The sequence below is a fragment of the Gorilla gorilla genome, chromosome 4 (assembly GCF_029281585.2).
Source record: "Gorilla gorilla gorilla isolate KB3781 chromosome 4, NHGRI_mGorGor1-v2.1_pri, whole genome shotgun sequence".
In the NCBI taxonomy this organism is placed as follows: domain Eukaryota; kingdom Metazoa; phylum Chordata; class Mammalia; order Primates; family Hominidae; genus Gorilla; species Gorilla gorilla.
This window is the reverse complement of record NC_073228.2, coordinates 144,206,983-144,448,110: the sequence shown is the minus strand read 5'-3', so window position 1 is coordinate 144,448,110 and position 241,128 is coordinate 144,206,983. Positions and strand designations below refer to the sequence as shown.

At 42.1% G+C, this 241,128-nt stretch overlaps 8 protein-coding genes, 1 long non-coding RNA gene, 2 other non-coding genes and 2 pseudogenes across 53 annotated transcripts in view; 7 read left to right on the top strand and 6 right to left on the bottom strand.

The window, feature by feature from the left end:
- Positions 1-1,910: 1,910 nt before the first annotated feature.
- Positions 1,911-26,449, top strand: LOC109026780 (uncharacterized). The gene is given in 12 exon segments (XM_031010944.3): positions 1,911-1,982; positions 2,117-2,236; positions 4,374-4,451; positions 4,723-4,805; positions 5,325-5,411; positions 20,877-21,010; positions 22,421-22,629; positions 22,702-22,752; positions 25,090-25,248; positions 26,007-26,165; positions 26,244-26,424; positions 26,427-26,449. Coding segments are annotated over 12 exon segments (1,356 nt in total).
- On the bottom strand, positions 14,137-14,974 carry LOC101145072 (HAUS augmin-like complex subunit 1; annotated as a pseudogene).
- LOC115934853 (small nucleolar RNA SNORA27) lies at positions 16,683-16,808 on the bottom strand. Its single transcript, XR_004070594.1, has one exon. It is a non-coding gene; the product is annotated as a small nucleolar RNA SNORA27 (small nucleolar RNA).
- Positions 26,450-27,355: 906 nt separating the features above from the next.
- SLC35A4 (solute carrier family 35 member A4) lies at positions 27,356-29,282 on the bottom strand. Its single transcript, XM_055389205.1, has one exon. It carries the CDS (start codon positions 29,280-29,282, stop codon positions 28,308-28,310), a length of 975 nt encoding a protein of 324 aa, XP_055245180.1. The 3' UTR covers positions 27,356-28,307.
- Positions 27,356-31,728, bottom strand: LOC101143588 (SLC35A4 upstream open reading frame protein). The gene is made up of 3 exons (XM_004042636.5): positions 31,598-31,728; positions 30,483-30,581; positions 27,356-29,887 (listed from the first exon to the last, which is right to left on the bottom strand). Exons 1-3 carry the CDS (start codon positions 31,610-31,612, stop codon positions 29,690-29,692), a joined length of 312 nt encoding a protein of 103 aa, XP_004042684.2. The 5' UTR covers positions 31,613-31,728; the 3' UTR covers positions 27,356-29,689.
- Positions 31,729-31,904: 176 nt separating this feature from the next.
- APBB3 (amyloid beta precursor protein binding family B member 3) lies at positions 31,905-38,176 on the top strand. Of its 4 annotated transcripts, XM_004042630.5 has the most exons (13): positions 32,107-32,248; positions 32,532-32,695; positions 32,774-32,850; positions 33,721-33,781; positions 33,945-34,091; positions 34,217-34,344; positions 34,595-34,600; positions 34,743-34,857; positions 34,995-35,079; positions 35,343-35,426; positions 35,690-35,805; positions 35,940-36,131; positions 37,623-38,176. In XM_004042630.5, exons 1-13 carry the CDS (start codon positions 32,200-32,202, stop codon positions 37,857-37,859), a joined length of 1,461 nt encoding a protein of 486 aa, XP_004042678.5. In that variant the 5' UTR covers positions 32,107-32,199; the 3' UTR covers positions 37,860-38,176. The 4 variants fall into 4 exon arrangements, with proteins under 4 accessions (XP_004042679.5, XP_004042678.5, XP_055245177.2 ...); XM_004042631.5 differs by lacking the exon at positions 34,595-34,600 and having other exon boundaries at positions 31,905-32,248; XM_055389202.2 differs by lacking the exon at positions 35,940-36,131.
- Positions 37,623-46,370, top strand: SRA1 (steroid receptor RNA activator 1). The gene is made up of 5 exons (XM_004042634.4): positions 37,623-39,012; positions 39,168-39,293; positions 44,254-44,456; positions 45,269-45,377; positions 45,527-46,370. The coding sequence occupies exons 1-5, from the start codon at positions 38,952-38,954 to the stop codon at positions 45,736-45,738; spliced, it is 711 nt and encodes a 236-aa protein (XP_004042682.1). The 5' UTR covers positions 37,623-38,951; the 3' UTR covers positions 45,739-46,370.
- A 492-nt stretch (positions 46,371-46,862) lies between these two features.
- Positions 46,863-188,888, bottom strand: ANKHD1 (ankyrin repeat and KH domain containing 1). 38 transcript variants are annotated; one of them, XM_063706813.1, is made up of 38 exons: positions 188,444-188,574; positions 179,898-179,990; positions 158,035-158,188; positions 155,670-155,826; positions 154,021-154,168; positions 153,145-153,292; positions 148,272-148,505; positions 144,923-145,017; positions 137,088-137,325; positions 136,619-136,810; positions 131,200-131,309; positions 123,690-123,746; positions 113,317-113,404; positions 110,744-110,871; positions 110,276-110,419; positions 108,949-109,051; positions 98,747-99,505; positions 91,077-91,222; positions 90,810-90,921; positions 90,179-90,324; positions 89,070-89,212; positions 88,049-88,262; positions 86,238-86,413; positions 85,869-86,031; positions 83,101-83,196; positions 82,534-82,650; positions 72,264-72,438; positions 70,048-70,495; positions 69,413-69,559; positions 68,463-68,612; positions 66,680-68,292; positions 60,941-61,117; positions 58,894-59,145; positions 58,223-58,398; positions 57,401-57,565; positions 54,204-54,313; positions 47,363-47,533; positions 46,863-47,205 (listed from the first exon to the last, which is right to left on the bottom strand). In XM_063706813.1, coding segments are annotated over exons 4-38 (7,383 nt in total). In that variant the 5' UTR covers positions 155,711-155,826; positions 158,035-158,188; positions 179,898-179,990; positions 188,444-188,574; the 3' UTR covers positions 46,863-47,204. The 38 variants fall into 38 exon arrangements, with proteins under 38 accessions (XP_063562883.1, XP_004042671.2, XP_018882495.1 ...); XM_004042623.5 differs by lacking the exon at positions 179,898-179,990 and having other exon boundaries at positions 188,444-188,888; XM_019026950.3 differs by lacking the exon at positions 179,898-179,990 and having other exon boundaries at positions 58,250-58,398; positions 188,444-188,888.
- On the top strand, positions 69,058-69,134 carry LOC115934839 (small nucleolar RNA SNORD45). The gene has a single exon (XR_004070581.1). It is a non-coding gene; the product is annotated as a small nucleolar RNA SNORD45 (small nucleolar RNA).
- Positions 188,889-189,450: 562 nt separating the features above from the next.
- LOC115934617 (uncharacterized) lies at positions 189,451-220,069 on the top strand. 2 transcript variants are annotated; one of them, XR_010133948.1, is made up of 3 exons: positions 189,451-189,591; positions 214,613-214,955; positions 219,739-220,069. It is a non-coding gene; the product is annotated as an uncharacterized lncRNA (long non-coding RNA). The 2 variants fall into 2 exon arrangements; XR_010133947.1 differs by lacking the exon at positions 219,739-220,069 and adding an exon at positions 215,189-215,458.
- On the top strand, positions 192,500-192,621 carry LOC115934711 (uncharacterized; annotated as a pseudogene).
- SLC4A9 (solute carrier family 4 member 9) lies at positions 210,895-226,095 on the bottom strand. The gene is made up of 22 exons (XM_063706815.1): positions 225,851-226,095; positions 225,346-225,578; positions 224,951-225,064; positions 224,457-224,512; positions 224,146-224,303; positions 223,788-223,875; positions 223,256-223,410; positions 222,769-222,885; positions 222,422-222,596; positions 222,137-222,270; positions 221,717-221,979; positions 220,764-220,822; positions 220,320-220,508; positions 220,078-220,191; positions 218,759-218,920; positions 218,442-218,620; positions 217,681-217,753; positions 215,208-215,276; positions 214,744-214,917; positions 213,970-214,125; positions 213,524-213,622; positions 210,895-211,608 (listed from the first exon to the last, which is right to left on the bottom strand). The coding sequence occupies exons 1-21, from the start codon at positions 226,078-226,080 to the stop codon at positions 213,569-213,571; spliced, it is 2,952 nt and encodes a 983-aa protein (XP_063562885.1). The 5' UTR covers positions 226,081-226,095; the 3' UTR covers positions 210,895-211,608; positions 213,524-213,568.
- Positions 226,096-238,155: 12,060 nt separating this feature from the next.
- Positions 238,156-241,128, top strand: part of HBEGF (heparin binding EGF like growth factor) — a 15,297-nt gene continuing 12,324 nt past the window's right edge. Inside the window, exons 1-2 of one of the 2 annotated variants that reach the window (XM_004042620.4) lie at positions 238,156-240,033; positions 240,232-240,405. In XM_004042620.4, the coding sequence (XP_004042668.1) occupies positions 239,988-240,033; positions 240,232-240,405 (220 nt within the window). In that variant the 5' untranslated portion in view covers positions 238,156-239,987. The remainder of the gene's footprint in view (positions 240,034-240,231; positions 240,406-241,128) is intronic. The other variant, XM_063706810.1, reaches the window with a different exon arrangement.

Below are 241,128 nucleotides of genomic sequence, written 5' to 3'. Positions count from 1 at the left end.
TGTGACTAGAGGGTTGGAATTCTTAGTCCCTCCCCCTGACTTCAGGGAGGGGAATGGGGCTGGAATTGAGTTCAATCATGCGGCCAGTGATTTACTCAATTATGCCTGCATAATGAAACCTTCATGGAAACTCTGGACAATGAACCTCAGGGAGCTTTCCAATTAGCGAAGACACTGATATACCAGGAGGGTGATGGACCCTGACTCCACAGGGACAGAAGCTCCTGGACCGAAGACCTTTCCAAACCTTTCCCTTTATTCCTCTTCATATGACTATTCATTTGTGTCCTTTATAATAAAACGGTAATAGTTAGTAAGCACTTCTCTGAGTTCTGCGAGTCATTCAAGTGAATTACTGAATCTGGGGTGGGGTCATGGGAAACCCCTGAATTTGTAGCCAAGTCAGACAAATGTGTGAGTAGCCTAGTGATCCCACTTGCAGCTGGCATTTGAATTAAGGGCAGTCTTGTTGGGGACCTTGCATTTTAACTCACAGGACCTGACACTAACTCCAGGTAGTCAGTATCAGAGTTGAATTGAATCATAGGACCCTCAGCTGGTGTGAGAGAATTAGTGTCAGACACAGTAACTGTAGCACTTACTTGAGTTCTGCGAGCTGTTCTAGTGAATTGTCAAGCCTGAAGGAGTAGTGGAACACCAAAACCTGTAGACAGCTGGAGTGAGGAAGGCCTGGGGACCTCTTAACTTGAGACTGTTCTCAGAAGTGCAGTCTCACGGAAGACAATGCCCTTTATGGTGAAACTTGACCGAACTCCAGGAGGTTGGTGACAGAACTCTATTATGAAACATTATCCACCGTAGAAAGGGAAGAAGTACTCAGACATGCTACAACGTAGATGAACACTGAAAATATAATGCTAAATGGAAAAAAACAGACACAAAAGGCCACACAATGTATAATTCTATTTATATGAAATGTCCAGAATTGGCTAATCTGTAAAGGCAGAAAATAGATGAGTGGTTGCTTAGGGTTGGGGGGTGCAGTGGGCTTGGGTTAGGGAGGCAATAGCTAAAGGGAACCAAATTTCCTTATGAAGTGATGGAAACGTTCTAAAATTAACTGTGGTATACTGAACTAGTTATGGATAAAATACTGGGATGTCTGAAATTTGCTTCAAAATAATCCACTGGGGATGGGAGGAGAACAAAAGAAGTAAGACTGGCCAGAATTTGGTAATTTCTGAAGCTGGGTACCTGGAGGTTCATTATACTATTCTCTCCAGTGTTATACATGTTTGAAAGTTTTCATAAAAGGAAAAAAATAAAAGAAACTTATGCAGTGTTCTCTCACAAGAGAAGGGAATGTCACTTCCCTTAGTAGGTTACGAGGTCCAGATCCACCCCTCCCTAGCCCTCAGATGAGATTCATGAATTATTGAGGGGAAGCTGAGAGGCACAGAGGGCATGGACTCTGGAGAGGTGGTGAGCGCAGGGGCTGGTTTGGCCCAGGCAACTCAGCCTCCTTGAGGGGCCCTCATGGTCTCTCCCAACCCACATGCCATGCTGACCGTGGTGGTAGAAGTGGAGTCGGGGAGGGGTTCAGGTAAGATGCCCTCCCCATTTATACTCAGAGGGAATGCAGTCCAGGACAGCCTCTTGGAAGAGGGGGAGGGTTAGGCCAGCTTAGGTTGGAAAACTGAGGCAAAGTTTGAGGGCAGGACTCAGGAATCCCAGAGCCAGTTTTCCTCATGAGAGCTGATATGCAGTCTACCTTTCTCAGGCCCTGAGGACAGCTGTAGCCCCACACTCCTGGTGGGGCCCACAAACCTCTGTTTGCTTCATTTTGGGACTCTAGAGACTCAGGTGGATGGGCGTTGTGTGTGTGTGTTGGGGTGGGGGGCGGGGGGGAGGGGAGTGGGGCGGGGAGTGCAGGGGAAGATGGGAATATCATGGTTGACCCCAGCCCTGCCCACAGGAACAAAGCTTCACCTTTGACAGTCCTGGGCCCTGATGCTGCTCAGGTAGGGAGGTCTGGGAGGGTGATGAGAGGAGGGTGGGAGCCCTCAGGCCCCTGGATCCTGGAGTGCCAGCTGCCTCCAGAGCTCCTTTGCTCAGGGCACCTGAGTCAGTGGATTGTGCCTGTGTGTCCCTGCAGGAGGCAGAGCAGGAGCTGCTGGCACGTGTCCAATCCACACTGGGCTCTCTGGGCCGAGGGTACAGTGTGGCCCTGTTGCTCCAGGGGAGGGAAACAGAGGCACCCCGACTTGTGCCTCAGGTGAGTCCCAGAGGAGCCACCAGGGCACAGGCCTCATGCAGCTCAGGGGTTACCTTCCCCGGAGACTTCTGAGAATCTTCCCTCCCCACATCAGCCCTCACTGGGGCTCCTACAGCAAGCATCCTGTTGGTCCACGCAAGATGTTTTGCCAGGGTCAATTTATGCAGCTACTGGGAGGTCATGGAAGGTGGGAAGGGGCCGGGCGTGGTGGTTCACACCTGTAATCCCAGCACTTTGGAAGGCCGAGGTGGGTGGATCACCTGAGGTCAGGAGTTCGAGACCAGCCTGGCCAACATGGCAAAACCCCATCTCTACTAAAAATACAAAAATTAGCTGGGCGTGGTGGCAGACACCTGTAATCCCAGCTTCTTGGGAGGCTGAGGCAGGAGAATCACTTGAATCTGGGAGGCAGAGGTTGCAGTGGGCCGAGATCATGCCACTGCACTACAGCCTGGGCGACAAGAGCAAAATTCCGTCTCAAAAAAAAAAGGCGTTTTTCGGGAGTCAAGATGGCCGAATATGAACAGCTCTGGTCTACAGCTCCCAGCGTGAGCGACGCAGAAGACGGGTGATTTCTGCATTTCCATCTGAGGTACCGGGTTCATCTCACTAGGGAGTCTCAGACAGTGGGTGCAGGACAGTGGGTGCAGCACACCGTGCGCGAGCCGAAGCAGGGCGAGGCATTGCCTCACTCGGGAAGCGCAAGGGGTCAGGAAGTTCCCTTTCCTAGTCAAAGAAAGAGGTGACACACGGCCCTGGAAAATCGGGTCACTCCCACCCCAATACTGTGCTTTTCTGACGGGCTTAAAAAACGGGGCACCAGAAGATTATATCCTGCACCTGGCTCGGAGGGTCCTACGCCAGCGGAGTCTCGCTGATTGCTAGCACAGCAGTCTGAGATCAAACTGCAGGGCGGCAGCGAGGCTGGGGGAGGGGCGCCCGCCATTGCCCAGGCTTGCTTAGGTAAACAAAGCAGCAGGGAAGCTGGAACTGGGTGGAGCTCGCCACAGCTCAAGGTGCTGGAGAGGATGTGGAGAAATAGGAATACTTTTACACTGTTGGTGGGACTGTAAACGAGTTCAACCATTGTGGAAGTCAGTGTGGCGATTCCTCAGGGATCTAGAACTAGAAATACTATTTGACCCAGCCATCCCATTACTGGGTATATACCCAAAGGACTATAAATCATGCTGCTGTAAAGACACATGCACACGTATGTTTATTGCGGCACTATTCACAATAGCAAAGACTTGGAACCAACCCAAACGTCCAACAATGATAGACTGGATTAAGAAAATGTGGCACATATACACCATGGAATACTATGCAGCCATAAAACATGATGAGTTCATGTCCTTTGTAGGGACATGGATGAAATTGGAAATCATCATTCTCAGTAAACTATCGCAAGAACAAAAAACCAAACACCGTATATTCTCACTCATAGGTAGGAACTGAACAATGAGAACACATGGACACAGGAAGGGGAACATCACACTCTGGGGACCGTTGTGGGGTGGGGGGAGGGGGGAGGGATAGCTTTAGGAGATATACCTAATGCTAAATGACGAGTTAATGGGTGCAGCACACCAGCATGGCACATGTATACATATGTAACTAACCTGCACATGGTGCACATGTACCCTAAAACTTAAAGTGTAATAATAATAAAATTTTTAAAAAGCTGGAAATAAAGCCAAAAGTATACCAAAAAAAAAAGGCAAAACAAAAAAAATTTTTTTTAATTAAAAAATAAAATAAAGGAAGATGGGCTGATAGGGTGAGGGTTAGAGAGGGGTGGCATGAAAAGATCAAATATCCAGGGAGATCTGATTTTCACAGTTCATGGTGAATACTAATTATAAGCTTGGAAGCTTTATTGTGGGGGCTTCGTCAAAATGCCCCCAAACCAAAATAGCTGCCTCAGAACTTGTGGATCCCTGTGCAGCAAACAGCAGATCCCACTGAGAATGTCTGCTCACTTTTTGGCTTGCTGTGAAGAAGAAGACTGGTGTTATTTCTCTCCTGGATACCATGTCCCCAGTAGTATGGGGCATGACTCAGACTTCATGCTCAGGAAATGCTGAAGGACAGATTCATGCTTTCTTAATCCTCATTGAACGCTTCTCCACTTTAGCTGCTGCAGATGCTGTTTGAGGAAGCTCTGCCCCTCAGCTGCTCTGATCCTGTGCTTAGCACTCTTAGCCTGGTGCAGGTGAGACCCTTGAGGGAGGGGAGAGAGTGGGACCTGGGAACCAGGGCCAGGGCGATGTTGAAGAAGGAGCCCGAGGTTTGTGGGGAGCCAGAGAGTGTGTGTCCAGTCTCACTCTACTGCTCACTGGCATGGGCGTGCCTCTCTGAGGTCTCCTCTCCTCTGACTGCAAAAAGGCTGAATTCATGGTGCCATGTTTGGACCCCAGGAGGATCATGTGAGCTGAAAGTAGGGAAATGTTCAGTTTGTAACAAGTGTGCTTGTGTGACCCCAGTTCAGCCCCAGTGGAAGGACCCAGGACCTGCTCTCTCCAGGGGTGGAGAACCTGTCGGTGCTGGACGTGTCCCCTCTGGGCTTGTGAGTGTTCAGGGCCCAGTGGAGTCTGAGGGTGCTTGTCTTAAGGCATGGCTGCCTCCCTGAAGCCGAGCTTTTGGGGGTCTCCACCCACTGCCATCCCAGGGGAAGAAAGCTCTGAGCTTGGGGTCATGCTTACAGGGTCAGGGGCTGCTCTCAGGATCCCCTCCCACCCTCTTCCTTAATCTCATGTGCCCATCCCTCTCACTCCCCTCACCCCACTTACAACTCTTCAACTTACACCACCTCGACTCTATTCCCCAGCCCCATGTCCTGACTCAGTCATTGTCACACTGGGTGATTTTGAGCATCTCACTGAGCAGGCCTTCAGTTTCTCCATCTGAAAATGGGAGTGATCTCAACTACCCTGTTCACAGGAGGGAAAATAAAATCACGAGGATGAGAAACGTTTAGGGAGGTTACAGGCTATGGGGACCTCCAAGGGCTCCCCACATGGAGGTTCTGGGGGGCTGGACAGAACCCTGGTGCTTCGGAGCTGAGCTCAGCCTCTGCTTCCTCCAGGGTGGTAGAAGATGCCACTGAAGTGGAGGTGTCTGACTCAAAAGCTGCCTCAGAGCTGTACTTGCAGGCCACCGCAGGTGAAGGCAGGTGAGGGCAGGAGAGTATCTGTCACCCCATCCCCGCTAGGCATTTGGCCTGAGTCCACCCTTTCCTCCACAGGGCCTGCTGTCTGCTCACTCTCACCATGTCCTGCCCAGGGCCTGACCCTCCTGAGGGGCCCGGGACCCAGCGTGTGTGGCGAGGAGCTCTGCAGATCCTACAGCTCCCAGGAGCCCCGTAAGTCTGAGGGGGCCTTCTGACTGCATTGAAGGGTGAGGTGGGGAGCTGAATTACAGATGGAAAGGCCCAAGGTAGCATCAAAGTCTCTCCTCTCCTCAACCCCATAATAAGAGCATCCCAGAACACAAGTTAAGCCCCGTTGTTGGCAGATGATGTGGTCAAAAGCAACTGGATAGAGAGTTAGTGAAACCAATAAATAAAAATAAATATTTCCCAGCCTGGGCAACCTGCCAAAACCCCATCTCTACAAAAAATACCAAAAAAAATTAGTCAGGCATGGTGGCACACATCTGTAGTCCCAGCTACTCAGGAGGCTGAGGTGGGAGGATGGCTTGAGCCCAGGAGATTGAGGCTGCAATGAGCCATGATCACACCACTACAGCGTGGGTGACAGAGTGAGTCTCAAAAAATATAAATAAATAAATAAATATTTCCAGCCACTGTTTTTTTTTTTCATATGTTGATAAGTGCACCAGGGACATGTTTTTTAATGCAAAAGTTAAATGTATTTTATCTTCATTCTATTATTAGCAGATAATAAAAATAGCTGCTATTTACAGCAAAATATCATGTAATTTTAGATTCATCACTTTTTATTCTTATGGAAAAGCAACACTGGCATGTATTGTTGCTGAAGGTGAAGCAGCTTTTTGATTCTCTTCTGTTCCACTCTGTGTTCTGAGATGTGTATCAGACACCGGCCATACACCCCAGTTGTGCTCGGGGCACAGCCTGGCCCTACGGAGCACTCTAGTCTGCAGGTGGGCACCTAAGGCCCTACCATTCCCACTTCTTATTGTCATATTTACTTAGTTCTCAGCACCTCTGTCCATCTTTAAATGACTTAAACGAGAGTACGTTACAGCAGCTTAGATGTTCCTAAGCTTCCACAGAGCACATCCCATCTGTGACAACGATTCAGAAAAAGAACAAAATTTCTTTTATTCTTAATGGTACACAGCATAAGAGAACAGCTTAGGCAGTTTACTGTAACTGATTGTCCTGATGTCCTTATCCATAAACTAAAAAATCCCCACAGAAGCTTCTGTAAGTATAATGTGAAATAAGTCTATAAACACAACAGCAACAACAACAAGAATGTAAACCAAATGCCCAGTTATGGGAAACTGGTGAAGAAATTTACTGGTAAACCCACTGTGATGGTGTGTGTGTGTGTGTGTGTGTGTGTGTACGTGTCAACTTGGCTCAGTGACAGTCTCTAGTTATTTAAGCTAGGTGCTGCTGTGAAGGTATTTTGCAGATGTGATGGATATTAGGAGTATCCTGAAAGATCTGGGTGAGCCCAATTCAATCCGTTGAAAAGCTTTAAAAGCAGAAGTCTAAAAAGGCCTTAAAAGCTGAAGCTTCCCTGAAAAAGAAAAGAAATTCCATCCATGGGCAGTGGCATCTGCTGTACTTGTGCCTGTGGAGTTCCATTCTGCTCATTCTCTTCCCTCCTGACTGCCCATAGACAATAGTTGTGGTCTGTGCCCATGACCTTCCTGATTCTGGACTTGCTTAGCCAGCACCCACAATCTTGTAAGCCATTTCCTTTAACAAATTTGTATATATATGAAAAACACTGGTTCTTCCTCTCTAATTAAAGCCTGGCCAACACACTCACAAATTAGAAGGGGATGCTGCTGTTAGAAGGAATAATGTATACATTTTAGGCCCTTCAAGACTCCAATAAATGATAGTAAAATAACAGCAAAGAAAAATCTTACTTTGGGTAAGAAATCACAGATTAATACACCAGGGACAGTTTTGCAAATAGCGTCTTCAAGCATTTTTGTCTGATTTTTCAGACTTTTTTATTTACCACTTTTTTATTTTTACATTACTAATTCCTTTTCAGCTACTTATATCTCTTCTGATCTATCAGATTGAAAACTTGGAAAGAAACTAAATGTTCAAAGCCAAGACTGGGAAATTCCCAAAAAATCATATCTTCAAGCCCCACTTTACATGCTTTACTCAGTGCTCTAAAGTTATGAAAATATGAAGTAATGATAGGAAATAGTTATTTCGAACCAGCTTGCGTATTTGTAATATCATGGAAATGTTGCCAAATTCAGAAGTGCCTGAAAACAAATTGCAGTAAAACAAAACAGAAGGGGAAAATGTACCCTAAATTCCCAACTATTATAAAGTCTTTTCTTTCTTTTATCATGTATGCTTCTTTTTTAAAAAAAAAATAACAGCTTTATTAACATATAATTTACACACCCTAAAGTTCACTCTTTTGAAATGTACAATTCAGTGGTTTTTTAGTATATTCACAACGTTGTGCACTGATGAGCACTATCTAATTTTAGAACATTTCATCACCCCAGAAAGGAAACCCGTTTCCATTTCCAAGCATTCCTCATCCTGCCACCCACTCCAGCCCAAGGCAATCGCTAATCTATTTTCTGTCTCTGTAGATTTGCTACTCTGGGCTTTTCATGTAAATGGAACCATACAATATGTGGTCTTCCTGTCTGGCTTCTTTCATTTAGGATAATATTTTCAAGGTTTATCCACTTGTGTGAATCAGAATTTTGTTCCTTTTTATTGACAAATAATATTCCATTATATGGATATACCACATTTTGTTTATCCATTCATCCATTGATGGACATTTGGATTGTTTCCACTTTTGGCTACTATATATATTTTTTTCTTTTCTTTCTTTTTTTTTTTTGAGATGGAGTCTTACTCTGTCACCCAAGCTGGAGTGCAGTGGCATGATCTCGGCTCACTGCAACCTCTGCCTCCCAGGTTCAAGTGATTTTCCTGCCTCAGCCTCCCAAGCAGCTGGGATTACAGGCACCCACCATCACACCCAGCTAATTTTTGTATTTTTAGTAGAGATGGGGTTTCATTGTTGGCCAGGCTGGTCTTGAACTCCTGACCTCAAATGATCCGCCTGCCTCGGCCTCCCAAAGTGCTGGGATTACAGGCGTGAGCCACCATGCCTGGCCATCTTTTCTTTTCTTTCTTTCTCCCTTTATTAGAGATGTAGTCTCACTTTGTTGCCCAGGCTAGTCTCAAACTCCTGGCCTCAAGCGATCCTCCCATCTCAGATTCCCAAGTCACTGGGATTACAGGCATGAGCCACTATGCCTAGCTACACTTTTGGCTATTTTAAATAATGTTGCTATGAACATTCACATATAAGTTTTTATTTAGACATGTGTTTTCAATTATCTCAGACACATACCAAGAAGTGGTATTGCTGGGTCATATGGTAACTGTTTTAAAAGTTGTTTGTATGTTTGTCTTTATTGAGGTAAAGTCCACATAATATAAAATTAACCATTAGCCATTTTATAATATACAATTTAGTGACTCCTAGTACATTCACAATGTTGTGGAACTATCTAGTTCCATCATTTGGCTATTGTGAATAGTGCTGCTACGAACATTCATGTACAAGTATTGGTTTGAATACCTCTTTTCAATTATTTTGGGTATTTACCTAGGAGTGGAATAGCTGGGTCATATGGATATGGTAAGTCTATGTTTAACTTTTAAGGAACTACCACACTGCTTTCTACAGCACTGCACCATTTTGTATTTCCTCCAGCAATGTACGATGGTTCCAACTTCTCCATAATTACCAACATTTGTTATTTTCCATGTTTTTGATTATGGCCAACCTAGTGGTTTTGAAGTGGCATCTCATTTTTATTTGATTTGCATTTCCCTAATGACTAGTTATATTAAGCATCTATTCATGTTGTTGTTGGCCATCTCTAGATCTTCTTTGGAGAAACATCTATTCAAATCCTTCGCCCATTTTTAAATTGGGTTATTTGTGTCTTTCTTGTGTGTTATGAGTTCTTTATATATTCTGTATACTAGACCCTTATCAGCTACGTGATTTGCAAACATTTTCTTCTGTTTTGTAGGTTATCTTTTCACTTTCTTTCTTTCCTTCTTTTTTTAAGATGGAGTTTTGCTCTTGTTGTGCAGGCTGCAGTGCAACGGCATCATTGGCAACCTCTGCCTCTTGGGTCCAAGAAATTATCCTGCCTCAGCCTCCCAAATAGCTGGGATTACAGGTGCCTGCCACCACGCCTGGCTATCTTTTTACTTTTTTGATAGTGTCCGTTGATACACTAAACTTTAAAATTTTTATGAAGCCCAATTTATCTGTTTTTCCTTTTGTTGCTCATGCTTTTGGTGTTATACCTAAGCAACCATTGCAAAATCCAAGGTCAGGAAGATTCACCCCTAGGTTTTCTTCTAATAGTTTTATAGCTTTGTCTCTTACATTTAGGTCATTGATCCATTTTGAGTTAATTTTTTGTATTAGTATGGAGTAATGGTCCAACTTCATTCTATCCAGTTCTCCCAGCACCATTTGCTAAAGAGACTATTATTTCCAATTGACTGGTCCTGGCACCCTTGTCAAAAATCAGTTGGCCACATATATATGGATTTATGTCAAGATGCTCAATGATATTACATTGATTTATATAGCCTTTACCATATTGTGAAACTTCTCTTTTATTTGTACGTTCTTGAATGTTTTTTAATCATGAAAAGGTGTCAGTTCTTGTCAAAGGCTATCTTCATGGCAATACCATACTGTTTTAATTTCATTTAACTTAATTTAATTTTGTTTTATAGACAGGGTCTCCCTCCGTCACCCAGGCTGGAATGCAGTCATGCGGTCAAGGCTCACTGCAGCCTTGACCTCTCAGGCTCAAGTGACCCTCCTGCCTTAGCCTCCCAAGTATCTGGGACTACAGGCACACACCACCACACCTAGCTAATTTAAAAAAAAATTTTTTTTATAGAAATAAGGGCTCATTACTTTGCCCAGGCTGGTCTCAAATTCTTGGGCTCAAGCTATCCTCCCATCTTGGCCTTCCAAAGTGTTGGGACTACAGGGGTGAACCACTGGGCCCAGCCTGACACTATATTATTTACTGTAGCTTCGTAGTAAGCTTTGAAATGGAAAAGTGTAAGTCCTTCAACTTTGTTCTTTTCTTTTCTTTCTTTTTTTTTTTTGAGATAGAGTCTTGCTCTGTTGCCCAGGCTGGAGTGCAGTGGTGTGATCTTGGCTCACTGCAACCTCTGCCTCCTGGGTTTAAGTATTCTCCTGCCTCAGCCTCCTGAGTAGCTGGGATTACAAGCGCACGCCACCACTCCCGGCTAATTTTTGTAGTTTTAGTAGAGACAGGGTTTCACCATGTTGGTCAGGCTGGTCTCGAACTTCTGACCTCGTGATCCACCCACCTTGGCCTCCCAAAGTGCTGGGATTATAGGCGTGAGCCACCACGCCCGACCCTCAACTTCATTCTTCTTTTCAACATTGTTTGGGCTATTCAGGGCTCCTTGCAATTCCATAGGAATTTTAGGATTTGGCTTTTCCATTTCTAAAAAAAAAAAAAACAAAAAAAACCAAAAAACGGCCACTGGGATTTTGATAGGCATTGTATTGAATCTCTAGATTTGTTGGGGAATACGGTCATCTTCATGATATGAAGTCTTCCAATTCGTGAACAATGAGCACAGGCTGTTTTTTCATATATTTAGGTTCTCTTTATTTCAGCAGTGTTTTGCAGTTTTCAGGGTATAAGATTTACACTTCCTTGGTTAAATTTATTTCTTAGTATTTTATTATTTTTGATGTTATTATAAGTGGAATTTAAAAAATTTCCTGGCCAGGAGCAGTGGCTCACACCTGTAATCCTAGCACTGTGGGAGGCCAAGGTGGGTGGATCACCTGGGGTCAGGAGTTCGAGACCAGCCTGGCCAACATGGTGAAACCCCGTCTCTACTAAAAATAAAAAATTAGCCGGGTGTGGTGGCAGGTGCCTGTAGTCCCAGCTACTTGGGAGGCTGAGGCAGGAGAATCACTTGAACCCAGGAGGTGGAGGTTGCAGTGATCTGAGATTCCGCCACTGCACTCCAGCCTGGGCAACAGAGTGAGACTCCATCTCAAAAAAAAAAAAATTCCTTTTTGGACTGTTCATTTCTAGTGTATGGAAAGTATTTTCGGCTGGGCACTGTGGCTCATGCCTGCAATCCCAGCACTTTGGGAGGCCATGCTGGGAGGATCGCTTGAGCCCAGAAGTTTGAGACCAACCTGGGCAATATAGTGAGACTTCATCTCTACAAAAAAATTAGCTGGGCATGATGGTGCATGCCTGTACTCCCATCTACTCAATAGGCTGACATGGGAGGTCTAGGCTGTAGTGAGCCTTGATCACATCACTGCATACCAGCCTTGGTGACATAGCTAGACCCCATCTCAAAAAACAGAAAAAAGAAATACAACTGATTTTTTTTTTTTTTTTTGAGATGGAGTCTTGCTCTGTCGCCCAGGCTGGAGTGCAGTGGCATGATCTTGGCTCACTGCAACCTCCGCCTCCTGGGCTCAAGCAATTCTCTGCCTCAGCCTCCTGAGTAGCTGGGATTACAGGCCCCTGCCACCATGCCTGGCTAATTTTTTTGTATTTTTAGTAGAGACGGGGTTTCACCATCTTGGCCAGGCTGGTATTGAACTCCTGACCTCGTGATCCACCTGCTTCAGCCTCCCAAAGTGCTGGGATTACAGGCGTGAGTCACCATGCCCGGCTATACAACTGATTTTTGCGTGTTGATTTTGTATTCTGCAACTTTACTGAATTTGATTATTAGTTCTAATAGTTCTTTTTGGATGTGGATTTTTTAGGATGTTCTGTATATAAAATTATATCATTTGCAAATTGAGATAGTTTTATTTCTTCCTTTCCTATTTCAATAGTTTTGTTTCTTTTTCTTGCCTGATTGTTCTGGCTTGAACTTTTAATACAAGGTTGAATGGCAGTGGTGATAGTAGTCATACTTATATTGTTCTTGATCTGAGGGGGAAGATTTTAGTCTTTCACCATTGCTTGTGATAGCGGCTGTGGGTTTTTCTATATATGCCCTTAATCATGTTATGAAATTTCCCTTCTATTCCTATTTTGTTGAGTATTTTCTTATGAAAAGATGTTGGATATTGTCAAAGGCTTTTCTGCATCAGTTGAAATGATCATCATATTTTTTATTCATTCTATTAATGTGGTATATTATATATTGATTTATTTTCATGTTGAACTACCCTTGCATTCCTGGGATAAATCTCAGTTGGTCATGATATATAATTCTTCTAATACTCAGTGGATTCCATTGGCTAGTATTTTATTGAGAGCTTTTGAGTCTACATTCAAAAGAATATTGGTGTGTAATTTTATTTTCTTGTGTTGTCTTTGGTTTTAGTATTGGGGCAATGTTGGTCTCATAGGATGAGTTAGGAAGTCTTCCTTCTTATTCCATTTTTTGGAGCAGTGTGAGAGGAATTGGTGTTACTTATTCTTCAACTGTTTGCCAGAATTCACCATTGAAGCCATTTGGTCCTGGATTTTTCTTTGTTGGGAGGTTTTTGATTACTGATTCAATCTTGCTTTTTTTTTCTTTTTTTTTTCTTTTTTTTTTTGAGATGGAGTCTCTCTCTGTCACCCAGGCTGGAATGCAGTGGCATGATCTCAGCTCACTGCAACCTCCGCCTCCTTTGTTCAAGCAATTCTTCTGCCTCAGCCTCTTGAGTAGCTGGGATTACAGGTGCGCACCACCATGACTGTCTAATTTTTGTATTTTTTTTAGTAGAGTTGGGGTTTCACCATGTTAGTCAGGCTGGTCTCAAACTCCTGACCTCATGATCCACCCGCCTCAGTCTCCCAAAGTGTGATTACACACGTGAGCCACTGCACCCAGCCCGATTCAATCTCTTTACCTGGTATGGGTCTATTCGGAATTTCTATTTCTTCTGGAGTCAGTTTTGATCATTTGTGTGTTTCTAGGAATTTGTCCATTTCATCTAAGTTCTCTAATTTGTTGGTATATAATTGTTTGTGGCATTCTCTTGTAATCCTTTTTACTTCTGTAAGGTTGGTAGCAATGTCCTCACTTTCATTTCTAATGTTAGTAATATGAATCTTCTGTCTTTCTTAGTCAATCTAGCTAAAGGTTTGTCCATTTTAAAATTTTTTAAAAGAGAAAAGCCTTTTTGGCTGGACACAGTGGCTCATATCTGTAATCCCAGCACTTTGGGAGGCCAAGGTGTGTGGATAACAAGGTCAGGAGATCGAGACCAGCCTGGTCAACATGGCGAAACCCCTTCTCTACTAAAAATACAAAAATTAGCTGGGTGTGGTGGCATGGTTGTGATTCTAGCTACTCAAGAGGCTGAGGCAGGAGAATTGCTTGAACCAGGGAGTTGGATGTTGCAGCGAGCCAAGATCACACCACTGCAGTCCAGCCTGGCGACAGAGTGAGACTCCAACTAAAAAAAAAAAAAAAGAGAGAGAGAGAAAAGCCTTTTTAATATGAAAACTATGTATTTGGGGACAAAAATGCAATACACAGTTAGAAACCATATTCTATTAATTATGACATTCTGTAATCTACAAACAGAAAATTTTGTTATTAAGAAATGCCAAGAGGAAAAAGAACTCTATAAAGCCCTATTCGATTTACTTTGTTAGGGAAAAGGATGTTTATTTGGCTCTTGTCACAGTTCCATCATGTCTACTCTCCTTGTAAGTTCAGCTTCAATGCTATCTAATTCTCACTTTGCTTCTTCAATTTTCACTTGAGCAAGAGGGGAATTTGGCATTAAGTCTAAATAGGACTCAAATTTTTTCTTCAAAGGTATAGTCTGTTGTTTTAATTTTGCCAGTTTCTCTGACAGTGCTACTAGGGACTGATGAGACAGAGAAGCATCCATGCCTCTGGCTGAAAGTTGCTCCTCTGCAGCCTTGATTCCAAATCTGAATTCCTCTGACTTTGCTTTTAGAAAGTCCATGTTCTGATGACGATTATCAAGTTTGGCCCTTTCTGTAGACAGATCCAACTATGCTTTCTTGAGATCCTCTTGTAGACATTTTTCTAATATTAAGTTGCAGTTAGATTTTTTTCAAGTTTTTCCAGTTCAATCTTGATTTCTTCACCTTTGGATTTGGTACGAAAGAGATCAGAGGTCAAATCATTCACCGCAAGGATAAAACTAGCTAGTGAGGTATCCTTTGTTTCAAGGGCCACCGCACTGTCAACCAATGCATTCAGATACCTGGAACCAGTGCTAGAGAAATTGGCAGGGGAAAAATTCACACTATCCATGAGAAGGTCTTGAAGATACTATAGGCTTCTGACTCATATTCACTTGCTTTCTGCTTCAAGTCCTCTATTACCAGGTAGACATCCCTGTCCCGGACCCTGTTGGGTTCTGAAAGGTGATGTAAAATCTCTGTGGTCCGTGGGTTCACCTCATACTGTGGAATGGGATGATCTCCAAATATTTATTTTAACCATGCAGCAACCTGCGTTTCTTTCTCCTCCAGCGGCTCCATAGCTACCACTCCTGTTCATTTAAAATTTTTTTTTCAAGGAATCAACTTTGGTTTCATTGATTTTCTATTATTTTATATTCTCTTTTTCATTTATCTCTGTTTGGATCTTTATTCTTTTCTTTCTTCTATTAGCTTTGGGTTTATTTTTCTCTTTTTCTAGTTCCTTGAGGTGTCCAGTTAATTATTGGTTTCAGAGCTTCCTTTTTCATGTAGGTGTTTATACTTACAAATTTCCCTCTAAGCACTACTTTTGCTTCATCACATAAGTATTGATATGTTGTGTTTTTGTTTTCATTTCTCTGAAAGTATTTTCTAATTCTCCATGTGATTTCTCTTCTGACCCACTGGTTGTTTAATTTCTACATATTTGTGAATTTTCCAGTTTCTCTTCTGTTACTCATTTCTAGTTTATTCCACTATGGCTAGAGAAGATACTTTGTGTGATTTTAACTTTTAAATATGATTGACACTTGCTTTGTGGCCTAGCATATGGTTTACCTTGGAGAATGTTCCAAGCACTTGAGAAGAATGTGTATTCTGTTATTTTGGGTTGAGTGTTCTAAACATGTCTCTTAGGTCTAAATTGTTTAGTATTACTTAAGTCCTCTACTTCCTTATTGATCATTTGTCTACTTGTTCTACTTAGTACTGAAACTGGGGAAGCTGGGTGTAGTGGCATGCACCTGTAATCCCAACTACTCAGGAGGCTAAGGCAGGAGGATTGCTTGAGCCTAGGAGTTCAAGACCAGCCTGGGCAATATAGTGAGATCTTATCTCAAAAAAAGAAAAAGAAAAGAAAAGAAAGTAGAGTATTGAAGTCTCCAACTATTACTGTAGAACTATCTATTTCTCCCTTCATTTCTGTCCATTTTTGCTTCACATATTTGGTCCATTGTCAGGTGCATACGTGTTTATATTTGTTTTATCTTTTTGATGAATTGAACCTTTTATGAATATATAATATACTTCTTTGTCTCTTGTAACAATTTTTGACTTACAGTCTATTTGGTGTGATACTTACATAGCCACCACAGACTCTTTTATATCTTTTTCCATCTTCTTACTTTTAACCTATTTGTGTCTTTGGATCTAAAGTGGGTCTTGGCTGGACACGGCAGCTCATGCTGGTAATCCCAACACTTTCGGAGGCCAAGGTGGAAGAATCACTTGAGTTTAGAAGTTTGAAACCAGACTAGGCAACATAGTAAGATCCCATAGCTACAAAAAAATGAAAATAACTAGGTATGGTGGCACACACCTGTAGTTCCAGCTACTTGGAGGCTGAGGCAGGAGGATCACTTGAGCCTGGGAGGTTGAGGCTGCAGTGAGCCATGATCACATCACTGTACCTCCAGCCTAGGCAACACAGTGAGACCCTGTCTCTTAAAAAAATAAAGAAAATAAAATGAGTCTCTTGTAGACAACACATAGATAAATTATGGTTTTTTTTTAATCTATTCTTCCAACCAAAAAAAAAAAAACTATTCTTCCAAACTCTATTATTTAATTGGGGAGTTTATTCCATTTACCTTTAAAGTAATCACTGATAACAAACACTTACTCCTGCCATCTTGCTATTTGGCTATATATTTTTGTTTCTTAATTCCTCTAATATTGCCTTTTGTATTTAATTGATTTTTTGCAATGTGTTGTGTTGATTTTTTTCGCATTACCTTTTTGATATTTTTTTCCTTTTTATTCTTTTTCAATTTCTTTCCTCTGACAGGATACAAGACAAACACTCAGTTTGCCTGAGTTTTAAAAGGATATTTCCTTTGCCCTAATTAATGAGCAATAAAGACACAAATCCATTTGGCAAAGTGAACAGGGGTTTTTCCATATTTTTAAAGGTTATTTTTCTATTGGCCAGGCATGGTGGCGCAGGCCTGTGGTCCTAGCTACTCAGGAGGCTGAAGTGGGAGGATCACTGGAGTCTGGAAAGTTGAGGCTGCAGTGAGCCATGATCGTGCCACTGCACTCTAGCCTGGGTGACAGAGTGATACCTTGTCTAAAAAAGCAAGACAAAACAAAAAACCCCACTTATTTTCCTTGTGGCCATCTTGGAGATTACAATTAATATATTAAATGTATTTTATTTAATTAATTAATTAATTTATTTATTTATTTATTTTGAGACAGAGTCTCGCTCTATCTCCAGGCTGCAGCACAGTGGTGTGATTTCAGCTCACTGCACCCTCCGCCTCCTGGGTTCAAGCGATTCTCCTGCCTCAGCCTCCGGAGTAGCTAGGACTACAGGCGCAGCTAATTTTTGTATTTTTTAGTAGAGATGGGGTTTCACCATGTTGGCCAGGATGGTCTTGATCTCTTGACCTTGTGATCTGCCTGCCTCAGCCTGCCAAAGTGCTGGGATTACAGTCGTGAGCCACCTCGCCCGGCTAATATCTTAAATTTAAAACAGTCTCACCAGGCACAAGGGTATGCACCTGTAATCCCAGCTAATCAGGAGGCTGAGGCAGAAGGATCTTTTGAACCCAGGAGTTTGAAACCAGCCTGGGCAACATAGTGAGACCTCATCTAAAAACAAACAAACAAACAAAGACAAAACAAAAACCACATAGCAATCCAGCTTGAATTAATTCCAACTTAGCTTCAATATCTATAAAGATTTTACCCCATACATCTGCATCTTTTCCCATTATGTTGCTAATGTCACAAATTATATCTGTATATATTGTGTGCCCATTATCATAGGTTTACAATTATTGTTTTATGCATTTGTTTTTTAAATCATATAGGCAAAAAAGAGGAGTTACAAACCAAAAATGCAATATTATGGGCTTTTATATTTACACATGTAGTTACCTTATTATTGTTCCTTATTTCTTTATATGGCTTCAAGTTACTGTCTAGTATCCTTTCATTTCAGGCTGATGGACTCCCTTAAGCATTTTTGGTAAGGCAAGTCTACTAACAATGAATTACTTCAGCTTTGATTGATCTGGGAGTGTCATAATTTTGCCTTCATTTTTGAAGGTTAGTTTTGCCAGATATATAATTCTTGATTGGCAGGATTTTTTAAAGCACTTTAAATACCATTGTCTTTTTGTATCTTTTTGGGGATTGGTTCCAGGACCCCCCTGCAGATATCGACATTCACAGATATTCAAGTGTCTTATATAAAATGGTGTGGGCCAGGCACAGTGGCTCATGCCTATAATTCCAGCCTTTGGGAGGCCAAAGCAGAAGGATTACTTGAGCCCAGGAGTTTGAGACCAGGCTGGGCGACATAGTGAGATCTTATCACTACAAAAAAATAAAAATTAAAAAAGACTGCAAAAAATAATAATAGCTACTTGAGGGGCTGAAGCGATAGCTTCAGTCCAGGAGGTCAAGGCTTCAGTGAGCCATGATCACACCACTGCACTCCAGCCTGGGTAACAGAGCAAGACCTTGTCTAAAAAAATACTAATAAAAATAGCTGGGCGTGGTAGCTAACACCTGTAATCCCAGCACTTTGGGTGGCCAATGAGGGTGGATCACTTGGAGTCAGGAATTTGAGACCAGCCTGGCCAACATGGTGAAACCCCGTCTCTACTAAAAGTACGAAAATTAGCCTGGCACAGTGGCTCACGCCTGTAATCCCAGCACTTTGGGAGGGCAAAGCGGGTGGATCACCTGAGGTCAGGAGTTCGAGACCAGCTTGGCCAACATGGTGAAACCCCGTATCTACTAAAAATATAAAAATAAGCTGGGTGTGGTGGCGGGCACCTGTAATCCCAGCTACTGGGGAGGCCAAGGCAGGAAAATTGCTTGAACCCTGGAGGTGGAGGTTGCAGTGAGCTGAGATCATGCCACTGCACTCCAGCCTGGGTGATGGAGCGAGACTCTATCTAAAAAGGAAAACAACAACAACAACACACACAAAAAAAACTAATAAAAATAAAAAATAAAATGTTATAGCATTTGCACATATAACCTATGTACATCCTCCCACATACTTTAAATCATCTCTAGATTACTTATAATTCCTAATACAATGTAAATGTTATGTAAATTGTTATACTGTATTGTTTAGGGAATCATGACAAGAAAAAGTCTGCACATGCTCAGTACAGACAAAACCATTTTTCTCCCAAATATTTTTGATTCATGCCTGCTTGAATCCACAGATGCAGAGCCTATGGATATAACGGGCCAACTTTAAGTTATCCCATGGTTTCTGGGTATAAGTCTGTTTTTAGTCTTATTGAAGATCCATTGCACATAATAAGCTGCTTCTCTCTTGCTGTTTTCAAGATTCTCTCTTTATCTTTGTGGGTTTTTTTTTTTTTTTGAAGACTATATTCTTTGTATTCACTGATGGCTTCATTTTGTTATTTTAGTAGTCAGCCAGTGACCTAACAGAATTCCTTAAATGCCTGCGACTAAAAAAAAAGTTTTGTTTTGTTTTTTAAAAAGGAAGAAGAAAGAAACAAATAAAAAAAGAAACAGAAAGAATAAAGAAGAATATGAAAAAGAAAACAAAGGAAGGAAGGAAGGAAAAAAGAAAAAGAAAGAATCTTCTAGGTCTTTGCAGATTGGCTCTGTGTGGAGTCACTCCTAAGCTTAGCCAGGCAATTTACAGCTCTGTTTTAGCCTTCACTTCCTGCTTGTGCTGAGCCCAAAGACCAGACAGAGATGAAAGCTTATTGTCTTATTGGGCCTTTTCTGCACATGAGTCCTACCCTGGGTGTGCTTTCTGCTCTCTCTAGTACACATGGGAACTTTTTGAAGCCCTTATTCTCCCAAAAATATCACTTCCAAACTTTTCCCAGTCTTTCAGGGTATCAGTTGTTTGCCTCAACTGTTATTTTTGCTTCAGGCAGCAGTTCCTTGTTCTTTTGTTCTTTAGCAGTTTTCAGGGAACATCCTCTGTGTAGTTGCTCTGCCTTGAGAGAGTTCTGAGATTGGTGAAGCAAAGAGAATTCCCTTTCATCAGTTCTTCAGGGGAAATTCCAGACAGTCAAAAAAGATAAACACAATTCATTGGGATCAAGATCTTCTCTGCTCCCTCCCTAACCAGGAACCCCCACCAGAAATTTGGGCTGCTGTCTTCAAGATTAGCCCTGTGCTGGGGAGGGGTTGGAGCTAGGGTAAGTTAAAACACCACAGAGATCTCTTACCATATTTAAGTTGCCTTTCTCCTGGTTAAGCATCGGTTGCTGTAAACCTCTATCTTTCAGAGTTAAAATAAGGTTGTTTCTGGCTGTTTTTGCTAGGTGTTTCTGGGGATGAACGGACTCTTGGAGTTCCCTACTCTGCCGTTTTCATTGATGTCATCTTCTTTTGCCCATTTTAAAATTGGGTTGTCTTTTTATTATTGAGTTGTAAGAGCTCTTTATATATTCTGGGTACAAGTCACTTGTCAGGTACACAATTTAAATTTTTTACCATGAGAATCTATTACTTCTTTTAAAAAAAAAATTTTTTTTTTGAGACACACTCTCACTTTGTTGCCCAGGCTGGAAGGCAGTGGTGTGATCTTGGCTCACTGAAACCTCTGCTCTCTGGGTTCAAGCAATTCTCCTGCCTCAGCCTCCCTAGTAGCTGGGATTACAGGCGTGTGCTACTACACCTGGCTAATTTTTGTATTTTTAATAGAGATGGGGTTTCACCATATCAGCCAGGCTGGTCTCGAACTCCTGACCTCAAGTGATTCGCCAGCCTCGTCCTCCCAAAGTGCTGGGATTACAGGTGTGAGTCACCATGCCCATGGAGAATGTATTACTTTTGTAATTTAAAAAATAATAGTAATAAAATAAAGATCTGTACAATGTTTCAAATCTGTCTGGTGATACACAAAAGTTTCTGGAAATAGTTGCCCTTTCCGTCAGTGTAACTCTGTCCAGTTTCTTTCCCCATCCACCAGTGGACGTCGCCTTTCTTCCTCTCCCTCTTGCAGAGACTGCCCCCTGCTGCGGGTGTTGGCTGGTGAAGTTGTTGGTGAGGAGGCGGAGGGCTCTTTGCCCTGGATTGTCTCATGGCTCTTGGAAGGAAACAACGACAGTGGCCTGCTTCTTCGCCTGGACCCCCAAGGTGGCCAGGGGAAGAGTGTGGAGTTCTTTGGGAAGCTCTGAGATCTGTCCTTAGGCCTGCCTCACCCATCACCCAACCAGCCTCAGCCCCCACCCCAGCCCAGAGAGAGCGTCTGACCCTCCAAGAGGGCCGCAGAGTGCCTAGGCTGACAGAGACTGGAGAGGCAAAGTAAGGTCAATAGTGAAAGTAACCCCTCACCCTTCAGAGACCTTAAACCACTTACCAAGCATTTTTGCACAAATGCCTTTGATTCTTAACACAACCCCATGAGCCAGATATAATTTACAAATAAGGAAAGAGAGGCAGGCCTAACTTATAGATGAGGAGAGAGAGGATAAGAGAAGAGAAGGGAGTCTCCTATTTTCATACACCCATTAAAAATCAAGCCTCAGCTGGGTGCGGTGGCTCATGCCTGCAATCCCAGCATTTTGGGAGGCTGAGGTGGGCAGATCACCTGAGGTCAGGAGTTCAGGACTAGCCTGGCCAACATGGTGAAACCCCATCTCTACTAAAAATACAAAAATTAGCTGGGCATGGTGGCAGGTGCCTGTAGTCCCAGCTACTTGGGAGGCTGAGGCATGAGAACTGCTTGAACCTGGGAGGCAGAGGTTGCAGTGAGCCAAGATCGTGCTACTGCCCTCTAGCCTGGGCGACAGAGTGAGACTCCATCTCAAAAAAATAAAAAATAAAAAAACAAAGCCTCTGTGTCCTTAATGTAGATGCTGGTGGAAAAAAAGAAAAAAAAATCAAGCCTCTGAAATGTTATGATGTCAGGGATTTGGGGGAGGTCGAGGTGGGGGTATTGATCAAACAGAAATGGCATGAGTTGATAACTGTCAAAGCTAGGTGACAGGTAGACAGGATTTCCTATACTTTGTATATGTTTGAAATTTTCCATAATAAAAGAGTAAAAAAATGTCTGGCCCTCATCTCCAAAATCAACAAACCCACATTCATTTGGCTAGCAAGTTCCCAGACCTCCCCTGTGGGAGGTCCCTTGGAAGGAGGAAGATAGGTTACAGCAGTTCACACCCACAAGGATAAAGCAGTGAGGGCCAGACGTGTTTATCTTCAGGCCAGTTTGGTATCATGTTGAAGGGCATGGGCTTGAGTTTAGGCTCTGCCACTTGCCACGAAGTTGCTTGACCTCTTTGAGCTTCTATTGCCTCATCTGGAAAATGTCGGGGGAGGCAGGATAGATTAGAGCTTCTGCCTGATTGGAGTGTTGTGTGGATAAAAAGAGGCAATCCATGAACAGCCTTAGTGAAGTGCCATCAAGCATATGTAAAAGCCTAGTGGGGGTTAGATATTTTTATGAATAGTACTACTAATAAAAAGTAAAAGTATCACAAACAGCGTGCTTTGGAGTCCACAGGAAGGAGTAATTCACTTGGAGTGTCCCTTTACTAGGTAGCTCCCTCAGTTTGCTCCAGGCTGCTCTGTTGGGGGCCTCAGGAAGGAGGATGCAGGTGAAACAGGTGAGGCCCACCCTGTGGGATGCAGTAGAAGAGGCTCGGGCCCACCGGGCTGGCCTGAGGCCCCTGCGTTTAGGCCTCCTTGAGGACACCCTGACGGACAGTGGGCTAAGCCAGCTGGGAAGGGCACTGCGGGAGCTAGAGGTGAGCAAGGTGAAGTCTGAGGGCACCTGGGCTAGCCATGGCCAGTACCCACCTTGAACCCTTTCTCCACAGGTGGTAAAAGCGTGGAGCCAGCACCCAAGAAGCCAGATGCTCCAAGGAGCGGTCTGCCTTCTTGTCCTCTTTCCAAAGCACTTTGAGGAAGACCTCCATTCATTCATTGACTTATTGATTCCCAAACACTTATTGACCACCCACTGTGTGCTGGGCCCAGTGCCACATAGGCCCTGGGAATTCCCTGCCCTCATGGAGTTTATAATCTCCTGGGAAGAAACAATTGCACCACCATAATCGGTGCTCTGAAAGGCTTATAAACACAGAGTTCTGTGGGGCATCTAAGTTAGCCTTGGCAAGAGAGGGATGGAAGACTTCATGGAGGAAGTGATTCCTGAAGGAGGTCAACAAAGATGAGTGAAGAACCTGAAGGCAGAGAGAATGACAGGCAAAGACTCAGAGGCAAGAAAGTGCTTGGTCCCCTTGAGGGAGTGCAAGTAGCTCAATTTATTGAAGAAGAGAACTTGAGGAAGAGTCAGGAGAGAAGTATTGGAGAGGACAGCAGGGGCCAGGTCACACAGGGCTTTGTAAAACAGAGGTGTTTGGACTTTGTCTTAAAGGTCACAGGTGAGCCACAGAAGTATTTTAAGCAGGAAAGAGCACTGTGCCCTTTTCAGGTGAGCAAACTGAGGCTTAAAGAAAAAATGTGAGGCTGAGTGCAGTGGCTCATGCCTGTAATCCCAGCACTTTGGGAGGCTGAGGTGGGCGGATCACCTGAGGTCAGGAGTTCGAGACCAGCCTGGCCAACATGGAGAAACCCCATCTCTACTAAAAATACAAAAATTAGCCTGGTGTGGTGGCGCACGCTTGTAGTCCCAGCTACTCGGGTGGCTGAGGCAGAAGGATCGCTTGAACCTGGGAGGCAGAGGTTGCAGTGAGCCGAGATCACGCCATTGGACTCCAGCCTGGGCAACAAGAGTGAAACTCCATCTCAAAAAAGAAAAGATGTGAGAGGGCTGGGCGCAGTGGCTCACGCCTGTAATCCCAACACTTGGGGAGGCTGAGATGGGCAGATCACCTGAGGCCAGGAGTTCGAGACCAGCCTGGCCAACATGGTGAAACCCCATCCCTACTAAAAAATACAAAAATTAGCCAGGCATGGTGGCGCATGTCTGTAGTCCCAGCTACTCAGGAGGCTGAGGTGGGAGAGTCACTTGAACCCAGGAGGCGCAGGTTGAAGTGAGCTGAGATTGCACCACTGCACTCCAGCCTGGGTGACACAGCAAGACTCTGTCATAAAAAAGAAAAAGAAAATATGTGACACCTGTGAGCCTGGGGTCACAGGCATAATCAGGAGCAGCAGAAGTATAATCACACTCAAGTCCTTAGACTCCTAATCTAGTGCTCTTTCATCTCCTTAGGCTGCATGGCCTTTCTGGTCTTCCATGATTTATCACAGGGTGGTTGAAACCCTGTCCCTGTCCAGCCTCTCCTAGCCTTTCTCTTCTTTTTTCATAATTGCTTAGAACTTGTTTTTACAGCCTTGGGGCTTGGGAATCAGGCATGGTAGCTCCTATTTATTGAGCAAGTGCCTTACTGCCCAGTGCTTTCGGTGCAGTACTTCATTTCATTCTCTCCACAACTTTTATCAGCTCGATTTGATAGAGAAGCACATGGAGACTAGGCCAGTCACCTGCTCGAGGTCATTCAGCTAAGAAGAAGAGGGGCTGGGACCCTGATCTGTCTGATTTCCAAGCCCTGATCTTAACCTACACTGTCCTGGGAGAAAAGGTGTGGAACCATCACTTCTAATATCTTCTCAGCAGGTGACAGAGTCACCAGTAAACCAGAGCCCATGCCTCGAGGGAGAGCCCCAAGGTGGGTCTGGGACTTGGGGATGAGCTGGGAGTGGGAGGTCTTCCCTGCCTTTGGTGTGATTAATTACATTTTCCTCTAGTGGCAGGAAGAATGGCAACTCTAAGGCGTGGCTCCACCAAAAGAATCCTCTCAGGCACCCTAAGGAACAGGTAACACCTCATGTACCCCAGGAACGACTAGAAGCTGTAGGGAGAGTGAAGAGCTGCAGAGCCCAGCTAATGTGCCCCTGCTTACCCTGCCCCAATATCAGGGAGAAATATGAAGTTTTTGACAAATAAAGGACCTGAAGGTGACTAGACCCCTAAGGCAAGGCCATGGGGAGGGACTGTTTTCCTACTTATTGGATTAAGGGTATAGGATCCTTAGAGGCACTATGGCACCTCCTGGCAGAGCCACTACCTTCCTCTCCCCACCATGGCCTCCTGAGTCTCTGCCCAGGCTACAAGCTCTTCCAGGCTAGTTAGGTCCTGGATGTTGTTCTGGGAGCAGCCCTGGTGATGAGGTTCTATTGGAAAAGTTGGGCTCTGGTCCTAAATCCGTGCACACACATGAACTTCTGACCGAGCCCAGCAGATACCAGATGTGGCCCGGCCGCTCTTCTTGGCCCAGGCCCGGAGGCAGAGACTGAGGGAGCAGCACCAAATTTGGATTCAAGAGAAGCTGAAGCATTTGGAACAGAAGGAGGAGGTGGCAGATGACCAGGTCAAAGGCCTGGTGGCTGAAGAGGAGGTAAGGAGGGTCAAATAGGGGACTTGAGGCTCTAATTGGTCGAGGCACTGTGCTAGGGGCTAGGATCCATCATCAATCACAACCGACCAGTTCATACCCTCTCTCATGGCCCTCACAGCCTTGTCAGGGATAGATGAGGCAATTCTCAGTGCTAAGTGATGGGATGGGGGATCTAGGGGCATGTGGGACCAAAAAGGCATATCTGACCCAGGCTGGAGTGGATCAGAGGAGATGGAATCTAAGTTGAGCCTCAAAGGACAGGCAGAAATCAGCCAGGGGAATTCACTGGACACTGAGCTTAACAAGGGCAGTTACTGCTCATCAGTAACTGATGGGGGGTGGGTGGAGTGGGGGGGGGACATGTTCTCAGAGAAGACAAAACAGTATAAGCAAAGGTTCAGAGGGAAGCAATGGCAAAGTGGGTCTGGGAACTGCAAATTCTCCAATCTGGCTGGAGCTGAACAGGTGCGTAGTCAGAAGCAAGGCTAAAGAGACAAGTGTGTGCCACAGCTCTGGCTTTGGACTTTACCCCAAGGAGAGCTGCAAACCATTGAAAGGCATGTGCCATGTCAGCTCTGACCTTTTACTAGCCATGAGAATTTGGGCAAGTTAGGTCACTTCTTTGATCCACTGTTGCCAAATCTGTAAGATGGCAATGCCACATATGGTTGTTATTGGATAAAATAATACACCTGAAGTATTTAGCACAGAGCCTGGCACACAGGTGGCACTCCGAAGAGTATGTGTTATCACTGAAGGCCTGCGAGGAGAGGCAGAGATGGCAGCAGGAACAGATGGTGCTGAGATTCCAGCTGGAGGCCCTTCAGGAAGAGCGGGACACAGCAGAGCAGGACCTGGCAGCTCTCTATGACCTGCATGTGCAGGCCACCCGAGCTCAGACACACCATGTGCTGCGGGTCAATGGGGATGGAGGGTAGGCCTTGAGCTGGCTCCAAGGCTGGCTGAGTGACAGGCATCTCTGAATCTGGGCACAGGTATTCTGAGCCTGGCAGGGCCAGTGGGAGGAGCAGGCCATGACCACAGAGCATCATCACTGCAGCCTGCTGGCGGGCATCCTGGAAGAAACCATCAACCTGGCCACACAGAATCAGGAGCTCCAAGCTGAGAACCAGCAGCTTCAGCAGGGTGCAGACTAGGCTGGGGGTAGTCATGCTGGACCTGTCCTGGGGAGAAACCTTAACAGGAACCCTTTAGAGGAAGTTTCTTGTCTCCTCATTCTGGAGGGTCCTAGAAGGGAGAAAAAGGTGAGACAAAACCAAGCTGATCCTTTTTATGGATAATTAATAACACAAACCATGTCTCATTGTTCCAGTCCTTACTAAGTGCCTAATATTATTTCATTTAGCCTCTCCAGCTACCACATGTAGTAGGTACCATTTGATCCTTATTTCAGGGATAAGGCAACTAAAGCTAGGAGAGGTTAAATAACTGCCCAAGAACAGTCAGCTAAGTGGAAGATCCAGAATTCAAATTCAAGTCTGTCCATAGTTCTACACTGCACAGTAGTGGCTTACAAGCTTCTGTGTGCATCAGAACCACCTAGGGAGCTTAAGAGAAAGAAGAAAAAGATTCCCAAACACTACTCCCTAAGATTCTGCTTTAATAGGTCTGAGATAGGCCTAGGGCTCCCCCTTCCCGCCTTTGTTTTTTTTAGAAACTCACCACATATTCTATCATTGAATCAGGGCCTGACATTCCCCTGGCCATGATTTTAAGACAGATGACAGGCAGAAATTGTAAGGGAACCAGAGGAAATGAAAACCAAAACCACATCGGCTTTCTTAAGAGTTTTTTGGCCTAGAGTCTAGTTTGTCCTGCTCTGCCCAGCACCTGCTGTTCCCAAGACTCTCTCCGCATTCCCCTGGGCCCAAGTTTTGTGCTCCAGGGAAATTTCAAAAGCTCTGTGACAGGGAAATGTCTCAGTTCCATGGAACTCTCACAGGAAATAATGCCACTGGCAACAGCTTGGAGAAAACAATTTTTTCTTAGTCTAAAAGTTATCCCAGAATTAAGATACTCAGGACCCCAGAGGAACAAAATTGTTTGAGGGGAGTTGCGCAGACAGAAGACACAAGACAATCATGGCTGTGGTTGTAGGAACCACCCTACAGCCTAGAAGACTTTATTAAGATCTTATTGCTTATGCAGTTAAAGAGACATTGATTGAGCTACAGGTTTCCTGTACCTGGTCTCAGGTCACTCTGTGCAGAGCTTCCCCAGGCTGTTGGGAGCTGGGAGACTGCTAGGCAGGGGCAGGCCCCAGAGTGGGAAGCATGGTACCTCCTAGGAGCCTCAGAGTGGGTAGCGGGCTTCAAGACAGCCCTCAGGGTGAACAGAGAGGTCAGGAGTGTCGGCTTAAGCCAGGGCCCAGGGGCTACATTCCCTGAGATGAGTCAAGCCCAGCCCTCTCTGGGGTTTCCAGAACAAAGGCTAGGTGTGGGGAGCAGCACTGTGGAAAGGGCAGGGAGCATGTCTCTAGGCATTGCTGGAACTGGAGGAGACTGTCAGAGTGGTTCGGGTAATGGTTGTATAATCTGTGGCAACTGGGCCTTCTTGCATGAAAGTGGAAGGGTGAGGATCCCTTATGGAAGAGTCATGCACCATGGCTGGGCTGGACTAGCCAGCTCCAGTGGCTCTGCTGCGTGACTAAAGTAGGCAAGGAAAGCCACTTGTTGCCCACACCCCACTTTCATCAACTCTGTTCATGCAGGACAAAGCAGGGAGCTGCCCAACAAGGATGGGGTTATTTCTCAGGCCTAGGTATTGATGTTACCTTAATTCTTTAGTCTGGAAGAACTTGGTTGGGGGTGGGGGATGGTAAGCATTTCCTTAACCAAACCCACACTTCACGTCTCCTAGGGGTACCCCTTCATCCACCGATCTCCAGAGAATAACCTGGCTGCCCTCACTTCTCCAGCTTTTCTCACAAGGCACTTGTTACAGGGCTGCTGATGGGAGGGGGAGGAAGGCCTGGGAGGGGGATCTGGTGGTGGCGCCCAATCTACAGGGTCCGGAATCAGGGTGGAAGTTGTCAGGGACTAGCGGCTGCCATAGTACAGGCGCATGGCCAGGCCAATGAGCAATGTGGCCAGGAAGAAGGCGGCTGTGAGCTGCAGCCGTAGCAGGACTGCTGAGAGCACGGCGTTGACCACCAGTGAGCAGGATACCACAAAGAGGCGTGTGATGCTGCTGCCATGCTTCATGACAGCGGACATGAGCAGTCCATTTAGTGCCTGGCTCAGCACCACAAGTGCTGCCCATCCTGAGAAACCTTCCAGGAGGCCTGGGCCGGAGCCGCCGCCAGCATGCAGACCTAGATTCAGAAGCACACCAAAAGTGTAGAGGAAGAGGTTCTGAAGTGCCAGGGGCAGCCGCTGTCGCTTCATGAGCAGCTCTGTGTACACTGAAGACAAGCCTGAGATGAGGCAGTACAGAATGAGGAGCAGCAGGCCTAGCGGAGTGATATGCAGGGGCATGGGGCTGGCAGCAGCTGCTGGAGGGGGACTGGGAAGGGTGTTCCCGGGAACTTGAAGGCCCCCTGCTGCATAGCAGGCCCCCGCAGCCATCAGCAGCAGCAGCGCTAACCCCTGACGCACAGAGAGGCGGTGCCGGAGGCAGAGGCAGTAGAGCACAGCCGTGCTTCCAATCTTGAGATTACTCAGCACCTGGTAGGTGCTGGGGTCCATGTAACGCTGAAGATAGATCACCAGGTTGTTGTTAGCGCCATAGAGCAGGGCTGACAGTGCGAAGGGAGCAGCCTGGCGCCAGGGTGGGGCCCCCTGGGGCCATGCTTGCCAGCCTACCAGAAGGGAGAAGGCGCATAACAGTAGCTTGGTCAGCTCAGTCAGCAGCACGGCTGAGGAGGGCCGGAAGGGCACTCGGCCGTCCACATGGCACAGTGCCAGCAATGGGGCATGGGCACCGTACATGGCAGTGGATAGGAGTAGCATCAGGGTCCAGCGGGCCTGCCTGGGACGGCCCAGGCCTGGCATACCCCCATCCTCTACACTCATACCCACACAAGACCCTGGGTGGCTAAGGGGCAGCAGGGATTGCAACACGTTTAGGGAAAATCAAGTTATGGAGCCAGCTCCCAGGAAGGAGGAGCCGTGGAACATTGCCAGAGAGAATACTGAGGATCAGAGGCATCTACCGACTCCACAGTCAGGGCTTGAAGAGTAAGGGGCTGGTGGTCCTTGAAGCCACAGTCTTGGGGCCAGTCCCATGGAGTTAGGAAGAGGAAGAAGGAATCCAGGGTGCAGGCTGAGGAACTACTGTCCACAATCTGCAGGAAGGGAGGCAAGGATGAAGGTGGCAGGAAAGTTGGAGACAGCAAATGGATGACAGCTGGGGAATCCAGATAAAGTGTCTCCACCTGAAGGCTGAGCTGCTCATCCTGCCTCTTCCATGGCACCTAGAGCTAGTCGGGCCCCTTGCGTAGCGACTGCAAATAGTCCCTTAATGTCTTCTCCACGTTGGGCACAGCATATGCCTGAGCCGCATAGATGCCAGTGCAGGTGCCCACAGCAAAGCCCAATACTGCTGATGCCCTCAGTTTGGCCACCACATAGCCAGCCAGGAATCCCTTGAGGAACGGGGAGGACAACAGCGAGCCATCCTGCAGAGAAAAATGCAGAAGGAAACTTAGCTAGGCTCTTTCCTGACTCTGTCCAGGGGCTACTCAAGCTGGGATTAGAGCATTCCACCACCAGCTCCTCCTCATCCTGGACAACCGTGGTATTTTCTCCAGATTTCTCCCAAGGTTCTGGGGCCAGAAAAAGAACCAAGCAGTTCTGATCACACAATCTCAGAACCCTGGGGTCAGAAAGCTCCAACCACAGAACTCCACTGCCACACAAGGTCAGAGATGCCCCTAGCCCTGCCGGTTTCTCCAGCCTCATTTCCTAGCATGCTCCCCAACTACTGTAGCCAAATGGACCTCCTTTCACCCCTCATGTTTATAATGCTACTTCCTACCACAAGGCCTTTACATATGCTGTTCTGCCTGGAATGTTCTTTCCTCCCCTCTTCACCTACTTAACCACTACTTAAGATATTAGTTCATGTGCCATTCAGAAAAATTGTCCTTAGGGTGACAGAGAATAGGCCCTCAATAATCACTTGCTGAAGAAATCTCTACCATCCATTTAACACTCTCAAGAGCATGTTGGGCAATAAAGCCTAAGGCAGGGGTGGGGTGGGACAGTCCTTACCTGGCCTACTCCACTGTTGACTTCGTCTTCTACACGCCGCTGCAGGCTTTCCAGCTGGTTCTTGAGAAATGCCAGGTCCTTAAGCTTAGGCAGAGAATCCTAGGACAAGCGAGAGGCTGGCTCCAGCAATCTGACTAAGCCCCACCCCTTGCTCAATTCCATCAGAAGCTGGGAATTGGGAGGGGATGGGGTGAGCCCGAAAGACCTTTTCCTACAAAAGCTTCCTGAGATGGCAGTGGCAAAGGAAGAAAAGCATTGAAAAGCACAGAATTCAAATGAGGGCCAGGAAGGGACTGACAGATGGGATCTGAACCAGTAACTTACATCAACCTCGACAAGAATTTTATATAGCAAGCAGTATGTAGGAAAGGCAGGAGGGACAGCTAGGGACCTTTAATTAGGTCCATCAGGAAACCACTACTGACTCCATTATGAGCTCCTTGAAAGTCGTGACCAGTCTGTCTTGGCTACTATGTTCTAGTGCCTGACGTTTAGTAAATGTGTGGATAATGCTGAGCTTCTAGACCAATGGTGAGTAATGGACCGAGGCAGTTTCCTGGACAATTTTATTGTCTTGGTTCCTGGATGGGCTTTACCTCTTTCTTCCCAAGGACATCCCAAACTGAATGTGAGTGACTGGATGTGAGTGAGAATGACAAAAAAGACTGTCGGCAAGTGTGTAAGTAAATGGACTGAGTGATTTTGATCGCATATAAGTATGAAATTCAGAGTGTATGCAAGGGAGTGTTTGAATGAGGGTGGTGTGAGTGTCCGTGTGATTGAAAACATCCTGTCACTGGGAAGAAAATTTCGGGATCTAGAGAATGGGGTAAAGTGAGGAGTGTTTAAGGGTGAATGTTTTTGAGTCTGTGCTAGTAACTGGGGTTCGTGATGGTTCCCAGGAGGGGACATCTGGGGGATCCACGGCTCCTCCCGCCTCGCCGAATGCTCTCCCCACACCACTCCACACTGTTGAGGCAGTTGACAGGAGCCTCAGAAGAAACAAGGGACATCCTCACTCCTGAGCCGCTCCAGAGTCGCTTCTCCCCGGAACTAAAAACGTCAAGGAGAGTGAAGACCACGCCCGGCTGCAGATCACCCCCACGACCACTCACCTTGTCATCCGCCATCTTCCCCCGCCGAACTTGTTGCGCAGGCGCATCCCCGCCTCCCTCATGCCGACTGCCCCGGCCATCTTTACGGATGGCGAAGGCACTTCCGGAGCATTTTTGGAAAGGGGGAGGTGCTTTCCTAGTGGCCAAGTACGCCTCTCTCAGATACTTCCACGTGACCCCCTCCCGTCGAGTCTCAGGCTGCGTGTGAGCGCACTCACGACCGGGGCGCGATGATCTCACTCGTGCGCGAGTGCGCGCGGCGCATGTTCGGCGTGTCGGTCTTCAGGCGCCTGATGAGTTCATAGTTGCGCGGTGGTGTCAGCGGTTTCGCTGGCGTTCGTGGGCCTCCCCCGGACCCACACACGGAAACACGCAACCATTCGGGGATCCAGACGCCCGTTTACACGCACCACCCCTGGGCGGGCTGTGCAGCTCAGGCCCTCCCCCGGGACCGGCCCGTGTCCCGCCCCGTATTTGTGCGGCGCCAGCTGGCCCCGCAGCCTGCGGCGCAGAGAGGCTGGGCTTGCAGGCGCAGTAGCTCCAGAGGTCGCGCTGGGCTGAGAGTGCGGGCCGGCAGAGGCCGGCGGGGAGCAGCCGGGGTTATGCTGGGCAAGGATTACATGCTGGCCATCATTCTGGTCAACTGCGATGGTGTGCACGGAGGGGCCCGGTGGGAAGACCAGGAGCTGAGGGAGGACGAGGGAATCCGAAAGGCTACTCTCGGGCTCAAAGACAGGGTGGGGGATACCTCTCTGTGTAGGGACCAGGGGGCGAATGAACCCGATTTTTACATGTGATGTCTTCAAGATTGAGGAGCTTGGATCTTCAGCCTAAGAACTGACCCATTTTGGGGATGGAGAGGGGATTATGACAGCATGTTATTCTGAACTCACAAATCATATGCTCCCTCCTCTCTAATCCGGTGTTCCTGTAGATGACTTGTGGGGGGACCACAGTCTGGAGGGGGAGGCTGGCCTGCCTCCTGGCTGGAGGAAGATCCACGATGCTGCAGGTACTTACTACTGGCATGTACCCAGCGGTAGCACCCAGTGGCAGCGCCCAACCTGGGAACTAGGAGATGCAGAGGACCCAGGCACGGTAGGTGGAGTGTGAGGAGGAGGTCTGAGCCCGTGTGTGGCCCGTGTGCTGTTAAACTGACTGACTCCCACTCTACAGGGAACGGAGGGGATCTGGGGACTGCGGCCCCCCAAAGGGAGATCCTTCTCCAGCCTGGAGAGTTCACTGGACCGGAGGTAACGGGTGGCCCAGGCAAAATGAAAGGCTTGGGGTTCCATGGTGTTCAAAAACGCAGCTGGACCCATGGTCTGCTTTCCAGCCCAGGTTCTGGATTCTGTCACATGTTTTGGGTTCTGTTACGTTTTTGGCTCTGTCCCAGGTTCTTAACTGTCAGTATTTTGAGTTTTATCCCTTGTTCTAAGCTCTTGTTTGTAGCTACATGTTTTTCATATTCTTGGTCCTAACCTATCATGTTCTAGACCTTGGCCATTAAGTCCTCTGTTCTAGGGTCTCTTGTCCCACTTTGGGGTTCTGGTCCACATATTGGACCCTGTTCTATTTTGTGACTTTTATTTTTTATTTTTTGAGATGGAGTCTCACTCTGTCATCCAGGCTGGAGTGCAGTGGCACGATCTTGGCTCACGGCAACCTCCGCCTCCCAGGTTCAAGTCATTCTCCTGCCTCAGCCTCCTGAGTAGCTGAAACTACAGGCACACACCACCATGCCCAGCTAATGTTTGTATTTTTAGTAGAGATGGGGTTTCACCATGTTGGCCAGGATGGTCTCGATATCCTGACCTCGTGATCCACCCGTCTCAGCCTCCCAAAGTGTTGGGATTACAGGCGTGAGCCACCACTGCACCTAGCCTTGTGACTTTTATTCTATGTCCTGTGTCTGGGTCCTGTGTCCTGAATTTTCCCTCAAATTCTAAGTCACACTTTATGTTACGTTAATATGTCCTGGGCTCTACCCTGCTCTGGTTTTATATTTCTGGTGCTATATTCTGGGTCTTGCCCCTCATGCTGTGTTTATCAAGTTGTCTAGGCCTCACCAGTGTCCCTACTGTAGGAAATGTGGTCCTCTTAACAGCTCTGCTCTGTTTCAGTAACTCTCTGTCCTGGTATGGTGAGGAATCCTACATCCAGAGCATGGAGCCAGGGGCTAAGGTAGTGACTTGGGCCTGAGGGCATTGGGAGGTCCCAAGGGAAAGACAAGGGTGGGATTGGACTGAACAGAGGTGATCAAGAGTGAAGACAGGGAGTATGTATTGTGGCACCTGCCACCCTACTCCATCCTTATTAATTCCTGTCCCTTCCCCCAACCTGTCAGTGCTTTGCAGTCCACTCTCTGGGCTGGGTAGAGGTACCTGAAGAGGACCTGGCACCGGGGAAGAGCAGTATTGCAGTCAATAACTGTATCCAGCAGCTGGCCCAGACCCGCAGCTGGAGCCAGCCTCCAGATGGTGCCTGGGGTGAGGTGAGTTGGCTGGGCCCTTCAATGGTTTGGGCCCAGGGCCCAGCAGAGGTAGCTGTCCCTGAATTGCCTATTTCTCATGGCAGTGACCTTTATCTGAGCTCTGGGCTGACCTCTGTCCTTGGCAGGGCCAGAACATGCTGATGATCCTGAAGAAGGATGCCATGAGCCTAGTGAATCCCCTGGACCACAGTCTGATCCACTGCCAGCCTCTGGTGCACATCCGTGTGTGGGGCGTGGGGAGCTCCAAGGGCCGGTGAGGATGCCTACATCCCCCAAGCAAGAGCTACTTCTCCCTCCCGGCTGCAGGCTGTGATCCCCACTGATGCTGATCCCCAGTACTTGAACCCCTGGACACAGATCCTCTGATGTGGACCCAGGACTGCTTCCCCTGCCTGGTCCAGCCCTGGTTGGGGAGGGTGGGCCCAGCTCAGCAGGGACAGTTTGGGGAGAGTCCGAGAGGCTGGGCTGATTCCCTTCTGTGCTCCCACATGCTTCCGGAACAGTGACAGGTGAGTGAAAACCAGGTATCCTGAGCCCCATCCCTGATGTCCGTACTCCATCCCTGCTGTATTCCTAGCCTGACTTTCCAGCCTCCTGCAGGCTTCTGCCTCTAACCAGCCTCTACCCCAGCCCCATCTCTGCCCCTGCTAGGGACTTCGCTTTTGTGGCAAGTGACAAAGATAGCTGTATGCTCAAGTGCCATGTGTTTCGCTGTGATGTCCCTGCCAAGGCCATTGCCAGTGCCCTACATGGGCTTTGTGCCCAGGTAAGTGTCAGGGGTGGGGCAGGGAATGTGGGTAAGGGGTTGGGTCTGAAGCTTCCAAGGTAGTTGGGGTGGTATTGGCCCTTTTACCCTAATTCCCCTCTCTCCCTGTGGCTCGTGCTGGCTTCATTGTGTTTTAGATCTTGTCAGAGCGAGTAGGGGTCAGTGGTGATGCCTCTTGCTGCTCCCCAGACCCCATCTCTCCTGAAGACCTGCCACGGCAAGGTATGGGGAGGGGAGACCTGCATTGCTGCATTGGGGTGCTTTGGTGCTGCTTTGTGGGGGGGCGATTTCTGGTTATTTAATACTTCTGTGGATAAATTTCTGAGATGTCTGGTCTCAGGGATCCCAAGCCACTAGTTGGAGGAGCATCTATGAGCCTTTTCTTCTACCAGCACCAGCTCTGACCTGAGTCCTGGCCCAATCAGAAGGGTGGGGAAAAGGGTAATTGAAAGAGCTTCCAGGCCAACTTGGTGTGTATATTTCAGTGGAGCTGCTGGATGCGGTAAGCCAAGCTGCTCAGAAGTACGAGGCACTGTATATGGGGACACTGCCAGTCACCAAAGCCATGGGTGAGGACTGAGGGGACTGCATGTGGTGGGCTGTGTGAGGCAAGGGGAAGGTGATTGAGGTGAGGCCTGTTATCATTTCTCAAGAGTCCTCCCATGGCCTTGTTATGTCCTGGGGTCTACCAGCCTTCCCAAATCAGAATTCTAACGCTTGCCCCAGCTATCCTATTCCCTATCTCTGAATCCCAAATCAGTGAGAGGGGGCTAGACACTCCCTGCAGACTCTTTCTTTTACACTGGGAGACACGCTGGGTATGTTCCCCCAGGCATGGATGTGCTGAATGAGGCCATTGGTACCCTCACCGCCAGGGGGGACCGGAATGCCTGGGTCCCCACCATGCTCAGTGTGTCTGACTCTCTCATGACTGCACACCCCATTCAGGTACCAGAAGAGGGTGAAGTTGGGGGCTTTGGAGGGGTGAGCAGGGATGCTGAGGGGTCACTGCTTGCTGTCGGAAAAGTTAAGTGGGTCTGGCCCGTGCTTGGCCCTCTAGTGACTAGGCCTGGTGTGGGCAGGCAGAGGCCAGTACAGAGGAGGAGCCATTGTGGCAGTGCCCTGTGCGCCTTGTGACATTTATTGGTGTTGGCCGCGACCCACACACCTTTGGCCTCATCGCTGACCTGGGCCGTCAGAGCTTCCAGTGCGCAGCCTTCTGGTGCCAGCCCCATGCAGGGGGACTCTCTGAAGCTGTGCAGGCTGCCTGTATGGTGAGTCATGGGTGGGAATGGGTGGGTGGGATTGCCCTGCAGCTGCTCTCCACTGTTTATTGGGGCTCCAGGTCGGCAGCCTCTTCAGAGATCACAAACCTGGGCTGATTCTGGTTCATTAATGTTTTGGCCCTCATGTTGTTTTTAGTAAGTTTTAATTAGTTGCCAATATTTAAAGGCCAGGACATTTCACATAATCATCGCTATTCTTGTTTTTCTTAAAATATCAAGAGCTCTGGCACTCAGTTCACACGTGTAAGTGTCAGCATGCAGCCAGAGTTGTGCAGAAGCTGTGCCCTAAAGAGTTGGCATTGTTCCTGTTTGTCTCATTTAGGTTTATTTCCTGGCATCTGTGGGCATTTGAGTGTGGGTTGCTTATACTTCATTAGTTCAGTTTGCTCATTCATTCAACAAATATGGGTGCCTACAGGGTCCCAGGCACCATAGCTGACCCTGAGAATTTAGTGCTGTAGAGGGCACAGCCCTTGCCTTCACAAAACACTTAGGATAGAGCCAAGATAGACCAGAAATAAGTTGTACACCACTGGTTGATGGAAGAGGTGGCCCCTTTAGGGGTCAGGAAGGCTACCTGTAAGAGGTGATAGAAATCCGACAGTCCAAGAGGGAAGTTAGCCAGGTGAAGGGGAGTGGGGCAGGTGTACCAAGCACAGGGAACCTTAGCTGTGAAGGTGAGAGATATTAGTGGATGAGAGTATCTGAAAGAATCTAGTGTATCTGGCATGCAAGGGGGATGCAGTGAGAGATGAGACCAGAGAGAATGACAGAAGCCAGGTTTGGGGGACCTCATAGGTCAGGGTGATGAGTTTATCTGGAGGCACTAGGAAGCACTGAAGCCCGAGAGTGAAGTCAGGGTTATGGATTAGGATGACCACTTAAGCTATAGTATGGGTAAAAGATTTGGAGGACATAATAGGAGGTAGGAAGGCCAATTAGGACACCTTTTAGCTGTTCAGATGAGATGACTGGGAGCAGTTGCATTGGGGCTGGAGTTTGAGTTGTACACCTTTACCCTTGACTAGGGAATCTGCTTTGCCAGGGACTAGTACCCACCAGTGAGAGATGGAAAAGAGGCAACATAGTGGTACATGTAATTAAGAGTTTAGGCTCTGCAATCAGAGAGAACTAGGTTTGAATGCCATTTCTGCCTTTCTCTGGCTGTGTGACCCTGGGCAAGTCATATACTCTCTGAATCTCAATTTCCTCTTTTGCAAAACAGGGATAATAACCCCTCATAAATAACTGAATTATACAAAGCACTTAGCAGTGTCCAGCGCGCCCTCCTTAAGTGTCTGATACATGTTTTATGATTTTGTTATTGAGCTACCTGGGAATGCTCTAGAAACTCCACATGTGGCTGACTACCAACCTTGTTATCAGACAGAAGCTTTGGCCAGTTCCCTGTCCTGCAGAAGCTTTCAGGGAGTCTAGAGGCAGAAAGTAGCTGGATCCTCACATTCCCCTTCTCCCTAGGTTCAGTACCAGAAGTGTCTTGTGGCCTCTGCAGCTCGAGGCAAGGCCTGGGGTGCCCAGGCCCGTGCCCGCCTGCGGCTCAAGCGGACCAGCTCCATGGATTCCCCAGGAGGTCCCCTGCCCCTCCCCCTGCTCAAAGGAGGGGTTGGCGGTGCAGGGGCAACCCCTCGAAAGCGGGGTGTCTTCTCTTTTCTTGATGCCTTCCGGCTGAAACCCTCTCTGCTCCATATGCCCTAAACTTATCTGGGAAGGCTGGGGAAGTACGCTCTGGGTCCATGCCTAACTCTGTACCGTTTTATTCCTCAAGGCCTATAGCCTGTCACTCCTTGAAGCCTTCTCTGCCTGTCCCTCCGATCCTTGTCCACCGTCTATTTATTGCCCAATTTATTGTTTATACGGATGACTGGGAGGCACTGCACCACAACGTAGGACCCTGGCTCCCCTTTCCTTGGGTCCTTGTGTTCCTTGCCCCTGTCCAACCCTGGACAGTTGGCTCTACCTCAGTAACACTTTATAGCAAAATCAGTGCAAATAAAAATCCCTCAGTGACCTCACTGGATGTGAGTATATTGGGCCTGGGACAGGGCTGGGGGCTAACAGCCTGTGCGAGATGAGTGTCTTTGTGTCTGTGCTTGATGTTGGTGGCTCTCTGTAGTCACATGACAGCATGGGTGTGATGGAGATCTGACTTCATTCATTCAACAAACATATTTTCTAAGGAGTTCCCTGTGCCAGGCACTAAGCTGGGCACTGGGAATGTAATAAAATAGTCAAGGTCCCACCTTCTAAGACTGTCCGACAGGGAAACGAACAAGAGTCAAGGCAGAAGATGTGATGTAATACACCTACGAAATCTCAGAGGGTTGTAGGGTCGTGGGAGCTCAAGTGAGACACTTAACCTGGCCTGAGACATTCCAGAAGGCCTCCCGAAGAACTGACATCTGAACTGAGAACTGAAAGAAGATGAGTACTAGTGAGGCTACCGGACGTGAATGTGGAGATTGTGCAGGGCAACGCAAGAGGAGGCTGTAGAAGTCAACCTGGCTAGATCACAGTGGGGCGTATGTGGGGCAGGAGCTTCTTTGAACTTGCTCCTGAGAGGATGAGGCCTCCTAGAGTGCTGGCTCCTGGACAGCAACCTCCTTTGGTGCCTTGTGACCAGGGCCCTGATGGTTCATTAGATGGAGCCTTCGAGTCTTAGGGAGTTGCCGCAGGGTCCCCACAGCGGCTCCCGACGGTTGTGAACCAGCATCCATCCTCCACGGTTTCCGGCAACCCGCCTGGCCCTGGACGTGTCTCAACTGGCCCGCGTGAGGGGCCGCCCCGGAAATGACGCGCTGCCCCGCTGGCCAAGCGGAAGTGGAGATGGCGGAGCTGTACGTGAAGCCGGGTGAGCGCAGCCGGCGGGCTAGGGCACTAGGTCGTCGCCCCGGCCTAGGCTGGGGGCGGTTGCGGCGCGGAGTATGGACCCTCTCTCTCCCCCAGCCCCAGTATAAGCTAACAGTGGAGTTCCGGGCTCGCTTCACACATCCCTCGCCTCCGCAGGCAACAAGGAGCGCGGCTGGAACGACCCGCCGCAGTTCTCTTACGGGCTGCAGACCCAGGCCGGCGGACCCAGGCGCTCGCTGCTTACCAAGAGGGTCGCCGCACCCCAGGATGGATCCCCCAGAGGTGCGTGGGGCCCCTGTGCTCGGAGACAGACGGAGAATGGGGGGCGGGGGGGTGTAAGGCATAAGCCTGTTTGGAAGGCTTTTTTCTCTCCCCGAGGGCTCCTTAAGGAGAGAGGTTTTGGGGCTCCAGTAAGGGTCTCAGGGCAGGTGCTTTTCCGAGCCCCTTCTCTGCTGCTCAGGTTAATAAATGGTGTATTGATTTAAAAAGACTATTTTTTCATCCTAGATGATCTTATCCAGACCTGTGGCTTTTAATATAGTTTTAATCCTCAAGTTATTTTTCTTTGTTAACCTATACCTCTTGCCAGAACCGTATAGTGGCATATTCATTTGTCCATTCTGTCTTCACTTAGGTATATGATAATCGTCAGACTTCACAGTTTTTCATTCATTTAATCACTATTATTTACTGAGCACTTACTATAAGTCAGGCACTGTTTGAGGGCGAACTAGACAGCAGTGAGAAAGAAAAAAGATCTCTGCTTTCCGGAAGTCCACGTTGCAGCACTGGAGATGGGCTGAAAGATGAAATAGTGGTGAGGGTGCTACAGAAAATAAGCGGTGATGTAATATGACTGGGTAACGAGGTGTCTGAGGGGCTGACATTTAAGCCACACAAAGATCATGTACAAAAGCATTCCAAGCAAAAGAAACAGCTGCAAAAGGAATAAGTTTGGCCAATTCAGAGACTGATGAAATATAGAGTGGCTGGCTACAGCATAGTGGGCTTTGTAAAGCAGGATGAGGAATTTGTATTTTAATCTACATAAAGTTAGAAGCCATTGAAAAGTTTAAAGTAGAGGAGAGCCACCTTTCCCCCCAAGCATTTTCCAAGCCATTAAATGGGCTGTGCTGTGGCCCCCATAAAGGGGCTCAGGTTTGGTTCTTTCAGTGGCCCTCCATTTTCCACACCCTTTTTGCTGTAGAAGAATGATACAAGGCTTGGTTTCTTAAACTCAGCAGTATTGATAGGTTGTGGCCAGATAATTCTTTGTGAGGGACTTTCCTGTGTCTTATGTTTATCAGCAACTCTGACTTCTACCCAAAAGATGTCAGTAGCATCCACCCAGTTGTGATAGCCAAAAGTGTTTCCAGACATTTGCCCTGTGGGCACTATCTTCCTAGCTTGAGAACCAGGGACTGATTTACATTTTGGAAAGATCACTGTGTCTGCTGTGTGAAAACAATATTTTAGGGAAGTGGAAAGACAAATTACAGCTATTATGGTAATATAGGCAACATTTAATGATTTGCATAAGGGTGGGAGTCAGGGTGGTAGGAGTTGGATGGATATGAGATGGAGAAGGTCAGTAGGAATGAGTAGATTAGGAAGAATCCATACAACTAAATTTTTTTGCTTGATATAGGAAGACTGGGGATAGTGGTTTTGGGGAGGGGGAGTTTTTTTGGGGGGCCATGTGAAGTTTAGGCTGTTACTTTTGGGGAATGTTCTAGGCCAGAATTAGAGAAATAAGTCACCATTACAAGGATGGTATTTGATGTCATGGGCTTGAATACGGCCAGGGACAGAGCCGTAGGGCACTCTAGCATTTCAAGGTTGAGAAGGAATCAGCAAAGGAGATTGGGAAATGGCCAAAGAAGAAAATAGGAGAGGCCAGGCGCAGTGAGTCACGGCTGTAATCCCAGCACATGGGGAGGCCAAGGTGGGCAGATCACCTGAGATCAGAAGTTCAAGACCAGCCTGGCCAACATGGCGAAACGCTGTCTCTACTAAAAATACAAAAATTAGCTGGGCCTGTAATACCAGCTACTTGGGAGGGTGGGACAGGAGAATCACTTGAACCTGGGAGGCGGAGGTTGCAGTGAACCGACATCGCACCACTGCACTCCAGTCTGGGCGACAGAGTGAGATTCTGTGACAAAACCAAAATAAAAAAAGAAAATAGGAGAGCATAAAGACATGAATCAATAGTGATGAATGCTGCTGAGACATCAAGATAGAGACAAGGGGCCAGGCGCAGTGGCTCACGCCTGTAATTCCAGCACTTTGGAGGCCAAGGCGGGTGGATCACGAGGTCAGGAGTTCAATACCAGCCTGGCCAACGTGGTAAAACCCCGTCTCTACTAAAAATACAAAAAATAGCCAGGTGTAGTGGCGGGCACCTGAAATCCCAGCTACTCAGGAGGCTGAGGCAGGAGAATCATTTGAACCTGGGAGGTGGAGCCTGCAGTGAGCCGAGATCGCACCATTGCACTCCAGCCTGGGACTCCATCTCAATAAAAAAAAAAAAGCGACAAGGAACCAGTAGATTTGACAAACATAGCAGTCACTCGTGATCATAATAAGAGCAAGTCTCTGCAGTAGTGAGAACAGAAACAGCTGGAATGGGCTGAGGAGAGAATGTGAAAAGTAGAGAGAGTGACTATAAAGAGCTCACTCAAATGCTGCTGCAGAGATAAGAAATGGGACAGTATCTGAAAATGGAACATGAATTAAGGGAGTGTTTTGATAGTAATATACTAGAGCATGTTTGTACACTAACGGGATGATTCAGTAGAGAGGGGGAACTGATAATGCAAGAGAAGATAGTTACAGTAGGGAAGTCTAGAGAAGACAAGAGAGGCTAGGATGCAGAGTACAGCTGGTAAGATGGCTTTTGATAGGAGCAGGAACCTTTTCATCTATTACAAGAGGAAGAAAAGTGGCCACAGATGCAGGTGGGTTAGGAGGAATGGTGGTGGGAAGATGAGAGAGTTCTGTTTAATGACCTCTACTTTTCAATGAAACATTAGGCAGTGTCAGAAGAAGATAGCAAGGAAAGGAAGAGAAGTTCTGAAGAGTGGGAAAAATGAGCCAAAATGTCCAGGCAGTGTTTGGTACCTTTTAAAATCTGTGGCCATGAATTTAAACTATCAGCATGGCTCTGTTTTCCCTCCCAAGTGCAAGCAAGTTGGGTTTAACCAGGAAAGTGGGACAATGGGAGGAGATAAAGGAGGTAAAAATATTTATAAGGGGGTGATGTTAATGTACATTGAAATCAAAGTAGCTGAGCTGGAAGGGGTAAGGGGGTGATCAGATTTTGGAGGTGATAGTGTGAACAAGGCAGGGGGATGACAGGCTGATGTAGGGTGGGAAAAAATGATCACTGGAGGTGAAGAGGTCAACTGAAACACCAAATTATTAGATGAATTAATCATCCTTGTGGATGTTGGTACCTAAAAGTAAACTTTTGACTTTTGTTTTCCAGTCTTCTTTCTGTTAGTGGTTCCCATTACTAAAGTCAGAAACTACGAGTCACCTTGACTTCTCTCTTCCTCACTCCCAATCCACTCCTGTTGCTACTTCCTCCTAAGTAAATCTCAGACTACTCCATTCCCCTCGTCTACTCTTTTACCCTAGTCCATGCCAGCATTATCTCTTTCCTGAACTACTCAACCTCTCAACTGGTGTTCCTGCCACCACTGTTGACCTGTTTTCATCAGTTTTTCACAGAGCATACATGTTTAAAAATAAGTCTGGTCACATCACCCCTTGCTTTTACAAACCTGCAGTGGCTTCCCAGTACCATTGACTCAAGACCAAACTCTTCCAAAGCCCCGCAGGGTCTGGACCCTCTGCTAACCTCTCGAATGATAGTTCATACTACTTTCTTCAGTGGTAATAATTTTTAGCCATACAGGCCTCATTACTGTCTCTTGAACAAATCGAAAGTTTTCCTGCTTCTTGGGCACTGCTCTAACCTCGACCTAGTACATGTTCCTTCAGCTCTTCATAGCTGCATCTATCTCATCCAGTAGTTCTCAATTTAATAAAAACAGCTCAGTTTGTACTTTTTGCTACATACTAGTCTAGCAGCTGTCTTTTTTTTTTTTTTTTTTTTTTTAAGAGGGTCTTAGTATGCTGCTCAGGCTGCTCTCAAACTCCTGGGCTCAAGCGATCCTCCTGCCTCTGCCTCCCAGTGTGCTGGGATTAGAGGCATGTGTCACCACACTCAGCCTGTACCTGTATTCCTAATCTTCATTGCAACCTTGTGAAATAAGTGGCATTATATTCATCCCCATTTTACAGAAGAGGAACCTAAGCTCTAGTTGAAAGTAACTTGCTGAAAGTCACATAGCAAGTGAGCTCAGATAAACTTAAATGTACCTCAGAAGGCCTTCCTTGAACACTTAGTCTAGATAGGTTCTCCCATTTCTCTTTATTGCATAAACCATTTTATTTCTTGGTAGCATGTAACATAATTTAGTAATTTTGTGTTTTTTTCCCTGCCTCTAGAATTAAGCTCTCTGAGGTCAGGAACTTAATCTGTCTGGTTTACTTCCTCCTGAGTAGCCAGGACTATAGGTGTGTGCCACCACACTTGACTAACTTTTAAATTTTTTTTATAGAGATGAGGTCTCACTATATTGCGCAGGCTGGTTTTGAACTCCTGAGCTCAGGTGATCTTCCTACCTTGGCCTCTCAAAGTGTTAGTATTACAGGCATAAGCCACTGTGCCCAGGCCTGATTTACTTTTCTTTCTTTTTTTTTGAGACAGAGTTTCACTCTTGTTGCCCAGGCTGGAGTGCAATGGCACCATCTCAGCTCACCACAACCTCTGCCTCCCGGGTTCAAGCGATTCTCCTGCCTCAGCCTCCGGAGTAGCTGGGATTACAGGCATGCGCCACCATGCCCAGCTAATTTTTGTATTTTTAGTAGAGACGGGGTTTTGCTATGTTGGCCAGGCTGGTCTTGAACTCCTGACCTCAGGTGATCTGCCTGCCTCAGCCTCCCAAAGTTCTGGGATTACAGGTGTGAGCCATCACGCCCGGCCACCTGGTTTACTTTTCTAATCTTTAGTGCCTAGCATATTGTCTGGCGTAGAGTGGGGACTTCATAAATGCATATTTTTGAATGAATAAGTTGTCTCAGAGAGTAGCCCTTCTTAGAAGGGGTGAATTTAGAGTTAAGCTTCTTACCCATTTAAGCCATGTTGCTTGATCCTGCTGTACCTTTTCAGTCCCCGCATCAGAGACTTCTCCTGGGCCTCCCCCAATGGGGCCTCCACCTCCTTCAAGTAAGGCTCCCAGGTCCCCACCTGTGGGGAGTGGTCCTGCCTCTGGCGTGGAGCCCACAAGTTTCCCAGTCGAGTCTGAGGCTGTGATGGAGGATGTGCTGAGACCTTTGGAACAGGCATTGGAAGACTGCCGTGGCCACACAAGGGTAAGCCCTGGCACATCAGAGGTTAGAGAGGGCTCCCATCCACAGCCAAATGCAGGAATGGTTCCCAGAGATAGACCCTCTGACCCAATGGACAGGTTCTTAATCCTTTGAGAGTTATGGACTCCTTCAGAATCTGCTAAGGCCTTCCCAAAGAAATGAACACAGGATTTCAGGAGCATTAACAAGACTTTTGAAGACCAATCAGTAGAAGATGCTGTGGGAACAAGAGTTGAATTCAGCTCCTATTAGTGAACAACCTGATTTTCTGTACCTCCATGCCATTCAGAGCAGAAGCTGCTGATTTTATTCTCAGGAAATTTATATTGTGCCCAGTTAGGGAGAAAGAAACTTCTTCTAGCTATAGTGTTTTCTTAGTTCTTAGAAAAAGAGATCTGAAGAATGTCTTAAAAGAAAGGGAAAGTAGCATGGTCATTTCACCTCTTCGGCGCTTAGTTTTCTTTTTGTGAAGTAACGCTACAGGATGAGCTTCTGAGAGTCTGAGAAGCCCCTGAAATTTTAAAATTCTAGTCATAGTAGGAGGTGGGTTAGGAAGACTGGTGGTGGGAAGATGAGAGAATTCCTGTTTAATGACCTCTACTTTTCAATGAAACATCAGGCAGTGTCAGAAGAAGACAGCAGGGAAAGGAAGGTTTCATCAGTTTCTCAGTGGGGCCTCTAATCTTTGGGTAAAGAACCAGAACTCTAAAGTGTGGGCCAGAGAAAGCAGGTGCTTCCTATGTGGTGCTGTTTTCCCCTCTCCTCCCCTCATTGGGCTGGCAGCACTGAATCGGAGGGGGGCTTCTGTCTCTTAGAAGCAGGTATGTGATGACATCAGCCGACGCCTGGCACTGCTGCAGGAACAGTGGGCTGGAGGAAAGTTGTCAATACCTGTAAAGAAGAGAATGGCTCTACTGGTGCAAGGTATGGGTGGGTTCTTTGGTATAGCCTAAATCCCTTTCCTGCTGTGGTTGGCTATGCTGGAGCAGGTGCTGAGATTTTGATTGACTGGGAGGGGAGGCATGGAAGCTCTTGTACCACAGACTGCTTGCTCAACCCCCGTCTCTCTTCAGAGCTTTCAAGCCACCGGTGGGACGCAGCAGATGACATCCACCGCTCCCTCATGGTTGACCATGTGACTGAGGTCAGTCAGTGGATGGTAGGAGTTAAAAGATTAATTGCAGAAAAGAGGAGTCTGTTTTCAGAGGAGGCAGCCAATGAAGAGAAATCTGCAGCCACAGCTGAGAAGAACCATACCATACCAGGCTTCCAGCAGGCTCCATAATCCTCGGTTCCCCAGACTCACCGGACACCATCTCCTATGCCTTGGAGACCTTCTCTCACTTGGCTCCCTTCTTACCACCACCAAGACTGTCCCACTGGGCCTGACCCACCTATGAGGGAAGAAGTCCCACCTGGGCCAGAGGGAGTTCATGTGTTACTCATAACATGCATTTCAATAAAAACATCTCTGCGGTGGGCCTTGGGTAGGAGAGATGAACCCTTCCGGTGCCAAGCTAGTCCCCTCTGGTGTCGTCGACTGTCCTGCTCCCTGTGTATCTGCAAACCTCTGTTCTCCCTTCTCCATTCATCAGGAAGGGATCTGCTGGGTATAGTCAGACTACTGCCTACCACTTTTTCCCAAATTAGACTGAAAGCACATCCTGTGCTGGGCGGAGCAGCTGTGTTTGGATGGTTTCATTTCAGCATGAGAACAGACTCAAATAGAACGGGGAGACTTTTCCCTCAACAAAAGGAAAGACAGTCCTATTTGCACTGTATCACCCTTGAGATACCACTGTTACAGAGATTAGAACCACATTGAGTGGGGTTTTCTGTGTAAATCGAAGGAGAAAAAGACCAGATTACTGAGATTGGGGATTGTAACTCTGACTTGCCAAACAAGCTGCTGCCTCATTTTGGGTTTCAGTGTGAACTCTAAGGTCTCTTGTAACCCTTTGAGAGAGGTACTTGGTGGACTATCATGCTGTGAGAAGGGTACAAGGTTTTTGGTGTTGGAATAGAGGAACTGGTACTTAGAGGTGGGAAGCAGAAAAGGCACAGGGAGAGACGGGATGGCTATAGGCTGGGACAGCACCTCTTTTCCAAGAGTCCTGCTTTGGAATGGATAGGGGAGGGGCTGCTGGGGGGCCCTGGTTCCAGGAAGGCTGCTTCCTGGGAAGACAGGAACAGCCCTTGGCAGTGGCCAAGCTATTGCTGTTTATGGTTTGGAGGCTCATGTAACCTGCCACTGTAGCGTGCCTCAGGTTCTAATTGCTGCTGGAAGTGGGCCTGGTGGGAGGTGGGAATGATCTGAGGCCTCTTGAGCTTAACCAGGCCTGCCAGGGCCCTCAGCTGTGTGGCTGAGATGAGAAAATCAGCATTGAGGAGAACACTGGAGCCAAGGCATTTCTTTGAATGTTTACTAAGCAGCCAGAAGGTGACTTACTCCATTCCCCAGTTCCAGCCCCTGAGCATAGAGGGTTTAGGGTTAGGAGGAGTACCACAGACTGAAGAGGAAGTAGAGTTAAGGGCTTGGCAAGTTGCCCACTCCTATCCCTGGTCTAGCTGCCTCAGAACTAAAGGAGGCCTGGAACTAACAAGTCACTCCCTTCCAGATTAGATGAGGCCAGCTGGCCTTTGGATGCCCCAGGAAGAGGTGGTGGCAGCAGTGGCATGAGGGATCCCTCTGTAACTCCACATGCCAGGTCATCTGCACTGGATTAGATGTCCATTTCAAATTGTGCATCATCTGGAGAGAGAAAAGGCAGGAAGACAGGTTGCTGGTCTGAGGATCTGCAGGCTCAGCATCAGTGCAGAAACCCCTCTTGGAACTGAACCCCCGCACTGTGTCACAGTGGCATTTGAACTCAAAGGCTGGGACAATTCTTAATTCCTGCTTTCCTTACCAGGTATCTCTTCCTCTGTCTCCTGCTCCTTCAGCTCCTCCAGCTTGGAGAGAGGGGCTGTTGGAGGAGTTGTGACCCCGGGAATCTGAGGGAGGCAGCAGGGGAGTGTCCGGGCAATGGGTGAGTTCTTGCACTCCAGCAGGAACTTTCGGTCGTAGATGATCCTGGTGCCTGTCAAGGGGTTGGGACTGAGGTAAGAGTCAGGAGCTTGGGTACCAAGGTGACTGGGGTCCCAGACTCAGGCCTTTTGGGGCCTGGAGGTGAGGGTGGTGTCGAATTTCCCTGTGTATCAAAGCACATCTGCTCTGAAGCCCAGCTAGGTTCTCAGCAGACAAGCCTTCATAGTGCTTAAAATCTTCCAGACCTAACCAAGATGTGGGTATAAAGCAAGGGGGGCATCCCAGCTGGTATAGGCAGGGGCTTTATGTTTGGGAGAGCTTCAGATCTTGGCTCTAAGAGGAACACCAAACTTTGAGTTCAGGTACTTCATGCTGCTTCTCTACCACTCTGAAACCTCTTTGCTTTGGTCTCACCAGTGAAGGTGAGACCTAGACTAACAGCCTCAGGTGGTTCGAGAAGTGAAATAGCAGTTGTGAAGGGTTCCACCCAGTGCTGTTACCTGGGCTATCTCCTGCAGGGAGGAGAAACGTACTGTTCTAATCCTGACCCCTCCCAGGTCCTATAAGGTTCACACTAGCTCAGAGGAACTTGGCCCACATAATGTCCTCAAAGGGCCCTGCCCTGTTCCTCCCCTCCGCTTCCGCGTGGCAGGAATCCCTGGGTCGGGAGCCCAGCAGCTCGTGATCCCAGGCTGCTCGCCCAACCAAACAGACGCCAGCCAGCAGCACATAAACGGAGCAACTGCCCCAACTGTTCTAACTACTCCACTTCTCAAGACCCGGTGCTTCCGGCTGAGGTCACGCTCAGTAGGGGGCCCTGGCCCCTATTCCTAGGAAGCAAAGTCGCGAGGGGTAAGGAGCGTGTGTAAGGCGCCAAGAACCCAGGCCACAGTGAAGGATTACAGCCCAAACACCCGGAAGCTAGGCTCATGGCCTTGTTGCATCACTTAGAAGTTTTTGGGAACTGAGCTTCCGCTCCAAACATTCTCCCCCAAAGCTACAACCTGTAGAGGGGCCTGCGGACAAGTCTTAGGCCTGTCCCTCCCCTACCCCCGCCCCGCAACAACACGCACGCGCTAGTATGTCCGCAGCCTGCGGACCCCTGCCCGGCCCGCTGACCTCCGGGGGTTGTGGCGTATAGCGTGCCCCCCGGCGTGGTGCTGTAGCAGTCGGGCAGCTGGTCCCGGCCCCCGGGAATCGGGCAGCTAGTGGACGTTGACATAGCGAGCGGGAGGAGCAGCAAAGTAACCGCCTGGCGTTGAGGTCGAGGAGCGCAGCTCTGAGTCTGAGGCGGACTCAGCCGACCACGTGCAGCTGCTGGCAACAACACTAGAACAACGTCACGCCCAAGGCGGGCCACCGGCCGTCACTCAACCCGACGGTCCCGCCCTATCTGCTAGGAAGCCAGCCCGGTTCAGAGAAAGCTGGAAATGCGTCCAAAGTCCCAGGCCCCACACCGGCTTCCAGTTCCTGCTGGCCCAGCGCTGGCCAACCTGCCTGAGTGCTGCAGCAGCTCAGCTATTTACTGTTTATAGCCGGGAGCTGGGGGCAGGTGAAGTAGGGTAAGCGTTTTTATCCTGTATTAGTTCACCCATTCCTCGCCAACTTTTGGATAGTAAAGCCCTATGATTAGCCAAAGTCACACATCTTGCAGGAAGGGAAGCTGGGATTCAAATCTGACTGCATCTGATTCCAGGACTGTGCCCTTAAGCCCAGCTGTGTACTGCCTCCCATAAACAGTAACAGTACAAGGCCGGGTGCGGTGGCTCACGGCCTGTAATCCCAGCACTTTGGGAGGCTAAGGCGGGTGGATAGCTTGAGCCCAGGAGTCTGAGACCAGCCTGGACAACATGGTGAAACCTAGTCTCTGCTAAAAATACAAAAATTAGCCGGGTGCGGCAGCATGCGCCTGTAGACCCAGCTACTCGGGAAGCTGAGGTGGAAGGATAGGTTGAACCCAGGAGGCGGAGGTTGCAGTGAGCGGAGATTGCACCACTGCACTCCAGCCTGGGTGACACAGCGAGACCCTGTCTCAAAACAAACAAAAACAGTACGGGGTGAAACATGCCTTGATGGCCTTGAGCACAGCAGGAAGGGGAAGGTCAGTGAGGGCTGGTCATCTTTCTGAAGAAGTGGTACCTGGACTAATAAAAGGATGAGTCAAGTTTGGGGGCTACAGCTGAGGCATCACCAGTCAGAAGGCCTGCCCTTTGATCTCTTTGCCAGTTAACTAAGGAGGGGCAGGGGGCTAGTGAGGAGGGCTTGGTCTTTAGAAGGAAAGAAAGGTCAGAGAGTTTGGCCTTGGAGTTTTTTTTTTTTTATGTAGACAGTGATATGACAGGCTGGAGCAAGGTGGTGGGATTGGTGAAGATGTATATACGCTGGAAATCTTGAATTCATCAGGCTGTCCTGTTTGGCTTCCTTAAAATCAATACTGCCTCCACTGTCCCTTCCCCTCACCAAAAATTAAGTATAGACCACCTGACTGCATCCATTTACCTATATTAACTCAGCTCTGGCTTCATCAGATTTCTCCTTAGGTCTGATTTCTTCACTCACTTAAAAAAAGATTGCTTCTCAAACTATTTATTTTCTGAGATAGGGTTTTGCTCTGCTGCCTAGGCTGGAATGCAGTGGTGTAATCTCAGCTCACTGCAAACTCTGCCTCCTGGGCTCAGGCCATCCTCCCACCTCAGCCTCCTGAGTAGCTGGGACCACAGGTGCCCACCACCACACCGGGCTAATTTTTGGATTTTTTGTAGAGACAAGGTTTCACCATGTTGCCCAGGCTGGTCTCGAACTCCTGAGCTCAAGTAACCTATCTGCCTCGGCCTCCCAAAGTGCTGGTAAGTGTGAGCCACCACACCTGGCCAGCTTCTCAAACTTTAATGTGCATATAAATCATCTGGAGATATTGTTAAAATGATAATTCTGATACAGTATTGGTCTGGGTGAGATTTTGGATTTTTTTTTTTTTTTTTTTTGACACAGGGTCTCACTGTCACCCAAGCTGGAGTGTAGTGGTACAATCATGGCTCACTGCAGCCTCAACCTCCTGGGCTCAGGTGACCCTCCCACTTCAGTGTCCTGAATAGCTGGGACCACAGGTGCATGCCACTGTACCTGGCTAATTTTTAAATTTTTTGTAAAGGCGGGGTCTCACTATGTTGCCCAGGCTGGTCTCAAACTCGTGGGCCCAAGCGATCCTCCCAAACAGGCATCCTCCGAAACAAGAATTACAGGCATGAGCCACCGTGCCCAGACAATTGTGGATTTTTTTTTTTTTTTTTTTTTTTTTTGAGATGGGAGTTTCGCTCTTGCCGCCCAGGCTGGAGTGTAATGGCATGATCTTGGCTCACCGCAACCTCTGATTCCCGGGTTTAAGCGATTCTCCTGCCTCAGCCTCCTGAGTAGTTGGGATTATAGGCATGTACCACCACACCCAGCTAATTTTGTAATTTTAGTAGAAACAGAGTTTCTCCATGTTGGTCAGGCTGGTCTTGAACTCCCGACCTCAGGTGATCAGCCTGCCTTGGCCTCCCAAAGTGCTACGATTACAGGCATAAGCCACCACACCTGGCTGATTTTTTTTTTTTTTAAGATGGAGTCTTGCTCTGTCACCCAGGCTAGAGTTCAGTGGCATGATCTCAGCTCACTGCAACCTCTGCCTCCTGGGTTCAAGCGATTCTCCTGCCTCAGCCTCCTGAGTAGCTGGAATTACAGGAACCTACCACCGCACCCGGCTATTTTTTGTATTTTTAGCAGAGATCAGGTTTCACTATGTTGGCCAAGCTGGTCTCGAACTCCTGATCTCCAGTGATCTGCCTGCCTTGGCCTCCCAAAGCGCTGGAGTTACAGGCATGAGCCACCGGGCCTGACTGCAATTGTGAATTTTTAATACAGTAATGCAAACGCTTCAGGGCCTCAGAAACACACTTCAGGTATCAAGGGTATGTATATTTTATTGTCCCGAAAAGGATTTTGAGTATCTTACAAAATGGTGCATGCCAAAATGAAGTGTCTTAGCAGTGCTGGAGGGTAAAGCTTGGGAACAGATTGTAGTGAATCATTTATGATAACTAACCTTTTATGCAAGGTGAGGAAGTGTCTGACGGGGGAATGGGAGAATAGGGTGGAGGATGGTGAGATTTGAGGGTAGAGTCCAGTCTAGTGAAACCAGGTGGGCAAACGGGCGATGGCTGTGAGGATGGAGAGAAGTGGATGAGATTCAGATACACAGAGGAAGAATAAAGTGACTGATTAAGAGTGGGGTGAGGGAAAGTGTAAACTAGGATAATTTTCAGTCTTTTGGCTTGAGAGTCTTGGTGGCTAGTAGCACCAACTAATATGATAGGGAAAACAAGAAGAGCAGCATATCTTATATGAGGGAATGAATAATATGTGTTCAGATGGAGCACAGGAAGAAGCTAGATATAGTGAAGCCATGGGGAGAACTCTGAGTTAGTGGCTCAAATTTGGGTGGTGTGAAATTCAAGAGTGTGGGGATGGGCTAGGATCGGTAGCTCACATCTGTTAATTCTGGCATTTTGGGAGGCTGAGGTGGGAGGACCACTTGAGCCCAGGAGCTCAAGACCTGGGCAATACAGCAAGACCCTATCTCTATTTATAAATAAATAAATGTGGGATGAGATCATCTGGGGAGAAGATACAGTGTAGAAGCCTGGGCACATCAACATTTATTTATTTAAAAGGTAGTAGAGAAAAAGAATTCACCAAAAGAGACTGAGAAAGATGAGTCGGAAATAGGAAAATCAGGAGAAAAGTATCAAAGGTTTTCAAGAACCGTCATTGTCGAAGTGAGGTCTTCCTTCTACTAATCTCTACCACAAAATAATAGCCACAGTTACTACTACTATAATGACTACTGCTTGCAGCTAACTCTTCTGGAGTCACTGTGTGCTGTAAGGGCTGGGGAATAGGTAGTTGGCTTTAGAGAGAAAGCCAGATTCATAATCCATGCAATCTGGATGAAGAAACAAGAATTTAAATCAGAGGGTCAATACTAATTACTGGCTGGGCAAGGTGGTTCACGCCTGTAATCCCAGCACTCTGGGAGGCTGAGGCGGGCGAATCACTTGAGGTCAGGAGTTCAAGACCAGCCTGGCAAACATGGAGAAACCCCATCTCTACTAAAAATACAAAAATTAGCCAAGTGTGGTGGTGTGCACCTGTAATCCCAGCTACTTGGGAGGCTGAGGCAGGAGAATTGCTTGAACTCAGGAGGCGGAGGTTGCAGTGAGCCAACATGGCGCCACTGCACTCCAGCCTAAGCAACAGAGTGAGACTCTGTCTCATTAAAAAACAAAAAACAAAAAACAACTAATTACCTATTAGAATATGGAAGTGTTTAAAAAAATACCTATGCCCAGGCCCCACCCCCAGAGATCTGATTAAACCTATAAGGAAATACCAGGTATCTGTTATCAGGCAAATTACTTTGGATTCACATTACTATACCATCAAGATAAAACAGAATGTGAAAAGTAATCACAAAATAGGTTTGCAAACAAGATCGTCTGATTCATGATCTTTTCCAAATTAGGTGTTGAAGCCCAGGGTCATGCCTTTTGTTGGAGGTGGTCTTAACACACTTAAGTTTTTGATGCTTAAAACCACCTTTCTCTCACCCATTGCCTAAAGGAGAGGATGGAGGCGCATGAACCTGCCTGTTTGCAAATGACAAATCACTGAGGATAAATAGAAAATGCAGCATTACCAGAGCCCCTCACTATAGGGGGCAGGGTCCACTGGGAAGACATCATAACCAGTTGTATGTCTTGGTAGAAATACTTCTTGCTAGTCAGAGAACAAGATGTTCATTCAGAAGCTGTTTTCCTACAAGCTTGCTTGCCTTTTCTTGGATTTACAATGTGGTCCAAAGGTCTTTTTTTTTTTTTGAGACGAAGTCTCGTTCTTGTCACCCAGGCTGGAGTGCAATGGCATGATCTCAGCTCACTGCAACCTCCGCCTCCTGGGTTCAGGCGATTCTCCTGCCTCAGCCTTCTGAGTAGCTGGGATTACAGGTGCATGCCACCACGCCCGGCTAATTTTTGTATTTTTAGTAGAGACAGGGTTTCACCATGTTGGCCAGACTGGTCTCGAACTCCTGACCTCAGGTGATCCACCCGCTTCAGCCTCCCAAAGTGCTGGGATTATAGGCATAAGCCACCGCACCCGGCCCCAAAGGTCTTAAACAGTGGGAAGGAACCACATATACTAAGTACTCTTCTCTCTGGCTTGAAATTATAATGCAGCCAGCCTTTCCTTTTCTTTCTTTTTTTTTTTTTTTGAGAGAGAGTCTTGCTCTGTTGCCCAGGCTGGAGTGCAGTAGCATGATCTTGGCTCACTGCAGCTTCCACCTCCTGGGTTCTAGCGATTCTCCTGCCTCAGCCTGCTGAGTAGCTGGGATTACAGGCACATGCCACCACACCTGGCTAACTTTTGTATTTTTAGTAGAGATGGGGTTTCACCATGTTGCCCAAGCTGGTCTCAAACTCCTGACCTCAGGTGATCCACCCACCTCGGCCTCCCAAAGTGCTGGGATTACAAGCGTGAGCCACCATGCCCGGCCTCCACTTCTGTAAGTTAACTAAAACTGAGGATGGTCCTCTCTTGCACTAGTTTTCGGCTTGTGGGGAGGACTTGGCCAGAATCTACATGAAGAGAGGGAAACCATAGTTCCAAGTCCTGAAATTTCTTACCTCTGGTTAGGAGAGGCCACCATCGGCCGTCCAATTCTCTTCTTCGGTCTGGTTAGCTGAGGTGATGGGATTTCCCCTTTGAGAGCAGGGACTGAAGGAAGCAGACTGGCCTATAAAAGGGCAAGTCAGCACACTGTAGCCACAATAGGTTTAAAGGGTCTTAAAACATTAATAATTTTATTGGTAGCGGAATTTTATTACATTGAACACAAGTTGAAATAAGTGGGTCCAGAAACCTTGATGATATAGTTTCATTCGTATAGTTTCATTTCACTGGGTTTGATCTATACCTTAGCAGGATGTTTCTTCACAACTTGAAGGCTCACTAAAGATGTGCAAGGTCTTCTTCTGCCTCCACTAAAATCTCAATACTGGCCCCCATAATAATGGCAGGATTTATTTCGATTCCTTATCAGAACCAATGCTAGGGGCTCTCAAATCTCAGCACTGTAAACAATCTAATGGCTTCAAATATTTCCATATCTTATATTCTCATTCACAAGAAGAAATCCTGTGTTAGAACTAGAAGACTCTTGAGTTCAATTTCAGATGAGAAAAGTGAAACCCAGAAAGGTGAGATGATTTGCCTAAGGCCATAAAGCTTCAAGCGGCAGAAATGAAAATAGAATTTAGGCTCTGACTACTGACTACTGCTCCACTGTATCCATGCTGTCTCCTCCCATATCCCTTGTATATTTTGAAAGTAATTAAGTTCTTACCTGAGCTAGGTTTTATCCAAATGTTCAGGTTGGTAAAATAGCAGTAAAGTAGTGCCAGGAAGAGGCAGGCAGAGGAAGAAGAGATTTAGCAGGTGAAATGAGGTTGGGAGCAGGCTACTGGGATCCAAATAGTCAGAAAGAAAGGAAGGAAGTGCTGGTAAGAAGGAAGGGAGGAGCGTATCCTAAAGAACTACTCCCAACTGCACAACTGTTGTTTTCCTCCCAATTTTCCTAGGGATTCCTCATAATTATCTCCTTTCTCTTCATAAATTCTACTTACTGACCTGAAATAAAATTTCTCATTTGGTTGTCCTCAAGGTGCAGAATATGGACTTAAGGCTCCTCCAGACAATTCAAATGTATTGTAGACAGTTAAGATAGAATAAAACTCACCTTTTTGTCCCACTGAATAATTTATTTAATATTATTTCTCACTAGTATATATTTCATCAAGAGTAGTTTCATTCATTTCACCAATTTTAGGTGATTTTTCTTGTTGCTGTTAATGGTAAGTGGAAACAGCAAGATACACAGGTGATCCAAGGAGTCTTTTGTGCCCCACCCAACTGCCCCCACAAAGGTCAAGGGGCCCCTTAATGATACTTGATGTGGTTATCAATCACTACAAAGTAGTAGCTTCAATAAACAACACTTTCAAAATCCATTCAAAACAAAACATAAGACATAAGCTTAATTAAGGAAGCTTTCTCATATGTAAGATGATATAGAAGATTAAAGAAGCAGGTATATCTGACACAGAACAAACATGGTGTGTCTGATGTGGTCCTGGCTTTAGGACCTGGGCAGAGAAAATTAAGAATTCCTGTTGGCATAAGTGTAGAAAGGTGCTGCTAATATAGTTCTGTCCCTAGTTACTACTCTTTTTCTGTGCATCCTTCTTTGCCTTGATATGAGTTTTGGCTTCTCCATCAGCTCCAAACATTTTGTTTTCTTTTCTGTATTGCCTATACTGACCAAGAAAAATTCAGCTATATTAAAACACAAATAAGTTGATGACTATACTTTTCAGTGGGATAACTTTTCCTTCTCTATGCTGATTCTCGGCATAGCCTATGGTTTGGCCAAAGCAGCCCATTCCAGGGTTCCTGTTTAGCTTGTTAAACATATTGACTCTCCATGCTTAGGGCCATGGAACTAAGCCCGGAATTACTCACATATTTATAAATATTACTCAGCTGATTCAATAATACAACAGAATGACAGGAGTCACCTCCTTTTTATGTCCCAACTCATATAAAGCTTAAAATATCTATAACCAGAAAAATCTTTCAGATAAAAAAGGTCAGGAAGCACAGAAAGAACCTGAAGTTGATAATTTGGGTGTCCCTACATTTGTTTAGTGTCATCTGATTTAAATCCAATTGTTCTTATTGACATTCTCATGATCCATAGAGAAAAAACCTATCAGTGGCCTATCTGCTAGCTAAAGTCAGATAAGACACATTGCCAGAGCTTGAAACTTTCTCATATGTTAAAGGATTATGGAAGACAACAAGGGAACAAGGAATGTTTAACACAGAATACATAGGTAAATAGTCTTAAAAGTGCTTTTTCAAGGCAGTCTAAGAAGGGACTCAAGTGTTAAATGTGAGAAGCCTGTTACAAATATAGTATTAACCATCTGGTTCAATATAATGTGGATTGAGTGGTACCTGCATGACCACTGAAAGGATCACACCCCACTTCTAAAGACTGTTCATCTTTTTATTGAATATTCTGGTAAATATTTCACATTAATACAGGCTACATTACGTAGAGCCACTATATGACAAGAAATTTACTCAACTTTTTCCTTTTAAGTATGTAAACAATTATACATGTATTTATCACCCTAAAAGGTTGAAACATGTAATCAACTAATTCTCTTCTGCATACAAGTAGTATTCAGTATGTTTAGCCAAAAGCACTAAGGTCATATGATCTTAAGTTCAAAATGGCTAAACTAACCAGAGAACATAATCAGGTGGATAGGAAATCAATTTGTTCTTATACAATGGGCAATCAAATTTCCATTGCTAAAGCCTCAGAGAAAATTTCTTAGGCACATTAAAAAAAAAATCCCCATGGTTCTTCCAAGGTCATAGGTTTCTTAAACAAGGCTAAAGAGTAAAGACCTTCTAACTTAGTTGACATATTTGAGATGCATGTTTCCAATATGAGGTGCCCACGTGCCAGGCCAAATCTGAAAAGGGGGAGGAAAAATTGGAATTTCTAATTAGGAATCTTTAGACAGTTACAAAATGAATATATAAATGCAATGGCAATTCACTGTTTCTGCCTAGGAAGAATACATATATATTAAATAAAGTGTTCAGTAGCATCATCTTGATATTGAAAAAGCAATCCAGATCGAAATGGTCAATTATGACTTTTGGTATTCAGTACTTATACTTCTCACAAAACAAAAAGAATGATGTGACAAATCTAAAAAACAAAAGAGCATTAAGCCCATTTTACCTGCTGGGCATCAGTGCATTCAGTTGAATTTTGGATAACTTTTATCATAGGGTTCCAAGCAGGATCTGGATTGTGAAGTCCATTAAACAGAGGGCCTCCTGGAACATCAGCAAGCTGAGGATGGGAGGGTATTATGGTGCCTCCATACATGGAAATTGGCAGACCCTAAAACAGCAGGAAAAAAGATTTAATCATAAAATTACTATAAATTATAAAATTACTATAAATCCCATAATACCAGCTTAGACTCCTCTAATATTCCTCATTTAAAGAACTCCAAAAGATCCTATAAGTACAGTATGGCAGTGTTGAGAAAACAAAATGTTTATCTGCATCTGCAAAGCTTTTCAACAAAAAACAAGAGAGAGAAAGAAACTAAATCCAATATGAAATCATCAGGAAATTTCTCATATTTGATAAAAATAACCTGAACTTTCCCATATTTTAGTTTCATGAATAAGCTTGAGCTAAGAGGAAAATGGGAACTCTACATAATTGATTGCCGACGTAAAGCTGTCAGGGCAGACAAGAAAGCATCAGTGAACTCATGGCCAGCTTTTAAGAGGGGTACAGGCCTCCCTCAAAGCTGTAGTAGCAGAGCACAAAGTGGCAAAACCCAAGTCCCTCAGGTGTTTTCGGGGGATGGGGACATCTTCAGGACAAACTACTGTGGACAACTCTGTGCACTCCTGAAATTAAGCAAAAGATCTAGCAAAGCCACAGAAACAAAAGGGAGCATTATTTCAATACATGGTATTCCTTAATGTGACTACATTGGCTGACAAAGTGTCACTCAAGTTACAGTGATGTTTGTCAACTCACTTTAGAAAAATCCACAAAACCACTTGCCATAGGCTGATGAAAAATGTTAGAGGGGGCTACCATTCCAGAATCATCTCTCTCCATTGGCTGATGTTGGGAGAATGTGCTTGGGTCTGATAATTGTTGATGCATTGGATGGTTCCCCATCACAGATTGCGACCAACCTGATAAGCCTTCTGGAAAGAATAATTGAAAACAAAGTTTTAAATTTATTTGGATAAAACAACAAAACATTACCATTGTTATTACCAAACATGACCAAATGTTATTGAAATCTTTCCTCTGAAGAGCTCAAAGCGTATTTATCACAGTCTTGCTAGCCAAAAAAAACCAGTTCCTGAAAAACTAGGTAAAGTCCTCTGAATACTCCACTTTACCCTGTCTTTTAAAAGATTAAGTACTCTCTGAAAGAACTCAAATGATTACTTAAGAGAGAAAGGACACACACTTTGAATCTTTTGTTTCTGATTAACTCTATGTATTACCTCAACCAATATTCCAGACTCTGAAATTGGACTGAACTCCTCAAAGATATAAACACCCTTCCCTAATTGTGTTAAACATAGGAACTAAGTTTTTTTTGTTTGTTTTTTTCTAAGGAACTAAGTTTTAATGGCAAACCTACAGCTTACTTAAGATATCCCTCCAGAGAGAGAGCAAGGCAATTGTACCTGACACAGCATTGACACCAAATGACCAGATTCCACTGTGTCCAACGGGAGCGACAAAACTGGTCCCCGCCGGGGCTTGTGCAACAGACCCTCCTTGCCGAATTCGGGCCAGTCTCTCTGTTCCAATCGGGGGAGGTATCTTTCGATCTTGACTGGCACTGACTCCTTTTGGTTGGCCCAATGTTGGTGGGGCAGAAGTGGCTGAAAGAGGTGAAGATGATCCCGAAGAAACAGATGGAATAGGAGAGTCACCTGGTGGCAAAATATTTCTCTATTGTTTTATTACATATAAAAAACTATAAGAATATGAGAAACCTTGTTGGAAAGATCTATTCCACAACATAAGTTCTGTAAAGAAAATTTTCATTTTAAAAGAACATTCAAATAAAACATAATTTCTATAAACATTATCCTACATGATTTCTGCCTATAATAAGTATACAATAGTCTAAAAAATGTTTTCCCAATTGAACTAAACAATGTTAGAAAGGAAGCAGGCCACATTTGTTTGTATTCTAGCTCTAAATAATCTGCTCAAAACATTATTGTCACTTTTTTTTATTTTGAGACGGAATTCCGCTCTTGTTGCCCAGGCTGGAGTACAATGGCGTGATCTTGGCTCACTGCAACCTTTGCCTTCTGGGTTCAAGCGATTCTCCTGCCTCAGCCTCCCGGGTAGCTAGGATTACAGGCATGCACCACCTCACCTGGTAATTTTGTATTTTTAGTAGAGACGGGTTTCTCCATGTTGGTCAGGCTGGTCTCAAACTCCCAACCTCAGGTGATCTGCCCGCCTCAGCCTCCCAAAGTGCTGGGATTACAGACGTGAGCCACCACGCCCAGCCACATTTTAAAATTAACTAAAATGTGGCAATATTTGCACAGTACCTAGCATATTTTCTAGAAAACATCTGGTGACCCTCTATACTTGTTAGTCTTTTCTTTTTTCCCTTTCTACAGCCCTTTTTGTTTCTATAAGGAAATAAGGTCAAATGTTAGCAAAGCATACGATTTTGATTCACAGCTATGTTTCTTAATGGAACTCTTGGGTGATTTGGGTAATTTTCCTTGTCAAAAAAGCCAATACTCACTGACTACCTCATGATGCTCATTAAAATAAAATAAAAATCCAATTCTGTTCAATTCCACATACTTCATCTGTTCTAAACATTGAAATAAATAGAACAAAGGGGCCAGGCAGGTGGCTCACGCCTGTAATCCCAGCACTTTGGGAGGCTGAGGCAGGCGGACCACCCAAGGTTAGGAGTTTGAGACCAGCCTGGCCAGCATGGTGAAACCCTGTCTCTACTACAAATATAAAAATTAGCCAGGCGTGGTGGCGGGCACCTGTAATCCCAGCTGCTCGGGAGGCTGAGGCAGGAGAATCGCTTGAGCCTGGGAGGCAGAAGTTGGAGTGAACCAAGATCGTGCCACTGCACTCCAGCCAGGGCAACAAAGCGAGACACTCTATCTCAATCAATCAATCAATCAATCAATCAATAGAACAAAGGAATATTTTAACTTATAAAAGGCAATAGTTTCATAAAATGTAAAAATACATGAGAAATACACCAAACTGACCATATACAAAAATTCAACTTCTTTCCAGATTTAAGAAATAATTTTACAACACTGCTTCCAAAGGGTCCTTTTGTAAAACTACTTGTGGTACTTTTTTTTTTTTTTTTTTTTAAATAGAGACAGGGTCTTGCTGTTGCCCAGGCTGGTCTCCAACTGCTGGGCTCAAGCGATCCTCTTGCCTAGGCCTCCCAAAGTGCTGAGATTACAGGTGTCAGCCACTGCACCCAGCCTAGTACCTCTTTTCTTGATCCAAGTTCTACTGTAAAACATTTTTGGCTTGAAAGAATAATTCTCAAGTTTTCTATGCTAAAAATGACTGACAATTTTTTCACACGACCACAGAACAAACCTTGGGCATCTGTATACCACTTAGTTTACTAAAGTTACAACATGGTGTTGTAACTGAAATAAATGATTTAATAACTTATTCAAAACTCTTTGGGAAGAGTTCCTCCAGGATTCCTACATGAGTTTGAGGCGCTTGTCCAAGGATGGGGAGAAAAATGTTGTCTGCTGAAACTAGGAGTCCCAACAGGAGCTGGCCCTTGCAGGAAAACCCTTGTTCCTGGTATGCCGGAAAAACTTGCCAGAGGAGCAGAAGAGGAAGATGGGGAGCTGCCTGATGGGTCAATGGATGGTAACCCTGAAATAAAACAGGTCCAAGACATCCAATTAGCTAAAACTTTAAAATTGAAAGCCCAAGAAGACTTCCACCAAAGTGAGATAAGCTGTAAAAATAACCAAACAAATAAATAAAAGATAGCATGTGGCTCATTTTCATAGACCACAGCAAAAACAATCCATCTATGTGATACTGTATGGCCAAATCCATTTTTTCCTTACAGTCCAGAAGAATATCGCCAAACAGCACTAGATACAGGAAAATGGGCTCAATGTTTAAGAGTGTCAGTCACCTGGAGTAATGTTCTAGATGAATCTCAAAGCTTTTAACTGGAGGGGATATGAAATGGAGTATGCTGTAACTAAGTAGCACCCAACAATAACTCCTGCATTCCCTTTTGTAGTCAAAGTACAGCTTTTCATCTGTATAACTATAGTCATTTCCTATAGAAGATAAGTAACAAAATCTACCAATGTTTCCTTCCTCACAAAGAGGAAAAGCCTACTACTGAGGATAATTTCAGTATTCTATCTGATAGAAAATATCAACAGTTGCAAACTATTATCAAAGTTTCTATCTAGTTTGTATAAATCTGAACTTAGCCATCTTCTCAAATTCCATTGCTTTCTCTGGAAAATGTATTAGGAAAAGAGGATGAAGGTCTGGAAAAGGATTATGGTTTATTATTTCAGGAAAAAGTAGTTAATATCAACATCGACTGTCAAAATTTCTTTTAAGCAGGTCTTATTTTCAGACTTTGATTTCCCCATCATTTAAAAAAAATGACTTCGAGATGTAATTCACATACCATATAATTCACCCATTTAAAGTATATAATTCATTGGATTTTAGTATACTCACAGGATTGTGCAACCATCACCACAATCAATGTTAGAACATTTTTGTCTCCCTTAAAAGAAACTCCATACTCATTACCTGTCATTCACTGGGTCCTCACCCTCATATTTCCATTTCTTTTTTTTTTTTTTTTTTGAGACGGAGTCTGGCTCTGTGTCCCAGGCTGGAGTGCAGTGGCATGATCTCAGCTCACTGCAAGCTCCGCCTCCCGGGTTCATGCCATTCTTCTGCCTCAGCCTCCCAAGTAGCTGGGACTACAGGCATCTGCCATCACGCCCGGCTAATTTTTTGTATTTTTAGTAGAAACGGGGTTTCCCCATGTTGGCCAGGATGGTCTCGATCTCCTGACCTCATGATCCACCCGCCTCGGCCTCCCAAAGTGCTGGGGTTACAGGTGTGAGCCACGGCACCCAGCCTCATATTTCCATTTCTAAGCAATCACTAATCTTTCTGTCTCTATAGATTTGCCTACTCTTGACATGTGGGTAACTTAATGCATTTCCTACTTATTTCAGACTTTCATTATTGTGGTAGGCAACAGTAGGCAATTTATTACTGTGCTTTCCTGACAAAAAAAATTAAATTTTCTAGTGCTAACCAAAGTAGATGTTAGCAAAACCTAGAGGTAGTGAGAATACTGAATGTGGCTTTAAAAAGTCTGTAAGTAGGAAATGAATCATTTCTTTCTTTTTTTATTGAAATGAATCATTTCTATAATAACTTCTTGTTTTTTTTTTTTTTGAGACAGGGTCTTGCTCTCTCACTCAGGCTAGAGTGCAGCAGTGGTGTGATCATGGCTCACTGCAGCCTCGACCTCTGGGCTCAAGCAATCCTCCTGCCTAGCCCCGCTGAGTAGCTGGGACTACAAGCGTGTACCACCACACTGAGCTAATTTATTTTTATTTATTTATTTTTTTTGAGACGGAGTCTCGCTCTGTTGCCCAGGCTGGAGTCCAGTGGCGCGATCTCGGCTCACTGCAAGCTCCGCCTCCCGGGTTCACGCCATTCTCCTGCCTCAGCCTCCCAAGTAGCTGCGACCACAGGCGCCTGCGACCACGCGTGGCTAATTTTTTTGTATTTTTAGTAGAGATGGGGTTTCACGTGTTAACCAGGATGGTCTCGATCTCCTGACCTCGTGATCTGCCCGCCTTGGCCTCCCAAAGTGCTGGGATTACAGGCGTGAGCCACCATGCCCGGTCCCACACTGAGCTAACTTTGAAATTTATTTTTTATCGAGACAGGGTCCCACTATGCTGCCTAGGGTGGTCTCAAACTCCTGGGTTCAAGTGATCCTCCTGACTTGGCCTTCCAAAGTACTCAAATTACAGGTGTGAGCCACCACACCTGGCCACTGTCAATATTTTTACAGTGAAATCTGTCAGTCTTTTGTAAAGATCATGATAGCTTTTTTTTTTTTTCTTTGGAGACAGAGTCTTGCTCTATTGCCCAGGCTGAGTATAGTGGCACAATCTCAGCTCACTGAAACCTCTGCCTCCCAGGTTCAAGCGATTCTCCTGCCTCAGCCTACTGAGTAGCTGGGATTACAGGCACCCACCACCATGCCTGGCTAAATTCGGTATGTTTGGTAGAGACGGGGGTTTCCCCATGTTGGCCAGGCTGGTCTTGAACTCCTGACTTCAAGTGATCCACCCAACTCAGCCTCCCAGCACAGTCATGAGCCACCGTGCCCAGCTAATCATGATAGCTTTTAAAGATCATGATGTGCATTTTAGGGACCTAAATGTAGATGCCACATAAATGTACTTTTTAATAGCTTTACTGAGATTTAATTCACAAACCATACAATTTACTCATTTAAAGTTATACTATTCAGTAGCTTTTTGTATATTCACAGAATTGTGCATTCATGACCACATCAATTTTAGAACACTTCCGTTATCCTAAAAAGAAACTCTGAAGCTGGGCATGGTGGCTCACACCCGCAATCCTATCTCTTTGGGATGCCAAGGTAGAATAACTGCTTGAAGCCCAGGAGGTTGAGGCTGCAGTGAGCCATGATCACGCCACTACACTCCAGCCTGGGCAACAGAGTGAGGCCCTGTCTCAAGAAAAAAAAGAAAAAGAAATTCTGCACCCCTAAGCTATCACCCACCCTCCAATCACCCCTTCATCCTAGGTAACCACTAATCTACTTTCTGTCTCTATGGATTTGCTAATCTGGATGTTTCACATAAATGGAATCATAAAATAAATATCTGGTCTTTTGTGACTGGCTTCTTTCATTTAGTAAAATGTTTTCAAAGTTCATCCATGTTATAGCATGAATCAGTACTTCTTTTTTTTTTTTTTTTAAGACAGAGTCTCGCTCTGTCACCAGGCTGGAGTGCAGTGGTGCGATCTCAGCTCACTGCAACCTCCACCTCCTGTGTTCAAGTGATTCCCCTGCCTCGGCCTCCTGAGTAGCTGGGACTACAGGAGCGCACCACCACACCCAGCTAATGTTTTGTATTTTAGTAGAGACAGGGTTTTACCATGTTGGCCAGGCTGGTCTCGAACTTCTGATCTCATGATCCAACCACCTCGGCCTCCCAAAGTGCTGGGATTATAGGCGTGAGCCACTGCACCCGGCCCTTTATTTCTTTTTATACCAAATACAAAATATTACGTTCTATAGATATACCACATTTTGTTTATTTGCTTGTCAGTTAATGAATGTTCGGTTGTTTCTACATTTTGGCTATTATGAATAATGTTGCTATGAACATTGGTGTGCCAGTTTTTCTATAGACATATATCTTCCCTAGGAGTAGAATAACAGGATCATATGATCACTCTTACGTCTAACTTTCTGAGGAACTGTGAAACTGTTTTTCCAAAGCAGATGTACCATTTTACATTCCTACCTACCATGTATGACGGTTTCAGTTTCTCTCTATCTTTTCCCATCTTCTTAAGTATTACTACTTTTTTTTTTTTTTCCTGACAGTCTCGCTCTTTTGTTCAGGCTTGGAGTGCTGTGGCATGATTTCGGCTTGCTGCAACCTCCATCTTCTGGGTTCAAGTGATTCCTGTGCCTCAGCCTCCCAAGTAGCTGGGACTACAGACCTGCACCATCATGCCTGGCTATTTTTTATATTTTTAGTAGAGATGGGGTTTCACCATGTTGGCCAGGCTGGTCTCAAACTCCTGACCTCATGTAAACCACTCGCCTCAGCTTCCCAAAGTGCTGGGATTACAGGCATGAACCACCACGCTCAGTCGGTATTACTACTTCTTACCTGAAAACTAGGAAAGTAAACTATATCCGTGAAAAGAGCATCGACAAAAGAAACCATACAAGCAGTTAAGAAATGGGGCCAAGATTATTAATCCCAGGCCCTAGAAGGAAGGTCAAGGATTAATGCTTCCTATCACATCCTGGGTACTGGCAATGAGCTCTTCTTTCACCCTGGGGCTTCTCAAAGTCTATATTACTTTCCCCAAATGAAAAGTTGTAATAGATGCCTATTTACAGAGAGGAATGGAAAAAATTTAGAGAATATTTTCAACCATAGATAGTCATATGCAGGCTTCTATTTCTATTTGAAATACAATATAACAGCTATGTTTTCCTGAAAAGACAAGTAAATGGAAACATATCTGAAATGAAAGCTAAGGCTATGCCATATTCATAACTCACAAATAATTTTAAACAACATAGGTCAGTTTATAATTAGCAACAAAGTAGCATGGAATATGGGGCAGTTTTCCAACTGGAAGAGAAATGCTAAGAGGCAATAGTGCCATATTCTGGGTCGGCCACATTTTTAATTTGTTTTTCAGAACAGTGCAGATTAGACTAAAATTTGGCTCTTAAACTATAGAAAATAGATTCTGGTTCTCCAAATATCTCCAAGCCAAAACTGACCTCAAATCTGTCTATATATTTATCATAATGCCTCGGCAGCTAATTTATAATTTCAAAGAAGCAATAGCTAAATCTACATTGGTCTTTCAAAAGTTAAGAGCCTATAAATGACTGGGTCTCTTCAAATAGCTGTATCTAGGCTGGGCACGGTGGCTCACACCTGTAATCCTAGCATTTTAGAAGGCCAAGGCAGGCGGATATTGCCTGAGCACAGGAGTTCGAGACCAGCCTGGGTAACACAGCAAAACCCCGTCTCTACTAAAAATACAAAAAATTAGCCGGGCATGGTGGCGCATGCCTGTAGTCCCAGCTACTTGAGAAGCTGAGGCACGAGAAATGCTTGAGCCTAGGAGGTGGAGGTTACAGTGAGCTGAGACTGGGCCACTGCACTCCAGCCTGGGTGATAGAGTGAGACCCTGTCTCAAAAAAATAAAATAAAATAATAAAAATAAAAAATAAAATACATAAAAAACAAATAGCTATACCTAAAATAAACAACAGAGTACTATTAAACAATGTAAATTATGAACTTGTGCCTAAACACCTTTGCAACTTCAATTTTTTAAATCTAAGAAATGCAAACAATCACTATGATTTTTTTTTAAGTCTGTAAATTTGGAATCCTTGAAACATCCCTGGAGTTTTTTTTATTAATATGAATAGACACCAATTCCAAGAAAATGGACTTACACTATGGTATAACTTCCTTACTATGAGGGACAGAAAGATCATAGAGAGAATCTAAAGCAGCTCATTATATGTGAGTGATTTACCTCTTGCTACTTTTTTTGTCCACTTAAGGTGAGATTAGGCCATAGGAGCTCCAAACTGAACTGCAGCAATAGTTAATAACTTACCAACTGGACTAGTAGAAACTCGCTGGGAAGGTGGTCTGAAGCCAGGTGCCTTTGAGTTATCAGGGTGCATGTTTTCCAAGTGTCCAAGCACTGAGTTACCCAGGAACGCTGACTGAACAGTGAAAGAGGCATCTGTAGCAACTCGTGAGGACAGTGGACCATCTCCCCAGCCCTGGTTAGCTGGCACCTGACTACTATCAAAAAGACTGCTGAAGTGATTGAAAAGTGTGGCTGGGCCAAATGTAGGTGGCAAAGACTTATTTGCTGGGTTTATGTGCATCTGAGAACCATTCATAATGTTCACAGCTGAAGAAAGCTGCACTGCAGCTGGTGGGCCTTGAGGTGGTGTTAAAGTAACTGGATTTGTAACAAAAATAGACTGGGGATCCTGGTGAATAGTTGCATTTGGTACCATGGAGTAAAAAGAACCTCTGGGCTGCATTCGATGAGAAACTCGAGGTGCTGGTACAGCTAACTGAGGTAAATTACTGGTGTCCTGATTATCAGCAGCAACCATTCTGGGTGATGTCAAAGTCAATGGAGCAGGTTCTGAGTTAGATGCAAAAGGCATTGACATAGGACTTAAATCAGACACACTGGATGGCTGTGCCTCCTCTTGTGTGTTACTGGAAGTAGGAGTGGGACTACTGGATGGGTGAGTTTCTGGAGCTCCCGGGGTGTTGCTGGCAGAGCTACTGCAACTGTTTGCAGTTGAAGATGGGGTACATAGGTTTGCCATGGGCTGGTCCTGTGTGGACACTTTCTCTTTGGTGGGTGGCACAGCAGAGAAAGACTCCATCTTTTGTGAAGAAAGCTGTGCTTGTGAAGTACTTGCAGGTAGAAATGTGGTGGGAGCTTGCCCGCTAGTGATAGGTGCAGAGGAGACAGAAGGCAGGGAACTACAAGTGCTTGTCACAGAAGAAATCACTGTTGCTGGAGGACTCGTCTTAGGCACACAGGCAAACAACTGCTTTCTGACTGATGAAGGAGTCCGGGTATTAGTGACACACAGTTGCTGACTGGCAGCAACTACAGAAGAGACAGTGATAGGACAACTGGCAGTAGCTAGTCCAGCAGACTCTGAGGGTAAAACAGTCCCGTTCTGGTTAGGTAGACGGCTTGTGTTATTATGCTTTGGAGAGCTATTTGTGTTGCCAGGATTCACAGGTCTCACTGGGAATGGTCCCCATGTATTAGGAGAAGGTGAGAAGGTTCCTCCAAACTGGGCCATGGGTAAGCGAGGATGCCGAATCTGTTGCATAGTTTGAGCAGCCAGCAGGGCAAAATGAGGGTGAGGATAAGCTAAGGGTAGAGAAACTGGGAAAGAAGAACGTACATTTGTTGGAACATTCTTATTAAGTTTATTAGTGGGCTGGAACGTAGATAACGTTGTTGCCTGTGAAGTTACAAGAGTTGGAGCACCCAAAGGAAATGCATTTTTACTGGAAGCTGCTGTGGTACCTACTCCAGATGAGAAGTTAGCATGAATTGATTTGGTGCTGGCAGGTGTTCTGATATGATTTTTAGGAATCAAGTCTTCCAGTTCCTTAGCAGGATCTTGAATGAGTGCATTGATTAGTTGAACTGCATATCTTGTTGATTCTGTGCCACCCCTGAGGGGAAAAAAAAAACAGAAACAAGACCAAAAACATTAAAAAAAAAAAAAAAAAAAAAAAAGGTAATCTTAACCATCAAATAAAGTTCTTAATTATACCATACCTAACAAAGGTATGCTTCTTATAATTTCTACTCAGAACTAGCAGTATACATTTTGCACAATTACCTTATTGTGATCATTCTCTCGCCATTCTTATCTTTTTGTTTATCCACATCAATATGGGCACCAGTAACATCCTGTATTGCAGTGATGTTGCATCCTCCTCTTCCCATTATCCTGGACACCACTGAGGCTGGAACAGACAATTTCTTTGACCTATAAAATGAAGAATACACATGAGCTTATGAAATTAAATGTCTCTTTATTAAAAAAGATGTCTTAGTAAGTATGTTCGTGGACATTTTGAAGAATAACATTTCTTAAATGCTAAAGAGGAAATTATTAAAAGTTTTTATTTTAGAAACTGATCTCTTGTAATATTGAATTGAATTTAGTAAAGTTAAAAATTACATTGCCTCTGCAGTTTCAGAGAACCTAATTTTAAAAATTACACTGCCATTGAAAACAAAAATTATATTTAAATCACTCACAATATAAGCATTCAAATCTGCCCAAAATATTACACATCAACTAAACTGCAATGACCCTGTTAAAATAATGAATACCATATTATTAAAATCCACACAGAATAACTATGCTAGCATATTCATTTTAAACCAGTATCAACAGCTCATACTTAGCAATAAAAAATAAAGCCTCAGGTCAATGATGAGCTGACATGTATTCTGAATCTAAAGTTGATTATTAGTACTTTAGTTCTAGAATTACTGAGACATGAGAAAGAAAAAAAGCAAGAGAAAGCCTTTACATTTGAACTACATAAAAAGCAACTGAGGTTATCCAAAAAAAGCCAAAATTTCTTGTGTCATATAAAATATGCATGCAAAATTTACATACTGCTTCTAATTTTGCTTTAGCATATTCTGGATTTAGTGTGGCAATGCAGTTTAAAATAATAACCACATTCAAATTATTCATTAATTAACTAGGTAGCCATCTCACATGAGAAAGGGAAAATATATGAAAGCTAAAAAGATGGAACTAATTCTATTTACCTTCGTACAACTTCTTTCCACCCTTCTTCTCTTTTCTGACCCCTTTTAGGGCTAGTGAGATTCAGCTTTATGTTCGGAGAGCTTAATGGCAATGACACTGTCTTGTAGCTGGTTGACAAGGAATTAGGAGTCACTTCACCTTCAAGTCTAAGAAGAGACAAATAGCAAGTACAATAAAAGATAAGTTTTAAGATAGAAACTCAAGAGACTATTCCTTTATAGCCAGAGTTACGCTGAAATATTCGTATTAAACGTTGGCACATCAAATAATCAATGAGTCAGAAAAACAGAAATAGAGCAAAGAACCCATCATTTATTTTAGTATTAAAATGGATTCAGATGCCAAAAATTAGACTATAATCAATAAAAATGACATAGTTAGATAAAATCAAAGCATGCAAATATTTTCAACTTCAGACTATGAATCCTATAAAAATTTCTAATAATCTCATTTCCTAACTAGCAAATGATAAAGAGGACATGGGTGAATTTCAGTTTTGAATATTGAAGATACATAATGTGGTAGACTTCAATTGTTTAACACAACTTGTACTTGGATTAATATACTTCAAATTCTTGTGCCAGGCATGAAGAAGGAAAGGTGCAGGTAGAATTAACAAATCAGAAAAATTTACCGTGTCTGAGTTTTGGAAGTAGCAGTACTTGTCTTTTCTTCTTGGGAATGAAGGAGCAGTGAGGGGTATTTAGAGGAATTCACATCCATCACAAAATTTAACTCTTGGCTTTTACCACCACTGCTACTCTCACTGTTGCAGTCTGTGCTGTCCAAGTTATCTGAATCACTATTCCCACCTGCACCACCACCTCTAGGTTCTCCATTTATTTTATTTTTATCTGCCTTTTGTTGGGCTAAAGACATATGTTGTTCTGGTAAAATTAAATGTGCTGTAGGAGGGGTTTCTTTTGTTTTGTTCTTCTTATTTTTCCGATTGGTGCTGGGAGTTGTCACCACATTGGCCCTTTTTTTCCCAAACACATTTGTGAATGTTGCAGATGTTGCAGAGATTCCAATCGTAGTGGTGGTGGTTGCACTAGGAGGTTCTATGGGAACTTCTTGCTCCACTGAAATTGTTAAAAAGAATAAAAATCATACTGAGTCACAGATCTCAAAACAAATTCTGACAGAATATATTTGATAATTGATAATAATTCAGTGTTTTACAATCATATTTTCCTTTCACCAGTATTCACTAAGAAATAAAGAAATCTTTTTTTTTTTTTTTTTTTTTTTTTGAGACGGAGTCTTGCTCTGTCGCCCAGGCTGGAATGCAGTGGTGCGATATTTGCTCACTGCAACCTCTGCCTCCTGGGTAGCTGGGACTACAGGCATGTGCCACCATGCCCGGCTAATTTTTGTACTTTTAGTAGAGACAGGGTTTCACCATGTTGGCCAAGCTGATCTCAAACTCCTGACCTCATGATCCACCCGCCTCGGCCTCCCAAAGTGCTGGGATTACAGGTGTGAGCCACTGCGCCCAGCTGAAATAAAGAAATCTTTTACTGTGGCCAGGTGCAGTGGCTCATGCCTGTAATTTCAGCACTGTGGGAGGCCAAGGCAGGTGGATTGATTACTTGAGCTCAGGAGTTCAAGATCTCCTGGGCAACATGGTGAAATCTTGTCTCTACAAAAAATACAAAAATTAGCTGGGGATGGTGGTGCATACCTGTGGTCCCCGCTACTTGGGAGGCTAGGGTGGGCGGATCACCTGAACCTGGGGGGCAGAGGTTGCAGTGAGCCGAGATTGCACCACTGCACTCCAGCCTGGGTGGCAGAGGGAGACCTCATCTCAAAAAAACACACAAAAAAAATCTTTGCTCTTGTTAGCCTAATAAATATTTACTATTATTTGTTGTTAGAACAAATATAAAATATTATATTTTCTTGTCTAAGGTGGTATAGGACACATATACTAGCAACATTCTTAATATTCTTTTTTTTCTTTTTATTTTTTTTTTGAGACAGAGTTTTGCTCCTGTCATCCAGGCTGGAGTGCAATGGCGTGAACTCGGCTCACCACCTCCGCCTCCCAGGTTCAAGCAATTCTCCTGCCTCAGCCTCCTGAGTAGGTGGGATTAGACGCATGTGCCACCACGCCTGTAATCCCAGGCTAATTTTGTATTTTTTTTTTTTTTTTTTTTAAGTAGAGACGGGGTTTCACCATATTGGTCAGGCTGGTCTCAAACTCCTGACCTCGTGATCCGCTCTCAGCCTCCCAAAGTGCTGGGATTACAGGTGTGAGCCATTGCACCCGGCCCAATATTCTTAATATTCTTAATTCTAGTCTCATGAACCCAAACCACAATATAGTTTGAATTTAGGACATTTTTCAAATAGTATTTTAGAATTAGAATCCAAGTAGAACAAAATTATTTGCCTACTACAAGCACTGCCAGACAGTACAATAAATAACTCTTTGAGAGTACTAAACCCATCTCTACTGACATTTCAGGCCTCTATATCCTTGAGCCTGAATCTCAGCTAAAAGTAAACTGAGAAACTTTACTTCTAATCAGGAGAGGAAGAGTTAGAGAAGAATCTCAAAAAAAAGTGGCAAACTTCTTACTGTATTGCTTTTAGTATATATGCAGTGTTTTACAAGGTGACTTAAATTACAACTGAATTTATTCAAATTATGCGCTTGTTTTCCCTCGTTTCTCTGCATTAATTTACAATGCAAAACACTTACAAATATTTACTATAAAAGTCATTGTCCACTTCAGATTAATAAAGTAATCAAATGTTTAACTAGAGTTAACTAGAGCAAAGAGCACTCAAAATGAAGTTGATAAAGGAGAATTTTATCGTTAATTCAGATGGTTTGTTTCTCACCATCTTCATCATTCTCCTCTTCATCTTCATCCTCTGGTAGTTCCGAATTCTCCTTAGGTTTGTTTTCTTCATCTTCTTCCTGTTTCCTTTTCTGTTCCTCTTTTTTCTTTTTTCTCTTTTCTTTTCTTTTTTCTCTTTTAGCAGCAAGAGCCTGCTTTCTGCTCTCTTCTCTTGACTGGAAATAAAGCAGGTATATAATTTTACCAATAAGGCAGTAATGTAAAATAAAGAATGAAATGATATTTTTATGATACACAGGGATTTCCATGGATGTTACTCTCAAAACACATTTATAAATGCCAACAACAAAAAATAAACTGGACACCATCAAAATTAAAAACTTTTGTACTTCAAAGGAATCATCAAGAAAGTAAAAAATCAGCTGGGCATGGTGGCTCACATCTGTAATCCCAGCACTTTGAGAGGCCGAGGTCGGTGGATCACCTGAGGTCAGGAGTTCGAGACTAATGTAGCCAACATGGCGAAACCTCATCTCAACTAAAAATACAAAAATTAGCTGGGTGTGGTGGCACGGACTTGCAGTCTCAGCTACTAGAGAGGCTGAGGCAGAACAATCACTTGAACCTGGGAGGCAGAGGTTGCAATGAGCCGAGATCACGGCACCGCACTCCAGCCTGGGTGACAGAGTGAGACTGTCTCAAAAAAAAAAAAAGTAAACAGTCAACCTATAAAATGGGAAAAATATTTTTGCAAATCATACAACTGGTAAGGGACTTGTATCTATAATATATAAAAAAAATCTTACAACTCACGAATGAAAAGACAGTCCATTTAAAAAACAGATTATGAAAACATCAAGTTATATGCAGGCTGGGCATGGTGGCTCACGCCTGTAATACAAGCACTTTGGGAGACTGAGGAGGAAAGATTGCTTGAGCCCAGGAGTTTGAGCCCAGGAGTTTGAGACCAGCCTGGGCAATATAGCAAGATCCCATCTCTGTAAAAAAATAAGAAAATTAGCCAGGCATGGTGACCTATGCCTTGTAGTCCCAGTTACTTGGGAGGCAGGAGGATTGCATGTGCCCAGGAGTTTGAGGCTCTAGTGAGCTATAATCATGCCACTGCACTCAGCCTTGGCAACAGAGTAAAACCCTGTCTCTTTAAAAAAAAAAAAAAAAGGAAAAAGAAAAAAATTAATTAAAAAAAAACCAAGTTATACATTTTAAATATACACAAATTTTTATTTGTCAAATATACCTCAATAAAGCTATTTTTTAAAAATAGAAAAAGGATCTGAATAGACATTTCTCCAAAGAAAATATACAAATGACCAATAAGCACAGAGAAAGATAGATGTTCAATATCATTAGCCATCAGGGAAAATCAAATCCAAGTCACAAGATATCCACTTCACACCCACTAGGATGGCTACAATCAGAAAGACAGATAATAATATTGGTGAGGATGTGGAGAAATTGAAACCTTCATACACTGCAGGTAGGAATGTAAAATGGTACAGCCACTTTGGAAAACAATCTGGCACTCCTTCAATCCTTCAAATAGTTAAACACAGAAGTAGCATATGATTTAGTAATTCCATCCATAGGTACATGCTCCAGAGAAATAAAAACATTTTCATACAAAAACTGTATACTTATTTATAATTGCATTATTAAAAGAAAAAACATCATGATCAAGTAGAGTTATTCTAGGAATGCAAGAGATAGCTTAACATGAAAATATTTTGTTGATAATTAAAGAGAAAAAGTATGATTATTGAGATGCTAAAATTTTGATAGCAAATTTTAGTTTAAAAAAACGTAAGCTAAAGAGAGAAGAAAAGGTTGCTTACAATCATTGAGCATTATTTATAATTGCCAAGAAGTGGAAGCAACCCAATGACCATTAACTGATAAACAGATAAACAAAATGTGGTCTACAGAATAGAATTGTTTTTGTATTTGGCAATAAAAAGAAATAAAGTACTGATTTTGGCTATAACATGGATGAATTTTGAAAACATTTCACTAAGTGAAAAAGCCAGTCACAAAAGACCAAATATTGTATGATTCCATTTATGTGAAAAGTCCACAATTGACAAATCTATAGAGACAGAAAGTAGATTAGCAGTTACCTAGGACACAGGGATTGCAGCGGGGGAATGGGAATATGATAGCTATGGAGTGCAGGGTTTCTTTTTATGACAGTCATAATGTTCCAAAATTGTGCTGATAAATGTACAATTCTGTGAATATACTAAACACCACTGAATTACATAACTTTATTTATTTTATTTTGAGACAGAGTCTTGCTCTGTCACCCAGGCTGGAGTGCAGTGGAATGATGTTGGCTTACTGCAGCCTCTGCCTGTCGGGTTCCTGCAATTCTCCTGCCTCAGCCTCCCAGGTAGCTGGGATTACAGGCGTGTGCCACCATGCCTGACTAATTTTTGTACTTTTAGTAGAGAAGGGGTTTTACCATGTTAGCCAGGCTGGTCTCGAACTCCTGACCTCAGGTGACCTGCCCACTTCAGCCTCCCAAAGTGCTAGGATTACAGGCATGAGCCACTGTGCCCAACTGTGAATTATGTAACTTTACATGGGTAAATTGTATGGTTTGTGGAGTGAATTTCACTGATGCTATTTTAAAAAAACATTTATGTGGCATCTATTTATGTGCCTAAAATGCACCTATCATGATCTTTACAAAAGACTGATAAATTTCACTGTAAAAATCCTGACAAGAAGCTATTACAAAAATGATTCTTTCCTATTTATAGAATTTATTTTAATTTATTTTTTTAAGTAGAGACAGGGTCCCACTATGTTGCCCAGGCTGGTCTTGAACTGCTGGTCTCAAGTGATCCTCCTGCCTCAGCCTCCCAAAGTGCTGGGATTACAGGCATGAGCCACCACACATGCCCAGCTTGTATTTCTTTTTCTGTGAATTGCCTATTCACATGATCATTTTTTATTATGGATAAGTTATCTTTTTTTCTCCTCAATGATTGTAAGCAAACTTTTCTTCTCTCTTTAGCTTACAAAGTTTCTTTAAACCAAAATTTGCTGTCAAAATTTTAGCATCTCTCAATAATCATACTTTTTCTCTTCCTTTAATTAGCAACAAAATACTTTTATGTTAAGCTATCTCTTGCATTCCTAGAATAACTCTACTTGATCATGACATTTTTTCTTTTAATATAATTTCCAAACTCAGTATCAACACTCTCATTTTCCAGGTAAGCAGACTGAGCCTCAGAAAGGCAATGTTTTAGTTTGTTTATTTTAATTTTTCCATTACAGCACACATCCTAGGATACTGGATAGTCTTTTTTTTTTTTTTATACTTTAAGTTTTAGGGTACATGTGCACAATGTGCAGTTAGTTACATATGTATACATGTGCCATGCTGGTGCGCTGCACCCACTAGCTCGTCATCTAGCATTAGGTGTATCTCCTAATGCTATCCCTCCCCCCTCTCCCCACCCCACAACAGTCCCCAGAGTGTGATGTTCCCCTTCCTGTGTCCATGTGTTCTCATTGTTCAATTCCCACCTATGAGTGAGAATATGCGGTGTTTGGTTTTTTGTTCTTGCAATAGTTTACTGAGAATGATGATTTCCAGTTTCATCCATGTCCCCACAAAGGACATGAACTCATCATTTTTTATGGCTGCATAGTATTCCATGGCGTATATGTGCCACATTTTCTTAATCCAGTCTATCATTGCTGGACATTTGGGTTGGTTCCAAGTCTTTGCTATTGTGAATAATGCCGCAATAAACACACGTGTGCATGTGTCTTTATAGTAGCATGATTTATAGTCCTTTGGGTATATACCCAGTAATGGGATTGCTGGGTCAAATGGTATTTCTAGTTCTAGATCCCTGAGGAATCGCCACACTGACTTCCACAATGGTTGAACTAGTTTAGAGTCCCACCAACAGTGTAAAAGTATTCCTAAATCTCCACATCCTCTCCAGCACCTGTTGTTTCCTGACTTTTTAATGATCGCCATTCTAACTGGTGTGAGATGGTATCTCACTGTGGTTTTGATTTGCGTTTCTCTGATGGCCAGTGATGGTGAGCATTTTTTCATGTGTTTTTTGGCTGCATAAATGTCTTCTTTTGAGAAGTGTCTGTTCATGTCCTTTGCCCACTTTTTGATGGGGTTGTTTTTTTCTTGTAAATTTGTTTGAGTTCATTGTAGATTCTGGATATTAGCCCTTTGTCAGATGAGTAGGTTGCGAAAATTTTCTCCCATTTTGTAGGTTGCCTGTTCACTCTGATGGTAGTTTCTTTTGCTGTGCAGAAGCTCTTTAGTTTAATTAGATCCCATTTGTCAATTTTGGCTTTTGTTGCCATTGCTTTTGGTGTTTTAGACATGAAGTCCTTGCCCATGCCTATGTCCTGAATGGTAATGCCTAGGTTTTCTTCTAGGGTTTTTATGGTTTTAGGTCTAACATTTAAGTCTTTAATCCATCTTGAATTGATTTTTGTATAAGGTGTAAGGAAGGGATCCAGTTTCAGCTTTCTACATATGGATAGCCAGTTTTCCCAGCACCATGTATTAAATAGGGAATCCTTTCCCCATTGCTTGTTTTTCTCAGGTTTGTCAAAGATCAGATAGTTGTAGACATGCGGCGTTATTTCTGAGGGCTCTGTTCTGTTCCACTGATCTATATCTCTGTTTTGGTACCAGTACCATGCTGTTTTGGTTACTGTAGCCTTGTAGTATAGTTTGAAGTCAGGTAGTGTGATGCCTCCAGCTTTGTTCTTTTGGCTTAGGATTGACTTGGCGATGTGGGCTCTTTTTTGGTGCCATATGAACTTTAAAGTAGTTTTTTCCAATTCTGTGAAGAAAGTCATTGGTAGCTTGATGGGGATGGCATTGAATCTGTAAATTACCTTGGGCAGTATGGCCATTTTCACGATACTGATTCTTCCTACCCATGAGCATGGAATGTTCTTCCATTTGTTTGTATCCTCTTTTATTTCATTGAGCAGTGGTTTGTAGTTCTCCTTGAAGAGGTCCTTCACATCCCTTGTAAGTTGGATTCCTAGGTATTTTATTCTCTTTGAAGCAATTGTGAATGGGAGTTCACTCATGATTTGGCTCTCTGTCTGTTGTTGGTGTATAAGAATGCTTGTGATTTTTGTACATTGATTTTGTATCCTGAAACTTTGCTGAAGTTGCTTATCAGCTTAAGGAGATTTTGGGCTGAGACAATGGGGTTTTCTAGATATACAATCATGTCGTCTGCAAACAGGGACAATTTGACTTCCTCTTTTCCTAATTGAATACCCTTTATTTCCTTCTCCTGCCTAATTGCCCTGGCCAGAACTTCCAACACTACGTTGAATAAGAGTGGTGAGAAAGGGCATCCCTGTCTTGTGCCAGTTTTCAAAGGGAATGCTTCCAGTTTTTGCCCATTCAGTATGATATTGGCTGTGGGTTTGTCATAGATAGCTCTTATTATTTTGAGATACGTCCCATCAATACCTAATTTATTGAGTTTTTAGCATGAAGGGTTGTTGAATTTTGTCAAAGGCCTTTTCTGCATCTATTGAGATAATCATGTGGTTTTGTCTTTGGTTCTGTTTATATGCTGGATTACTTTTATTGATTTGCGTATATTGAACCAGCCTTGCATCCCAGGGATGAAGCCCACTTGATCATGGTGGATAAGCTTTTTGATGTGCTGCTGGATTTGGTTTGCCAGTATTTTATTGAGGATTTTTGCATCAATGTTCATCAAGGATATTGGTCTAAAATTCTCTTTTTTGGTTGTGTCTCTGCCCGGCTTTGGTATCAGGATGATGCTGGCCTCATAAAATGAGTTAGGGAGGATTCCCTCTTTTTCTATTGATTGGAATAGTTTCAGAAGGAATGGTACCAGCTCCTCCTTGTACCTCTGGTAGAATTCGGCTGTGAATCCATCTGGTCCTGGACTCTTTTTGGTTGGTAAGCTATTGATTATTGCCACAATTTCAGATCCTGTTCTTGGTCTATTCAGAGGTTCAACTTCTTCCTGGTTTAGTCTTGGGAGAGTGTATGTGTCGAGGAATTTATCCATTTCTTCTAGATTTTCTAGTTTATTTGCATAGAGGTATTTGTAGTATTCTCTGATGGTAGTTTGTATTTCTGTAGGATCAGTGGTGATATCCCCTTTATCATTTTTTATTGCATCTATTTGATTCTTCTTTTTTTCTTTATTAGTCTTGCTAGTGGTCTACCAATTTTGTTGATCCTTTCAAAAACCCAGCTCCTGGATTCGTTAATTTTTTGAAGGGTTTTTTTTGTGTCTCTATTTCCTTCAGTTCTGCTCTGATTTTAGTTATTTCTTGCCTTCTGCTAGCTTTTGAATGTGTTTGCTCTTGCTTTTCTAGTTCTTTTAATTGTGATGTTAGGGTGTCAATTTTAGATCTTTCCTGCTTTCTCTTGTGGGCATTTAGTGCTATAAATTTCCTACACACTGCTTTGAATGCGTACCAGAGATTCTGGTATGTTGTGTCCTTGTTCTCGTTGGTTTCAAAGAACATCTTTATTTCTGCCTTCATTTCGTTATGTACCCAGTAGTCATTCAGGAGCAGGTTGTTCAGTTTCCATGTAGTTGAGCGGTTTTGAGTGAGATTCTTAATCCTGAGTTCTAGTTTGATTGCACTGTGGTCTGAGAGATAGTTTGTTATAATTTCTGTTCTTTTACACTTGCTGAGGAGAGCTTTACTTCCAAGTATGTGGTCAATTTTGGAATAGGTGTGGTGTGGTGCTGAGAAGAATGTATATTCTGTTGATTTGGGGTGGAGGGTTCTGTAGATGTCTATTAGGTCTGCTTGGTGCAGACCTGGGTATCAATTCCTGGGTATCCTTGCTGACTTTCTGTCTCGTTGATCTGTCTAATGTTGACAGTGGGGTGTTAAAGTCTCCCATTATTAATGTGTGGGAGTCTAAGTCTCTTTGTAGGTCACTCAGGACTTGCTTTATGAATCTGGGTGCTCCTGTATTGGGTGCATATATATTTAGGATAGTTAGCTCTTCTTGCTGAATTGATCCCTTTACCATTATGTAATGGCCTTCTTTGTCTCTTTTGATCTTTGTTGGTTTAAAGTCTGTTTTATCAGAGGCTAGGATTGCAACCCCTGCCTTTTTTTGTTTTCCATTTGCTTGGTAGATCTTCCTCCATCCTTTTATTTTGAGCCTATGTGTGTCTCTGCACGTGAGATGGGTTTCCTGAATACAGCACACTGATGGGTCTTGACTCTTTATCCAATTTGCCAGTCTGTGTCTTTTAATTGGAGCATTTAATCCGTTTACATTTAAAGTTAATATTGTTATGTGTGAATTTGATCCTGTCATTATGATGTTAGCTGGTTATTTTGCTCGTTAGTTGATGCAGTTTCTTCCTAGTCTTGATGGTCTTTACATTTTGGCATGATTTTGCAGTGGCTGGTACTGGTTGTTCCTTTCCATGTTTAGCGCTTCCTTCAGGAGCTCTTTTAGGGCAGGACTGGTGGTGACAAAATCTCTCAGCATTTGCTTCTCTGTAAAGTATTTTATTTCTCCTTCACTTACGAAGCTTAGTTTGGCTGGATATGAAATTCTGGGTTGAAAATTCTTTTCTTTAAGAATGTTGAATATTGGCCCCCACTCTCTTCTGGCTTGTAGAGTTTCTGCCGAGAGATCTGCTGTTAGTCTGATGGGCTTCCCTTTGAGGGTAACCCGACCTTTCTCTCTGGCTGCCCTTAACATTTTTTCCTTCATTTCAACTTTGGTGAATCTGACAATTATGTGTCTTGGAGTCGCTCTTCTCGAGGAGTATCTTTGTGGCGTTCTCTGTATTTCCTGAATCGGAATGTTGGCCTGCCTTGCTAGATTGGGGAAGTTCTCCTGGATAATATCCTGCAGAGTGTTTTCCAACTTGGTTCCATTCTCCCCGTCACTTTCAGGTACACCAATCAGACGTAGATTTGGTCTTTTCACATAGTCCCATATTTCTTGGAGGCTTTGCTTGTTTCTTTTTATTCTTTTTTGTCTAAACTTCCCTTCTCGCTTCATTTCATTCATTTCATCTTCCATCGCTGATACCCTTTCTTCCAGTTGATCGCATCGGCTCCTGAGGCTTCTGCATTCTTCACGTAGTTCTCAAGCCTTGGTTTTCAGCTCCATCAGCTCCTTTAAGCACTTCTCTGTATTGGTTATTCTAGTTATACAATCTTCTAATTTTTTTCAAAGTTTTCAACTTCTTTGCCTTTGGTTTGAATTTCCTCCCGTAAGCTCAGAGTAATTTGATCGTCTGAGGCCTTCCTCTCTCAGCTCGTTAAAGTCATTCTCCGTCCAGCTTTGTTCCGTTGCTGATGAGGAACTGTGTTCCTTTGGAGGAGGAGAGGTGCTCTGCTTTTTAGAGTTTCCAGTTTTTCTGCTCTGTTTTTTCCCCATCTTTGTGGTTTTATCTACTTTTGGTCTTTGATGATGGTGATGTACAGATGGGTTTTTGGTGTGGATGTCCTTTCTGTTTGTTAGTTTTCCTTCTAACAGACAGGACCCTCAGCTGCAGGTCTGTTGAAGTACCTGGCCGTGTGAGGTGTCAGTCTGCCCCTGCTGGGGGGTGCCCCCCAGTTAGGCTGCTTAGGGGTCAGGGGTCAGGGACCCACTTGAGGAGGCAGTCTGCCCGTTCTCAGATCTCCAGCTGCGTGCTGGGAGAACCACTGCTCTCTTCAAAGCTCAGATGGAAATGCAGAAATCACCTGTCTTCTGCGTCGCTCATGTTGGGAGCTGTAGACCAGAGCTGCTCCTATTCGGCCATCTTGGCTCCTCCCGTCTTTTTTCTGGATAGTCTTTAATTGGGAATCTAATAAACCACTTGTAACCCAGATCTTAACAATAAACAAATGATTTCCAATGCTTTACTAAATTTCTTCACAGACCAATGTTAAAACCACTTAGGCAGTAATGATGTCATTTGGTAAAATGGGATTTTTTTTTTTTTTTTTTGGGACAGAATCTAGCTCTGTCACCCAGGCTAGAGTGTAGTGGCATGATCTCAGCTCACTGCAACTTCTGTCTCCCGGGTTCAAACAATTCTCCTGCCTCAGCCTCCTAAGTAGCTGGGGCTACAGGCATGCGCTACCACACCCAGCTAATATTTGTAGTTTTAGCAGAGACGGGGTTTCTCCATGTCGGCCAGGCTGGTCTCAAACTCTTAACCTCAGGTGATCTGCCCGCCTCGGCCTCCCAAAGTGCTGGGATTACAGGCATGAGCTACTGCGCCCAGACAGGACCTTTTTTTTTTTTTGAGACAGGGTCTTGCTCTGTCACCCAGGCTGGAGTGCAGTGGCATAATCATAGCTCATTGCAGCCTCAACCTCCCAGGCCCAAGAGATCCTCTCGCTTCAGCCTCCTGAGTAGCTGGGACTACAGGTGTGCATCACCATGCCCGGTGAATTTTTTAAACTTTTAGTAGAGGCAAGGTCTCACTATGTTGCCCAGCCTGGTCTCGAACTCCTGAGCTCAAGCCATCCTCTAGCCTAGGCCCCCCAAAATGCTGGGATTACAGGTGTGAGCTACTGCACCCAGCCGTAAATTGGGATCTTGCTCAAAATCTAGTCCTTCCCTTATATTTGGGCTCAAAATATATTTTTTTGAATGACAGGTCAGAATAAAAAATTGATGGTGGTTCAAGAATCTATTACCTATTTCCTTTGAATCATATATTGTTAAGAATATTGGTCATATAGGCGACAAGTTTATTCTAGCAGATTTTCTTTTTGTCTGAGATGGGGTCTCACTCTGTCACCCAGGCTAGAGTGCAGTGGCACAATCACAGCTCACTGCAACCTCTGCCTTCTGGGCTCAGGCCATCCTCTCTATGTTGACCAAACTGATCTCAAACTCCTAGGCTCAGCCTCCCAAAGTGCTGGGATTACAGGTGTGAGCCACCACGCCCATCCTCAATAATTTCTTTCTTTTTTTTTTTTTTTTTTTTGAGACAGTCTCGCTCTGTCAGCCAGGCTGGAGTGCAGTGGCACGATCTCGACTCACTGCAACCTCTGCCTCCCGGGCTCAAGCAATTCTCCTGCCTCAGCCTCCCGAGTAGCTGGGATTACAGGGGTGTGCCACCACGCCTGGCTAATTTTTGTATTTTTAGTAGAGACAGGGTTTCACCTTGTTAGCAAGGCTGGTCTTGAACTCCTGACCTCAGGTAATCCACCCGCCTTGGCCTCCCGAAGTGCTGGGATTATAGGCGTGAGCCACCGTGCCCGGCCCCCACCCTCAATGATTTCTAAAAAGGAAAATTATTTTTCCCACTCACCTTTTCCAGATCAAGTTCCTTTAAAAGAATACTCGCATTCTTATTTGCTTCTGCAGCTTGCTGGTCTTTAGCCTTCACAATGGTTTCGACACATTGATGACATTTTTTCAACAGTTCCTACAGCAGGAAATAGAATTATGTAAATATATAATGAAAGAGGCCAAATAAAACTTAAGCTGATGAGCACATTAAAGTCCAGAGGTTAAAGCTCAAACTGAAAAGTCACTAAACCAAATTAAGTTATCCTTTGAGTCCAGTCATGTATCAGTCTTTCACAAAAATAAGACACCATTTCCCTAAAAACCTGCATGTCCTTAGGAAGCCTTCTCATTAGGCTAATGGTTTAGTACCTTAGTGTAGTCACTGTGACGATGGTCCACAGTAGAAATCTCAAAATAGTTTATCAAAAGTATTATACCCCTCTATTTTGCAAATGGAGAAACAAAAGCATAAAGAGATCAGGTGACCAACCTTTCAGAATATAAAAAGAACAAGTTCCTAACTGCACACTTTGGCATATCATTCCACAAAGAACAAAAATGTGCTTCAGTAGCATATTAAACTTACCTTATCTGTAATTGTTGCTATGTATCTCATGCATTCTATATCAGAAGGGAACTGATTTACTTCCTTTACCAAATATTGAACAACTTTTACATGACCCTATAAGAAGTACAACAATCTTAGACAAGGTAGCATGAAAAGAAAAATTATTATTCTTAAGAATAAAAGAAAGTAAAACAAAAGAATTACAAAGGAATCCCTTGATTTTGCATATATGCCTACCAATTTAAGAAAAAAAAGGCAAATACTTCCAAATAGAATATTAAGCTTAAAATTAAAATTATAAAAATAAGATCAGCATTCAGCTTATAAAAAGAAAAGCATAAAAGACAAGAATGTATGCTCAGGAATGGACGGTGGACTAGACAACATTTCTCCTGAATTTAATCCCACTGAAAGTAGAAAAAGCTTTTGTAGAAAAACAGTATCTCCTAGAATAAATCTATTAAACAAACATTGGTGATGTAAAATGAACCTCAGTGTAAAAGGGAAATGAGTCCTAAAATAAATAATTTTTTAAAAAATTTCAAAGTCTTACTTTGCCTCTACTTCACTAACTAAACAAGCTGGACTATCACAACTTTCTGAGCCTTAGGACTTGAATCTAAATAAAACACTTTCTAAATGCCATTATCAAGGGTTGAAAGATCTGTAATCAATTCTAAGCATATCTTTTTTTTTTTTTTTTTGAGATGGGAGTCTCGCTGTTGTTGCCCCGGCTGGAGTGCCATGGCATGCTTTTGTCTCACTGCAACCTCCGCCTCCCGGGTTCTAGCAACTCTCCTGCCTCAGCCTCCGGAGTAGCTGAGATTACAGGCGCCTACCATCACGCCTGGCTAATTTTTGTATTTTTAGTAGAGACGGGGATTTACCATGTTGGCCAGGCTGGTCTTGAACTCCTGACCTCAGGTGATCCACCTGACTCGGCCTCCCAAAGTGCTGGGATTATGGGCGTGAGCCACCGCACCCGGCCAGCATATCTATTTTAATGTAACCAAGCTTGCATAGTTTCCCTACCAAGGTTCTAAAACATCCTTAAGAATTAGTGTGATGGAGATACAAATCAGAGAAATGCTTGCCTCTGGGGCAGGGAAGTGACTAAAAGTGGGCAAGAGGGAACCTTCTAGGGTTACAGAAATAATTTATATGTTTATGGGGTATGGGTTACATGTATGTATACGTTTATCAAAACTAAACCACGTACCTTAAGATTCATGCATTTCACTATATGTAAATTGCACTGTGCTAAACAACTGGGTATATAAACAGTGCTGAAAAAGATGGTCATGACTCTTGTCCTCATGGACCTACCAGTCTAGTTGGCGAGACAGGCATTAAAATGGTAAGTACATGTTTGAAGATATAATTACAAATTGGGATAAGGAAAATCAAAACTCAACTATAAAAGAGAAACAGAGGGACCTTTTTCAGATTTGGTGTTAGGGAAATACTCTTTGAGAACTGACATGTAAAACTGGAGCTAACAGATGAGTAGAGAGGTGAGCTAGGTGAACAGCAAGGGAAAACATTTCGGGAAAAGAAAACCAGTGAGCAAAGGCCCTGAGGCAGTTGAAAATTTAGTGCATTCTAGGCCAGTAACTAGAAAACATAGTGAGCAAAAGGGGATAGTAGCATAAATGATTTGTCTGGGGAGGTTGACATGAAGCTTATTATGCAGGTCTTTACATGCCCTAATAAGTAGTTTATAGTTTGGGAAGCTATACCAATGGGAAGGCTTTTAAAAATACAGCAGATAAGTGAACTTTAATATATATAAGAGGCCGGGCATGAACTTTAATATATATGAGAGGCATGGCTCACGCCCATATCTCAGCACTTTGGCAGGCAGAGGTGGGAGAATCGCTGAGCCCAGGAGTTTGAGACCAGCCTGGGCAACACAGCAAGACCTCGTCTCTACAAAAAGTAAAAATAAAAAAAATCTGAGCATGGTAGTGACACCTGTGGTCCCAGCTACTCAGGAGGCTGAGGCGGGAGGATCACTTGAGCCTGGGAGGTTGAGGCTATACTGAGCTATGATCATGCCACTGCACTCCAGCCTGGTTGACAGACTGAGACCGTTTCATACACACACACACACACACACACACACACACACACACACACACACACACGCACACAGAAGATACAGTAAGTTTTTATGAAAGTCTACTCCTTTTTGTTCCTCTTTAGGCACAAAAAAATCCATCTGCATATAATAGTTTTTCTTAAATCTTCTGTTTCATGAACAATATATCACAAATAGTCAAGACACCAAGTGATTTAACAACCAAGTTGCTTATAGTGAACTACCACATAGCTCTTAGATTTGGCCACAAAAGAACGGAAAGATAAGGTCAGGAGCCTGTAATCCCAGCACTTTGGGAGGCTGAGGCGGGCAGATCACAAAGTCAGGAGTTTGAGACCAGCCTGACCAACGTGGTGACACCCCATCTCTACTAAAAATACAAAAATTAGCCAGGTGTGGTGGCGCACGCCTGTAATCCCAGCTACTCAGGAGGCTGAGGCAGGAGAATCGCTTGAACCTGGGAGGCAGAGGTTGCAGTGAGCCACGATCATGCCACTGCATTCTAGCCTATGTGACAGAGTAAGACTCCATCTCAAAAAAAAAAAAAAAAAAAAAAAGAATGGAAAGATAGCAGTGATTTTTCTATGGAAATATACTCAATTCTCCAAGATAAACTTATCTTTCTCACATGGTTTTAACTTAGAATTGGCTTAAAATTGACCTTTCTTCCCCCATATCAAATTACCTTGCGAAATGCTGACATAAGAGGTGTGATTTTCCGGTTATCTGCTGCATCCACATCAGCACCTGCTTGCACTAGCAACTGCACAACATCAAAATGACCTCCATTGGATGCCAGCCAAAGTGGCGTATTTCCCTTTTTGTTACGAACATCAATGTGGGCTCCCCTGTAAACAAGGCATATTAATAGTTTGTTTCCTGTAAGAAGAGGCTGGCTTTTACTAGTTTTCTCTATCTTCTTCTTATACAAAATAACTTGCAAATAATCTTTTCTTAACAATATCAATAAAGTAAAACAATGTTATCAACTTTAAAAGCTCTGAAAAGTGAAAATGACCATGAGAAGTTCTACATATAATAGAAAAGTACTCACCTATGAATCAGGAGTTCACAAAATTTGTAGTGACCTTTGTCTGCTGCTATTGTTAAAGCAGTATCTCTTGAGGAAGGCACAGGGGGAGCATTAACATCTGCTCCTTTATCAAGAAGAACTCTTCCAACCTCTGCATACCCTCCAGAAGCTGCTTCCATCAAGGGGGTAAGACCAGTCTGTTTAAACCAATAAATTATGCAACTAAGTTACATTTCTTTTTTTAACTATTCCATAGACCAAAACTAAGCTACATAATTTCTTTAAAAAACTGAAGCAATTAACTTTTAAGACAATTCTAGTTCTGATTAGCTCTCATAAAAGAGCCAAGCAATATTTTGCCTTGAATTTTACTAAACAGCAGTAGAAATTGTTAGATTCAGACGTGCTAGAATGAACTTAAAACATGTTATCTCATGCTAAAAACAATTCTGTAACTTCTATACTTTTATGAATTTACTCAGATAATTTCTTTGCATAATGAATAGAGATATTAATAAGTAGATTAAAATCACTTTATAAATTTTTTGCATATGTGCCTTTGGTACGTTAGTCTCCAACATTTTTTCAAAGGACATTTCCTACTGGTACTATCCAAAATAACACAGATTTCTCTAGGACTTTTAATGGATGAGTGGCACACAATGAATACTTGTAATAGAAAAAGACAAATTGAATGACAGGAAAGACTCATTTCTCTTTGTGTGGTAAAAAGCCAAGGAAAAACTACACTTCCTCATTACTTAGATTAAAAGAATGTAAATGTTGCACTAAACTTTAAGAAGTAAAAGGAATTTCAGGGAAAAAGTACGAGATTTCCAGTCAAATCTTTCCAATTTCAAATGAGCACTAGATTCTCTGTTGACTAATTATTAAAAATTCTACCCAACCTACGTCTTTCCAGAGTTCTAAGAACCTTGCAGTTCTAAGCAAAGAAATTCAAGCCAATGACATACTAACTCCTATTTTCTTTTCTCTGTGTGTGTTTCCTGCATCTATGGAGATTATCTTATGACTTTTCTCCTTTATTCTTTCTTTTTTGTGGGGGCGGGGGGTGGGACGGAGTTTCTCTCTTGTTGCACGGGCTGGAGTGCAATGGCGTGATCTCTGCTCAGTGCAACCTCCACCTCCCAAGTTCTGGTGATTCTTCTGCCTCAGCCTCCTGAGTAGCTGGGATTAAAGGCGCCTGCCATCACGTCCAGCTAATTTTTTGTATTTTTAGTAGAGACGGGGGTTTCACCATATTGGTCAGGCTGGTCTCAAACTCCTGACCTCATGTGATTCACCTGCCTAGGCCTCCCAAAGTCCTGGGATTACAGGAGTGAGCCACCGCGCCCAGCCTCCACTAACTCCTATTTTCTTAATACCAAATAGTCATGAAACTGTCAAAATCTGCCATGGTCAAATTAGATGTTAGCTGCCCTAATTTTATAACTTGTGAATTAAATTCTTGCTTGGGATTTTTACAATGATAAGCACATGCCTCATTAAAGGAGTTATTTAAAAGTCTACAGTGTAAGAGTTAATACAAAATAATCTTACTACATTCAAAAGTTGTAAGCTGCAGTATTAATAGAAAGCTACTCAAGGCTGAGGTTGGGAAAAGTACTAATTCTGTTTTCTTCATTGTCCTTAATAAAAGTCATGATGGTGACAGTATGTCACTCACTACTATACAGCATAATCCCTCAACTCTGCATTGGTATCAGTTTTAATTTATGATAATTTAAAATATTATATTCAATTTGCATTAAAATGCCATGTTCTTTCTACAGAAATGTATCTGAAATAGTTGACAAGTAAAAAATGCTTACCTTTGCCCTATGTTCAACATTGGCTTTTCGGTCCAGAAGCAAACTCACTACTTCTGCTCGGCCCTGGAAACAGGCCAGGGTGAGAGCCGTGTTCCGATTGGTCTCTATCTGGGCATTAATGTCTGAACCCATATCGAGCAGCAATTTTACTGCAGGAACATGTCCATTCATTGCAGCCAACATCAGGGGAGAAATACCTAGTTTACTCCCAGTCCTAAAGGGGGAAACGTGCTTAGAAAATTAAAATAATATGTTGCCTATTATTTTAGAAAAGCATTAAAGATGAAAAGGTTTCACTAAAAAGAGAGGTTTCTAACATCAATGAATAGATTTTACTTGTTTCGACCAATAATAAAGAATAAGAAAATGTCACAATTTAAAACATAATTTCCGGCCGGACATGGTGGCTCATGCCTGTAATCCCAGCACTTTGGGAGGCCAAGGAGGGCAGATCACCTGAGGTCGGGAGTTTGAGACCAGCCTGACCAACATGGAGAAACCCCATCTCTACTACAAATACAAAATTAGCTGGGTGTGGTGGTGCATGCCTGTAATCCCAGCTACCTGGGAGGCTGAGGCATAAGAATCGCTTGAACCCCGGAGGCAGAGTTCGCGGTAAGCCAAGATCGCGCCATTGCATTCCAGCCTGGGCAACAAGAGCGAAACTCCATCTCAAAAAATAAATAACTTAAAAAATAAAATGTAATTCCTATTTAGGGATTATAAATTTCCAACTATATATAACAAAATACTGTTTCTGAGATCAGATGAGATTGGGCACGTTTAGGGTGGTAGGCCATAGAACAAAATACTTTTTGAAATGAGACCTCTTTATAAGCAGCCACATTACTGAAATAAGCTGAGATTACTTATAAACAAACACATTATAGGTATAATCGTTGGCTTTAAAACTTTAGTACTATCTTAATTTAAAATGTATCTGTCTAAACGTTAAGAGGTAGACATTTAACTCCAAAGTAGTAACTTACTAAACATGAACAATGAAATGAACAGGCAATACCTTGAATTAATTTCTGCCCCAGCATTAAGGAGAATCTTAATGATATTAACATATCCTCCAGACGCAGCTAGACTCAGTGGTGTATAATCAGATACGTTCCTATGTTCTTTATTTGCACCTCGAGCCAGCAGCAAGTCTACCACCTACAAAGTAAAATATGGATAGAGAAGAGAGTTTACACCAAGGGCTCAACTTATAATGAAGGAAACACAAAGAAACAGGACTTATAACTTCCTTATCTAAATATCTGATATTTTAATTACATTTCATTAGACCCTAAATATTAAAATATCAACACTAGAGAAATGGATTCAATTTCAGGAATTCAGAGTTTTGAAATCCCAATTATACTGCAATAACAAGATGTTAGCCTTTCTATTTGCCATTTATTGGGCAATAAATTTGCATTTCATATGTGTTAGAATTGTGATTCATTCAATCCAAATAAATGTAAGGATTAAGATAATTTTTATTTGGCTTTAAGGGCAAGAAACAGATTTTTTTAAAAGGGGATTTATGGCCAGGCATGGTGGCTCATGCCTATAATCCCAGCACTTTGGGAGGCCAAGGCAGGAGGATCCCTTGAGGCCAGGAGTTCAAGGCCAGCTTGGGCAACATAATGAGACCTCATCTCCACCCTCCTGTTCCCTCCACAACCCCCCGCCAAAAAAAAAGGGCATTTACATTCCCATAAAAGTTAACAGAAGTACCCATTCCTCAGGAAGTATATGGAACATGTTAAAATACGTGCAGGGCCAGGCATGCTGGCCCATAACTATAATCCCTGTACTTTGGGAGGCCGAGGAGAGAGGATTGCTTGAGGCCAGGAGTTTGAAACCGGCCAGGGCAACATTACATGACCCCATCTCCACAAAACAGCCCTAGCTACTTGGGAGGCTGAGGATTGCTTGAGCCCCAGAGTTCAAGGTTATAGTGAGCTGTAATTGCACCACTGTACTCTAGCCTGGGAGACAGAGCAAGACCCTGCCTCAGAAAAACAAACACACAAAATACATGCAAATTTTATTCATGTAGCTAAAATACGAATCATATGCATATTTTAAAATACAAGCAAAATATTTACAAAATGAAAATTAACATTAACACACCTCCTGACGTCCACCAGAACATGCCAATGAAAGCGGAGTATCCTTAGTTCGTTCAGACTGTGCTTCTATATCTCCACCTTTATCCAAAAGGATTTCAACAACTCCAACATGCCCTGCTGTTGCTGCCAGGATTAGTGGTGTGAAACCTAAATCAGAAAATGAAAATCTTAAACAAATTTATGTTTTTTATTTTAAAGCCACTGTTTACAATTCTCTAGTATTTTAGCAAAATAAATCCTTCAGGGCAGACACTGATAATGAGTTAACATAAAACTGCTCTAAACCCTAATTTGTTAGTGACAAAAAACCCATAAACACCTAATTAAAAAACTAAGTCAGTAAAAATTATTAAAGTTTATACTCATAATGAACTTTGATGCCTCTGTATGAACTACCTTTGGATTAACAAAGGCAACCACAACTTGCTCTATTTCACTAATAATCTACGTCTAATTTTTGAATGTTTTGAGAATTATTTGGCTCCGCAGAATAATGAATCCAGATATTCCTAACTGAAATATGCTTATCCATCTTATCACTGAGATAGTCTAGGAACTATTTATCAATAATAAAAAAGTTAATTATTTTCTGATGTAACTACACTTGGATTTTATTTCTGACTGATATTTACCTTTTTTGTCTCTGTGTTCAATTTTGGCATCCCGTGCAATGAGCACAGATACAAGTTCTTCATGACCACCTGCACAAGCTAGTGTTAATGCTGTGTCATGATTGCTCTCAGTCTAGGAGAAGAAAAAAATAAGTTAAATTTTTTTTTAACAGAAGTTATCAATTTAAGAGCAAATAATATTTCTTTTCACAATAAATGCAGAATAATTTTCCTTTCCAAAGAAGATCAGAATGTGCAAAATAAGTTTAAATAAAGCAATCTACTCACATGTGCATCAATGTCAACTGAAGGATACACAGGAGGCATCGATTGGGAAGCCACATTGCTTGTAGTCTGCGAACAGGATTCAGGTGTAAGACACTCTGTGGTCTGAGAAGAACTGTTGGAACCAGTGGGCACTCTGGTACTCACAGCTGAAAAACAATATTCATATTGCTAAATTCCACTTAAAAGAGTAAGGTTATTTGTACATAGAAAAACACAAAAACAGAAATTTCCATAGCAGTAATATATAGTAATAGTAAAATCACAAGCTTTGGACTCAGACAGACCTACATTTAAATATTAGTTCCAACACTGACTTTCTGATCTTAGGCAAGTAATTTAACTTCTCTGAGCTTCAATTTTCCCTATATGTAGGATGGGGAAAATAATGGTACCTGCCTTGGAAGGTTATTGGAAAGACCACCGAGGCAATGCAGATAAAATACTTAATATAGCACCTGATATTTAGTGCACATACATTAAATAGTAGCTTTTTACATTGCCAACAGGGAGGAAAAAAAATTTCCAAAAATAAAAGTAAATGAAAGGAATTCTAGATTTTAGTTTCTAAAAAAGTCAATTAGATAAAAATATCCTGTGTACAATTCAAAAAAAGGGGCCTGGGCGCAGTGGCCCACGCCTGTAATCCCAGCACTTTGGGAGGCCGAGGCGGGTGAATCACCTGAGGTCAGGAGTTTGAGACCAGCCTGGCCAACATGGTGAAACCCCATCTCTACTTAAAAAAAACAGAAAGTTAGCCAGGTGTGGTGGTACATGCCTGTAATCCCAGCTACTTGGGAGGCTGAGGCAGAAGAATTGCTTGAACCCAGGAGGTGGAGGCTGCAGTGAGCTGAGATCACGCCACTGCCCTCTAGCCTGGGTGACAGAGCTAGACTCCATCTAAAAAGGGGGGGGGGAGGGGGAGGGAGACAAGTTCAAGTATTTCTCACATAAATAGCAGGGAGTATGTGTCTTCTAAATTCAATATTTATTTTGAAACTTTATTAAAAAATCAGTATCTGAAAGTCCAACTATTTTTAAAATGAACATTGAAGTTCTATTTGAGATCTCAAAATGTGGTTTGAAAACTGAGTTAAGTCCAGGAGCGATGGCTCACGCCTATAATCCTGGCACTTTGGGAGGCTGAGGTGGGCAGATCACCTCAGGTCAGGAGGGTTGGGAGTTCAGGACCAGCCTGGCTACCATGGCAAAACCCCGTCTCTACTAAAAACACAAAGTTAGCTGGGAGTGGTGGAACGCGCCTGTAAGCCCAGCTACTCGGGAGGCTGAGCCAGGAGAATCGCTTTAACCTGGGAGGCGGAGGTTGCAGTGAGCTAGGATCGCACCACTGCACTCCAGCATGGGCAACAGAGTGAGACTCCATCTCAAAAAAAAAAAAGAAAGAAAACTGAGTTAAAAGAAATTATGTATTTTATATCTCTGAAAATTTCTTATGTTTCTTAAGAGATGGAGTTTGACCACGGGGGGAAACAGGACCTACCTCAGGGATGTTGTGAGTAGTCTAAGAGATACTGTATATAAAGCATTTAACACAGTGTTTTTAGCAAATGGTGGGTGCTCAATAGATGTAACTATCAGATATTTTATAGGATTGTCAATACTATTATTCATTGTATTGAAAAATAAAAACATTATTCACTCAAGAAAGGAAAAACTCAGAAAAAAACATATAATCAGTAATAATATACAAAAAAATCAACAAAGCATCAGTGATGGCAATAACCTTACATTTGCACCCAGATTAAAAGTCAGTCAAAAACACGTAGGACTTAAAGAAAAATGTAAGCATTTTAAGTGTTGGAAAATATTTTCTCTCTAGAATTTTTGATATGACTAGATCCCATTCAAAGATACTATTCGTAAGTGTGAATGACTCAGTTTAGTAGATTACTAGTTTAAATAAGTGAGCAAAGTTTAAGATGCCCAGATATATTTCTACACGAGCTACCCAGCTCATCCCCACCAACATATATAACCATCTTGGCAATACAAATTTCTCCAGCTTCTGTCATCACATAAATAACATAATTTAACTATTTAGTTACAAATAGGAATAATTATTACATATGTTTGTTTCACCTATAAGAATATGCAAAATGGAAACAAAGCCTTAAAATTTTTTGTCATTTTTTTCCTGGAAGAAGTGGCCAAGAAAAAAATAATAGTAATAATGAAAAATTGTTGTCATTCAATGAGTTAAAAGCAGATACTATTTTGTTACACCTCCTCGAAATAGCTGATATGTTTGGAAAACTGCTTGAAAAAACAAGACACTGAAGATTAATATGTTACAGAACCTTTCTAACAGTAAGACTTCAGTAGTGGTCCCACAATTATTAACATATACTTTGGTAAAGAACTACTTTTCTACCAGTATTTTATTTATGTTATCTCATCTCTCTTTTTTTATTATGAAAAACAGGTATATAAAAATTTTTTTGAATAGTTGATTAGAGTGCTATGCCAGAATGTGATAAGAAACTTCTTCACAGAGTTGGCTTTTAAAAAGTACTTTTGTGCATTTAACAGCTTTGTTAACAAAAATGTGTTGTTACAATAATTACTAAACATTTTTGTACTACATTATCCTAGAAGCATTTTTTCACTCCATGTAATAATGACAGTCAGAAATATTCCATAGCAAGTGCCTTTAACAGGACTAATTACAAATGAAAAGTTCTAAAACTAGGAAGTAGCAAGAGATTTAAAAAGTGCATGTGGAATAAAGGTTGTATTAAGAGAAAATTACACCAAGACTATGACATTTTCATAAATTCTAAAATATTTCCTACCTCTGAATGAAATATCTCTGAAAGTGACCAAGACAGACTGCTACCACAAACATCTATATATAATTCAAATTAAACTTATACGGTATGCTTTTTTTTTTTTTTTTAAAGAGATAGGGTCTCTATGTGTTGCTCAGGCTGGTCTTGAACTCTTGGCCTCATGCAATCCTCCCACCTTAGCCTCCCAAGTAGCTAGGATTACAGGTGCAGAGTCACTGTGTCTGACAATTTATCCACTATTTTAAAATGAGGTGACAGAAGTAAGTACAGTATGTTACTTGACTTTTTATGAAGTTGAAGAAAGTTTTGTAGGCAATATGGAAGATAATAAATCTTATTATTAAAAAATCTCACTGATACTAGGTGTACATAAAATATGTTGTGAGTTTTTTTTTGAGATGAAGTCTTGCTCTGTTACCCAGGCTGGAGTGCAGTGGCACGATCTCAGCTCACTGCAACCTCTGCCTCCTGGGTTCAAGGATTCTCCTGCCTCAGCCTCCTGAGTAGCTGGGATTAAAGTCACGTGCCAGCATGCCTGGCTAATTTTTTTGTATTTTTAGTAGAGATGAGGTTTCACTGTGTTAGCCAGGATGGTCTCAATCTCCTAACCTCATGATCTGCTCGCCTTGGCCTCCCAAAGTGCTGGTTAGATTAAAGGTGTGAGCCACAGTGCCCGGCTGTTGTGAGTTTTTAAGAAATTTAATTGCTGTAATCTGTTTTATGTATTGGTAACTTTATTAAATAGTTCTATGTAAATAAAAACCTATGGTCGGTGTGGTGGCTCATGCCTGTAATCCCAGCATTTTGTGAGGCCGAGGCGGGCAGATCACGAGGTCAGGAGTTTGAGATCAGCCTGGCCAACATAGTGAAACCCCATCTCTACTAAAAATATAAAAAAATTAGCCAGGCATGGTGGTGGGCGCCTGTAATCCCAGCTACTTGGGAGGCTGAGGCAAGGGGAATCGCTTGAACCTGGGAGGCGGAGGTTGCAGTGAGCCAAGATGCGTGACAGTGTGAGACTCCGTCTCAAAAAAAAAAAAAAAAAACCTATAAATAAAATATTAAAGTCAATTAGAAAAAATTATTTAAAGATTTTATTGCAAATCTCCTTAAGAGGATTTCTTAATTCCTTTTTAATTCTTAAACCTATATTCACTACTACAGAGTTAAAGATACTTTAAAATTACAATTTAAGAGCCTATTAATATGCCAATGATAGTAACAACATAGTAAAAAGTCAAAAACTGTATTAAAACTTACATGTACATCAAATCTTAATATAAAAATAAGGGAAATGATTAATAGAATTTTGAAGTCTAAGGAAATAACAATACTTAAAGATAAATCAGAACTTTAAGTTGACACATATGCATGCATATTACATCTAAGGTTCTTAAACTTGGCTGAACTGAGTTTGAATCTTGGTACTTACTAGCAACTTAATTTCCCTAAGCTTCAGTTTTTCTTTTTTCTTTTTTTTTTTTTTTGAGACAGAGTCTCGCTCTGTTGCCCCATGCTGGAGTGCAGTGGTGTGATCTTGGCTGACTGCAACCTCCGCCTCCTGGGTTCAAGTGATTCTCCTGCCTCAGCCCCCCAAGTAGCTGGGATTACAGGCATGCACCACCACGCCTGGCTAAGTTTTGTATTTTAGTAGAGATGGGTTTCACTGTGTTGGCCAGGCTGGTCTTGAACTCCTGATTTCAAGTGATCCGCCGCCCGCCTCTGCCTGCCAAAGTGCTGGGATTACAGGCATGAGCCACTGCTCCCGGCCGGCTTCAGTTTTTCAACAGAAAAACAGAGGTGGGAAAAGGACTTATTTAAAGTATTATTATAATTAGCCCATGAGATAAAGTATATTTAGCATTTATCATAGAAGTTGGTGCACGGTAAATGCTCAATAAATGTAAATAAATTGATATTAGTTGATTTTTAACCAATCTTCTTTCTACATTAGAATTGAAAATTTTGGCCAGGCGCGGTGGCTCACGCCCGTAAAACCAACACTTTGAGAGGCCGATGCAGGTGGATCACTTGAGATCAGGAGTTTGAGAGCAGCCTGGCCAACATGGCAAAACCCCGTCTCTACTAAAAATACAAAAATTAGCTGGGTGTGGTGGCAGGTGCCTGTAATCCCAGTTACTCGGAATGATGAGGCAGGAGAATCACTTGAACCCGGGAGGCGGAAGTTGCAGTGAGCCGAGATCAAGCCACTGCACTCCAGCCTGGATGACTGAGTGAGACTCTATCTCAAAAAAAAAAAAAAAAAAAAAAGAAAAATTTACTAAGTATTTCTAGAACTGCTCAAAGGTAAAAGCTATTTTGAATTTCTTTAAATTACTTTATATTCCTAGACATTTGAACTTTGAGAATCACTTGCTATTATGGTAACTGCTAAAAACCCAATGCTCACTTTCAGAAGGACTTGAGGAACCATGTTCCTAATCAATAATTTATATAGTCTGTTTGGAACTACATCATGTATGACACGTATCAAACAACACACTAAAGGGCTAAGTTAATCAGCTAATCAAGTTGCAACATTAATAAATTATATAAACAACTTATTATCACAACAAATATTTTGAAAGAATAGCAATAAGGAAATAATACTCCTATATTTAAAAAGTAAAATGTACTGTTATCATACATCTAAAATTCTTCTAAAGTAAAATTTACTTCTAAAGTAAAATTCTAAAGTAGAATTTTAAGATGTACAGTATTCTTTACTAATATGAGTGGTAAGAACTAGAGTTAAGTAAAATTAATTATATATTTGTCCTACTCTATAATCTTACCAATATGTTAATATGTTTTACAATTGCAGCATTAGGTATTAACCTAATTCACCCTTGCCTTATTTATTTTACCTTCAACTAAGAAAATTAAGACAAACTTTGACTTAGGAAAATATAATATTTAAATTTAAGACAGGTACATCATCTTGAATAAAGAAAATATAATTACTGCCATATAGTTCAAAACACATAACCTTCATAAATATGGAAGTTTTTACATGAAGATAATTTTTGTACCTGTTGGCTGATTTAAAATTTAAAACTTATTAATAAAAGAATATTGTACAATGTGGTAGGTATTAATGTCTAACACAAATTAAATTTTGTTTTTATTAATAAAAAGATAATTTCTAAGCCAATTTTCTAAGTTTCATGCAAACTTTGTAAAAGACTAATTTAACAAATACTTCAGTGAAATAAAACTTGATGTTCCTTAACACTTACAAGTTCCTTTTAGAGCTGTTTCTACATTCTTTAAAAAAAAAAAGAAAGTTCTAACATAACTGAACTAATCAGTAACACAGATTTCATAACTGCAAACTGTGCACTTAATTAGGAACACTATAATGCTAGTTACAGAACACTACATGTTAAAAATGTTATTCCCAGTTCATCAGTTTCATCATTATTATTCGTAATCATACTTCACATTCTAAAATCTGTTTTTACCCAGATTATAAATTAGAATTCCAAATGAACTACAAGAATTTATTCACAATTTATAACAACTTTCAATGCTAATAATACAAAGTTAATTTGTGTCTACCAACTGAAGATATAAAAACCCAAATTAAAGAACAAACAGCCTAACTCCTTAAAACATTTCCCAGAATTTTAATTTTCTTTAAGAAAACTAAGACATTCCTCCTCTGCACAATGATACCTATTACATATCAGAGGAGCCTCAAAGGCAATATCACAATTCTATAACCATTGGAAGTCAAACACATGCCCAATAAAATTCCTGATTTCAGTAATCTTATTCCACATTTAAAAAGATTCAGTAAAGATCAGGAAGACTAAAGGCTCACAAAAGAAGAAAGGAAACTGAGATAGCATAATTGGGATGGGAGAAGGGGAGGAGAATATGACAAGAGGCAACAGACAACAGTAAGGAAAAAAATGTTGCAATCAAGAGACAGAGGACTGGCCTGCCTTTGAATATCACTCCAGCTACATCTTAGTTCTTGGTCTTCATCCACTGTCAACAGCCATTCTGGCTGCATTTCTGAATTGGGCTCTCATGGAGGTGATACATTCACCAGCCATCTTTAGGAAGGTAAATGATTAATTGCACTGTTTTCCCACTGCTGCAAGGACAATGAAAGGGAAAGTAAACTTGTGCACCTCATTTCATATCTAGTTGTAATTTTCCACACAACAATAAACAGAAACATATACTTCAAGGTTATCAGGCCTTTTTTTCTGTGTGTGTGTGTGTGTGTGTGTGTGTGTGTGTGTGTGTGTGGGGTGTGGTGTGGTTGTGTGCTTTCATTAAGAAAGTTAATGCAAAAATCCCAATCTTCAAATCATCAAGTGACAATAATTTTAATGCACCTTATCTTCTAACCACAAATATTATAATATGGAATACTTAGTTTTATCTGAACATCCCATTTAATTGGAAATACGTAAGTTGATCTAATAAAATTACAAATTAAAAAAGCTGTGTGATTTAAAATTTCCAGACATGAAAATCAACAGCAGGAAAATTTTAAGTATAATCTTATACGAATACTTCTAAAGCCTACAAAGAAATTCTACTTTGAGATCTCCTACCCAAGTCACAGCATACAGTGGTTTTGATACCAACGGTTTAAAACAAAGGATTGTGGCAACTTTATTTCTTTGCCTTTGCAATATGACAAAAAAGAAGAGGGGGAAACACACTTTTGTGTGTTAGTGCTATTGAGCATAGTTAATTCACTTCCAAAATACTTCAAGAAATGGGTAATTTTACAAAGTTCTAAAATGGAAAAGTACAAAGTCTACGTTTTTGGAGGGGTATATAAAGAAGTTCAGCACACAGATTAAAGAGAAATTATTACAGATATATTTCTTAACCCACCTGCTATTAGGTCATCAAGAGTGTCGGTAAGCGTCTGAGCTGGAGTTGCAACCATTAGTCCATCTGGTTCTTGAACTAACAGCCCCTGATCATGTCCAGTAATAGCAATCTGAGGCTGTCCTACAATCTGCTGATTACCTGATACTTTCTGAAGTTCAAGAGAATTTGTCCCATTAGAACCTAAGTCACTGGAAAAGTTACACTGTGGAGATGATAAAGGCTGGACTGGGACAAAATCAATCTGTTCTGCCGATGGTGGAGACTGTTGCTCATCATCAACATCATTATCTTTAAATAAGATTGTGTCAACCTGAGGTAACTCTGAAAAGTGATCCTCTGGGAGACTACCATCTCCTTCCCCTTCTGGGAAGACTCCTCTATGAGAGCACTGTTGGTGTAGAGACACTGTGTCTTTCTGACCTTTGGTTTCCAAGTATTCTTTGGTAAATTGCTGCTGTGTTTTCATCTGCAACTGCCTTTCCACTTTCTGCAGTTCTTTCAATATTTTCTTCTTCTTCTGGACTTGCTCTTCTCTGTTCTTTTTAAGTTCTTCTATCTTATCTTTGTTCAGAGGTTCACCTTGAATTAACTCCAGTGACTTAAGCTGTGCTTTTTCAATAGCACTAATTCTTTGTCCCAGTTCATTCAGCTTGCCTTCAGTCTCCTCTACTATGCACTCCAAAGGCTGGTATGGGTGAAAAGATGGCAGTAGGTCCTGATCTGCTACCTGGAGGGAACTGGACTTCTGCTTGGATGTACCTAAGCACATGAAAAATGTTTGAAAGAGTGCCATGCTAAAAAAAAAAAAAAAAAAAGAAAAAGAAAAAAAAAAAAGAAAACCAGCCTCCCCTCCCACACACACGGACCTCCCTCCCAAAACCCTTATAACTAATGTTATAGAATGAATGTTCAGAGTCACGCCAGTGTTAGGCAGGTTAAAGCCTATACTCATCTATTTCACGCAGCACAAACTAGGATGTTGCTAATTCAAAAACTGTGAAGTTTTAAAAATCTACTTTAGGATAGGAGGATTTTGGAAATTAAGTCAGGGGCGGGGAAAAGGAAAACCAAGAGGCGAGAATCTCAAAATTCTGCTGATTAGATTGGACTTTTTAAAGAACACCAAATCTAAAGCAGTATCAAAATAGCGTTGAAAATACCAGAAATGTTAACTGCCCATTTAGAACAATCATTCTTTTAGCAATATTAACTCTGCAAGCAATGCAGAGTTAATGCAAAGACCAAAACTTACAGATCAAAGTAGGGGATAGTGTTTTTCAGTCAAAATATTTTTCTTCTTATATTGAAATATAATGTGAAATCAGTTTTTTCAAGACATGTCTTTCTAAAATTCTCCATTAAATATACCTTTAACACATCTGTACTGGAACACTGTTAAACTTACTATGCAAAGGACAACTTGCATTTAAATGAACACTTCAAGTAAATTCTGTCTATGAGAGAAACAATAAATGATCCTAGGAGAAAATCAGACTTCCCATTTAGGGTTACTCATGCTGACAGTATATGTTAACAAACAATGGCAATGTATATTATTTTAAGGTTTTAAATTACACTTAAGTTCCTTCCTTCATAACAAATCAGCTGAAAAATAATTATCAATATTAATAATCCTAACATCTGGACATGAAATGAAGGACATAAATTTTTTGACGTACAATACCTACTCTGAGGCAAATCTAAGGCTTAATCTTGTTTAGAGGTAGGACTAGGCCAGGCACAGTGGCTCACGCCTGTAATCCTAGCACTTTGGGAGGCAGAGGCAGGCGGATCACAAGGTCAGGAGATCGAGACCATCCTGGCTAACACAGTGAAACCCCATCTCTACTAAAAATACAAAAAATCAGCCAGGCATGGTGGCGGGTGCCTGTAGTCCCAGCTACTCAGGAGGCTGAGGCAGGAGAATGGCGTGAACCCGGGAGGCGGAGCTTGCAGTGAGCCGAGATTGCGCCACTGCACTCCAGCCTGAGAGACAGAGCGAGACTCCATCTCAAAAAAAAAAAAAAAAGGACTATTCAGCAACAAAAAGGAACAAACTACTGATTCATGCTACAACATGAGTAAACCTCAAAAACATTATACTAAGTGAAAGAAGCTAGACACAAAAGACCACACATTGTGTAATTCCACTCATATCAAATCTGCAGAGACAAGGCAAATCTATAGAGACAGGGACAGTAGTGGCTGCCTGAGGTTATAACAGTGAAAATGAGGATTGATTGCAAACAGGCATAAGAGATCTTTTTGGGCAGATGGAGATGGTCTAAAACTAGATAGTGATGATGGTTACACAACTCAGTAAATTTACTAAAACTCATTGCATTGTACATTTAAAACAAGGGAACTTTATGGTATGTAAATTAAACAATAAAGCTGTTTGAGAAAAGCTGGGTAAAAAAGTTATCTATTATTTTGAATTGCAGTCAACATATATGAATAACATAGGTAATTTGGGAATTTTTAAAATAAAATCATCCATTGTATTAAAAATGATTCTCAAGTCCAAAGGAAAAAAGGTCATTTAGAGACATAAAATGTTCTGAATTTCAAAGGGGTGACAAAACTACTGAAGAAAAAAAAATTAGAGATTCATCTACTTTTTTGCTAGAATAGAGATCTCAAAACTGCAGGTAGCTCAAACATATGCAACATGTGTCATTACTAACAAAGTCTAAGTTTTTCACCTACATACTGTCTTTAATAAGGTAAGATGACCACAATTTCAATATCACTGCAATCACTTTCAGAGGCTTAGTTATTCCTTAAATTGCAAAGTACACTGTCTATATTCAATTTATATATATATAATTTTAAGAGATGGGATCTTGCTATGTCGCTCAGCCTGGTCTTGAACTCCTGGCCTAAAGTAATTCTCCAGCCTCAGCCTTCCTCAATTTATATTTCTATCTGAGTAAAATGATGGAAAAAGACTTTATTCTTTCAGAACAAAAGCAATTAGATTTGTGAGCTAATTTTTACTTTCCTAAGACCATATAGGAGTCCCTGTTTTGGTTTACAGTATTTGTTTAAAGTGCCTAATGACAATCAACAAGAAAAGGAAGGTAAATGGTCACAAATAGCAATGTACAAATCCACAGCAATAACAAGGAAATATTCAGTCATGTAATAAATTCAATGACATCACTCGAGTACATTTAGAAGTTCTACAAAGACTGAATGGTCCATGGTCCTTTAAACATCCATTAGTTTCAAAACACCCTTGTATAGCTACTAAGCAATTTGTATTTAAGATTCAGGAAAACTAGGTAAGAGTTCAACACTAACCAGACTGGTTAGTAATTATGTTATGACCCCACTGGACATTCACAGATTTAAAATCTTTATACATAGTATAATCCAAAATAAGAGTAGAATTTTGAGGACAGTAACAGATAGGAATGGCCCTGTCTATCTTGTTAACAAATAATATGCAAGAAGCGTGAAACACAAGATTACTAAGAGTAATTTATGAATAGACAAACTATAAGCCCAGAACGTATGTAGCATTAAAAATGGAAGATGGCAAAAATGATGCATAAAAAGTGGTTCATCTCAAAATAGCCATGGAGTTAGTGGAATTGCCTAAAGACACATCAAAGGACTAACACAAGCTATAACATCAAGAATAAAACAGATTGGTGAAAAACAGATAATGTCGCCTAATTAGTCCTAGAAACTAAAGCAACATCTACACTTTCTGGGTAGAGATTAAGACAAGTATTCTTTTAGCAACAAAATTTTCAACAGGTAGTAAGTAGTATTATAAGATACCAGAAAATAAAAGGGTTCTATCTCCTTCAAACAGCTTACAGTGTCAGATACAAAGACATCTATTCACTGGTATCAGTGAATGATATCATAAAGTACTATTTAGAAATAAAGGTGGCCGGGTGCGGTGGCTCACACCTGTAATCCCAGCACTTTGGGAGGCCAAGACGGGTGGATCACCTGAGGTTGGAAGTTCTAGACCAGCCTGACCAACATGGAGAAACCCCGTCTCTTCTAAAAATGTAAAATTAGCTAGCCCGGTGTAGTGGCGCATGCTTGTAATCCCAGCTACTCAGGAGGCTGAAGCAAGAGAATCGCTTGAACCCAGAAGGCAGAAGTTGCAGCGAGCTGAGATCGTGCCAATGCACTCCAGCCTGGGCAACAAGACCAAAACTCCGTCTCAAAGAAAGAAACACAGGTAAAGTCGCCATTTCATCTTATTGGTTTGGTTTCTACCCTATTCCTTTGCCTCTCACTTTCCCTCCATTAACAAAACTAGAAAAAATCTGTAGTAGAAGCCATGATCTAGTGACAGCTTAAACATGGCCTTTATTTTTTTATTGGCAGTGAAGGAATGAGGTGGACATATATTTGCCAAATATTTAGTTTTTTATTGGATTGAGCTTAATCCTATCAATCATTTTTGTGTCTAAAATAATCAGTGCATTGTACAATGGAAAAATAATGGCCAATGGGAAAAAAACATGATATACAGAAGGATCTAGACTAGATTTCATATTTCCTTACTTGGTTTTGTCTATAAAACTTAAACCTTGTTCTGTAATTCCCTTGCTTACATCATCACACAGCACCCTACTAGAATGATTTTTAAACAGCATTCCCAACTGGATCTCAAATAGAAAATCAGGTTGAAAAAGTATAACTAAAAATAACACAGTGCATCAAATGTAGTAGAGTGTTTATTATCCACTGGAATTTCTGCTTTGATAAACAGATGTATGATGTGTCCTGGGCTTCAATATAAAATGTTTCTTATTGTGGTCATAGTCAAAAATGAAAGCCACTAACCTAGAATTGACTTATTTTTCCTTTATGTCTAAATATTCGTCTCAAAATTTCCCAAACTAACAGGACACATTATACATTTTAACATAGCAATCACTTAACCAAGGGTGTCCAAAGAAACATCTGTGTTACATGTTAACAGATTAATTCAATCTTCTTCTTATTACTATAAGCAGTTATATGTTAAAAGATATTATCAAATTTGGGCATGTGTAAATCCATATAAGAATGATTATATAATGGAAAGTGACTAAAGAATATTAGCAGTAAAGTTTCTAGAGGAATACTGAATACCATTCACTGTATATACAATTTTTCTATATAATTTTAATGATTTGATATAAAAATGTGAGAACTTTTCATGTCACTTACTCCAAAAAGCAACTCTAACATATAAAAGCAGCATGCCAATTTAATTCTTACTTTACATTTATGCTTCTGTTTTCAATCTTGTTCCCACCATTCTAGAATGCTACTTCTTGATTACTTTTTTAAAACATCTCTTTAATCACAATGTCTTTCTTAAAAATGCTTAAGAATTTTCTTCTGCCTTCAAAATAATCTACATTCTTAGCCTTGCACTCATTAATTTATTCAATAAGTACTTAAACATCTAATACAAGCAAGGCATAGTAGACCATATAAAGATAAGCAACATAAACCCTGCCCTTAAGGAGCTTACAGTCTAAGTGGGGAGATGATGTTCCAAAGAAATTCTTATACAGATCCATAAAGGGACTATACAAATATTTTCATCAAAGCATTATTAGTGGGGGTGAGAAAATAGAGGCAATCAGGATATTCATCACTGGGAGAAACGACAGGTAAAACATGGAGGATATACAGGGTGTGAAGCACTATGCTATAGGTAGAAACAATCTAGAGATAGGTGGATAAATCTTAAAAACAGTATTGAGTAAACAAAGGGAAAAAACAAAATGAAATCTGTAGCACAATACTATTTATGTAAATTAAAAATACAAGGTAATCGCTGGGTGTGCTGACTCACACCTGTAATCCTAGCACTTTGGGAGGCCAAGTCGGGCAGATCGCTTGAGCTCAGGACTTCAAGACCAGCCTGGGCAACATGGCAAAACCCTGTCTCTACCAAAATACAAAAAATTAGCCAAGTGTAGTGGCAGGGCACCTGTAGTCCCAGCTACCTGCAGGGCTGAGGCAGGAGGATTGCTTGAACCTCGGAGGTTGGGGCTGCAGTGAGCTGAGACTGCGCCACTGTACTCCAGCCTGGGTGACAAAGTGAGACCCTGTCTCAAAAAAACAAACAAACAAAAAAAAACCATATATACACACACACACACACACACACACACACACACACACACATATAAAAAATAAATATTTTATAAGAATTTATAAGAACAAAAGAATATACACATCAAATATTGAAATGATTATCTATGGGTGAAGCAGGGGAATGGAAAGAGAAATAAAAGAGAATAAATGAAACAAGAGAGAAGTTATGGTGATAAAGCACCAGAAATTGAGTATGATTAACTCAACCCTCTACACTTGAGGTCCCAAGGGGAGGGGAGCAAGCAAAAGTGACAAGAACTGGAAGGAAGATCCAATGAAGTACTCTAGAATTTCAGAGAAAAGGAAATTACTCCTCAGGAGGGCTTGAGGTATACACAAAAGATGTGTTTTGTTTATCCTGACATAATTTTAAATGCTTTGCAGCAGATTAATTCTAAGTTACACAACTTGCAAAAGACCAAAATGAATCTTCTCTTAAAACTTCTGTAGAACCAGTTATAACAAGGCAACAGATTTACATTACTTATGTATCCTTTCCCATCTGAATATTTGTAACTGCAGGTAATAAAGTTAAATAATGCTAGAAAACTGAGCATGTCACTCTGAGTTTCATATTTTGTTTATGGACGTGATTCTGAGGCCTCTGTTAGATGCCACCTAGAATCCTGAATCCTTGAAAACCAACAACAGACAAGTGAGATCAAGTTGCCTAAATCAGGAGGATATGAATCAAGATGGACGAAGCCTGTACAAATGGTACACATGGGGCATGAAAGAAAAGAATATCTGAGTAGAACATATATCAAACACCTGGGTAAGATTTATGGGCATTAATACATTTTTAAAAGGATGAGGATATGAATAAAAAAAAGATTTACTGAAAACAGACAGGAGTAAAATGTTATAAGAACCTGAAAAGATGATCGCTGGAAGAGGAAAAGAGAGTCCTAGGGAATAAGAACCCTTTGTCCATCCCTAATCACATACACGACACAGAATATACGGACTTAGAGGAAACAAAAACAAAAGGGTCAAACAGCAATTTCATCACTCAAGGGAGCTTTTCCAGAGACATAAAAGAGAAGCTTTAAGAAGAAAAAGGAGCTTTAAGTATAAAAAAAAAGTTAAGTCTTTATTTAAGATAGGTTTTCCTATCCTGGTAATTCAGTGTGTTCTTTTCCATAATTAAATGATTTTTCCTAATTCATAGCAACATAATATTCTATGATATGCATGATTTATACTAACATGACATTTTAACACAATGCATTATCGCAGTTTGATCCTACATAAGTAACTGTTAGATTGCCAATGCCATTTGGTTGATAGCAGTAGCAAGTGCCCAAGTGATCTAAATACAAATGTTAATTAGGGATAACCCTAATAATCTAGTAAAATGAAAGATTCCTTAGAAAGGTAGTCCATGTTTATACTATTTAGTAAGTAATAAAACATCAAAATGCAGAAAATAACTAAATAATCCAAGATATTTCAGTAAGCAAAAATATGGTTACTCACTAGAGTATAAACTTAAAAAATCACTACCTAAACATCTCAGATTATTTACATATTAAACCTAAATTTAAAATGTTTTTATTTCCTCTTGGCATACACTCTATCTAGCTTATTTCTTGATTGTTTTGTGGATCTGTGTTATTTATTTATTTATTTATTTATTTATTTATATTTTGAGGCTGTCGCCCAGGCTGGAGTGCAGTGGTACAATCATAGCTCACTGCTGCCTGGAGCTCCTGGGTGCAAGTGATCTTTCTGCCTCAGCTTCCGGAGTAGCTGGGACTACAGGCACAGGCAACCATGACTGGCTAATTTTTAAATTTTTTTTAATAGAGACAAGTTCTCCTATGCTGGGCAGGCTGATCGATCATTCTGCCTCGGCCTCCCAAAGCACTGGGATTACAGGTATGAGCCACAGCACATAGCCTAATTTTTTTTCTTTTTCTGGTTTTTTTTTTTGGAGACAAGGTCTCGCTCTGTGGCCCACACTGGGGTGCAATGGCACACTCATGACTCACTGCAGCCTTGGTCTCCCAGGCTGAAGTGATCCTCCCACTACAGTCTCCCTAGCAGCAGGGACTACGGGCTTGTGCCACCACTCCTGGCTAACTTTTGTATTTTTTTGTTAGACAGGGTTTCGCCATGTTGCCCAGGCTGGTCTCGAACTCCTGGGCTCAAGCAATCTGCCCACCTGGCCTGCCAAAGTGCGGGGATTATAGGTGTGAGCCCCTGTGCCTGGCCCTAATTTTTTTCTGAGAGTCTCACTCCATCACCCTGGCTGGAGCGCAGTGGCAAGATCTCGGCTTATTGCAACCTCTGCCTCCCAGGTTCAAGTGATTCTCATGCCTCAGCTTCCCTAGTAGCTGGAATTACAGGTGTGCACTATCACACCCGGCTAATTTTTGTATTTTTAGTAGAGATGGGATTTCGCCATGTTGGCCAGGCTGGTCTCAAACTCCTGTACTCAAGTGATTAAGACTTGCTTAAGCCTCCCAAAGTGTTGGGATTACAAGCGTGAGCCACCACACGTGGCCTATATTTTTTTTAATGATTTTTTTTTTTTTTTTTGAGACAGAGTTTTGCTCTTCTTGCCCAGGCTGGAATGCAATGGCCTCAACTCAGCTCACTGCAACCTCCACCTCCTGGCTTCAAGCGATTCTCCTGCCTCAGCCTCCCAACTAGCTAGAATTACAGGCACCCACCAACACACCTGGCTAATTTTTTGTATTTTTCGTAGAGATGGGGTTTCATCATGTTGGCCAGGCTGGTCTTGAACTCCTGACCTCAGGTGATTCACCAGCCTCAGCCTTTCAAAGTGCTGGGATTACAGGCGTGAGCCACCATGCCCGGCCAATGATTCTTATTTAGTATTGAATTTCCAAAGCCAAAGTTACTACAGTCCTCTATAAGGTTTAGCCAAATAAACCCCCCCCCCGAAAAACAATAAAAACAGAGGCATTTAGCTTTAAATATTTTACTAAAGGTTAAATATCAGCTGATTATGATACTTACAGATGCATGTTTAATTTGCTTTTTAATTGTTAAGATTAAAAACAGCAGGAAAATTTTGAATAGCTAGGTGTTCCATGAAAAACTGCTAGAATTAGCTTAAATCAGAGAGACTACAGATATTTCATCTCTGAAATTAATAGTTTAGCCCTGGTGAAGGCCCCCAATACTTTAAATTACTAAAATTGGCATAATTTGAAAGAAATTTCTGTTTGCTGCTGTAACAGTCAACCCAAACCAACTTTTCTTAAATCAGTGTTACAGATATTTATATACACTTACATACCTCATTGTGATTTCAATATCTAGGACTTGATTATCATACACTAAATGAACTATGCTCATAAGTTTGTTTTTACATAGTTTTAAACATCCTACATATTAACTATTTTCTTTATTTCAGAAAACTCAGATATTACAACTATACATAATTATGAAGTGAAGGTACATTTATACACGAAGGTACATTTCATTTACAAATATAAAGACAGCAGAAACATATCAGAGCTCATAAACTTGAGTTTTTTAAGTAGTATACTCTCCTTCTTAATAGTCATTTGGATATTACTTGTACACATTTTATTTTGATAGTTATTTGTCCAGGTTCACATAGTGACAGATGATAATCTACTATATTCAGCATTGCATAAATGCAACTGAATTTAATTCTTAAACTTCTCACTCATTAACTGAATCAATGTTACAAAGACTTAACTAGATAGCAAATATGCATTTTTACTCTTCATTTACTATTAGTTAGCTAAAGAATTATCAAATGAAAAATGAATGTCTGATAAACTGTGGTTACTTAAATATAATCAATAACTCGGCTTGTTTCTTAAGTGTTTTCATCTGTGCCAGATGAACGCTACAACTATCAGTATGTTAACAGGAAAATAATAAAAAGTCATTTTTCCTAACACTTATGCCTTTTTGGTTTTAGATAGTAAGACTATTTGCATTTGTCAGAATTATCTACCTCAATTAGCCATGGGTACACAGTAACTCTGTATCATTAAAGTACATTTCTGGATTTATCAATTAGGTGAAAAAATACCCATTTTAAGAAAAATAATTCAATAACTAACCTTTTTGCACTCCTAAAAGGGCAGGAGAGTTCTCCTGTGAAGTTCTGTCAGGTTCCTGGGGAGGTACAACCATGGCAAGTGTATGCGTTGGCACACGTGGCACCTAAAAAGTCAACTCAGAAAAAAATCATCTCAGACCAAAGAATAAGACAAAGGCCCATAAATGAAACAGATATCCTGTTTTAGGTTATCTTCATATACCACCAAATGCACTTTTGTTTCCTGAAGCTTTTTTTAAAAAAAGCTTTCACCAAGCAATAATTTTTGAGACTAATGATTAGACAGTCGGGGAATCTACAAATAGTCAATGATTTTAAGCTAAATGGAAATAACATTACTCCCTTGCTGAATAGAACGCCTTGCTGGTTCCAATTGTAGCTAGGGGTACAAGTCACATATTCACTATCCACTAGCCAATTTACCCTTGTTCAAATTCTACATGGATCAAAAGAAAACAAAAATGTAATATATTTCTTCAATTGGGGTATGCTAGCAGTTTTCAGAATGACTTTGTAGAAAAGAATTTAGATTTCACCAACTTAATATACTAGTAAAAGCTCCATAATTTAAGGTAGGTTTAAAAGTTACTTTAATGACTTCTAGCGCTTATGTTACCTATACTTTCATGGTTGACAAAAGTCACTATCTCTAGGATAATTAATACTACCTTGGGAGGTATTAAGAAAATGCTTTCTCGGCCGGGCATGTGGCTCACGCCTGTAATTCCAGCACTTTGGGAGGCCGAGGCAGGTAGATCGCCTGAGCTCAGGAGTTTGAGACCACCCTGGGCAACACGGTGAAACTCCATCTCCACTAAAATACAAAAAATTAGCTGGGCGTGGTGGCGCACACCTATAGTCCCAGCTACTTGGGAGACTAAGGCAAGAGAATCGCTTGAGCCTGGGAGGTGGAGGTTGCGGTGAGCTGAGATTGTGCCACTGCACTCCAGCCTGGGCAACAGAGCAAGACTCCATCTCAAAAAAAAAAACAAAAGAAAAAAGAAAAAGCTTTCTCTTGATTCTCTTGTTAAAAAACAAATAAAAAACCCTGAAAAACCTAGTTGTAATAAGATAACAACTTAGAATACTTACGTTTATATTTGATATTAAGTGGTTTTTAAAGACCACTATTCTCAATAAATAAGGCAATAACAAATTTCAGTGTACCTTTAAAGAAAATAAATCCTAAAGAATTTAGAATCATGATTTTCTCAATATGTAACAGAGAATAAAAACAAGTCCATTTTGCTTAAAACTGATTTTAAACAAAAACTTCTAATCATGTTGAAGAATATTTATATTAACAAACAAGCTCCATTTTACTTTACCTGAGACTGATCTTGAGAAGGTGGAGGGAGCTGAGACACATCTGTGGTGGGAACTGAGAGAACATTATTTGGATAATCCAACAGATAAGAAACTACATTAGTATGGCCACCCTTTGCAGCTTCAATGAGCATTGTTGAACCATCCTGAAAAAGAATTGCCATGATAATTTATTCTTTATAGTTTCTTAGCAGCTCATATAAAATCAAAACTCATTTAAACAGTATTAAATACTAAGCACTAAGATAGATCAAACATATTTTTATAACTATACACATATTATTTATATATATATACACATACATACGTGTGTGTGTGTGTTTTAATAGAGATGGGGTCTCCTTATGTTGCCTAGACTAGTCTCAAACTCCTGGGCTCAAGTGATCCACCCGCCTTAGCCTTCTAAAGTGCTGGGATCATAGACATGAGCCACCGCACACAGCCTGTTTACTTATTTTTAAGTAGACTACCTTGAGTCGATGAGTAGGGTCAGCCCCATGAGCCAAGAGAAGCTCAACAACTGCCAGGTGGCCTCCTGCACATGCCAGCGACACTACTGTATGATCATTATTGGCTGTAGCCCTGTTAACATTGGCACCTTTGAAGAAAAATAAATCGCAATCTTAGCAAAGGTTGAAATCAAGCCAGTTCATAGTCAATATCATTTAAAAATTTTTTGTGAAGTATAATGTAGATACAAAAAAGTATACAAATCATTAAGTGTATAGTTTGAATTTTTTTCACAAAATGAACACACACCTGTGTAACCAGCACCCAGAGGAAGAAACAGAACATTATCCACATACCAAAAGCCCCATCTTGTGCTCCCTTTCAGTCACTACCCAGCCTCCCAATGGTAACCACTACCCTGACTTCCAAACTGGTTTTAGTTTTTGAACTTTATGTGAACGGAATCATACAATGTACTCTTTTGCGTCTGGCTTCTTTCACTCAATATTATATTTGTGAGATTCATCCACAATGTTGCATGAAGCTGTAGTTCGTTCATTCAATATCACTTTTAAAATGGAAAATCTAGAAGACTAAGATTAATAAATATATACAGGTTAATGTAAGCATCAAATAACACCACTGTATATAACTCAAAATGTTTCAAAGACATTTTTGATCTACTAGAAAGTGGCAATATAGCCAGGTCTCAAAGTAGAGAAAACAGATTTTTTTAAGCAATGTTTAAGAGATATATAATTCTTCATATTGTGTATTTTAAGAGTCAGGGGACCTAGATATGGAGAGAAGACAGAATATTATCCAGATATGTTATCTGAAAGGCAAGTTTTTCAATAGCTGTGTATAACATGACCTGAAAAATGTCTAAATGCAAAGTCTTTTCTTAGTTTCTTTTTTGATAAATTATTTTTGACCCCTGGAAAAAATAACTTTAGTTCAGCTACCTTTAACAATTCCAAAAGATCTCAACTAGAAAGTTAAGACTATAGAAATATTCATTCTTCCTTCTTAATTCTACCTATCTTATTTAAGAGAAAAATAAGTCGGTGGGTAAAACCACTACTATTAGTTTCTCTAATTTTCAGAAAATATCCAGCTGAATCTAATCCTAACTTGCATAAAAGTACCTTTTGGGAAAGGTAAAACACAGCAATAAACATCCTGAGATTAGCAACATGAAATTATTTTAGATGACAGGATTATTTGACATAGAAAGGATATAATCAATGTGTTCCTATTCCTGATAAGCCTGATTATATTCTTAGCAGGTTGTTGTTGGGTATGATTAGGTATTCTCTTTAGTAAAGAAGCATAAGAGAACTCCAGAGGTTATCCATCTATTTATTTCTGTGTGGTTGATAAACAGCTTTTACAGACTATATTATGTAAAGATATGCCTTACTTGGCAGCAAAAATGCAATATGAAGAAAATAAACCTAGTTTTATCCAATTCAGAGGAAAACAAGTACATTTAAAATGATAAAATCTGGCCAGGTGCAGTGGCTCATGCCTGTAATCCCAGCACTTTGGGAGGCCGAGGCGGGCGGATCACCTGAGGTCAGGAGTTTGAGACCAGCCTGGCAAACCATGGTAAAACCCTGTCTCTACTAAAAATACAAAATTAGCCGGGCATGGTGGTGCATGCCTGTAATCCCAGCTAGTTGGGAGGCTGAGGCAAGAGAATCACTTGAACCCGGGAGGCAGAGGTTGCAGTAAGCCAAGTTGGCGCCATTGCACTCCAGCCTAGGTAAAAAGAGTGAAACTCCTTCTCAAAAAAAAAAAAAAAAGATAAAATCTTACCCTGCATTTTTAATGTCACTAAATGTCAGAAATCTATTAAAATATAAATATAGTTTTTATCTTAATAACATAACACCACCTGAGAGAATCTTCCTTGTATTTTTATCATCCTATCCTAGGATGTTTCATTATATGCCACAGTATTTCTGACACTATACAAAGAGTTAGGCTGAACCAAATGAAACTGCTGACATTACCATTTTTGATTCATAACATGACAATTACATACGGTTAAACCTAACACTGGTTCCACAGCATTTTATTTTTCTGCAGTAAACAGTCTTAAGCTAATTCTTCGTTCACCAGTTGAAATTTTTTGCCTAAATATAATTCTAATAATAGAATTTCTAAAGACATATAAAAATTATAAATAAGACCCTTACAAACTCAGTTAATTCAACTGTACCACAAACAAGTACCACAGTAGCAGACTTACTCTCTGTCCTCCACCCACATCTCCAGCAGAATAGACTCATCATTAGCTGTTGCATATCCACCTAATCATAGTGGGACATTTTACATTTGGCTTTTCTAAGTTGGGAGCAACCACATGTTGCTTCATTGATGAAAACTTAAAATTCAAAACTAATAAAGAAAATTCCCAGTAAACAACTCACAAACTCTATGCTTACTAAATAAAATATAATAACAAAAGGCAAGAATACAATGCTTTACTGTAGGTAAAGTAGCCATAACATAAATTGCAACAGTTTAGGATTTTTTTTTCCATAAACTGTAGCCTCTTGGAAATGATCACTTGCCCTTTCTTTACCTTTGCTAATAAGAAACTGCACAGTGCACAAATGACCAGCTCTTGCAGCTTTCATCAAAGGTGTTCTTCCACCTTCAGATTCATGTTCCTGTTAAAGAAATGGAAAAAATAATCCATCAATGCCAACAGTCTAACCATCTATTTTAAAAACAGTACTGATGAAATGAGAAATAATGAGGATTTAATATACTTACTCATTGTAGACACTTTATACCACCTACCTCAATTCCCCCAATATACAGGATTTTCAGTCCAAACTAGATAATGTAACTTTCTAAGGGCAAGTTCAGTTTTGCATACCAAGTAATAACCATTAAAGATAATATTAATGTTTTGTTTGGTTCCCAAAGAGAAATCACTGCATTTTTCTAATTCTAAGTTTTAAAAAATGTTTCCCCACTATTTATCTGGATTGTGAAAAAGGAACCTCAGTCCTGTGAAATGATTGGAAGAATCTTGATCTTATAGCAGAAGCCAATAAAAGCACTATCAAAGGATGCAAATGATTCCCTGAAGAAAAACACTATGGTATTTTAGGAGTAACGGAAAAATGAAGAAGAAAAATATACCAATGGGTATTTTTTTTTAAGTAGAAATTAAATACTTGAATAGTCAAAGGCAAAAGATACAACTCCTAATAGCAGAAAGATTGTTCTTTCTAGGAAGTTTGCCAGCAAGAGGAATGAATGATAAAACAGTTTTTAACCATGAATGCCTCACATCAAATGCCACTAAAAGGAGCTTGCTTATATGGTGAGTAATACTGTCTGTTGGAAGAATTATGAACTCATTAAATTCATCTAAGTATTAAAATGTAGCTTATATACTGCTTCTTTGAAAAGTTCTCTTACCTATCCCCTCTTTCATTATGTATGCAAACATGAATTTCTGTTATTCTGGTTCTCTTTTATTACTAAGAAAAAACTGATAAAGACTAGTGGTTAAGTTAAGGCTTTATTTCAGCTATATTCTTCTAATTAACTCTGAAAATCCTATAATTACCACATGATCAATTTAAAATATGTGCTCTCCCAATAGAATACAATTTAGTCTATTTACATTTTAATTATTCTGATCTACAACTCAGGCAAAACAACAATAAGAAATGAGTAGACTGTCAACTCAATGGAAACCTCACAGAAAAGTGATAGGAATTCCTCCCTAAAATAGGTTTAAAAAAAAATCTTGACAGTGTAGTATCACTAAACCTACTTTAAAAACTACTTTATGCTTTCACTTTTTAATTGTTATACATGTTAATTAAATAAGAATCTTTTAACTCTAGATTATGGAAAAATGAATAACTATAGATAATGCCAAAATAATTTGGCTTTAGAATAGATCTTGAACTCACATTCAAATTTAGGTAAATCTAACATTCTGGCAATTTACTTCAAATAAAACTGAATATGTATCACAAAGACCTTACTCAGAAAGACCTAGAAAGTTGTTTGTCCAGTTTTTCTATCCAACTTATTTATGAATTATCATTACAATCAACTACATCCTGGAAATAAATTGCCCATTTAGCAACTTGTTTTTTCCCTTCCTGCCTCACAACTTTTTCGCACATACTGGTCTCTCTTCTTTTTAATGCTTTTCCTCCACTAACTCATTTTCATCCTTTACATCTCAAGTCAAGTGTTATTTCCTCAAGGAAGACCTCCCTGAACTTCCTGACTAAATCACTCTTCCTATTATGGACATACATCTCTATGAACCTCTCCTTCATAAACTGCAATCATATTTTAGTCTGTGTAAGTATTATATTTAACTAACCTGTCTCCTCCACTAAACGGTAAGCTCCATGAGAGCAATGATCTTGTCTTTTTTTGCTTGCCACTGTACACATAATGCTTAAAACAATGGAGTGATTAAATATTGTTTAATCATGCAGGAAACCAAGCATAACTGAACTCACAAATCTTCCCTCTCATAGCACTGAGGTTTGAAGTTTTTATTATTTTCTACTAGGTAAATAAGAGAAAGGAAAGTCAACTAAACAAGAAATTAAGAGTAGTAGTTAAGCCCGAGAGTAAGACATTGATTATCTGCAACTGATATGTTATTATTAGAACATAGTTGGGCAATATTAATGTCACTTATCCTTACTTTACCCTTTTCTCTTTCTTATTTCTTAAGCCTGGCAGTGATCAACATAATTAGGTCATATCAACATAATTAGGTCCCGTGAGTAATGGCAAAGACATTTCAAATGAAATCATGAAAAATGATTTCAAAGCTTTCAGCCCTGATTTAGAATAAACTTTAAAAAATAACTGTTAATTCTGTATATTTAAAATATTACCATAGTTGTTAAAAGACAAGAAATCAGAAAGTACAGTCCCAATATCCTCACACCAAGTCATTTCAAAATTCAACATATTAATATAATTCCTGAAATAAAAGGGGTGAAAAGCTACCTATTTTATTTTCCTCTCTATAAATATACATTAATTCCCTTAGTTTTGAATAACATAATCACATTTGAAAAAAGTTGATAAAACAATGCCACAACTCTATATTACAACATTTTGTGTCTTAAAATGAATACTGTATATCCCACAACACACAATATTTGCCCCAAAATATCTGACTACTAAATCTTTCTTTTAAAATGGGAATCAGGCTACTGTGGGCACACTCCCTATGGGTTAGCCCTGCTGTGCAAGAAGCAGAAAAAAGAAAAAAATAATAATATATCTATATATGTATATATGGAAAATCCCCATTATATACATATATATGTATGTATATGTATATAGGAGTACATTGATTCCCATTATATACATACATTATACATATATATTCCCATTATTGGTTCCCATTATATACATACATATATACATTACACATATATATTCCCATTGATTCCCATTATATACACACACACATATATACGCATATACATACATAGGTGTATATATATAAGTATATATACCTATGTATGTATATAATGGGAATCAATGTATATATACATATGTATATAATGGGAATATACATGTATAACAGGAATACATACATATAATGGGAACACATATATGTATATAATGGGAATCAATAATGGGAATATATATGTGTAATGTATGTATATACATATATGTGTGCATATCATGGGAATCAATGCATATATGTATATAATGGTAATCAAATTTGTATACATCATACTACTTATGAGCATTGGATTTAGTCATATAGCCGCTATTTGTCCAATACTAATAAAATTTTAGGATACAAATTGTTTCTGGTTTTTTTCCCTTCATAAACGCAGAAAATTATTTTCCAAGGCTACAAACTTAAATATCATGCAGTTTAACGTTTCTTTTTCTGTTCTTGAGAACAGCTAGAATAATATAGAAAGTATCTGTTTCGGCTGGGCATGGTGGCTAATGCCTGTAATCCCAGCACTTTGGGAGGCCGAGGCGGGGGGGATCATGAGGTCAGGAGATTGAGACCATCCTGGCTAACATGGTGAAACCCCGTAAAATACAAAAAAAAACAAAATTAGCCGGGCGTGGTGGCGGGTGCCTGTAGTCCCATTACTCAGGAGGCTGAGGCAGGAGAATGGCATGAACCCAGAAGGCGGAGCTTGCAGCGAGCCAAGATCGTGCCACTGCACTCCAGCCTGGGTGACAGAGCAAGACTCCATCTTAAAAATAAATAAATAAATAAATAAATAAATATTAAAAAAATAAATAAAATAAAAATAAAGAAAGAAAGTATCTATTTCTTGGCCAGGCTCAGTGGCTCATGCCTTTAAACCCAGCACTTTAGGAGGCCGAGGCAGGCGGATCACCTGAGGTCAGGAGTTCCAGACCAGCCTGACCAACATGGAGAAACCCTATCTCTACTAAAAATACAAAATTAGCTGGGCAAGGTGGTGCATGCCTGTAATCCCAGCTACTCGGGAGGCTGAGGCAGGAGAATCGCTTGAACCTCGGAGGTGAATGTTGCAGTGAGCCAAGACTGCGCCATTGCACTCCAGCCTGGGCAACAAGAGCGAAATTCTGTCTCAAAAACAAACAAACAAACAAAAAAAAACCAAAAACCCTGAACATTTGGTAAAATTCACCCATAAATCCATTTGAACCTCTTACCTTCTATAGATGGGTAAACTACTGATTCAATTTGTAATACACGGTTTCCTATTCTAGAATCAATTTTGATAATTTATATATTTCTAGCAAAAATTAGTATTCATTTCATCTGAGCATTCACATTTATTGATTGAATTTTAAAGATCTCTACTTATAAAATAATTACAATTCACTTTTAAGTTTATTGTTATCTGTGCCTTTTCCCCTAAAAAAAAAGAAAAAGAAAAAGAAAAAAAAGCCTTGCTTGTTTTATCTGTTTTGGTAGTCTTTTTTTAAAAACCAGCTTTTAATTTCACTCTTCATCCCTATATTTTTTGTATCTCTTTTTAAAATTATTTTCTATTGTGTTAACTTTTGCTTTTATATTTTTTCCCTACATTTGGGCAACATCTCATTCTATACCATAGAATATCATGTACCACAGAATACCATATATGATAGAACAAGGTGTTCTCCTGCTTTTATTATTTTCTTCTTCCTTTGTGCTATTGTTTTAAATTTTATTTTCATCTTTAATATATTGATATACAGAACTACAATTTTCCTTCTAAGGACAACTTTAGGTATATTCTCCCTACCCAAGTTTTGGTGTGCACTGGTAACTCAGTTTCTACCGTGTAATTTTTACTGTATTGCCTCTTAACCCCATGAATTTTATAAAAGTATTTTCCTGGCTGGGCGTGGTGGCTCATGCCTGTAATCCCAGCACTTTGGGAGGCCGAGGCGGGTGGATCACAAGGTCACGAGTTCAAGACCAGCCTGCCCAACATGGTGAAACCCCATCTCTACTAAAAATACAAAAATTACCCAGGCGTGGAGGCAGGCGCCTGTAATCCCAGCTACTTGGGAGGCTGAGGCAGGAGAATTTCTTGAACCCGGTGGGTGGAGGTTGCAGTGAGCTAAGATGGCGCCACTGCACTCCAGCCTGGGTGACAGAGTGAGACTCCGTCTCAAAACAAAAAGAAAAAGTATTTTCCTTCAATTTCTAAATGTATGGAATTAAAGAAGACTTTATTGTTGATGTGTAATTTTAATGCAAGAGAGATCAGAGAATGTAGTCCATGTGATGAAGATTCAGGAGTTTCTTCGGACTTCTCTGTGGCCTAAAACATGGACAATTTTTATAAATATTCCATGTATTGGAAAAGAATATAAAGTATATTTACTGGAAACAGAATGCTAGCTTTCTGTAAGATAAAAAATTGTTTGATTTTTAACAATCATTTTATGTTTGATTCATCAGTTTCATTGAGAAGTGTGTGAAAAAAATCCTACCACTACAAATGCAGATCTGACCATTTCTCTTGCAATTTTGCAGTTTTATATTTTATTTGGATGGTAGATTGTTAGTTACTGATTGGTAATTATTTTCTCAGTTGGAGGAGTATTCATTTCTAAAAATGCTTTTGGCTTAAAATTCCATTTTGTCTTGTATTAATATTGCTTTACATAATTTTTTCCCATCACTGTCAAGCTTTCCTCATCACTTTGCTTTAGGTTTGTCTCCTGCAAACAGCATTTGCTACATTTTGATTCTGACTCTAATTCAGAAGTCTCTGCCCTTTAACAATTGAGTGTAATAGCTTTATATTTGTTCTGATTACAATTCTATTTTTCTTTAAAAAAAAACTTTATTCAGTACCTTCTCCTCCTGAACAACAACAAAAGACTCTAGCGTGGCTTTTAAACTCTCTAACACATCCTTCTGAATTTCCTGCTATTGTTTTCTAGAATTTTAGTACTACTTTGGTTTTAAACATTAAAATTTAGGTTTTTAAACTCAAACATTTGTATTTATGTTTTATCAATTTCTTTGCTTACCGTAGTTTCTTGTATCCCACGCCTTCCTCCAGGACTCACTTTTCTTCTTACTGATGTATATATCTTTTAGTAGTTCTTTTGTCAAGGGTCTAATGATGGTAAATTCGTTTATTCTTTGTAGATTTGAAAATATGTTTATTTTTTCCTTCTCTAGAATGGTACTTAAGTACAGAATTCTGTATTGTGTTATTTTATCTTGGTATTTTGAGGATATTACTTCCCATCATCTTCTGTAATTTATTATTGCTGATGAGAAGGTCAAAACTTTGATGGTTTTTTTTTGTAGGTAATGCGTTTTTTTCCTCTGATAGCTTTTAAGACAGTTTTCATTATCCTTAAAGTTCCACAGTTTCATCTGTTCTGCTTAGTGATGGATATGATTCTTCAGTCAAGGATTCATGTCTAGTCACAATGCTAGAAAATTCTCCACCATTCTCTTCAAACATTTCCTCTCCCCTCCATTTCTATCCTCTCCTTCAGGAACTTCTAGTAGATAATATGGTGGAGCTTCTAATCTATTCTCTTTCTCTCAATTTCTTTTTCATATTTGCTATCTCTTTACTATATTTTATTATATATTTTATTGTATTATTTCTTGTTTTATCACTCACTTATTCACTAATGCATTCAACTGTATCTAATATGCTGTCTTACCCTATATATTGAGGTTACCCCCCAAAACTTTTAGTTTTATTTTATATCCAGCTGTTCTTAATACATAATTATCAGCTTTTGCTTTATTATCTCACATTGTTTTATGGCTACTGGTCATAGTTTAAAATAAACATGTTCATAATTCCCAAGATTAAAGTTTATTTCAATTTCCTTGAGTGTATTATATTTTGCTTTTTGTTTGTTTACATTTTGACTATCTTTCTTGATAAAGATTCGCTCTCCAGCTTTATAATTTTTTTACTGAGGAAACTCATTTTGATGGGAGGTGTTTTGTTTTAGTTTCTTTTCCATCCACAGATGTACTCCTCATCAGATGTTTTGGAAGTTGCCTCAGTCTGGCTCTTGGAGTCCATTTCAGAAGTAGATATTTTGCTGGACACCTAAGGTTCTTGTCTCATAAAGATATTTCACTTCTGTTCCCTAAATCAAGAAGGTTGTCCTCCAAGTTTTTAGTTACACAGTTGTCTCTGTTTCTTCCCTCTATTAACGACAATTTGCTAATTTATTTTTCCCCCCTTTTTTTAGTTTTTTGGGGTTTGTTTTGTTTTGTTTTTTACATACAACCTGGATATGACAATTTGCTAATTTCTAACCATAACCCTAGATAGTTGATCAAAGATTTTTTTATCCATTTTGGTTCACAGGTAGGGCAATAAGATGCCGGTTCCTTGCTTTATTCAAGTAGACTAGATCTACTGATGTACTACATGTGAAATGCATTCATTCCCTATTCCTCTGCACATGCTGAAATCTCAGCCCCCATTGTGTATTTTTTTAGCCCTTAATTCTCCTTGGGACTATAGCTTAAACTGTGGATCCACGCTGCACTTCTAGTCCACGGAGATCTTTAATCCTGTTGTTTTGGGGCATGACTACATATTTTTAGATTCATTTTTCTATATACTAATAATGACTTTACCTTCTTGACTGAAGTCATTTGTACTTATATTTAAACAACCTGGAGAGAGCTGAAAAGAACTCATTCAATACACAATAACATAGAAAGAGAGAACTTGGCTTTAAAAGAAATGTATTAGGAGTTTTGTGTATTCCATAGGTAGTTTTAGATTTTTAAGAAATTGACAAAAGTTTCCTAGTTTTAAGTAGTAAAGTTAAAAATACGTATATACGCTATTCCTTAATAAAAAAGTTAAAAAGTGGAAGGTAAGGTCACATTTAAAGTTTATTAAGGTAAGGTAATTACTAACAGTTGAAATATATTGATAAGTAGATTACTAGAGCTCATAAGCTCCCTAAAAATATATCTATAAAAAATACACTACAAGTCTGGGCAAGATAGCAAGACTTTGTCTCTGAAAAAAATTTAAAAATTAGCCAGGCATTGTGGTGCATACCTGCAGTCCTAGCTACTCAGGAGGCTGAGGCAAGGGGATGCCATGAGCCCAGGAGTTCAAAGTTGCAGTGAGCTATAATCACGCTATTGTACTCTAGCCTGAGTGACAAAGCGAGACCATCTCCAAAAAAAAAAGAAGATAAAAAAAAGGTTCTGATGAATGAGCACTGTAAGAAAAAATGTGGAATTTTTTTCTATTTGGCTTTAGATAACAAAATTTTATTTTAAATTGTTTATTTTATTTAAAATAAGTTAATTTCCCTTAAAAAATCACAGCCACAGGGCACCCAAGACATATATTTAAGGACTGTAACTATACCACAGAGGCAATGTCTTTTGGAGTTGGAGGGAGGACATTCTCTAAGGAGAAAGACCAAAATCACAGAGAAAAGGAGGGAGACTGTTTGATACTGTATGTACTAGAGGATTCCAATACTCTTCCATGGGGAGTATGTTCCTTCAACCCACCACTGTATATTAATCATTACCTTAGTGATCTACTATTACTGATTGGATTCATACCCCTCAGGAGAACTGATATGGATAAAAGGTTAAGAGGCACTGGTCCTAAGGCTTGTGTTTAGCACATTTTCTAAAAATCACAAGTAACAGAGAGAAAAACCAAGTTTATTCAATTTGGATGAAGGAAAAATGATCGATTATAAAGCAAAGATGGAAAAAGAAAAGAACTCAGCAATGATGCAGAATAATCTGTATGGCCTCTACCAATGTCTCAAAGTGTAAAATATGGAGAACTTGTCATCAGAATCTCCTGAGATATTAGTTCAAATGCAGACCCCCTATTTCAGATCTATGGAATCTGAACCTGTAGACGTGGGGCTGCAAAACTCATTTTTAAAAAAATCCTGTTTTGAGACTTGCAGCTAGAGAGAAAGATTTACAATTACATTTCATCTAACAAATCCAGGGAAAAAGAATTACTTCGATCTGAAATAACACTCAGCTTTACATTCTTGATAGGAGCCTATAATATTATACAAACTGAGTAGAAGCTCACATGTTCACACCACATTTTGTGAAATAAACTTACTTCAAAGTAGAATAAATATATCCAGCCTGGACAGTACAGTGAGACCTCATCTCTATAAAAATGAAAAAAATTAGTTGGGCATGGTGACACATGCCTCTAGTCCCAGCTACTGGGGAGGTTGAGGCAGGAAGATCACTTGAGTCTGGGATGGGAAGGCTGCAGTGAGCCGAAAACACACCACTGCATTCCAGCCTGAGAAACAGAGTGAGACCCTGTCTCAAAAAAAAAAAAAAAAAAAATTAAAAAAATCTCAACAGAATAAATAAAACAGCTTCTCATTTAACAAGCCAATGATGAAGACACTTAAGCATCATGATTAAGAGGGGTTTAGAATTGAGAAACTTAGGCCAGGCACGGTGACTCATGCCTGTAATCCCAGCACTTTAGGAGGCTGAGGCGGGTAGATCACGAGGTCAGGAGTTCGAGACCAGCCCAGCCAACATGGTGAAACCCCATCTCTACTAAAGATACAAAAAATTAGGTAGGCACGGTGGCATGCGCCTGTAATCCCAGTTACTTGGGAGGCTGGGGCAGGATAATCGCTTGAACCCAGGAGGCAGAGGCTGCAGGGAGCCAAGATTGCAGCACCACTGCACTCCAGCCTGGGCAACAGGGCGAGACTCTGTCTCAAAAAAAAAAAAAAGAAACTTAGATGGCCTAAGTTATTTGTGATATAATCACAATTCATTAATAATTTTAAAATTAAAAACTGCTCCTGATTTTAAATAAATCTCTTTGGATTATAATGGATATTAAATTTATTTGACTTTTAAAACCACTGGGCGCAAATTCACACATTTTTTCAAAAGAAATATTTCCTATGAAAAAATATTCACCTTCTTAAAAACCAATTTCAGAATAGTAGGAGACAATTTTAAGAAGAAAATTTTAAACTTCTAGTTTATAGAAATTAGGGCATAAACTATATAGTAAACGTTTTGCTAAACTAATTTTTTTGTTTATTTGAGTATTATTTTTAAAACAATCCAATATATTAATATCACTCTGAGTTTCAGATTTTTGATGAACAAAGTTGAATGCAAAGGACTTTATTACTGAGACTTTCTCTCTGCGGTATACTAACTCTCCCAATAAAGGAGAATGTAAAAGAACTACCTGAATAAGAAAATCTATTTTCACCTAAGAGATTTTTTTAGGAATATCACTGAGAAAGAAGACTAAGGAAACAAACTACCAGCAATACAAATCTCTTTTTATTGGGACTTCATAATCTTTTTTCAATTGAAGAGGATTTCCTTTGTCACCCAGCAGGGTCCTGGAACTTCTTGGCTGGAATTCAGATATCCAGAGTTCTGGTTACCTACAACATCTATTCTTTACGTAGTAGCTTACAAGCATCAAAGGCCACCCTCACCTGATGCTTGGCCGGATCTATGCCCTCCAAAATAGTCTTCATGTCCTCCTGCTTGTCCTGCGAAAGGAAAAAGAAGAACTCACGGATCTTATTCCAAAAACGAAAATCACATTTGGCCATGAAGACCTTGTGACCGATACTTCAGATGGTGGGCTTTGTTAACTCAGGATCTTCAACTAAAAAGATTCTCATCTGTAGAGACTGTAATGTCAGGAGCAGAGTATAAATTTTTTTAAGGGGGTGATATTATGGTTTTTTACCAATAAAACTTCAATATAAATCTTAATATATGTAGAAATATTTCTGCAGAATTATTTGAATTCATGCCTTTGTCTCAAAAAACAACTAAAGCCACAAAAACAGAGCAACATTTAAAAATATCTAACCAAAGAAAATAATGAAATCAAGAGATTTGGGCATATCAGAAGTTGGGAGGATGGAGGAAAATACTGTAAGATAAATAGTTACATAGCTTTTCCCCTCATTATAAATGTACTTAAGGCTTACACTTTTCAACTAAAACAAGAACCTTCAAAGAACTCGAGAAATGGAATGTTTGTATTTTCTCTAGATCTAGACTCTTAACAGAGAGAAACTATCTAAAGGTGAGACAGAGATACAACTTAGGAAACCATAATAAGCTTTTCAGTCATTGACCAGAGTCAACTAAATCTCCAAATAAAGGAAATGTGGCCTAGAGAAGGCTTCACTCTAAGTCATTCCAATTTCCTACGTATGTGATGTGCTTACCCTAAGAAAGTGCATGCTCCTATGGTATAGATTCAGCAAGACAGTATCCTGAGACAACTACATGATTTTAAGAAGCTAACTGTTAAGGCTCACTTCCTCTTCCCTGCCACCTTACCCCACATTTCATCCCATATTTCAATAAATAGCCAGTCCCATTAAAATACGAATAATAAGCACAAAGTATCCAACATGGAACCTATCAAGAAGTTCCTACAAAACAAACAATAAAATTTTAGTCAAATATTCCCCAATACCTTCAAATAAATTGAAGAGAACAGGGAATCTTTACTTAAATAGCTGAACAAAGTGATAAAACAAAAGATTGGAAAGTGAATTGGAAGAATAAAAGAAACTAAATACAGACTGAGCACCACTAATCTAAAAACCTGAAATCTGAAATGCTCCAAAATCTGAAACTTTTTGATTACTGACATGACACTCAAAAGAAATGCTCATGGAGCATTTCAGATTTTGGATTTTCAGATTAGGGATGCTCAATGGGTATGTATTCTGCAAATATTCCAAAATCCAAAAAAAATATCCAAAACACTTCTGGTCCCAAGCTTTGCAGATAAGGGAGCAGTAACAGTGAAGCCATGAAAACCACATTTAGAAGTAGAAACAGGCCAGTCATGGTGGCTCATACTTGTAATCCCAGTAACTTGGGAAGCTAAGGTGGGTAGATCGCCTGAGCCCAGGGGTTCAGGACTAGCCTGGGCAACATGATGAAACCCCGTCTCTACAAAAAATAAAAATAAAAAATTAGCTGGTGTGGCAGTGTGTGCCCGTAGTTCCAACTACTCAGGAGGCTGAAGTGGAGGATTGCTTGAGACTGAGAGGTCAAGGCTGTATTAAGTTGTGATCATGCCACTGTACTCCAGCCTGGGAGATAAAGCAAGACCCTGTCCCTTTTAAGAAAAAAAAAAAAAAAAAAAAAAAAAAGCAGAAACAAGTATACAGAAAAAAATAGTGACCTGGATGACAGACTTAAGACACAATGCAGAAGAAAAGGACAAAGAAATGTATTAGACATAAACATAATACAAATACAAACAAGCGAGATGAGGGAGACCATACATATGAATGGTAAATATCTTGAAGGACGTTAACAGAATAGAAAAATAAATAGTCAAAAACATAGCAGAAAGAAACCTTCCTTTAAAAAAAAGAAAATATCACCCCACGGTCACCACTAAAAAAAAAAATTTTTTTTTAAATTAAATACTATGACAACTTATTAAAGACTATGACTTATTAAAGTCTTCAGACAGAAAGTATTCACTGTTTCTCAGGAAAATTAATATAGAATAATTAACACAAGATACATCCTGATGAAATCAGATGTTTAAGTATAATGAAAGAGACACTTACATATAATACAGAATAGTCTAGCAGGCTTTGGCAATATTCAGTACCAGAAGACACTAATATAGTGGGTTTAAAATTTTGAGGGGAAAGAACAAGTGATTCAATAATTTCATACATGGCTACATTCATTTATAAATACAACATATGGTATTCTAAAATATGCAAGCACCTATTAACTCCTTTTTTGAGGGGGAGAATAAATTCAAATCAAAATACCAATACTAGCCAGCCAACAGATAAGTCAAGCTGAGGAATTCAGGAATCATGAAGCTATATAATAAGAAAGACTAGTAATGTAAAAACTGAATCCACTTAAATATTATATATACATATATACACACATACATATATATTTAAATAACTATGAGAAATAGGGTCCTAAATCAGAATGTAAATGTATAACCAGGAGAATATTAAAATAACTCATGAAAATTCTATGGTGAAAGATATATTACTCTCCTTGTCCTTCAGAATGAAGTCAATAGATACTGAATAAATATTTGATTTTTAAAAATCTATTTGTAAATGGTGTCTTCACATACTTCCAGAAAGTAATTTTATTCCTGTGTTTTCTATAGTTCGCTAAAGCTTTGGGAGCAATTAATAGGGCTAACTGTAGCACAGTAAGTTTTTTTTGTTTGTTCGTTTGTTTTTGAGATAGGGTCTCCCTCTATTGCCCCGGCTGGAGTGCAGTGATGCAATCTCAGCTTACTACAACCTCCGCTTCCTGGGCTCAAGCGATCCACCTCAGCCTCCTGAGTAGCTGGGACTACAGACACGCACAACCACACCCGGCTAATTTTTTTTTTTTTTTTTTTTGGTAGAGACAGGTTTTCACCACGTTGCCCGGGCTGGTTTGAACTCCTGGGCTCAAGCAATCTGCCCTCCTTGGCCTCCCAAACAGCTGGGATTAAAGACTTGAGCTACTGTGCCAGGCAAGAAGATTTTTGTAGATAATGCAAACATAGGGGCTGTGATCAGAAATTAGAAAATTAAACTGTTTAAAAAAGGAAGAAGAAGAAGGAAGGAGGGTGGGAGAGAAGGAGAGAAGGGAGGGAAGGGAGGAGGGGAGAAAGAAGAAATCAGTTTATATTTGTGAGAATGTGGGAGAGTCAGGAGGGCTCAACTGTTAACAGAGATGTACACTGGTTCAGGATTTTTGAACAGTTTGACAATAGTTATCAAAATTTCAGATGTGGACCTCCCGAAACAATAAAATTTTAGTCAAATATTTCCCTATAACCAGCAATTTCACTTCCAGGAATTTATCCCTATTATATACATATTCACAAAAGTAGCAAAGATACATAAATATGCCTAGCAATATTTACTGCAGCACCATTTGTAATATTTTAAAACTATTAACTCAGGTGTTTATGCGTAGATAAATGGTTAATAAATTATACAGAACACTGGGTACCTGTGAAAAAGAATGGGAAATCTACTGGAACACGGGAAGATGTTATATCACATATATTAAATGTACATATTTTGGGTATACAGAAATGTCTAGAGAGAGACACAATATATTGTTTAAATTTTTTTAAAAATCTTATAAAAGAGGACTTGGTCTATGTTTTCTATTTATAAGATTTAATATAGATAATAAACTGATCCATAAGATATTTTTCTTTCTATTAAGGGAGGTCCATATCAAATCTCATTTAAAAGGAAATAAGTTCCAGGAAGAAGAACTACAGAGTACTAATGTACCCATGTCTAAATTACCTAGTTTCCATTTGCTCAACTATTTTTGGAAAATGCCCAATATAGTTCACTCAGTCAGCAGAATACAGGCCAAAGAAAGCAACAAAGGTCAGAGAGCTTACTTTATGGTTACGGAGGAAAGTCAGTGATAACCTACGTTTTTGTTTTGTTTTGTTTTGTTTTGTTTTTTGAGACGGAGTCTTGCCCTGTCACCCAGGCTGCATTTTAGCACATACCTGTAATTCTAGCTACTCGGGAGGCTAAGGAAGGAGAATCATTTGAACCCAGGAGGAGAAGGTTGCAGTGAGCCGAGATCGTGCCACTGCATTCCAGCCTGGGTAACAGAGCCAGACCCCACATCAAAAAAAAAAAAAAAAAGAAAAAAAAGAATTAGTACACTTAAACCTTAAACTGAGAACATATCTATGAGATGCCAGGAATGAAATACATCTCCACTGCATGCAATGGGGGATGGACAGTCCTCTATCTGCAAACTGCTGGAGGAAATTATTATAGCCCAAAACAGATATTAGAAGACAGCAGCAAAGAATGAAGGACAAGTAAGATGGTACTGCCTTGTAAGATAAAGTTAATAAGAATTACCAGTCACTTTTTCCCAGGACTCAGGGACTAATCTGCTTGCTTTACTCTGAGGTTTCCCTGTTTCTGACTAGAACTTTTTCTTTCCTCTGGTCTACAATAAAGCCTGAAATAAAATTTATTCATAGGTTTTATATTTTTTTCACTGTCACAAATTTTACTCACAAATATTCATAGGTTTTAAATATAAAAATTATTATACTTTCCCATACTTTCCACATTTTCTTTTTCTCCTAAAAAATTATTTTAAGAGAAGGGTCTCACTATGTTGCCCAGGCTGGCATACAATGGCTGTTCACAGGCATGCTCATTGTGCACTGCAGCCTTTAACTCCTGGGCTCATGCAATCCTCACACCTCTGCCTCCTTGGTAGCTAGGACTACAAGCCCAGCATTTCCACATTTTATATGAAGAACAGTATTGCTTTTTATAATGAGGAAAAGAAATAATATTAAAATTAAGATATCAGTCCATAAATAGCAAAAGCATGAAAGAGGCTATACATTTTTAAAACTTAAAATCAATATATAAAATAATTCAAAATAAGAAAAGGTAAAAAGTTATACATATAGAGTTATTAAATCTAACAGTATTTGTAATAGTGAAAAATGAAAAGCAAAAGTTCCATAATTAATGAACGAGTATGGTTCATCAACTTGATGGAATATGATGCAAGAGTTATAGAGACTATATAGTAATATGGTAAAGATTATGATAGAACACAAGAACACATAGTGAAAAAATAGAAAACAACTGTATTATATATTGTGTCTATAATTTCATGTAAATATGAATGTAAAAATAGATTGCAAGATAAAAAATGAATAATTATGTTAGAACAATGGCATTACTTCTGTATTGAATAATTAAGATATGTATTTATCTGAGCCTTTTTTTTTTTTTTTCTCCCAGATGGAGTTTCACTCTTGTTGCCCAGGCTGGAGTGCAATGGCACTATCTCAGCTCACTGCAACCTCCGCCTCCTGAGTTCAAGTGATTCTCCTGCCTCAGCCTCCCAAGTATCTGGGATTACAGGGGCCCACCACCATGCCCGGCTAATTTTTTTGTATTTTTAGTAGAAACAGGTTTCACCATGTCGGCCAGGCTGGTCTCGAATTCCTGACCTCAGGTGGTCCGTCCGCCTCAGTCTCCCAAAGTGCTGGGATTACATGCGTGAGCCACTGCGCCTGGCCTATCTGGGCCATTTTTAATCTTACATTTTGAAAGTAAGTAAATACGGTAAGTTCAAATAGCTCTATCTGTTCAATTAATGTAGTTCTTCTAAGGAACTAAATAATAAACACTCTATTTTAACTAATTCCAGAAGACAGTAAAAATAAAATATTTAAAAATGTAACAGATATTAACTTGGTCACAATCAGTATGGTTTTGTTATACATTAGAGTATATTTACCAGATAGCTCCTCTTTTATCCTATTTAATTTTTTTTCTTTTCTTTTTTTCTTCTTTTGAGACGGCGTTTTTGCTCTTGTTGCCCAGGCTGGAGTGCAATGGCGCAATCTAGGCTCACTGCAACCTCCACCTCCTGGGTTCAAGTGATTCTTCTGCCTCAGCCTCCCAAGTTGCTGGGATTACAGGCATGTGCCACCACACCCAGCTAACTTTTTGTATTTGGTAGAGACAGGGTTTCACCATGTTAGTCCGGCTGGTCTTTAACACCTGACCTCAGGTGATCCACCCACCTCGGCATCCCAAAGTGCTGGGATTACAGGCATGAGCCACTGCACCCAGCCCTATTCAATTTTTTAGAAGAACTCCCAACAGGTTAAGACAGTGACTTTGTTGTAGAAAATACAACGAAGAGAGAATCCAGGTAAGAATTTAGAGGATAAGAGTATTAAATTTTGCTTATATTATCTAAGCTTTTAAGTTCTACTCTATTTCTTTATTTTGAATGACAAACTTCAATTCCTAATTTTTATAGACGACTCAAAGCAACTCTATAAAAGGAAAAAGATATAGAAAGAAGTCAAAAGACTAAGATGTACTTAACATATATTGCTGTCACAATTCTCAGACAAAAAAGCATACCTCCCAAAAATTATAACTGATAGGGAAGGTCCTAATTAATAAGAATGAATGATAGTGTTTTCATTACAATATTTGGTATTAATAGAAATGATAATAAATAACAATCATACTACACATTTATTTTGGTTAATAATTATTTTCCAATAATGTTCTCAGGTATCTACTTGGATGATTTAAAAGGTAATACTTTCATAGTTTTTTCTAAACAAGCAAAACTAAGAAATCTAATTCTCTATAACATTTACAGCTATGTATGTCACACATAAGTTTTTAAGAAATGTATCAGAGAATTCTGGGAAAAACTCTAGAAAGCAGTTTAAAGCACTCTCAAAATAAAAGCTAGGCAAAGCACACATTTCAGCAAGAGGCATGAACATTTAAATGGAATATTATTTTTATATAGATTATTACACATATGAACCTGCCACCTAATTTGAAATTTTGAAAAACCAAAACAGAAAACACAAAAAGAATAGAATTTATAGGAATGTACTAGGAGGACGATTAACAATAGTAGCTTTGTTTTGAAATGTCTAATCAGAGAAACAACAGAAATCATTCAAAATGATGATGGATGTACTAATTACTCTGATATGATAATTACACATTATATACATGTATTGAAATATCACTCTGTACCCCATTAATATGTTCAATTATCATGTGTCAATTAAAATAATAATAAATCACTCCAAGTGACTTGACTTGTTACTCTATTCTGTGAACACATCATTGAATTTATGACATATCTAACAGAGGGCAGTTTAAAAAGCACAGGAATGTCAAATGGGGGTGGAGTGAAAGGAAGAAACAAACTAGTAGTTTTACCTAGGAAAAGAAACAGTATGCCCTGTTCAACACTAAGTATTTTCAAATACATTTAATACATACAACAACTAGAACAGGTAGCCAAGCTTTTTTAAGTTACTGTATACAAAGTATGCAAACCATTGATCTTTAGTGTTTTCTAAATGTTAAGTATAAATGGCTATTAACATTAACGCAAAAATATTTGAAATTAAAAATATCTTACTAAATCAGCCCCTGCTTGAAGTAAAACATCTGCAACATCCGTATGTCCATTTTCACAAGCATAGGTTAAGGCTGTGTCTCCTGTTGCTGTTGTAGCATGCACATTAGCGCCTAGCAAACAAAAAAGCATACATTTACTTTGTGAACTGTAAAATTGTATTAGATAGTCCAATTTTGCAATCTGGTGAAACTGAAGAATTCAAAATGTGAAAATATCAAAATGCATTTTAAGTATACTAATTTTCCTTTAAATATGCTTTATAAAAATAATTTGAGTCATACCAAAAAGAACTAAACCAAATGATTTTAAAACACAGTAATTTGCCGTTACATCAGTAGTAAGATATACCCTAAGGAATAAAAGAGCTGCAAAACCAAAAAATATTATGCATTTTTCAGAAATCATATTGGTGGTACTTTTGGTTTGTATTCAGAGACAGTTCTATGGATATTGCGGTATAAATCAAATGAGCAATTATTTCGTGAGAACAGAAATTTTGGGCATGGTTAAGGGAAAACACAGATATAAGATTTTTTTTTTTTTTTTTTTTTTTGAGAGATAGTCTCACTCTGTCGCTCAGGCTGGAGTGCAGTGGCATGACTCAGCTGCAACCTCTGCCTCTTGGGTTCAGGCAAGTCTCGTGGCTCAGCCTCTCGAGTAGGTGGGATCACGGGCACATGCCACCACGCTTGGCTAATTTTTGTATTTTTAGTAGAGATAGGGTTTCACCATGTTGGCCAGGCTGGTCTTGAACTCCCAACCTTAGGTGAGATATAAGATTCTTGAACTTAAGTAAAAATCTTGTGGTTCTAGCCAGGCATGGTGGCTCAAACCTGTAACCCTTGCACTTTGGGAGGCTGAGGCTGAGGCGGGCGGATCACTTGAGCACAGGAGTTTGAGACCAGCCTGGGCAACGTGGTGAAACCCTGTCTCTACCAAAACAAACAAACAAACAAGAAAATTAGCCAGGCATGATGGCACATGCCTGTAGTCCCAGCTACTTGGGAGGCTGAGATGGGAGAATTGCTTGAGCCCGGTAGGCGGAGGTTACAGTGAGCTCAGATCATGCCACTGCACTCCAGTCTGGGCGACAGAGCAAGACTCTGTCTCAAAAACAAAACAAAACCAAAAAAAACCCTTGTGGTTCTGAATTGGAAGTACTGAGGTGGTCCCTTAGCATCCTTCGAAGGTGACCAATGAATTCCTGATATATTTAATCTATAAGAAAAATATATATTCCCCAGCCCTGACCAACTAAAGCCTAGAGACAATGGTAGTAGACTAAATAAGCATAAATAGCATCTCTAGCTTAGATTGTGGTCTCTAAGTACCATTTACTAAATAATGAAATTAGGGCTTCTTAGAAAAATGACTGATCCCAAGGCTGGAGCAGGAACTGTACAAGATGAGCCTGGAACACTTTGCCATATGAGAAAGCAAGGAACTATCAGAGACTACAATGAGGTCATGTCAAACGGATTTAGGAGCTAACCTTACTGACCAAAGATATTCAAACTGTCCCATCTTCTGACAATTTTTACATCAAAAAGAATGACCGTGATGAAGTAAAGGCCATCTTATATATTTAAATCCGAAAGTTCAAAATGATGTTCAAATAAAAAACAAAAAAACAGGGCCAGGCACAGTGGCTCATGCCTGTAATCCCAGCGCTTTGGGAGGCCAAAGTGAGAGGACTGCTTGAGGCCAAGACTTTGAGATCAGCCTAAGCAACAAGCAAGACCCCACCTCTACAAAAAATAAAAAATAAAAAAATTAGCGGGGCATAGTGGTGCATGCCTGTAGTCCCAGCTACTTGGAAAGCTGAGGCAAGAGGATCCCTTGAGCCCAGGAGTTCAAAGTTGCAGTGAGCCACAATCACACCACTACATTCCAGCCTGGGTAACAGAGTGAGACCCTGTCTCAAAACAAAACCAAACAAAAAAACACTTCACTGATCACCTTTGAAGGATACTAAGGGACTACCTCATCACTTTGGAAACTGGCAGATAAAGGGGGAAAAAAAGACAAACATTTTTCTTGCCATTCTTTTTTTTTTTTTTTTTTTTTTGAGACGGAGTCTCGCTCTGTCACCCAGGCTGGAGTGCAGCGGCACCATCTCGGCTCACTGCAAGCTCTGCCTCTCGGGTTCACGCCATTCTCCTACCTCAGCCTCCTGAGTAGCTGGGACTATAGGCGTCCACCACCACGCCTGGCTAATTTTTTGTATTTTTTAGTAGAGATGGGGTTTCACGGTGTTAGCCAGGATGGTCTTGATCTCCTGACCTTGTGATCCGCCCACCTCGGCATCCCAAAGTGCTGGGATTACAGCCACCACGCCTGGCCTTTCTTGCCATTCTTATATGATGATTTGTATTTAATTTACAGGCAAATAGTTGAGGGAAAGTTTCTCTTTATAGATATTCAAGGAAGGAATAAACAAAGAAGGAATAAAAGAACTTAGCGTATCACCCCTTTGTAATCCCTAAGGAATTAATGGATCTAAGCAATGCTCATCAATGGTTAATAATATCACAAAAAGAGAGACAACTATATACTTATTACCTCCTGAAGAAAGTATACAAATACCACCTATGAAGTAGTCCCATTAAAAAACAAAAAAAAAGAATCAAACCTGAATACAATCAAGTCTCTAGATCTAACTACTAATTTATAGAAAATCCAAAGGATAGAAAAACAAGTTAAACAAAATCACAGCAATATCATCAGGAAAATTCATACTCTGGGAAGCCTAATGGAAAAACATTCTATTTCTTCAACCAAAAATTACAAGAAGAAAGATAAGAAAAATGAGATGTAGCCCATAGATTAAAAAAGGCTTAAGAGACATTGATTAATAGTGATTTTATGAATCTTATTTCAATCCTAATTCAAACAAGTCACTAAACACATACATACAGATTTATAAAACTATCAGAGAAATATGAAAATGGCTTGGATATCTGCTAAAAAACTCATTAAAATTTTTTAGGTAGGAAAATTGTATTGTGGTTATTTTTAAAATTATCTTTTAAATACTGAATATTAACACTTTTATAAAAGTAACATTTTTAATCATTAATTTTCAAATTTTAAAAATAAAAAGTTAAAAATGTTTCTTTTAAATAAAAATAATTTTGTAAGAATGGGGATGTGGAAGAAGTACAGATGAAATAAGATTGGCCATGAATTAGACATTCATGTTAAAACACTAACTAGGTGACGGATTCTTAGGATCTCAAATACTACATTCTCTGTATGTTTGAAAAAATGCCATAACAAAAAGGTTGTTAAATTTGTTTTAATTGTATAGGCCTTATTTGAGTTTTCTTTAGTGCCACACTGTAAGAAGCACTTCATGTAAATAAATTACCCTTAAAACTGGGGGGAAAAAAACTTTTAGGTAGTGATCACATAAAAGTGATTCTCAAACCCTGAGATGGTTTCTACGAGCTATATACTTCAAATAAGCAAAAGGAGCTAAATCAATGGTAATGCAGTAGAAAAAACAATGTCAAGAGTTCTAAGTTTGAATGTTGACTCTGTCCCTATTAGCTTGGTTACCTTTGACGGAGTTATATAACATCATTGTGCATTAGTTCCCTCATCTACAAGAATGTGTTTAATATTTCTCACTACATAGGAACCAGTGGCAATTAATAGAGATAACACAAAAGCTGAGCAAAATGTCTGATATTCAATAATTTCTTAATAAACATTTATTCCTTCTTTTAAAAACACGTTACAATAGCACGACTTTAGCTTAAGAGAGGGATGTGGGAAGAATGTACAAAGATAACCACTAGCAGAGAAAGACTCTTGAATAGGACACAGTTACTAAAAATGATAGGGGAAAAATGACTGAATATATACAATAACTAGAGTGATTATCAGTATTTGTTCAGGAAAAAAGTCAGCATTTATGGTTGGTTTGTCCAAACCATAAATCATCCAAACCATTCACAAACTGGTTTAAGGCCAGGTGTGGTAGTTCACATCTGTAATCCCAGCACTTTGAGAGGCTGGGGCAGAAGGATTGCTTGAGCCCAGCCTCAGGAACGTGGCAAAATCCCATCTCTACAAAAAATACAAAAATTAGCCAGGCATAGTGGTATGCGCCTATAGTCCCAGCTACTTGGGAGGCTGAGGCTGAAGGATCACTTGAGCCCAGGAGGTTGAGGTTGCAGTGGAACATATTCACACCACTACACTCCAGCCTGGATGACAAAGCATGACCCTGTCTCAAAAAATAGAATAAAATAAAATCTGGTTTAACAAATTATTTCAATAATAATTCAAAGGAAAAATTGAGGTTGGGCTATATTAAAATTAATGTTAACAATGAAAGCCCAAAAGGATGAATAAAATTTTGCTAAATATTTTATTTTCTTTTACATATTAACTTTTCTATATATCAAATTTTAAATAATATATCAGACCTGGAAAAAAAGAAAAATCTGACATTATTTTCAAAGAATATATTTACATCTGTTGGGACTAATTCTTTTTTTAGTATGTTCTATAAAACTACAAATATTCTATGTAAAATTACTTATTGCTTACTATAGCTTAACAATAAAGCACAAATATTTTTAAAATTAGTACTCTGTAAAAATAAATTAATTCCCACTTTTTTCAGATGACTTAGAAATGTCAAGAAATGAACAGACTTAAAGGTACCAAATTATATCCTCTCAATAATGTCATCATCCCCACCTCCTCTTATTAACAGAGACTAGGAGAAACTAACATCTCCCTTCCACAAGCCACAAACAATTAGACGGAGAAAGAAGGTGAACGAGATACCTTATGGTCACTACACAAACATTAATAACAGTAAGAAATCTTTTTAAAAATGAGTTTTAGAGACTTAGGAGTCTAAGATCAGTTAAATTATGCAGCTGTCTTTCAACTTTTATAGAAATGAAAAAGTTAACAGTTAATTGTTAAAGAAAGCAATATAAGTCTTTTTCTAAACAGTATTTTTAATTATTTAATTTAATTTTATTTTTAATTGACAAATAATAATTGTATATATTTATGGGGTACAATGTGATGTTATGATATATGTATATGTTGTGGAATGATTAGATCAAGCTAATTAACATATTTATCACCTCACATATTTGTGGTGAGAACATTTAAATCTACTCTTAGCAATTTTGAGATATACATTATTGTTAACTATAGTCACCTTGCTATGCAATATATCATTAAAACTTATTCCACTTATCTAAGTGAAACTTTGTACCCTTTGATCAACATTTCCCCTCTCCTTGTGTACTCTCTTCCCACCCTCATGCCCACACTCTGGTAACCACCATTCTATTATCTACTAGGAGCTCAACGTTTTTAGATTCCACATATAAACTATTATTTGTATTTGTCTTTCTGAGCAATAAGGCATCTTAAAGCCACATACCAGAAGCCAGCAAATATTTAACCAATTCCAGGTGTCCCTCCTGAGATGCCTCCATCAGAGGTGTGGAGCAGCCAAGTTCTATATCAGCCCCTGCCTTAATAAGAAAGTCTGCAACTTCAGAAAATCCTCCACAGCAAGCCAAAGTAAGAGCAGTTTCTTGAGTTTCTTCTGTCTGGGCATTTATATTTGCTCCTAGGAAAGTATAAAAATAGATAAAATTAGTTGCAAGAGACTTATAATAAAGATATTAATTTTCTGAATTGTGATAATCATCTCTGTCTTCTCTGCTTCTGTGGTTTCCTCCAGGGTAATTTATCATCAATGCAATATATATATATATATATATATATATATATATATATATATATATATATATATATATATATGCTAGCTGTAGTAAACTTCACCAGTACTAACACAAAACATCCAAAGAAAACTGATTTTTCTAAAAGAAGTAAAACTGCTTTACCTTGTGCTAAGAGTAGTGCCACCATTTCTTCATGTCCTTCCCGGGCAGCTTCCATCAAGGGAGTGTATCCTTCATCATTAACTTCTTCAAGATTTGCTCCCCTTTCAATAAGTAGAGCTGCCAATTCAACATGTCCTCCACAGGCAGCTAGTGTCAATGGAGATTCAAATGAATCTGCAGGCATGTTCACTTGAGCACCACTATCCAAAAGCAAACGTGCCACCTCTACATGTCCATCCTGCAGATTTTCAGAAGTAAAGAAAGAAGGAGAGAAATTTTTTGTTTTGAGATTTTTTTAAGTGGGAGAGAAGAAAGCAAGAGATTGGAAAAAGGAAGAAAAAAGACAAGATTAGAAGATTCAGCATAGACAGCATATATATTATCATGCTCATCTGAGCCTTATCAAAAGTTCATCAATATTGCTTTTAAGTAATTTTCAAATTATTTTAACCAACTTTTGAGCAAGCCCAAAATTCTCCAAAAGAATGAGACTTGGTGACATAACAGTCACAAATCCGAATAATTTTAAATTTCCATTTTTTGAAGTTCAAAAAACTGTGAAATCTATAGTCAATGCTACCTCAAAATAACAAGATTATACTACTGCCAGGTCAAATATAGTCATACCCTCAAACTCAGGAGTCATATTCAAATGTAGAAACCGTATTACATCTATTTCAGAAACAAAGGCATGGCAAAAAATAACACAACAAATTATGTGAAGTCATTACCACTTGGGATTATGTCACCAACATAAATGTCTCTGGATTGACACCATCCTATATTTTTCCTAATCACAACACCTTGTTGCAATGAGGCAAAGATTTTGTAATGATGTAAAAATAAAGACATTCATTGTAAAAATTTTTTACCATGGCCTATCTGCACAGATAGTAAGTCAATTAACAATAAAATATTCTCATGGTGGGTATCAATTCTACCTATCACCATAAATATCCTTCTTTAGTTTCAAATTTTTAATGTCAAAATTTATGTAGGTTTTTTTTTTTTCTACTTTAAGTTCTAGGGTACATGTGCACAACGTGCAGGTTTGTTACATATGTATACGTGTGCCATGTTGGTGTGCTGCACCCATTAACTCCTCATTTACATTGGGTATATCTCCTAATGCTTTCCCTCCCCGCTCCCCCGACCCCACAACAGGCCCCGGTGTGTGATGTTCCCCTTCCTGTGTCCAAGTGTTCTCATTGTTCAATTCCCACCTATGAGTGAGAACATGTGCTGTCTGGTTTTTTGTTCTTGTGATAGTTTGCTGAGAATGATGGTTTCCAGCTTCATCCATGTCCCTACAAAGGACATGAACTCATCCTTTTTTAAGGCTGCATAGTATTCCATGGTGTATATGTGCCACATTTTCTTAATCCAGTCTATCATTGATGGACATTTGGCTTGGTTCCAAGTCTTTGTTATTGTGAATAGTGCCGCAATAAACATACGTGTGCATGTGTCTTTATAGCAGCATGATTTATAATCCTTTGGGTATATACCCAGTAATGGGATGGCTGGGTCAAATGGTATTTCTAGTTCTAGATCCCTGAGGAATCGCCACACTGTCTACCATAATGGTTGAACTAGTCTACAGTCCCACCAACAGTGTAAAAGTGTTCCTATTTCTCCACATCCTCTCCAGCACCTGTTTCCTGACTTTTTAATGATCGCCATTCTAACTGGTGTGAGATGGTATCTCATTGTGGTTTTGATTTGAGTTTCTCTGATGGCCAGTGATGATGAGCATTTTTTCATGTGTCTTTTGGCTGCATAAATGTCTTCTTTCGAGAAGTGTCTGTTCATATCCTTTGCCCACTTTTTGATGGGGTTGTTTTTTTCTTGTAAATTTTTTTGAGTTCTTTGTAGATTCTGGATATTAGCCCTTTGTCAGATAAGTAGATTGAAAAAATTTTCTCCCATTCTGTAGGTTGCCTGTTCCCTCTGATGGTAGTTTCTTTTGCTGTGCAGAAGCTCTTTAGTTTAATTAGATCCCATTTGTCAATTTTGGCTTTTGTTGCCATTGCTTTTGGTGTTTTAGACATGAAGTCCTTGCCCAAGCCCATGTCCTGAATGGTATTGCCTAGGTTTTCTTCTAGGGTTTTTATGGTTTTAGGTCTAACATTTAAGTCTTTAATCCATCTTGAATTTTCCATAAGGTGTAAGGAAGGGATCCAGTTTCAGTGTTCTACATATGGCTAGCCAGTTTTCCCAGCACCATTTATTAAATAGGGAATCCTTTCCCCATTTCTTGCTTTTGTCAGATTTGTCAAAGATCAGATGGTTGTAGATGCATGGTATTATTTCTGAGGGCTCTGTTCTGTTCCATTGGTCTATATCTCTGTTTTGGTACAAGTACCATGCTGTTTTGGTTACTGTAGCCTTGTAGTATAGTTTGAAGTCAGGTAGCATAATGTCTCCAGCTTTGTTCTTTTGGCTTAGGATTGTCTTGGCAATGTGGGCTCTTTTTTGGTTCCATATGAACTTTAAAGTAGTTTTTTCCAATTCTGTGAAGGAAGTCATTGGTAGCTTGATGGGGATGGCATTGAATCTATAAATTACTTTGGGCAGTATGGCCATTTTCACGATATTGAATCTCCCTATCCATGAGCCTGGGATGTTCTTCCATTTGTTTGTATCCTCTTTTATTTCATTGAGCAGCGGTTTGTAGTTCTCCTTGAAGAGGTCCTTCACATCCCTTGTAAGTTGGATTCCTAGGTATTTTATTCTCTTTGAAGCAATTGTGAATGGGAGTTCACTCATGATTTCGCTCTCTGTTTGTCTGTTATTGGTGTATAAGAATGCTTGTGATTTTTGCACATTGATTTTGTATCCTGAGACTTTGCTGAAGTTGCTTTTCAGTTTAAGGAGATTTTCGGCTGAGACGATGGGGTTTTCTAAATATACAATCATGTCATCTGCAAACAGGGACAATTTGACTTCCTCTTTTCCTAATTGAATACCCTTTATTTCTTTCTCCTCCTGATTGCCCTGGCCAGAACTTCCAGAACTGGCCTTGTCTCTTTTGATCTTTGTTGGTTTAATGTTTTATCAGAGACTAGGATTGCAACCCCTGCCTTTTTTTGTTTTCCATTTGCTTGGTAGGTCTTACTCCATCCCTTTATTTTGAACCTATGTGCGTCTCTGCACATGAGATGTGTCTCCTGAATAAAGCACACTGATGGGTCTTGACTCTTTATCCAATTTGCCAGTCTGTGTCTTTTAATTGGAGCATTTAGCCCATTTACATTTAAGGTTAATATTGTTATGTGTGAATTTGATCCTGTCATTATGATGTTAGCTGGTTATTTTGCTTGTTAGTTGATGCAGTTTCTTCCTAGCCTCGATGGTCTTTACAATTTGGCATGATTTTGCAGTGGCTGGTACTGGTTGTTCCTTTCCATGTTTAGTGCTTCCTTCAGGAGCTCTTTTAGGGCAGGCCTACTGGTGACAAAATCTCTCAGCATTTGCTTGTCTGTAAAGGATTTTATTTCTCCTTCACTTATGAAGGTTAGTTTGGCTGGATATGAAATTCTGGGTTGAAAATTCTTTTCTTTAAGAATGTTGAATATTGGCCCCCACTCTCTTCTGGCTTGTAGAGTTTCTGCCGAGAGATCCGCTGTTAGTCTGATGGGTTTCCCTTTGTGGGTAACCCGACCTCTCTCACTGGCTGCCCTTAACATTTTTTCCTTCATTTCAACTTTGGTGAATCTGACAATTATGTGTCCTGGAGTTGCTCTTCTCGAGGAGTATCTTTGTGGCATTCTCTGTATTTCCTGAATTTGAATGTTGGCCTGCCTTGCTAGGTTGGGGAGGTTCTCCTGGATAACATCCTGCAGAGTGTATTCCAACTTGGTTCCATTCTCCCCGTCACTTTCAGGTACAGCAATCAGACGTAGATTTGGTCTTTTCACATAGTCCCATATTTCTTGGAGGCTTTGCTCATTTCTTTTTACCCTTTTTTCTCCCCAAACTTCTCGCTTCATTTCATTCATTTGATCTTCCATCGCTGATACCCTTTCTTCCAGTTGATCGAATCGGCTACTGAGGCTTGTGCATTCATCACATAGTTCTTGTGCCATGGTCTTCAGCTCCATCAGGTCATTTAAGGACTTCTCTACACTGGTTATTCTAGTTAGCCATTCGTCTAATCTTTTTTCAAGGTTTTTAGCTTCTTTGCGTTGGGTTCGAACTTCCTCCTTTAGCTCAGAGAAGTTTGATCGTCTGAAGCCTTCTTCTCTCAATTCGTTAAAGTCATTCTCCATCCAGCTTTGTTCCGTTGCTGGTGAGGAGCTGTGTTCCTTTGGAGGGGGAGAGTTGCTCTGATTTTTAGAATTTTCAGCTTTTCTCCTCTGTTTTTTCCCCATCTTTGTGGTTTTATCTACCTTTGGTCTTTGATGATGGTGACGTACAGATGGGGTTTTGGTGTGGATGTCCTTTCTGTTTGTTAGTTTTCCTTCTAACAGTCAGGACCCTCAGCTGCAGGTCTGCTGGAGTTTGCTGGAGGTCCACTCTAGACCGTTTGCCTGGGTATCAGCAGCGGAGGCAGCAGAACAGCGAATATTGCTGAATAGCAAATGTTCCCGCCTGATCGTTCCTCTGGAAGCTTTGTCTCAGAGGGATACCCGGCCGTGTGAGGTGTCAGTCTGCCCCTACTGGGGGATGCCTCCCAGTTAGGCTACTCAGGGGTCAGGGACCCACATGAGGAGGCAGTCTGTCCATTCTCAGATCTCAAACTCCGTGCTTGGAGAACAACTACTCTCTTCAAAGCTGTCAGACAGGGACATTTAAGTCTGCAGAGGTTTCTGCTGCCTTTTGTTCAGCTATGCCCTGCCCCCAGAGGTGGAGTCTACAGAGACAGGTAGGCCTCCTTGAGCAGCGGTGGGCTCCACCCAGTTTGAGCTTCCTAGCCGCTTTGTTTACCTACTCAAGCCTCAGCAATGGTGGGCGCCCCTCCCCCAGCCTGGCTGCCACCTTGCAGTTTGATCTCAGACTGCTGTGTTAGCAATGAGGGAGGCTCCATGGGCGTGGGACCCTTCGAGCCATGCGCGGGATATAATCTCCTGGTGTGCCGTTTGCTCAGTTGGAAATGCAGAAATCACCCGTCTCATGCATCGCTCATGCTGGGAGCTGTAGACTGGAGCTGTTCCTATTTGGCCATCTTGGAAACTGCTCTTTATGTAGGTCTTAATGCTTGTTGTGACACATAAGGTCAGAGGCTATATTGTATTGTATTTCAAAAATGACCATAATGTTGCTAATGAAAAATAAATACTGAGTAGAAAAATAAGGTTTAGTAGTTCTTTAATTAAAGAAATAAGGCTGGGCACAGTGGCTCACAGCTGTAACCCCAGCACTTTGGGAAGTTGAGGCAGACAGATAGCTTGAGCCCAGATGTTTGAGACCACCCTGGGCAAAGGGTGAAACCATGTTCCTACAAAAAATACAAAAATTAGCCAAGCATAGTGGTGTGCGCCTGCAGTCCCAGCTACTTGGGAGGCTGAGGGCAGAGGGACTGCTTCAGCATAGGAGGCAGAGGTTGCAGTGAGCCAAGATCATGCCACTGCACCCAGCCTGAATGATAGAGACCCTGTCTCAAAAACAAAAAAGAATTAAATAAAGAAACCTTAATTGTTAAATTTCAATATCCATCAAGACTTTTATTATACTTAACTGACTAGCCCAGCCTTAATCACTTTTGATATATGCCAAAAACAGATGACTTCACATTAAAATTTTAGTTTTACTAATACTTCAAATACATGTAAAATAAAATATTTTAACCAAATTACTGTACTGAGTCATCTGGTAGTTGAAATACATTTCTAATTGAAAAGAAAATAAGGATTTATAAATGTCAACAGATCAAGGAACTGCTATTGTGCCTATCTCCTCTAGGCTCTCAATACATCGTTTTACTTGAATTCACTTGAATTTTTGAAGTTTTTTTTTTGTTTTGTTTTGTTTTGTTTTGTTTTTTGAGACAGAGTCTCACTCTGTCACCCAGGCTGGAGTGCAGTGGTGTGATCTCAGCTCACTGCAACCTCCACCTCCCAGGTTCAAGTGATTCTTGTGTCTTAGCCTCCCAAGTAGCTGGGATTACAGGTGCACACTACCAAGCCTGGCTAATTTTTGTATTTTAGTAGAGATGGGGTTTCACCATGTTGGCCAGGCTGGTCTTGAAGTCCTGGCCTCAAGTGATCCACCCGCCTCAGCCTCTCAAAGTGCTAGGATTACAGGCATGAGCCACCACACCCAGCCAAATTCTTGAATTTTTTTTGATAGATTCTGCTAACATATCTTGCCTACATATATTAAGAGGGGAATTCCAACAAAATAATAATAAATAAATAAATAAATCTTTTCTTAAAGCCTAGGCAACATAGTGAGACGCTGTCTCTACAAAAAATTTAAAAGTTAGCTGGGCATGGTAACGTGCCCCTCTAGTCTCAGGTACTCAGGAAGCTGAGGCGAGAGGACTGCTTGAGTACAGGAGGTACAGGCTGTAATGAGCCATGACAGTGCCACTGCACTCTACCCTGGGCAACAGAGTGAGAGTCTGTCTTCAAAATAAAGAGAGAGAGAGAGAGAGAGAGAGAGAGACCAACAGAAAAACCACCCAATCAACCCATAGAATCATATGATATATGAGATAGTATAAGATACAGGTGGGAGGCTTGGGAAGCTGAGGCACGAGAATCACTTGAACCTACTTGGGAGGCTGACGCAGGAGAATCACTTGAACCTGGGAGGTAGGCTGCAGTGAGCTAAGATCACACCACTGCACTCCAGCCTGGGCAACAGAGCAAGACTCTGTCTCAAAAAAAAAAAAAAAAAAAATAGATAGAGGTAATATGTGGCTGCTGCATTAAGCCATTATGTTTTGAGTGATTCACTAAACAGCAATAGTCAACAAAAAAGAAATTAACATGTGTAATGATGAGCTTATTTAATCACATCTGAAAAAATGCATTTGTACTTCCAGGTAATTTTCTTGCCATTAAATCTGTCTTAAATACTTATCAGAATGCTTTGAGTTTCTTTGTGTTTGCAGTCTCTTTTAGATATGCATATATGCATGATATATATGTGCTTACAGAAGTAGAAAAAGGATTTCTGGATTGACAGCATTAAAGGTGATTATTCTCTGTGACACGGAGAATTGTGTATTAAAAGTATGATTCTACATTATCCTTTAAAAAAACAGTTAAATGTTTTATAGGCTATCCATACAGTTTGAGTCAATATACTTTGAGATCAATTTTCTATTTAAGATTTTAATATGAAACTGTAAAAACACTAGAACTATGTCTACTATCTCCAGAATTAGAGTTTTATCAATAATATCCCTAAGGCCAAATACTTTGTTCTATTTCAAAAGCAGATGCATTCAAGCATCAACTTTGTTTAATTTAGCATTAAGAAATTATGTAAACCCAACACCAATTAATAACTTTTTTTTATTTTTTTGAGACCGAGTCTCACTCTATCGCCCAGGCTGGAGTGCAGTTGTGCAATCTCTGCTCGCTGCAACCTCCATCTCCCGGGTCCAAGCGATTCTCCTGCCTCAGCCTCCCGAGTAGCTGGGACTACAGGCACCCGCCCCATACCCAGCTAATTTTTTTGTAGTTTTAGTAGAGACAGGGTTTCACCATACTGGCCAGGCTGGTCTCGAACTCCTGACCATGTGATCCGCCCAACTTGGCCTCCCAAAGTGCTGGGATTACAGGCATGAGCCATCGCACCCGGCAATTAATCACTCTTAAAGGCTTAAACACATACGACCTTTTCTTCCCATAAAATCTCAAGTGAGTGTAATTTAAAATTACCATGCAGGCCTCCATTAAGGCAGTGTGCATCTCATCTGTTTTGTGCTCTTGATCTGCACCAGCTTCAAGTAGAAAGCGAACCATATCCAAATGGCCTTGAAAAAAGGAACAAAAATTTTAAAAGAATTCACTATCAGTTTAATATTTAAATATTGAGGTATGGAATCTTTTTCTTCAGATGTCTATACAAGAATTTGATAACTTATTTTGCATTCAATAAATAAATCAGTAACAGTTTTACAAAGCCCATTCAAAGCAATATACAGGCTTTTTTCAAGGTCTTATTATCTAGGCTTTAAAGACTGAATTAGTCCAAGGCACATAATTCAAGTTAAGTAAAGCAATAATGCTTTTACCTTGGTTGAAAATACATAAATTATTTATCTAATCAAAACACTGAGATCAAATAGAAAGCCAAGTAAAGTATCTTGGCATCATATATTCCAGAAAAACAGCTTTAAATAACCATAAACCCACTGTGGCAATAAGCAGGCACAGAAAACTCCATTTAAAATAATTCCAATCCTCTTGATACAGTGAATATATAAAAAGCCTTGATAGTCAATAAGAAAATGACAAACACTCCAGAAGAATGGGTGACGGATATGAAATGATAATTCAACAAAGAAATGCAAGTGAATATTAAGCTGATGAAAACAATATTAAACCTTCCTACTAAAGAAATGCAAATTAAAACAAGACACCATGTTTTTACTATCAAAAATAGCAAATATTAAAAAGAATGATAAAACCCAGTGTTGGTGAGGGTGTAGGGTGGGGCAAAGGGCACTCTCAAACATTGTTGGTGGGAGTATAAATTGGTTGAACCTTTCTAGAAGGCAATTTGGCAATATGTAGCAAAACCCTTAAAAATGTCCATACCCTTTGACCCAGCAATTCCACTTCCAGGAATTTATCCTAAGGAAATAATCAGAGGTTATGCAAAAATGTCTGCACAAGGATGTGATCAGTGTTTTTAATAATAGTGAAAACCTGGGAAGAATTTAAGTGTCCAACAATAGGCAATTATGGTGCATCTATTTGATGTATTTGGCAGAGACTGCTAGTTCCCTATCTAATATCCATTCTCTTATTCTTTCTCACTCGAAGAGACGAGGTCTCTGTTGGCCAGGCTATAGTCCAGTGGCATGATCATAGCTCACTGCAGCCTCAAACTCCAAGGCTCAAGGGATCCGTCCACCTCAGCTGCCCGAGTAGCTAGGACTGATCTAGGCCTCAAGAGATCCTCCTGCCTCAGCCTCCCATAATGCTGGGATTATAGGTGTGAGCTACTGCACCCAGCATTCTTTAATTCCTTTTTAATAATAGAACTCCAGTTTCATCTGGGCAGCAACATACCTGACTAGAAGGCTATGTTTCTCTGCCCCTCTTGCAGTTATGTGCAGCCAATGACATGTAAGTGGTAGTTATAAGGCCGCACACCTAGGAAGACTCTTTAAAGGGAGCTTACTAAATTGAGAGGCACTCCTTATATTGCCCTTAACGTCTTTCCTAGAATGTGAACTGCTGGGGTCCTAGCTATCATCTTGGTTTTAGGTTTATTGTAACCTTGCGGATACAAACCACATACTAGGATAGCAGAGCAGAAAAATAGAATTATGAGCTCTTGATGACAATGGAACTGCCATACTAGCCCTAAACGGCTTACCTTTGAATTTCTCTCTTGCTCAAATCGTTAATTTAGATTTTGTGACATATGCAACCAATTTTAATCCTAAATGAAATAGTGAAATAGTATATAATCATCAAAAGTTACATTGTAAGAATATTTATTGAGGCCAGGCACGGTGGCTTACACCTGTAATCCTAACACTTTGGGAGTCTGAAGTAGGAAGATCACTTGAGGCCTGGAGGTTGAGACCCGCCTGGCCAACATAGTGAGACCCGCCTGGCCAACATAGTGAGACCCCCATCTCTACAAAAAAATAAAAATAAAATTAGCCGGGTATGGTGGTGTGAGTCTGTAATCCTAGCTATTCAGGAGGCTGAGGCAGGAGGATCGCTTGAACCCAGGAGTTTGAGGCTGCAGCGAGCTATGATAGTGCCACTGCACTCCGTCCTGGGTGATAGAGCAAAACCCTGTCTCTAAAAATAATAAAAAATAGGCCAGGCATGGTGGTTCATGCCTATAACCCCAGCACTTTAGGAGGCCAAGGCAGGTGGATCATTTGAGGTCAGGAGACCAGACTGACTAATATGATGAAACCCTGTCTCTACTAAAAATACAAAAATTAGCCAGACATGGTGGCATGCACCTGTAATACCAGCTACTAGGGAGGCTGAGACAGGAGAATCATTGAACCCAGGAGGCGGAAGTTGCAGTGAGCCGAGATCACGCCATTGCACAACAGCCTGGGCAACAAGAGTGAAACTCCGTCTCAAAAAAACAATGATAATAAATGAAAAATAAAAAATAAAGAATATTTATTGAGATGAATGTCCATGATACACTGCTAAGTAAAATAAGTAGATTATAAAACTGTTAGAGTATAACTATTTTGTTTAAAATATATATATGTGTTTGTATATAAACATACTTAAAAACAAACTGGAAATGTATACACTAAAATATTGTATACATGCTTTTATCTTTAGATGGTAGCATTACATGTCATTTTAAAATTTCTTTTCTTTAGCTGGGTGTGCTGGCTCACGCCTGTAATCCCAGCACTTTGGGAGGCTTGGGAGGCTGAGGCAGGAGGATCACTTGAGGTCAGGAGTTCAAGACCAGCCTGGCCAACATAGTGAAACCCTATCTCTACTAAAAATACAAAAATTAGCCAGGCATGGTGGTGCATGCCTATAGTCCCAGCTAATTGGGAGGCTGAGGTACGAGAATCACTTGAGCCCAGGAGGCAGAGGTTGCAGTGGGCTGAGTTTGCGCCACTGCACTCCAGCCTGGGTGACAGAGCAACATTCTGTCTCAAAAAAAAAAAATTTCTTTTCTTTGTGTTACTCTGTGTTTTTCAGGTTTTCAGTATTGTGTGTATAATTACTTTGGCATGTACTATTTTTTAAATAAACATTGGAAAAATCATATAAAACAAAAGTTATTAAATAATGGAAACCCTCTAAATCTAAGCTAAGTAGTTGGGTTAACTTCACAGTTAACCCAATAAATCTGAATTAAAATAATAAACATATACTAGAAAACTATATTACAGGCGATATAGACTAAAATAGACTTTCTATATAATTTCTTATAAACTAGATAATTTTATAGCACCGGGAAAACATAAGCAATATAAAGTAAACTCAAATACTCAATACTCAAATAATCAAAGTGGTTACGAAAAACATTATAAATATTCATACATATATTAAGTACCTTTGTAGCAAGCAAGTGTTAGAGCACTTTCTTTGAATTCATTAGAATGAGTGTTGATGCCTGCACCATGATCTAAAAGAACTCTTGCAACTTCCACATGACCTGCACTGGCTGCTTCCATTAAGGGAGTATGTCCATTTTCATTATGATCTTCTATATTTGCACCTTCATTAAGGAGCACTTTAACAATGTCAACAAATCCTCCAGCACACGCATAAGTTAGTGCGGTGTTTCCTAAAAAGAAGAAAAAGAAATATAATACATGAGCAGAATACATATTTAAAAAATAAAAATAAATAAAAGATTTAAAAAGAAATATACAGTCATGACAGAACAGATACAATTATGATTATGCTAATGCTCTAGGTATACCTCTTCAATTCCCTTACACAAATCACTACAACTATTATCTCAACTTTTTTTCGTTATCATTGGTTAGAAGCATCACCTTAATTTTCTTTTCTTTTTCTTTGAGACAGAGTGTCATTCTGTTGCCCAGGCTGGAGTGCAATGGCACGATCTTGGCTCACTACCACCTCCGCTTCCCAGCTTCAAGTGATCCTCCTGCCTCAGCCTCCTGAGTAGCTGGGATTACAGGTGCCCACCATCATGCCCCACTAATTTTGTATTTTTAGGAGAGACACGGTTTCACCATGTTGGCAGGCTGGTCTCAAACTCCTGATGTCAGGTAATCCACCTGCCTCGGCCTCCCAAAGTGCTGGGATTACAGGCGTAATCTGCCAATTATGCCAATTATACCAATTATGCCAATTATACCACGCCCGGCCAATTTTCCTACTAATTAAAAGATTTTCTGGCCAGGTGCGATGGCTCACACCTGTAATCCCAGCACTTTGGGAGGCCAAGGTGGGAGGATTGCTTGAACCCAGGGAGTTTGAGACCAGGGAGTTTGAGACCAGCCTGAACAACACAGTATCTCTACTAAAAAAAAACTGAGCCAGGCATGGTGGCATACCCCTGCAGTCCCTGCTCCTCTAGAGGCAGGAGGTGGGAGGATCACTTCAGCCCAATACAAAAGACTTTCTGGAAAGCCCAATACAAAAGACTATATGTTATAAAGATCTGAACAATATAAAAAGGCCAGAAAAGCAAATCTATAGAGACAGAAAGTAGAGTAACAGTTGTCTGAATAACTGAGGGGACTCCAAATGGGCCCAGAGATCTTTCTGTGGTGATGGGAATATTCTACAATTAGACTGTACTGATGATTGTACAACTCTATAAATTTACTAAAAATCATTATTGTATACTTAAATCAAGTGAATTTTATGGTATATGAATTATACCTCAATAAAACTTGGATTTTTTGTTTGTTTTTTTTTTTTTAAAAGCAGCAGCAGCTACATTTGGACTGGGCCTCAAAAGTTAAGTAGGATTCCTAAAGGCAGAAAAGGACATCTGGCATCAAACAAAATGCATTAAGTAAAGGCAGGTGACCACATCCCCTCACAGAGCTGCAATACAGAGCTATGGTTTATGATCCCTGGTCTCTCCTGAGACTGACTGCTTTGGAGTACAGAAGGAAGAGTTCTAGGAACCTGTATTTTTAACAAGCTCTCTTAAGTGATTCTGACATGCAGGCAGTAGGTGAGACTTACTGAACAAAATGAACGAATTAATTAAAATGCGAACTTGACTAGAAATTATTGGTGAGAAGATGATGCAATTTCCTTCTGGAAATCTCTATTTTCCCAATGAAGTATGAGTTAAGGAAATCAGTGGAAGCAAGGAGGGGTATCTGTGGGGTTTGAGAAGAATGTCTGAAATGGCCACATGGAGAGTGTACGGAGGAGCCCATCAAAGAGCATGTGCTTACTGCATGGTATATAATAATCCCTTCCTTCTACATAGTGTATCTATTTCAGCTAAAAAAAAAAAAAAAAAAAAAAGAAGGGGGGACTTCATCTCAACCAAGCCCTTTTCTCTCTCAAAATGTTCACCTACTTTTTAAAAATAAAGGTACTGAGAACAACATGGTGGTTTTCAAACTGTCTTCCAAAGAACTTTAGAATCCCCCCTTCCAAGGAGTTCCTCAGCACAGAAGAAGATGGGGAGACCTAGGTTCCATAAATTAAAGCCCCCAACTATCTCTATTTTAGATCAACTCCTCTTCTATCTGTGTAATATTATATCTGTGCCTCCATATACTGTTTGGCTTAAAGTTAGAGTTATTTGACAGAAAACAACCTTAAAAACCACTGAATTTGATGATCACCAAGAATCCTCAAGGGGAAATTTAAAACTTCCTTGATGGCAGTATCCTCTTTTTTGAGTATTTTTCTTTTTTTTTTTTTTATAGACGGAGTCTCGCTCTGTCGCCCAGGCTGGAGTGCAGTGACACAATCTCGGCTCACTGCAAGCTCCGCCTCCTGGGTTCATGCCATTCTCCTGCCTCAGCCTCCCAAGTAGCTGGGACTACAGGCGCCTGCCACCACGCCTAGCTAATTTTTTTGTATTTTTAGTAGAGACGGGGTTTCACCGTGTTAGCCAGGATAGTCTCGATCTCCTGACCTCGTGATCTTCCCACCTCAGCCTCCCAAAGTGCTGGGATTACAGGTGTGAGCCACCACGCCCGGCCTTTTTTTTGAGTATTTTTCAAAGGAGTGTGTATATAGCATAATGCTGTTAACCAGAACAAAGCAATTGATTTTATCATCTTAATTTAACAACTTTTGCTATAGTTCACAACCAATTAATGCCCTCTGCCCCTAAAATTTGTGGTATATCAATTCAAGGAAATATTACGCAACCTTTAAAAAAGTTTAAGAAGTTAATAAAATAGGCCTGGAGCGATGGCTCACGCCTATAATCCCAGCACTTTGGGAGGCCGAGGTGGGTGGATCACGAGGTCGAGATTGAGACCATCCTGGCTAACACGGTGAAACCCCATCTCTACTAAAAATACAAAAAATTAGCCAGGCGTGGTGGCGGGCACCTGTAGTCCCAGCTACTAGGGAGGCTGAGGCAGGAGAATGGTGTGAACCTGGAAGGCAGAGCTTGCAGTGAGCCAAGATCGCGCCACTGCATTCCAGTCTGGGCAACAGTGCGAGACTCCATCTCAAAAAAAAAAAAAAAAAAAAAAAAAAAAGTTAATAAAATAGAAAATAAGTGAAGTCAAACAAAATTGCACATAGGGTATAATTTCAACTACATAATTTTATACATCAAAAATACTGGAAGGAACTAAACTAACACAGTAATAGCAGTGATTTCTGTGCCACAGAGTTTATGGGAGAGTAATCTTTTATTCTTCCTACTTCTCAGCATTTCTGAAATGTTCTTACAATGAGCATATATTATTTTCATAATCAGATAAAAAATTAAGTAAATCAATCTCGTGGTTCACCAACACACTCTAACATTAACTGTCTTCTTTTATGTAAATATAAGAGATATTTTCTGTATTTAATTAATACAGGGAGCCACTTTCAAGGGTTCCAACTATAGTATGCACAAAGCTGCTCAGTTCAAATAAATGACGGCCGAGGGATTTAGGCTGCACACTCCTATGAGACAACTGACTATCTGACGTGAAACAGTTTCATCCTGAAAACATCCCCTCCTCCCTCCCCCATGTGTGGAAAAATTGTCTTCCAATTGTCTCTGGTGTCAAAAAGGTTGGGGACTGTTGCTATACAAGAATATCTTAGCCAGGCTTGGTGGCTCACATCTGTAATCCCAGCACTTTGGGAGGCTGAGGCGGGCAGATCACATGAGATCAGGAGTTCAAGACCAGCCTGGCCAACATGGTGAAACCCCCATCTCTACTAAAAAAGTACAAAAAATTAGCCGGGAGTGGTGGTACTCGCCTGTAATCTCAGCTACTTGGGAAACTGAGGCGAGAGAATCTCTTGAACCTGGGAGGTGGAGGTTGCAGTGAGCCAAGATCGTGCCACTGCACTCCAGCCTGGGTGACAGAGCGAGACTCCATCTCAGAAAAAAAAAAAAAAAAAAAAAAAAAAGAATATCTTATTAGTAAATGTATTCAGCAAACTCAACATGTAAAATCCTATAGGGTAAACACGCAGGTTTATCTATAATCTAAAGAGTATTGTATTGAAGATAAAGAATTATAAGAAATACAGTTTATAATTTTGCCTCCATACATATTACATACATAAGGTATATGACATGTTGTTATAAGATACATATATAGTAAAATGGTTACTATAGAACAAATTAACATATTTTTCTCATATAGTTACCCAATTTTGCCCCCTGTGGCAAGAGCAGCATAATCTACTCATTTAGCAAAAAATCCTGAATATAATACACTATTATTAATTATAGTCCTCATGTTATACATCAAGCTTTTTGACTTGTTCATTCTACATATTTGCTACTTTGTATCCTTTTACCTACTTCTCCGATTTCTTCTCCCCACCCCTGACCCGGTAACCAATGTCTTATCTCTATATATTTAACGCTTTTTGTAAATTTTCAATATTCAGTGAGATCATGCATACCTATGTCCGTAAGACTGTGGGGAAAAAAAAAAGTGAGATCATGCAATACTTTCCTTTCTGTGTCTGGCTTATTCCACTTAGCATAATGTCCTTCAGGTCCATCCATGTTGTGGCAAATGGCAGGATCTCCTCCTTTTTTAAGTCTGAATAATATTCCATTATGTTCATACCACAAAAACTCAGTCTTGACTAAAGGAGACTCTAAGTGTGTTTTAAAGACTTTTGAGGATGTCAAATTAATTTGTATTTTACTCAAAGATTCTACACAAGGGCTAAGATTTTTCTGTAGGTTTATACTGGTTTTCCTCAGAAATCTAATTTTTCTCTCTCTCAGGTAATAATTATGTCAATTTTTTCTCCCAATTAATACATCATTTTCTACATACCCGTTGCAGACTGGGAGTTGACATCAGCATCATGAAGAAGTAATAATTTCACAATATCTAAGTAACCTCCACTGGAAGCTGCCATCAGGGGAGTTATGTCTCCTTTATTCCCTCGATCTTCAACATTAGCATGCATAGCAAGCAATACCTTTAAAACACATATACACACAGAGAAATTGTTAATTCTTACTATTCAATAGTATTTCTAGAGAATACACTGAATCTCTGAAGATATTCTTCTAGAATAGGGGTGGGGAAAAATCAATAATGACCTTTTGAAAAAATTATGCCAATACTCACTGCTTAACATGCCAGGTTACATATTTTACAATATCATTACATATTAATATTTAAATAAAGTATGCAATCATATTAGCCATCCTATTATAAAATGTGATGGCTCTTGTCAAAGAATGTTATGCTTGAGGTTATCTAGCCAAAGAACAGCAAAACTATACTCACAAGACAGAAACTGGTAAAAACATGGTTAATTCCCAGTACTGTTCTAACATAGAAGGAAAAAAATTAAAAGAATTGGGGTAACCTGAATGTGATGAAAATAATGACTACTTTCCATTATAGTTGTATATTATTTCAAAGGACAAATTTAAAATTATTATTATATCTATTTGTTTCTTATTCATTAGGATTAGCTTTGAGTAAGTGGCAGAAAAATGGATCATTCTCAGTTACATGTACAGGCAACAAAATAAACTGTGTTATCTGTTTCTACTTTACCTACTACCAAAAAGGGAAGGAGGATGGGGGAAGAGAAGACTCTGGCCTCTAATTATAATCTATCTTATAAGTGACAAAAATAAATAAAACATCAAAACCGTTCCACAATTTTAATCACTAAAGATTATTTTTGCTTACTTGTGCTAATTCATAATACCCTGCTGAACAAGCCAAACACAGCAGGCTTTCTCCTTCTTCTGTATGTTCATTTACACTTCTGCCTTCATCTAGCAATTTACGAACAGCATTAACATCCCCATCTGAACAAGCTTCTGCTAGACTGCGACTGGAAACAAAACCATTCAACAATTAACCGAAACAAAAAGATTCGGGGGTCCTACGATAAATTATATTAAATATAAATAGTCACACAAAGAAAAATGTTAATGCAGTAAGAGAAAAAATTATATGAACATATTACTTGCTGAGCATTTTGTCTGCAACTTCAATTATTCATGTTTATCAACCAAGTCAGAAAGCCAGTGAGTGAATTTGAAACCAGCTGTCATTTTTATCTTTTAAAATCTCCTAACAAATTACAACAAATTTTAAATAAAGTTTTTTAAAGTATTAGACCAAGCATGTCCAACCCACGGCCCAGGACAGCTTTGAAAGCAACCCAACACAAATTTTTGTAAACTTTCTTAAAACATTATGAAATTTTTTTGCAATTTTTTTTTTTCTTTTCGCTCATCAGCTATCATTAGTGTTTGTATTTTGTTTTGTTTTGTTTTTGAGACAGAGTCTCACTCTGTTGCCCAGGCTGGAATGCAGTGGCACAATCTTGGCTCACTGCAACCTCCACCTCCCAGGTTCAAGTGATTCTTGTGTCTTAGCCTCTCAAGTAGCTGGGATTACAGATGTGTTCCACCACAGCTGGCTAATTTTTGTATTCTTAGGAGAGATGAGTTTTCACCATGTTGTCCAGGCTGGTCTTGAACTCCTGGCCTGAAGTGATCCACCCACCTTGGCCTCCCAAAGTGCTTGGTTACAGACATGAGCCACCATGCCTGGACTCTAGTGTTTGTATTTTATGTGTGGCCCAAGACAATTCTTCTTCTTCCAATGTAGCCCAGGGAACCCAAAATTTGGACACCCCTGTATTAGATGCACAAGTTTTTAAACTCTACTTGTATAATGATTCCCAAAGACATTTTGGGATATAATCCTATGGCTGAAATTTTTACTTAGTAACAGTGAAGGCGAAAACCTAAGAAAACTATTTTACCACAGAATGACTAACTAGACCACCAAGTCTCAAACTTTAATGTGTACGAGTTACTCGTATTTCTTGTTAAAATGCAGATTCTGATTCAGTAGATATGGAGTAGGGCCCGGGATTCTGCATTTCTCACAAGCTCTGAGGTGATGCTGATACTGCTAGTCCATGGACCATATTTGAGTAGCAAACAACTAGACTACTGCATTAGTAACTCGTTTCATGTATTAGTACTCAAGCACTCGGTTTAGAGTTTACTATAATAACTTTTAGAATAAGTAACTTCCTTATAACTGGAAAACAGATCTTATTCAGTTTGGATTTCTCAGAGACTCTAGTGTAATACATTCCACAAGAATGCTCAACGAATAAGAGCTGAATGAAGAAGCAAAAATATCCATTTGTATAGCTACATAATACATATACATTTACATATCCACTTAAAATGTAATATCCATTCAGCTAAAGTTTATAAGCTCCACCAAAAGATATATTTAACCAAAATTGGCTACTTCCCAAAAATCTATTCAAGAAAATGTCTAATATCCAAAAGTCATTAAACACATACGTGTCCACTTGTCCTGCATTGTGGCTGTTTTCTGCTTTCATCCGTGTCAGTGCTGCAGCAGCTTCATCCAGTGCACAACTAACTGAGGATGTCAGTCTCCGGAGTACCTCAGGATCTGCAAAAGCTTTACCATCAGCAGTTGACAATTTGCCAATTCCTTCAGTGTGCATCAATCAATCAGGTAGTGCAGAACAACAAAAAAAAAAGTATAGAAGTGCAAATTGTAATTATATTTCTAAACACTATTATCTAGGAAAAAGAAATGGTATAGAATCCATAGGTTAGGTTGACAGAAGATAAGGCTTATCAATTCAATTCTGCCACTAATGTCAAAAGGCCATGGCATAACCACCTATGTTTTAGTCTTTCTACCTTTACAATGCATATAATATTAATTTGTCCTCTACCTAATCCACATGTAACTTCATATGAGGCTGTCTATCAAATAAATGAGATTTCTTTCAAAATACATAGTCACACCATAAGATCTCTAGTACAGGATATCTGTCTTTACTGTTTTCAGTAGTATCTTCAGAGGGGAGACAGTCTGTAATACTGTAACAAACAATTCAATTGTTTCTTCCTTTGGTCACAACCATCTTCTGGGGCAACATTTTAAATTAAATTCATTCTTACAAATAAAATTAAAATTAAAAAATTATATACACAATACCCAATGAATTTATATCATCATTTATAAAGAGCTACCACACAATCTACTAATGATATAACATGAATGCAAACTAAAATGGTGAGGTATTTTTCATTTATGAAATTGACAAAACAATGTCTGAGGTGTGAGGCCCTCTCAAAAATTGTTGATTTTTGAGTGAATAAAGAAATAAATACAGGCACAAACTTGAGGGACTAATTTAATAATAGTTGTCAAAATTTTATTTTACTTATTTATTTTTTGAGACGGAGTCTTGCTCTGTCACCCAGACTGAAGTGCAGTGGCACGATCTCGACTCACTGCAACCTCCGCCTTCTGGGTTCAAGCGATTCTCCTGCCTCAGCCTCTCGAGTAGCTGGGATTACAGGTGTGCGCCACTACGCCCAGTTAATTTTTGTATTTTTTTTAGTAAAGACAAGGTTTCACCATGTGGGCCAGGCTGGTCTCGAAGTCCTGACCTCAAGTGATCCACCTGCCTCGGCCTCCCGAAGTGCTGGGATTACAGGCATGAGCCATGGCGCCCAGCCAGTTGCTAAAATTTTAAATGCAAATGTATTCTTACCCATTGATAACACTTTCTAAAAATCTGTCCTAAAGAGATACTTGCACAAGTAAGAAAAGTTACAGATATATAAGGCTATAAACTATAACATTATTTGTGATACTGAAAAACTGGATATAAGCTAAAATTGGAAAAATTAATTATGGTTCATCCAAGCAACAGAATATTATGGTACCCTTCAATAAAAGGAGAAAGATCAACATAAACTGTCAAGGAAAGATACCCACAATAAATTATATGGGAAAAAAAGTTGTATTTTGTGTATTATTCCTACTTCATTTATAACAATCATGTATGTTCAAATATATGCATGTATTTATATTATCATAAGGGGAAAAGTCTAGAAGTATATGTAAACCTTGACAGAAAATGGGAAGGTTTTGTTATCTACTTAATATATTTCACATTGCTTTAGCTATTTTATAATATGCATTACATATTAAAAAATTAGCTATTTAAAATCAAGTTAAACATAGATTAAAGTGAATACACAAGTAATCAACATGCAGCTCCCTAAATCAGTACAGATAAAGAAGTCATAAACTGATTAACTAAATTTATCTCCCACATTTTTATTTTATAATGGCTAACAGGTAAGTTTTCCTTGATAACTAGCTGATTTATCTTTTTTTTTTTTTTTTTCAGACGCAGTCTCGCTCTGTTGCCCAGGATGGAGTGCTATGGCATGATCTCGGCTCACTGCAACCTCCCCCTCTAGGGTTCAAGCAATTCTCCTGCCTCAGCTGCCTGAGTAGCTGGGACTACAGGCGCACACCGCCATAGCTGGCTAATTTTTTTCTATTTTAGTAGAGACAGGGTTTCATCATGTTGCCCAGGTTGGTCTTGAACTCTGAGCTCAGGCAATCCGCCTGCCTCGGCCTCCCAAAGTGCTGGGATTACAGGCGTGAGCCACTGCGCCTGGACACTGATTATCTTAATACCTTAAAAATATATGAGTTGAGCCCAGAAATACAAATTGTGAACATTTTCTTTGGGAGATAAAAAGTAAAATAAATTTTAGAGATTTTAAATTTTGTATAATATTATAGAATTTGGGGATAATCTCATGTAACTATAAAGAGATCTAGACTTTTAAAGATATGAAAAAGATAAAACAAAAAATAAAGTACCTGCTGCTTCTAGCAATGCTTCTAGTCGTGCCTGTGTCTCTGGATCCACAGTGCGTAAGTCTGCTCCTTCTGCAGTACTTGATAAGAATATCTCTGATGTTGTTTTAAGCACTGGGTTATCCAGATCTTCTTGGTCCAAAATAAATGATTCAACCTGTTAATGAAATAAAGATGCAATATCCATGAAACTGATAACAATATGATTAGAATAACTACAATTTAAGGGAATATGACTTCTTAATTAGAACTTAAATATAAGCAGAAAAATTATTATAGAAACAAGGGAGTATGGGAATGGACTTTGAAGGACATTGTGACTGTTTACCTTCAGACATGACTACAGGTATAACACACATACACTAAAGTTTCCTCAAGAGCACTGTATATTCTGTGACTAATACAGAGCATGAAAAGCAATATTAAGGCCAGTCACAGTGGCCCACGCCTGTGATCCTAGCAGTTTGGGAGGGCCAGACAGGCAGATCGCTTGAGCTCAGGAGTTTGAGACCAGCCTGGGCAACAAGGTGAAACCCCATATCTATTAAAAAGAAAAATTAATACTAAAAAAAGAAAAGCAGGGGCTGGGCGCAGTGGCTCACACCTGTAATCCTAGCACTTTGGAAGGCTGAGGCTGGGGGATTACCTGGGGTCAAGAGTTTGAGACCATCCTGGCCAACATGGTGAAACCTCATCTCTACTAAAAATATAAAAATTAGCCGGGCGTGGTGAGGGGGTGCCTGTAATCCCAGCTACTCAGGAGACTGAGGCAGAATTGCTTGAACCCAGGAGAAGACGCAGGTTGCTGTGAGCCGAGATCGTGCCGTTGTACTCTAGCCTGGGCAACACAGCAAAAACTCCATCTCAAAAAAAAATAAAAGCATTTACTTTTTATTGAAACAAGTACATGAACATAACCCTGAGAAAATCCATATAGACTAGATAGAATAGAACAAACAACAACAACAACAACAACAAACTTGATAGCATAGATAGGTCATTAAGAGAAAAGTTTTCCTCTTTTCTAAATAATTTATTCAATTCTGACTCTGAAATAAGGGAAAATAAAAACTAACCCACTGATACCTGGAGACCTTTAGACATGAACACTCCATGAGGTTAAAAACTGTACTTTGTTTACAGTGCTATACTTTGGGCCTATGAATACCTGGCACATAGTATGAATTTAATACACACTTGTTGAAATGAATGAATGGTATAAGCAAAAATCAACTTACAAAAATAAACATGTAACCCTCCAATTTCAAATAAAATTAATTCAAAATGTATTTTCTTAAATAAAATATATACAACCCTTCTGGGAAGCAATTTGGAAATGTGTATCAAAATACCTTAAAAAGCTCACTAAAAAATTATCTGAAAGCCAGACAAAAATTAATGTGCAAGGATGTTCACTGCAGCATTAACTGAAATTCCAAAAATGAGGAAAAATTATAATACAGAATTTGGGAAATACATGTTGTACATTTACATGATGGACTACTATGCAGTCATTAAAAACAATGTTTTTGTGACCACTGGCTCAGCTGTGAGAAGAAATAAAAAATTTTTAAAAAAAGTTTTTGAAGCATATTTAATGGCATGAGAATATTCATAAAATAAAATACACAAGATTCAAAACAGTATGATTCTTATTTTGCTAAATGTACATATGTGTATATATGTAAATATGAACGAGTACTCATAAGTAATACGTAATATGTATATTATTTACATAATATATGTAATGTATATCATATACATATATACATATATACGTATAACATGTATGGCATATATGTAATTTGTATAATATATAGATAATATATATACTATATATATTACTGTAATATGCAAATATATATAGCCAGGAAAAATTAACATATTTGTAGATAAAGAAAAACATCGGGAACAGAAAGATTAAGTACTTCTTCAAGGTCACACAGCTAACAAACAAAAAAAATAAGGTTTCAAACTCAGGCCACATACCTACAGAGTCCATGCTTTTAACCACTAGGATATCACACATTTATAAACAAAGGACCACAGTATCTGGACTACATTATTTGGCATATCTGGCTAGTTGGTCATCAATTTTCACAATGGACACCAAATAAATATAGCCTAATAAAGACAGTAAAGTTAAAATAATTTATTTTATTATCTAATGATGTACTATAATTTTACAAAATGAATCTTTAACTTCAGACCTAAAAACATTGAGCTATACTGTAACACAGCTTCTTTAACATGTAACTACAGACAAAGATGCCAGATCCAATAGATAAATGCAAGCAACCAGTTGTCAAATGACCTTGAAAAGCAACTGCTCATACAACAGCTTAATGTGAGGCCAAGAAATTAAGAGATATTTGCAGATATACATACCTGCCAGTTGGAAGGACAGGTAAAAACATCATTCCAGTGGAAAAATTATAAAATTATTTATTTAAAATAGTATTTAGATATTAATATTCCTATTTTATAAATATTATATGTCTCATGTAACATTTTAAAAAGCCAAGTTAAGGATTTCCAGTAGTCTCTCATTCTCTCAATATTTACTAAAGGTGCATTTGAGATATATATATCTCTCTCTCACTATGATAATACAAAAATGTGGTAGAAGAAATAAGAAAGACTCCAACAACTATTACAAAAGGCCTCAAAGAGAAATAAATGATACAACTATATGCACTAATGTGGGAGAAATCACTTCCAGCCCTAGTAACCTGTGAAGACTTTGCACAAGAAGCAACATTTGAACTAGGCTTTGAAGGATGCACAGAATTTCAATAGGTAGTTAGACATAGGGGTAGAGGTGGGCAGAAGAGGAAGTATATTTCAGATAGAGGCAGAAAATGAAATAAAAAATAGGCTTCGAGGCTGGGTGTGGTGGCTTATGCCTGTAATTCCACACTTTGGGAAGCCAAGGCGGACAGATCACTTGAGGCCAGGAGTTCAAGACTAGCCTGGCCAACATGGCGAAACCCTGTCTGTACTAAAAATACAAAATTAGCTGGGTGTGGTGGCACATGATTGTAATCAGCTATTTGGGAGGCTAAGGCACAAGAATCGCTTGAACACAGGAGGCAGAGGTTGCAGTGAGCTGAGACTGTGGCACTGCACTCCAGCCTGGGGAACACGGCAAGACTATCTCCAAAAGAAACGCCCGTTTTTTTTGGGGGGGGGGGGGGAAGGGGGTGGGGCTTGGAGATGAATTGTCCACTCAAAAAATGTAAGGTACGAGCCGAGCACAGTGGCTCACGTCTATAAACCCAGCACTTTGGGAAGCCAGGGTGGGGGGATCATTTGAGGCCAGGAGTTTAAGACCAGCCTGGGAACCTAGTGAGATCTTGTCTCTACAGAAAATTTTAAAATTAGCCTAGCACCATGGCATAAAACTGTAGTCCCAGCTACTTATGAGGCTGAGGTGGATCATTTGAGCCCAGAAGTTCAAAATTACACTGAGCTATGATTGTACGACTGTATTCCATGTGGATGACAGAGCAAGACACTGTCTCTTAAAAAAAAAATTAATATAAGGTCTTTCTGCATTGCTGGTGGAAACATAGTGGTGTAGCCACTGTGGAAACAGTTTGACAGTTCTTCAAAAGTTAAACATAGAATTATCATATGACCCAATAATTCTACTTCTTAGGTATATACCTAGGAGAATTAAAAATATACATGTTCATACAAAAACTTAAACACAAACGTTCATACCTGCATTCTTTATAACAGCCAAAAAGTAGAAACAACCCAAATGTCCATCAGTAGATGAATAAACCAAATATGATATATATCCATGCAATTGAATATTATGCAGCCATCAAAAGGAAGAAATACATGATATAGATGAACCCTGAAAACATTATGTTTAGTGAAAGAAGGGAGACACAAAAGGTCCCATTATATGATCCCATTTATATGAAATGTCCAGCATAGGCAAATCCATAGAAAAAGACAATAGGTTGCCTGGGGAGTGGAGAAGGGAAGAATAGGAGTGACTGTAAGTGAGTCTGAAGTTTCTTTTTGGATTGATGAAAATGTTCTGGCATTAGATAGTAGTGATTGCTATACAACCTTGTAAATATACTAAAAATCACTGAAATGTAGACTTTAAAATGCTATATCTTATGGCATATGAATTATATCTCAATTTTTAAAAGATATAAGGTACCTAGAATGCAACTATGGCATTAGGCTAGAAAGAACAACTGGGAATAGATTTGAGTAGACCATATAAAAGGTGACAGCCTGTTCATTGCCTGCCTGATTACCACCATTAGAGAAAGAACCAGTAGCAGTGACTTCCTGGGTGTCAATAATAGCATCAGGTAAATAAGATGGCACATTCCTAAGTGCTTGGGAAGAATCAAATTCAGAAGAAAAATACAAAATGGTGATGTGTCCCTTGCTTCAGAGGCTTATAACTTCTCTGAAAATATAATGCATAAGATAATTTATTGAGTTAATTCTACGTCTTACAGTGGATGTAAACTCAAGTTTCAATTAGGCAGTAAGACATAATGGAGAGAATATTACATTGGAGATCAAGAGAATAAGGTTCAAGTACCAGTTCTATCAGGCATTGTGTGTAAATTCAGACATAATACTCAACCTTTCTGACATTCTATTTCTTCCTCAATAAACAGACACTATCTGCCCCACCTACCTTACAGTGCTATTGAAATCCTGAAATGAGGTAATGAAGGCAAAAGCATTTTGAAACAATAAACCACCATATAAATATAATTTTTAGAACATGATTCTGTGTAATTACAATTCTTTTGTCCTGTCCCTCACCACAGTGTCTATTTTCTCCACCTTTTCAAAGTGGAAGAATCATACTGAGAATCTAACATGATGCATTTTATCAGCACTCACTTGAACTTTTGAGTGTGGTTTTATGCATTTTACATCTAAGATCTGACCCATATGATAAAATTTTAAATATCCACAATACTTCTGGGAAAAAAACCCAGAATGAGTTATAGTTAATACAAAACCATAGAGATAAATGATATGAATACATTTGTATCAATCAGATTTCCCAAAAAGCACTACTGTTTCCTTTGTCCCACCCTCTTTATAACTTTAAAAATGTCTGTCTCCATGTGGAATCAATAAAAGGACAAAATATCCCATTATGCTTATTATTTTGGAAATATTTGAGAGATTACTTTTGGCGGTTCACAAATATCTTACCTAATACATCTGCTGAAACATACTCTTACAATTCAGATTGCATTAGCATTACTTCAAAATACAGCTGGCTGGGTACATGTGGCCCATGCCTGTAATCCCAACACTTTGGGAGACTGAGGGAAGAGGACTGCTTGAGCCCAGGAGTTCAAGACCAGCCTGGGCAACATAGTGAGACCTTGTCTCTGTGAAAAATAATTTTTAAAAATTAGCCAGGCATGGTGGCCATGTGCCTGTGGTTCCAGCTACTCAAGAAACTGAGGTAGGAGGATCGCCTGAGCCCAGGAGGTTGAGGCTGCTATATGCCATGATCATGCGATTCCACTTCAACCTGGACCCTGGGCGACAGAGTGAGACTCTGTCAAAAAAAAAAAAAAAAAGATGGAAACCATTTATAGCTACGTGGAGATATGTTAAATATGACAAATTCTGTATACATTCTGTATACTTAATATAAAAGGCTTGGTGATAGAGTACAGAAACCATGTCTATATATAACAGATAAGCCCAAAATAATAGTATGTCTAATGAAATTAGTCTTCATCAAGCAAATGAATATAAAAGCCTTATACTTTCTTACATATAGCTATAACATCACAGCAATGTTCTTATTGCCTGATGATACTGTTACATAGCTCATCTCTATTCAGTAGCTACATTCAGCAGCAAATAAATACAGCCACTTATAGCAGTATTATTTTTTGCCAAAGGCAAGTTCTAAACACCAAAGAATCTTTTTTCCTGCCTCTGACTAGGTACAAGAATAAAGGGTGGAGGAAAAAGAGTGGTAAAGGAATACGGCCCATCAAAAACTACCTGTTTTTCCCTTATATCTCCTGAAATACTAAAGACAAAAACCTTTGTCTTCCTCCTCAAAAGGTTATTTTTCCTTCTTGCCTTAAAAAAAAAAAACAAAAAACAAGGAGTATGGGAGTGTGGTTTTTAGCTTCAACTAAAACAAACAAAAAGCGAGGAGTAGGGAGAAGGGGGACAAGCATTTTGTCCCATTTTTATTCCATTTTGACATTTCAGAAATGAACCACTGGATGCAACAGTTACCAAGGGAGATTACCACAGACTCAGCTATTATCACCTAAAAGAACAGTCAGTCACTCTGGCCAAAGTCTAGTTTGAAAAATCATTTATTAATCCAGCTATGATTTAACCAAAACTCATGTCCACTTTAAAACAGTTTCTATGTAGCGCTATAATTAAAACTTCCAATGATAGTAATATGCTTTAAGTCTTATACTGTAATAAAATAATATCTCATATTACATTGATCAATAACTAATTGTTAACTTCTCTCAGACTGTATTTCTAGAAATAGTAATTGCTAGCTAACAGAGAAAATAAGTTATTAATAATAAAAAATAATATTCTATCATAAAACATGTACATTACATATATTTGTTTATGTATTCTCTAGTCCTGTGGTCATGCAATGCAGGGAACAAAAAAAAGAACACCAGCCAAGCTCTTAAATATAAATGAAAAATACATTGTTTTCCACAGAGCCCTTGGAATTGGATTATGAAATTTTTACTTTTAACATGTTAAATAAATTTATATTTTGAGTTAGAGAGTCAAATATTAGTAGCCACAAATTTCATTTCTGGTATCCTTTAAGAATATTCTAGGCCAGGCTGGGCGCAGTGGCTCACGCCTGTAATCCCAGCACTTTGGGAGGCCAAGGCGGGTGGATTACAAGGTCAGGAAATCGAGACCAGCCTGGCCAATATGGTGAAACCTCGTCTTTACTAAAAATACAAAAATTAGCCGGGCGTGGTGGCAGGCGCCTGTAGTCCCAGCTACTCGGGAGGCTGAGGCAGGAGAATTGCTTGAACCTGGGAGGTGGAGGTTACAGTGAACCAAGATTGTGCCACTGCACTTCAGCCTGGACAACAGAGCGAGATTCCATCTCAAAAAAAAAAAAAAAAAAAAAATTCTAGGCCGGGCATGGTAGCTTATGCCTGTAATCCCAGCACTTTGGGAGGCCAAGGCTAGTGGATCACCTGAGGTCAGGAGTTCGAGACCAGCCTGGCCAACATGGTGAAACCCTGTCTCTACTAAAAATACAAAAAAAATTTGCCAGACCTCATGGTGCATGCCTGTAGTCACAGCTACTCGGGAGGCTGACACACGAGAATCGCTTGAACCCAGGCAGCGGAGGTTGCAGTGAGCCAAGATCGCGCCACTGCACTCTAACCTGGGCAACAGAGCAAGACTCCGTCTCAATAAAAATAAAAATAAAAATAAAAATAATATTCTAGGCTGGTTAATTTAAAAAAACAAAACAAAGAGTCATCACCACTCTCATGAATTTCAACTGGAGCTATGAAAAAGTTCAAGGAAAGACTAAACCTTTATCTCATTCTACCTCTCCTCACCAACCTTCAAAAATAAAGCTCCCAGCTGGGCGCAGTGGCTCACACCTTGTAACCCCAGCACTCTGGAAGGCTGAGGCAGGCAGATCACCTGAGGTTAGGAGTTCAAGACCAGCCTGGGCAACATGGCAAAATCCTGTCTCTACCAAAAATACAAAAATTAGCCAGGCGTGATGGTGTGTGCCTGTAGTCCCAGCTACTGGGGACCTGAGGCAGGAGGATTGCTTGAGCATAGGAGGCAGAAGTTGCAGTGAGCCAAGATCATGCCACCGTACTCCAGCCTGGGCGGCAGAGCGAGACTCTGTCCCAAAAAAAGAAGCTCCCTTAAGAAATTCAGATTTGATCATTTAAAATGGGAAGGTATTTTAAACAACCAAAATATACATTTTTAAAACATGTACTCGCTAGTCCTCTTTTTCTTATGTATATTTGAATAGGCCAACATGTCTTATCCCTCCCCTACCCAATTTGAGCCCTCCACTTTAAGTCAGGATCAGCACCATTTTGGAATGCCTATTGTTGATCTCTACTCAGAACAGCAAAAAGGTTGGGCCAGTGTTCCAAGAAGTAATTACTGAAGGACATAACAATTCCTTTTTGCAAAACACACAGTACTCCAAAATTCCAGCAGTAGCAACCACCATAATCATGCCCTAAGATCAACTCAAAGGCAAAAAGTAATACTGTTGTAATTTAGCACCAAATAATGACAAACTTAGGGGTGAGTTTTGTTGTTACAAAAAGGCCTAATACACTCAGCAACAACATCTTAAAATACTGGAATAAAAAGCCTATATTCATTAACATAAAAGCTTTTCAAGGTTCTTTCTACAGTGAAAACTTTATTCCCACCCAATCTCAGACTCACAATCCCCCCTTCCCAAAAAAACAGAAAAGAGGCCTGGGGCAGTGGCTCATGCCTGTAATCCCAGCACCTAGCGAGGCTAAGGTGGGCAGATTGCTTGAGCTCAGTAGTTAGAAACCAGCCTGGGCAACAGGGTGAAACCCTGTCTCTACAAAAAACAAAAATTAGCTGGGCATGGTGGTGCATACCTATAGTCCCAGCTACTTGGGAGGCTGAGGCGGCAGGATCATTTGAGCTGGAGAAGGTGGAGGCTGCATGAGCCATGATCACACCACTGCACTCCAGCCTGGGCAAAAGTGCAAGACCCTGTCTTAATAAAAAACAGTAATAAAAAACAGAAATCATATCTTGGGTTTTCTGAAATTGGTTAGCTTCATGTAGCACAAAAAAGAACCATCATGCTTTTCCTAAATCTAAGTTAAAGCTGAAGAAAATTATCCCCACTTTGCTCGAACACAAAAACTTCATTTTTAAACTATAGCTTTAACACAGAATCTATTATCTTTTGAAGTCCCTAACTGAAAACAGGAGAAGGAAAAATCTTTTTAAAAATCTACTATTAAGTACCTTTAAAAACATAATAGGCTACCATTAATAAAATGTCTCATATGTATCAGCCTTTTCCGTATACTATTTTATTCAACCATCTTAACTACTTAATGTTAAGTGACTGGCCCAAGATCACATAACCATGTGAGGATCTGAAGCTATGTGTTTCAGACAACAAAGTTTACACCCTTTTCACTACACCAAAGTGGATGAAGTGAATCTTCTAAACAACAGAGTGTAACTAAAACAAATACTAACCAGTGTAGTGAACAGAAAATCTACAGCTGTCCTAACAATCATATTGTCAGAAAATAACTTTGGAATTTAAATTAAATGTAACAGATTATCAAGCCCACTAACTCTAATACCAGATCAATCATATCACTCCTTTGGCTAAAATCCTTCTCATTTCTTAGGTAAAGGATCCAAATTTCTTTGTATGGCACATATAGTTATTTAGGATTTGGCTTTGACTATCTTTCCAACTATATCCTTGTTGTATTCTATTTGCTTTTTATATTCTAGCCATACCAAATTGCTGTAGTTCTTTGAACGTATCATCTCTACAAAAAATAAAATTAAAAATTAAAAATAGCCAGACATACTAGCATGCACCGGTGGAGTCAGAGCTGCTTGGGAGGCTGGGGCGGGAAGATGACTTGAACCCAGGAGTTCAAGGCTACAGTGAACCATGATCAAGCCACTGCATTCCAGCCTGGATGACAGAACAAGATATTGTCTAGATGAGTGCGTGTGTGTATATATAGATGTGTGTGTGACACATCTCTGTCTCTGTCTCTCTCTCTCTCTCTCTCTCTCTATATATATATAGTAGCTAGTATTATTATTCTTGATGCCAAAGCAGTGGAAGTATATATACCAGGGTATGTAAGAGCTTGATATGTTCTAAGAACTACAGCAATTTAGTATGGCTAGAATATAAAAAGCAAATAGAGCATAAGGATATAGTTGGAAAGATAGACAACGCCAAATCCTAAATAACTATGTCTGCCATACCAAGGAATTTGGATCCTTTATCTAAGAAATGGGAAGGATTTTGGCCAAAAGAGTGACAGAATGACAAGACAGCATGGGAGAGAGAGCTAATGGAAGAGGGGGCCAAATGTGCTTTACAATAAAGCGACTCAGGATAGTTAACCAGCTCCCGTGAGAAGTCCTAATGACTCAGTCACCTCTTATTAGGCCCAACCTCCTAACACTGTTGAACTAGGAACCAAGTTTCTAACACATGAACTTTGGGGGACACATTCATCATAGTGGAGTGCAAGGGGAAAGTATGAGTTCAGTTTTAGAATTAATGAGCCTGAGATGTTTATGCAATATACATACAGTAGGTATTAATAGTTGGAAGGTCTCTTAAATGAAACATAATAGAAGTGAAAGGGAAGCTACATGGATATCTAAGAGAATGTACCTGACAGAGGGAACCAGAAGTGCCAAAAAATACAAAAAATTAGCCGGGCGTGGTGGTGGGCGCCTGTAATCCCAGCTACTCGGGAGGGTGAGGTAGGAGAATTGCTTGTACCCAGGAGGCGGAGGTTGAAATGAGCCAAGATCGTGCCACTGCACTCTAGCCTGGGCGACAAGAGTGAAACTCCATCTCAATCAATCAATCCACTCTAAAATACCAATCAGAATTCCTAAACTACCAAGGACTCTAACCTTTAAAGGACATAATTCTGTTATGCAAAATGTGAGTTCATGAAGAAGTCCTACCCCAAATTAACCAAGATTTTCTTCTGTAGAGAATGAGTGAATAATTTCAACAGATCAGCAACAAGGAGATATATACAATAGTACTTGTGATACTATATCATCATATAATTCTAAATTCTGTTGAGGGGTTGGTAATAGGTCAAATCCATGATTTTAAGTATAGCCTCAAATAATGGTCTCTTCAAACTAAAAGAAAATAAACTTTTCATTGCTAACCTATCAGTCAAGTCCCAAGTAAGACAGGTACCAAAATATAGTACAGACTCTTAGTGTTCATTGAGCTGAAATAATTAGTAACCTAACAAAACTAGAAGCATTAGAGCAAGTGATAAGACTGTGACAATACTGGCTTGGAAGTCAAACTGTATGTTACTTAAACATTGAATTTACACCTCCTTAAGCAGGTGTTACGAGATGCAAAAACTCGGCCGGGCACGGTGGCTCAAGCCTGTAATCCCAACACTCTGGGAGGCCAAGGTGGGTGGATCACTTGAGGTCAGGAGTTTGAGAGCAGTCTGGCTAACATGGTGAAACCTCGTCTCTACTAAAAATACAAAAATTAGCTGGCTGTGGTGGCCGGCCCCTGTAATCCCAGCTACTCAGGAGGCAAAGGCAGGATAATCGCTTGAACCCAGGAGGCAGAGGTTGCAGTGAGCCGAGATCACGCCACTGCACGCCAGCCTGGGCGACAAGAGCGAAACTGTCTCAAGAAAAAAAAAAAAAAAAAAAGTAAAAACTCTAATTACCATGTTTTATAGTTTATTCCAATTATCCATTTGTTTGTTGCCCTGGAAAAAGAAATTCTGTCCATATTCTTCTTGGAGACTAGTCCACTCAGAAGACAACTACCCAAACCAACCATCTCCTTCCTCTTCGGTCTTATCTCTTCTAAAACATATAACTCAGGCTTTGTGAGAGAGGGGATGCACAGGGTAAACGGGTTAAAAAAAGGAAAACAAACACTGATACTACAACTTGTTCTCCTAGCAGTCTGGCAAATTTAAATTACATGGTTTAAATTACATGAATTTCTCCCCACCTACAGCATATAGAAAGGTATAGAAATTTCAAGAGCTAGAATGTTATGGAAGTGGGAAGGAGGGGGTTGAATCATTTGTCTATTACCACAAATTCTGCATCATATTAAACACCTCCTACTATACCTCTCCTAAAGACCACATCAAGAGAACAAGAATATAACCAATAACCAATAACCCAGAATAACCAAAACAACAATGAAAAATAACAAAGTCAGAAGACTTACACTTTCTCATTTCAAAACTTACTGCAAAAAGCTATAGTAATCAAGACAGTGTGGAACTCGCATAGGGAGACATATAGATCAATGAATAGAACAGACAGTCCAGAAATAAACCCTCACATGTAGTCAACTGATTTTTGAAAAGGGTGCAAAGACAATTCAAGGGGGATAGAAATAGTCTTTTCAACAAATTATGCTGAAAAAACTGGGTATGCACATTCAAAAGAATCAAGTTAGACCTCTACCTCACACCTTATATATAAAAATTAACTCAAATTGGATCAAAGATCTAAATGTAAGAGCTAAAACTATGCAAGTCTCAGAAGAAAACAGGCATAAATCATAAATCTTTGTCATCTTGGATTACACAATGGTTTCTTAGACATGACAACAAGAGCACAAGCAAAAAGATAAATATATAAATTGGGTGTCATCAAAATTTTTAAACTTCAAGTGACACAAGAAAGTGAAGACAAGACTGGGTACGGTGGCTCATGCATATAATCCCAGCACTTTGAGAGGCCAAGGTGGGAGGACTGCCTGAGGCCAGGAGTTTGAGACCAGCCTGGGCAAAATGGTGAGACCTTGTCTGTACAAACAGTAAAATTAGCTGGGCATGGTGGTGTGCACCTGTAGTCCAGCTACTTGGGAGGCTGAGGGGAGAATTGTTTGAGCCTGAGAGGCTGAGGCTGCAGTGAGCCATGATGGAGCAACTACATTCCAGCCTGGGCAACAGAGGGAGGGAGACCGTGTGGAGAGGGGAGGGGAGGAGAGGGGAGGGGAGGGGAGGGGGAAGGAAGGACAGACGGAAGGAAGGAAGGAAGGAAGGACAGAAGAAGAAAGAAAGAAAGAAAGAAAAAGAGAGAAAGAAAGAAAGAAAAGAAAAGAAAAATGAAAAAAGAAAAGAAAAGAAAAGAGAAGAGAAAAGAAAAGAAAGAGAGAGAGAAAGAAAGAAAAGACAGGCAGGAGAATCACTTGAGCTTAGGAGTTCAAGACCTCAAGACCAGTCTGGGCAATATACTGATACTCCATATCTACAAAAAAATTAAAAATCAGCCAGGCACAGTGGTACGTGCTGATAGTCCCAACTATTCCAGAAGCTGAGGTTGGAGGATCACTTGAGCCCAGGAGTTTGAGGCTTCAGTGAGCTATGATTGGGCAACTACATTCCAGCCTGGGTGACAGAGTGAGACCATCTCAAAAACAAAAAAAAAAAAAAGAAAGAAAGAAAATGAAGACAACTCACAGAATGGGAGAAAATATTTGCAAATCATGGATCTGTTAAGGAACTAGCACCCAGAATTTTTTTCCTAAAACAAATTTAAAAAAGAAAAGAAAAAACAAACACATAGCTATAAAAAAAACCCAATCAATAGGAAAAATATTTGAATAGATATTTCTTCAAAGATATACATATGACCAATAAGCACATGAAAAGATGCTCAACATCATTAATCATTAGGGAAATGCAAATCAAAACCACAATTAGATACCACCTCACACTCACTAGAATGGCTGTAATAAAAAAAAAAAAAAGAGAGAAAAGAAAGAAAAATAACAAATGTTAGTGAAGATGAGAAGAATGGAACTCTTGTACATTGCTGGTAGGAATGTTAAATAGTAGAGCTGCAGAGACTTGGCAGTAGGGCAGGTATGATGGCTCATGCCTATAACTCCAGCACTTTGGGAGGCCAAGGCAAGTGGATCACTAGAGGCCAGGAGTTTGAGACCAGCCTGGGCAACATGGTGAAACCCCATCTCTACTAAAAATACAAAAATTAGCCAGCAGTGTTGGCACATGCCTGTAATCCCAGCTACTCGCGAGGCTGAGGCACGAGAATCACTTGAGCCCAAGAATTGGAGGCTGCAATGAGATATGACTGCCCCACTGCACTGCAGCCTGGGTGACAGAGCAAGACTCGGACTCAAAAGCAAAACAAAAAGTATTGATACCTGCTACAATATTGTAGAAATCTTTAAAACAATATGTTAAGTGAAAGAAATCAGGCACAAATAACCACATATTATATGATTCTGTTTATACGAAATGCCCAGATTAGGCAAATACATACAGACAGAAAGTGGATTAGTGATTATGAGGGGCTGGGGGAAGGTGAGAATGGGAAAAGACTGCTAAGGAGTACACAGCTTTTTTTGGGAGTGATTAAAGTGTTTTAGAATAGTTAGTTGATGGTCATACAACTTTGTGAATATATTAAAAACCAATGGGCCAGGCGTAGTGGCTCACACCAGTAATCCCAACACTTTGGGAGGCCAAGGCAAGAGGACTGCTTGAGCTCAGGAATTTGAGACCAGCCTGGGCAACATGACATAACCCTGACTGTACAAAAAATACAAAAAACAAATTAGCCACTGTAGTGGTGCACATCTGTAGTCCCAGTTACTGAGGAGGCTGAAGTGGATCACCTGAGCCTGGGGAGGTTGAGGCTGCAGTGAACCGTGACTGTGCCACTCTTAACTCCAGGTTAGGTGACAGTGAGATCCTATCTCAAAAAAAAAAAAAAAAAAAAAAAAGAAGGCCGGACCCGGTGGCTCACGCCTGTAATCCCAGCACTTTGGGAGGCCGAGGAGGGCAGATCGCCTGAGGTCGGGAGTTTGAGACTGGCCTGGACAACATAGTGAAACCCCATCTCTACTAAAAATACAAAAAAACTAGCCAGGCGTGGTGGCAGGCACCTGTAACCCCAGCTACTCGGGGGGCTGAGGCAGGAGAATTGCTTGAACCCAGGAGGCGGAGGTGCAGTGAGCCAAGACTGTGCCACTCCACTCCAGCCTGAGCGACGACAGAGCGAGACTCTGTCTCAAAAAAAAAGACTATATGGGAAAAGTTCCTTGTACTATTCTTACAACTTTCCAGTAAGTTTGAAATTATATCACAATAAAAAGTAACTGGGTTGGGTGCAGTGGCGCATGCCTGTAATCCCAGCACTCTGGGAGGCCGACGCAGGCAGACTGCTTGAGCTCAGGAGGTTCAGGACCACCAGCCTGGGCAACATGGCAAAGCCCATCTCTACAAAAAATACAAAAATTAGCCAGACATGGTGGCATGCACCTATAGTCCCAGCTATACTTAGGAGGCCGAGGTGGGAGGATGACTTGAGCTCTGGAGGCGGAGGTTGCAGTAAGCCAAGATCGTGCCACTACACTCAAGCCTGAGTGACAGAGACACTGTCTTTAATTAATTAATTATTAATTAAATTTAAAATTTTTTAATTAAAAAAATTTTTTAATGTAAAAATTTTTTTAAATTTAGTAATTAAAAAAATTTTTAATTAAATAAATAAATACATAAATAATAACCAAAAAAAAGAGAATGTATCCACTACTGTCCCTTTTGGGATTTGCTCCTTTATCATAATGATAACTACAGGTTCATTTATCTAAGTTTAATACCATATTGAGATAATTTTTCCAAGACTGAGCTCATATCTAATCATATAAAGGATAAAGAATATTCTTTCTAGCATTTAATCAATATACGACATATCCTGATGACTCGCAAATTAGTCAATATGAGGATAAATCAGGAAAAAATAAGGATTATATTTCAAAAACATATACTCAAAGTAAACATCCCATGTTATTTTGGGTTCAATGGCTTCAGGGAGAACATCAGTTGACTGCTCTGGCAGCCTCTCCATCATAGATGCTTTTTAATATTTTGTCAAGATCAAGTCCTTTGATTTGCTAATAATTATTATAATAAAACAATTACATAAAATTTGTATTAAAAGTTTTTCTCATCCAAAACAATCTATAGATTCAATGCAATCCCTATTGAATCTCAATGGCACTTTTTGCAGAAATTAAAAAAAAAAAACCCATCCTAAAATTAATATGGGATCTCAAAAGACCCAGAATAGTCAAAATAATCTTAAAAAAGAAGAACAGGTTAGGCATGGTGCCTCACACTTGTAATCCCAGCAGTTTAGGAGGCCAAGGTGGAAGGATCACTTGAGGCCAGGAGTTTGAGACCAGCCTGGACAACATAGTAAGACCTCATCTCTATAAAAAATTAAAATTAAAAAAAAGAACAAATTTGAAAGACTAATGCTTCCTAATTTCAACTTACTACAAAGCTACAGTAATCAAAAGAGGATGGTGGCAAAGAGACAGACATATAGACCAATGGAATAGATCAGAGAGTCAAGAAAGTAAACCCACTTATATATGGTCAATTGATTTTTGACAAGGATGCCAAGGCCATTCAATGGGAAAATAATGGTCTTTAACAAATGGTGCTAAAAAACTGGATATCCACAAGCAAAAGCATGAAATTGGATCTTACCTTATACCATATACAAAAATTAACTTGGCGATTCCTCAAGGATCTAGAACTAGAAATACCATTTGACCCAGCCATCCCATTACTGGGTATATACCCAAAGGATTATAAATCATGCTGCTATAAAGACACACGCACACGTACGTTTACTGCGGCACTATTCACAATAGCAAAGACTTGGAACCAACCCAAACGTCCATCAATGATAGACTGGATTAAGAAAATGTACCACATGTACACCATGGAATACTATGCAGCCATAAGAAAGGATGAGTTTGTATCCTTTGTGGGGACATGGATGAAGCTGGAAACCATCATTCTGAGCAAACTATTGCAAGGACAGAAAACCAGACACTGCACGTTCTCACTCATAGGTGGGAATTGAACAATGAGAACACTTGGACACAGGGTGGGGAACATCACACACCGGGGCCTGTCGTGGGGTCAGGGGAGGGGGAAGGGATAGCATTAGGAAATATACCTAATGTAAATGACAAGCTAATGGGTACAGCACACCAACATGGCACATGTGTACATATGTAACAAACCTGCACGTTGTGCACATGTACCCTAGAACTTAAAGTATAATAAAATAAATAAATAAATAAAAATAAATTTTAAAAAATTAACTCAAAATGTATCAAAGGCAGCTGGGTGCGGTGGCTGAGGCCTGTAATCCCAGCACTCTGGGAGGCAGAGGCAGGCAGATCACTTGAGGTCAGGAGTTCAAGACCAGCCTGGCCAACATGGCAAACCCCCTATCTACTAAAAATACAAAAATTAGCTGGGCGTGGTGGCGTTCACCTGTAATCCCAGCTACTTGGGAGGCTGAGGCAGGAGAATCGCCTGAACCGAGAAGGTGGAGGTTATAGTGAGCTGAGATTGCACCACTGTACTCCAGCCTGGGCGACAGAGCAAGACTCCATCTCAAAAAAAAAAAAAAAAAAAAAAAGTATCAAAGGTGTAAATTTAAAAGCTTAGACTATAAAATTCTTTTTTTTTTTTTTCTTAAGACGAAGTCTCGCTCTGTCACCCAGGCTGGAGTGCAGTGGCAAGATCTCAGCTCACTGCAACCTCCGCCTCCCAGGTTCAAGCAATTCTCCTGCCTCAGCCTCCTGAGTAGCTGGGATTACAGGCAGGCACCACCATGCCCGGCTAATTTTTGTATTTTTTAGTAGAGATGGGATTTCACCATGTTGGTCAGGCTGGTCTCAAACTCCTGACCTTGTGATCCACCCACCTCGGCCTCCCAAAGCGCTGGGATTATAGGTGTGAACCACCACGCCTGAAAATCTTCATGACATTGGAGATGGCAATAATTTCATGACATCATAAGCATACGACAAAATAAAAAAAACAGATAAATTAGGTTCATCAAAATTAGAAACTTTTTGTTCATGAAAGGACACTACAGCAACAGAATGAAATGACAAGCCACAGAATGAAGGCAAATATTTGTTAATTATGTATCTGATAAGGGATTAATATCCAGAATATATAAAGAATTCCTACAACTAAACAATAAAAAACAAACAACACAATTTTTTTTTTTTTTGAGACAGGGTCTCACTCTTGTCACCCAGACTGGAGTGCAGTGACAGTGGCAGTCACAGCTTATTGCAGCCTCGACCACACAGGCCCAAGCAATCCTCCCACCTCAGCCTCTTGAGTAGCTGGGACTACAGGCATGTGCCACCATGCCTGGCTAATTGTTTTTTACTTTTTGTACAGACAGGGTTCCCTATATTGCCCAGGCTGGTTCTGAACTCCTGGGCTCAGATGATCTTCCTGCCTCAGCCTCCCAAAGTGCTGGGATTACAGGCGTGAGCCACTGTGCCTAATCGGCAATACAATTTCTTTTTAAATGTACAACGGATTTGAATAGACATTTCAACAAAGATACAGAAATGGCCAATAAGCATATGAAAAGATGCTTAACACTACTAATCATTAGGGAAATAACAAATCAAAACCACAATGAAATACCACTTCATACCCACTAGAATGGCTATTATCAAAAAACAAACATAAATAACTGTTGGCTAGAATATGGAGAAATTAGAACCCTTCCTTGTGCTTTGCTGTTAGGAATGTCAAATGATATAGCTGATATAGAACACAGTATTGCAGTTCCTCAAAAAATTAAAAATAGAATTACCATATGATCCAGCAATTCCATTTCTGGGTATATACCTAAAATAATTGAATGCAGGCCTCAAAGAGATATCTGCATATCTATGTTCATAACAGCATTATTCGTAATAGCCCAATGGTGGAAGAAATCCAAGTGTCCATCAACAGATGAACAGATAGACTGGGCACAGTGGCTCACACCTGTAATCCCAGTACTTTAGGAGGTCGAGGCGAGTGGATCACATGAGGTCAGGAGTTTGAGACAAGCCTGGCCTACATAGCAAAACCCCATCTCTACTAAAAATACAAAAATTAGCCAGGCATGGTGGCACACTCCTGTAGTCTCAGCTACTCGGGAGGCTGAAGCAGGAGAATCACTTGAACCCAGGAGGTGGAGGTTGCAGTGAGCTGAGATCGTGCCACTGCACTCCAGCCTGGGTGACAGAGCAAGACTCCATCTCCAAAAAAAAACAAAACAAACAAAAAAACCCAAATGAACAGATAAATAAAATATGGGGAGTGTGCGTGTGTGTACATATACACACACACACACATATACATATACACACACAATTCAATTTATTTAACTTTAAAAGAATAAAATTTTGACACAAGCAACAACTGGATTAACCCTGAAGACATTATGCTAAGAGAACAAAGCCAGTCACAGAAGGACGAATACTGCATGATTCCAATTATATAAGTAGTAAAATTCATAGAGAGAAAACGTAGAATGGTAGTTGCTAGGTGTTGGGGGAAGGGAGAATGGGAGAATTATTGTTTAACAAGTACAGAATTTCAGTTCGGAAGATGAGAAAGTTCTGGAGATGGTTGATGGTGAAGGTTGCACAACAATGTAAATACACTTAATGCCACTAAACTGTACATTTAACATACATGTACAGTGGTTAAAGTATAAATGTGATTAAAATGGTAAAGTTTATGTTATATATACATATTCTACCACAATTTTAAAACAAAAACAAAAAAATTGTTAAAATGATAGATTTTATGTTATGAATATTTTACCAAAATCTAAAAAACAAACTCGTTCTCAATCTAATTGTCCTCATTGTAAATTTTTAAACACATCAAACTTACCTTGGCAACTTAATAAACGGTTTTCTTGTTTAACTCTTTGGTTCTTAGTTGGTTCTTAGGGGTAACCTCTAGGGATATACTTGCCTTTCTCTTTTCAAAATTGCATACTAATACAGATGAATCAATCACTAGCATACAGTGGGATATCTACTTTTTTTAAAAAACATCCTTTCTACTACTGAAAACAGTATCTATTCAGTAAGTGGAAAACTTTGTGAGAACAGAAGTCTATGTAGCAGAGGAAGAGCAAAATGTGCTCTTTCACAAATAGTTGCTAAATTTCAGTCCAACAAATTTTTTTATATACAACCTTACTTTCTTCCTGGTTTAGGTAAACTTGGCAGGAAGAAAGGTAAACTAGTCAATCATCATAAGTCAATTGATCTTTACTCACAGGAACCATGCACTGTCTGTAACTATCAATAGAAAAGCAGATTACAATTTTTACAAAATAATTAGAATATAACAATATTGTAAAACAAATATTTCCCATATTGGCAAAGCTGCAAAGTTGGGCATATGCCTTTCTATTTCAATGGTTTTAATTATTTCTTAATCCTTTTTAAATGAATAATGAAAGACCTGAACTTTCCAATTAAGTTCATTACAAAATTTCTTTAGAATAGTGCTCCCCCTATACTCTAGTGGTACACTCTCTTATGCTGATCTACATGACAGTAATTTCATTAAAAAATATAAAACTTTTCCGGCCAGGCGTGGTAGCTCATGCCTGTAATCTTGGCCCTCTGGGAGGCCACTGCAGGAGGATCCCTTGGGCTCAGGAGTTTGAGACCAGCCTGGACAACATAATGAGGCCTTGTAACTACAAAAAAAAATAGCCGGGCACGGTGGCTCACACCTGTAATCGCAGCACTTTGGGAGGCGGGCAGATCACAAGGTCAGGAGTTTGAGACCAGCCTGGTCAACATGGTGAAACCCCATCTCTACTAAAAATACAACAAATTAGCGGGGCATGATGGCACGCACCTGTAATCCTAGCTACTTGGGAGGCTAAGGCAGGAGAATTGCCTGAACCCAGGAGGCGGAGGTTGCAGTGAGCTGAGATCCGCCACTGCACTCCAGCCTGGGTAACTAAGACTGTGTGTCGGAAAAAATTAATTAATTAAATTTAATTTAAAAATTAGCAGGGTACGGTGGTGTGCGCCTGTGGTCCCAGACACTTGGGAGGCTGAAAGGGGAGGATCGCTTGAGCCCAGAAGGTCAAGGCTGCCTGAGCCGTGATTGCGCCATGCGATCGTGCGCCACTGCACTCCTGTGCCACCGCACTCCAGCTTGGGTGACATAACGGGACCCTGTCTCAAAAAAAAAAAAATTTAAAAAAAGGCCAGGCACAGTGGCTCCAGCCTATAATCCCAGCACTTTGGGAGGCTGAGGTGGGCAGATAGTCTGAGGTCAGGAGTTCGAGACCAGCCTGGCCAACATGGTGAAACCCCATCTCTACTAAAAATACAAAAAAAAATTAGCTGGGTATGGTGGCGGACGCCTATAATCCCAGCTACTCAGGAGGCTGAGGCAGGAGAATTGCTTGAACTCGGGAGGCAGAGGTTGCAGTGAGCCAAGATTGCACCATTACACTCCAGCATGGGCAACAGAGTGAGACTCCGTTCTCAAACAAACCAAAAAAAAAAAAAAAAACTTTTCCAACAAGATCAACTATGGATTATAAACTATAATAGTTTGAAAGAGGCATTTATAAGCAACTAATTAAACTCATTAATATAATGCATCAAAAGAAAGTTAGGAGAATCTGGAAGGTAGGATAACTAGAACGGGAATCAGATGGCCTATTTTTCAGTCCTGACTGCTACATATTAACTGTGTGATCTGGGCAAGTCATTTAGCTCAACAGTTCCCAGACTTCTGAGGCTTTTATCCAGGGTACCAAATGAAGTTTCCAGTTGATATTCTGTTAAGTACAGATAGTTATAAAAATTCATTTTGTAAAAGTAGGAAGAATATTTGTCAAAATAGAAAAAAGTGGAAAAAAATAGCTTCATTAGAAATTCACTACATCCTGCTTATTTTCTCCATTTTACTTTACATCTGTGAAAACTTCAATAGGAACTAAACAATTATTTATTTAAAAAACAGCATTTGGTAACCAAAAACTACATATTTCTTAATTTGAAGCAAAATAACAACAGTATGGGCTCTAAATTCAGTATCACATTCAAATCCCACCTTTACCAGTCACTAGCCATATAACATTTTAACCATTTTTTTGTTTTTTAGATTCATTACTCTAAAAACTCTCTGAGCCTACACTTATTCATCTATAAAAATGTAGATAATACCTACCTCAAAGGGGTGATGAAACGATTAAATAAAATAACGAAAGTATCTAGTACGGTACTGGCATATAATAAGCATTCAATAAATGGTAGCAGTTACCTAAAAATGAGATGAGATAGGATTATCACCAAGATTCTATGACTCTATAGACAAGCAATAGGAGAGGGAAATGTGATCAATAAGGTCTGTGAAGACAGATACATTGAAACAGTTCCTTTATAGTGGGTTTAAAAAAAGAATTGATTTTATTTATTACAACTTTGGTTCTGAGAAAGTAAATTTGGCCAAAAAAAATAATTTGGTAAACTTGTCATTTGTTTACTTGCCAATTCAAGGCTAAAACTGTTTAAAACTGTTTTGCTTTTCTTTAAAGTAACATATTTTATTTATATTGGTGATCACCGAATCAGAAGGCCAAAACTGATTTTGAATTCATCTAGTCAATCAGCACTCTACTAACAAATAGACTCAGAAACGAATGTGCTTAAACTCACCTCCATCCTTCATTCATAACATAAGTTATCACTTTAATTTTTTAAAAAAGTCTAAATCCTTCTCAAATTTACCATTTAAAAATTTCACATAAGTAGCATCTTACCATCTGTGTAACAGTAGGGAAAATACACACAGTTGTATTTTCATAAAGAAATTCTGAAAGGCTATAATACTTTTATTAAAAGTATAAAGAGCAAGATATGTGGGAGCAGGGTGAGATTGAGACTTCACTGTATCTGCCCTTATATTACTTTGACTTATGAACTATATGAATGTAATTATCTATTGAAAATATACTAAATAATAACAACAAAAACCTCTCATACTTAAAGTTTCCCAAAAAGTTTTCCTCCACCCATACTAATCAACTCTGCATCAACCCCACCATTCACATAAATATACTTATCAATGCATCATTTTATATGTAAAGTCTTAAGGCTTTACATCATGAAGCTTGTGAAAGGTTGATATTTGTGCAACATACAAAAAATTGTGGCCGGGCGCGGTGGCTCACACCTGTAATCCCAGCACTTTGGGAGGCTGAGGTGGGTGGATCACAAGGTCAGGAGACCGAGACCATCCTGGGTAATACAGTGAAACACCGTCTCTACTAAAAATACAAAAAATTAGCCGAGCGTGGTGGCACGCGCCTGTAGTCCCAGCTACTCGGGAGGCTGAGGCAGGAGAATCGCTTGAACCCAGGAGGTGGAGGCTGCAGTGAGCCGAGATCCTGCCACTGCACTCCAGCCTGGGTGACAGAGCAAGGCTCCTCTGACTCAAAAAAAAAAAAAGTGTTACAGTAATAACATATAATTCTTTTTATTCAATAAGCATTTCCAAAGTCTCCAAAATTAGCCCACTAGAATACAAAGTTATATTTCCTATGTTATCACTACAAATGATAATTTATGGAATAAAGCATTTCTACTTTGAACAAACTGGAAGTCCCCATAAAAGTTCTTTAAAAATTCATTTTTATGGACAACTGAACTTTTTGAAAAATAATATATTTTAAGTGAAAGTTCCCCAAAATGATACATTTACCATAGAAAATTTACAGCAGTGCATGCTAGTTTTATATTAAACCTTTCAGTACCTTCTATTTCTCCCTTGTTCAGGTTATAAGCATAAGTCCTGAGATGCTATTAAAAGCAGTGACTCACCTTGTTTACCTTAAGTTTGAATACAGAGTATAACAAAACTACCATTCCTGACAAGAGTGGCCTCTAGACCGGTAGCTCTCAACCAGGAGTGATTTTGTCCCTAGGAGACATTTGGCAACGTCTGAACAATTTTTGGCTATGATAATTGGGTTCTACTGGCATCTAGTGGGTGGAGGCCAGGGATGCTTCTAATGCACAGGAGAGCCCCTCACAACAAAGAATTCTCTGTCCCAAAATGTCTATATGTTGCTCTTGAGAAACTGCTCTAGATTATAGATTGTATTAGCCAAGTATTGTGGTGCACACCTATAGTCCCCTGTAGTCCTGACTACTTGGGAGGCTGAAGCAGAAGGATTGCTTGAGCCCAGGAGTTGGAGACCACAGAGAGTTATGACCATGCCACCGCACTGTGTAGCCAGGGCAACAGCCAGCCTGGACAAAAAAGCTAGACCCCCATCTCTCAAAACACGTAACACTAAAAAAAATTTAATTAAAAATTAAAAAACATTATATATAGATCATAAACAATCTTAAGGGATATGACCCAACTCCTTACCTACTGGAGAAAATCAGGATGGGATTTCTGTATGACTTTTGCTTTTGACGTTAAAAGTAATTTTCAGGGAAAAAGGAATCCCTACAAAGCTTGTGCTATATTTTCAGAGCTAAATACAATTTCTGCGTGCTTTTATATAATTGTAAATACAGCACCTGCTTCAAGAAAAAAACCTCAGTGTGATATAAAGCTACACTTTTAAATTTGATATGCCTTTAAAGTATGTGTATATGAACATATATACACATATACATAGAAAGATAGGCCTAGAAAATTTACTGAATGAAAAATTTTAATATTGGTTACCTTGAAGGGTAGAATTTGAAGAATTAATGGGGGTGGGAAGAAGCACTTTTACTTTTCCCCTTATACCTACTATCTATATTGTTGAGTTTTTCAACAAGTAACTATTTTGTAATAATTTTATTATTTTCTAATTTTTTGAGATGGAGTCTTGCTCTGTTACCCAGACTGGAGTGCACTGGTATGATCTTGGCTGACTGCAGCCTCCGTCTCCCGGGTTCAAGAGATTCTCCTGCCTCAGCCTCCCAAGTGGCTGGGATTATAGGCACCTGCCACCATACCCAGCTAATTTTTGTATTTTTAGTAGAGACAGGCTTTCACCATGTTGGTCAGGCTGGTCTCAAACTCCTGACCTCAGATGATCCATCTGCTTTGGCCTCCCAACGTGGTGGGATTACAGGCATGAGCCACTGTGCCCGGCCACTTTTGTAATAATTTTAAAAGGGGGCTGTCACACACACACATACACACACAAACACACATATACACACACATTCATTCTTACAACAAAAATTGAAAACCATGTCTCACACAATCTTTTCTTTAGAAATTGTATTTTTATTTCGATTTGCTAAAAAAATTAAAAGACCACAATTCTAAAATTAAAATTTAAAAATTGGTTTTTCGGTCAGGCACAGTGGCTTACAACTTGTAATCTCTGCATTTTTGGAAGCCAAGGCAGGAGGATCCCTTGAGGCCAGGAGTTCAAGACTAGCCTGGGCAACACTTTCTTTTTTTTTAAATCAGGTGGAGTGGTGGAGTACACCTCTAGTTAGACCTAGCTCTTTGGGAGGCTGAGGCAGTAGGATTGCTTGAGCCCAGGAATTCGAGGTTGCAGTGAACTATGATCATGCCACTGCATTCCAGCCTGGGTGACAGAGCAAAAGCCCATCTCTAAAAATAAATAAATAAATAAAAATAGGCTGGGTGTGGTGGCTCACACCTGTAATCCTAATCTCAAAATAAATAAATAAAAATTTAAAATAAAAACCATTTTTTAAAGTGGTTTTTTTTTTTTTTTTTGGAGATGGAGTCTCACTCTGCCGCCCAGGCTGGAGTGCAGTGACGCGATCTCAGCTCACTGCGACTTCCGCCTCCCAGGTTCAAGCAATTCTCCTGCCTCAGCCTCCTGAGTAGGCTGAGATTGCAGGTGCGTGCCACCACGCCCACCTAATTTTTGTTTTTTAGTAGAGATGGGGTTTCACCATGTTGGTCAGGCTGGTCTCGAACTCCTGATCTTGTGATCCACCCACCTCGGCCTCCCAAAGTGCTGGGATTACAGGCGTTAGCCACCGCACCAGGCCTAAAGTGGTTTTTAAGAAATTTTTAACCTAACTTCTATTCTGAACATGGATACATTTCTTAATAGGATTCAATGCAGTGCTAGCTCTTCTAATCAAGGGCTTCGATAGCTAAGAAACATGCTAAGAATGCCTGAAGAAATACGAAGCAGGTATTTACCCCAATGTTTAAAATAACAAAAGGGCCAGGTGGGTGGCTCACGCCTGTAATCCCAGCACTTTGGGAGACCTAGGCGAGCAGATCACCTGAGGTCAGGAGTTCGAGACCAGCCTGGCCAATATGGTGAAACCCCCATCTCTGCTAAAGATAGAAAAATTAGCCAGGCATGGTGGCACGCACTTGTAATCTCACTACTGAGGCAGGAGAATCACTTGAATGCAGGAAGCAGAGGTTGCAGTGAGCTAAGATCGTGCCAGCCTGGGCGACAGACTCCATCTCAAAAAAAAAAAAAAATGTACTGAAAGATGTGAGTCCATTCCTCTAACCAAAAGGTCTTTTGCTTGGCCAGCGAGAAAGAGTAGCTTGTTTTTTCTCAGCTCTTGGCTCTGATATTAAATATAAAGACGTCCTTAGAGTGTCTACTCCTCTGTACACAAAATGTAGAAGACCAACTAATTCTAGAGCAAAAATACTAGGGCTCCACATTTCTTATTTCTCACCTAATCCTGCCCCATTAGAGCAACAAGACAAACTTCACTCCCAAACTACACACCAATTCATCATCTTTTTGGATGTCTAGGTACTTGTTTCTAAAATATTTTAATTTTTTTTTTTTTTTTGAGACAGAGTCTCTCTCTGTCACCCTGGCTGGAGGGCAGTGGCGTGATCTCGGCTCACTGCAACCTCTGCCTCCTGGGTTCAAGCGATTCTCCTCCCTCAGCCTCCTGAGTAACTCAGATTACAGGCGCCCTCCACCAAGCCCGGCTAATTTTTTGTTTTAATAGAGACAGAATTTTGCCATGTTGGCCAGGCTGGTCTCTAACTCCTGACCTCAGCTGATCCACCCGCCTTGGCCTCCCAAAGTGCTGTGATTACAGGCGTGAGCCACCATGCCCAGTGGTTACAAATATTTAGGAAAAATGAAGGCCAGGCATGGTGGCTCACGCCTGTAATCCCAACACTTTGGGAGACCAAGGTGGGAGAATCACTTGAGGCCAGAAGTTTGAGACCAGCCTGGCCAACGTGACAAAACACTTTCTCTACCAAAAATATAAAAATTACCTGGGAGTGGTAGTGGATATCTGTAATCCCAGCTACTCAGGAGGGTGAGACAGAAGAATCGCTTGAACCCAGGAGGCGGAGGTTGCAGTGAGCCAAGATCGTGCCACTGCACTCCAGCCTGGGTGACAGAATGTGACCCTGTCTCAAAAAAATAAATAAAAATAAAATATTTAGGAAAGATGAGACTGAGGATTTTAGTATTATTCATCAAATGCCAATTACATGAGTATTTTTTGAAGAACACTGTTACCTTTTCACACTGAAAATTCAAAGGCAATAATAATAAAAGAAGACAGCTCATCTTGTCAGACAGAAAAAGAAAAGGGAAAATTTTTGCTTGGCCAAAACAGGTCATTTTATTCACAAAGGCACAGACTATACTCTACCACACATACTATAAAGACTAGATACTCCAAGAATTTCCTCTCTATGTGATATGGGAGAAACAGGACCCAAAAAAAATTTCCTGCTTACACAGATTAAGAAAGCATCTATACACCCACTAAGCATCATCTTAGATTAGGCTAAAGGGGTATCCTAGAAACTTCCATTCCAAAAATGAGGTCTACATGTACTCTTAACCTCTAAATCCTTTTAGGCACAGAAAACATAAGTAAACAGGAGAATATGGGGTTCTTCTAACATTAGGCACCACTAAGTGGGTGTAGGAATCACCAACACATGACTTCTACAATAAGCTTCAAAAATACAAAAGGCATGGATTCTGCCCATAGCTTTAACTACATGGTATGGAGACTCCAAAGACCATTACACGTACACACACACACACAAACACACACACACACACACACACACACAGACATGCACAGTCAGAAAGAGAAAGACAAATTTATGACTTTGGGGGCACACTAGTGCTCTACCTGTGAAGAAATTTAAGACTATTACTTATAAAAAAGCAAATGGTTGCCAGGCACAGTGGCGTGTGCCTATAATCCCAGCTACTTAGGAGGCTGAGATAGGAGGACCACCTGAGCCCAGGAGTTTGAGGCTAGCCTGGACAACATAGCAAAACCTGTCTCAAAAAAAAAAAAAAAAAAAATTAAGGCGGGGCGTGGTGGCTCATGCCTGTAATCCCAGCACTCTGAGAGGGCGATCACCTGAGGTCAGGAGTTTGAGACACACCTGGCCAACATGGTAAAACCTCTCTCTACTAAAAATACAAAAAAATTAGCCAGTCGTGGTAGCAGGCACCTGGAATCCCAGTTACTAGGGAGGCTGAGGCAGGAAAATAGCTTGAACCTGGGAGACGGGGGTTGCAGTGAGCCAAGATCGAGCCACCGCACTCCAGCCTGGGTGACAAGAGCAAGACACAGTCTCAAAAAAAAACCAAAAAAAAACAAAAAATTAAAATTAAAAAAAAAAGGCAAATGAGTGACCTTTCATCTCACCCATGACAATTATGTAAAAATGGTCAAGAAAATCAAGGTCCCCTTTTTCTATCACATTTAGACCAAAGCAAACTCTTTCAGATTCTCATTTACAAGTTTCAAAGAAAATAAGCTCTAATCTTTAGTCTAAGGATATCCCCCACACTTCATTTCCTAGCTAAAAAGTACTGTGTTCTAGCTTAATCTCTCATGTTTCACTGAAAGGATAAAATAAAGCCTTCCATAAGACCAAGAGTAGGGATACTCCAGAGTCTCTCCCCATAACTGCCTACTCAAATAAAACATTTCTCTCACCTTGGCTTAGAAGCTATTTCCCTTACCGTGAAATTCAAACACGTAGACATTCAAGGGACTACCCGCCTTATAACCCACACACTTTTTTTCCCAAAGCAAAATGTTAGGGTCAGAATGTACTAAGGTTTTAAATATTAAATAAAACCCTGTTCAGACCTAGAATGATAAGACAGTATATTAACTGCAGTCTGTAACCCACAAATAATTTCTCCTTATTCCTCTCAAATCCAAGAGCCAGGATTGTTAGTACACACAGAGAAATTCCTGTACTTTAACACCAAGACCAGAGGTTAAAATAACTGGTCACAGGTGACAACTCAGGCACCTCAGAACCAAAATAGAAGAAATACTCTGAGCACTTAAAACAATCACGGTACAGTACTCTACGCAAGCCACAGTCAACAGAAAAAAGTATACACATAAAACACCGCCCCTTGGGATCACAAGGTCAGGAGATCGAGACCATCCTGGACATGGTGAAACCCTGTCTTTACTAAAAAATACAAAATATTAGCCGGGAGTGGTGGCACGCGCCTGTAGTCCCAGCTACTCAGAAGGCTAAGGCAGGGGAATCGCTTGAACCCAGGAGGCGGAGGTTGCAGTGTGCCGAGATCGCGCCACTGCACTCCAGCCTGGCGACAGAGCGAAACTCCATCTCAAAAAACAAAAACAAAACCCGCCCCTTTTTCCCCAGAACTCAAAAGAAGTTAATGCCTACCATCCCAGGTTGCTCAGACCTAAAAATGTGTACACATTAGAGTACACACAGAAGAGTTAAAGAAATGAAAGACTTCACTGCAAAGGCAGAGTGAAGGTGTCCAGCCGGGCACGGTGGCTCATACCTGTAATCCCAGCACTTTGGGAGGCCGAGGCGGGCGGATCACCTGAGGTCAGGAGTTCGAGACCAGCCTGACCAACATGGTGAAACCCCGTATCTAATAAAAATACAAAATTAGTCGGGCGTGGTGGCGCACGCCTGTAATCCCAGCTACTCGGGAGGCTGAGGCAGGAGAATCGCTTGAACCCGGGAGGCGGAGGTTGCAGTGAGCTGAGATCACGCCATTGTATTCTAGCGTGGACAACAAGAGCGAAACTCCATCTCAAAAAAAAAAAAAAAAAAAAGAGGTTTCCACAGTTGCCCCACTTTCTCCAAGCCTAAAACCTCCGAGTTCAGCTACCCAGCTATTCCGAAGCTCAGGGATGCCCTGGAACTTCCTTTTCCTGTCTAACTTCACAAAAAGTCCCAGAAGGAGGAGTCATGTGATTTTTCAGGGTAAAAGCCGAGAGATCCCTAATACTCAAACCTGTCTCAAACTGAAGAGGGAGAATAAGAACCGTCCTTAAGCACACAGGTAAGACACACACAAGGCAGAAGGCAAATAAACGTATCCCTCAACTCTGAGGAGAGGCAAAGAAGAGAAACGATCTTTGCACCAGCTCTGTCTCTGTCTCTGTTTGTCTCTCTCAGTACCAAGGGCAGGGACTCTGGCAAGACCCCGCCCCCCACCCCCAACTCCAAAGCAGGGTGGGCGGGAGGCAGCCTGAGGAGTCCCTGTTCCCGCGCGAAGCTCAGAGACCAAAGGACTCCCTATTGTGGGTCTACGAATGGTGACGGGAACCTGTCCCGCTCGAGCTAAAGAGTAAGCCGAGGGCTCACTAGGCCCTCACCGCGGCCACCGCCGCCATGGAGCCGACCGCTGTCACAGAAGGGCTCCACTAGGGAAGCGGGAGGATGGCCCCGGCCCAGAGCCTACCCAAAGAGAATTCACGCCTCACACTGTGTGGGAGGCGAGGGTCCCGGAGCCTTACCTCGGACACTTCGTCCTCGTCACTGCCAGAGGCACCACCTCCACCCCCGGTCCTCAGCACGGCAGCCGCCAACTTGAAATCCAGCGCCGCGTCCCCTCCGCCCGCACCGCTGCCGCTGCTGCCGACTCCCGACGCTGGCCCGGCCTCCCCAAAGAGCCTCACGGTGCGGATCCCCAGACCGACCCCTCCCGGCGGAGGCGGCTCCGAGGCCCCAGCTGGGGCGGATCGCGGAGCCACAGAGTCCAGGTCCTCCTCAAAGGAGGTGCCGCCGCCTCCGCCATCAGTCAGCATTGTTCGCACCCGGAGCCGGAGACGGTGCCGACCCACTCGCGGTCACCGCCGCCGCTGATCTCGGGAACGAGAGGAGCAGCAAGAGGAAGAAGCGTCTCCTTTCCCCCGTCCCAGCAGCGCCACTAACTTCTCACTGCCTAACCTGCTGCCTCCCGCCCCCTCGACTCGCCACTGGCTGCAATACCCTGGCGGCTGCAGATCATTGGCCAAAGTGGCCCGTCGCTCAGGCTCTTCGTCACGCGCTGCTCGCTGGCTCGCAGCCGCCAAGCTGCGTTGACCCGCGCAGGCCTAGGCGGTTGCGAACACCCGCCTCCCACTCTTCACCAGCTGACTTCCGCTCTTTTCCTATGTCTATTGGCCAACCCGCCTGACTATCGCGTCACGACCTTAAAGTGGATTAGTTGGCCTTGTGGTCAGTCATAGTGACCCCGAACAATGGGAGAATTCATTGGCGCCATAAAGTGTCGGTCACTTTGTCGCGGGACGTCGCGTGGTACAATTGGCCTGTGGGAGTACCATTGATCCCGCCCTCATCTGAGGTGACGGGAAAGGGCCGGGAAATTTCCACTTCTGAATAAAATGACTGCTGAAGTGATGACCCACAAGAATTGGTCAAATTTGGAGTAGACTTCACCCTGCGCTTGGTGAAACTTGTACGTCAAGGATGCAAGAGGCGCCGAAGTAACGCAGCTCCCACCTGTCGCTCTCCGCTGGGCGCCGAGACTATGGCCGGAGAATAGCTGCACCGGGATTGGAGAAACGAAGCCATCAGTCTTAGGAAGGCTCCACCTTCCTGCCATTGCCTGGTTGGAGGAGCGTAGCGTCAGTCACTAGAGCAGTCACCACCTCTGGGACAGGTGAAGATGTGTAACCTATTTGCCGGGGGCTATTTGGGAGGGAATAGAGGACGGGGAGCGATGAGGGGACAGTCGAGGGGCAAGGCCGATCTCGCTTCGCGCCTCCCGCCTTTCTGAGTTGAGCCTAGCGCGCGGGTCTGAGGGACATCCGGGGAGCTGCTTGGGATGGCCGCCTTGGGGAGACTCGACCCGCCCGCCAGGACCCGGCCGCGCGCCGCAGTTCGGGCGCCTTCGGGCAGGATCGCCCGGCGGGGCCGCGTTCTCCTGCTTGCGGACGGCTGCGGGCCTGAGGGCTGGACAGCGCCATGCCTCAGTACCGGGAACTGTCCCACGTAGGAAGGTGGGAATGCCGCGAACGGCGTGCGGAATCCGACCTCAAGGTGGAACGGGGTGGTGAAGAGTGCATGCTCCGAGGCAGTTTCGAGTTCTAGTGCTGCCACTTATTTGCTGCCTGACTTCGGCGCGTTTGCTGTTTCATTTTTGTGACTTTCAACTCGCTCCTCTGTGAAATGGGAGTGATATTAGTACCTTCCTCATTGGGTTGTTGTTATGAATAAATTAGATGATAATATAGCGCTTAGCAAAGTCCCAAACTTACAGGAAAGACTCATTTTTGCTAGTTATTATCTCCTCTTCCTTCAGGAACTCTCTGCTCGCCCCTGGGTCCTGCCAGCCCAACTAATTCTAGTTCTAATCAGATCTGTGTGGTGCAAAACAAGGCTAGCTGTGGTGGTCTTCCCTCCTCTAAGGAGATCTCTTCCTCCCTATATCCATCTCTCTATCTCTATCTTTATCTTGTCAATAAAGAGGGGGTTTAAAAATGTTCAGATTCTATAGCGGGCGCCGTGGCTCACGCCTGTAATCCCAACACTATAGGATGTTGAGGCGGGCGGATCATTTGAACCCAGTAGTTCGAGCCCAGCCTAGGCAACATGGTGAAACCCCGTCTCTACCAAAAATACAAAAATTGGGCTGGGCGCGGTGACTCACGCCTGTAATCCCAGCACTTTGGGAGGCCTAGGTGGGTGGATCATTTGAGGTCAGGAGTTCTAGACCAGCCTGGCCAACATGGTGAAACCCCGTCTATACTAAAAATACAAAAATTAGCCAGATGTGGTGGTGCGTGCCTGTAATCCCAGCTACTCGGGAGGCTGAGGCAGGAGAATCACTTGAACCCAGGAGGCGAAGGTTGCAGTGAGCCAAGATCGTGCCACTGCACTCCAGGTTAGGCGACAGAGCAACACATCGTCTCAAAAAAAAAACATTAGCCCAGCATGGTGGTGCATGCCTGTAATTCCAGCTACTCAGGAGGCTGAGGTGGGAGGGATCCCCTGAGCCTGGGAGATGGAGGTTGCAGTGAGCCGAGATCGTGCCACTGAACTCCAGCCTGAGCAACAGAAGTTGTAGAAAATGTAAAAAAAAAGTCTTGTACCTATTCTAGAGAACTATTTTAATGTAAATGCTATGTACACTGGCTTTAGTTAGCATTTGTGGAACTTAATTAGCCTATATCCTCAGTGCTGTTAAGTTTTCAAGGCATGTGTGACTAAGTCACAACCCAAACTAATAACACCAACAAAAGAAACCTAGCACTGCCCAACCCACTTCAAAGCTGGATTATCCAGAATTGGTATGGATACATCCTTAGGCAAAAACAGGTATTGACTGGTACAGCATTACAAAGGAACTACTTGTCATGCTTACTACTGATACAAAAATAATTTCTGATGCAACTCCCTGAACAAACTCATTAAATTCTTTAAACAAATACAGTGACTCTCAAGGACACAGGGAAAGGAAATCTGGATATATATACATTTTTCTCAATTTATTTGAGATGGAAGAAAACACTCTCTTTACTCAGTGCCTAGCAACTAACCCCGAGTATAGCTAAAGAAATGTGATTGAGCAATAATCTTTGTTTCACCAGGACCTTTACTTGAGATACTTGTCAGTAGTTTGACAGTCAGTATGGGAATTAGGAACTCCTAGTCTCCTATATTTTGGTGACTGCTATATACAGTCTCTATTAAATGTGATTTAATGGCTGGGCATGGTGGCTCACGCCTGTAATCCCAGTACTTTGGGAGGCCAAGGTGGGTGGATCACCCGAGGTCAGGAGTTCCAGACCAGCCTGGCCAACATGATGAAACCCTGTCTCTACTAAAAATACAAAAAATTAGCCAGGCGTGGTGGTGGGCGCCTATAATCCCAGCTACTCAGGAGGCTGAGGCGGGAGAATTGCTTGCACCTGGGAGGCAGAGGTTTCAGTGAGCCAAGATCACGCCACGGCACTTCAGCCTGGGCAACATGAGTGAAACTTTGTCTCGAAAAAAAAAAAAAGAAAGAAAGAAAATGTGATTCAATAGTTCCATATATACTACATTCCTATGGTTTTAAAATTTGAAAATTCATTGATAAATCATCACAATATCAAGTGATACATTTGACAAATAAATAAAATCACACTCAGGCCAGGTATGGTGGCTCATGCCTGTAATACCAGCACTTTGGGAGGCTGAGGTGGGTGGATCACTTGAGGTCAGGAGTTCAAGACCATCCTGGCCAACATGGTGAAATCCTGTCTCTACTAAAAATACAAAAATTGGGCTGGGTGTGAGGTCTCATGCCTGTAATCCCAGCACTTTGGGAGGCTGAGGCGGGTGGATCACAAGGTCAGGAGTTCGAGACCAGCCTGATCAACATGGCGAAACCCCATTTCTACTAAAAATACAAAAATTAGCTGGGCGTGGTGGCACGCACCTGTAATCCCAACTACTCAGGAGGCTGAGGCAGGAGAATCGCTTGAATCTGGGAGGCAGAGGTTGCAGTGAGCTGAGATCACGCCATTGCACTCCAGCCTGGGTGACAGAGCGAGACTCTGTCTCAAGAAAAAAAAATGGAGTGGAGATTTGCTCAGTGGCAGTATCATAGCCAAAGGCATGATTATTGCTAATTGAAAACTTTTCCCAATAACCTGCCATGGACTTGAAATATAGTCAGCATTGGCAATTTTGAGTCTCTATGGAATAAAGAAGAAAAAGAAGCCAGTGGGAATATTTAGAGTCTACGTATAATGTGTTTCAAAGCACTGTGTTTTGACCATCTTTCAGATCAAGAAGGATAAAAAACACATGGCCGGGCACGGTGGCTCACACCTGTAATCCCAGCACTTTGGGAGGCCCAGGCGGGCAGATCACGAGGTCAGGAGATTGAGGCCATCCTGGCTAACACGGTGAAACCTCATCTCTACTAAAAATACAAAAAAATTAGCTGGGCATGGTGGTGGGCACCTGTAGTCCCAGCTACTCGGGAGGCTGAGGCAGGAGAATGGCGTGAACCTGGGAGGCAGAGCTTGCAGTGAGCCGAGATCTTGATACTGCACTCCAGGCTGGGCAACAGAGCAAGACTCCGTCTCAAAAAAAAAAAAAAACCCATAAAAACTGTATAGCCAAAGGATTTTTATTTTGTTATTTTGTTTTTTTGAGACAGGTTCTCACCCTGTCTCTGGGGCTGAAGCGCAGTGGTGCAATCACCTGCTCACTGCAGCCTCAACCTCGTAGGCTCAAGCGATTCTCCCACCTTAGCTTCCCAAAGCTGGGACCACAGGAGTGGACCACCATGCCCAGCTATTTTTTTCTAATTATTTGTGGAGACAGGGGTCTCCCTATGTTGCTCAGGCTGCTGGCCTCTAACCCCTGGGCTCAAGCAGTCCTCCTGCCTCGGCCTCCCAAAGTGCTGAGCTTATAGGTGTGAGCCACTGTGCCCAGCTAGCCCAAGGGTTTCTAAAACTTCTGAGATAATAAGAGTCTTCAAATCCCATAATATGAGATTGACAAACTAAATTATAGATGCAGGGACTTTAGCTACATGAAGTTCTTTCACATGCAACCTGCATTTTCTCCGGACATTTTATTCCTATATGCCAATCCATCTCAGTTCAGCCCATCTATATAAGAAGTAAACCAACATATTTGTTGCACTTGGAGGTCATTTAACCTTTATAATAATCCTATTCAGATTTTATCCATTTTATAGATGAGGAAGTTGAAACTTCAAAATTGTTAAATAACGTGCCCAAGATTATAAGGCCAGTATATAGAAAAGCTGGGATTTGAATTTATTTCTTCTTGATCCCAAAACCCATGCTCTTCCCACTATATTACATCGATTCCATGGCAACCTCAAAAGCAGAGGAAATTCATCAATCAGGTAAACATGCTTCAACCATTATATCCTTATAAATCTGCTAATCAGCACCCTAGGTGAAGTTATCCCTGGCTACCATCAAATATATCTTCCTCCCTTGTAATAGTTGGAAACATTTAAAACTTGGCTTCTGGTTTCTCCAACTATATTGTTAGTTTCTTAGACCATGGAATTTCACATTAAAAAATCTAATAGTTTACACAAATTAGCCAGGTGTGGTGGTGGGCCCCTGTAATCCCAGCTACTCTGGAGGCTGAGGCAGGAGAATTGCTTGAGCCCAGGAGGCGGAGATTGCAGTGAGCCGAGATCATGCCACTGCACTCCAGCCTGGGCAACAGAGTAAGACTCTGTCTCAAAAAAAAAAAAAAAATCTGATAATTAATACATTCACATGGTTCAAATTTCAAAAAGAACAAAACAATTTGACACAGCAGGCATGTGGAAAAAAATAAAATGGGCCAGGCGCGGTGGCTCATGCCTGTAATCCCAGCATTTTGGGAGGCCGAGGTGGGCGGATCACGAGGTCAGGAGATCGAGACCATCCTGGCTAACACGGTGAAACCCCGTCTCTACTAAAAAAAAAAAAAAAAGAATAAAATGAATATAAAATGAGGAAAAGACTATTTTTACTTTCCCCACTAAATACCTAGACCTTCTCTCATACACAAACCATGTTATTAGGTTTTTAGATATCCTTCTCAGGCCAGAAGCAGTGACTCACACTTGTAATCCCAGCATATTGGGAGGCCAACATAGGAGGATTGCTTGAGCCCGGAGTTTGAGACCAGCCTGGGCAAAATAACAAGACCCCCATCTCTACAAAACTAAAACTAAATACATAAATTTGGTTCAATAGGCCACCCACCATAGTTTTCGAAAAGCACAGTTATCAAGATAAAAATTGTTAAAGGAAGATTACAGATTTTTTTTGTTTTAGCTGAATTGAGTAAATTGGGTTAGAACAAGGAGATACTGGAGTGTAGGAAGCAAGCAATCTGGCTGCAGCTTTTTGCCCAGGTATGAGATAATGAACACCAGATTAGGGAAGTGGCTTTCAGAATGGAGAAAAAGAAACTGTCAATAAGTGTAATCAGCATGAAGTCCAGGCACAGTTGCTCATGCCTGTAATCCCAGCACTTTGGAAGGCCGAGGCAGGAGGATCACTTGAGCCCAGGAGTTTGAGACCAGCCTGGGCAACAAAACAAGACTCCCTATCTCTACAAAAAAAAAAAAAAAAAAAAAAAGGTAGCCAAGGGTGGAGGTGTGTACCTGTAATCCCAGCTACTTGGGAGGCTGAGGTGGGAGGATTGCTTGAGCCCAGGAGGTCAAGGCTACAGTGAGCTATGATCGCACCAGTACTCGCCAGCCTGGGTGACAGAGTGAGACCTTGTCTCAACAACAACAAAAAAAGAATCAGTATAACCTTTGCACCTGATGAAATGTGGGAAACAAAAGAGTATAGGAACAAAAGTTACTCCAGATCTATACAAACTTTCTGAAAATAAATGTGGCATTATGCATCAAGATCCTTTCTTTAAAATTTTATTTCCACCTATTAGAATGGCTAAAATCCAAATAAGTGGCAATACCAATTACTGGCAAGAAGGCAGAGCAGCAAGAATTCTCATTCTGGTAAGAATGCAAAACAGTACAGCCACTTTGGAAGAGAGCTTAAAAGTTTCTTCAAGGCTAAACTTGTCTTAGGCCAGGCGCAGTGGCTCATACCTGTAATCCCAGCACTTTTCGAGGCTGAGGTAGGTGGATCACTTGAGGTCAGGAGTTCAAAACCAGCCTGGCCAACATGGTGAAACCCCGTCTCTACTACTACTACTACTACTACTAATAATAATAATTATTATTATTATTATTATTATTATTATACAAAACTTAGCCAGGCATGGTGGTGGGTGCTATAATCCCAGCTACTTGGGAGGCTGAGGCAGGAGAATCGCTTGAACCTGGGAGGCAAGAGACTGCAGTGAGCCAAGATCACACCACTGCACTGCAGCCTGGGTGACAGAGCGAGACTCCATCTCAAAAAAAACAAAACAAACAAAAAAAACCCAAAACAACAACAAAGCTAAACATGATGGATTTACTTTATGTGTTTGGTTTCAGATAGCAATGAGAAGAACTTCGCCTAGGTAGAACATTACTTGCTGAGTCAGCCAGAAACCTCCAAACCTTCAACTGGACAGAAACACAGTTAGATTTACTGTAACTCTGTAACTGAAAACTTTTTTTTTTTTGACAGGGTCTTGCTCTTGTTACCTAGGTTGGAGTAGTGCAGTGGTGCAGTCTCACTACAGCCTCAACCTCCCAGGCTCAAGCCACCCTCCCACCTCAACCTTCCAAGTAGCTGTAACTACAAGTGCACACCACCATGCCCAGCTTGTTTTGTTTTGTTTTGTTTTGTTTTTTTGTATTTTGGTAGAGACAGGGTTTTTGCCATGTTACCCAGGCTGCTCTCAAACTCCTGGGCTCAAGCGATCCACCTGCCTCAGTCTCCCAAAGTGCTGGGATTATAGATGTGAGCCACCACACCTGGCCCAAATTTTTAAAAGACATCAAGTTGTAGCTTTGCTTTTTGCAAAAGTTAAACATCTCTCTGCAGAAAGGTCATATTGGTTGACAATGAAGATTAATCCACTCTTCCCCCAGGTGAGTCCTTGGTGAATATTTTTGTGTATTGCTTCCATTGGAAGGATTGTACTGAAAATATGAGTGCCAGCAGTAATTCTATGAGCTTTCTCACTTCAGTACTAATTAAAAGGAAAAGCCGCCCAGCACAGTGGCTTACACCCATAATCCCAACACTTTGGGAGGCTGAGATAGGCGGATCACAAGGTCAGGAGTTCAAGACCAGCCTGGCCAACATGGAGAAACCCCGTCTCTACTAAAAATACAAAAATTAGCCGGGCGTGATGGCAGGTGCCCATAGTCCCAGCTATTCAAGAGGCTGAGGCAGAAGAATCGCTTGCACCTGGGAGGCAGAGGTTGCAGTGAGCCGAGATTGCACCAGTGCACTCCAGCCTGAGTGGCAGAGTGAGACTCCATCTAAAAAAAAAGGAAAAACCAAGAGTCACATTGAGAAATAAGTACCAGTAAGTGTGTAGTTCAGCCCAGATGTTCTGGTCTACAGTTATACAAGCTCTTTGACGAGAAGAGGGTTCTAAGAACTGACAATCAATAAGTTACCGGGAGAAATCCAGAACTCTACCTTGTGCATTACAGTGAACCCTCTGCTTCTTCTATCCCACACTTGGTAAACCTGAAGCTAGTGACCCCAAACATCCTTTTTCACATGTCCTCTTACCACTGCAACTTAGGCAGCCACACCCACCTTTTGTAGAAGCTCTCCTTGGCTGGTACCATGTCCTTCTGCCACAGACTTTAGAACATCCCAGAATTGGTGAAAATTTTGAATCTTATGGTCTGAGCACTTTTTCTGATGAGAGAACAGCTAGATAGCAACCCCAGCAGCAAGAATCCTCTCATTTTACAGGTTATGGTGGCCTGGCATTTAGTGAATCAGCACTTTTCAGTCAGAAGAACCCTTGAGGGGTGTTTTAGTTTTTCACAATCCCCCCCGCCCCGCCTTTTTTCTTTTGAGATGGAGTTTCGCTCTTCTTGCCCAGGCTGGAGTCCAATGGGATGATCTCGACTCACTGCAACCTCCACCTCCCAAGTTCAAGCGATTCTCCTGCCTCAGCCTCCCAAGTAGCTGGGATTACAGGTGTGTGTCACCATGCCCAGCTAATTTTATATTTTTAGTAGAGATGGGGTTTCACCATGTTGGCCAGGCTGGTCTTGAACTCCTGACCTCAGGTGATCCGCCCGCCTCGGCCTCCCAAAGTGCTGGGATTACAGGTGTGAGCCACCATGCCCAGCCTTACAATTTTTTTTAAATAGAGGAGTAACAAGGAGTGAACATTAGGATCAGTATCTCCCAATAAAATCTCTGAAGTGATTTTACATGACCCATCCATTACCCTCTGATATTTCCTGTGAGAACCTGAAGTACATAATTGCTTACCACAATGAGAAAGGAGCAGACCCAGGACTCCAGCTCAAAGAGCAAATTGGGCTTATAAGTGAGGACTGAGTCACTCTGAAGGCTGATCTTGGAGACTCTTGTGGAGTGTTTGAACTCAACTCAGTTTGCCACACCCCTTTTTCATCAAGACAGTCCCATAAATCAGGAGACACAGCATGGCATTCACCTGCAGGGCAGGTAACAGTGCCACCTACCAAGTGTTCTTTCCCAAGGAAGTGGCTATGGCCCCGAAAGGACACTTGTAGAAAGTCTAGGCCAGACATGAGTCTGATATAAGCTCACAGAAGCTATTAAGAAATATAGTGGTCAGGACTCTACTCTTAAACTTTTCACCTAGAAGCCCTTCTTAGACCCTGGCATTTACACCTCTGATGTCAAGGGAAAAAAAAAAGAAAAGAAAAACAGCCAAAGTTGGACTTCTCCAGCAGAGATTTAGTCAATGCAAAAGGTTCGTCAGTTGAAAAGAATTGCATCACCATTACAGAGTTATGCAGGACATATGGGCAGGCCTGTTGTGGCCTCTGGAGTTTGGTTAAAGCTCTAAACTGTCCCAATGGCTCCACCCATAAGCTGGCAACATTTTAAATCAAGATTGAGCCATACTAGAGAGTCCAAAGAAAACAGCAATACTTTTCTGTATACCAGGGATTTCAAATGAATATTAGAATTCCTGGAGAGTGACTGAAGGGCTCAGAAATATTTAAAAACCCTTCAAAGCACTGGTTGACCACTATTCAGAGCCTGGTAATCCTCATGCCCAACAATTACTCTCACAAGTTCCCTGTTGCACTCTCTGTATACCATTAGCAGTGGTGTAATTGATACAATCTTTAGGGAAATAAGTTTGGAGGTGCCTTCATTTTATTTTTCTGAAACAGAGTCTCTGTCGCCCAGGCTGGAGTACAGTGGTGTGATCTCAACTCACTGCAACCTCCGTCTTCTGGGTTCAAGCAATTCTTCTGCCTCAGCCTCCCAAGTAGCTGGGATTACAGACATATGCCACCACGCTCGGCTAATTTTTGTATTTTTAGTAGAGATGGGGTTTCACCATGTTTGCCAGTCTGGCCTGGAACTTCTGACCTCAAGTGATCCACTCACCTCAGCCTCCCAAAGTGCTGGGTTTACAGGCGTGAGCCATGTGCCCGGTCCTTCTTTTTTTTTTTTTTTTAAGTGCAACTACCCTTTGATTTAGCAAATCCATTTCCAACTCTGGAGGAAAAGTGGCACAGAAACCCTCACACGTTAACTAAAAAAAAAAAAAATGTGTACAGGGATATTAATTAAAACCTTACTTGTCAGGGCTAGGCACGGTGGCTCACTCCTATAATCCCAGCACTTTGGGAGACTGAGGCAGATGGATCATTTGAGGTCAGGAGTTCAAGACCAGCCTGGCCAACGTGGTGAAACCCTATCTCTACTTAAAAAAAAAAAAAAAAAAAAAGCCAGACAGGGTGGCTCACACCTGTAATCCCAGCACTTTGGGAGGCCAAGATGGGTGGATCACTTGAGGTCAGGAGTTTGAGACCAGCCTGACCAACATGGCGAAACTTCGTCTCTACTAAAAAATACAAAAATTAGCCAGGCATGGTGGCAGATGCCTGTAATCCCAGCTACTCAGGAGGCTGAGGCAGGAGAATCGCTTGAACCTTGGAGCAAAGGTTGCAGTGAGCCGAGATCGCACCGCTGCACTCCAACCTCGGTGACAGAGCGAGACTCTGTCTCAAAAAAAAAAAAAAAACATTAGCCAGGGGTGGTGGTGCACACCTGTAGTCCCAGCTTCTCAGGAGACTGAGGCACGAGAATCACTTGAAGCTGGGAAACGGAGGTTGCAGTGTGCAAGATCATGCCACTGCACTCCAGCATGGATAAAAGAGTGAGACTCTGTCTCAAAACAAACAAACCTTACTTGTCTATCAATAAGTGGCTAAGTAAGCTGCGGTACAGTTATAACATGACCTACAATATACTTGTTAAAAAGAATGAAGAGGCCAGGCACAGTGGCTCACGCCTGTAACCCCAGCACTTTGAGAGGCTGAGGTGGGCAGATCACGAGGTCAGGAGATTGAGACCATCCTGACCAACGTGGTGAAACCCTGTCTCTACTAAAACACAAAAAATTAGCCGGCCGTAGTGGCTCGCACCTGTAGTCCCAACTACTTGGAAGGCTGAGGCAGGGGAATAGCCTGAACCCAGGAGGCGGAGGATGCAATGAGCCAAAATCACGCCACTGCACTCCAGCCTGACGACAGAGCAAGACTCTATCTCAAAAAAAAAAAAAAAAAAAAAGAAGAAGAAAATCAGAAGGCTGATTGTGCATGGTACACTGCCAAGTGAGGGAAAAAGTGAAATTATTTCAGTTTTTTACTAGAAATATATCATTTTATTTGTGCATATATTGTTTGAATTTGTTTACAATGAGTATGTAACACCTTGGTAACAAAACTATTTTCCAAAACCACCCCCGTTATTACCTTAAAACCAAACTTTAGAGAGTTAGTAGATTTTTTTTGTTTTTGAAAATCTTTATTGTTATTATTAATGTGTTTATCCAACAAATTAAGAAGAAAAATAAAATTTAAAAAAGTTAGAATGTACTTTTTTGGGCAAAATCTAGGGAGTTACATTTAACTCAGAGAAATGTGAACTTAGGGAAGAAATATTTCACTTATACTTTGACATACACACACATACACGGGTATATTACCACAATTTTGTTGTTGTTTTTGAGACAAAGTCTTGCTGCGACGCCCAGGCTGGAGTGTAGTGGCACAATCTCGGCTCACTGCAACCTCCGATTCCCAGGTTCAAGCGATTCTCCTGCCTCAGCCTCCAGAGTAGCTGGGATTACAGGCATGCACCACCACACCTGGCTAATTGTGTGTGTGTGTGTGTGTGTGTGTGTGTGTGTGTGTATGTGTTTTTAGTAGAGACGGAGTTTCACCATATTGGCCAGGCTGGTCTTGAACTCGCGACCTCAAGTAATCCACCTGCTTTGGCTTCCCAAAGTGCTGGGATTACAGGCGTGAGCCACCACACCCGGCGAATTATTACCCCCACCTGGCTAGACGGAGTCTCACTTTATCACCCAGGCTGGAGTGCAGTGGCGCGGTCTCAGCTCACTGCAACCTCTGCCTCCCAGGTTCAAGTGATTCTTGTGCCTCAGCTTCTCAAGTAGCTGGGATTACAGGCATGCACTACCACACCCAGCTTTCTATTTTATTTTATGTTATGTTATGTTATGTTATGTTATTTTAAAGATGGAGTCTCGCTCTGTCACCCAGCCTGGAGTGCAGTGGCTTGATCTTGGCTCACTGCAACCTCCATCTCCCAGGTTCAAGCAATTCTTCTGCCTCAACCTCCCAAGTAGCTGTGACTACAGGAGGCCGCCACCACACCCAGCTAATTTTGTATTTTTAATAGAGACAGGGTTTCACTATGTTGGCCAGTCTGGTCTTGAGCTCCTGACCTCAGATGATCCACCCTCCTTTGCCTCCCAAAGTGCTGGGATTACAGGGAGGAGCCACCGCACCTGGCCATATTGCCACAATTTTCAGAGTATGCTCTATAGATTCCTGCAGCCCTCAAGACCTTTTCAGGGGAATCCATGAAGTCAAAACTATTTTCATTATAATTCTAATATATTATTTTTCACTATATTGACTTGCACTGATGGTACAAAAGCAATTGGGGGGGGGGGGTAAAAATTTGCTGGTACTGCTGGGTGTGGTGGTGCACGCCTGAAGTCCCTGCTACTCAAGAGGCCAAGGCAGGAGGATTGCTTGAGCCCAGGAGTTTAAGGCTACAGTGAGCTATGATCTCACCACTGCAATCCAGCCTGGGCAACAGAGTGAGCTCCTGTTTCTAAAAAACAAACAAAGATAGCTGGTACCTCAGCACAGTATTAGGTAATGGTATCAAACTGTACTAGCAGTAAATGTATTCTTCCCCATTGGGCACTCAAAGCAGGAAAAGGCCTATTTTATTAAGAATCCTTGATGAAGCAGTAAAAATTAATTTTATTAAAACTTGACCCTTGAGTACAAGTGTTTTTAATATTCTATGTGAGGAAATGAGAAGGATACACAGAGCACTTCTGCTATATATCAAAGTACATTTGTTATCTCAAGGAGCATAGCTATTTTGGTTGCTAGCTGCATTGGCCTTTTTTGTTTTCATAGAACACCATTTTTACTTGAAAATAGCACTGACAGGCAAATGTTGGTAATTCAGATGTGGATATTTGGCAGACATTCTCTGGAGCCTGTCACTTGAAGGAAAACACCTGACAATATTTATTTCCAATGATAAAATTCAAAACCTTTGAGCAAAAATGAGAATTTTGGAAAATTGTATATATTCCTGGTTGACAGTTTTCTAAAAGCTTTAAAGACTTTTTTGATGAGATAAATCATGGTATTAATAAATGTGTTTTTTATATTATATAATAAAAATGTGTCAATATTTGAAAGATCTGCACAGTTCAGTGAACCAATGTTTTCCAAATGACCAATCATGATGTTACAAAATCATACATGTGTAAAAGATCCATTGAAAGTATATTAGGCCAGGCGCGGTGGCTCATGCCTGTAATCCCAACATTTTGGGAGGCCAAGGCAGGTGGATCACTTGAGGTCAGGAGTTCGAGACCAGACTGGCCAACATAGTGAAACCCCGTCTCTATTAACAATACAAAAATTAGCTGGGTATGGTGTTGAGCACCTGTAGTCCCAGCTACTCGGGAGGCTGAGGCATGAGAATCGCTTGAACCCAGGAGGCAGAGGTTACAGTGAGCTGAGATGGCACCACTGCACTCCGGCCTGGGCAACAGAGCGAGACTCCATCTAAAAAAAAAAAAAAAGAAAAAAAAGAAAGTACATAATAGGCCTATAATCCCAGCACTTTGGGAGGCTGAGGCAGGAGGATCGCTTGAGCCCATGAGTTCCAGACCAGCCTGGGCAACATAGGGACACCCTGTCTCTACAAATAATTTTTTTAAATTAGGGCTGGGCACCGTGGCTCATGCCTATAATCCCAGCACTTTGGGAGGCCAAAGCTGGAGGATCACTTGAGCTCAGAAGTTCAAGATCAGCCTAGGCAACATGGCAAAACCCTGTCTCTACTAAAAATATAAAAAATTAGCTGGGTGTGGTGGCACATGCCTGTAGTCTGAGGTGGGAGGATCGCCTGAGCCCAGGAAGTCAAGGCTGAAATGAGCAGTGATTGCAGACACTGCACTCCACCCTGGGTAGCTGAGCAAGACCCTGTCTCAAAACAACAACACAAAATGAAAGTATGTGATAGACCAATGGATTTTAATATAACAGAGTATGGACATTTTATAGTTATGGTCTCAACCTTTAAGAAACTAACAGTTGTTGGATTTTGGTGTATTGAAGGGAATATCCAGTTTTCTGAAAAATCTGTTGAAGTATTTCTTCCTTTTCCAACTACATAGCTGTGTTGAGCCAGATTTTCTTCATATTCTTCAACCAAAACACTCATGGATTTGACTGAATACAGAAGCAGATATAAGAATCAAGCTTTTATAAAGCCAGACATTGAAGATGCCACTCTTCTCATTAAATTTTTTTTGTTTTGAAAAAAATTTTTTTGGTCAGGTGTGGTGGCTCATGCTTGTAATCGCAGCACTTTGGGAAGCCGAGGCAGGCAGATTCACCTGAGGTCAGGAGTTCGAGACCAGCCTGGTCAACATGGTGAAACCCTGTCTCTACTAAAAATACAAAAATTAGCCGGGCGTGGTGGCGTGCACCTGTAATCCCAACTACCTAGGAAGCTGAGGCAGGAGAATTGCTTGAACCCCAGCAGCCGAGGTTGCAGTGAACCAAGATTGCATCATTGCCCTCCAGCCTGGGCAACAAGAGTGGAAACCTGTCTCAAAAAAAAAAAAAAGAAAAAGAAAGAAAGAAAATGGCAGAGGAAGCCGGGCACAGTGGCTCACACCTGTAATCCCAGCACTTTGGGAGGCTGAAGTGGGCAGATTACTTGAGCTCAGGAGTTTGAGACCAGCCTGGCCAACATGGTGAAACTCCATCTCTACAAAAGATACAAAAATTAAATGAGCATGGTGGCAGGCACCTATAGTCCCAGCTACTTGGGAGGTTAAGGTGGGAGGATCGCTTGAACCCAAGAAGCAGAGGTTGCAGTGAGCTGACATCCCACCAATGCACTCCAGCCTGGCTGACACAGCAAGACTGTCTCAAAAATAGATAGGGAAAATAGCAGAGGATCTAGTGAAGGAACATGGTCTAGTTTGCATCACTGCACATTATAATCCCCTTTGTAAGTGGATATATTAATGGAAGGTGGACAAACATGTCTCTGAAAACAACCTGGAGAAACCCCCCAAGGCCATGATTCTTCCCTTGGGTTCACTTAGCTAGTAGGTTCCTGGAATTGGTACTGAAAAATTCCCCAGTTCTTGTCCAGAAGTAGTAATTCCTTTGGTCTTGGAGGCCCTAGAGGTTTTCAACCTCCCCATTTTGACCTTGCTGTTAGGTTCTGGCCCCTACCATTCTTTTTATTTTTTAACAGCTTTATTTTTTTTATCTATTTTTTTTAGAGACAGAGTCTTGCTCTGTTGCCCAGGATGGAGTGCAGTGGTGCAACCATAACTCACTGCAACCTGAAACTCCTGGACTCAAGCAATCCTCCTACCTTGGCCTCCCAAAGTGCTGGGATCACAGGCATGAGCTACTGCACCCCACCTTAATAGCTTTCTTAAAATATAACTCACATATCACACAATTCACTCAAAGTGTTCAAGTCAATAACTTTTATTATATGCAGAGCTGTGCAACCATCACATCTTTTTTTTTTTTTTTAACTTTTAGAGATGAGATCTTGCTATGTTGCTCAGGCTGGAGTGCAGTGGCTGTTCACATACAAGATCATAGCACACTGTGGCCTCTAACTCCTGGCCTCAGCCTCCTGAGTAGCAGGAACTACAGGTGTGTGCCACCATGCTGTGCTTATCACATCTATTTTAGAACATTTTCATCACTCCTAAAAAGACTTCCTGCACCCTATAGCCATTATCCCTAGGCCCCCAGCCCTAGGCAACCACTAGTTCACTTTATGACTTTATAGATTTGCCTATTATGAATATTTCATATAAATGGAATAATATATGATCCTTGTAACTGGCTTCGTTCACTTAGAATGATGTTTTTCAAGGTTTATTCTTGTTGTAGCATGTGTGGGTGCTGCATTCCATTTTATGGCCAAATAATATTTCACTGTATGGATATAACACATTTTACTTATCCATTCATCAGTTTGGGTTGGTGACTCTTTTGGGTTATTTCTACTTTTTGTCTATCATAAATAATGCAGCTATAAACATTTGTGTATGTCTTTATGTGGACATAAGTTTTAAATTCTCTTGGGTCCCTTATCAGTTTTATATTTGCAAATATTTTATCCCATTCTGTGGGTTGTCTTTTCACTTTCTAGGCAGTGTCATTTGGTGCACAGAAGTTTTTTATTTTGATGATGTCCAATTTGTTTTTTTTTTCTTTTGTTCCTTATGCTTTTGGTATCATATCTAAGAAACCATTGCCAAATCCAAGGTCATAAAGATTTATACCTATGTTTTCTTCTAAGAAATATTTTAGCTCTTACATTTAGGTTATTGATCCATTTTGAGTTAATTTTTACATATGATGTGAAGTAGGTGTTCAGCTTCATTCTTTTGCATGTGGATATCTAGTTTTCTCAGCACCATGTATCAAAAAGATGATCCTTTCAGTCAGGCACGTTGGCTCATGCCTGTAATCCCACACTTTGGGAGGCTGAGGTGGGTGGATCACCTGAGGTGAGGAGTTCAAGACTAGCCTGGCCAATATGGTGAAACCCTGACTCTACTAAAAATATAAAAATTAGCCCGGTGTGGTGGTGCACGCCTGTAGTCCCAGCTACTTGGGAGGCTGAGGTGGGAGGATTGCTTGAACCTGGGAGGCAGAGGTTGCAGTGAGCCGAGATCATGCTACTGCACTCCAGCCTGGGCAACAGAATGAGACTCCATCTCAAAAAAAAAAAGAAAAAGAAAAAGAAAAAAGACTATTTTTTCACCATTGAATTGTCTTGGCAACCTTATCAAAAATTAATTGACCATAAGTGTGAGGGTTTGTTTCTGGACTATCAATTCTACTTATCTGTATGTCTATCCTTATGACAGTACCACACACTGTCTTGATTATTATAGCTTTGTAGTAAGTTCTGAAATCAGAAAATGCGAGTCCTCCAACTTGGTTCTTCATTTTCAAGATTGTTTTGGCTATTCTAGGTTGGCCCCTACTATTCTTACCCCAAGTGGCAAGGCTCCCTTGCCCACACTACTTTTTCCAAGGCATTAATTATGGTGACCTATAAACCCTAATCCTCACCCTTTCCAACCTCATCCTGCAATATTCTCTCTCTCACTCCTCCACTCCAGCGAGATAGTCCTTCTTTCAGTTTCTCAAGCATTTCAAAGTTTTTCCTGCCTGATGGCCTTTGAACTCATGTTTCCTTTGCCAAGAATGTTTCCCTCCACCCTCCACTTCCTCCTTCCTTTTATCAAGGCTGACTTTTTTTTTTTTTTTCTTGAGACAGAGTCTCACTCTGTTGCCCAGGCTGGAGGACAGTACAACAATCTAATCATGGCTCACTGCAGCCTCAAATTCCTGGGCTTGAGCAATCCTTCCATCTCACCCTCCCTCATAGCTGGGACTACAGGCATGTACCACGGCACCCAGCTTATATGTGTTTTTCTACTAGAATGTCTCCATTCTAGTAGGGGAGACAGAAAAATACAGGAGAGGAGAGATCCTGTCTTAGTTAACACTGAATTCCTGCTGCCTGGCATATAATAGTTATTTAATATGCATTTGTTGAATGGATGAATGAATGAAAGACCAATCCCTGGACAGCCCTTTAGTAGGATTCAGCACCAGGAAAAGAGGAAAGAGGCAATGAACTTGGCCCTCAAACCAGGGTTGCTTTCCTTGTACTCACCTTCTCTCATTTTGTGCCAGTCAGCAATTCCTCCCTCCTTTCATTCAAATAATTATCCCAAACTCTCCTTCTAATGAATGTCAATGTACATTTGAGAAGTAGATACAGACACATTCCTGCCTTCCCCAATCTCTGCTCTGGATTGCCTTCAGGGAAAAAAAAAAAAAGCCAAAGATGTCTCTGACAATAGTTTATATGGACAAGTACACCCTCAGATCCATTTGCAGAGACAAAAATGTAGAGTATTGGGAAGCATGAGACACCAGACAAGGGTACAGAAGAATACAGAACTAAGAAGGTAAGCATTCAGAACCTCAGGGAGAATCAGAATCTCAGGCAGAGATGTGCCTGGGCAACATAGTGAGACCCCATCTCTACAAAAAATTTTAAAAAGTAGTCAAGCATGGTGGCACACACCTGTGCTCCCAGCTACTCAGGAGGCTGAGGTGGGAGGATCACTTGAGCTAAGAAGTTTGAGGCTGCAGTGAACCATATTTGTGCTACTGCACTTCAGGCTGCATGACAGGTGAGACCCTATCTCAAAAAAAAAAAAAAAAAAACAAATTAGCTGGGCGTGGTGGTGCATGCCTGTAATACCAGCTATTTGGGAGGCTGAAGCAGGAGAATCTCTTGAACTCAGGAGGCGGAGGTTACAGTGAGCCGAGATTGCACCATTGCACTCCAGCCTGGACAACAAGAGCCAAACTTTGTCTCAAAATAATTAATTAATTAATTAATTAATTTAAAAAAAAAACAAAATCCTGGGCCAGTGCAGTGGTTCACACCTATAATCCCAGCACTTTGGGAGGCCAAGGCAGGAGGATTACTTGAGGCCAGGAGTTTGAGACCAGAATGGGCAACATAGTGAGACCCTGTCTCTACAAAAATTAAGAAAAAATAAATAAGCAGAGTGGCCAGGCACGATGGCTCACGCCTGTAATCTCAGCACTGTGGGAGGCCAAGGCGGCTGGACTGCCTGAGCTCAGGAGTTTGAAACCACCCTGGGCAACATGGTGAAACCCCGTCTCTACTAAAATACAAAAAAATTAGATCGGCATGGTGGTATGCACCTGTAATCCCAGCTACTCAGGAGGCTGAGGCAGGAGAATTGCTTGAGCCCGGGAGGTGGAGGTTGCAGTGAGCCAAGAATGCACCACTGCACTCTAGCTTGGGCAACAGAGTGAGACTCCATCTCAAATAAATAAAAAATAAATAAATAAATAAGCAGGGCATGGAGGTGTGTGCTTGTAGTCCAAGCTACTCAGGAGGCTGAGGCAGGGGGATCTCTTCAGCCCAGGAGGTTGAGGCTGCAGTGAGCCAAGATCATGCCACTACGCTCCAGCCTGGGTGACAGAGTGAGACCTTGCCTCTAAAAAATTTTTTATGTAAAATAAAATAAAACTAAATACAAAAAAAACTAAATCTGACCACATGATGATTATGAAAGATAGAGGTAAAATATAAGAACACAGAAACACTAAAATTCAAAGAATGGAAATATATAATATAGGTAAATTCTAATCACAAGAAAGCTAATTTAACTATATTTCTAGCAGACAAAATAACTATTAAGCAGAAAGAATTACTAATCACTACAAAATAAAATCATTACAAAGTAATAAAAGGATCAATTAACCAGTAAGATATAACAATTCTAAACTAGAAAGCACTCAAAACACAGCATTTAAAAATACATAAAAGCAAAAATTGACAAATTCTTCAAAGAGATAGTGACGAATTTATTATCATAATAGGTTTATTAAAATACCTTCCCTAGAACTTGCTAGTTCAAACAGGCCGAAGAAAGTCATGCCATACATAGAACATCTGGAACAGCACAGTTAGTAGGCTGGCCTAATAGAAATAGAAAATTGGAGGGCCGGGCGCAGTGGCTCACGCCTGCAATCCCAGCACTTTGGGAGGCCAAGGCAGGTGGATCACCTGAGGTCAGGAGTTCAAGACCAGCTTGGCCAACATGGTGAAATCCTGTCTCTAGTAAAAATACAAAAATTAGCTGGGCGTCGTGGCAGGCACCTGTAATCCCAGCTACTCCAGAGGCTGAGGCAGGAGAATCGCTTGAACCCAGGAGGCGGAGGTTGCAATGAGCCGAGATCCCTCCATTGCACTCCAGCCTGAGGGACAAGAGCGAAACTTCATCTCAAAAAAAAAGAGAGAAAATTGGAGAATAGGCATTATTTTCAAGTACACATGGAACATTTACAAAAATTAACAACATTCCAGGCCATAAAGTTAGCCTCATAAGTATCTAACTGATAGGTTTGTGTGTGTGTGTGTGTGTGTGTGTGTGTGTGTGTGTAATGGAGTCTTGCTCTGTCCCCCAGCCTGGAGTGCAGTGGCATGATCTCGGCTCACTGCAGGCTCCATCTCCTGGGTTCACGCTATTCTCCTGCCTCAGCCTTCCAAGTAGCTGGGACTACAGTCGCCCATCACCACGCCTGGCTAATTTTTTGTATTTTTAGTAGAGACGAGGTTTCACCGTGTTAGCCAGGATGGTTTCGAACTCCTGACCTCGTGATCCACCCGCCTCAGCCTCCCAAAGTGCTGGGATTACAGGCGTGAGCCACTGCGCCTGGCCTCCTTATAAGTATCTAAATGAAATTAAGTTAGAAATCAGTTACAAAAAGATAAAGGAAAAAAAAGTTTGGAAAATTTTTAAATGCACTTTTCAACAACTTGTGGATCAAAGGAGAAATCAGTAGAAATTAGAAAATACTTAGAAGAAATAAATGGTAATGAGAAGATTATATATCAAAACCTGTAAGATACAAGTAGTACTTAGGAGGAAATTCATAGCAGTAGTGTTTACATTAGGAAACAAGGCTGAAAAAAAGGAGATAAGAAATTAAAAAACAGCAATAAACATAAAGAAAACAGAAAGAAGAAAATAAAGAGCAGAAATTAATGAAGTAGAGAAACATTCAGTAGAGAAGATCAACAAAGCCAAAAGTTAATTTAAAAAGACTAATAAAATAGCTTAACTTGCAAGAGTAACCAAGAATCAAAAACAAAGAGAAATAAGAAAACCATAACTAAATGTGCTACAGATATTAAGCAGGTAAGAGTTATAATAACTTCATGTCAATAAATATGAAAAATTAGATAAAATCAATAGATTCCCAGAAAAATACAATTCACCAAAAATGCCTGAAGAAGAAATAAAGAACCTGAAAATTAAAGAACTTAAATCAACTTAAACTTTCCGCAAAGCAACCTCCAGGCCCCGGTGGCTTCACCAGTGAATTCTGTGAGTCAATAGAAAACTGGATAATTGAATTGTGGTAGAGTTATACAATGGAGTGCTACCTAGCAATGAAAACAAACTACAACTACATGCATCAACATGTTTTTTGTTCGTTTGCTTGTTTGTTTTTGAGACACAGTCTTGCTCTGTTGCCCAGGCTAGAGTGCAGTGGTGTGATCTTGGCTCACTGCAACCTCTGTCTTCTGGTTCAAGCGATTCTCCTGCCTCAGCCTCCCAAGTAGCTGGGATTACAGGCACATGCCACCATGCCAGGCTACTTTTTACATTTTTAGTAGAGACGAGGTTTTGCCATGTTGGCCAGGCTGGTCTCAAACTCCTGACCTCAAGTGATCCACCCACCTCGGCCTCCCACAGTGCTAGGATTACAGGCGTGAGCCACCATGCCCAGCCCAAGATTTTTTTTTTTCTTGCTTCTTTTTTTTTTTTTTTTCATTTTTTTGAGACAAAGTCTCACTCTGCTGCCCAGGCTGGAATGCAACGGCGCAATCTTGGCTCACTGCAACCTCCGCCTCCCTGGTTCAAGTGATTCTTCTGCCTCAGCCTCCTCAGTGGCTGGGATTACAAGTGCGTGCCACCTTGCCTGGCTAATTTTTGTATTTTTAGTAGAGATGGGGTTTCACCATGTTGGTCAGGCTGGTCTTGAACTCCTGATCTCATGATCCAACCACCTCGGCCTCCCAAAGTGCTGGGATTACAGGCGTGAGCCACTGCACCCGGCTTTTTTTGCTTCTTTTTTTTTAAAAAAATTTTGAGACAGGTTCTTGCTCTGTTCCTGTGTCTGGAGTGCAGTGGCATGATCATGGCTCACTGTAGCCTCAACCTCCCAGACTCAAGTGATCCTCTAGGCTCAAGCAATCGATCCTCCTGCTTCCTGAGTAGCTGGGACCACAGGCATGCACCACCACACCTAGCTAATTTTTTTTTGGTGTGTGTGTGTGTGTGTGTGTGTGTGTGTGTGGAAACAAGGTTTCACTCTGTTGTTCAGGCTACTCTGGACCCACCTCAGCCTCCCAAAGTGCTAGGACTGCAGGCATGTGCCACCACACCCAGCCAAAAATTATTTTTTATGTGTAAAAAACTATTTCAAACAGATGAATACTTATTCTGGAAAGACTGGCTTTTTCTCTTTGCAAGCTGAAAAGAGTTCCCTGATGGCCCTTAGATTCTGTCAAAGAGAATCTGTGAGGACAGAAAGTTCGAAATGGGAAGCGCTTCGTGGCTCAGGACCTTTTAATGAGTAGAGAGTGAATGGGGCCTGATCAGTCCCTCTGGCTCACCAGCCTTTCCTAAGTGCACAGCAAACATGCTTGCTTCCTGCCACTCTCCACCCTCAGGTCAGGAGGTAACTGAGGTCTTGGCAGCTGCCCTTCAGTCCTTCCCCAAGCCGACTGAGCATCTGGAAGTTAAGCCAAAGGCCAAAAATGTCCTGACTTCCTGAGTAAGCACCTGTGAACTAATAGAAGACATGGTGAGGCCAAAGCAAGTGCTCAGGGGACATACTACTTCAAAGAACAGAGCAAAAAGAGTAATAAGAGATAAGGAGCGCCCAGGAGATCTTGTTCGGGGCCAGCCAGTGAATTCCCCTTTCTCTCTCCAGTCTCCAGTCCCCCAAATTTCCCATTGCAAGTGTCAGAGGCCCTTAGGTGCTTTTTTTTTTTTTTTTGAGAGGGAGTTTCGCTCTTGTCGCCCAGGCTGGAGTGCAATGGTGCAATCTCGGCTCACTGCAACCTCTGCCTCCCAGGTTCGGGCAATTCTCCTCTCCAGTAGCTGGGATTACAGGTGTCTGCCACCACACCCAGCTAATTTTTGTATTTTTAGTAGAGACAGGGTTTCACCATGTTGGCCAGGCTGATCTCAAACTCCTGACCTCAAGTAATCCACCCGCCTCGGCCTCCCAAAGTGCTGGGATTACAGGCGTGAGCCACCGTGCCTGGCCTGGCTCTTAGGCTCTTGAGCTTGGAGAAGCATGAAGATGAGGGTGTTCTATGGCCTAAAAGAGAGATTTTTGTTTTTGATTTTTTTTTGAGACGGAGTCTCGCTCCGTCGCCCAGGCTGGAGTGCAGTGGCACAATCTCGGCTCACTGCAACTTCCGAACCTCCACCTCCCAGGTTCAAGTGATTCTCCTGCCTCAGCCTCTTACAGGCATGCACCACCACACCCGGCTAATTTTATTATTTTTTAGTAGAGACAGAGTTTCACTATGTTGGCCGGGCTGGTCTCAAACTCCTGAACTCAGGTGATCCACCCACCTCTGCCTCCCAAAGTGCTGGGATTACAGGTGTAAACCACTGTACCTGGCCCCAAAAGAGAGCTCAGCTTTTTAAAGGCAACCAGTTGCAGGCTTTTGTACATGCTGTGGCCTTGCTTAGAATATTTTCCCTCCATCTTATCCTGGCTTGCTCCTTTTAAAAAAAATTTTTTTAGAGACAGGATCTCACTATGTTGCCCAGGCTGGAGTGCACTGGCTATTCACAGTCGTGATTATTGCACACTACAGCTTGAAGTCCTGGGCTCAAAGAATCCTCTTGCCTCAGCCTCCCTAGTAGCTGGCACTACATTTGTGTGCTGCTGTGCCCAGCTACCTGGCTAGCTTCTATTCATTATTTGGATTTCAAATTATGGACCATTTCCTCTTAGAAATGGAACACCCACCACCCAACCACCACCACCCCACCTTCACCAACTCTCACCACTCCACCTTACTATTCTCCAAGAAGAGGTTAGAAGCCCTGCTCCCATGGCCCCTGTTATTCCCTTATCAGCACTATCCCACTCTAACAATTGTCTGTTTATTTGTCTACTCTCCCACTGGGATTTAAGTTTCCTGAGGTCAGGGACCATGACTGTCTTACTCACTACTATATCTCTAGTACCAAGATACTGCATGATAGGTACTCAGAAAATGCTTGATATATGGATGAATAAAATAAAGGAATGGCAGAGAGGACAAGTGATAGAGATTTCCTCCACAAGTCTAGAGTGTGGTTCTCAGCAGCCTAAGGGGGGAGCCTTCCAAGCAAGGGAAAGGAGCACCAGGCTTTCTCCTCCCTTCCTCTCCTTCCCACTCTTTCCCATTCTTTTGCCAGGGCACCGCCCCCCACAACACCCATTTCCACTTCTCATTTGGTGTGAGTTTGAGCTCCCTCTACTGACCAAACTTCAGAACCACAGGGAGCCAAGCCCAGGCACCCTTGCCAGTTACTCTTCGCTAGGAAGAGACCCTTCTACACCCCAGCACCCCCAATCTAGGATTCCTAAGGGACTGGAGTAAGGAGAAAACAGGGCTGGCCAACACACTGGAGAGTTCCAAGGTCTGAACCCACACTTCCCATCCTCAACATCAGGAGCACTTCCCTCACACCCTCACCTCATGCTGTTTCCTGGGGTCTCCACTCCCAGACTCCTACTCCAGCTAATTCACAGAAATGTTGATTTCTGGAGCCTTTGGCTGATACATCAGCTCTGACTGTGGAAGACAGATCCCAAGATGGATTGAGAATAGATAGAAAGACAGATAGTGAAAGACAACATAGAGGTAAACCCACAGTGAGACAAAACAAAGATTGGAGTTGAGAAAGACAGCCCACTTGAGCTGAAGCCTCAGCCCTTTCCACCCACATCGAGGGCCCCTGTCCCATGAAGAAAGGTTTCCTTCACCCCTTCAGTCTGCCTATGTCCATACACAGATAAGGGAAGTGACTGTTGATCAGATCTGCGGGCTTACTGGAGATATTATTTAGGGACAGCTCCTGGACAAGAACGCTCTCCCAAACCCTGACACATTCTCCTGAGAGGACCCAGCCTGGAGCTCACATCTTCACTGTCACTTCCACTGAACGAGTGTTCTGGCTCCAGCCCCTTCTCAGGGATGCTTCTCTCCTCCTCTGGCATCAGCTCATCCAGCCAGAGGAGTTCCTGTGGTGAGAAGACCCTCTCCAGGGCCTTTCGGACCCCCACAAGGCCCAACAACTGCAGGAATAGAAACATGGCCCAGGCCTGTCAGCAACAGTAGTAGGAACATTAACAATAGTAACACTTATTGAGCACTTCCTATGTGCTAGGCATTGTATATCAGTTTCACTGAATGCTAGCACATTCCTATGAGGTAGATAGAATAAATTATTCCCATTGTACAGGGAAGGAAACTGAGACCCCAAGTGATTAGTTACTTCCCAGAGGTCACACATCTGGGATATAGTAAGCAGATTGATTCTACTGCAAAGCCTATGACTCTTAACTTCCTCAATAAGAACAAGGCCAGAAGCCACCTATGTTATCACCTCACTGAGTAATAAAAGTGTCGACATTTCCTCTACCAAGACCTCAGATTTCTTCTGGGTTTTATATTCTTACCTGTGGCTGATCACTCCAAAGAGGTTGGGAAAAGAGGTGAATCAGGTATCCCAGGACTAGCCCATACATAGGTATCATTCTGCCATCTTTTTCTTTGTCTTAGGATTCCCAACCAGGGAGAGCCACAGCGAGTGAGAGGGGAGATTCTTCCTCTCGTGGAGGCCTTGGCCACCCTTCCAGGCTGAGAGTCTCCCAAGACCCTCCAGGACACAGCCCAACCCTGCCTCAGGTTACCATGAGGGGGAAGATGATGGCTGCAGGGGTAGACTTGATTATCCAAAGCAGCCCCAGACAGGCAAGCTGGATGGCTGTGAAGAGGTGGACCCTGGTCAGAGGCACATGCCGCAAGAGTAGCAGGTCTGGCTGGTGTTTTGCTGGCATCAACAACAGCTTCACCCTCTTAGTGAACTAGGGGAACAAGAGGAAGAGGAAAGCAGGGCACTCAGGTAGCCTGACAGGAGGGTGGTGTCACTGATAGCTATCATAGCCCAGCACTGGGAGCAGGCGGGGAGCATGGCAGCCGAGTCTCTGAGCCCAGGAGAGACAGGAAAAAGAGAGTAAGAGGGAAATTGGCAAGTGTAAGCAGGAGATGCCAGCAGAAAAGAAAAAAGGAGTAGGGTTGCTAGGTAATTTTGTTCTTTTTTGTTTGTCTTTTTATTCTTTTTTTTTCTTTTGTTAGGTGATTTTAATGGGCTCACCTGAATGCTGCTGAGCGCTGCCACCCCCATATACAGGAAGATGCCATAGAGCACAGGCATTGGAATGAACTGGTAGAAAGAAGCAGAGAGTTATCAAAGTTTACCTCTGCCAACCTCCCAGATGCCCCAGGATGCCCAGATGCCCTAGATCCCTCTAGCATCTAGCATCCAGGTCTGCCCAGGCCTTGCCTTTCCTTTCACACGTTTCATGCCGATCTTATTGAATCCTCAAATCAATTAGATGAAGTAAATGTTATTATTGCCTTCATTTTACAGATTGGGAAATTGAATTTCAGAGGGACTAAGTACTTTGTCCATTACCTGGCCTACCACTCCAATCTTATCTATCACATTTCCCTCTGTTCTTTATGCTCCCACTATACTAACCGCCTTTCCTTCCCTCAACATGCCCAAGTTTGTTCCTACCCCTTGCAAAGCCTTTTGCTTTGCTATTCCCTCCACCTAAAATGCTCTTCCCCCAGACTTTCTCATGACCAGTTTATTCTTATTACTCATGTCTCATCTCATGACACCCTGAAAGGTCTTCATTGACTTTTTAACTTCAGGCCCCATCTAAAGTAGCCCCTGGCACTCTTAATCATCTTATCTTCTTTTATTTTTCACAGAAGTTATCACTATCTAAAGTTATCCTATTCTCTTGTTTTAATTTTTTTTTTTTTTTGAGATGGAGTTTCGTTCTTTCACCCAGACTGGAGTGATGTGGCTTGATCTCGGCTCACTGCAACCTCCACCCACCCAGGCTCAAGCGATTCTCATACCTCAGCCTCCCAAGTAGCTGGGATTATAGGCACCCCCCACCACGCCCGGCTAACTTTTATATTTTTAGTACAGATGGGTTTTCGCCATGTTGGCCAGGCTAGTCTCGAACTCCTGACCTCAGATGATCCACCCGCCTCAGCCTCCCAAAGTGCTGGGATTACAGGCGTGAGCCACCGTGCCGGGCTTCTTGTTTTAATTTTTAAAAATCTTTCTCCTCTCACCAGGTTGTAAGGTTAGAAAAATGATTTCTTTTGAGCGCCATTATATCCCCAGTACCTAGAACAGTGCTTGGCATATGGGTTTTTGTTTGTTTTTTTGTTTAGGGTTTTCTGTTTTTTGGGATTTTTTTGTTTTGTTTTGTTTTTTGTTTTTTGAGACAAGATCTCACTCTGCTGCCCAGGCTGGAGTCCAGTGTCACAAACCTGGCTCATTGCAGCCTAGACCTCCTGGGCTCAAGTGATGCTCCCACCTTAGCCTCCCAACTAGCTGGGACTACAGGTGCACACCACCATGCCCAGCTAACTTTTGTGTTTTTTGTAGAGACGGGGTTTCGCCATGTTGCACAGGCTGGTCTCAAACTCCTGAGCTCAAGCAATCCGCCCACCTCGGCCTCCCAAAGTGCTGGGATTACAGGTGTGAGCCACCACACCCGGCCTAGCATATGGTTTATGCTCTGTAAATGTCTGTAAATGAGAGTCACCCAGTTAGTAAGTGGCTGATCCGGTCCATCTGGCTCTTTCCCTACTCCACTTTCACCCAGCTTCCATGACGTTTCCCTTCCCTAACCTCTTGTCGTCCTGCCAGTGACTCTTGTCTGACATTCTCCACACCCTCCTTGACTGCTTTGCTGTCTTGGCTTGTTCAACCTTTCTGCTATTACTTGTTACTTAATTTTTGCTCATTTGTGTGTGTTGCTGGTAGGGGCTTAATTCCATATTTCTTTTCAATATTCCACTGACCCGTACTTCTCCCAAGTGCCTAGCAGTCTTGCATATAGCAAATATTCCATATACCTCTGGTGAAGGAGAAGTGAAGGCTTTTTGCCTCAAAGTTTTTTTTTTTTTTTTTTTTTGAGACATTCTTGCTCTTGTCATCCAGTGATCACCACCTACTACACTCTCAAACTCCTGGGCTCAAGCGATCCTTCCACCTCAGGCACACACCACCATGCCCAGCTACCTTTTTTATTTTTTGTAGAGACAGAGTCTCCTTATGTTGCCCAGGTAGGTCTCAAACTTCTGCGCTCAAGTGATCCTCCCACCTCAGCCTCCCAAAGTGCTGGGATTACAGGCATGAGCCACCGCACCTGGGCTGATCATACTCTTAGTCTCAGGTTTGTTGGTAGGCTAGAGCAAGGGTAGCACTTAGACCCTAGGGAATGGTGGTGGCACACCCACACCTTGCTCCACTGGGTAAAAAGCCCATTGGATAAGAGTTTGAGTTCTCAGACAGATCTGAAAAACTGGCTCTTTTGATGGGCTCTTGCAAGTTTCTTTGCCTCTTTAACCTTCATCTGCCTCGTTTGTAAGGTGCATACTCCTTTCAGGGTTAATGTGAGGATTAAATGAGACCATGTATGGAGAAAACTTAACAGAGCACCTGGCACACTGTAAGTATTCAACTAGTGTCAGTTCTTGCTGTGCTCCTATTATTACTACACTGACCCTGATCCTGGCTTGTATAACAAAGGTACCTTGAGCACAGGTGCCAGGAAGATGGAGGCTCCTGTAAGGATGAACACCACCAGGCCTGTCAGCCTCTGTTCCCTGTGGGGAGAGGGAGGAGTTAGCTGAGGTCTGGGAGAGTCCCTGGGGTATCCAGACTGGAGATCCTGGCTGAACACCAGTACAGACCCCGGCAGCAAGAGAAAACTAGAGGAATACCCCAGTAGGTCACCCGGAGGGATGAGCCCTTAGCTTGATGTGAAAAATTGGTGGAGAGGAAGGGGCAGAGCACTTCAAGGTGAGAGTCCCAGACCTCTCCATCAATTCAAGTTCATAGTTGCTCCTCATTTTTATTCTGATGGAAAATTAGCAATGTTTACACTGCCATAAAGACTTATATTTCACAATTTATCAAGTTGATTTCATATACTTTAGATACTTAGACTGTGCTTCCAACAGTTCCAAAATTGCTTTTATGATGGATTCCTTTGTAACTTCTACATTGAGTGAGGATTATTAGGTGGTACCTGACCCTCCACTTCAGCCCTGGCTGCCTCTACCTTTGCATGGATGATGTTCCTCTTGAGGCCCCTCCCAGTCCCCATGGCTGAGGGAAGAGAGGGGAAGATCTGACTCACCCATCTGAGAGCCCAGAACTCACTCATTCTGCCACTGCAATGCTTGTGGGACACCAGCTTAGAATTTAAGCTGCCCAAATAACTCTGCCATGTTCCCCTTTGCCCTACCTTGCTGCCCACCTCTTACTCCACTTCCTAAATACCGCCCTCACCTGATACCCAGGAAGTTGGGGCGCTCCCCGGGGGCACAGGCTCTGCTCTCTCTCCGAAGACTGTCCATGTGAGCCAGGGAGATGACAGTGGCTGAGACATACCAAGGCAGTCCAAGTGCTGATGTGAGTAGCATCAGCACAGCCACACAGAAGAGGTCCAGGTGGAAGCCAGCTCCCTTCTGCAGGTAGTGGTGGGGGCAATGAGGATGAAGCTAGCCCAGGCCCCAGCCCTCTGTCCTCTGAGGTAGGAGAGGAGGAGCGTAGACTCCCCTGGAGCTTCTGTCCCTTGGTCTTGGGCCTTACCCAGCAGGCCTTACCTGCAGTCTGTATTCCATGCGGTTGAGGATGACTGCTGTGATCTGTTGGTCCATGAAGATGAGGATAGACAGCAGCAGGGCAGGCAGGGCAGCTGCCACACTCCACCACCATGGGTTGGCTCCAAAAGGTGACACCAGCCAGCCACGCCCAGGGAGTGTGGGCTGGAGGAGGGCATTTCATGGACAGGTTGGAGTGGGTCTCCCAAGAGCATCTCACCTGTACATCTCAACCTTGGCATTCTTCCACAACCTGCCCCCACCCCAAGACACTAGATGCTAGTGGGTTGTGTGTGCATAGCTGATTCAAAGCATCCCAGTGCCTTAAAAGACAGCAGATGGAAGGAGACCAGCCCTGAGGTCAGGCTGGAACCAGGGGCTCTGGACTTTGGTTCAGGGTCCCTCCCTCCCTGGAACAGAAGGAGGTGGCACATGTGGCCTGCACACACTTCTTGATGTACAGAGAGCCCTGCTCCCTAGAGATCCCTCTCCCCCTATCCTGGGTGGGGCAACTCAGGCTCAGACCTGCCTTGATCTGAGGCAGGGACAGGGCTGGATGTGTCTGTGTCTGCTCTGATTACAAGCATATGTGTCGGGGAGGGGGCCCCAGTTGCTGCCCCAGTTGGAGTCCTCCCTGCTCTCCTGTCTTGGGGGAATTCGGAGAGGAGGTCTCCAAATGCACAGGCAAAGTCTAGAAATCAGTACTAAGCCTTGTCCTGCACACTGTCATGCCCTGGAAAGGGAGTTCCAGCTTTCCTGGATCAGGGTAGGCAACGCGGGGTGCGAAGAAGAGAGTGAGGAGTAGTGGGGTGGGCAGGGCCACGCCAAGGGTGGGGCAATCCTGTAACAATAATAGCTAACATTTATTGAGGACTTGGTATGTGCCAGGCATGTGGTAAGTGCTTTCCACTGTGATCTTCTGTAAACCTCAAAACAATCTACGGGGTAGGAACTATTGTCATTTTATTATTTCCATTTTATAGATGAAGAAATTGAGGCTTAGAAATGTGCATTAACTTGCCTAATGCATAGCTGGGAAGTGGAAGAACTGGAACTCAAACCCAGGGCTGGCTGATCAGAACCCATTCTCTTAACCCATACCCTGTAATAATAGCTACTGTGTATTCTCTGTACTCACGTGTCTGCTGCAGTACTTCATTTAATCCTCATGACAACCCTGTGAGGCCATTATTATTACTATCTCTAGCTTATTAGTGAAGAAAGAAGCTTAGAGAAGTGTGGGATTTATTCATTTTCCTTCCCCATGGTCTGCTGGCCCTGCTTTCCCCTCTGGTCCCCCAACCCTCTTCCCTGGCTCTCACCTTGAACTCTCTGGGTACCGTGAGCTTTGGTGTGGCTAGGCCCAGGAAAGCATCAAGGCCACAGCCGAGCAGGATGGCCAGGACTGAGGAGAAGTCGCTGAGCCCTTTGCGCATCTGGCACACAGTGGACACTCAGTCAGGTCCAGGCCTGCCATCCCTCTTTTTCCACACCACTTCCCATCACAGATAGGACCCAAAGCTCAGAGTCAGGCCTCTCCCACAGAAAGAAAGGTGAAACTCACCACAGAGGGGAAGAAGCGGCTGGTCTTTACACACTTGAGGGCCATAGCAAAGAAGAAAGAAGTAAGGAAGAGGAGAAGGGAGAAGAAGGCAATGTCTGGGACTGTATGACAGCCAGGGCCACGAGGGTGGCCTCCCTGCCGGGTGCACTCAGGTGGCGGCAGCAAGGATGCATTGATCAGGCCTAAGTCCTGTACACAGGAGGGTCAGGAGTGGAGATATAGGCAATGGAGTAAATGTCCTGCTCTCCTGGACCAACTTCAAGGGAGGAGGGACCCACAGAGACACCAGGGGCCCAGGATGGGAAGTTCCCAGCTGTAGGAAATGGCTAAGCTTTACTCACCTATGAAGGTTTCCTTAACCTATGGGTAGGAAGAGCTAGAAACCACCGACTGCCTTGGTCTCCACCCTTTCCTTCCTAGAACCTCCCAGGAGCAGTCCCTCACCATGCTTACGATGTCGTCTCTGTCTTTTGGCCTTGTCCTTATCCATTGAGACTCATTTCCTGGGAAGCAGAGAATAATTCAGATGTATGTTCCCTCCCCTGGGAACCTCCTCCAGCCCCATAAAATTCTTATCTGATGGGTCCAGGTGAACCAGAGTTCTTAATTGTGACTCATCTGTCTGCTGACTCTATCACTACCAAGTGTGTGAGAAGGACATTGTCTCATGCCCTCATCCTCTCAAATTCTCTACCCATCTGCATCCCTGGTACCAAGCACTGGACCTGGCCACAGTAGATGCTCAGCAAATGTTGGCTGAATAGAGGAGTATACAAATCTGTGTGTTTCCACCAGGGCTAGAACTGGTCTTGTTCATGCCTAGCACTGATAGGAGAACATATAGAGAGGCCACTTCTTCCCAGTCCTGGGGTTGCCTTCCATGTGGAGGGATATATGCAAATGTAATACTCCAAGCCTCTCTCCACCTGGCCGGCCACTCTCACCCAGAAGAGCAGTGATATATTTGATTGGTGATTTCAGGAAATGAAGCTAGGCATACCTGGACCTGCCCCTTTCTCTCCCCTCTCTCGAGTATAAGCTGCCTGTTTGATGTAGGTGTTTAGCTCTACTCCCCTGGGGTAAGATAGTCTCAAACCAGTGCTTCCACCACTGGTGGGTAAGTCTATTCAATTTTGGCTTCATCATTAGGAAGCCCATTCACCCACAGATATAACCCATGTTCCTCTATCAGTGTTGTCAGAAAGGAAGATGATATCGGGCCTTCTGTTGTCTTATTTCTCAATTGATTCAGAACCAGAGTGGAAATAGTACTGCCAGTTATTGGGTAAGTACGCAGCATTTTGCTGAACTTAACCAGGGGGGATAGTAAGGGTGAAGCCCCTCCCCTTCCCTACATCCTTCTTCACCTGACCAACGTCCCTGTTTCCCTTACCCACCTCCTGGGCCTGGGTATTGGCAGAGGCACCCGTAGGCAGAGGACCCAGGCTTCTGGATAGGATAGGTATGGGTCAAGTTCAGCATTTTGCCCACAGCATCGTAGATGAAGATGAGGCTGATGAGGGCACAGAAACCTTCCTCAGTGAAGCGGGTGAAGTAGCGCACCAGCACACTGGCCTCTGTGGCCACCAGCACCAGGCAAAAGGTAGCCACCCAGATGCCCACCCATAGGCGGAAGGGCAGGTAGTCCAGGCTGTAATCTCTGTGGGGATGAGAGACAGGAAGGCTGCTTCCCACTAAACCCAGGTCAGGTGTCCCTCAACCCAAACAGATAGCTCCCACTCTCTCCTATTCACCCAGCCAGGAGCAGGCTGACCATGGCACTAGTGAGGGTCCGGTGATGGGGGGAGCTCTCCTACCTGCTGAAAGAGAAGAGCAGGCGCTCAAAGACCAGCACTGGCCCCGTGCTGCTCAGGATGGTGAGGGGCTGGCCTGCCATCAAGCAGAAGGCAGCTCCAGCCACTGCTGTGCCCAGGAAACTTTCCAGCACTCCCTGGAAGCCAACAGGGGCTCAGCACAGGACCCTGAAGTCCTCAGGGTCCTTTGAAGCTTTGGGAGAGCCTCCTTAACTTACCCATAGTCCCAGGGGAAGGGATGGACTAGGGGACACCAACGCTTGTGCCTGCCCCCTGGGCCCTACCCACCTGGGCACCATCAGTGGCATCTCCCAGCAGACCCCCAAAAGTGATGGCATTAGTGACAGTGGCCAGGTAAATGTAGAGTACGGCCGAGAAGCACTGGAGATGCAGGGCGTCCAAGAAATCGCTGGGGTACCACGGGACCTTCCTGCGCACGTCCTGGATAAGGCCCCCAAACAGCCTCCCGCCCGAGGGTCGTCAGTGGTCCAGGTTTTCACACTCCACACCCGCATCCCCGCTACTTTCCCTGTGACCGGGTGAGCCCCTCCCACAGTGAGCACACACCTCAGTTTCCCTGTGACTCCTCCCCTCCCCCAGGTCACCTACCCTTGTTTCCTCCCAGCTCGCCTCACCTGCCGGTCCGCTGCAACTCCGGGCTGTGTGCGTGTGGCCCATGGCGGTGCCTGTCCTCAGCCGAGGTCAGGCGCGGGACGGCGGGACCTCTGATCTCCCGCTGTTGTGAGGGAAGCCTGAGGAGGAGGGGAACCCCAGGTTGGCTGAGGATCTCCAACCAGTCCGCGACTCGGTCCAGAGCTCGTGGCGCCCTGCCCCCTAGCGGCTGCTCTTGTCTCTGCCGGCGAGGGAACCATGGCGACACATGGGCCTCTAGAAGGTCCAGGTCATATTGCGACCTGTGAAAGCCAGGCTCGGGCAGGGAAGGTCTTTGTTCAGGTCTCTTAGAGAGAGTGTTCCAGCAGAACTCAGAGTTAGGTCTGCCTGACTCCAAATCCAAAGATAGGTCCCTATCTCTTTCCTGGGACCCCACCCCTCCTCAACAATGGAATTAGACCCAGGGCCTATATGGGCAGGAATCTGTATGGGATGATGGCTCCCAGGTACCTTTTGTGCTGAGATGGCAGACATTTGGGCGGGGGAATCCGGGCTGTTGGGTCCCACCGACCTGGGGGAAGCACTGTCACCTCCTCTAGGAATGCATCCAGGGCTGCCAGAAGGTCATGAAGGTTGCTGGCCCGACGAACTGACCACTGGAATTGCTGGGAATGGGGGCACAGAATGGGTGGTAAGTGCAAACCTGGTCTCTTACATGCATTTTCATAGTCTCAAAACTAGACAGACACAAGTCACAGAGGCAGACAAGTCATTCACACATTCCTTTATGCATGCATTAATTCATTCATTCAGTGGGTGTCTATTGAGTGCCTACAGTGTGCCAGCACTCATCCAGTAATGGGGCTGCACTAGGAGACGAGGAAACTTCAGTCTCAATGCTCACTGTGCCTCATTGCTGTATTTAGGGACACATACAGAGTCCACACACACACACTCACATGAGCCCATGCATGTATGCATGTGTGCACACACACAGGCATGCACGCGTGCACGTGCACACACACACACCTGCTCAGCTCACCGGGTCACTGAGGAGGACAGCTGCTGCCCGTCCCATCTCATGGTAGCCCTTTCCCAGCATACGGGGGCCCAGGAGAAGGCAGAAAAACCTGAGGAAGGAACCAGGCCCCAGAGATTCACAGGCTGCTTTCCCACAGGGCAGCCCTGGCCTCTGATGCTCAGCTCTGACCTATCAGCTCCCATAAACACACTCATTTGCACACCTACCATGCAGCCCTGACCACTACTCTCTCCCCAGACCCCTGAGCACCATCCTCCCCACAGCCTCAGAGAATCAGACTGAGACCCTCCTTCCCCTCTTCAGTAAAGACCCTTCTAGGCTCTGGGATCCCTGACTCCCACTCACTCAGTAGCCTCACCTGCTTGGGAGGGACACCTCAGTAAGGGACCCCAGTACCACAGGGTTCCGCAGTCGAACAAAGGCTCCCAGTGGCTGTGCCAGGAAGCCCAGCTCCCCTGCCAGCACAGTCCCTGCCTCAGCTCCTGGAGGTAGCTTCCGTCTCAGGGGGTTCTGACACTGGATGGGGGTTCAAGGAGACACAGAATATGAAAGGTTATTTGGGGAGGATAAGATCTCAAATGATGAGAAATCCAGTGGAGAGTAGACTTTTGTTAATTTCTAACCCCTCTCCCAGCCACTGGAAAGGGACCCCAAGGAAGGGCCACAAACCTGTTCCCTCAGGGGGGCTTCCTCATTGTCAGAAGCCTTTCTTGGATGAGTAGAGCCTACAAAACAGGATTATGCAGTGATTAAGACCACAGGCTTTGGGGGTGGATCCACCAGGATTCCCTAATCACTTTTGCCACTGACAAGCTGTAAGAATTAGAGTATACCCTTCTCCACTCTGAGCCACAGTTTTCTCACCACTAAAATGGGGATAATTGTGGTACTATTTACAGGGTGGTTGTGAAGATCAAATGAGATACTGCGTGTAAAGCTCTTGGCCTAGTGCCTACCAAGTACATCTCTTCACAGAGCTCTCTTACGATTCTAGCCCCCTGAATCTTCTCCCCACAACATTACCACCAGTTTCCTCTTGCTCTTGAGTCCTGGGTTGGAGCCTGAACTAAGCCTGGGCTACTTCTAGCCCTGGAAGGTGCAGGGGAGATCTGAGACCCTGCCACACTAGGGTCTTGATCCTGGGCCCAGGGAGGGGCTCTCACCCCAGCAGGGCCTGGTGCCTGTGGTCTGGTTGTAATGCTGGGGTCTCTGCAGCAGCAAGGCCTGCAACTGCCCTCTCAGCTCTGGGCTCAGCGACTCCACCCTGGTCACCTGCTCTGGAGAACGGATTGGGGGTCATCTCCTTCCTGAGAGTTCCCTGCCACATGCTCTTCCCCTTCTCCCTCTGCCCAGACACCTTTCCCTTCTGGGAGTCTCAGAATGCCAGGGCCAATGAACTTGCTCCTCCACCCTGCTTTTCCATGTCCACCCTGTGACAAGGGTAGACAATCCTAGGAGGGGTAGGGATGGGCTCTGGAAGATTCCAAGACTTTGGAGGGGAAATCCTGGGGAAAAGGCATGGCTACCCAGGCCCTTCCTGCAAAGGATCCCAGCCTACCCACGAGCTCCAGGAGGCTCTGAGCTGGGCAGTCCAGCAGTACAAGGCCCTCGGCCAGCAGGCTGCGGAGCTTCTGGAGGCTGGGCAGTGCCAGGGTGGGCACGTGGGGGGCACTCCACCGGCCTGCAGCCACCTCCAACTTCTCCTCAAACAGTACCCACCTGTGATGAAGGTGGGTAGACAGTGTTATTGGGGGCATTTCTCCCATGTCCAGGAGCAGAGATGCAGAGGAGCTAGGGAAGGCAAGGCAATGAGGGCATCCTGGGCCCAGTGGTGTGAAGTCTCCCCCCCACCCTGGTAGTCACCCCTCATCTAGGGTCTTGGGGATCCAAAACTAGACTGCAGAAGAGGCTGGGCATCATGGAAGGTAAGACCCTGAAATAAGGGAACACAGCTGGGAAAATCCTAATTTTGGGCAGCCCCATAAGAAGCGCTGGGGGACATATAGGAGGCTCCAGCTGGGGAAGGGGAAAGATCCCACAGAACTGGCCTGCATCCAACTTACCTGCCTGTCTCTCTCCACTCCAGCGCCTGGGGCCAGCCCAGCAGCTCATTCAGCTGAATGAAGAGCAGAGGGTCTTTGGGTACTCCCAGTTCCTTGCTCTCTGTGTCTGAGGGACCATCAGGGCTGGGGCCGGTGCCAGGGTCAGGGTTGCTGTCCAGCTCCCCTGAAGGAATATTTCTAGGAGCACTGGAGGCTTCAAACCCTTCCTGGCCTGGCAGCTTCATTTCCATGAGGCTTGCACAGAATCTCAGAACCAGTACAGTCCTAGGTTCTGAAGCCAGGGGCCCTCTGGCTGGTTGCATTTATAATGCATCCCCCACTGCAGCACAACACAAACAGAACAAGGCCTGCTGACTCCAGACTCTACCGGTCACCTACTCCCCTACTTGCTTACCCCACCCCCTGCTGGTATAAGAGTATTTGTAAGACTAGTCTGGCCTTTCCCAGGCTCTCCAGAAATGCCCAACCTGGGGCCAAAATGTGTATGTGCATTTCCTGTGGTATCAGGTCTGATCCCACTGTGTTTTGTGTAAAGAAACAGGAGTAAATGATTGGCTTGGGTCTGAGGACTTGGTACCCCCAGATTTTGCTGCCCCCCTCACTTGTATCAAATATAAATACCAAACACCCAGGACTGTTTTGGGTGTCACCAACACACCCCTGGGGCCACAGACACACCTATTTGGACAAACAGGGACCTAATAAATAATTGAGTCCATGGAAGCCAGACAGGTAAGGGAGATAGCAGGCAGAGGACCTGCCCATTAAATGGGATAATGGTGGAAGACCTAGTGTCTGAGTCTTAAATTCTTTTCTTTTCTTTTTTTTTGAGACAGGGTCTCACTCTCTCACCCAGTCCGGAGTGTAGTGGCACAGTTATAGCTCACTGCACCTTTGACCTCCTAGGCTCAAGTGATCCTCCTACCTCAGCCTCCAAGGTAGTTGGGACTACAGGTGTACGCCACCATGCCCAGCTAATAAGTCTTTTATTTTATTTTATTTTATTTTTGAGACGGAGTCTCGCTCTGTCGCCCAGGCTGGAGTGCAGTGGTGTGATCTCAGCTCACTGCAACCTTCACCTCTTGGGTTCAAGTGATTCTCCTGCCTCAGCCTCCCAAGTAGCTGAGATTACAGACATGTGCCACCACGCCTGGCTGATTTTTATATTTTTAGTAGAGACAGGGTTTCACCATGTTGGCCAGGCTGGTCTCAAAAACTCCTGACCTCAGGTGATCCATCCGCCTCAGCCTCCCGAAGTGCTAGGATTACAAGCGTAAGCCACTGTGCCTGGCTGCCCAGCTAACGAGTCTTAAATTCTTTTGTCCAACAACACCTAGGAATTCCCTAATTTAGCTGTGTCCCTGGGATATGCCCTGTGAGGATGGAGGAGCCCACGAGGGGGTGGGTGTAAGTGAAGGAGTTCCTGGAGCTAAATGAGCAAAGGAAAATGTGGTCCATTATTTGCAAATCCTGTTGACTCTATCTTCAAAATATACCCATAATCCAACCACATCTCCCCACCTCCAGCACTGCTACCCTGATTCAAACAACCATCATTTCTCACCTGAATTATCTCAGTAGCTTCCTGGTCTCTTGTAATAACCCCCCTGCTTCCACTCTTCCTCCCTTGCCCAAAGTCCATCCTCCACACAATACATGTCCTTTCAAAAGGCAGTTGAACCACATTACTCTTCGGTTCAATACTCACCCAACACACTCCCATTACTCCTAGAAGAAGAAGAAAAAAAAATCAAGCTCCTTGTCGTGGCCTGCAAGATTCACACCCTGGCCCCAGCCCACCTCTCTGACGGCATCTCACACCAGCCTCCCCTCGCTCACTCCTTTCTAACCACACTGGCCTTCACCTGTTCTGCAAAACCTGTTCCTGCCTGAGGATCTTTGCAGGATCTATTTTCTCTGTAAGGAAAGCCTTTCCCCCATATCCTTACATGACAATCTGTGACCTAGGTCTCATCTCAGACGTTAGCTACTCACGGAAATCTTCCTTTTCCATCCTATCCTAAGTTTCTTTCTTTCTTTCTTTCTTTTTTTTTTTTTTTGAGACGGAGTCTCGCTCTGTTGCCCAGGCTGGAGTGCAGTGGCATGATCTCGGCTTACTGCAAGCTCCGCCTCCCGTGTTCACGCCATTCTCCTGCCTCAGCTTCCGGAGTAGCTAGGACTACAGGCGCCCGCCACCACGTCCGGCTAATTTTTTTTTTTTTTTGTATTTTTGGTAGAGACGGAGTTTCACCGTGTTAGCCAGTATGGTCTCGATCTCCTGAATTCGTGATCCGCCCGCCTCGGCCTTCCAAAGTGCAGGGATTACAGGCGTGAGCACCGCGCCCGGCCCATCCTACCCTAAGTTTCTCTCTTGGGTCACTCCCCATCACATTTCTCTGTTTTATTTTCTTCCTAGCAGTTACCACTACTAGTAACTGCCTCATTTATGTATTTGTTTATCATTTATTGCCTGACTGTCCCCGCACGCACACGCTGAAATGCACAGTCCGTGGAACAGGTGTCTGTCTTGGCCGCGGCGCCTAGAGCGGCGCCTGGCACGTAGTGGCTCTCAATAAATACTTGTTCAAAGAGAGCATACGAAGGACCGGGCAGAGAAAAGAGCCGCGCTTCTCCTGGAGGCCACACGAGGGCACTGCTCCCCACAGACCGGAGTGCTAGGGCCGCTCCCTTAGGCCCAGTGGCTGCGGACCTGCCGGGGCGCAGAGATGGAGATGCCCAGATGGCAGGGAGAGATCCTAAACCCTCAGCCTTGCCCTGGCCCACCGCGGAATGGCCCGGAGAGATGGGGGGTTGGGGAAAAACAACAGGATGGGGAAGGGAGGGCCAATCAGGCTCATCTGAATGTAGGTCAGCCACACCCCACATATTGAATACCAAGAATCCATCCCCTGAGAAAGGGCACCCAGGCCGGCCCTACCCCCAGCCTCGCGTCTGGTCCAAGGAGGTCCCAGGGCAGGAATTAGAAGAGCATGTCACTATATTTCCAGTTGGGGAGGGGTGCTGAGTCTGAGTGAGGAGGTGGTTTCAGTGCCAGGAGGAATAGAAACTGGCCTACGGCCTGAATGGGCCTTGAACCCCTGTGACCACTCCCTTCAAGAATGTGCCCCAACCTTACGGACAAGTGACTCAAAGGAGCCTGAGGGGGATGGGAGCAAGGATTTGGCGTGAGTACCTCCCCCACATGCACATACATACATGTTCCCTTCCCACCCAACTCCTGCCAAAGTTCAGAGTGTCTATCCTTGCCCTTTCTGTGGCCCCAACTACCCTGGCTCACAGTGCTGCCTGGAGTAGTGGGCCACCATGCCTCCACCCTCCCCAGGTCTCACTTCCACCTCTGGGCCTGAGTGCCCTGGGCTGGGTAGGCTGGTGAGGGTTGGCCTGTGGGCACCAGTGGTCTCCCAGACAAGGCCCAGGGAAGGTGTGCTGTGTGGGTGAGCAGCCCTGTGTGTGGGCGCTGGAAAAAACCCTGACCTAGGAGTTCAAAGACTGGGTTCTCATCCTGGCTTAGTCACAGACTTATTGGATGTCTTTGAGTAAGACCCTTCCCTTCTCCAAGGCTCCATTTTCTTACATGTAAGTGGAGACAGTTGGGGTAGATTATTTCCAAGGTTCAAATCATACTTTCATGCAGTACACTGGACCTTAAGTGAGAGGAAGTGGCCTCAGGAATAGGATGCTTGGCTTGCTCACCTTCAGCAAGTGGAGAAGAGGTTTATCTTTGCTGAATCTAAATTTTCCTTCTTTCTTTCTTCCTTTCTTTTTTTGACACAGGGTCTTACTCTGCCATCCAGGCTGCAGTGCAGTAGCAATCATAGCTCACTGCAACCTCAAACTCCTGGGCTCAAGTGACCCTCTTGCCTCAGCCTCCTAAGTAGCTGGGACTACAGGCACGTGCCACCAAGTCTGGCTAACTTTTAAATATTTTGTAGAGAGGGGCTCATATGTTGCCCAGGCTGGTCTCGAACTCCTGGGTGCAAGCCAATGGCTTCCCATAGTGCTAGGATTACAGGCATGAGCCTCCACACCCAGCCCCTTACAAGGTTTTTAACACTTTAAAAAAACAAAACAAAAAAATCTTATTGGCTGGGCACGGTGGCTCACACCTGTAATCCCAGCACTTCGGGAGGCTGATGCAGATGGATCACTTGAGCTCAGGAGGTCGAGACCACCCTGAGCAACATGGTGAAACCCCATCTCTATAAAAAATACAGAAAACTAGCAGGGCATGGTGGCACACGCATGTGCTGCTAGCTACTCAGGAGGTTGTGGTGGGAGGATCGCTTGAGCCCGAGAGAGGTTGCGGCTGCAGTGAGCCCAGATCGTGCCACTGTACTCCAGTCTGGGCAACAGAGCGAGACCCTGTCTCAAAACAAAACAAAACAAAAACAAACTTATTGTTTCACTCATTAAAAAATAAATACATAAATAAACATAAATTAAAATATTTATTAATGTGAGTCTAATTATAGATTCACAAGAAATTGCAAATCTCCAGCTTTCATCCAGCTTCGTCTGGTGGTAACTTCTTTCATGACAGTAGTACAATATCAAAACCAGAAAAATGACACAGGTACTATATTGTTAAATAGACTGCAGGCCTTAATCAGATTTCACCAATTTCCATATGCACTCATGTGTGTATGTGTGTAGTTTTATGCAATTTTATCACATTTATAGGTTTACTTACAACGAGCTGGGCAAATTGTGCAATTTCCTTAAGCCCAATTTATAAAACTAGGGTGTAAATACTAACTTCCTCAGAGGAGTGTTGTGAGAATTAGAGATAATGTGTATAAAGTGTGTAGAGGCTGGGCACGGTGGTTCACACCTGTAATCCCAGCACTTTGGGAGGCAGAAGTGGTGGATCACCTGAGGTCAGGAGTTTGAGACCAGCCTAGCCAACATGGTGAAACCCCGTCTCTACTAAAAATACAAAAATTAGCTGGGCCTAGTGGCACATGCCTGTAGTCTCAGCTAGGCAGGAGAATCACTTGAACCCGAGAGGTGGAGGTTGCAGTGAGCCGAGATCATGTCACTGCACTCCAGCCTAGGCAACAAGAGTGAGACTCAAAAACAAAACAAAACAAACAAACAAACAAAAAAAGTGCTTAGAGCAATGCCTAAAATATAGTAAGCACTCAATACATTTAAGTTTTCTTTTCTTTTTTTTTTTTTTTTTGGAGACTGTGTCTTGCTTTGTTGCCCCAGCTAGGGTACAGTGGTGCAAACATAGCTCACTGCAGTCTCTACCACTTGGGCTCAAGAGCTCTTTCCACCTCAGCCTCCCAAAGTGCTAGGATTACAAGTGTGAGCCCCCACACCCAGTGGCTTTCTTAAGAAGAAGCATGTTTTGAAAAGTGACTTAAAATACACAAATATTTCATGTTTGTTACAGAAGAAAAAAACAGAAAATGCCCATAGGAGAAAAATGCTTACAAAACATAAATTTTTTCATCATACCCTTACCCAAAAATGACCACTGTTAATAATTTTACTCACACCCAAAATTTGAAGTATACTTCATTATCCCCATTTTACTAGTAAGAACACTGAGCCTCAGAAACATTAAGCAGTTTGCCATGGTCCCTGAGCCTGTGAGCCAGGAGCCGAGGTTTAATGCACACTCTTGCCTGGAGGAGCTCACCGCTGGGGGAAGCAAACAGGAGCATGAGAATTACCAATCCAAGGTAGACTAGGATGCCCAGCCGCTGCCAGGTACTGAGCACTTGCTGTGTTCTAGATGCTGCCTTGGCACTGCACAGATTATCTCAGTGAGATAATCCTAATAGTGAAGCCCTCTGAGGTAGGTATCATTCCTACTTCTGAACGAGGAAACTGAGGCTCAGAGAGGTACCCTGCCCAAAGCAGAGCTAGGAGCGAGTACACCCAGGGTTCAAAACGGCATCAGTCTGATGCCTCAGCCTGAGCTTCAGAGCCTCTGCTCTGAGGGATGCAGACAGCGTGCTAGGGGAGTGTGTGTTGTGTGGAAGGAGTCTCTCCACTTGTAGCTTTGGACTTCTGTGATCCCAGAGCTAGGGTGCCCTTCCTTGACCCACTCTTAACCCAGGCCACCAAGATCCAACCAAGACTTGGAGTGGGCTCTGATAGCTGGAATCTGCTTCGACTCCTCACAGTGCCCACACTCCTTCACAAAGGTGAAGACCGTTGAGGGGAAAGAGGATGAGGTGTCAGAGACATCTAGTCTGCAGGATGAGACCACCTGAGCCCACCATCAACTGCTCTGACTCAGGCTTTCCAGGCCCCTCCAACCTAGACTTCCCGACTCAGAAAGTACTAGGAAGGAGACTGCAGGTGCATGATATTTGAGTTTCACATTCATTATTTATGCTCCCCCTACTTCCAGAAAAGATTTAAAGGTGGCTTACAATAAAAGACATAGATAACAAGTAAATATTTAAAGAATGGGCTGGGTGAGGTGGCTCATGCCTATAATTCTAGCACTTTGTGGGGCCAAGGCAGGAGAATCACTTGTGGCCAGGAGTTTGAGACCAGCCTGGGCAACATAGCCGGACCCCGCCTCTACCGAAAAAAAAAAATTTTTTTTTTTAATTAGGCATGGTGGCATGTGCCTGTAGTCTCAGCTACTCAGGAGGCTGAGGCAAGAGAGTTGCTTGAGCCCAGGAGTTCAAGGCTGCAATGAACTGTCATCACACCACTGTACTCCAGCCTAGGCAATGGAGTGAAACCCCAACTCTGAAATAAAATGAAAATAAAGAATGACTAGAGAGCCCCATAATTAAATCAAATTGGAAGGGAAAGAAATTGTCTGACTGGGCGTGGTGGCTCACACCTGTAATCCCAGCACTTTGGGAGGCCGAGGAAGGAGGATCACTTGAGTTCAGGAGTTGGAGACCAGCCCAGACAACATAGTGATAGGTCACCTCTACTAAAAATAAAAAAAAATTAACTGGGCATGGTGGTGCACCTGTAGTCCCAGCTACTTGGGAAGCTGAGGTGGGATGATCACTTGAGCCTGGGAGGTCAAGGCTGCAGTAGGCTGTGGTCGCACCACTGCACCCCAGCCTGGGTGACAGAGCAAGATCCTGTCTAAAAAATAAATTATCCTCAAAATGCTGGGCTAAGGATAACGACTGCAACTGAGTCTCAAAACTTAACTGTGAGCTTCCTGGCAGTTGAGGCAAAAAAAGAACATATGAGTTCCACACCTGTTATTATCTAATAATAAAAGGAAGTACCTATACCAGATAGCCATGATAGTCAAGACTACATTACCAGAGGAATTTATTACATGGGACCTTATATGGAATAGTATCTGGAAGAGCACTTTTACAAAGGATATATAGAAAAGCTTTTTTTGTTGTTGTTCTTTTAAACACAGTCTTGCTCTGTAGCCCAGGCTGGAAGTACAGTGACACGATCATGGCTCACAGCAGCCTCAACTTCCACCTCCTGAGCTTAAGCAATCCTCCTACCTCAGCGTAGTTGGGACTACAGGTGCATGCCACCATGCCCAGCTAATTTTTGTCTTTTTTGTAGAGGGAGGGTCCCACTATGTTGCCTAGGCTGGTCTTGAACTCCTGAGTTCAAGTGATCCTCCCACCTCGGCCTCCCAAAGTATTGAGATTATAGACATGAGCCACCACACCCAGCCATAGAAAGGCTTTTCATGTGAGTATCTCTTGTGTCTGTGGTTCTCAATCCTTTCAGAATCAATATTTCATTTTTTTATGACAAATAATGTTAACACCCCTTTACTATCCTGAAATGAAGTTTAAAGATAATATCCTATCTGTACATTTACTCTAAAGAAATTAATACTGGCTGGGTGTGGTGGCTCACACCTTTAATCCCAACAATTTGGGAGGCCAAGGCAGAAGGACTGCTTGAGCCCAGGAGTTTCAGACCAGCCTAGGCAAAATAGTGAGACCCTATCTCTACAAAAAATTAAAAATTAGCTGAGTGTGGTGGTGCATGCCTATAGTCCTAGCTACTTAGGAGGCTGGGGCAGGAGGATCGCTTGAACCCAGGAGGTTGAAGCTGCAGTGAGCCATGATGGTGCTACTGCATCCCAGCCTGGGCAACAGAGCAAGACCCTCTCTCTACAAAATAATAAAAAAACTGTAATTAATATAAAAGATAAAATGATTTTTAAAATAACATTATTACAATTGGCAAATGCCTGCTCACAACTACTCAGAAATCTCAATGAAGTAGCCCGTTGATTACAATCACACAGATTTACCTTGAATGTCACAGCTATAAATACTGCCTGATAACAGGTGCATTGTATTGGTAGCTCAGATATCACCAAAATGAACAACTCACACTAATTTCATTCCTGGAAGTCATTGCAAAAACTCTTGTTACATTTTTGTGTAAATTAGAGATGATTCTAGGCTCAAGTTATTACAACCAAGCTTTTTACCGATATGTGTCTGGTAGGACACTCAAAAGCAGTCAGGTAATTTCCTGACCCCTTTTTCTCCCAAATGCCTGAGGACTCCCCAATCAGTGACAACTAAATTCCTGAAATGTCCCCTAGGGGGCAGTATCTCTTTCTTTGCGAACCATTGTCTTAGACCAACCCTTAGTTAAAAAAACGAGCAAATGGATAATGTGAAATTGTTAAATTGCAGACCTGCAACTGCATTTCTAAGAGTAACCGAACTTGTACATTCCTGGTACAGAATGTGATGTGACCACATTCCAAGGTTAAGCACCAGAAAAGTTAACAGGAGCTCTGACGTATTTATATAGGGCTTTTCATTTTGCCAAGCACTTCAGAGATGCTATCTCCTTCAGTTGTCACAAGAACCTCCTAAGTAGATTGTTATTCTCCCCACTTATAGACGAAGAAGCTGAGACACAGAGAGAAAGGTTATCACACCCTGTAAATCAGGCACTGTCAATTGTTATAGAATTGTCTCCCCAAGTCTTTTTTTTTTTTTTTTTCTGAGATGGAGTCTCGCTTTGTCGCCCAGTCTAGAGTGCAGTGGTGCCATCACAACTCACCGCAACCTGCACCTCCCAGGTTCAAGTGATTCTCCTGCCTCAGCCTCCTGAGTAGCTGGGATAACAGGTGCCTGCCACAACGCTCGGCTAATTTTTGTACTAATAAATAGAGACAGGGTTTTGCCATGTTGGCCAGGCTGGTCTCGAACTCCTGACCTCAGGTGATCTGCCCACCTCAGCCTCCCAAAGGGCTGGGATTACAGGCATGAGCCACCGCGCCCAGCCTCCTCAAGTCTTTTGACAGCAACATGACAGCAAATAATTCATGATGGACATACTGGCCGGTGCCTGAATGCAGGGTAATTGTTTCAAGTTCTCATTTTTCACTTGAGGAATCTGAGGCTTGAAGAGAGAGATGGGTGTGTAATGAGGGAGGAATCACTTCCTCTCTGTGCTGGCCAACACAGAGGGGATGGCTGTAGGGGCAAAGTCCTTGGTCTGGAGATGTTAATCATTCAAAGTCACAAAAATGGGACCAGAAATAGAGAAGGATGGTTTGGGATCCAGCACATTATAAATATTCCTTCCTCAACATCTTCTGGAGATGACACGGATTCCTGAAACCCCCTGACCTCCAAAAGCCTCTCCCTATCTCATCCATTCCTATCCTTCATCCTATTCAAATAGATCCTAGCCCCAAACAATCAGACAGCAGAGCCTGTTCATCCCTGAATATGCATGAAGCACGCTACTTCCAGGTGCCCAGCCAGCATAAGAAGGTACACGGGGACTCCAAAGGGCAGGCCTGAATTCTAATCTAATCCAGCTGTATGCCCAAACTGTTTGATTAACTGTCTCAGATGGGGTGAGAGAAGCCAGCCTGGGCCAAGAAGCAATGACCCCTCATCCTGACATTCCAAGTTTGGGTAACTCTGGGCTCATGGTCAGACCTACTCTCAATGGAGGTGCCCTTCTTTACCCCTCTCCCCAATGCAACAGAGTTCAAGGGCTGTGCAGGATTCACTTCTGGTCAGAGGGGAATGAGAAGGCAGCTGAATCCTCTCCCCCAGAGGGCACAGCTTCCCTCTGACCTCTGAGCCTGAGTTGCTTTTTTGGGTTGAGGTTTCCAAAACTCTGGGTGGCCTTGCAGATCTAGCATCTCTTTGATAAGCATGGCCGTCTCCCAGAAAGGAACACTTCATCTCTGAGGATGGCTAGCTCATGATAAACCAACATTTTATTCAAGTTCCCACTTAAAAAGAAAAAGGAAAGAAAGCAAGAAAAAAGTTTGGTCATAAAAACCGCTGTCATTGAGTAAGTACCTACTATGTGCCAGGCATCATATTCCGCTTTATACACATGATCTGACTGAATCATCACAAAAGCCCTATAATAATAATTACTATTATTGTCCCCACTTTTCAGATGAGCAAACTGTAGGTAAGAGAAATTGAATAACATGTTCAAAGTTAGAAAGAAAAAAACCCAACAAAATTTGAACCCCCAAGTATCTGACTCCCAAGACTGTATCCACTTCATTAGCTGCCCTGCTGTGCTTACCTAAGCATCCTTCCAGTCTATTGAGCCAGAGTTTCTTATCATTATCCCTCAGAACAGATGAAGGACTGAAACTCAGTGAAACTGATAATGTTACCCTCCACAGAAGCATAGAGATGGCGGCTGTCGTCTCATCCATTTGAGTGTTGAGCTTAGGAGAGCACAAGCCCAAGTGAACGAGGGGGTTTCAAATTGAGGCTGAGACACTCACTAGCTGGGTGACCTTGGGATGTTACCTTTTAAAGCTTCAATCCTTTAAAATGCGGATGATGATAACAGTGTCTAGTTTGGGGGATGTTGTGAGGATCAAGCAAGATAATGCATGTGCAGTGTTGATTACAGGGGAATTGTCACCACTAGCACCGCTTTCTTCCAGGTCCTCCCCACTGTGGAGCAAGTGCTCTCTCCAAATCAAGAACTCTGGCCTAGCAGTGAGTCAGCAGCACTCAGAGTCCCATGGAGCCTGCCTTTCCAGAGGCCCAGGAAACTCGCATGGGCTGGGAAGCAGGATGCCAGGGTTTCTGCTCTGCACTTGCCCCCTTCTGACTCACTGGTGGCCCAGGGCTAATCAGTCTCCAAGCCTCAGTTTGCTCATGGTCAATAGACAGTCAATAAAAGCAGGCTTGTCTGTCTGAACTCTACTTCCTTAGGACTATGTTCCTGGCATTTGACAACCTGACATCCAGAGAGCAGGTGGGGGAGACCTGAGCAGGAGGAGGGGACGATATGGAGGAATCCTGCATGACAGTGCTGTCTCATTGACATCTCATATGATTCTGACAATAATGGGGCATAAAATCCAGTGTCTACCTTGGCTTATAACGTCCTCTTTTATCTGTTGCTAGCCTTTGTTCCAATATCATCCCATATCTCTCCTTTTTTGGCCCTCTTGCTTTTCCTTGAATGCTCCCAACTTTTTTCCATTTCAGAGTCTTTGCACTATTTGCACATCTTGGAATGCTTTTGTCATAGATGATCCCAAATCTGATTTCTTCTTCTCATTCAGGCCTCAGCTTACATGTCACCTGCTCAGAGAAGGCTTTGCTAATCAGTCTAAGGTGTCATCCTGGGCACTGGAACATATTATCCTACAGCATATCGTTGTATTTTAACTTTCATCTTAGCAGTTATCACTATAGGATATGTTTTTCCTTGTTTATTTCCTTAATGTGCTGCCTGTCTACTACAGAATATAAGCTCTGTGAAAGCAGGTCCTGGGCTGTCTTATTTATTTCTATGTCCCCAGTGCCCCCCAAAAATGTTCAGTTAATGTTTATGATATAATTGAGTTAATGAGGTTGCCTCAGCATGAATTGTGATTCCTTTTCTTTGCTCAGAGACATCCAAGATTCTGAGAGGGGAAGTGACTGCCCCAAATCCAATTCAAGCTTTTTATCTTCTTTTTTCAGGCCCTTCCTGTAAAACCTGGCTGACACACAAACCTAGCTGGGGTGAGGCTCCAGGTGTGATGAAAGTTTGGAGTTGCCCCATGAATGGGACTGAGGCTGATGTGGGGGTGAGAAGGCGGAAGGACAGAGCATGTGAAGGGAGAAAGGCAGGCTGGGGCAAGAGAGCAGGGTGTGACTCTGGCGAGGGTGGGGGAAAGGGGGTGATTTGACCATGTGTCAGGAAGTGTTTCTCTCCACCCTCCCCTGGGGAGAGCCTTGACCCCAAGGTGGCTTTGTTTTGGGGAAGCAGATGGCCAGGCAGCTGCTGAGGGAGGGCAAAGTCATGGCTTGGGCGGTGACCATGCACTGAGGTCCTAGGCCCGATACTGATCACCCAAAAGGATAATCTAACAGTGGCTCTTAGCCAAATAGGTGACAGGTGAGCTTCTGTCTGAAACCAGCCCAACTATATCATAAAGCCTCAGATATGGCCTAGGGGAAGGCAAGCGATCTAGGGAAGGGAGAGAAAAGAGGCCTCTAAGGAAATAGAGTGGTCAAGTGCTTAGTGATTATTATTAACAGCAACAATAATAATGGGTCACATTTATTGAGAGCTTATAGTGTGCCTGGCAATATACTAACTACTTTTATGTGTTCCCACATTCATTTCTCAAAAAGCTCCCTACAAAGTAGTCATTATTATTATTGTTATCATTTTTTCCATTTGAGAGACATCAAAACTGAGGCTCAGTGAAATTAAGTTTCTTGTCCAAGGTCACACAGTAAGTAGCAAAGGCAGGATTCAAACTCAGGTCTGTAGTGATTCCAGTGCACTATGGAAACCTAGGCCTAGGTTACTGGAGCAAGTTAAGAGGTCAGGGCCAGATTGACCCCTGCAAAGGTGGGGATAGGGAGGGACAGTGGGATAGACTGTGTATAAATAGCAGGCCTGTTTTTATCCCTACACACAGGCAGAATCCGGCAAGTGCTCTATCTGGCACAATTTCAGGGCTCTGAAAGCCAACCCAGCCCTGTGTCAAACAACTATCTCCCCAGCACGTCCCTGGAAACTGAAATACCTACTGAGACACTCATTTCTTTGGGTCAGGACAGTGACTCCAGAAGACCCCTGCAAAAGCACATGGGTTGGAAGAGAAACACCTAGTGTCTGTGAAACAGCAATCTAGGTTAGCCAGCTGGGTCCTATGGGAGGGTGGCTCATTTTTTTATGTTGAGGAAAAAGGTGGCAGTCAAAGGCAAGGAAAAGAATAAGGCTTGTTTCACAACCTGTGTCTCTCCAATCTCAGAAGCCTGGGAATTACAACCCATAGTTCAAAAATCCTAACGTCCCCTGAGGGAAGATGGGAGGAAGCCACTCCAGAGACTAGGAGAGTACTAACTTCCTTTGCTTTTGCTGGATTGATACTAAGTGCCTGCAACTTCAACTCTGGTTATCTCGGGTTTATGAGAACGGCTGGCATTCACGTGTCTAATTTTTAAATGATAAATGAATTAATTATTATTTGATACTTGCCGTGTTGGTAGGCCAAAAGGTGGGCTTCTGAAACTTAGAGGGTGACAGGGATGGAGACCCCTGATATGGGGCTGAGATGAAGCAAGAGGCCAGGCCAGGAACAGAACTCAGCTCAGCAGTCAGTCACAAGGCTGCAGAGTGACAGGCGTTTGGGGAAAGGTAGGAACCGCTCTCCGCCACCTGCCGGTCAGTAGCCCTACCCACAATCAGGCCGCGGCTGCCTCGGCCTGGTCCCAAAAAATGTGAGCGCCGCCCTCTCCTCCCGCCCAGTCCTCCGCCGCGACCGCGAGGTCGGGGGCTGCGCTGCCGGCGCCGCGAGCCGGGCGAGCTTCCCAGCACGGGAGGAGGGAGGGGGCGGCGCCGGGCGGGGCGGAGCTTCGGCGCCTCCTGGAGCCTTATTCCCGGCCGCGAGCCGGGCAGCGCTCATTCGGCCGAAGGAGCTACGCGGGCCACGCTGCTAGCTGGCCTGACCTAGGCGCGCGGGGTCGGGCGGCCGCGCGGGCGGGCTGAGTGAGCAAGACAAGACACTCAAGAAGAGCGAGCTGCGCCTGGGTCCCGGCCAGGCTTGCACGCAGAGGCGGGCGGCAGACGGTGCCCGGCGGAATCTCCTGAGCTCCGCCGCCCAGCTCTGGTGCCAGCGCCCAGTGGCCGCCGCTTCGAAAGTGACTGGTGCCTCGCCGCCTCCTCTCGGTGCGGGACCATGAAGCTGCTGCCGTCGGTGGTGCTGAAGCTCTTTCTGGCTGCAGGTAAGAGGGCTGCCGACGCCCCCGGAGATCGGGGGGATGGGGGCGCTGTGCTGGGGGCATGGGGGAAGGTCGCCGCAGCGCACCCGGCACGGGCCACTTGGTGGGGCCCTTGCGCTCTGGCGGACGGGCGTCGGCATCGGTGCGTGTTGGTCGGGGGTCTGGGCGGGTGTCTGATGCGGCCTGGCCTCTCGCCCGCAGTTCTCTCGGCACTGGTGACTGGCGAGAGCCTGGAGCGGCTTCGGAGAGGGCTAGCTGCTGGAACCAGCAACCCGGACCCTCCCACTGTATCCACGGACCAGCTGCTACCCCTAGGAGTCGGCCGGGACCGGAAAGTCCGTGACTTGCAAGAGGCAGATCTGGACCTTTTGAGAGGTGGGTGTGGAGGCCCCCCATCCTTGGACCTTGGTGGGCTGTTGAAGAATAAGCAGATCCAAGATTCTTGCTGTTTGGGCAATACTGTGGGTTGAGGGTATTCATGGAGAACCTCGGGGAAAAGCTGATCGGCCTGATGGGCACTGGGGGATCCTGGAATATAGGTCCCACTCTCTCTCTCTTGTCATTGCCTCACCTGCTGGGTTGCTGCCCTTCTGGGTACTCCGGGGCAAATTGAAACACACATGTTGTCTGGGGTTGTTACGTTCTTCTTAGGTAAGCTGGATGATAGGAACAAGGAATGGTTGAGATGCTTTCCCTAGAGCTACTATGTAAAAATGGGCACCAGTTCTAATTCCCATATCAAATGACTATTATATATAAAATAGAGGTAACAGATGCGGAGATGTCCAGGTACATCTCTAGAAAGTGTGCAGTGTTAGCCTCCTCCATCCACCTGTCTCCAGATTGGGGAAACAGAGGGGAATGAGGAGCTCTTGGCCGCCCTAGATGAGGCTGTGAATGGTGAGCACTGAGCCCCTAGGGGGCTGTATTAAAATGCTGGATATCTGTGAATGCTACCGGAAACCTGCAGCTTACTGAGCACCTTGCATTCCTGAGGAGACTCCAAATGGGGAGGGCTGTGTAGGATCCTCCAACCAGCCTCTTTGGCTGTGGCCAAGTACAGGTACAGGGCAGAGTCCAGAGCCTGCCACCTCTCCT

Excerpts from the sequence above, each read along its gene's own strand:
- SLC35A4 (XM_055389205.1), bottom strand. The coding sequence starts at position 29,282 with ATGAGTGTAGAGGATGGGGGTATGCCAGGCCTGGGCCGTCCCAGGCAG.
- LOC101143588 (XM_004042636.5), bottom strand. Across the intron at positions 29,888-30,482 it reads TCAACAGTGGAGTAGGCCAG|GATGGCTCGCTGTTGTCCTC; the intron begins GTAAGGACTGTC and ends TTTTCTCTGCAG.
- APBB3 (XM_004042630.5), top strand. The coding sequence starts at position 32,200 with ATGCTGGGCAAGGATTACATGCTGGCCATCATTCTGGTCAACTGCGAT. Across the intron at positions 32,851-33,720 it reads GAGAGTTCACTGGACCGGAG|TAACTCTCTGTCCTGGTATG; the intron begins GTAACGGGTGGC and ends GCTCTGTTTCAG. Across the intron at positions 35,080-35,342 it reads TGAAGACCTGCCACGGCAAG|TGGAGCTGCTGGATGCGGTA; the intron begins GTATGGGGAGGG and ends TGTATATTTCAG.
- SRA1 (XM_004042634.4), top strand. The coding sequence starts at position 38,952 with ATGACGCGCTGCCCCGCTGGCCAAGCGGAAGTGGAGATGGCGGAGCTG. Across the intron at positions 39,013-39,167 it reads GGAGCTGTACGTGAAGCCGG|GCAACAAGGAGCGCGGCTGG; the intron begins GTGAGCGCAGCC and ends TCGCCTCCGCAG. Across the intron at positions 44,457-45,268 it reads ACTGCCGTGGCCACACAAGG|AAGCAGGTATGTGATGACAT; the intron begins GTAAGCCCTGGC and ends TCTGTCTCTTAG.
- ANKHD1 (XM_004042623.5), bottom strand. The coding sequence starts at position 188,734 with ATGCTGACTGATGGCGGAGGCGGCGGCACCTCCTTTGAGGAGGACCTG. Across the intron at positions 137,326-144,922 it reads CCTTAATGGAGGCCTGCATG|GATGGACATGTAGAGGTGGC; the intron begins GTAATTTTAAAT and ends GAAAATCTGCAG. Across the intron at positions 68,293-68,462 it reads GAGAGAATGATCACAATAAG|GGGTGGCACAGAATCAACAA; the intron begins GTAATTGTGCAA and ends TTTTCCCCTCAG.
- SLC4A9 (XM_063706815.1), bottom strand. The coding sequence starts at position 226,080 with ATGGAAATGAAGCTGCCAGGCCAGGAAGGGTTTGAAGCCTCCAGTGCT. Across the intron at positions 222,886-223,255 it reads CTGCCATCTCAGCACAAAAG|GCTTCCCTCACAACAGCGGG; the intron begins GTACCTGGGAGC and ends CCTCCTCCTCAG. Across the intron at positions 221,980-222,136 it reads CTGCTCTTCTCTTTCAGCAG|AGATTACAGCCTGGACTACC; the intron begins GTAGGAGAGCTC and ends TCATCCCCACAG.